This window comes from Siniperca chuatsi, linkage group LG21 (assembly GCF_020085105.1).
Source record: "Siniperca chuatsi isolate FFG_IHB_CAS linkage group LG21, ASM2008510v1, whole genome shotgun sequence".
Taxonomy (NCBI): Eukaryota; Metazoa; Chordata; class Actinopteri; order Centrarchiformes; family Sinipercidae; genus Siniperca; species Siniperca chuatsi.
The window spans coordinates 19217914-19498652 of NC_058062.1; the positions used below are offsets into that span (position 1 = coordinate 19217914).

Below are 280739 nucleotides of genomic sequence, written 5' to 3' on the forward strand. Positions count from 1 at the left end.
AGTGTTAATGTTATTAGTAACACCTGTGCTTTCCCTGTCCAAATGTCTGCTGTGATAAAGGCCTAATATGAGACAATTATGAGCGAGCAAGTCAATTTTGACTCACTAGCTCACCCTTTTGACTTGCTATGAGTTTAATTTTTGTCATTCCTGACATCTCATCTTTCCTGGGGCTTCCTTACGTTTTGGGAAATGAATAAAATAAAACAAATAAATAATAATAGGATTAATATATAAAATAATGATAACATCACTATATTTCTCTGATATACCTATGGGAAAAACTAGTGTTAAATTAGTGTTTTCTTTTTAGTTTGCATGCACACACACACACACACAATCTGGAAAATAAACTGACTGGAAAATGACGAAGTTCACATGAAGCACCTCCTCACATTCAGCAGAGGGAGACATAACTGCATTTTTATTTAAGATTAATTGGGAACTGGATTTCTGTTCACTAATTTCTGTATGTGTTTTATGTTAACATAATGACTTCTATGAATTACTGTGTGTAATGTGATGCTGACTAGTTGCCCCGCTCCAATACTGCAGCGGTATAATGTGTAATAACTAGAATTCCTTTTTTAATCAGTCTCTTTTATCACCACCACAGACTACTGATCCCTGTTGTACGATCCCTGAGGGGAAAACAAAGAAATCAGAGGCGGGAGCAGAGCATAGAAACTGGCGTTGCCTTAGGAATGAGACAGTGAGAGTACAGTTTGTTGAGATTTAACAAAGTGTGAGGTTGAAACATGACCGCCTGCTATTTGCCCTTCAGATGTACAGAGGTTAGGCAAAACAAACAAATCACACCTAATGAAAAATGACTTTAAAGAAAAGTGACTTATTCATCATAGCAACACTGCCACAAAGGAGGATCATATTTATAGGTTGAATTCCAAAAAGCAACGTGTGAAAACTAAGACGGCTCCGAAGAGACAATTCTATCTGTGCCCACATTGTCAGATATGCTGTTTATCAAACAGCGGAGGAAAACTGCACTGACAAGATGAAACCAACCAAAAGATTTTTTTTTAATTTGTGCAGTTGTTTCTAGTTCAACTGCTAACTGGTACGAAAATGGACACTTTCTGTGCAGCGGTAAAGCAATTAAAACATTGAAAAAACTGCTCACTGCTCCAATGCCATTCGCTAAGAGACTAATGAATTACTTCAAATAATTATTTCATGCGAATGAGCACCTAGCAATTATTGTTGCTGTTATTGTTGTGATGGCAATGTCAGTCTGTTGGATGGTCGGTCCACCACTTCGGTGCAGACTGAAATATCCCAACAACTATTGGATGGATTATCACGGCATTTTGTACGATATTCATGGTTTCCAGATGATGAATCCTACAGACTTTGGTGATGATCTGACTTTTCCTCTAGCGCCACCATGAGGTTCACATTTGTGGTTTTGATTATAATGTCTCAACTATTGGATGGATTGCCGTGAAATTTGGTACAGACATTCATGTTCCCCTCAAGATCAATTGTAATCAATTTGGTGAACCCTCAACTTTCCATCTAGCACCGCCAGCTGGTCAAAATTTTAATTTGCCCAATACTTCGGTTTATAACCAAATACCTACAAAACTAATGACATTCCCATCAGCTTCAGCTGTACTTTGTGTTTATTGCTAATTAGCAAATGTTAGCACGCTAATACGCTAAACTTAGATGGCGAACATGATAAACATTATACGAGCTAAACATCATGTTAGCGTTGACATTGTGAGCATGTTAGCGTGCCATGACATTAGCATTTAGCTCAAAGCACTTAAGTACAGCCTCCCAGTCGTTAGCATGGCTGTAGACTCTTAGTCTTGTTTCCTACAATATGGACGACAAAAAAAAATCCAATCCATTCAGTAAAAGGACTTTATTGACAGTGACCCCTGTATGACTAACCTTTTAGTGCTATTTACAATCTTCCGTCATGAACTGTTTACATTATTATCTGTACCCCTTTTTAAAAAAATACGTATTCAATAATTTGTGCCAATCGGGAAGATTGACATCTGCCTTCATTCTTTGTCAATGTGTCCAAAATCTAACATCTCTGTAGCAAAGTAGTCTGAGCGCATCAAGTAGTTACACGGCTCACTGCAGATACATTTTCACAGACATTTGGTAGTAAATGTCACTGGCTGAGACCATACAATGTGTAGAATAAATATGTTATCTGATCACCTTCTCCTAACTGACTTGTCCTGCGCCAAACACTGAGCCAAAGGGAGAATTTTAGTCGTGCAACCATGGCACACAGAGGCTGATTGAAATCAATACATTTGGACGCTGGCTGGCAATGTGTTCTTCTGACACAAAGCGTCAAATTTGTTGAGAAATCTATGCTCTGCGTCATCAAGTCTATGGTGACTGTGCATTAATGATGGTCTTGGGTGTGAGCTTTTCATAGCTAAAAACAGCTCACATAAAGGGAAAGTCTTTAATAGCTATCTTTAACGTGTAACTGCAGCCTGTTTGGAAACAAACAGCACTCTAATGTACAGGTTAGATCAGGGACTTTTCCCAAAGTATGATTGGACATTTTAATTTTGTGGTCAGATCTACACCAAAGTAGAGACCTTCATTTAATTTCTGTGTTTTAGATCATCCAATATTTCAATCTCTATCTTTTGTCTCTCCAGGGTAGCTAAACATTGGAAGTTGACTGCTGCTGTACAGTTTATGATTGGTGAAGGTTTGAGCCCCATAGGAGAAGCCAGTCCTTCTGAATATATCCTTCAGCCACAAACAGACTCTTCTTCTTGCCCCCGACAAGAGCATCACCTGTACAATGTGTACAGGAAGAGGAACCTGCTGTTGAATTATAGCACAAAAACCTGCTTCTTTTCTTTTTTTTTTTAACCCATTATTGAAACCATATCATGTGCAGAAAAGCCTTCATGGTCCTGGACCAAGCAAAGCCACTTCAGCCTGTGAAAACAGTTTTATGTCTTCTGTGACTCTGGAGGAGCTGTGTTCGAAATCGCATACTAAAGTACTGCCTACTTAATCAGTATGTACTGCCTACTGCCTATTAAATGAACGATTAAGTATGCCATTACCAGTAGTGTGCTCACACTGAAGTATACTCAAGCAAGACAGTCATGTGACTGCATCACATGATCGCCATTGCACAGTCTGGAGAGACGCAATGCATTTTGGAGCTGTTGAGTATGTCCAGTAAACTCACGGCAAATACTCAGAAATGATTGCTAATCTAATATACATCCGGGCATTTCTCACGTACACAAAATCCACATATGCAGTTGGAACGCACTACGTACTCAATCTGAAGTCATACTTAGTAGGAATAGTACGTTAGTATGCAATTCTAAACACAGTTATGCGCAATTACCAGTCAGGGAGGGTTTAACAGAAAGGTGCTATCAAGTTGCATTATGGGAAGTGTAGGATCCAGTGTTTTTGGAACTTGACCAATAGTAGGTACTAAAAGTCAGGATGTCTCGACCTCTGCTTCCTTGCTTTTGACCATTCTTTTTTTAATCTGTCTCTCTCAAGTCCCACCAAATTTATGGAAGTGCAATATTAAATCACTGGAGTGCCCCTTTAGGACAAACAGATGAAACCATGGCACAATGTGAATGACAACAAGGCTCAGGTGTATGACAATGTAATATGACAATCACAAAGAAAATGTTATGACAATGTAAAATAATCATACAGCAGGGGCAGTCACACTGACTCAGTCTTTACAATCAGTGAATGAAACAAATGTATTGCATACACAATGTCTGAAATTTACTTTAGTGTGTCCTGCCCAGGACTGGCAAACTGAGAAACTTTCACCTTTTAACAATGAATGAACACTTTTCACAGTTACCCTTACCTTTTTCAGTACTACGTCATGTATAAAATCTAAGATTTGCTCACTGACTGATACATTGGATCAGCTTTGTAGTTCATTATAAAGTGAAACAGAATGCAATAAAATTGAGAAACTACAATGTTACTCACTGACAAAGTTACCAGTCAACTTGTTGGGTGAACTTTACTCATTTGTCTTCCACAGACAGGTCAGACTAACATTTGGCACTTGCTAGGTGCTAATTTCAGACCCTGCTTGCATACACACACACACAGACATACACACCTTCATGCACGCAGGCACACAAGGTGTATGACGTGTGTGTTTGGGAGCATTGCTTCCTTTTTCTCATCTCGTCTACAGGCCGACATTGAAAATCTAATCTGGGCCATATTTTAAAATCTGGACAAACAAATAGACATTTCTCTACATTAGCAGCAATTTTACAGCCATAGAGCACACAGACAGGGCTGCAGCCATTTAAAACCTCTAACACAAGGACCCGAGCAACTCTCCCTTACTCTTGTATGAATTATACATGGGCAACATTTGGAAACAATGTAGAAAGGCCATTTTGCTTTGAGTTATGATCATATTTTTATGTAAGACTTTCAAACAGCACTGCATAAAATGTGAGGTGTCTGTAAACGTGTTGCAGTAAGTACTGAGTAACAAATTCACATGTTTCTGTAGCGATGTCACTAGTACAGTTTCCAGTACAATTACTGCGCACAGCAAATAAGACAATATCATGAACTTCCAAAAGGGAAGAATCCTTTTGGAAAATTCCAGTTGCTACTAAATATATCACCCATCAACATTGTATCTCAAGGTTTCCTGCGTATATTATTCTACCCCACTAGCCCATTAAAATAGCTAGATTCACAGTCCAAATAAATTTAACTTGTTCTTGAGTCTCTATTTTACAAACTGGAATTGACTCAAAATGGGGACAGGATGGGTTACCTTCCAACTAGGCCTACTGACAGCATAGAATAGACATACATAGAGAGAAATTTATATATTATCTTAGTATATATAATATACAAACAGTATACATAGTCTCTGTGACAGTGGTGGACAGGATGAAGGGAGACAGAAAAGATAGGCAGGGTTGAACCTTTAGTCTCTGTAGGGTTCCCAGTGTATGTGTGTTACACCCCTTTCACACCAAAGCTACGACCTGTGTTTGCCGTCTGCTTTGCTCTGCTGCCTGGGTTGAAAGCGGGTCTGACACTGCTCGGCTTTCGTATGACTGGGTAAACACAGGTTACTATAGTAACTATGGGATAGTGTAGTACATATGGGATGGTATAGTAAATGAATAATTACAAGAAATCCCGTGGTTTTACCAGAACACACCGTCCGTCAGTGTAAAAACCAGCATTGCACTTTTAATGACGTTGCAATGCAACAACCCTGTTTTGCAGTGGGCACAGAACTACAGCTGCAAACCTGGATGTTGTGTGAACAGTGCCAAAACGTGTATTGAATCAGGACTACTACTCTAGTGTGTGGACGATCAAACGCAGGTTGAACCTGAGTCCCGTGTCATACACAGGGTGTGGAAAGCTGTAGGAGATGGAGAATGTGAGTGTGCTTGTACATCCTGGTGTGTACAGGGGAAGACTGATGAGAAACGGAAGGTGCGCTCCTGAAAAAAAAATAAAGGAGAGAAAAAGAGAACATCAGACATCCAATGATGAACAGAAAAAGTCACGTTATTAGCTACAAGAATATGCTCCTGTCACAACTCCGACCCACCATGTTGTGTCACATTGTTCTGCTGTACTGTATGCCGGTCTTGGAGGCGATGTTGGACCAGGGCAGCAGAGAGCGCAGCAGGGACTGGGCCTGTCTGTACAGCCTCTGAGGGATGGAGCAGGGGCTCAGGCTGGCCAGGGTTGAACCAATGTGCTGGATATAGTCAGTGGGACAGGAAGTTAAGGAAAATGTGAAAAATGTATGTTTGGTTTATCTTCTTGATATGTCTGTGTGATTGCCTGAAAATACAAAGATCTGAGCACAGCGCAAACATCTCCTCTAATCAAGATGCTGGAGATTCTACCTAATGGAGCAAGTTGCGTTCTGGTGTAAGAGAAATATATATACAAACTGTCCGCTAAACAATACTGAGTCTCTTCTTTTCCTACTGCCACAAAAGGATATAATATTGTCCAGGGTGGATGACCTCCATTGATGTAGAGTACATATGTGAATCCGTCTTTGAGGACGCCTCGTATGGAGTAGTAGTAGGGCAGGTAATGGTGCTGCCTGAAGTCCCTGTTCTCATAGAAGTGGATGGCAGTGTTGTTGGTGGTGAGGACGTGTAGGTAGATTGCCTTACAATGGTCCTGGGCTGTCGTTGAGATGTGCTCCTTCAAACTGTCCAGCAGTAGGGAGCCTGAGTGGTCGAAAGGAGTTTACAGGAATTAATTAACGCCGCCCTCCTCCTTAAACAGTCATAACATCAATTACATACTGTATGTATCTATTAATCTTACATAAAAGGACAGTGTTGTGTGTGTTTTTCACACAAAAACCCTCTGGCCCTACAGGTCATTGTTAAAAGCAGGGGTGAAATTAAAGTTTACTTTGAAGTAGTCCACAGGTCATAAATAATGTCAATGAATGTGATTTTCCATTTCATGTTTTTTTAGACACTGGAACTGTGGAACTGAAACAATACTGTATGTACTCTCCATCGTCAGCTGATGTGTGCCTTCACATTTGAATTCAGAGTGAAGAGTGGATGAAGACCTGATAACATTGGCTGGCATTGGACCAATGCACTATAAAATATCAAACAATTTAAATGAACTCATCTTCTATCATTTGTCTACAACTTGAAACCTGTTTTTTAAGCCCATATTTGTTCACATTTTGGCAAACTGGCTCCATTAAAAGTATGCTGAATTAGCTGTTAGCGGTTCCTGTTTGCAATGTACACATGGATATACAGACAACTATCACTGGATTACTTTGATACTGAAGAAAACTTAAAACGGCGACGATTCGGGCAAGTTCTGTTAAAAGGAGCGTCTTTTTTTCCTATGACTATTGAGGGGATTTATGGATGTTTATTCGCGAAGGAGATCAGAGATAAAGTTATCCTCAGGAAGTGTAGGTCTCACTGAATTTAAAAAATATGTTTTATATCTGTGTGTTAAGACTTGAGTGAGTTATGACTCACTGGCAATAGGGGGCTAAGGGTTTAAAGTTTCTTAATTGCCTCCAATAGCTGTGTGTCACAGCCTCTGCTGCAGCTGTTGATAGGCAGGTCAAACTACAATAACCAACTTCCAGTGGTTTTTAGAACACCAGCACGCACCCGTCCCTTTCACCTCACGCGGTATCTTTGCCTCACGTCTCTCCCTCCGCGCCTCCCTTTCAACTCTCCGGTACCTGCTCACAGTTTGAAAGCCTCTGGGTTAGGGTAAAGGATGGGGTTAAGCATGTAGTGGTTATGGCTGAGGATAGGGCAAGTGTCAAGGGAGTGGATGTAAGTCAATGCAATGTCCTCCAAAGTGACAAAGCCAAGTTTGTGTGTGCGAGTGTCAAGAGCTGGTGGGAAAGGGGAGCCGTACCTATGCCATGTTTCCTGAACTCTTTGACCACTCCCAGGCTGAGGATGTAGGCTACCTGTGTGTCCACAGGGAAACTGGAGGCCAGGATGTCTCCATCCTAACACACACACACACACAGACACATAGAAACACACAGATAAAGACAGGGAGAAAAGATTAAGACCTTAAGACATTTCCAAATGGCAGCTGAGAGTGGATAGACTGAACTAACAACACTCTCAGTGACACAATCTCTACAGAATACAAATTCGAAGAATACACTTTGTAAAGATCTTGTGTTGTGTGTGAGCGACTGTATAACAGGGCCGAACATCGTACCTCTTTGTGCACTTTGGTCCGGCCTTTGATCTCGGCCACAATCATTCCCACGATGCCTCCTCTGAAGGTGGCAGCGAGGGAGAAGAACTTCTTGTTGGAGGTGATGTCCTGATACCATGAGTCTGGGTACCTGCAGCCAAAGGTCAGAAAGGTTTGCATTCATGCATGGACATGTAAAGGAATCTGTTACCCAGCACCAGAGCAAAACAAATAATGAATTTCAGAAAGAAAGGTGTGGTTTTGGTTTAGTCTCTTTAGAATACGTTAGTGAATATAAATATTTGGGGTTTTCTCTTGAGGCTGGAAGTGGGTTCTCTGCTGTGAGCTCATTAACGAAGTTAAACTATTCTACATATACCCAACTTTAGATGCATGTTTCTCCCCTGTACTGAACTGTGTCACAGGGATATGGGGGTTTAATGAATTCAAAAATTGCAGATTCTATACACAGTAGAACTATACAATGTTTTCTGGGGGTTCACTGATTTGCTCCCATACCGGCAATTCATCGAGACATGGGCTGGGCAGCAGGGTCAGTACAATGGGAATGTAATTAAAATGGCAGGACAGAATAAATAACAAGGTGTTTGTGGAGTAAATCACACATTTCTCCATGGGCTCCATCCAAGAGATCTACCTAATCTTTGAGGAGGTTGATATGCTGTATATCTAAAGGAATAATTAGTGTTGTAATGTTAACTCTATTAAAGTAACCGTTAAAATAGTTTGAAGGAAAGTTCGAACTTTTTTGTAGTATTGTTTGAAAATGTACACGCAGCACTTTGGATCCGACTTATATGAATTTGTGGCGTCTTGTAAGCCCATGCAGGCTGTGTGCATAACATAATAATAAAAACATAATTGATTAATTCCTCTACTCAAATCCCCTGTGAAATATCAACATGTCACACACACATTTCCCTGGGCAATCTTCTCAAAACTGACTGTAAATGCACCAAAGTGCAATCAATATTTATGCAATAGTCAACTAATGGGAGTGCACTGAATAAGCTTATCAATGCAAATCAGAAAAAAGAAAAATGTTGGATTTTTGAATGTTTCTCCCTACAAATTATGTACATATGTTCAACGATAGATTTGAAAGAGTACAAATATAATACTAATACATACTGTACATATATATAATATAAATACAAATTACATATTTGATGCAGATTTGGTAAAATGCTTCAAACTCCAACCCTAACAGGTGCCATGACTGGCACAGTGAATATGATTCTTACTCGATTGGGAACCAATCACCACAGAGCAGCTTGACATTCTCTATGTCATCGTGGCAGAGGAAGCGGAGCTGGACTTCACTGAGAGCTGTGGGAGGCACCACGTCACTCATTCACACCTGCAGGGACCAACAGAGCAGAGCACAGAGCACAGACAGGTTTGATAAGTCACAGTGTCAGCAACTCCGACCTAAACAAACAATTAAGAGATCATGCTGAACGACAGACCAACAGTAAGTCCTAACTTCAGTAAAGGTCATTCACACCCAAAAGAATCAAATGTAGATATGCACAGTACATAGAGGTTTGAGAAAACCACGTTTACGACGGTGAGGGCTTTGTAGCAGCACCAGGAATTTAATTTAAAACCAATATAACAACCAAAGAGTTAAAGGTGTCTAAAGAATCAGGAGTGACACCTGATAACAAACTCCAGGAACAAAGCTTAAACAGACCAAGATGAGGTTCACTAGTTTGGATCATTTTGAAGAAACATGACATAGAATAGCCTCTTGCATTGAGTGGGACAAAGGAGGCTGCAAGTCAGTGTATGTGTGTGCGTGAGCGTGTGTATCACCTGACTAACATTCAAGCATATACAGTATGACTGTTTCAAAAAACACTTCACTGGTGTTTGCATTTTCAGAAATGTAAAACTTTTAAGAGCTTTGTATTAGAACATGAAAGTGAATTTAACCCAATTTAAAAAAGCTACATAAATGATCAAACCTGTCAGAACCAGTGATAATAATTCTGACTGAACATATACTGTTTAACGAAAGTTGTGAAATTATTAAAAGCCCAAATAATAAATAAACAAAAACAAACCAGGAAATGATTAGTCTATTAACAGGAAATGATTCAGAAACTATTTTAATAATTGATTATTCGTTTAAGTAATTTTTAAGCAAACAGACCAAAGATTCACTGGTTTTAGCATCTCAAATATTAGTATTTGCTGGTTTTCATGGTCTTCTATGATAGTAAACTGAATTTGTTTGAGTTTGGTCTGCTGGTCAGACAAGCCTTAATCTGCAATAACTCCATTTTGAACAAATATAATATTAAGGCTGAAATTAACGATTTTTAGATTGTTTGATAAAACATAAAAACAAAACTCACTGAAAATTCACTATCATGAAAGAACTTGGAACTGTTTGACATTTTGCTTAAAAAAATGACCTAAATGATTATCAAAATAATTTTCTCTTGAGTGACTAATCATCGCAGCTCTGTGTAATAGTGGGCATGCAGCATCTGGAAACATGGTGTAACATGGTGAATAAAAACATGGCCTGACATTTCATTTATGGTGTTGAACAGCTTCACAGTCTAGATTTTTAAATGACCTAATGACAAGTTCTTGCTGCTTGCAGAACAGACACCACCACAGGAGTAACTGATGGCATCCCCTATTTAGGTTTTTAACTGCACAAAAATGAATGTATGCCTCCTGAAAGCATATTGAAAACAGATACACGTCTGTAGAGAATGCATAATGTCCATCTCTTGTGATTTACCCTTGACAGGATCCAGACTCAAACACAGATATTTTCTTATACACAACGAGACTGAGTTAAATGTGTTACATTAACAAGATTCATTTTGTTATTGCTGACTACATTGCTTATTTATACAAAAACAACACGAGTCATTAAATTATCCATCTGTTATTGTAGACGTCTGCTTGAATTCTCAGTGGTTGGTGGTGTTGTTTTCTGCTACTACTTATAGTTATAGCTATACCAACAACACCGCTTTTCTATCTGCAGGTCTAACCACATTCCAGCGTACTGTTAAAATGAGAAAATAATACTCACAGTCACAAGACAACAGACGAAAACGCAGTGACCTGGTAGAGTAGCCTCTTACAAGTATAACAGCTGCATGCTAATTAGCATACAGGCTAACCTTAGCTACCGCTAGCAAACGTTCTGCTGCTAAGCTAACGTACCTCGTTTCAACGCTCGGACCGGAGGAAAGTCGAGGAGAATTATATTCCTTGGGTATCAATTGATACAGTCACTACTCCGGACACAGCATGACAAAACACCAATTTATTCCCGACTCGCAAGACCGTTTCATTACTGTGCCAATGCTACACAGGCTGCTAAGCTAGCCAGAGAGCTCTCTCTGCTTAGATAACAGTTAGATGTTTTCTTCCTGTTTGTGGCGGCTACACGAATGACGTCACTCCAAAGCGTTTTCTTCTAGTGATTAGTCGCTTTGTTAGCGCTTTATCGCCACCTACTGGACTAAAGTGTAGACTAGAAAATAAAGTATCTACTCCCCTGTCCTATTTCCCTGGAAAAACGACCTAACGTTACTGCTGTGCTGCCACTCAGTGGTTTCACCCATTACAGCAGGCTACAATAGAACAGTTTCCGAGGTCTCAATAATGGGACGGTGTAGTCCCTCATTCGTCCAGGAGTCTTCTATCGTAGAAAAGGTTTCAGTCGTAGTCATCTGGACGCTGTTTTCAGAATCAAGACGTTTTGGCTCCCATCCGGAAGTCATTCTCAATTGTGAAAAAATTGGACGGGAACTGGAAATTTAAGCTACTCTGAGTTACATAAGCCCTGCCCTCAGGAAGGAATCTGCCTGAGTATCTGTTAATAGCTAGTTTCACCTGAAACTGACCTAATAGTTTCAAGATGGCCCAGTAATCAGTAATCAGGCCTATTGTTTTCTGGCTGCATCTACTTCATCACTGTTAAGTGCCTGATTAGCATCTGATAGGCGTGACCAAGGTGATAATACACTCTGATAGACTTTGGGCAGATTAAATCTCAGACCACCATTTCTGTTCAAAGAGGGGTTCTCTTTCTTCACAAAAATGGCTTCCTTGACTCCTCTTTCAAACCAACTCTTCTCTCTACTTAGAATCTTCACCTCGCTGTCTTCAAATGTGTGGCTTGTAGCTTTTAGATGGAAATGCACGGCGCTCTGTAACCCTGAGTTAGCGTGTCGTCTGTGCTGATAAAGTCTTTTGTGAAGCGGCTGTTTGGTCTCGCCTATGTACCGTTCTTTGCAGTTTTCCTCACTGCACTGACTGGAGTAGACAACATTGCTCTGTTTCTGTGTGGGTAACTTTTTAAAAGTGAATTTCGTATCTTCTAATGCATTACAGATGTATTTTAAAGCACAAGGTCTACTGCAAAAGCATAAACATCTGTTTTTAAATTCCTTTCAGACAATACATTGCAAATATTTTCATTTTAAATTGTTTAAATGTATTTCAATAATGTTTGTCAAAAAAGTTATTTCAAATACATATCTCAATCTTAAGACTCTACACTTCCACATTTTCATAGCAGTACACACTGTAAACACCACACAGTATAACAGTTACCATATTAATCATAATCCATCAAAACACCTATGTGGTAATTGAATAAATATGTATACTTGCATTATAAAGTTGTTTCTGATTTATGGCTTTGAATGGATCTGCTGTTGCCACCGCGGCAACTCTAGCTCCAGATCTGACAACTTTTCAGATGTCGGTAGTAGTTTTCATATCTTCAGCAACATGTTCTCACCATAAGAACAAAGTTATCACCGTGATTCTCTCTACAGCTGATGCAGATGGGCACAGTCTATTCACTGTGGTATTTCACTTCTCTTGTTGTGAAGCACTTTGTACTTTGTTTCTCTATAATAGTGCTCTATAAATAAAGTTTTATTATTATTATTGTTATAGTGTAGCTCCTTGAAGATAGGGGATGAGACTAATCGGAATTACAAATTACAGTATAAATAGTTTTTTATGTACAGGGTCCCCATGAAATACTTACTGGGTACCTTCTGGTAGGTACAAGGGAAGAAGTACAGGGAATGAGACAGTAACAAATTTAACTAGAAATGAATGACACTGTAAGTACTTTTTAAAATTTTTAAATGGTACATATTAAATAATTACATAAGACAGACAGGAGACCCAGGCTTAGCCTACGTGTCCATTTACAATAGCATATAGAATATTGACAAGTTTGAGAATAGCTCACCACGCCACGGTCCAATAAACCTCAATAAAGTTTGTTTGCGTGTGAAAGTACATATATGGCTCCGTGATTGTTTTTGATCTGATGAAATGACAGGACATAATAATAAGTACAACTATTCTGGGGATTTCTGGCTGGGTTAGCAGAGTGCAGCAAACTGAATTATCTAGGCAACTGGTCTCAATGTAACTGAGAGGCCCTGCAAACGTTACCTTATGTTATAAATTTTGCAAATCAAATGTTACTAACACAACAGACACAGTGTATGTCACCTGATGAGCTGAATCATTCTAGAAACTCAATTAAATCAGTGGTAAAATGACCCACTCCCACTCAAAAGCAGAAATTCTTCTGACAGTCACATTGTAGCCTACATATAGACACCAGACCACTGTCAGAGTCAATTTTTGCCCAAGAGCTAAGGCTTCTACGGCTGCCATGATATATCACCTGAAAACTGCGTACCCCATCCACAGCACACCTCCTCTCTTCACCCCTCCCCAGCCTGACCCAGTCACATGCACTTGCAGGTAAATAAAAACCTCACGAGAGACACTATCGGTGGTTCTGCTCAGAAGCTGTAGTGTAGCCTCCGGGGATTCACACAATCAAACCTCTGTGCTCTGCTTAAACACAGACCTTCTCCTTCCCCACACAGCCTCACAGAAGCAGGTAGATATGCACCTCTGACTCTTCTTTAACACAGAAACGGCAGATGCAAGCCGAGCAGAACAAAGCTTACACTTTGGGTCATGATGAGTACGTTTGTAGACTTTTTGTTACAGTTAAAGTAATACAAAAGTACAGCAAGACTAGAAACTGTTGTTGTTGAGAATTCCAATTATTGCAGGCTATGTAACACTATACACGGTAACTGTAACCCGACGTGACTAGGTCTGCGTCATTGCTTTATGTTTCAGTCACACAGGATATGGTTTTACTCTGGCTGACTAAATGTAACACACAGCAACAGTGTAAGTAGGATTACCGTAACAAAAAGTCACCACACCAGAGCTGCTGTTTTCAGTTTCCATATTTGTAACCAGGGTAAAAGGATAATACATTCTCCTACTGGAGTAATATTTTACCCAGCGTTCCAACATGTAGCCTGCCTCTGCAAAAAACAGCACATCAAACACTAAGTTGCTGACTTGCAGTTAGATAAACTGCCAGGAACAGGGATCACGTTGTCATCTGTCCAGGGGTGCAGGTGTTACGTCCGTGTCTCACTCCCACAGTAAGGCTATGGGAAGAAGAGGCTTTCAGGGTCCTGTGACCATGTGTCATACAATCAACATTTGGAATTACAATTATAAATTGCTATAGCTGTGATGCCTGCTCCACGCCCCTGATTTTAAATACATATATTTTTTGAATATCTGACCTCTTGGGCTCAGGATGCGTTTGGTGTGTGCTTTGGGTCTCTTTTTGGCCCTGCTGCATCTGTCTACCTCTCTGCTGCTGGGAGCCTTCAACATCAAGTCATTTGGAGAAAAGAAATCCTCCAACACGACTCTGATGGACATCATCAGCACGGTCTGGAACTGTATTTTACATCCAGTAGTTATTTTTTTCTTAGACTGTACCTCATCACAAATACCCACATTTGAAATATAAAGACAATATGTTTTGAAGGGTGCTGAGTGACTAAAATACCACAAAGTTTAGCCTACACTTCCATTGGAATAAATTGGTAGCACATTAGAAACATACGAATGGCATTGAAGTTACTTTGAATACTGTATTGTTCAGAGGAATTTGGAGATTAAAGGGGCACTCCAGCAATTTCAGTATTCTCAGTCTATAAAGTTGGGGGACTGAGAAAATAATGGCCAAAAAACAAAAAGCAGCACTACTTGAATTTTAGTCCCTAATATAGGCTCAATCAAATCAAGCTCCAAACACTGGAACCTACATTTCCCATAATGCAATCATTGGCATCTCATTTCTTTACACCCTCTTTGCCTGGTAAATTCCCATGGCTTTCAAATTCTATGCCCCCAGTTTGTAATGCATCGTTTCTGTTATACAGTTGTATTGTCCAAGCCCAAGCTCATGTAACCCTGATGACATCACTATGACATCATTGGGGTTATTTTCTCCTCCTGAGCCACAGAAGACATTATACAACTGTTTTCACAGGCTGAGCAGTACTTCCCATGACCACTAAACTTTAATGTGTAAAATTAGTGGAGTGCCCCTTTTACTCCCTAGAACAATAATGAACACAGATCATGTAATTATAGGGAAAAAGAGAGGTTTTGTTGGTTCAAATCTTGTTTGTTTTAGGAGAACCATGCTTTAATGAACTACACTACAAATCAGCCCCTAATATAAAAAAGACACTATGCCACAAGAACTTTAATCACATATGTGTTGTTTTGTGTTTTTCTTTTTTTCAGATTGTCCTCCGCTATGACATCATTCTGATCCAGGAGGTCAGAGACAGCGATCTGACAGTAACCAAAAAGCTCATGGAGCATGTCAACAAGTTAGACTGACCACACACCTCATACAGAGCATACACAGTATTATTACACACAGAATGTGGTAATATGGTGGACAGCTCATAAACTCACATTATGATATACGATAAACAAACTGATGCTCTTCATCCATCTCTGTGTGTGTGTGTGTTTCCCAGAGGTTCTCCTCAGTTCAGGTACAGTCACATCATCAGTGAGCCGCTGGGTCGCAGCTTCTATAAGGAGAGATATCTCTTCCTCTACAGGTACACAGACAGGCAAAAACAAAGCCATTACTTTTGTAGAGAGCCATTGTTGAGGCCCCACATCAGTGAACAGACAGAAATATTTCTCTTTCAAAGCTTTATTTACTTCCGCTCTGCAGTGTCTTTGTCTCTGTCCTCTGAAAACTAGAGGATCCTTGTGTGAAAGTAGCCATACATCATTGTTGAAATACTCCACTACAAGTTAAAGTCCTGCATTCAAAATCTTACTTAAAAGTAAAAGTACAAAAGCATTATCAGCATGTACTTACTATATTATTTGATTATTATTGCTGATGCATAAACATGTAAGAAGCATTTTAATGTTGCAGCTGGTCTTGGTGGAGCCAATTTTAACTACTTGATATACTGTTGGGCAGTTTAATCTGTACCAATGCATCATATATTATAATGTATGCAATATGTAGTAACCAGTGACTATAGCTGTCAGATAAATGTAAAAATTTCCCTTTGAAATGTAGTAGTGGAAGTACTTCAAAATTGTACTGAAGTATAGTACTTTAGTACATGAACTTAGTCACTTTTCACCACTGGTTTTATGAAAGGTGGTTCAATACAGATAACAGCAGATTAGATCAGCGTTTTAGATCAATATGGCTGATCATGTGTCACATGTTGTGCCAGAAAACGCACTTTTGTTACACTTTTGTCAGCTTTTCATGCCATTGAATGCATTTTTTTAACAAAGGCACTTAAAGTGTCACCAAAGTGTATTTTTGGGTGCAAAATGCTCACAAATGTGTTGTGAAATTAAAATGCATTTAAAAGTGTCACACAATTGCATGTTGGGCACAAAATACTTTTGTATCATGAAATTACATTTCTGCACAAAATGCTGGTGAATACAAAATGCATTTTGGTCAAGCTTTATTAAGTAACACAGTAATGCTATGGTAATTATACTTACATTTGATTGATATAGGCTAGTTCAGCAAGTTCTATATGTTACAAAGGACTTTTGAAAGTGTTGTTGATGGACCTTACCCACTTTTAGAAAACTTTAGTTTTAAGTTTTACAGGTAATAATTCCAACAGGGAAGAAGCTGAACTGCAGTGAATCTGTCCTAAGGAGAAACTCCACACTGTTAGAAGGAAAAAGTACACAACACCAGAGTAAATCAGATGTGGTTAAGCAGTTTCTTTCCTCTCCAGGGAGCAGACGGTGTCCGTGGCTAAAAACTACACCTACGATGATGGCTGTGAGCCCTGTGGGACAGACATCTTCAGCAGAGAGCCCTTCGTCGTCATGTTCTCCTCCAAATATACTGGTAAGAACACCGAGAGTGATACGGCTTACACCAGTGATGTAGATTTTCCCATTCAGTAGGTGATCAACTGAGAACTAAGCACCAGACTTGTGTAGGATGAGATTCATGTCATGAGGTCTGTTGGTCACCAATGCCCCTTTAAAAAACTCTATAGTTTAATTCTACTTACTACCATAGAGGATTTATGTCAGCCAAATAGGGTTTTTAACTCCGTCCTACCAAATTTAAAAGACAGTAAGCTCACTATTTGTTATATGATTTAAGTCTGCCATAACCAAAACTCTCAACGTGTCTCTTCTCCTTCATGCACTTCTCTCTTCATTCACTCCTTCCTCCCTCCTGTTTTCTAGCCGTGAAGAACTTTGCTCTGATCCCCCAGCACACCTCTCCAGACTACGCTGTGAAGGAAGTGAACGCTCTCTACGACGTGGTGGCTGATGTCCGCACCCGCTGGAACACCAATGTGAATACTCCCTTCAGCTCTACAAACACACCCACACACAAAATCCATTATTTAGTGGAAATGCATAAAAGAAGGTGGAGTGCAAAGGATAATTAACATGGTAAAATATGAGAAGGGGATGAGAGTGGTTGAACCATTACACTCTCCCCTGCAGGACGTCGTGCTGCTGGGCGACTTCAACGCAGGCTGCAATTATGTAACAGGCTCCGAGTGGCAGCAGATCCGCCTCTTCACCGACAAGAGTTTCCACTGGCTGATCACCGACGAGGCCGACACCACAGTGTCACACACTAACTGCCCTTACGACAGGTAGACACACACACACACACACACACACATACGCAGACACTTGCATGCCCACACACACACACTCTTAATTCCACCCCTCTTCCTGTATTCGCAGGGTTGTGGTCACTGCTGACATGATGAAGGGAGTGGTGCATGGCAGTGCTGAGGTCTACGACTACATGGTGGACTTGAATCTTAGCCAGAGTTTGGTAAGAACTTTAACTTTAATTCTCCTCCGTAATTCACTTAAGTGAATTGTATTAACTTGCAAGGTGCAAAAAGGGTAGGCCGCATAAAGAACTACTTAACACCGGCTGAAGATCCTGTTTTTGCTTGTTTCCAGCAGTGATGTAGAAGTGTAGTCAGGGCACGGTTGGTGCACGGTGACATCACTGTTGGGTGTGGTTCTCTGAACAAGGAGGTGTCAGTGAAAAGCTGCTCTTCAGCTTGGCGTTGTGTTACTCTTAGAAATAGTTTGACATGTTGGGAAAAATGCTTATTTGCTTGAGAAGATTGCTACCACTCTCGTGTCTGTTTAGTCAATGTGACGTCTATACCGCAAGCAGCCTGTTAGCTTAGCTTAGCACAAAGACTGGAAACAGGGAAAACAGCTGGCTTGGCTATGTCCAATGGTAACAAAGTCCACCTACCAGAACTAATTAACACGTTAAATCTAGTTTGTGTAAAGCGTAGAAAAACTGGACTCTTTCTTGCCTCTAAGCATTCGCGTGGCAACCAGAGGAGACTCAAGGAAATTAGCTGCCCCCAGTAAAATGTACGTTTTTTTATTTTTTAAAACGTTTTTTATTTAATTTATCGTTCTTTGTTTTGTTTGTTGACTATTGTTTTTAAAACATACTTTAGCAGGCAAAAAAAATGATTATGTGTGCTTTGGAAAATGGTCAGCAGTGATGCTAATCATAGATCAAGATCAAGATTTTTAGTTGACAGGCTAAAACAACTAAAACCACCAGTATACTGTATATAGTCTTTTAGAGATGGTAGTATATAATAAAACATATTGTACAAGGAAAGCTACACCTGTTTTCTGCGTACACAACTGTGTAAACTGAAGCAATATTCTGTATACCAAGCTGGAAAGCTGTACTAACAACAAATTGTGCCACAGGGAAACTTTCTGCAATGTTTTCTCTATCTCTCTCAGGCATTGGCTGTCAGTGACCATTTCCCTGTGGAGGTGAAGCTGATTGGCCAGGCTCCTACTGGCTGAATCATGACTCCGACAACCGTTAATCAGACCTCCTGGCTGAATCTGAATTGTGATTATTTAGTGGGAGAAATCTTGCCAACCATGCAGCCATGAATTACAAGACCAAAATAAACAATTATGATGCCAAATGATTTCATTGCAAACTTGCTTCTTGGAACAAACGTGCGAAAAAGACGAGTTGAGTCTCTTATCGAAGTGCATCAAAGGTGAGGTGCGTGAAAAAAAAAAGCCTCTTGTAAACATTTACTAAGAGATCGCTTTTTAATTTGGGAACCACTTTCTACTTAAGAAAATTGCAATGCAATGCAACTAGGACAATGACTCTGAAAGGACACACTGCTGTTGACATTTTTTCGATGTTTGATGCAGCACAAACAGATGTCCTTTCACCTTTATTGTATTAAGTGGCAGGAATTATAAATCTTGGCACATACAACTGAAACTATCTGCATATCGTGACACCTGGGTCCTGAAAAGCGAGACTTTTATTAATGGTTCCCACATCTTCTTAAACTTCAAAGTCAAGGACTTTTCAAGGGCTTTCCAGGCCCATTCAAGGACCCAACCCCAACACGGAATAGTTTGAGACACAGATCAAGGTTAATTACAGTTACAACACTGAATTCTTATAATGGCAACAAGCAGGCTTTACAGAAGGTCACAGACACCAATTAAAGAGAGAGAGAGTCTTGAATGTGTGAACACTTCTCATTTGGACTGTGTTACAGTGGTGCTACTTTAAGTTTAAAAAAAGAATCAAAAGAATTTCTATTCTTGCACAAAATATATAAATTCAAGCACTTTCAGTGACCCATGTCTAGGTCTATTTTCAAAAACTTTCAAAGCCTTGATTTTCCCCACTGAAATTCCTAAACTTTCAAGGATTTCAAGGACGCCTACGGAACCTGTTTATTTCTCAATGTGATCATTAGCATAAAGACTACTGAGATCAAGTACTGCCAAAAATAAAAGTGACAATAAATGGCAACATTGTGATTCTGACCCTTCAATTCATTCTTTGGTCACACCAATCAATCCATTGACCACATATACAGTACATTTATGTACACCCAAATGTACGCATTTATTTTGAAATGTATGGCTAAAAAGCAGTTAGAAAAAATTAATGTACTGTATATAAATCTGTTAGAGATGTCAAAGGCTTCGCCCACTGTGGACTATTCAAATTCACCAAAGGTTACTTTCATTAGTTGTTATGGGTCATGAAGGTAGAGTAAGGCTAGGCACTTTAAGCTATGGGGGCTATGGGGGCTACTGTGATATACAATTGAGTGATTGAGTGATCAGGCAAAACACATTTCTTTTATTTTTAATGGCATTCAAATCAAACTATAAAGCATCACAGAATAGCACAATCATTAAACAAAACATAGCAATAAAGAAAATACTGAAATGGTCCCCGTTCAAAAGTTTGCATACCCAGGTAAAACACATTTATTTAATTTCTAACGGAATTCAAATTAAACTATAAGGCATCACAGAGTGGCACAATCATTAAACAAAACATAGCAATAAAGAAAATATGCAGTAACTGCTTTTTTCGTGCAACCCATTTTTGTTCAAGTACCTCCTTATTGGGCATCTTGAAACAGCCACAAAAGTTTTTTTTGCAAAGAAGCCTGTATTTCAGCTGAAGTTGCTTGTGGGTTTTTCGTTGCATCCTGACCAATTTTCCTGGCAGTTGTGGCTGAAATCTTTATTTTGTCTTGGTATCAATAGAACCCCTAATTGTCCACTTCTTTACAGTATCAGAGTTTAAACACTGCTGATTGGCATTTTCAAATCTTTGGATATCTTTTTATATCCTTTTCCTGATTTATAAAGTTCAGCTAACTTTTCTCACAGGTTCTTTGACAGTTATTTTGCTTTCCCCATGGATCAGTATACAGCAAAATCAGTGCAGCCCTGGATGAAATGTGCAGAAGGTCTCTCAAGAGCTAAGAAACTCATTGACTATTTAAAGGTCCAGTGTGTAACATTTAGGAGGAGCTATTGGCAGAAATGGAGTATAATATTTAAGTATGTTTTTATTAATGTAATCACCTGAAAATAAGAATTGTTGTGTTTTCATTATCTTAGAATAAGCCCTTTATTTCTACAAAGGGAGCGGATCCCCTTCACCGGAGTCCGCCATGTTGCACAGCCATATTTCTACAGGAGCCCAGAATGGACAAACCAAACACTGGCTCCAGATAGGGCCTTTCATGTTTTTTGCGGCCACCGTAGGTTCTCCTACACACTTGCAAGGAAAGGGTGAGGCGAGTGGTATTCAGTTGGTTGCAATCTGCAATTTCACCGCTAGATGCCACTAAATCTTACACACTGGACCTATAAACACAGACACTAAACAATCAAACAAGTCACCGGTGTGGAAACTTACTCTTAATAGTCATTTAGACCTGTGTGTGTCAACTTGTGTGTATATTATCAGGCCAAACATTCAAGGGTATGTAAACTTTTGATCAGGCCATTTGGGTGATTTCGGTTATCATTATGATTTAAAAAGGGCATACACAATTATGTGATAATAAATGTCTTAATCTGACCACTATCCCTAAATAAAAGAAATCTGGATGATCAGTCATATTTTCCCAAAACTGGCCAATATTTCATAAATTCTGCCAGGGGTATATAAATTTATGAATAACAATATACCACGGCTTGTCGTGAGCTATTGCTTACTACACGTTTCACTCTCTCCTCTAGGCTTTTCTTTTTTAAGACTCTCCAGATACATGCGGAGCGACTTCTTAATGGAGTCTTTGGTGATGAAGCTGACAAAGTGCTGGATGTCTGCCTCTCTGTTGGATTTTAGCTTGTCGATGGTTGGCTTCCTCATCATGGACTTTGTGATCTGTCTGGCGTGGTCTGTAAAGTGAACAGATGAACAGTTAGCTCACAGATTACAAAAGTGGAGTTAACGGACTTTCAGTGGCTTTTAATTTGATTCTGGGTGGTTCTCAGTGACTGGACTCAGTAAAATAATAATAAAATATTTGCTATTATTTTATTGCCTGCATTTTGAGCAGGGACACAACTAATAAAGTACTTCAGGGGTTTCTTTTCATTCTGCTGTCTTTACTGATTTTGTTTCTCTGATTTTTCTCCAATTTTTTCACAGCACACCCGATTTATGATTTTAATTGATTTTTCCACTGGGGACCCTTCTTCTCATATGGGATACTATAGGAAAATGATTCCGCTAATGTTACCTGCTTTTTAGCAAGCTGTCTTGTGCAACTCGCAGCGCCACACACACCAAATCAGACGTTGAGGCAATTAGCCGCAGGGTTGTGTGGCGGCGTGTGGGGGCGTGGGCGTGTTTATTTGTGCTTTAGAACATAACCGCTGTGAAACAATCAGAAAATAACGTTTTATCTTCTGATTCACTGACTTTCTTGCTACCGGCGCTCCCTCTCCTCATTCACTCTTTAACTTCGACAGCACATCTAAGAGGGAAATCTCAGCGACATCAGAGGGTGACAAATGTTTCACTGAGGGCTGTTTGTACTCAAGGTGGCTGAGTAAAAAAGGGTGGTGAACAGCGGGTGCACCGGTGTTTTATAGTGTGTGGTTACAACCCCCTGATTGGGCGGTGAATGCAAAGAACTGTCTCAGGGTGCCGAATCGGAGCCTCGATGGGGTTAACCCTTAGCGAAGCCCGTTAGATGGCGTAGCATGTATGAAATATAAATCTAAATTTTATTTGTTTTTCTGCTCCTACATTAATGTTGGTACTGGTATTTTGATTGGTGTAGTATCTGTTTGGGTGGGCACTAAAATAGTTTGTAATATTACTTCAATTCCAAAGGCCACACAGGCAGTTAACCAATTTGAGGGCCGACGTTGTTAGCAGTCCCATCTGTGATTTCAGCAACCTGTACATTACTCCGTGACTCCACAGATTAGTTACTCTGTGTACTGGAAAAAACAATTTTTACTCTGTAGCAACTGCATTCTGGTAATTAAAGCTCTGTCTTTGCTGGTACTGTTCCAAGACTCGCATATCTGCTTAATGAGTACACTGTGGCACATATGTTAGAACATCAGGTCACTCAAGGTTAAGGCTGCATGCAAGGGATGTAACATGTCTAAGAACTTAGTCTCGTATAAGGATATCAATTTACACAACACATAAAACATCAGCTAAAGGGAAAAGAACAGTTATGCCTTTAAAAGTGCTTTTCCACTGACTGTCTGTCTGTTAAGAGATGACAAGTTACAGTCATTCACTCCAAGGTGGTCTTATCACAGAAATGTTTAAATGGATACTGAGAGAAGAAGGAGTTGCTCTCTCAACCTGAAACTCTGTTGAAGGTTGATTGTGCCCACTTGCTCAAGTGTAACAATAAAACTCAGAAAGACACTCTTTCTTTGTGAGCTCACAGACATTCCCACCACTCTGTGTTCGAATCACAGAGTTATGTACAGAGAACTGTGGAAACAGGACTGCTTGTTGCTGTGACTTTTGAAAGGACAGTCTGGTTATTTACTGTAACCACAACTTGACCCATGAGAGACAGACTACGTCTAGTGGGAATTGAATCGGAAGTGTTTCAGCTACGTTTTTCAGTCGTCCCTTTCATGTGTGATGGAACAAAAACGCTTCTATTTTAATCAAAGCAGCTGTCTACACAGGCCGTGTAACATTGTGTAAACCTCGAGCGACTGGTTCTTTAAAGGTTCAGTGCTCCTAATGCCATTTGCAAGAATCCACTGTGCCTGAATGAAAACAACCAATCAGAGCCAGAAGAAGTCTCTAACGCAGTGTCAATCACTGCTTGAGCATACGCTGCGCAAGCTCTCACAAGCTCAATATCTTCAGCGCGTGGCTTCAGCAGTTTTGCAAACACAATGGCTAAGAAACAATCACCAGCAATGAAAAAACTGCCCATCCTGTCCCGGCTCCACACGGAGATTCAGATTCATTATGTTCGATGCCATGGCGCTCGTATTGATGAGTGTCATGAAGACAAACAGTGGGGAATAACTTTTGAGGGGGGACAGTGGTGTGTGTGTGGTGTAATAGCCTCTCATCCTGCTGTTAGACGCAGTTACTGCTGCCTCCGAAGCCTGGGGCGCTCTGCCCTGGGGCCGCGAAGCACTGGAGGGGCGTTTTTGAGAAGATGAGTTGTAGCGAGATGGATCGGGGTCTTAGCGAGGCTCTTGCCGTGGAGAGCGAGTCCTATAAGGTATGAGGTTTCGCAGGGCAACCGGCTCCTTCTGCTGCCGTACGAACTTGTGGGTTTGGTGGGGATACGAGCAGCAGAGAGAGACGGAAGGTTTTGCATTGTACTGTATGTTCAACTGTTGCCTACTGCAGCTTTAAACATACACTCTATGCCTTAGATTTAACAAATAGTTTAACTTCAGACATCTGTCTAAGTTCATTGGTTGCTCAAATCTGTCTAATATTTATTTGACCATCTGAAAGCCTCTATATGTAGGATTAGACATTTTCTGACTTTTGACTGACTTAAGGTAGCATCAACCTGTATCTGACATGTGACTGTAAGACTGACAGACCTCCTGTTTTTAAGGTGCTATATAATGTGTAATGTACCTGGAATAGCCAACCACTTGGTCATGGTCTGTGTGGCTGTGGTGAGGACCTGGTCTTCAGGTACCAGCTGGTCTACCAGTCCTATCTTCAGGGCCTCTGAAGGGTTGTAGAGCAGCCCCAACTCCAGAGCTATCTCTGTGGTTCGGTGGCCCACTGTGTTCATCATGGTGTCCTTAAACCTGCAGAGAGCAGCAGTAACTGTTTACTACAGTCAACAATTACTTGTTAGTTGCTTGATTTATGATCCTGGGTGTGGTCATACTTATAATTCCTTACCAAAAAGGTGCTACGCTGCCGAGCTGCGTCTCATTAAGGCCGATTCTGTAACGAGGGTTGTCCGCCATTATCCTGTAGTCACATGCGATAGACATCAGACAGCCACCTGCAGGACTGGAACCCTGTGGAAGGAGTGACGAGATAGGCTAAGGGGTAACCTGCAAGATGTTTGATTTTCATATTTTTCTGTTGTACTTCAACCACAGTGACTATCAGTGAATATGTGAACTACCAAGGTTTTTATTTTCTCCAATCAAAATACTGTCGCTGCAGTAAGTAAAAACTCATCGCTTCTTGTGTGATACAGGATGGTTACAGAGCCAGAACAGAGGTGTGTGCACACACATGAACATACACACACAATGTTATACGTACATTGATTGCAGCTATAGTGACCATGTTAGAGCTATAGACTTTCAGCCACATCTCCTGAACTGCTCTCCAGAACTCTCCGCAGCGCTCTGGACTCCCGTACATCTCCATGATGTCCAGCCCAGCTGAGAACACCTTGGGTTGGCTCTGGATTGAAGCAAAACACACACACACACACACACACACACACACACACACACACACACACACACACACACACAGGGTAAACTGTCAGCATTAAAGGTGCTAGGCACACTGATTAAATAACATTCTAAAACAAAGCGTATTTTCTACAACTACAAGAATTTCTATAATGCACTGAACTACCTTGTAATACAAACACAAAGCCAAAAGACACATCTTAAACCTCCTGCACTAACGCTCTGCTGCTGTATCGATGAGGTTACACTGTACCGAGGTGATGATGAGGCCTCGGCAGCTCTTATCCATCTCCAGCTTCTCTACGCCGATGCAGAACTCTGTGAGGAAATCTAAACTGAGGTTGTTGACGGGCGGACTCTGCATGTGCATCACTGCCACACCTACAGAGAGACAGAGCAGCTGATCTTTTACCTGAAAACCTCTACAGATTCATCCCCAAATGAAATAACAAATAAAAACAAAAATGTACGCAAGCTGCCAAAAAAGAACAATTCTTCTTCAGCTGTGTTTGTATTACCCAACTTGCTGCTCTCCAGCCACCTGCTATGGGACAAGATTTTTTCAATACAAGAAACTTATGTGAATGCTGAAATCCATTCTCATGTCTGGATAATAAAACCCAGCACTTTTATGGGTTCCATGTGTGAAAGTGGGCTTTAAAATTAAAAAGAGAGAGAGAGAGACAGATCGATAAAAGAAAGAGAAAGAGAAAGAGAGAGAGAGGGGGGATGGGGATGATGGCGAAATCTTTACCTGTGCTTTGGTCAAAATCCACTTTGATTTTAGGCGAGGTGGAGTTGTCCCTCCGCTGAGTGACGAGGACAGGAGACACACACACTCTGCCATGACTGCTGCAGGAGATCCGCTGGGAAAGAAGAAGACCTGCGCGCGCACACACACACACACACACACACACACAAACACACACACACACACAGTGTGAGGAAGTCTGCAAATCAGAAACTGAAATCTAAAATAAACTACATTTAGTTATGTGCTTGTCAAGCTTCTAAAAATTAGAGTAGTAGTAAGAGTAACCTTTAAAGGCCCTACATCTGCCATATTGTTCATTCTTAAAAAAAAAATCCTTTCATTTTACTCGGTGATGTTTTTCTGCAAAAACAAATGTAATTTTAATTTTTTTTAAAAATACATTGTATTTGTGTGGAATCGCTCATGTCTCCAGTAGCAATTCACTTGAGAAATTAACAACAATCGAATACATTTCTGACATATAAATAGAAAATTGACTGAAATGGAAACAGAAAGAAAACTTAACCAGAACAGTTAAGAAATTCTGCTGCCGGTAAACGGGAAACATCAGAGAAAACAGATAATGAAGAGAATTTAGTCCCACATTGACAAGTGCAGACAAGAAGATGTAAGGGGAGTAAATGTATCTATTCAGTTTTACCAATTGAATATTTAAGAAATTGCGTTAGAATGATCAAAAACCGACGCATACAATCAAATCACCTCTTCACAATGTGCCTACACACAGATACATACTTGACAAGCCGCACTTGTTCCTCACTGCAGCTCTCAATGCCATTTTTTTTTCTTGCTCCGACGATGGAGGGAGACCGCAAACTGATTCTGCGGTGGTGGCCAAAAAAGAAACAAAAAATAACGAAGGCTTATTACATCAGTGTGACGGCTTAACAATGCTGAAATGGTGCCAGATTTCGGTTCCACTTCACTTCATCCAGCAGCTGTATAAAAACTCAACTCAAGCCCCTGATTGGTCCAAGATTGCTACGTCATGATACACTTATTATCGCTGTCCAGACTGCAGTTATAACCAGATCAATTCATTAATGGCTCTGATATCAGTGATATTGGCCTGTCAGAGCCAGGTAAATATGCCTAAGCCAGTTTGCCTCAGTGATTTACATTCGTACTGAAACACACACTAACATTTGCCATCACTCACCAACAGCATCTGAAAAAATGAAAGCACGTTCTTCACACCCCTGTCTGTTTCTTTTATACCTTCACGAGGATTTTTTGTTTTTTGTTTTTATAGACTCGGTCTACAACACTATACACGGTCTATTTAAATATATAAAACCTGAAAAGAGGACAAAACAATTCAACGAAAATGACCAAATGCTGCTCAGCAATCTCCCTCGGGATAAATGAAGTTCTGTCTAATTTAATCTTAAAGTAAAGGAGAGAGGTGCCGAGATGTGGTAAACATGGAGTCAAACAACAGCTCGATCTAACGTTCTGACTGATTTCTTCATAACCAAAATTAAGTAAGTTAAGTTAACAGGTTAACGAACTTTGTACCTATCACGGTCCCCTTTTTCTAACGTCATACTCCTCCTCCTTCCTGGTGGCAAACCTGCCATCCACTTTGTCTTTGTCATGTTCACGTCCCGCTCAACACACAGATTTTAGTGCCAAGATAGATAAAAAATAAATATATATATATATATATATATATAAACAAAAAACAAAACACAAACGGCAAACGGGAGCGGATCAAAACGAGGCTTTGTACTAAAATATGATAATAATAATAATAATAATAATAATAATAATAATAATAATAAAACTTTATTTATAGAGCACTTATCAAAACAAAGTACAAAGTGCTTCACAACAAGAGAAATAAAATACCACAGTGAAAAATGAAATATGAAAAAATAAAATACATAAAAAATAGTAATAAAATAAACAGCCAGTTCAGGTAAAACCAGGATCTGCTTTCCGCTAAAAATGCGTTTTGAGAAGAGACTTAAACGAAGACCCTGACTCAGACAACCTAAAATACTGTAGTGACGGCCCACGCTGGACTGCTGGACTGACTAGTTAGTTAAAAATGCAAATGTTACTTTTTGTTAGTGTTTCTAATGTGTCTGCTCAGAACATGGTGGTTTATGTTGGTAGATGTCATTGTTGTGCCGGTTTACAGTTTTAACCATTAGTGCGCTAACTGTTACATTTCTTGGCCACAGCTGTGATTTGCTACTATTAGAGTTCTTGTCTCCTGTAGCCAAGAACTGCGTCCTGTCGCTCATTACGTGTTGTTCACGGAATAGAGGGAATTGGACGAGAAGGCCTGCCCGACATGAGCCTGCTTCAAATAAAGGCCTGTTCCCTTCTTCAGTTGAGGTAAATAAAGGCGCTGTCCCCGGTCACTATATGAGGAAATACAGCAGGTGAGTAGAGGTATTATTTACATTATATAAACCTCTGGCATTGTGACAGGGCGCACACATGCGCATCCACACACACACACACACACGTCATTGTCAGCAAATTCAGTGAAGCCAGGAGAAAAAAGGATGCCAGTCTTGCACCAGGCCCCACAGCGCACAGCGGACAAGAACACATCCAAATATGCCCGATATCTTAACCGGTCCAAAAGCCCAATTTGCACAGCACCACACAACAAATTCATTTTTCGCAGCAACAGAATCAGTGTGATATCACTGTTTAATGATAATACATAAATTATACATAAACTGCTCGGCGGCAGCTCATTGTAAACCAAACGCGTTACCGCTGAGTGCTCCAGTTATATTGCGCTCAAGGGGCTGAGGAGGTAATATGATGCTTGGAGTTATTTTAATAATTAATAATTCTTCAGTATTGCTAATTATTTCTCAAAAGCAGTCAACTCTTACAATAAATAACAACAGGACAATTATTTGAGATGTTTTAATACATTTAATATTTTGCATCTGGCAGAGAGTGCTGTGGAAGTCTGCAGCTCGATCCTGGTGGAAAGAAGAATTCCTGTTTCTTACAGAAGGGGGAAGGGGCAAAAAAACAACAACTGATAAATATTAGTTCATGCCAGAGATTTATGCTTATTCACGCCAGAGGGGCGAATTATTCTGTATTCTTTCCAGAGAATTAAAAGTAAAGTTGTTATTTTCATTCTTTAAAAGTCACCAGAATGCAGGAAACAAAGTCTCTGAAACTCAAATTCTTCTGGGGGAAATTCTTCCCTATTTTTATTCAGGGTGGGTGGAAGACCTCAGGGGCAGGACAGAAATGGGGCCGGGAACCTCAGGCGGACGACCTGAGAGTGTCAGCGCGTTCGTTTATTTGCAAAAGAAAAGTCTGGAGAGAAGCTATTCCTTAATTTGTCGTTTATTAAAACACTGGAGGATCAAAACATATCTTGCACAAGGATCTTTTCTATTCAGTAAACCACAGTCAGCAAGCTGTTAGTCTGTAGCCAACATCCTAGGAAAGAGTGCTCTTCTTAACATTACACAGGGTTTTAAATGAGAATGTACAACTTTCTGATTTGGACTATCTGGTTTTTACAGAGGTGGTGGGGGGGGGATCTTGAGTTGACAGTGCCCTAGTGGAGGAATCCTACACTTCCTCTGTTTGTAAGTTGCTATAGTCTCTGCTTTGTTCCCCACAACTGCTACTTCTCCTCTCATGGCCATTACAGTACATACTGTCCTCAGTACATGATGTTCTTTCTGATATCCCTGTTATTATTTGTTATTATCATTATTATTTTTTATCTTGTTTTTAATGTTGTACAGCACTTTGGTTCAGCTTCGGTTGTTGGAAGGTGCTATAGAAATAAAGTTTGATTGATTGATATCCCTGTTTCTTTGTATAAATGTAAGCGTGTTTGCAACAGCTAATCAACTTTTCCCTGCAGTCAGCAAGTCTGCAGGACAGCACTCTGAATTGTTAAGCCTCGTGCCCTGCGTGTGTGTTTGTACAAACGTTTCAACATGGTATTAATATAATAGGCAAGCGATCTTTGTTTTGAGTTTTTGATTCTCCTCAAGAGCAGGACAGAAGGGCAGAGCAGGTCAGAGGGGCGCCCAGGAGGCAGGGTTGAAGGGCCGAGCAGGTCCGGTGATGACCAGACACACGGAGCAACCCAGGAGGTTGGCAACAAAGGCAAAACCCCTCCGAGGGCTGGCGGTGAAGATAGAAGGACTCTGGAGGCCGGCTGCGAAGACGGGACCCTTCTGGAGGCGACGGGGCAGCAGGGCTGGAGGCCAGCGACGGGGGGACTGGCTGCGGAGCCGGTGGAGCCAGTGATGACCAGGGAACCAGGAGGCTGCTGTTCAGGTGGATCAGGAGATTGCTGCTGATCCGGAGGCCACTGCAGCTCAGCAGGATCAGATGGCTGCGGCCCAAACCGGAGCAGGAGATGGCTGCTACGATCCAGCAGCAGCAGCAGGAGTGTGCTGCAGCTCAGGGGAATCGTGTGACTGCTGCAGCACAGAGTTCAGGAGGTTACGGCCCAACTGGAACAGGGTATGGTTGCGGCCCAACTGGAACAGGAGATGGCTGTGATCTAGCAGCAGCAGGACGTGGCGGCTGCGATCTAGCAGTGGAAGGAGTGTGCTGCAGCGCAGGAGTGTGCTGCAGTTCAGGGCATTGCTGCAGCTCAGCAGGGACAGGTGGTTGCAGCCCGACCGGAGCAAGGCGTGGCTGCTGTGATCCAGCAGAGGCAGGACGTAGCTGTTGCGATCCAGCAGAGGCAAGAGTGTCAGGAGTCTGCTGCAGCCCATAGAGTTCAGGGAGCAGCTGCTGCACAAGGGGTTCCGGAAGCTGCTGCAGCTCAGCATGGACAGGAGATCGCGGCCCAACAGGAGCAGGGGATGGCTGCTGCGATCCAGCAGCGGCAGGAGTGTGCTGCAGTTCAGGGGATTGTTGCAGCCCAACAGGGGGTTCCGGAGGCTGTTGCGGGCCAACAGAGGCTAAGCCAACGGTTTAAACCTGGGAGACCTAATTGACACGCTGACTACCGCGTCTGATGAAGTCCGAGACAAACTTTCCAGTTGAACACTTAGTCCATTTATTGTTCTTGATAAACTTTTTAGTGTCCATTAAAGTCAAACATATTTCAGTAATATGCAAACAGTAACATCCAGAACTACAAGTAACTAACTGCAGCAACACGCTGCCTCAGCGTCAAAAACTGTTTACCTTCTGGGCGAATACCTGACCAGACAAAGATTGGTTCCTGTTTATAGGATGAGCGCTAACAGTGAGACCTGATACACCATCCGTAAACCTGATTATTCAATCAATTATATTATGGCTTCTACAGACTTGATACAAGACTAACACTAGACAATAGATACATATTCATTTTTGAATCGTATTTGCTGTATTCTGTGGATGGAAAAGGTTTGTTTATGTTGGTGATGTTTGTTAACACTGGAGTAAATCAGATACTTATTCTGCAGTACTATGGGTTAAATAACATATTTTTCATCTACAGATAAAGCGCTTCAAGAAAGCTAACTGTGAAAAGTGAAGTAACTAACTTAAGGATGAAAAAGCACTGATGAGGTGATCACTAAAGTTGGAGGCAAAGGCAACGTTACTGTAGAGTTAACTCGAAGTAAACAGGCGTCATGTGCAGTTCACAAAATGGATAGACATCACACTACATTGTGCAAGTAGAGAATAATGGACTTACTAGTGTGAAGAGGAGGCAACTTTAGAATAGAGAACCTATGTGGATTAATAAGTGTCAAACACTTTAGAGTGGGGAACACATTATGAGTTAGAAAGACTTCATTTAGAGTTCTTTGGACACTATTAACACTTGTAGTTTTGTGTTTTGTTACATAAGAATAGACCATATTTATTAAGTGTTATTAAGGGAAAATTACTACTCTTGTGGTACTACCACCTTATAAGGCCTCTACTGAGCAAAGCATATTAAGATCGTAATTCATGAAGAAGAACTTTCTTACAGACTTTCAATAAGCAGTAATTACTTCTTAGTTAATGGCCTCGTAGAATATGGTCAAGCAGAATAAAGCATAAATAAATGCTTTAGAATGACTAATAAAGAGCCAATATGCTACTAATATGCATGCTAATAAGCAACTAGTTAATGGCTTATTGTCATAGTGCACGATCTAAGAACCCAAATGCAGAACACAAGGAAGTGGTACTTGGATTGTGGTAGCAACAGTTTTTAGTAGTTATTGAAAAATAGTTATTGAAAAATGTCCTGTTTTTGTAAAATATGTAGGAGTTGGCTATTATTGATGTGTTTTCACTTGTCTATTGCACTGATTATCATAAATAATGGATTGTTGATGTCATTCAACCTGTTAAACCAGATGACGGACAGTGCAGCCGCCTCAGTGGGAGGAATTTGTGATAAAAGTATGTTTGTAAGATCCTAAAGCTTAATGACAATCTTAGCTGCTGAAAAGACGTTCAAAATGATTGTAACAAACGTGTCACCTGCACGTAATGGTTCATGCGTCTTGTAAACACAGCCAGGACACTGTGTTTCATATCATCCTCAGAATCTGTAACTAATCTTTCTAATATTAATAACAAATTATCAGAGTTGGAGTCTGACACTCTAAATTTTTCTATAGGCTACATTTTAATCCTGACATTTAAAATTAAGCCACCCGTTTGAGTCATTGGTTCAGTTGTTTCAACATGAAAATGTGAGTGACTGCCATTAAATTGAACCGAGCTAGGCTATAATGTTAAACACTGAGTCAACTGAACTCAGGAATACTACTTCGTCCCATATAGGTATTAGCTTACAGTGACTTTATGAGGTAAACATTAATATTGCTGCTCTATATGAACAATGTGTAGTTATGTTTGATATATATATCACTTGTAATCCTGTTCTGAATTTACTATATATGTTTTATTTTATGTAAGGGATAATGATTTACACACTGTTACATACAACACAGTCAATCAGTGTTTATTTTTCTTAATGGCAGACAGTTGACTTCATGGACAAAAATAATACATTTTAGCGTTGAGTTTTGACTTTCATGTGGTTGTCTGTTCCTTGACACTGAATGTAATGTAGGCTACTGCACTTGGCCACCCCCACCGTGGCCACGTGACCACGAGGTAGCTTGGACACTGGTGAGAGAGGATCACAGTTTTATGGTACACATGGTTCTTTGCTGGTTGACACCAATGAACACATGACACTGAAGGCAGATGTGTTTTCAAAAAAAGTCCCTCTAATGCGTGTATATGTTTGTGTGTCATTTTATACGTTTCCCGCTCTCGTCTAGCCCTTTCTCTTTTTAAGACTCTCCAGATACATGCGGAGCGATTTCTGAATGGAGTCTTTGGTGATGAAGTTGACAAAGTGCTGGATGTCTGCCTCTCTGTTGGATGTGAGCTTGTCGATGGTTGGCTTCCTCATCATGGACTTGGTGATCTGTCTGGCGTGGTCTGTAAAGTGAACAGATGAACAGTTAGCTCACTCAGTCCAAAAGTGGAGTTAACAGACCTCCAGTGGCCTTAAAATTGATTCTGGGTGGTTCTCAGTGACTGGACTCAGTAAAATAATGAAATAAATATTTGCTATTATTTTATTGCCTGCATTTTGAGCAGGGACACAACTAATAAAGTACGTCAGGATTTTCTTTTTCTTTTTATTAAATAGGGGCCTGTTGTACTTTACAAGTTTAAAGTCTGTAGCACCTCTGACTACCTGCAACCACACCCAACAGTAATGTCATGGTGTACCCTGGTATACACTTCTACATCACCGCAGCAAGGTGACAACTTCTACAACTGAAGGTCAGCAAAAACAAAATTCATGCTTCAGTTACAGTCATGTATGCTGACTGTGTATAATATCACACTCATGTATATCTAATATTTCACCATTATAGGGTGAATCCTGCGAAAATATTGAACAAGCAGGAAAATAAAAAGGTGTAAATCGGTGGCCCCATTTTATACCTTTGCTATAAAATGAGTTGCTATTTTTTCCTCCAAGTAAACAGTACAGTACAGTAAGCCGTGCTTCTTTAAGTCAACAAGCCCAGCAGAAGAGTCTGAAGCGGATGTGGGCTGCACACATCCCGCTCTGTCCCGATAGCGAAAACCCGGAACAGTCGAGGAAACGTAGCCGCCATAGTCTGAACATAGATTACCTTGACCGCTGTCGAGAGAGACAGCGAGGGGAGTAGTGTTGTTAGCTAGTGCTAAACCAATTAGCAAGTCATGATGTAGCTAGAGCTTGTTAGCTAGTGACGCAGTCTGAGCAGCAATAGCCTAACAGTAAGCAGAAGTGTGCTATGCCATCAGGGCACCGGCGACACGAGGCCAAGCGAGCTGTATTGCTAGCAAGTGCTAAAGCAGATAGCAGATGCTAGCAAGACATGCTGTAGGCTAGACCCAACTAGTGTAGCCAGTGATGCAGCCTGGGCGACACTAGTTGGCCTAGCAGTTAGCAGAAGTGTTTGTTGTCAAAGAGGCAGCAGGAACTCCCTCACAGACGCGGCGGTCATCTTTCTTGTGATACGGTATCACGGCTAGTTAGCCACTGCCGCGTACCTCCCCATCGCTGGGCAGAGCGGAGGGAGCGAGCAGGCTGAAACAGGTAATGAGAAACTTCAGCAGCACTTCTAAGAGGGAAATCTCAGCGACACCGGAGGGTGACAAATGTTTCGCTGAGGGCTGTTTGTACTCAAGGTGGCTGAGTAAAAAAGGGTGGTGAACAGCGGGTGTTCTACAGTGTGTGGTTACAACCTCCTGATTTGGCGGTGAGTGCAAAGACCTCCACCTCTTAGGGTGCCAAGGTGGAGCCTCAATGGGGTTAACCAATATCGAAGTATAATCACACAGCTGTCAACACAGACTGCATAATGGCTTGCGCTATACGTGCATAACCATGACCCGTAAATTGTTATGCTTCAAGTCTATTTTCTTCTGTTTCACGCACATAACTACAGTGATTGTGTGTTGGGTTCTGAGCACTGCCAAAGCTAGGGTGACCTACACTCAGTACTGTGCCTGAACGCATCCTGTAAAGACACAGACAGAGGACTGAAGCTGCTGCTTTGCTAGCGTGCTGCTTTCAGCACAGAGCCTGTGCAGACATTGTGTAATCGAGCGACTGGTTCCTTAAAGGTTCAGAAGGTAACTTTTATAATATTTGCTGAAACTGTCACTATATTTTGAACAAAAACAACCAGTCAGAGCCAGAAGAAGTCTTTAACGCAGTGCTAATCACTGTTTGAGCATACGCTGCCCAGCACCCCCCCCCGCGCAAGCTCTCACAAGCTCAATATCTTCAGCGCGTGGCTTCAGCAGTTTTGCAAACACAATGGCTAAGAAACAATCACCAGCAATGAAAAAATTGCCCATCCTGTCCCGGCTCCACACGGAGCTTCAGGTTCATTATGTTCGATGCCATGGCGCTCGTATTGATGAGTGTCATGAAGACAAACAGTGGGGAATAACTTTTGAGGGGGGACAGTGGTGTGTGTGTGGTGTAATAGCCTCTCATCTTGCTGTTAGACGGCGTTACAGCTGCCTCCGAAGCCTGGGGCGCTCTGCCCTGGGGCCGCGAAGCACTGGAGGGGCGTTTTTGAGAAGATGAGTTGTGGCGAGATGGATTGGGGTCTTAGCGAGGCTCTTGCCGTGGAGAGCGAGTCCTATAAGGAATGAGGTTTTGCAGGGCAACCGGCTCCTTCTGCTGCCGTACGAACTTGTGGGTTTGGTGGGGATACGAGCAGCAGAGAGAGACGGAAGGTTTTGCATTGTACTGTATGTTCAACTGTTGCCTACTGCAGCTTTAAACATACACTCTATGCCTTAGATTTAACAAATAGTTTAACTTCAGACATCTGTCTAATATTTATTTGACCATCTTAAAGCCTCTATACAGTGGTGTGAAAAAGTGTTTGCCCCCTTCCTGATATCTTATTTTTTTTGCATGTTTGTCACACTTAAATGTTTCAGATCATCAAACAAATTTAAATATTAGTCAAAGATAACACAAGTAAGTGTTATTATTAAGGGAAAACAAAATCCAAACCTACATGGCCCAGTGTGAAATAGTGATTGCTCCCTAAACCTAATAACTGGTTGGGCCACCCTTAGTAGCAAGATCTGCTATCAAGCGTTTGCAATAACTTGCAATGAGTCTTTTACAGCGCTGTGGAGGAAGTTTGGCTCACTCATCTTTGCAGAATTGTTGTAATTCAGCCACATTGGACGGTGTTCGAGCATGAACTGCCTTTTTAAGGTCATGCCACAGCATCTCAGTAGGATTCAGGTCAGGACCCCACAACAACATCCAAAGAACTGCAGGCCTCACTTGCCTCAGTTAAGGTCGGTGTTCATGACTCCACCATAAGAAAGAGACTGGGCAGAAATGGCCTGCATGGCAGAGTTCCAAGACGAAAACCACTGCTGAGCAAAAAGAACATTAAGGCTCGTCTCATTTTTGCCAGAAAACATCTTGATGATGGGAAAATACTCTGTGGACTGACGAGACAAAAGTTTAACTTTTTGGAAGGTGTGTGTCCCATTACATCTGGCAAGTAACACCACATTTCAGAAAAAGAACATCATACCAACAGTAAAATATGGTGGTGGTAGTGTAATGATCTGGGGCTGTTTTTTGCCCAGTCTCTTTCTTATGGTAGAGTCATGAATACTGACCTTAACTGAGGCAAGTGAGGCCTGCAGTTCTTTAGATTCCAATGTGGCTGAATTACAACAATTCTGCAAAGATGAGTGGGCCAAACTTCCTCCACAGCGCTGTAAAAGACTCATTGCAAGTTAATGCAAACGCTTGATTGCAGTTGTTGCTGCTAAGGGTGGCCCAACCAGTTATTAGGTTTAGGGGTCAATCACTATTTCACACAGGGCCATGTAGGTTCGGATTTTTTTCCCTTAATAATAACAACCTTCATTTAAAAACTGCATTTTGTGTTTACTTGTGTTATCTTTGACTAATATTTAAATTTGTTTGATGATCTGAAACATTTAAGTGTGACAAACATGCAAAAAAATTAAGAAATCAGGAAGGGGGCAAACACTTTTTCACACCACTGTATGTAGGATTAGACATTTTCTGACTTTTGACTGACTTGAGGTAGCATCAACATGTATCCGACATGTGACTGTAAGACTGACAGACCTCCTGTTTTTAAGGTGCTATATAATGTGTAATGTACCTGGAATAGCCAACCACTTGGTCATGGTCTGTGTGGCTGTGGTGAGGACCTGGTCTTCAGGTACCAGCTGGTCTACCAGTCCTATCTTCAGGGCCTCTGAAGGGTTGTAGAGCAGCCCCAACTCCAGAGCTATCTCTGTGGTTCGGTGGCCCACTGTGTTCATCATGGTGTCCTTAAACCTGCAGAGAGCAGCAGTAACTGTTTACTACAGTCAACAATTACTTGTTAGTTGCTTGATTTACTGTACATACTAACACGATCATCATCATGAACATAACCACCACTGCCACCACACTGTCCTGGGTGTGGTCATACTTATAATTCCTTACCAAAAAGGTGCTACGATGCCGAGCTGCGTCTCATTAAGGCCGATGCTGTAACGAGGGTTGTCCGCCATTATCCTGTAGTCACATGTGATAGACATCAGACAGCCACCTGCAGGACTGGAACCCTGTGGAAGGAGTGACGAGGTAGGCTAAGGGGTAACCTGCAAGATGTTTGATTTTCATATTTTTCTGTTGTACTTCAACCACAGTGACTATCAGTGAATATGTGAACTACCAAGGTTTTTATTTTCTCCAATCAAAATACTGTCGCTGCAGTAAGTAAAAACTCATCGCTTCTTGTGTGATACAGGATGGTTACAGAGCCAGAACAGAGGTGTGTGCACACACATGAACATACACACAACAATGTTATACGTACATTGATTGCAGCTATAGTGACCATGTTGGAGCTATAGACTTTTAGCCACATCTCCTGAACTGCTCTCCAGAACTCTCCGCAGCGCTCTGGACTCTTGCCATACATCTCCATGATGTCCAGCCCAGCTGAGAACACCTTGGGTTGGCTCTGGATTGAAGCAAAACACACACACACACACACACACACACACACACACACACACAGGGTAAACTGTCAGCATTAAAAGTGCTAGGCACACTGATTAAATAACATTCTAAAACATTAAAGCGTATTTTCTACAACTACAAGAATTTCTATAATGCACTGAACTACCTTGTAATACAAACACAAAACCAAAAGACACATCTTAAACCTCCTGCACTAACGCTCTGCTGCTGTATCGATGAGGTTACACTGTACCGAGGTGATGATGAGGCCTCGGCAGCTCTTATCCATCTCCAGCTTCTCTACGCCGATGCAGAACTCTGTGAGGAAATCTAAACTGAGGCTGTTGACCGGCGGACTCTGCATGTGCATCACCGCCACACCTACAGAGAGACAGAGCAGCTGATCTTTTACCTGAAAACCTCTACAGATTCATCCCCAAATGAAATAACAAATAAAAACAAAAATGTACGCAAGCTGCCAAAAAAGAACAATTCTTCTTCAGCTGTGTTTGTATTACCCAACTTGCTGCTCTCCAGCCACCTGCTATGGGACAAGATTTTTTCAATACAAGAAACTTATGTGAATGCTGAAATCCATTCTCATGTCTGGATAATAAAACCCAGCACTTTTATGGGTTCCATGTGTGAAAGTGGGCTTTAAAATTAAAAAGAGAGAGAGACAGATCGATAAAAGAAAGAGAAAGAGACAGAGGGGGCAAAATCTTTACCTGTGCTTTGGTCAAAATCCACTTTGATTTTAGGCGAGGTGGAGTTGTTCCTCCGCTGAGTGACGAGGACAGGAGACACACACACTCTGCCATGACTGCTGCAGGAGATCCGCTGGGAAAGAAGAAGACCTGCGCGCGTGCACACACACACACACACACACACACACACACAGTGTAAGGAAGTCTGCAAATCAGAAAATGAAATCTAAAATAAACTACATTTAGTTATGTGCTTGTCAGGCTTCTAAAAATTAGAACAGTAGTAAGAGTAACCTTTAAGAGCAGTTCTTAAGTGACTACATGATTAATCACATGTATGTTCACAGCAGGAAAAGCCCTACATTTTACTAAGGTACCTCCTGGTAATTACTTATGTTTATCTGTATTTCTTCTTTCTTTGTTTTTGTCTCTTGCCTCGTCATGTCTCGTATGTGTCTTCCTGTTAAGCACTTGTCTTGCACTATTAATAATATATTAATAATAATAAAAGCGATTGCAAAAAAACCCATTTAAGCTCTGTTCGTGTTGTTTGCAACCTTATAAATGTAAAAAGAAAAGAAAAAAAGTGGTGTAACATCCTATCAAATGTTCAAATCAGACACAAATAATTGGCTAAAACGACCTTATTCTGAATCATACTGTACATTAGGGCTGCAACAAACAATTACTTTCATTATCAATTAATCTGCTGGTTGTTTTTTTGATTACTTGATTAATTGTTTGGTCAATAAAATGTGAAAAAAACAGTAAAAAAATATACATCGCAGCTTCCTAAAGCCAAAGCCAAAGACATTAAATTTCCAATGATATAAACAGAGAAAGGCAGCAAATCCGCACAATCGAGAAGCTGGAACCAGGGAATTTTTGGCATTTTTAACTGAAAAATGACTTAAATGATTAATCGATTGTTACAATAGTTGCTGATTCATTTTCTGTGTATTAACTAAACAAATAATCGATTAATCGAAGAATCATTGCAGCTCTACTATAAATAGCGCTTCAAATAATGTATTCATCATGACCAATGACATTATTTACAATAACTCCAAAACATATCTGAAAAGGTGTGTTCACCTCCACTTTCTTCTCTTAACAAACTTAAGAGACCTGGAGCTCTCTTAAATTTAAGAGCATTTTTAAAAGCTGCATCATAGTCATGGGACACAAATCAGTTTGGCAACTCATTAGTCTGTAGCTAATGTTAACTACATGCATTTGCCTGGCCATTAAATCCACATTACATATACAATCATCCCCAGATGATCTCTGTTTGGCGAGCCACTCTTTAACTTGTGATATTTCTAGTTAACATGTAATACGTGAGAGGCACATACTGGGGTTGGTCTGGAAAACTCGTTTACGCTTTCTTTTGTTAATATCAAACTAGCTATAACCTGACATGCTGAAATAATCAGAGGAAAGTGTAGGTGCACGAGCTGATATAAACTTTAAAAGTTTATGTAACGTTATGACCGCTGGTAGCTAAAGTTAAGAGTCCAGCAGTGTCCCGTGACCTTTGGTCCAGTTTCTGTAGGGCACAGCTGGCGGCGAGATTTATATATTTAAGAAATTGCGTTAGAATGACCAAAAATCGATGCATACAATCATATCGCCTCTTCACAATGTGCCTACACACAGAGACATACTTGATAAACCGCACTTGTTCCTCAATGCAGCTCTCAATGCCATTTTGTTTTGCTCCGACGACGGCTGATGTTTAGGAGACAGCGGATTGATACTTCCGCGGTGGCAAGGCTGGACCAATCCGAAGGCGTGCGCTTTACCGCCACCTTCTGCTTCGGAGTGCGGACCGGAACAGGGGACTCCCTGCTGCCAAACTGATTTTTGTCCTTCCCAGGTTGCCACCCTCCTCCCGTCCAATCGCGACAATATTGTTCATTCTTTAAATAAATCCTTTCATTCTTACTCGGTGATGTTTTTCTGCAAAACCAAATGTAATTGAAATTTTTAAAATAAGTACATTGTATCTGTGTGGAATCATCATTTGCATGTGAAATTAACAGCAATCCAATACATTTCTGACATATAAATATATAAATAGAAAAGTGGCTGAAATGGATGCAAAAAGCAAACTAAACTGGAGCAGGAAAGAAATTCTGCTGCCGGGAGATAAGAAACATTAGAGAATAATAAGACTAATAAAGACAATTTAGTAGCACATTGACAAATTAGACAATGAAGATGTATGGAAAGTGATCGCAAACAATATATATATATAGGAAATATATAAAATATACATTTAAGCTCTATTTGTGTTGTTTGCAACCTTATAAATGCAAGAAAAAAGAAAAGAAAAAAAGTGGTGTAACATCCTATCAAATGTTCAAATCAAACACAAATAACTGGCTAAAACGACCTTATTCTGAATCATACTGTACATTAGGGCTGCAACAAACAATTATTTTTATTATCAATTTATCTGCAGATTATTTTCATGATTACTTGATTAATCGTTTGTTCTATAAAATGTGAAAAAATAGTGGAAACTATCCATTGACTGAAAAATGACTTAAATGATTCATCGATTGTTAAAATAGTTGCTGATTAATTTTCTGTCGATTAACTAATCAAATAATCGACTAATCGTTCCGGCTCTACTGTACATATCGCTTCAGATAATGTTCCTGTTGTAACTATTCATCATGACCAATGACATTATTTACAATAACTCCAAAACATGCCTGAAAAGGTGTGTGTTCATCTCGAATTTCTTCTCAACCAATTTAAGAGACCTGGAGATCTTGTACATTTAGGAACATTGATTAGACCACAATCAAACTGCCTCTTCACAGTGTGCTGCCAACACATAGTTCCTCAATGCAGCTCTCAATGCCATTTTGTCTTGCTCAGCCCATGGATGGAGACAGCCAACTGTTGCTTCTTCAATGGCAAGACTGGATGATATATACATCCACAGAGTGCTGCAGGGAGGACGTATTTTTGTTGGCCAACACGGAAGTTAGCACCGCCCGGGTTCCCTCCACAAAAAAACCAACGGGATATATCCATTGGATTTTGGATGATTGCAGAAAATAAGCTCTGTGGCAAACTAAAGTTTATGATACTTACACGTTTTGTTCAGCAAGATAATCTTCACAAATGAACACCACTGTTACGAACGTTAGCTTTTTACGAACTACACCACGGTCGCATGACTTCACCGTCTTCACCACTAACTTTCCAACCACAGTGTACGATTCCAACTTGTAATTTGTTTTTTGTGTGCTTAATATAGAGTAAAATGAATCAGCTGTTATTAATATTACCTTCAGCCAAAGTTTTATGGGGAGGAGACTTTAATACAGTTATGGGTGAAAACATGGATAGTTGGCTTCCCAAGGATAGAGTAACGCGTGAATTAGGAAATATATGTGGTAGGATGGACATCATTGATATCTGGAGACACAGACACTTAAAACCAAAGAATATATACTTGGAGTAATAAGGAGAGATCTCAGCAATCCCACATAGACTTCTGGTTGGCCTCCTCAGACACAGAAGATAAGGTGGATTTAGTTTCAGTTCAGTTCAATTTTATTTATATAGCGCCAATTCATAACAGAAGATATCTCATTACACTTTTCCTATAGAGCAGGTCTAGACCGTACTCTTTATAATATTATTTACAGAGACCCAAGAGTTCAGTGGTAATAGAACCCACAGTTTTCACAGATCATAAGGCTGTTTGAATTAAAGTCAATATGGGATCGATTAGACATAACTTTAACAGAGATTACTGGAAATTAAATTAACTTAAACACTATTACAAAATAACAAATTTAATAAATGAAACCCAAACAATAACTGACAAATATTGGAGACAAGCAAATTTACTAAACAATTTTGGAAAATGTTGGGATACAATGAAATATGAAATTAGAAATTTACCATATCATTTGGGAAACGGATTGCTAAAGCAAACAAAGAAAGAGAATCCCAAATAATTACAAAAAAAAAGCTGAGAGAACTGTCATATCTACAACTTGAACTGGACAAAATATATGAGAAAAAGGCCAGCGGTGCCTTTGACAGGTGTAGAAGTGGTTAGAACATGTGAAAATGTTTTTAATTTAGAAAAGAAAAACTATGAGCTATCTTCCCTCTGTAAACTTAAAATGAATAATCTAGTATGCAAAGATGAAGATGTAGCTAATTTCTATCAGAAGTTATATGCTACTGATTCTGAAAAAATGATTAAAGATAATAAATCTCCTGGGAATGACGGGTTGATAAGTGGATTTTCTAGTCTTTATTAGGACTTTAGCTCCATCTTTAGTGACCTGGTTCGAAGCAGCTGTAGAAAAAGGAGAATTATTATAAAATTGATCCCTAAACCAAAACAAGATCAACTATTGAGAATTGGAGACCATTTAGTCTGTTAAATAACGATAAAAAAGATATTTGCATTGGTCTTTGCTAAAAGACTAAAATTAGGACTGGATGATATTATTGATGAAGAACAATTGGATTTATGCCAGGAAGAAATACATGTATTTATTATGTATGTATTTATTATATCATTTATTATGACATGGAAATTAGTTAGCAAGGTGAAAAAGTAATGAAAAAGTCATTTTATAGGAATTTGATAAACGGGATAAATTGGCGTGTTGGTGAACATCTCTTCCTACAATGTGGCATGATGTAAAACAGCCTAAATGTGCGGAGAGGAAGAGAGAGAAAGCGATAAGAGGGGAGAGTGAGTGAGGGGAGAGATAGATCACAGGTGTCAGTCATGGCCAAAGCACAAGTGTGCGACCGCAGCAGAGAGATACACCAGGCCCTGAGGCTCCTCTCAGTCAGTGAGTATATTATTTTACCAAGTTAAAGTTCACATGTGCTTTTGTGTTTATGTGTGTGTGTATGCGTTGTGTGTGTCCAGGTGCTTTTTCTTTTTTTGTAGCTCTAAACACTAATGTACAGTTTGTACAGACTGTTTTGTGGGGTGGATGCAAAAATGATTTGAAGTTGACTTTTTAATTGGTTCAATTTCATTGGTATTGATGGTTTCACTGATAAAAGATAATAACAAATGGACCTTTACTGTGTTGATATTGAAGGTGTGTGCCTCCATATGTTTACAGCCGTTTTCTCTGTGTTAATAAAGGTTGATCTTTTAGGGATTTGGAACTGCTGAGTCCAGGGTGGACAGATGTAAACACTGGCATGTAGTGTTGATTTAAACACTGAGTTTAACTGTCTCAAAGTACACGTCCTCTATGCATGTGTAACTGCATGTGTGCTTATTCATATATATAGAACACAGTATATTGCAGGCTTTTGTATGTGTGATTTCTTGTAAATGTGTTCATACTTGTTTTTTTTCTTTTGTTCTGACTAGACAGCAATTTTCCACTTTTCCACCCTGACCATCCCCTTCTGTGTTAGCTGTAATCGAGCTTCATAGGAAATCCATCTGTGTGCGTCACCTCTGCGCCCTGTAACCTGGGGGACACACACACACCTCTCCCCCGCCGCTTTCTCCGCATTCACTTCTTCTGTCCAACCCCACCCTGCTTCATCATGGATCTTATGGAGTTCGGAGACATGGGCAGCGGCTGTGAAGATGAGAACTTTGGCCTCGCATCGGGCTTCCCGGACGACTGCTCGAACCAAGAGTGCCAGTTGGAGGAACCGATGTTTGGACTGATTGAGTTAGGTGGGTAAAAGCAATAGTTAATAAGTATAATTGCATAATGTTTTGTTAATGGAAATTGAAAGCTGCACCAGGCAAGATTTTGGAGGTAAAAAAACAAAACAAACAAAACAAAAACATAAATCACAAAGCTACAACTAATATAGTCTCCCCTTTGACTTTGACCTTTATCTCGTTTGACTGAAGGAAATTGTGGTGTCTGGACAGTACAATTCAGAACCCTCCACCATTAGATCTTTTCCCTATTTCCTTTGATATTAAAGGAATAGTTCAATATTTTGCTTATTTGCTTTCTTGCTGAGAGTTCGATGAGAAGATCGATACCACTCCCCTGATCTGTACAGTAAACATGAAGCTACCACCAGCAGCTGGTTAGCTTAGCTTGGCATTAAAGGCCCTGAAAACCTTTTTTTTTTCACTCGGCTTCACACACTGAAGTGATGGGGTCCTACATGAACACACAATTTTATGCCACAGTTTTGGTTATTTCACAGTTTTCCTGTATTTTTGGTTTTCTAACTGGTTTGAAGTGAGCAGGGCTCAGTTGGAAAACAGTAGCGTCACATACTTCTATGCACCAACCAGGACCTAGCAGTTTATGCATTTTGCCTTTGTTTGACAGTCAGTGTAGAGACAGACAGGAAATATGGGAAGAGAGAGAGGGAATCAAACTGTGGACGTTGTGTGGCATGCGCCTTAACCATGAGGCTACCAGGGCGCACAGGCAGGAGGTCTTTGCTTATGTTGCCAGGCAACTGTCAATCAAATCTCATCAAACCACACCTACACAGTCATGATAAAGCAGATTTGTTTTTTGGTTTGGCACATAACCCTGTCTAAAATCACAACATGTCGTTTATGCTCTTCGGTTTTCTCAGATATAACATGTTAATTAATGAGCTTTAGAGGTGCTGCTATGGAATTTTTTTCAACCTTTTGACAGAGCCAGGTTAGCTGTTTCCCCCTGTTTCCAGTCTTTGTGCTAAGCTAAGCTAACTGGCTGCTGGCAGTAGCTTCATATTTACCGTACAATGAGTGTTATCAATCCTCTCATCTAACTCTCAGCAAGAAAACAAAAAAGCATATTTCCCCAAATGCCAAAACTATTCCTTTAAATGTTCAGCGGTTAGCTGTTCTACTAATTGTGCATGATGCAGTAAAATTCATTCTTCATTTTCCATTCATGGCTGACAATGTGTACAGTTCTGAAATAAATACAAAGTGGTTCTGATAAAACATGTCAATATTTCATATTCTAGTGTGTGTGACTATCATTTACATTCCACTGATGCTCTTCGGCCTTCTGGGAAATATACTAACAATTCTGGTGGTTTGGCTCCGACCTCACATGAGAAGCTCTACCTACCTCTACCTGAGCAGCATGGCTGTTAGTGATCTGTTGATACTCCTGCTGCTACCTTTGGATCTGTATAAGGTACACGCACACACATACACAAGATGTACCTTTTTTATGCATGCATGTTATGGCGATATACAGTATGATCTGACTAGATACTGATATTTTGGCTCAAGGTGCAGTCACAGCAGAAATGGCAGACTACTGATGCATTTGCTTCCTTTTGGCAATTGTGTTCCAATAGTGGTTTTAACAAGCCCTCAGTGCCTTTCCCTCAGGGGAATCCCTGCTGCCAAATTAAGTTTTCTTCTATTACACTCGATGGTCATGTCATACCCAGAGAGCTCTTAAATCATTTCCTCTGCACAATCGCAATGGAAGATGAAATGATACAGTATGTGTGCGTAAATAAACAATATTTTATGGTTTAAGAATTATTGTTAAAATCTGCAGTTCTTTTTACCTCAACTGTTATTTTGGCCAAACCAATCAGTGACTGATGTATCCGTCCCGTCAATATAATTTTCAGTTGACATAAAAGCCGTGGTAGCGGCTGCTTAGAGCAGTTAACTTTGAGAGTAGAGAGAGTTGTGATTTCTGTGAGTATTTCTGTAAGTGATTCTATACAGCTGCGTCAAACTCATCCATGCTTGTCGCCATTTTTGTAGTAATTTTTCTGGCACAGGAAATCAACGTCCCTCTTCTTAATCCCACTCACAAAGCTATGATTGTTCTTCCAACTAGACGTCAAGCTATTTCACTGAATAAGTGAGAACTTTGACCCGCTGGTGAGGCTAGAGGAAAAGTTGGAGGATGACCAAAGTGTTTGGAGTTTATCCTCTGGAGACATTGAATATCTGTCACTAATTTCTGGACCAAAGTGGTTGACCGACTGACTGACTAACACTGCAATCCCTAGAGCCACGCTGCTAGTGTGGCTATAAAAGGTGTATTATTCAGAATGATAATGTAAGCTAGGCAGTCATGCTAGTTTTAGTGGCTACACAGAGTGTGTGTTTTGCCCTGCTAGTTCTGTTCAGACCACATGTTCCCTGCCATGTTCTTACCTTCGTGGAAATCCATTTCAGTTGGCACCTGTCTAGATGCCCTGCATCATCCTTCTTCCTCTTTGGTTGACAAAACATCACAATTCTTGTCTGAAACATGTTGTTACTCCAAATGCAGCATTCAAGATTGGTTTGTAAACTGAGAATGGGCCCTTTAAACAAGGTCGGTGCACACCTGAGTGTGACAGCTGTTTAGTCATGAAGTGGAATAAAGGTGAAAATGAAGATGTCGTCAGGGTACAATTGTTCTGTCTCTTCCAGCTCTGGAGGCCCAGGCCCTGGCCCTTAGGAGACCTTGCCTGTAAGATGACGATGTTCCTCTCAGAGTGCTGCACCTTCTGCACCATCCTCCATATCACCTTCCTCTCCCTGGAGAGGTACCTGGCGGTCTGCTGGCCAATTACAGCCAAGACACTCGTGACACGGCGCAGAACCAGGGCTCTCATTGGCTGCCTCTGGCTGGGTGCAGCCGTCAGTGCAGCACCGGTGTTGGTCATGGTTGGAGTGGAGGAAGTTGGGGGAGAGGAGCTAGGGCTCAGCGGATGGAGGGAGGATGGAGGGTGGACGGGCAGGGAAGGAGAACAGGGAGGATTTATGATAGGTGGAGGGGAAAGAGGAAGTGGACACATGGCCCTGATGGATAGAGGATTAGAGGGAATAAAGTGGGACGAAAAAGAGAAAAAGGGATGGGGTGAGAGAGTTGGGGAGTTAAAATTGTTTGGAGAGAAAGAAGAGAGAAAACTGGAAATAGGAGAAAGAGATGAGAGGAAACAAGGAGATGGAGGAAAAATGAAAGTTGAAAAACAAGCAGATGAGGGAGGAGGTGAAGAAGAAGGTGTTGATGGAGGTGAGATTGACAAGAGAGAGTGCCGCTGCACGCACTACGCCGTCTCCTCTGGCCTGTTGTCGGCCATGATGATTCTCTCCAACTTGTACTTCCTGGTACCCCTCTGCATCCTGGGACTGGTCTACAGCCTGATTGGACGGACACTGTGGCTCCGTCCACAAAGCAGCCGTAGAGACCAGAGTCACCGGCACACTGTCAAAATGCTGGGTGAGAAACACACACTCGCCACCACACACCCTCAGGCACTTTCTTTAGAAAGAGAGATTAGGTTTTACTAATTATTTACACTAACCACGTTAACTGAACTAACTGACGAACAGTAGAGGCTGGCGATTAATGATTCTGTTGGATGTTTGTCCCAACGGGTATAGCTACGATGACTGAGTGGACCCCATACTTCACTACTGTACAACACAATGGGCTGGATGACACTCAAATATTTTAAGCCAAATTTTAATTGGATTTTGGAAATTATAAAATGTTCTCTTAATTGCATTTAGAGCTCTTTGAGCTTTTTCTTTTAGTGCATTCACTGCCATGTTGAAACTCCCTGATGCTGTTATGGTTATACCAAGGTAGGTATAACTCATACTGTGTTCAATGATATGATTATTAATGGTAAACTGGTATTTGTTCTCCTGACATCTAGGGCGTTTTTGAAAAATCACAACATTAGTTTTCTTCATATTTACTGCCAGGGCCGAGTTCTGACTGTACTTTTCTACTATGTCCAGCTGTTGCTGTAGTCCTTGTTCAGTAGGAGACAGTAAAACAAGGTCATCAGCGTAAAACAGAGACTTCACCTCTCTATCTAGGAGGGAGAGGCCAGGAGCAGCACACTGATCCAACTGTACTGCGAGTTCATTTATATTCACATTAAATAAAGTCGGGCTTATATTGCAGCCCTGACGAACACCTCTTCTCTGGGGGAAGAATTCAGTTTGTTTGTCTTCAATTTTACCAGCACACCTATTTTCCAAATACATTGATTTAACCAGATCATACATTTTGGCCCCTACACCACAATGTAAAGGTTTGTAATAGAGCCCTTCATGCCAAATAGAGTTGAAAGCTTTCTTGAAGTCAATAAAACAAGTGAATATCTTACCTTTTTTTTGGTGTACATGTTTGTTAATTCAAGTCTGAAGGGTATATATATGGTCAGTTGTGCGGTGTTTTGGGAGAAAGCCAATTAGATTTTTACTCAAGATGGAGTGTTCTTCAAGGAAAACTATTATTTTACTTAGAATACTACAGAATAGTTTACCTGGACAACTGCTGACACAGATGCCACGGTAGTCACTAGGGTCTGATTTGTCCCCACTCTTATGAATGGGGTTGGAGAGACTTTGTCTGTGTGGTCAGTTCTTCCCAAGTAACTGGGAAATCAAGGGGGTTTTGGTTGTCTTTAATTGTTTGGAGTTTTTCTTTTATAATACAGTGATCTAAATTAATTAGATTTATTGGTATGTCTTTGTACAGATTTTCAAAATGTGCTCTCCAGATGTCACCATTTTGGATGGGTAGTGCTTGTGGTTGCTTTGTGTTGAAGTTACTACTAGCCCTACTAGCAATGTTTGTTTTGACTCCGGCTAGACTGTTACATTTACTCTATAATAACTGAATCAGAGAAGCAAACACACTCCATCCAACAGCTCAGCTTGGCTACTTAATCTAACTCTCTCTTTTCTCATCAAGCAGAAGGATCTTTTAGATCGATCGAGTGCGATAGCTTGATCAGGGATGTCGTGGTGGATCCAGGTCTCTGTAAGATGTGGGCACAGTGGCAACAGTCTTTAATTTCCCATTGCTGGGCTAGCCTGAGTGCCATTTCGTCTATTCCATTTTCCTGCGACATTAGCCAGGAGTAGGCTGGGTAGCGGAGCAGCCTCAGGTCCAAATTGGGTTAGCTTAGTTCTTATCCCGGCTTTGAAGGAGTTTATAGGAGCTACTGGCCGCCGTATCTGCACGCACTGGTGGCTTGTTGCACGTGCCCCCTTCTATGGACCAGCGGCCACTGCTGACAAAACTAACGTTAGCCTACTAAGACATGAACCGTTTAAATTGAAACGTGAAAGAGGTAATATGGAATATGGTAAACACATCTGACCTGACACTTTCAAAATGGTGTTTAATGTTAATGTAAACTGGGAATATTTAAAAAAATTACTTAATGATAAACCTGAAGTTGCAAGAGGTTATGCCAATAATGTTAGACACAATTACCAAATAAAGTTGGTTAGGTTAGCATAATTGGATATATTTTAAACTTTGTGAATACTACTTTTTCACACAACACATGCATATATAAACAAACAAGGTAATAACTACACTTACAAAGGATTGACACTTAAGTTTAATATATCATTTGCCCCCCTAAAACTGTTATGTAACTGTTGAAGTTATGTTAGCTTATGTTGTTATGCTATGCTATTAGGCAGCTCATGATGCTACAGTGACTTCCCGTTTAAATAGCTGATTGCTTTTGATTGGACGACACTACAGAAGTTGCCTAGCAACAAGTTTAGACATCATAACGTCTTGACTAGCTAAGACATTTATTTAGTTTTAAGTTTTAATGGTCTGATTTAGTAAATCACTAGTCTGAAACCAGCTAGTACTTACTAAAAATTTAGGAAGGATTTAGGAATAGTTGGTGCAGCCCAATCCAGGACGGTATTTTGAGACTACTTAATTACAGGGGTCGCATCTGGGTTTATTAATGTAAGGGACAACTTTCACCACCTTTGCTCCAGGTATTAATGATTCTAATGTCTTCCCTCTTTTTCTCCCCACCCTGCCCCTCTGCCTCTTCACCTTCTCCAGGAGTGATTGTCCTGGCGTTTGTCCTGTGCTGGCTACCCTTCCATGTGGGTCGGACCATTTTCTCTCTTTCTCTGGGCACCGGTTCGGACAGACAGGAAACATACACGGACACAAACTCACACTTAGACATTAACTCTCTCTCTGATGTCAGCATTGAGAGAAATATCAATATACACACTGTTCCTAAACCCATTAGCCACTCAGGTTCAGACACGCACTTCCAAACCCCCTCCAAGACTGGGAAGATGACTGCACACACTCACACAGAGAGAGATGAAATATTCTGTGACATCTGTTCAAAGACCAAAGTCAAAATCAACACACACACTGATGTAGACACACACTTGGCACACACAGATACTGAGACACACACTGACATGGGCACACAATCTGATGATATAAGCACAGACAAACACTTATATTCTCGTGTTATATCACACACCAGAGGGCAACACATAAACACTGACACGAGCACACATAATCTGGATCCTAGTATTGAAACGTATACACATACAACAACACATACGGAAACACACAATGGTACAACACGTGTTGACACACAACTGGGCAGATTTACAGACATTAGAGACACAAACAATCAAATGCAAAACAGCACAAACACCACTACACATAATGACACACACAAAACAACACATTTTATTACACAAGTATCACATTCACATAATAGTTTCCATACTGACACACGCACCGACACACACACCAACAGGCCAAGCTGTCCATATGTACGCACACTCACTAACATGCAAAACAGGACACTCATTTGCATAAACTCACAAAATGACACACCTAAACACACACCTCCCACTGCAGGCACAAACACATACGCTGTGACACCCACCGACCTATATGATTATAATACACACAATGACACATGCCTCAACAATACATTCACACACCCTGACACACACTTGTATTTTTTATACTATCTGTCTCAGTATTTCAATCTGGTGTCCTCTGTCCTCTTCTACCTCAGTGCTGCTGTCAATCCTTTACTGTACAACCTAATGTCTGCCAGATACAGACACGCTGTACACAGCCTCATACACACACACCCTCACACACAGTCTCACCGCCTGCGCACAGTCACGGCACGGCACTCCACGACCACTTTGTAAGGGAAAATACTGTACGCGCATAAATAGACGCACACACTGCATGCAAAAAAGGGAAAGAATCAAGCAAACACATTGCTGCCTCTGTTTAAACCTTAATTGCTTTTCAATTAAACAATGTCTTGGTAATGGTAAAATGTATTGTGGTCATTAGTGGTACTGCAAAGGCCATGATCATATAAATGACCATAGCATATTGACATAAATAATTAAAGACCTTGATGTATAGATAAAAAAAGGGCATTTTTATGTTTCTCAATTATTTGAAGCTTTCCTGCTGTGTTTACCAACATTACTGTAATGTATGTAATGTAAACAGCACCAGAAAATATGAAGAACTATTAGTTTTTTAATACAGTTCCTCAATCTATCACAAGACCTGTGAATTAAGTTGGAACCATAGACTGTATAAAAGAAGTGGACGTAGCCACCGTGACGTCATCCACGGGTTTGTGGGCTTCCGTTTTGAAGCCTTGAGTTTGGCATTTTGGCCGTCGCCATCTTGGTTTTTGAGAGCAAGAAGTGACCATATTTGGACGAGAGGGTGGCGCTAGCTAGCTTGGTTAGCAAAGTGCGTCCGTAATTCACGTTAACTGTGATATTAATTGGGATGCTAATTTTGGCTAGTGAAAAACAAAATGTACTTACTGGAAAAACAGCCGACTTTTAGTGCAATGTGTCTTTTGGTACAACTGAACATTTTTTTAGGCCACCAAAATGTTACAATTAACTTTCATGAACTGAAAACACACTGTGAAAGGGTCAAAGACGAAAACACAGACAGCACCCAAAAACAAGTTCACGGCTAGTTAAATGTACACAGCGCAGTGGATACGTATAGATCTGATTGAGAGGTCGCTGTGGTAGCGACTTGTCAATCACAAGGTAGCCATGCCCCTAAGCATACCCTGCTTTATCGTCTATTTTACTCTAAATGGGACCATAATTTACTAAATGAACATCATTCTGTATTGAAGAAGACTTGAAACTAGTGATTGAGACCATGAACTCATTAGGAAACAAATCAAGGTTATAAATCAAGTGAGAAAGGGGGTCATTTTCTCATAGACAAATATAATTGGACTTCTTTTTGCAACCAGTGGAGTCGCCCCCTGCTGGCCATTAGAAATAATGCAGCTTTAAGGCACTTCCGCATTGGCTTCACTTTTCAGACCCGGAGGTTGCCACTTGGTTGGAACAGCAGGTTGGAATCTTCCATTTTGAATTTTGATAGTATAGGGCTACCCTGTTATTTATATTTGGACCATAGATCATGCCTCTAAATCCCAGCAGCCATTTTGACTTGTCAAACACAAGTGTAACCAATAACATTAATAATGGCTGGATTCCATTTTGTTTAATTCTACTTCAGTTTCGGGTTCCTGGTATTGTGCATGCTGTTCTCACTGTCACACTGTCATGGCTTACTGGGCAGTCACGCATTTCTTAGTAATGTGACTACTTTTTTCAGTAGCGTGGTGTAAGAGATTACAATTTGAAATTCAGTTATTAACTGCCGTAACGCTCCGTCACTTTGACAATTTGGGAGTTGGCTTGTTCGCTGTCTTACTGGGGGGTTGATATCAGTTTGGTCTCTCTGCGTTCAGTAGCCACAGTGGTCCGGGGTGTGCTAGCTTGGCACAGGCTCTGGAGGTGAGGGTAGGAAGCTAGCCTCTACAAAAACAGAAGAAATGCACCTCCCAGAAACTCCAAAGTTGTCTTTACATGTTCTGTGTGTGTGGTCTTTGTTAGCTGGCTTGCTTATGTCAGCCGTTAGTAATCCTACATTCAGGAATCACCCGGTTTTGTCCAGGGCGGAGGGTGTGTGAACCCCGCAGCTTCACTGTGACGACGGTAGTAGCCTACCTCTGGAGGGCTGTGTGCAGTCACCCTGGCTAATGTTAAGCTAGCTGTTGATGGTCAGTAAATTCCTCTGAAACGTAGGCTGGCTGCTTGTTAATCCATCATGCCTTGTTTTCAATTTCTGCATGTGTTAAATACTGAAGATGTTATGTCTGGGCGTGGAGGCTTTGGAGTTGCTTGAAGGCACCTTTGATGGAGCTGGGCTGAGTAATAACAGTAATAATGTAACAAATAATGTGACTAATAACTTTTGAGGTTGAATAATTAGAAAAAGCAATGTAATTATTTTCATAATACTATATATCATGTATTATGTGATGAGTAGGCCTAGTTGATTTTGTTTTTCAAGTAACCTGCCCAACACTTACCTGGACACTTGAATAGAACCGAGCCATCATTAATGTTATTAGTAACACCTGTGGTTTTCCTGCTATGAAAAATCAAAACGTCTGTTAGGCCGATCCCTTCATAGTGTGACTACACTGGACACTGGACAGGATGGGGGACATAATCCAGTCCTTGTTTTGTTAAAAAAAAATGCATTCTCAAGTTCAGGTGAAGCTAATATGAGGATTTAGCAGTCAGTTCAAGAGGGTATCTTTCAAAGTTGTGAATCATTTGTTCAGTTTTGGTCAGTACTAACTGAGACCGATGAAGACTCATATTAGCTTCAACTGAACTTAAAAATGCATTTTTGCAGAATGAGGACTGTGGATTTTGTCCCTTATTTGCTTCACTTATTTTAGCTCAATGATCATCTTATGGCAATGTTTTTTTTTTAAGTAGGACTGACCAACTTTGAGAATTTTAAATGAGGTACTTTCCACAATATGTACAGTATATTTATACAGAAGACATTTTATGTGTACGTAAGTTTAATTACGGTAACAGTGGCCTGCTCAAAATATGTTCTCACATCCACAGATGCACAAGCACACACACACACACACACACACACACACACACACACACACACACACGGAATAGGGCTATCATTTTGATTCATGTAGCTTCATACAGGCTGATGTGTTTTGATATTATATATATTACATCATGTGTCCTGTTGTGTTAGATACTGATATAGAAGCCTTTATTCGATTCACAGTTGAGGTTTCATCACCTCTGCGAAGGAAGTTATGTTTCCCCCCATGTTAGTCTCTCTGTCTGTCAGCAGGAAGCACTTCAGAATGGATTTCCTCAAGTTTGGTGGACACATTGGCCTCGGGCTTTGAGACAATTGATTTGATTGTGTCGGTAACCCAGGCCATTTCTGCCTTTTTTTAGAACTACTGTATGTGTACATGAAGTAAAGACTTGATTCCAAATCAGTAAGAGAAATGTTCAAAATAAAAAAAGTATCTGTAGTTTAGTTAGACTGTATAATATCATAAATCAGTATGACAATATGTAATTTTTTCCTCACATCTCACATAGTTGATTGACAATATGCCTCATATTATAGTTACTGTATGATTATTACTGTACACTTGCAAATGCAAGGATCTGCCATATTTGTTTAATGTTTTACTTGTGTTTGACACGAGGCGTTCGCTGGGATCAATATCAATATAGTTATCTATTAAGTATTGTTTCAGATAGTATATACTGTATAACTGTTTCTGTTCATTTTTGAATTGGTTATGTTTGTTTATTATAGGCCTTGCTTGCTATGTATTTATGTAAAATGTGTGCCGACTTACCAAACACTTTGCACTGACTCATGTCTTCTGTTAAAAGTTGCACTTGAACACACTGCAACTACAGCTGATAGAAAGCAGAACACAGGAGTGTGTGTGTGCTGAAAGAGTGACAGATTGTAGCATTGCAGTATTTCATAGTTACAGTCTGTCGACAGATCGATGCCTTTTACCTTTCTTCTTCCTGATAACACCTAGAAAATACCACATCTGCATTATGCAAGGTGTTCAAAATACACAAACAATAAAAAGAGACATTTTATTAACATACAACACAAATGTCAGACAGTGTTTTGATAGCGCCTCCTTCAAATATTTAAAAATAAGCTCTGCGCTTATCCTTGCTTCACATTCTGCGAGAATTGACACCATTTTCCCACTGGTGAGCAGCTCTGGAGCAGGTGAGTGGATTTAGTGCTTTGCGTAAGGGGTTAAGGATAATGGTAGTTGAGGTTAACCAGGAGTTTAAAACCAACTTTGCAATCAAAAGCTAATTTATTCCTTTTGACATTGTTGGCACAATGACGCTCAGGGTGGAAAATGAACTGGACAACTAGAAAATTCTGTCCCGTAACCATTGGTGACCAATCTTTAAACACTTTTGGGAAATATGCTTATTTGCTTTCTTGCCAAGAGTAAGATGAGAAGATCAATACCACTCTCAAATGTGTTGTTGTTGTGTGCCGTCCTATTTCAGCAGAGACTCAAAAAATGCTACCGGCCAAGAAATAGTCCAGCACATAACCCCATGTAAAACCATAACGTGCCGTTTTTACACTTTGGTTTTTGATATAAGCCTACCATGTTAATTAGCGAGCTCTGGATGTGCTGGTAGGTGGACAGAGCCAGGCTAGCTGTTTCCCCCTGTACCCAGGCTTTGTTCTATGCTAAGCTAACTGGCTAGTCAGTAGCTTTATATTTCCTGTATTTATCAGCAAGAGAGGGATCTAAAGGCGTTTCTACACAGCAGCTTTCTATGGAAAGCCAAGCAGTTCAAATATATGTGATTTTTTTAACACTTTAACAACACGCAACCAATATGTTAACGTGTTGTCAAATCGTTGATTTTTCACACCTTAACAACACGTTGACAACGAGTTAACAACGTGTGATCTTCATATAATCAATTTCACATAATTCTGAGCCATTTGGCCACTTGTCCAGTTTGAATGGGTGAGCGTCTTACAATCCCATTGGCTGCTGAACACTAGGGTTAAACCATTTCCGTAAGCCTAGGGGTTGTCCACCACTATTTAACATGCTAAGGATCCTTTTATTTCTTTCTCAATTTCTTCCTTTTTTGTGTAGTCTACAAAAATATAATATTTGGATTGCAGTTTTATGACTTAAATTATTTTCATCAAGATAAAATTGCCTCCTTTTGCTCCATTAATGCCTTTTTTGGTAAACAAACACATAAGGCATAGTGGACATTCATTCAACAAATGTGTGTGGAAAAAGTTACAGCAGTGGTACTTGCTCAATGCTGGTTTAGGATACAGACCATTGTAATGAATATCTGTCTCTGGAAAACAACATTAACTTTTATTTTTTTAGCGTTTTAATTTATTTTAGGGCTATGACCAGCAGGGGGCACATTATCACTAAAAATGGCGCTTGTTAAAACCTAAACAGACCCTTTTTGTTCAGAGATTAGGCACTCATCAGACATAATTAGGTACACAAGTCTGGAAATGACAACAGGAATAAACAAATTTTACATATTTCCGCAATTCAAATCAACTGCCAGTTGTCTGGAGTGACTGTTGTTGTTAGCGCGACGTCACAGTGATTCGATCTAAAATGTATGGCCAATTTGAGAACGTTTTGAGGCAGAAACAAGAGGAAAATCGTGATAAGTCCTAAACTTACTGCATTTTACCTGCAGTTTTATTACCCTAGCTTAACTTAACTTTTGAAATATTTAGACATTATGAAGACATTTTGTCCCAATAACGTCCCAAGTAACCTTATGGACTGAATATAATCTTTTTCTAAACCCAAGTTAACCTTAAAGCAGATTATTGTGTCATGTACTGTATGTATGGGCATCTCGGTATTTGAACAGTTTGTTTGCCGTGTGTGTGTGAGTGTATCTGCCCTGCGTGTGTTTAGACTTTGTACCCAGTGACTGAAGCTTGAACACACACTGCTTTCCTGCTGAATGGTCAGCGACAGCAACTCTGCTGTGGTTTTTCATTTTCACACCAGTTGAGCGGCCAATTCCAGTCACCCTGGACGCTGAGATGGGAATAAACTGCAGTGCTTCTCCAAAGACCATAGACTGTCTGTACGACATCGCCAGGTATGCAAAGAGGCAGCAAACTGAACACCTATCCCTGGTAGTGCCTTAAAAAGTTTTATTTTTGTGATTTGGGTGAACTGAGCCTATAAAGATGTTATGTCATCGCTTAAAGTGAAAACTTGACGTAACCCCAGTTTTGGGGCAGGGATAACGTGGTGGCTCAGCTGATGCAAAAAAAGGATGAACATTTTGGCTAAAATTGCTGTGTGGTCAACAGAAAGACTGGTTTTGAGGCAGCTGATAAAGTTCTGAAAATTCGACAGTGTCAGTCCAAACCAGAATGCCATAACTCTCCAGCCATGCAGGCCTGGTTCCTGATGCCTCCCTGGATGCCTCACTGGCCTCTCTGCTCTCCCTGAACTCCTCTTGGGCTCTGGAGCAGCAGTACTCCACCCTGCAGAGCGGTATGACCCAGCAGCAGAGGTTTGCCTTCGACCATGACCTCCACACCCTCTTCGGAGGAAACACCACGGTCAGATCATACTGGTGTTTGGTTTGCATCCATCAAGTGTCACTATCCTTATTGTTATAACACTGAGGATGGCCTTGGCAGTGATACAGGGTTCCCATTAAGTATTCATGCCTGGAACATTATGGGCATTTTATAAATTCTCTGGAGAAAGTCAGGATTCTTCAACATGCTGGCTTAATTATGGCAAATAGGAATAGAAGTATAGATTGGAGACCAAAAAGTAAAAGGGGCAACTAAAGTCAAACATAGTGCGGAAAAGAAGCATTTCCACTCCTAAGTAAATTTGCATATCATCAATAATTCTGAGTCAAGTGCAAAAACCTGAAATGCAGAATATCCATATGTGGTCCACTGACATAGGTGTGAGTACTGGAGAGATTGCCTTTGGCCATATTTTACATGCTTACAGCCTCAAATGCACCAACAAGTTTGTGTGATGAATAAGTATAATTTTCTGTGTGTGTGTGTGTCTGTAGGTGAGTTACGGGGGCGTGGGGGTTGTTGCACTTGCCCTCTCGGTCCTGTTTGAGATGCTAGCCCATCACCAGACCACTATATTGGGCTCGTGGAGCCCCGAGGCCCACCCTCCACCTCCAGACCCCATACGCAGAATGTTCGGGGCTGACGCGGGGTCAGACATCAGCTCTATTGCCAGCGAGTTTCTCAAACAGGTGGCTTGATTTTAGATGTCATCCAGTAATCCCAGTAATCGTATTATTAAGGGTTAAGCCCACTCATGAGTATAAATTATTAAATTTAAAAAAACTTGGAATCGAGCCTTAAAGCGAGACTATGTAACTTTCAGTAAACAGCGGCCACTGTGGCCACAAGTGGCAATTACGGGATAATGTTAAATACTAAAATATAGTGTAACAATAACACAAGTAGAGAAGAGTCATAAAGTCGGTGAACTGACTCAGTAGGGTAAGTAACACAGCAACATCTATCTAAAGTTTGCTAGCATTAGCCACCACAAGCTACTGGTCATACCAGATAAAGTAAGGCTGTACTGTGGCAACATACCCCTGAGTGTATTGTACTGAGGAAGTGTGCGTATTATTACTTACAAATCCAACTTTTCATTCGTAAGAAGAGGAATGTGTAATTTCTCCTTTCAAAAGTTATATAGTCTCGCTTTAATTGTGACAAACCACAACTGGTCAAGTTCCAGCATTGTCTGAAGTATGGAGACATGTTGATTCAGTCTAAATCATCTACCATGACAGATTCCTGGTGCAGCCAATGACCGGGACCGGATGGCAGCACTGCTGGAGAGCTACGAGGGAAAGCTGCGATCCGAGCTGATGGATTTCTATGGGAGGATGGTGTTACTGGAGAGAAGCGCGCTCAGCTCTGCCGGGGTTGGCTTTGTTGTTGATACAAAGCAACTACAGAATTACAAATGATATTATTAATGGTGCTTGTACAGCTGTTATTACTACTTTTAATGCTGGCATTGCTATTGTAATGCTATTGGTGTCAGTACTAACAGTATTTAGCTGGATGTAATTTGCTACACTGTAACCATCCAATAAATCATAAGTAGTATTTTTGGCCCTGGGATAATTCATCAGTTAATCTAGAGTTAATAAGTGTGATTATTGTTTGTTTTAACTCTGGGTTCGCTGGTCCTGCTCTGCTGTATAATTGGCTCAAATTTGCCCTAATGTCCAAATAAAATGCATTAAGGCCAGGGTTAAACCTTAAACATAGGGTTAAAAAAGGGGAGTATTAGGACGGGTTCACACCAGTCCTGTTTAGTCCGGTTGAACCGAGCCCTGGAGCGTTTACCCCTTTGGTGCGTTTCGCTTGGGTCGGTGTGAACACCGAACTTTGGTGCAGACCAAACAACCACTCTTTGGTCTTCCTCTAACAGGTGGTCTCGGACTGCTCTATGAACTCTGGAGTGGTTCATTTCTGGTTTGAACACCGTTCGAACCAATCACAGGAAGCTTACCATTGTATGTGCCATTTTATTGGTAAAAAACGTTTCCTCTTCCTGTTTTGGTGACTGGTGAACTATTAGCGCGTTTGCTACCAAAATGACAACACTTTGGGATTTTTGCATGTTTGCAATTGCGGCCCACTTACCTCACTGGTTCGCTTTGCATGGCAAATGCAAACAAGTCATGGTAGGATCTCATCAGTCTAATGGCAGAGCGTCTTCCTCGAAATGCCTGCATTATTAAATTATTTAATACCCGCTGTCTTACTAGATGTTCATATGTGTGGTTCTCTAAAGTCTGCTCATATGCGCTTCAGATCAACACCGACATGAACAGAACCTGACGATGATGTATGATATCCAGGTAGAAATTTTGAGGGGTTTGCTGTCTTTTTAGTTACGCGCAGACTGTATGACCAATAATCGAACGACATTTCCACCACATGGCTTTTGTTGTACAATTTATGGACCATTTGAATTTTGCCTTTGTGAACGAAAACCAGACCGGTTCGAAAACTGAAACAATGTATCATCCTCGCATTGGTTCTCTTCAGGGACCGGACCTTTAGGTGTGAACCCGCCCTTAGAGTGAGGGTGTTTAAATTCTTGTACCTTTCGTGTGCAGGTAAAGCAATGGATGAACGGAGCTGCTCTCCACGTCCACACCTTCCTCCACTGGAAGCGTCTGACCAACCCATCAGCTGGAGAAGTCTTAAGTCTGGACTACCTGCATCGTGTTGACCCTCTGCTCAAGGCCTACAGGGAGTATCTGCTGAAAACGGTACTGCTCTCCTCTTTTTTTAACATGTTCAATTTGTTATAGATAGGGGGACATGAATGATTCTATTATGCGGTTTACTGTGTAGAGATTTACTACCCACTAGACACGGGAACAGTTGTAAACACCCATGGACAAGCACTCCCACAAAATATTCATTTCCCCAAAATGACCACCAGAGGTCTACAGGAGCTATGATAAAATGCAACCACAAGTGAACAATATACAGATGTGAAAAAAGCAACAAGAATAAGTCATCCAACTGTATTATGACTCATAAGCATTAACTTGACACACTTTTTGCCAGTGTCCATCATATGTTGACTCATACTTTAAACTCGGGTATAATTTATATAAATGGGGTGGGGACAAAATATTTAATACAGTTCAACAGCACCACAAAGTACATCCTCCAAAATGATCATACAGTTGAATCAACACCTTTTTTTAAAAACAGCTTCAACAAAAACTGAACAGTAACCTTCATGAAGGTAGAATTTATTTGCAGGACTGTTATATTAGACTGCATTAGTTTTAGCTAGGTGTATGTATGTTTTGCTTAAGCTTTGGTCTGCAGAATATTTCCAGTTATGACTTTAAAGTTGCAGAATTTCATACTTCTGATCATGGAATCATATAAAACATGAGCATCAGCCTATGACCCCTCCCTCTGTCAACAGGTTAAAGTGTTTCCGGCCTTGAGCCCCGGCCCCAGCGGGCTGCTGATAGTGGAGCCTCTGAGAAACGTGAGCCACGATGTTTACCATAGAGTCTGCGAACATAGGGCCATCCAGCGGACTCTGGTGGAGCGCTTCCTGTCAGACCAGAACCTGCAGAGGGGAAAGGAGTTCTTCCAGAGCTCCCACAAGAACCATGATGCTCTGATAGCACAGCTTGGACACTTTCAGCTGAGCATGGTTTGAGAACAATTAAGACTGACTGGCTATTATTGATGACCTGGTCCCAGAGGTTTAAAATAAGTCATAACTGGTTACTTATAGATAAACTTACTGGTTTATGTCACTGTTCATCCCTCCCAAAAATCCAAATAATGGATAATTGCCTCACACAGCATATTCAGGCTGCCTCCTAATGAACTTATTTTATTTAGTAGACAAGAATGCTGTTGTTTGGTTGAATAGCCTGCAAGTTCATTTCTGTTCATCACAGCCATAATTTAAAAGACTTCACAGAGAAAGAGCCTGCATCTAACTAGTTAACTCCAAGTAAACTCCAATTTGTGCCTTTCATGTAATTATAATGGTGTCACACAAATAAGCCATTGTTTTCATCAGAAATAATAACAAAAATGAAACAGACAGGTAAAAACATGAATGTAAACCAAACCCCTCTGCTGAACAGCAGTTGTCCTGTCATAGCTTGGCAACCAAAGGCATACAGGCCTGTCTAGCTTTGGATTTCTTTACATGTCAAAGCGGTGTGCAAGGGGGGCTGTAATAAAGGTGGTACTCTATATACAAAGAGTTTGGATGGTGGTTTACTTTTTTAACCTCTCGAGAACCAAAAAACAAGTGTAAGAAATGGATTAAACAGTATGTTCCTCTGTTCTTACATACGCTGCAAATGTTAACTAGCGGCTAACTAGCTTACCACGAAGCTTTAGTAACCTAACCCAGCATTACTTCCAAGGCCAGAGGATTTCACTCTACATTTCTTTGTGCGGTTGGGTTACATTAGCAAAAAGCCACATTCACAAATACCACATCCACTGGGTAAAATTTCCTCACTGTGTGGAAGATAGTAGCAGATGCTACCTGTATCAGAGTGTAGGCTAACTTTAGTTGCACTTGTTGTCTTGCTTTATTGAATTTTCACTCTGGCAACCCCAGTTAAACTCTTTATCGGTTAGTCCGCATCCTAAAAGCCTTCTCTCTTGTAACGTTACAAGTGAAAACATGTTTACAATGCAAACAATAAAGCATAAAACGAACCTTTCTTGCTTGTGTGTAAGCCTAGCAGCTAAACAGGGTTATGTTGGTAAAGAGTTAGATTTTACGTTTTCTTTATCATACGTATAAGACTAGGACTAACTAGTCCTATCTATCGTTGAAGGAAATACATAATCAATTTATAACCTGGATGTGTTTTATTTTAATCAGAGACAATATGAAACACTGAGGATCAGAAAGTAAGTATATTCAAGCATGCAAACACAGAGGGAGCCAAGGCCATCTTGTCCTGCTGGAAAGCTAACTAACGATGTTATCTCAAAGGGGAGAGGCAGTGAAGGTCTCCGAAGAAGAAGCCGCATCTCCGTATCGGAAACCTCCTTTCTGCAGGAATTTAGGATAAAGTTCATGTGTTTCGCTTAAAGGTTATATTGATAACATTTTTTATGTAGACGAATATATAAAAACAAACAAAAAAACATCCACAGAGCTTTTAGAAAGGTGTGGAATAAAAGTATCACTTTTCCTAAAAAATATATATTATGATTGCAAATGAATCATTTTAAACATTTTGACGGGTCCAAAATGAACGTTTTGTTTATCTCTGTGTGAGATGTCTGATGTTTGGTTCCTGCTTCTAACAAGGCTTGTGAGCCAATAGTATAACGACGTTGGTATCACATGGTATAGTTGCCAGTTAGTGTGGAAAAATGGACATTGATGTTATCTTAGCTTAAACGTCCAAACAACAATGACCCATAAAATTACAGTTCTGCATATTTAAACAAAATAAACAACAACTACCGGTAGTTCTAAAACCTTAACTAATACGTTGTCACCGGTTAGATTGTCAAAATTTGAAAAATAACAGCTTCAGTCCCAGAGGAGCTACGTTAGCATTAGTGATGGCTGCGTCCAGTTACCTAACGTTGTATTTTCCTCAAACAATGTGACGTTATAACGAAGATGCTCATCGGAGGGGATTTAGAAGTGGGCCAGGGTCCCTTTCTCCCAGTAGCCATTATTGCTGTGTGGCGCTCAACTGATTTTTTATAATCCGCTATGAGATTTGTTTTCAGCAAGAAAACATTCTAACTAATGTTAGGTCAACACTACAATAACACTAACACTGGCTAACGTCAACTTTTACTGTAGCTGTCTGTCTAACGTCAAGCCTGTGGGTTTTAATAGCATCCCTACAATGTACTGTACTGTACTCTTTGATTGGATTAAAATGTAAATATGTATCTAATGTCTTATAGTGTAAGGATGATTGAAATGTCATTTTATGGTAAATGTTGCAATATAGGGCCCCTATAATTATTAAATGATGGGGGGAAAAAGGGTTACCTAAAGCTAGCTAGCCCATCCTAAGATTACCATAGATAATGTTACATGAAACACCACAACATAAAGTAACCTAAACTATAGCTAATGTATCGCTATGTGTTGCAAAATGAATTCATTACTTTATCTCGAGAGATTCATCACTTGATATGACTGAGTCTGAGTCTCACTCCACTCGACCATGAAATATGCAGGTTGTGCAACGAACTGGCAACCACTGGAATGGTTGTGACAGTGGCTGGATGTTATCAGTGTGTCTCTAAATTATACCAATCAGAGAGTTCCGCGTCTGATTTTTGAATTCAGAACCTATTTATTGACCAACCAGAAGCATCCCATCCCATAAAGAGGAGCTTGGTATTAGAGGTTTAAAAATTAATGCCTGGAGAAATGTTGTTGTTCTGCATTCGGAATCCAGACCCTTCGTATTCCAGATTCGTATTGTAGTTTTTGCAATCCGAAGAATAAACTACTTTATACTGAAGATGGACAGTTTCGTTCTTCTGTATCTCAGTGTTTGGTTCCTATGAACCTATTTGTGATATTTGTTTAAAGTTGAAGACCGAACAAGAAGAAACTCAACAACAACACTGCAATACAAGAACAACAATGCTGTTTCTTTATTTGTATGTCTTCTACATTGATCATCAAAGGATTCTGACTTTTTGCTTGGCAAATCACCTGTATTAACATCATATGCCAAAAAGAATCTATATGATTATGTGTACAGTACAAAAATAATAATTTAGTGTTCCTCTTTAACGTCTGACTAACTGTAACACACACACTATAAAAACTTACCAGCCTAGTAACATTAAAGATACAAACAACAGCTTTTTCAAATGTGATTTCCAGAAAAAATATAATCTTCCGGCTAATATGGTATTTCTTCTATGGTATTTCTCTGTACAAAAATTGAAGTGTAAAAATGGCAATTTGTGGTTTTACGGGGGGTTATGTGCAGGACTATTTCTTGGCCGGGAGCATTTTTACAAATTCCATGCTAAGCTAACCGGCTGCTGGCTGTAGTTTAATGATACTGACATTTAGACGTCATCGCGTATAAATGTGTAAGAAAATATATATAAGTGCCACATTTTCCATGTGTGCAATGAGACTGTGCACTGTCACACATGCACATGTTTAAATGTGTACACAAGGCTTTCTAAGACAAGCAAGGTGTGATATGGTGAAGGGGAACTGGAAAAGTAAGGTGAAAGATGCAGTCTTACCCAGTGTTACCCAATTTTACTGTGCTTAAATGTTACTTTTTTATAATATGCAAATTCTAAACTTAATTTTGCTTAATTATTTTTATGTACTCAATTATATTATTTTTTTTATTTGCTTTTAGTGTTTAGCTTTGTCATTTCATTCCTTCCTGTGTTTATGTCCTTTACATATTATTATTATCATTTATTATTTAGGCTATTGTGAAGTACTTTGTAAACTCTTAGATGTTTGTGCTTTAAATGAAATCATTACCTTTTGTGATGTCTGATGATGATAATAAAGGTACTGAGCAATCAAATATGCTTACCACTTTATGTGACTGGTTCTAAGGCAGCATGAGGGTGATTATTTAACCTACAAAGCTGTCATGGGAGAGGAAAGGATTCAGTTATATAAAAAGGTGGGAAACATGTTTTGGGTTGTATCCTGTATGAGTCCTGGGTGCTCAGTACAGTGTGGGTGCTTGTGTGTATGTATTCTGGATTTTCCCAGTTTGATTCTTTAGTGTAACCGTGGTAATGCTCTCCACCACCAGATGGCGCTGTAGTCCAAAGATCTGAAAGGTGCAGTTGAAGAACTTTTAATGGAGGCAAGCCAACAAACACAGAGTTTTCAAAATATTACAATACTTTTTGTTTGGGTTGAAACATTGAAAGTGATATATTTTTAACAAACTATTAACAAAGCATTAGTGAACAAATAGAAAGTTTACAAACAAAACAAATATCGCTTTTGAATTGGTCTTTATAAAGTATAAAGTATTTCTGAACTTGTATAAGACCTGATTATGTAACACATACACTTCTCCAACATTACATTGTAACATTATTGTGTTCTCTTTTTTCTGTCTCTGCATTTTTAATGCATAATCAGTTAAGCACATTTATATAACAATTATTTTAACAATTATTTTGTTTAAACAATAGATACCCCTTATGATGTTATAATCACTGGACAATGTAACATGGTAAATCCATAACAGGTTACATTTTCATTCGACTTAGAAGGACATTTTATCACATTGGATTACATTCTTATTTTGTACTTCTCTGTTGTACATGACTCACTGGGTTCTCCTCGGTCAATGGCCAATCTTACAATTCTCATGTAGCTGTGCAATTATCACCTTCACATGTGGAGCGAAAAACTGAGGAGACCAATCTAGCATAAAGTCTGGTAGTGAAACTATATAATGACCTGTCAATCTGTTACCGCAATGTGGTGTGCATTCACCCCATACAGGTAGAGGATGATGAAGCAACATGCTTATTTCACTGTGTGACGCATACTGTCTCAGTTTGTTCATAACGGCACAGCAGGGATTCAGTTGCTTTTGCTAAGCACTAGTGGATGCAGGCTGTGGGAGTGCATTCTGATTAGCCAGGCAAGGTTAGGGTCAATAGTGTCTTTAAGCTTGTCCAGTTGTAGTTCTGGTTGAAAAGTTAATGTTTGTAATAAAGCTTTGTCTTACAATACAATATACTATAGTAGTTGTATATAACTTCATATACAACTTCATATACAACATATATAACTTATATATATATACAACTTCAGTCACATTTGGTTTCAGAATGTGTTGACTGTAACTAAGAATAAACTGTCGTCTACATTAGAGTCTGCCACACACACACCGGAAAAAGGTCTCATTCCATTTCAGGTAACCTAATTTCATCCAGCTCAGACATTAAAGCTGCACTAATAGGTATTTTGTATAATAACAATCGATCAAATTATTATGTGTAATGTGAAAGGTGTCGTTTATGGTGATAAAGCTGCAGAGAGTTATCACCCAACTCCACAGTTTGCTGCAGCTTTTTAGCCTCTTTTAACTCATTGTTTTGGTTTCCCACCATGCAACCTCTGCTCTCATCAACCCATTTTCCAGCCACAGCAGTTCAGTGAAAAAGCTCTGATAAACCCACTGTACACTACCTGCCCATAATCAAAGTTAGCAACTGGCTGGTGAACATAGTGACGCATTTAGCAGCTAAAGAATCAGATATTTTTGTCAAGAGTTGGCGGAAACCAAACCAGTGCTACAGTAAAAGCAAAGTAAACAATGAGCTTTGATTTGTCAGGTGGCCAGAACCACAACTCCAAATCACTGCTAATGTTAACACGCTAACATGTGCATGATAACAACTTCATGTGGAATGGTCATTGTTGTGTTTGCATCTTTTTTGCCAAAACAAAAACAAAACAATAAATGCTACTTTAAAGACACGACTCTAAAGCATTTTTATGAAACTGCAGCATTAGGCAAGCACCTGGGAACACCTAACCAAAGCTTCTACCACTACTACTAAAAGTACTGCTATCACTACAAATACTCTTTTTACATATCCTTCGCCCTGTTAACCCTGGTGCTTCAGCAGCAGAGATACTACTATTATGGAAAATAGTATCTAAAATGTCTGTGTATTCTCTGCAATGCATTAGTTCCCTCCGCTGGTACGTTTAAGAAATTTAAAAGCCAATTCAGTTTGTTCCATTCGCTAGTGAAAAGACATGATTAGCCAGTCTAATACTGTGTGTGTGTATAAAACATGTTATCTGCAGAACATGTTTACTTCATATCTCCCCATCACCTCCTCATCACTCACTCCCCAGTCCTTCCCCACCTTCCTCTCTTCATTGTTGAGACAGCTGTGTGCATTTTAAATTTACCTAATAAATCCAATCTATCCTCTGCCACACACCATATACTTCCCAAATAAATAACACTTCCATCCTCCTCCAGAGCCTTTGTGAATATGATGGGGTAAATACAATCAATCAAATGATGCCAGTCTGGACTTTTTTTAAATTCATTAATAATAATTGGGATGACAGTATGTAGAGCAGATGTTCACCAAACAGTATTTCACCTAACAGTCATCAGGCTAATATAAAGGCTATCAGTTAGCAAGGGTTGAATGGAATACTCTGCAGGGCATGAACTCAGGGGTCTTGACTGTGTGTGTGTGTGTGTGTGTGTGCGTGTGTTGAGGGAGGCCCAGCTCAACCTCTTGCACAGAGCTCGTAAGTAGTAAAACAACAACAAAAAAAAGAATAGTTTAACATTTTTGGAAATATGCTTGCCGAGAGTTAGATGAGAAGATTTAAACTACTCTCAGGTTTGGGCGGTAAAAAAGAACCCGGAGCCAGCTGCCGGTTAGGCTAACTTGGCATAAAGAACAGGGGGAAACTGCTAGCCTGGCTCTGTCCAAAGATAACAAAATTTGCCTAGCAGCACCTCTAAAGCCCACTACGTTATATTTTGTTGGTTTAAGCCATATAGAAACCAAAGTGTAAAAACGACAATTGATCGATACACAGAGGGTTATGTGCCAGACTATTTCCTGGCCAGGACCAGTAACTACCTGGAGTCTCTACTGGTTGACTGGGAATCGTTTCCAGCAGTTTTTGTACTGATTAAACAAACAAGATACAACATGGATTAGAGACCTGGTAGGTGGATATTGTTACCTTTGGACAGAGCCAAGCTAGCTGTTTCCCACTGTTTCCAGTCCTCGTGCTATGCTAACCTGCTGCTGGCATTAGCTTTGTATTTAATGTACGACATGAGAGTGGTATCAATCTTCTCATCTAACTTTCCGCCACAGAGCGAATAAGTGTATTTCTCGAACTACTCCGAAGTTGATTATTGGGGAGATCATACAAAGTACAACAAACAAAGTACAGCTGAAGAAAAATGCATGTAATTACGTCTTCATTTATTCTCAGCCTCTGTCTTTCTGTGGTGGAGAAACAATACTCTGAACAGTACTTTTTGCTTATTACTGAATGCAATAAGCAAAAACAAAGCAGCATTTTTTTCATGGAAGTGATCCCGAGCCAAGTTACAATGGGGAAATTAGTGGCATGCATCTCTCCCTCCGACACAAATTCAATACACATCTTAATACATTTCAGTGGACCTAAGCTACATTTAACAAGCCAGTGTCTCAATAGGATTCATTCCTGTTTCAATCCAGTAACACATGGGTGTAAATTCTCTACATATACACACATGCAGCAACAAATTATATGCAAGCTTGCACGGGCAGCTACCCAAACACATTCACTGCACAGAAGCACATGCTAAATAGACACACACGCTCACAAATGCCCTCACACAACACACAGCCCACAGACATGTCTCTCTCTCTAAGCCCCCAGCAAGGCAAAGGTCTCTGCAGCAAATGATTGAGCGATCTAATTATGAAGTGGGGGAGAGCATCCAGTCATGTTTACTACCAGTATTCATTACCTGTAGTGGTGCTGCTCAACAGGAGGGATTTCAGCTGAGACCTGTAACATATGGAGTAAACGAATGCAATATGGGTTCAGGACTTTGGGCTCAAAAATTGGGATGACAAGTATGAGAAAAATAAATACATCTGCATACTCTCTTAAGGGAGAAATATCTGTTTTTGCTGCCATTTCATAGCCTGAGAGCCGGCTTCTATGGCTTTGCAATATATATTTTTAATGCATCTGTACCTATAAGGATACATTTCTAACCAGAGAGGAAATCAACAGGTTAGTTACACAATGGCTGACCCATAATGGTGAAATTTGAGTTGTCCAAAACCCTGAAATCTACTACAAAATTATATTATATTACAAGATTGTGCTAAATCCCTCTGATGGAGAGCTGAGGATCACCACCAACACCTGCCTCTGAAGTGAACATTTTACTTCAGAGGTTTTACAAACTAGACAGTTGGTGATTCACTGATAATCCGCTGTTACTGGTGAATTAAAGCATAAATCTAACCACTGTGTTGCTTGTCCAAGAATGTTTTTTTTTATAGTAAGCATCCAAACCATGCAAGGAAATAACATTAACAACATTTTTAATTAATTTAATAACTTTTAATACTGTACTATAATATTCGGGCTAACTAGTTTAACACTGCTGTTTCTTTATTTCCATGTGTTTTACATGGATCATAAACTGGTGACAATCCGACGGCAACAATTAGTGAGGATGCTGATATTTTTTTGTCTGGAACATGTAGCTTTACCTTAGTCTTTTGGCATTATATCACGTATGTAGTCACCATGTGCATATTTAAAACCTCTCCTATCTCACACTAGATAGCTAGGCTGCAGCTAATAAAGTCTGCCCCATTTCACAAAATCAGCTAGAAATGAGAAGCTCGCTTTTCTGTTTACTTCAGTGTGAAGACCCATTGTTTTAAAAATTACTTCAAATGGTAAATCTTTCACTGTTATCATTTTAAATTGCTTTGCGAGAGCAGAAAGCTTGCTTGAAAGCTGACAACAAAGAGAAAATAAATGTCAGCCAATTACACAGCACAAAATGAATTTATAGCCTGTTTTGGTTGTTTATTTGAGTGTGTTCTTTTTTCTAGTTCTTTTGGGCATCATTATTGTGATTTAATATTATCATTATTAAGGTGATTAACATTATGGACTTTATTGGCTCTTCTACTCCTTCCAAGCAAAAGAGTAGTAAGGACATGGAGGAAAAAGTAATAAGGTATTAGCCTTAAATGGATTAGAGAAATCTTGTAGTGTGTTGGCACATCTTACCAGGTGTGTTGTCTTTGCTTATCCCTGGAGAAAGTGGTGACAGCCAGAATGATGTCTCCTATTTTGTTTGGCAAAAACTGCTCCCTTGGTGGTTAACTGGATTTAAGCTTAGCTTCATCTTTGTCCATAGATTATTTACTATGAAAAGCAAAAGCAATGAGAGACAAAAGGAAGGACTGGGAACTAAGAAAAAGGGAAAATGAACGTTGAATCATCTTGCATTTCATAACAAATTTCTTTAAAGTCTGTGTTGGACCCTTAAAGTGAAATGAGGAGAGGTGAAAATAACCAGACCTGTTTGTGTTGTAGAAGCCTCTTGCATATGATTTTCATACAACATTGGCAACATCTTCAAAAGCTGCACAAGCCAAATGCTCTGCAGTGACTTTTACCCCGGTGGCATCCTTGATTATCGTTGCTGCATTGTGGGCTGAGCCACCAAGATATTGTCGCTAATATGCTATCAGGGAAAACCCAGAGCTCAAATCTTGCCTTTAAGAAATCAACCATGAATCAAAATCCACGTTCCTCATCTTACACAGCTCATCTTGCAGTGTAAAATCTCTCCCAGAGCTCAAAATAGACAGCCAGCACTCGAATCTGAAGTTTTCAAGTGACGACTCTCCAGTGACAACACACACACACACTTTTTGAAGTTGTAGGATTTTGAATTTTTCTTCCACATCTTTACTGCATTGTAATTGTCTTTCCCACCCCGGGCACTGGCAATAAACATAGAAAGCGATATGTTTAAGCTGAGAGTCGATGCAGCAGTGTAGGAATCAGCGCAGATATGAAACCCAGCAGTGTTAGTGCGCTAATCTGTCCTTCTCCACTGAGACCTTTATTGGCAAGCAACTGCTGAAAGTGACTGAAGTTCAAAATAGCAGAAGGCAGTTTCCTCAGTAGATATTGACAACCACCAAGTGGCATCGATATGGTGCCTGAGAGAGATGGAGAGAGCTTGTTAGAGATACACAGGGCTGATACTGGCCTTTTATTAGAGTGGCCCCTGCCATTGATGTCATTGAATTCTCGTTTAAAGGTCCAAACTCAGACCTGTGGTGTCTCTATCTCAAATGGAGATGATTATACATTTATTTTCCCTTATTGAACTATCTTCACAACTGTTGGATGGATTGTTATGAATTTCTTTTACAGACATTCATGGTCCCCAGAAGATTAAATATTCTGATATGGGTGACTTGGTGATACCCTGACTTTTCATCTCGCGCCACTAGCAGATCAAATATCTCAAAATATACTAGATGGATTGTCAAAATCTTTTTACAGAAATTCATGGTCCCCAGAGGATAAATCCAAATGATTTTGGTGATTCCCTGACGTTTCCTCTAGCCCCACTATGAGGTTCACATTTGTGTGTTTAAGTGAAATTCCTCGACAACTATTGGATGGATTATCATGGAATTTGGTACACACAGTCATGTCACCCTCAGGATGTACTGTCATAACTTTGGTGATCTGGTAACTTTTCATCTGGCACCACCATCAGGTCAACATTTGTCCAATACTTTGGTTTATGAATACCAATACAATACAATACAAATACCTGCAGAACTAATTTAATCCCCATCAGCCTCAGCTGTACTTTGACTCTACTGCTAATTAACACATGTTCGCATGCTAAACTAAGATGGTGAAAATAGTAAATATTATACATGCTAAACATCAGCATGTTAACATGTTAGCACGCTGACATTAGCATTTAGCTCAAAGCACAGCTGTGCCTATGTACAGCCTCACAGAGCTGCTAGTGTGGCTGTAGAGTCTTAGTCTTGTTCACATATTAGCTCACCCAACATTAAACACATCATAAACTAACTTACCATACTGACCGTCTGCTTACACCATCCTCACACAAATATACTAATACTGTTTTCATGTTGAATCATTTTACCTCTTTGAGCCTCAAACAGTTACTAGGGGAAGTTTATGGGGGAAATGTCAACAACTCATCAGCAATTAACAACTCATAGCCTAGGGACATGAGCTGTCTTTATTAACAGGTATGTCCCACAGTCTTTTGAAATAGCTGTAATTAAAACTCTTCTTTAAAAGCCCACTCTTGATACAGGGGTTTTAGCCAACTATAGACCTACATCTAACCTTCCCTTTCTCGCTAAGATCCTTGAGAAAGCAGTCGCCAAACAGGTGTGACTTTCTCATCATACATATCTGATGGAAGCTATTACACTGAAGTATGAATTTCTTGTGTGCTTTGGCCTTACTTTTCACAAAGTGACCAATCACAAAAAAGGAGGCGGGATCACTACGCATTTCCATCCTGCTATTAATTAACTTCCAGTGACTTCAACTTAATATATCCCTGCAAGAGAAATATTCTGTAATACTCATACAGACACATATGTATACATTTTTAATATTATTGTCAGTATCACTTAAACCCAGCATAGATCCCCGAACCATGTTCTACTTTTTGACGTCATTTTCAATAGGAACATTCATTTCAACAATTATGTGAGTCACTTAGTCATCACGGTAGAATGGTTAAACATAACTGAGGTAATAACTTGGTGATTTTGTGCAGTGAACCATGCAGCAGTCCAGCTTCATGCCAAGGCAGGTCCAGTATTGTAAGGACAATGCAGGTGTTTGACTAAAGGAAAGACATAACAATAAAAACATACACAAATCTTTATTGGTGCTGTTTGACACACTTTTAATTACGTTTCTAGTGCTAATTGCATGGAGCACAGATCAGTCTGAATGCAAATCTGAGTTACTACCTGCTCTCCCAGATTGTAACCACAGCAAACCCAAGATAAAACATGACAATCTCTGATGTAATACCTAAGTCATCATCATTTGTAAACATGCCTTAACATTTCTCAGAATTTATTACCATATACCTTAAAGAAATAAGCCGAAATTTGGGGAAATATGCTCATGCGCTTTCTTGCCGAGAGTTAAGTGAGAAGATCGATAACACTCTAATATCTGTCAGGTAATATGAAGCTACAGCCAGAAGCTGGTTAGCTTAGCTTAGCACAAAGACTGGAAACAGCTAGTCTGTCTCTTTACACCCCAGTTTGTGTACATTAAACAAATAAAATATAACATGTTGATTAATGAGCTTTAGAGGTGCTTATAGGTGAATTGTGTTACCTTTTGACAGAGCCATGCTAGCTGTTTCCCCCCTGTTTCCAGTCTTTATGCTAAGCTAAGCTAACCAGATGCTGATGGTAGCTTCATATTTACCATGCAGACATGAGAGTGGTAGCCATGATCATATTTCCCAAAAATTTCAAACTACTCCTTTAAACTGAAGCTGCAGTAGCAATATTTTTTTATTGAATCAGCTAACACTCTGTAAGCTTTCAGAAGCTTCCGTCTCATTGTGTTAGTTTGCCAGTCCAACAAACCAGAACAATGTCGGCTCATATTAAACTGTGTGCAGCTGATTCCAGCACAGGAGCACTTACAAACTGAGTGTACACCACTTGGTCCGCATGAAGCAGCAAAAAGATGATGAAAATGTGTGGCAGGTGAGGACAGTGGAAAGTTTAGCGAGCCAAACGAGAGTGAGATATTCTCAATAGTTCCTGATTTTCAAAGGAGACTGATTGCAGCTAGTCATTTTTTAGAGGAGCTACCATCAAAACAATGAGCGACAAAAACTCCAACCACTGTCTTTAGATTAAAGAAGTGGATACATAAATACTAATCAGTGGTCAACCATAGTTTTATAATCGATGCCACAGTTAAAGATGACTGATTGAGGGTCAGCTCTATGACCCTTAAGTGGAATGGGAATAACTAAAACATACTGATGAGAATGTATGTTGCTCCCGTTTGACAGAGGGTGTCATTTTTCATTAAAATATATTTATAGATAATGTACTTAGACAATAAGGAACATATCACAGGTTCTTTGGTGAACACGTCCGCCCACTAGAAACATATGCACCACATTGCTTTCATAACATTTTATGGAAGTATGACGTATTACCTTACAATTAGTTTTGAGACGGTGTTTGACGAGGTCAAAACTCCAGCAACACGAGTAGAAGAACACATTGATTGTGAGACCATCGTGTTTCAGGTTGTGGCCTTCATGAAACACTTTACAAAGAACATTTAAATGAGATGAGTAAGACGGTGTTTGACGACATAAATGGTGAACCGCTCGTTTACTACAAGTGGAGCAGATGATCGGGGGAAAATTCTGATTTGATTGGACTCTTGATGTTTGTCATTATCTGTCTGACATATGTATGCACTGCAGAGCTTCTTAGGTTGTGTACTGAGGTATTAGTAAAGATGTGGTGTGTGTGTGTAAATTATACTCTAACCCTACTGTGTGTATCTGTATCTGTATGGAACCCAAGTCTAATTTCCTCAATCCCTCTTCAGCCCAGACTCCCAGTGCACCAGGAGGAATTGAGTCTTTTGGAGAAGCTCAGAAAACTCCTTTTGTGATCATAAAGGTCAAGAGTTAGCAAGGCTGATCCCTGGACAGATGTTTGTGTACACAGATAAGTGTGTTTGTCATACCAGCAAAATAGATTTGTTCTTGGAAAAATGTCTATGTAACAGTTCTCTCCTTTCCTGTGATCCGACCATCCATCTGTCAAACATAGCATTGCTGTTGAAAGCTATTTAACAAGACTACAGCCAAGCTAGCAGTTCTGTGAGGCTGTACTTAGGCGCACTGTGATTTGAGCTAAATGTTAACATCAACATGCTAACATACTCACAATGGCACTGCTAACATACTGATATTTAGAAGGTAATGTTTACCTTGTTCAAGTTAGCATGCTAACATTTGCTAATTAGCACAAAACTCAAAGTACAGCTGAGGTTGATGGGAGTTTAGTTTTTCAGGTATTTGGTCATAAACCAAAGTATTAGACAAATTAAAAATTTAACCTGATCATGGTGCTAGTGCTAGTAGTTAAGGTATCCCTAGAGCCATGCTGCTAGCATGGCTAAAACAGAATTTGCATTGCATTTTGAGGGTGTGATGTTCTGCAGTATAAACATTTACCATTCAAGTGCAGCTCTTTGCAGCCTCTTATGCTTTAATCATCTTGTGATCTCTCAGATTTACCCTGGGACCCGTCTAGGGGTCCCGAGCGCCAGGTTGGGAACCAGTGTGGTAGATAATACCCTCTGTCATGGAGGGCACAAGAATGCACAAACAAAAGAGAGTCACAGTGCTTACAGTGTTGACAATTTTACATGAGTCTGAAGAATTACAGAAATGTCCCCCCAACTGTTTGTGCCGGTCACAGAGCGAGAGAGAGATGAATTCTTGTCAAAGGCTGTTGCTGCAGTACAAATTCATCATGCTACTGGGCCACTCACCTGCAGAGTCACATAAACAAAGCATGAATACATCGCAGCTGAAAATCAAATTGCACCTGAAGAAGGTGACACAAACCATAAAGATGACACAAAACATGATGTGATCTGGTTCAGCTTTGAAGGCAGGCTGGAAATTGAAAATACAGCCGTGTCAGTATTAGTTGTGATTTGGTTTGGCATGTTGCAGTCTTAAAAACCTGTAAAAGAAAGCATGTCCGGTCTTTGCCTGTGGCCCCCTTTTTTTTGTCCTTTCTTCCTTGTGGTTCATTGACCTGATAAACATACACTGTAGTGTCATACATCAGCTTTCGTGTCCCACTCTGTTCCTACCACATTTTGCTGCTTAACGAGCTCATCAATCAAACAAGTGGACAAAAGGAAAATCACAGGTGATTGACAGAAACTAACGAATCAACATATCCATCCTTCACAGTTTGGGAAGTGGTCAGTTAGCTTTAGATAAGGTGAAGTTTACTCACTGTCTACGCACATCACGTCTGAGTCACACAATGAAAAAACTAATCTGGCCTGCAGGATGTATTCACTTGAATCTGAGGTTGGGGGAAGTGGGGAGGAGCGAGTGGAGGGACTTTATAAGAGCAAACGGAGACCTTTACTCAGGACCAACGCACAAAGAACAAAATACACATTTTTTTTGGTTTGAAATTATTTGGCTGCTGTATGCGTCTAAATCGGGGACGTTTTTCTTGACCATCTGCAGCCACTTTTATTTTGGCACCCTTAGGTGAAGATGGAGGCTCTGAAGTTTGCGGTTGTGTTGTTGGTTGTCGTGTTCGTGCAGGTTTTCGGCGCGCTGGGGACTCCGCTCTCCAGCCAAGAAGAAGACGGAGAGATCTGGACGGTGGACAACTGGCAGGTAAAAAAAAAAAAATCATCAGAGATGTGTTTAGAGATGGATTTTTATATATATATTTTAGCTCTATAGAGGATAAACAGCGGGGTATGTGTTGCATGTATTGTTTTGAGAAAGGGATCTGCGGGGAACTTGAAAAATGCCTATGGTAACAAAATCCAGACACATTCTTCAAACGTAGACTTTAAGCACGCCTGTGGACGTTAATAGTAGGTTTTATAGTAATTTCATGTTGCATTTTAGCTCCTCTCGTGTGACACTCCTCCGTTTTTGCACCAAGTTAGGACTTTTTTCTGAGATTTTTCTTTTTCTTCTAACCTATATTATATGGTTTCCCACTCTTCTCCAATCAGATGAAGATGCCAGTGTTCAGCTGAAGAATTATGTTAGATTTAGGTGAACTCTCTTCAATTACCTGTTTGTTACGCACTTAAAGCTGGCATTTCAGCACCGCGGAGAGCGACACCCAGTCAATGGCATCAGATACACTGGCTGGATGATCATCAGTTTGTTACTTTACCTCATGGTCGCCAAGTGATCTAACTAGGAAATCAAGCAGTAGACAATAATAAAACATAGAAAAGCAACTAGAACTGTAATCTGTGAAAGTACACCCCCAATATTGTGTCACTAGCAAGAAAATGAAGATGAAAAGAACTGAGCAAACAAGTTACAGATGAGTTTTTTTTAATATTAGAGATAGCTGAGTAGTGGACTGCAGAAAGGGAATGTCAACTCAATAGCATTCAGAGTATATATAGCCAAGGGCGTAGTGGGGTGGACACACAAATTCAGAGGCTCTTCAAAAAAAAAAAAAAACCCTCAAAGTTTTTGAATGCTTTTTCCTGCATTTCACATATTTATATCTATTTAGAAAACAACACACTATTGTGAAATTGGTTATCATGCTTCCCAAATGAATGGCAGTGTAATAAAAAAAAATTACAAACCTGCGTAAATTACTGCAGGCCTGTTATCAATAGCTCCACTTCAAATTACATTTAGTTTTGTTGCTATAGACCTCATACAGTGATAGATCAACATTGTATGTGCATCTGTCCTTCACTGCCTTTATCTAATTTCAAGTGATTTTCTTTGTACATGATGTCACAGTATTTTTTTCCAGCCCTGAACAGCGCCTGCAGTCTTCCTCTCAGGCTGTAGGTACAACTTCCATCTATCAGAGGGTCGGGCAGTGGGCTGTGTTCAACCCGTGAGGCAAAACACAGGGCAAATAAAGTATTCACACCACTAGCTGCTCCTCATTATTGCTGTGCTGTAATAACTGAAGACGATTCAGATGAGTGTATCGACATTTTTATCACCTCCTCTTTTCTCTCATCTGGATTTTGACAGCTGAATAGAATGTTTAGAGAACTTTTAGTAGGTAAATGAAACTGAAACTGTAAAAGTGGGGGGAAAGAGGACAGAAATAGGGGGGCAAGTCCTCCCCATCCACATCCCCAGTGAAAATTATGCCCTTGTATATAGCAATCCAGCTCATTTAAATTAATTTAGAATAACGAAAATTACATCCTAAACGTAATGAGCTCTGCTCAGCTTCAGCACCATGGACAGCACCAGCTCTCCCAGTCCATCAGACAGCAGGGTTTGGATGATTTACAGGAGGAATAACCTGAACTTCATACTGTACATTCCTGTACCAAACCTGCAATGACTCACAACTACCTTTTTTGTGTGTGTGTGTGTGTGTGTGTGTGTGTGTGTGTGTGTGTGTGTGTGTGTGTGTGTGTGTGTGTGTGTGTGTGTGCGCAGGGCTACCCGCTAGAGAGAGGAATAACCATCCGGCTGGCAGACCTCATCAAGCGGTCCAAAGCACAGCAGTTCCATGGCCTGATGGGAAGAAGCTCGGGTAAACAAACAAATAAACAAACACATAATTGTACTTTATGGGGATTTTCTAACTGATTTATGTTTGGGTTTTTTTGTAGTGGCTATATTGTAATCTCCAGTAACATCTGTATAATATTCCTACTGAAACTCGCAGTTTCCCTATATTACTTTTTTATTATCACTACAACATATATATCTCTCCTTTATTTCAGGCACATCTCAACCTGTGAGACTGGGCAGGAAAAGTGAGTATAATTACACCATAAGAGGAAGACATGAGTGGTGTCTTGCTTTTCTTTTTAGATTACCACCAGATTTAAGATGTAAATCTATCTCTGTCTTTCTGTCTCTCTTCATCAGGAAATAAAGATAAAGAAATGTTTGTTGGACTCATGGGAAAAAGGAGTTTAGGTGGAGGTAATGCAAACTCCCTAATGACATTTTTAATTTCCTGGAAATGTTACTTTGGTGCAAGAACTATAAATCTGGATTTTGCCATCTTTTTTCAACCTGTACTGATCTTTGCACAATTATTTGGGCAGGAAAATTGTTCTGTTTTAAGATTTCACCTAGAAGTTTTTATGGCATTTTTCATTTTGTCCTCAGATGTGTATATTAAGAGTTAAAAATCCCATCTTCATTGCTTGTGAAAACTCTTTCATGCCATCATCTTCTCAAGTATTCCTGCTTGAGAAATGCCTAGTTTGTGTCAACTCTTGAGTCTAATATTTTGCTCTCTGTCTCTCCATTTTCCAGATATGGAAGAGGAATGGAAATCTGACTCTTACTAAAGATGAAAAATGAATCAAAAAAACACAATCAAAGCTCAGATTCAACTATAATGTCTTATTCAGTCCCATGTTGTTGATCAACAGGACATAGTGTCACACAATCTAACCACGACAAATTGTCTACACACCTGTTGCAATTAAGTGAAATGAATTTGAGCTGCTGCAAATCACTGACAGCATCGCCTAGCCATCACTGTTGAACTATAATCTATATTGTTATTGATAATATTTAGTCATATTTAAAACTGCACATGTAACCTTAATGTCTTTTAAGAGAGTTTGCTTATTTCAGTTAAATCCATTAAAGCTGATAACATTAGGAATGTTTGTCTGTGTCTTTTTTTCTGTGTTGCCACTGTAAAACTGATGCTGTGAATTAGGAAGTTAGTGAGTGGAATATTTAGTGTCATCGGGATGGCCCAGCATGAAAAATAATTTACTTTACCACTGATTTAGGAACATTTTTCATTGTTAGGGAAAAAATCATGCTCTGATAACTCCACAGTAATATGGTAATGGCATAATGTTGCAGATTAATAAATAAAACCATATTTTGTTCAAATAGTTGTTTTCACTTGCTTTTGCTCTGAATGAGTGAATATTTACACATCTTTAATGTTATATTGGAAGAGAAAAAAGTGTTTTGTCTGAGCTATTTCTTTACTTCTTATCACTGTAATTATACATTGGGGAACGGATGCCTATGTCACATCCCTTAAAGGGGCACTCCAATGATTTAGAATTTCATTTCCAAAACATTTGGAGACTAACAACAGAGATTTAAAAAAGAACAGTTATAACTGAAGCAGCAGAGGCAGAGATATCTTTACTTTTAGTCCCTGGTATGGATAAAATTCCAAAAACACTGGATCCAGTGTCTAGACTGCCGGAAGACTTCCCATGATGCACTGATCTCCATCTGTACACATTCTTAGCCTAAGTTCTGCTCAAGTTTTCTGCCTGTTAAAAGGAAGTTTTTCCTTGCCATTGCCGCTAAGTGCTTGCTCATGGTGGGAATTGTTGGGTCTCTATAAATAAGAGTTCTGTAAATAATAAGAATACGGTCTAGACCTGCTCTAAATGAAGTGCCTTGAGATAACTTCTGTTATGTTTTGGTGCTATATAAATAAAAGTGAATTATGTTCTTACACTTAATTCCTTCCACATTTTTCAACATAGAAACTTCATTCAAACATCCAAATATTCAGCTCAATTATGAATGATGAGCTATTATTCAGATTTGTGATAACTTTCATACTTTACAAAATATTCAAGGTTTTCCAGGACATTTTCCCCATTCAAATGAAAGGACGGAATGTTGAAAATGTCCACATTTTGAACATTCAAATGTCAAAATGTTCCACATCGTCTGTACATTCTGGGTATTATTCAACTTTTCAAATCCCATTAAAACATTTAAAAATGAAAAACTTAGTTTGAAGTAAAGTTACAATGGCAGTCAATGAGAACAGCCTTCAATCTCACTCATCTTCAAGCTCTTCCCACTAATACATACATTCATGTAGAAACTCCATTCAAACTTTCAAATGTTCACAATCCATGGGACTTTCTCACATTGATTCAACTTTTTCATATCTTTCATACTTTTTACACAATCACAGTTCAAAATTCATGAAATATTCAGTCCTTTTCTGAGTTTACAATGAGTGTGTATTGGGCGGAATGTTCAGAGCTAGAATGAGGGACCAAACTGAGTGCAAAGGATCTGTACACATTTTTAAAACTCTTCTCTTCAGTTTGCTGTCATTCCCACAATTTTCACTCTTCATACATAATTTATACATCAAAACGTAGGAAAATTTGTGCCAGTCACAAACATGTAACTCAAGAATTGTCTTAAACTTTGACTTCAAGCTTTAAGAAGCTAAAAGTAACTTTTAGTAAAGTCTAAGTGTGATTCTTTAGTGCTGACGGCAGTGACTCCTGTTTTAAAATAAGGACTACAATCATGTTCACCCACAATGCACTCCCTGAAGCACTGAATCAGTCAATAGCAGCAGCTGCATCACAGCTCATGCACACCTTGTCATGATTAAGACTACCCATCATTCATTGTGTCCAACGCTTGGATGCTTCAATATATTGAAACAGGCATGAGGAAAGCCAATATAAGGTACTTCTCCTAGTTGACAATATCACTATATGCTTTTTTGGGTTATTATTAATACATATTTTAAATGCGTTAAAGAAGAAGAAAAGTGACGACATTAAGTGATGCTAATCAGAGAATGTCCTATAAAATGTTTGTGAAACTGTCACAAGGGTCAACCTAAAAATAAAACATTTCCATAAGAAGTTTACCACCAAGTTTACATATTTAGAATCATTTTAATTTCTTCTCTTCTTTCAAACTCACCAAAATTAATGCACTTCACAGTTTAGCTAATGTCATCATTTTGCACCTTCTATAATGTAGATGTGACAAAACTTGTATTGTTTATCAAGCTATCATCACACATTTCTAAATTAATTAAAGTGTGTTGCTGCTGCTTCTGTTTGTCAGAGAGGAGAAGGTGGAGGCAGAGTGACATCTCCCTTGTTAGCCATCTGTCCATACATTCCTTGTTAACTATCAACTGACCAGGCCCAAACAATCCTTTACCCACTAACGACCCTCATGTCTTTAAAATGTTCACAATCCATGGGACTTTCTCACATTGATTCAACTTTTTCATATCTTTCATACTTTTTACACAATCACAGTTCAAAATTCATGAAATATTCAGTCCTTTTCTGAGTTTACAATGAGTGTGTATTGGGCGGAATGTTCAGAGCTAGAATGAGGGACCAAACTGAGTGCAAAGGATCTGTACACATTTTTAAAACTCTTCTCTTCAGCTTGCTGTCATTCCCACAATTTTCACTCTTCATACATAATTTATACATCAAAACGTAGGAAAATTTGTGCCAGTCACAAACATGTAACTATGGAGTCAAACAAACTCACTCAGTTGCCACAGTCAGCTTCAAAGTGACAGCAGTGACAGCCAACTGCCGGACAGACTTGCATATTAACTGAGACCAGAATTTTCAGGAGGAGGGCAGGAAAAAGAAATTTCTAACCTGCTCTCATTCTCACACAAATCTCACACAGCCACAGGTTCTCCTCTCTCTTATAGTATTTTAACTTTGGCAATCAGAGTTACGGTCTTTGAGCTAGAAGCAGGAATATGAGACGTGGGCCTCAGCTATGTCTAAGAAATGAACTCATTCAGCCAGAGGTCACACACACACAGCAGTTAGCATCACCATGGCAACCTTGGATCTCAGGGGAGTCACAGCTGATTGACATGAGCTAATTATTGCAGTTTGACTCACACACATACACACAAACACACACCTACCTCTTTCTGTCTCTCTCGTCTCTTTGTCTGTCTGTTGTCTCTGTCCTTTTAAGACGGTGTAGTCCCTCATTCGTCCAGGAGTGTTCTGTCTACCAATTGCGAATGACTTCCGGATGGGAGCCGAAACGTCTTGATTCTGAAAACAGTCTCTGTCCTTTTGTCTCTCTCTGTCTCTGTCTTTCTCTGTCCATCTCTTATACTTCCTGTCTGTCTGTTTGTCTGTCAATCACTCTCTCTGTTTTTCCTGTCTCTCTCTTCAATAAACTCCATTTCTGCTACTCCTGCATCCATTTAGCTACAGAAAACATTCAAATATCAAAATGTTAAGCTCTTTAATGACATTTATGCTATGATTAAGCTACCTTTGGTCCTGTAAGCCAGTGATTCCCCTAAGGGGTACTTATACAGTTACCAGGGGGTATGTGGAAAAATTGTGCAGCTTAGCTAATTTGAAAATATAGACATTTTGATTTGATGATATGTTTAGGAGGAAATTCAATACACAAGTAAGATTACAAATTTGTGTGATGGTGATCTTTATAATTATTGTCACAATAACTTAATAACTATGGTAGCCTGCGCAAGACATGCCTCAGTTTTCCACCAACCTGAGTCAATTGTAAGTTGATTAAGACTGCAAAAAGACTAGTTAAAAAGACAACAAAAAGCTAAAAGTAAAGATACTGTAAATGGTTGAAACAACCAGTTTCTGTCACTCCAAATAGCAGTAGTACAATTGCAAATGTGGCCAAAACTACTGAAAAGTACCATTGAACAATATCATAAAGCCATCCCATCTATCAAAGGGGTACTTAAGCCCATCTGATAGGACTGTGGGGTACTTCTGACAAAAGTGGTTGGGAACCACTGCTGTAAGCGATATTCACTGCCACTAAATGTTGCACTAAAGAACCAGCATCTCATACCAAAACAAATGGTAGCTATTGAGAAAAACAATAATTTTACCTTGCAGAAAATTGCACAATTCAAATCTACCACTGTCTCTCTCTCTCTCTCTCTCTCACACACACACACAGAGTGTCATTTCAGATTTTCAAAATAAAAGCTGACCAAGATGGTGAAGACCTCCATTTAAACCTTATGATGTTCCACATCTTTCATACATTATTGGTACTACTCAACCTTTAAAGCCAGCATTGCAGTTTAGTGTCAGCTATTCAACAGACCTTAAAATATTCCACATCTTTCATACGTTATTGCTATGATTCAACTTTTAAAGCCAGCACTTTAGTTTGGCATCAACTTTTCAACAAACCTTAAAATATTCCACATTTTTCAGACATTATTGGTATTATTCAACACATATCATTCACACCCGCAATTTTTTCAGAAATTGCTTCTTCAGTTGATCCTACATTACCCAAACAGCATCTCTTTCTAAATCTGTCCCTACCTTGTAAACACAGACGCCAAACAGCACGTCCATAGATTTTAACGCAGGTTTTCTGTTAAAAATGTGTCATCTCCAAGCACAAGCTGAGATAACCCCGATGACATCATTATGACATCATCAAGGTTATTGCAGACTTGACAAAGCTCCAGAGCCATAGAAGACATTATACAGCTGTTTTCCCCAGCTGAGTAGTGCTCCTCATGACGAGTAAACTGAGCTTTATGTGTAAAATTGGTGGAGTGCCCCTTTAAAGAATTAGTGACATTGCATGTTTTAGGACATTCACTACAATCTACTCATTGACCATTTTCAAGTATGAATGAACTTGTAAGAAATGGTCTCAAGAATTGTCTTAAACTTTGACTTCAAGCTTTAAGAAGCTAAAAGTAACTTTTAGTAAAGTCTAAGTGTGATTCTTTAGTGCTGACGGCAGTGACTCCTGTTTTAAAATAAGGACTACAATCATGTTCACCCACAATGCACTCCCTGAAGCACTGAATCAGTCAATAGCAGCAGCTGCATCACAGCTCATGCACACCTTGTCATGATTAAGACTACCCATCATTCATTGTGTCCAACGCTTGGATGCTTCAATATATTGAAACAGGCATGAGGAAAGCCAATATAAGGTACTTCTCCTAGTTGACAATATCACTATATGCTTTTTTGGGTTATTATTAATACATATTTTAAATGCGTTAAAGAAGAAGAAAAGTGACGACATTAAGTGATGCTAATCAGAGAATGTCCTATAAAATGTTTGTGAAACTGTCACAAGGGTCAACCTAAAAATAAAACATTTCCATAAGAAGTTTACCACCAAGTTTACATATTTAGAATCATTTTAATTTCTTCTCTTCTTTCAAACTCACCAAAATTAATGCACTTCACAGTTTAGCTAATGTCATCATTTTGCACCTTCTATAATGTAGATGTGACAAAACTTGTATTGTTTATCAAGCTATCATCACACATTTCTAAATTAATTAAAGTGTGTTGCTGCTGCTTCTGTTTGTCAGAGAGGAGAAGGTGGAGGCAGAGTGACATCTCCCTTGTTAGCCATCTGTCCATACATTCCTTGTTAACTATCAACTGACCAGGCCCAAACAATCCTTTACCCACTAACGACCCTCATGGTGTTGCCAGGAAAACAGCTAACACACAAACAAAAAAAATCAGACAAAGCTCGTCATGTTTCACCATTTGCATTTATTATAGGGGAAGGAAGCGGGAGAAGCAAGTACAAAAGCACAACTGAGCTACATATCGACGCCTCGCTACTTTTGTGTCTCTGCATTGAGTGTGTAGTTTAAATAGGAAGCAGGGTGCGTTGAAGTGCTGCGGTACTACAACAGCTCGCTGGTGGCCTATGGAAGGTGATGGAATGACTCTAACTGTGACCCTATTCACATGTGTTAATAACCAGCAAGGTGCTCTGAAGCTGCCCATCTATAGCTGCCACTGGCACAGAAAACAACTGCAAGACAACAGGATGAAAAATAAATGAGAGAAATAAAAATGGACTGTGACGTTAAAACAGACAGACAAAAAAGGAAAAAAAATCCCTTTCAGATACTTTCACGATTAAGTATGATCGGTTTGTGATGTTAAACACATTGTACGTTTTTTTTTTTTGACAAAGTTTTGTAAATTATGGTTTAATGAGACTTTTCCAGTCAAGAAATAGTTACATTCAGGTCTCTTTTCTGCTACCATGAGAATTTCTCTTCTCATATATTCTCTACTTATTATGGATTTTTCCTTGCATGTTAAATATCAGTACAAAATGGTAGCCCTAAAAAGATGCCCATCCTCTTTTATTCTGAGGAACTGAAACCAAAACCGCTGATTACTTCAATCACTCCATCTTACCTATGTAGGTAATATCTCAACATAACAAAAACAAAAGTACAGTCAAGAACAAAATTGGCCCAGTCATGAATGGAACATCATCATCATCAAGAGTTGTGTTTTAGGATGTATTTTTCAAGTCCTTCAAAAAGTAAGTGCACTTTCCTGTAAATGAACTTAAGAATGGGCAAAGACAAAAAAACAAACAAACACTGTCTACACTCACAATAGCCAGGAGTGATTTCGGTCAGCAGCACATTTCAGAGAGGTTTATTGAGAACAGGTGCTAAAAGGATAAATGTAGTACTTTGAAATGCATGGCCTTTTTGTATTGATTTTAAGTCTGCCAGTCAGTGACGTGCCTCCTGAAGCCCTTCATGTAAAACCCAAATGAAGACAGGAAAACCAACCACAGGATTAGAGCAAATATAAACATGTAAAACACAGATAAATCCACAGATGGTAGAATGAAAACATCGCTATTAAAAAAAACAAGACACAAAGAAAAACATCTTCAACCTTATTGAATTTAAAGGCAACATTTCTTTACTATGAAATAAGAAAAGCAAATGTAACTCAAGGCTGTAGTCTGTAAGGAAAAAGATGCCTCTACATATGAAATTGACAAAAAAAGCATTCTGAATAAAAAAAATTGTTGATTCAATCTGACATTGTTGGCCACACACCTCCAATTTCACAGCCAACTGCTGTCTAACCTTATGCACAATGTTTAAAGGAATAGTGCGACATTTTTGGGGAATACACTTATTTGCATTCTTGCTGACAGATGAGAAGATTCATACCACTCGCATGTAGTAGCTAGCTGTAGTAGGCTATTGGCGGTAGCTACACATAGCCGGCTAGCTTAGCTTAGCATAAAGACTTGAAACAGGGGGAAACAGCTAGCCTGGCTCTGTCCAAAGGTAACAAAATCTCCCTACCAGCACCTCTAAAGCTCACTAATTAACATTTTAAAGCTTGTTTGTGTAATCTGTACAAAAACCGAAGTGTAAAAATGACAAGTTGTTGTTTTACAGGGGGTTATGTGCTGTAGCGAGGCTAACTGTTTCCCCCTGTTTCCAGTCTCTGTGGTAAGCTAAGCTAACCGGCTGCTGGCTGTAGTTTCATATTTACAGTACATGAGAGTGGCATCAATCTTCTCATCTTACTCAAGCCCAAAATGTCAAACTATTCCTTTAACAAATCTTAAAAGCTGGTTACAAAATTCACATGTTGATCCAAATCAATAAATATGGAGACTGTCAATAAAATAAAATCAGTTTTCAATCAAACACAGTGGGCTGTAAAGAACAAAAAATATTACAAAAATGCTGCCGACCATGCTTACTGGTCTTACACAAAAAAGTTGTGCTTGTATTTTCCTAACTGCTTGTAGCAGCAATGATGGTGGTAACAAGTAGTGACAATGTGCAAAAGTGACATGTTGTGATTCAATCATATGTCACTTCTGATTACAGGAGATAAACGTTTGAAATGTAAATGACTTCTGTCATTGTCTTTGTTGTTGGGGGGATGCCCTGGGTTCTCCCTCCTGTACCTTTCAAGAGCTTCTAGACACATTCAAATCTACATATAATTTTGAGATAAATATTTATATTCACAAGGAAGCCGGTCCTATAGAGTAGACATTCCTCTACCAGACTTTGTCTTTTACGTTCTACGCAGTTAACATATTTTTTAAGAATATAAATAGCATATATTTTTTTTAGAAATCTAGTAAAAAAAAAAAAAAAAAAAAAACACAGCTGAACACAGCTACATAGTCTCACATGTTAACACACACAGAATAAAAAAGGAGAACAAAAGAAGCTTAAAATGGGCTGTTCTTTTTTTTTTTATACAGTGGTAAACCTTAGAGGTAGAAAAAGTATAAAATATCATTGAGAACTTTAACAAAACCACCACATAAGGACACAGAAAAACCAGCAACATGTTTGAGAGCTCCAACGCTAACTAGCAGCTGAGATTCCCCATGTATCTTTACTATTCAGAATATAACTGTGGACATTATAAAACAACACAGCCATCACTAAGATAACGGGCCCTATCTTACATCTGGCGCAAAGTGGCATACAGCGCAGCGCAAGTGTTATTGCTAGTTTCTGACCGACGTAGAGTTGTCATTTTCACGCCCAGTGCCCAGGTTGTGTAAGTAGCGCCCATCTGTGCACCCATGGGAGTGTTGGTCTTAAAATGAGATGTGGTCAGGTGCATTGCTATCTTGAGGCAGCAGAAAGCACCATTGACCAACAAAAATCTGGTCTAAAATCAATGGCGCAGTATTTTCCTGCTATTTAAAGGGCGCATTATTCAGTGGGTAAGATGCATCTGCATAGGCGTAGGAATATGGAAGTTAGTTTAGTTAGTTAGGCAAAGAAAAATGCTGTCTGACAGCAAGGTAAAGCGGTGAAAATATTCTTAATATAGTGTACACTTAAACTGATACTGATTTTTTTGAGGTAGGCCTCCTGTCTGCATCTCCAAACAGGGGGAACTATCCCTTTAATTAACAATTTACAACAATTTGAGAACGTTTTACACTACATCAGACAGCAAACTTGAAACCCAAAATACTGTATGTCAAAGCAGCCACAGTAACTGCACAGTCAACATCACGGAACTAATGCATGAGAACTGCAAGGAGACGAAGAGGGAGTGGCAGCGCCTGGACGCAGGTGAGAGATGTGACCCACGACCACTTCATCTTAGTTTATTATAAAGCAGCGCGGTGAGGATACAGACGTTTCATGCAGACGAGCGTGTAGTGCATTCACTTCACTGATAAAACACAGAATTTTAGAGTAATATTAGTCTTTATGATCAAAGAAAGTCTTTATATCACTTCGACACTTCTGGCCATATTCGCACGCTCCCTCTCTCTCTCTCTCTCTCTTTCTGCTGCAAGTCTGCATTACACTTTAAAAAAAAAAAAAATCAATGTGTGGTTTTTATAATGCGCCATTCATCCGCCATTTAAATAGCAATGTGCCAGGTGCGGGCGCACCTAAAGGTTAAAAAAGAAGGCAAGACAGGTGGTCACAAAACACATCCAGGTAGGTCCCATCCTGGTGACATAACACACTCCAAACATGGCCAATGGCAGCTATAGCTTCCTGACTAACCGCCTGACTGCTGTGATGGGTTAAATACTGGACACAATGTGTGTGTGTTTGTTGCATGAGAGAGACACTGAGTTACTGATTTTACTCTTGATTCAAAAAACCTTTAGTTGATGGGATGCATGATGTAAGGCAACATCACTCTGCAGCTGATACCCATTCGTCACATCATTAAGTACCACAACATGTGAAATGAGAATATAGTTAATATTAGGTAATATTTCATCAGTTTTCCTTTTCTTTTCTTTTCTTTTTTTTTTTGCAACTGCCTTTTCCAGTCTGTGTGGGAACTCTGTATTTAGTCATGTGACCTGAGTGGTAAATCGAAGTCCTATTCCTAGAAACTATGCATTGTGGACCCAGGCCTTGTCCTGTTTAATCACAGCCAGCTGGTCTGTGTCTGCCTAAACGCGCTGCATGAGTCAACGTACTGCCGACCTGCGTTGTGTCGACCGTCTCCACAACAGAATGAAATGAAGCGCAGGTTCAATACCAGCTGTCGCAGATTGGATTAGCCGGTGTGCCTGGTGCTCTTGGCTAATCAAGTGTCTGGGTGGAGGTGCACTAACAATGCATAATTACTTTCACTTTTCAGAAAACAAATGAAGTCGAGGAGACATCAGCAGTGAATGATCCTACGTAGACTGACATCACTGGCTGTTACGTTTCTCGTTATTTTCTTGTTTTAGTCATACTGTATGTTGGACACGCATCTTAGTTGGAGCCTGAAACCGAAAATATTAAATCTAAACATAAATGATGAATATCTGCTTCTCTACTATAGAAACCCAACGTGTTCAAAATTTAATAAATATAAAAGGTATTATGAAATATATAATCACATAAATAAATTGTGTAAAATATATAAATGAACCAACAATTCATGAAATAATTGAAGAAATTATCAAAACTTAACTCATTATTATGAAATGTTATTTTATCATTCATTTTCATAACAGAATTTTATTGAATATCGTTTTTATTTCATTATATTTTCTTTCAAAATGGCCTTTTCTCCCATTGACAGTGACACAGAAACTAAACCTGGTAGCAGTTGTTGAAGCTTGCTAGCTTAAATGGCAAGGGGGCATGTGATTGGCTGAAAAGTGAGAGAGCGGTGACGCCACTGACATGAAAAGTGACATCTGAAATACAAAGGACATTATGAAATGTGACATTATGAAATGAAATAAAAGTTACTGGGAAAAGTGCATTTATGACATTAATAGACTCTTGAAAAAGGCCATTGTGAAATAAAAATGATCTATTAATATATATATATATATATAATAAAAAAAGAAGACCTATAAAACTAAGAAAATAAGAATGATGAAATGACATTTGATTTGAGTTTGAATAATTTCTTAAATTATTTAACTATTGTTTAATTTATATATTTTACACAATTTATTTATGTGATTATTTATTTCAGAATTATTTATGCATTTAATATTGCACACTTTGGGGCTCCATACAAAAAACTAATTAGCAAAATCCAAAAAGGCCATGTAATATATTACTAGAATTTAAGTGAGTAACAGCCAGTGGCATACAGTTGTTTCCATGTATGACCACCAGGCTATAGAGTCTAGTTTGTCATCAAACATATTGCTTATTGCTTTCAGTACATCTAAACTATAACTCTTTTGTTACAATTAGCTCAACTAAGTATTCAAGGACATCTGAAGCTGCAATATTGCAATGATGCTATACAGTACAATTTTAAATGTTTATTTCAAACAAAGCCCTCCCTGATCCCTTGATGGCTGCAGCTTGGTCAAATTTTGCAGAGCCAGATCTTACAAACTGACAACACACAGCCAGATTTTAAGCATGGAAAACATTTCTGATAATTCATTCCTGTATTAGGCTCATTTTCTTCTAATTTCATGTAATGTCCAAACAAAGTTTTATACTCTGGACAGGCATCCTATCATTGAGCTAATGTTGTATTTTTTTGGACTGAAGTCAATTTCCCGAGCCACGACAATGCCTGCTGAACCCAGAGTAATGGCTGACTCTGTAAGTGACTGAATGTGCTGTAGCTGCTGAAAGCGTTTTGTACAAGAGTGTGTGTGTGTGGGGGGGTTTAGGCTCACGGTGAGCATGCCAGTGTGCGGAGGAGGATCTGTTTGTGTGTGTGTGTGTGTTTTGGGTTAGGAGTGAGAGAGGAAGCTCCTCTACGACCCTTTAGGCGGTGTCCATTTTAAGGCTGTGGGGTCAATGGTCTTGCCATTACCACGTTTGGTCTCCTTGGCCTTCCAGTCGTCGATAAGGTCCTATAGAAAGAAAATGCACCTTAGTTGGCTACACTAACATTATGTAATAAAACCAGCTGGGAGTTTTTACCAAACGGACAGAACAGAAAGACATTCTGACTTAAATTTGATCATTTTGTTTCCTACCTGTCTCTTTAAAACCAGGTGCTTTCCCTTCCAGTATTTGAGCATCTGGAGGGATTGCAGTGTGCTGACAATATCCACTGGGTTCACTGCCGTCTCCTGACTGATCTCTGTGAACACAAGTGTGGGACAAGAGGACGTCAAACTGATGGGATCGGGACTGTCTGATTAAGAAGACAGCCATGCTAGCGGCTCTGTGAGGTTGTACTTAGGCACAGTAGTGCTTCAAGCTAAATGCTAATGTCAGCATGCTAACACGCTCACAATGACAATAGTTTGACATTTTTGGAAATATGCTTTTTTCCTTTCTTGCAAGGAGTTAGATGAGAAGATTGATATTAATTTCATATCTATCCAGTAAATATAAGGATACAGCCAGCAGCTGCTTAGCTTAGCTTAGCACAAAGACTGGAAACAGGGGGAAAGTGCTATCTTAGTTAATGGTAAAGGTAATGTAATCCACCTACCAGCACCTCGAAAGCTCACTAATGACCATGTAATATCTCATTTGTTTAAACTGTACAAAAACCAAAGTGTAAAAATGACAAGCCATGGTATTACAGAGTGTTATGTGCCGGACTATTTCTTAGCAGGCAACCAGTGGAGACTTCTCAAGTAACTCTCAACAAGAAAGCAAACAAGCAAATTTCCCCAAATGTCGATCTATTGCTTAAACATGCTGATGTTTAGCAGCTAAAATGTTTACTATATACACCATCTTTCTTCAACATTTGCTGATTGGCACTTAACACAGAGTACAGCTGAGGATGATGGGAATGTCATTAGTTTTGCAGGTATTTGGTCATAAACCAAAGTTTTGGACAAATTAAAATTATGACCTGATGATGGGTGCTAGATGAAAAGTTAAGGGATCACCAAAGTTATTTCAGTTCATCCTGTGTGGGATGTGAATTAAGTTACATATTCACAGTAACATCAAACCATTTAAAGAAATTCAGAAGTCAAAGGGAGACTTGCTATACAGATGCATCATTGTTGTGCCTTGTGCTGTATCTATGCAACTGAAAAACCACTCAATATTATAAAACTTTAGCTAAAGTATGACCACATTCACAGCTCTTTTTATAAATACTCTGAATATAGTTAGAACTAATCAGAAGGCTTTTGATGACAAAACCCACTTTGAACAATGTTTGCTAATCTCTACAGGCATGGCGGAGAATGGCAGAGGCGGTCGAATCATAGCGGTGCAGTGAGAACGCATTTTAAATATAGACTGGGATGACTGAGAAGAGTTATTTGTATTACCCTGTGTGAGTTGAAAACATCTTCCTAAATTCAAAATAACATGCAGAGAGAACAGAAGAGGCTTGGACGGGAGGGAACAGAGTGTTGTTACCGAACTATTCGCTATTTTGTCACACTGTCGTGGCTGCTGTCTGACCCTGGAGAAAATCCATTAGCTGATGCTTTCGCTACCGCTTTATTTAGTGTGACAAAAAAGATTTTTGAATTGCAGTGAATCAGAGTTACTCATCTAAAGCTGAGGGCAATATTGTGTCTTAGTTAGCTGTAGTTGTCAAAGTGAAATTATCGAAACTCTACAGTGCCTACTGTGGTATGTATAATTAGTGCTGTTAAAATTATGATAGGTCAATGACCATCTACTATTTTAAATGCTAAAAATCCCACCAGTCCATATTTAATAAGAACAGCAGGAATTCTCAGTGAGGAGGTAGGGAGCCAGAAGAATTACTGACAGTCACGATTTAACGCCATTCAGCTTGAGAGAACAGCCTAACAGTAGCACTCTGCAGTAATGTTTTTTCGAGTGGGTCCCGTTTTGTCTATATCGAGCAAGAAAACGAGGACACCCATGCACACGACAGTGGGCGACGCACTACACATTCCTGTGATCGGTTTCACGTCATTCCGTTGATTGACAGTTGTTTGCAGAAACACACAATGAAATGTAGCAAAGCGACAACAAAGGCAGTGAAGGAGAAAAGCGCAAGCAAGTAAACTTGGGTATAAACAATGCGCAGTTTAAAATATTCAAAAAATTGGCTTTTCAAATGTTTTGGGAGGAAGGAAATGCATTCAACACATTTGTTGGATTGTCACGTGATCAATTACCGTATTGTGATATATACCATTACTGTGTTAGAAGATTTTGGCCCACCCCTAGTCTGAGGCATCTGAATGAAAAGTACATTTAGCAGGAATTGGGAGAACGAGCTCTGATGTCACCTGCCGGCGTGTTCAAAGACTTTTACATAAGCAACTTGACTAAATTACTTCAAAACAAACACTGTATCATTACCAACTTTTATGCATGCTAGCAGCGTGGCTCTAGGGATGGGAATGTCGGCCCACCACGTTGGTCCAGACTGAAATATCTCACCAACAATCAGATGGGTTGCCATGAAATTTAGTACAGTCATTCATGGTTCCCAGAGGATGAATCCTAATGACTTATGAATTGTAATAACTTCAGCAATCCCTTAGCGCTTCATCTAGTGCCAAAATCAGGTCAAAATGTCTTTATCCAGTAGGTTTGTTTTTGAGAAAATACCTGCAAAACTAAAGACATTCTCATCAGCCTCAGCTGTTTAGTGCTAATTAGCATATGTTAGCATGCTAAGCTAAGATGGTGAACATTATACCTGCTTATCATCCCCATTGTCATTGTGAGTATGTTAGCATACTGACATTAGCATTGAGCTCAAAGCACCACTGTGATCCATCCATCCATCCATCTTCTTCCGCTTATCCGGGGCCGGGTCGCGGGGGCAGCAGTCTAAGCAGAGACTCCCAGACTTCCTTCGCCCCAGACACTTCCTCCAGCTCCTCCGGGGGGATCCCGAGGCGTTCCCAGGCCAGCCGAGAGACATAGTCCCTCCAGCGTGTCCTGGGTCTTCCCCGGGGCCGCCTCCCGGTGGGACATGCCCAGAACACCTCCCGAGGAGGCGTCCAGGAGGCATCCGGATCAGATGCCCTAGCCACCTCAGCTGGCTCCTCTCGGACGTGGAGGAGCAGCGGCTCTACTCCGAGCTCCCCGTGTGACTGAGCTCCTCACCCTATCTCTAAGGGAGCGCCCAGCCACTCGGCGGAGGAAGCCCATTCGGCCGCTTGTATCCGCGATCTTGTCCTTTCGGTCACTACCCAAAGCTCATGACCATAGGTGAGGGCAGGAGCGTAGATTGACCGGTAAATCGAGAGCTTTGTCTTTCGACTCAGCTCCTTCTTTACCACAACGGTCCGATACAGCGCCCGCATCACTGCAGACGCTGCACCGATCCGCCTGTCAATCTCACGCTCCATCCGTCCCTCACTCGTGAACAAGACCCCGAGATACTTAAACTCCTCCACTTGGGGCAAGGACTCCCCACCCACGCGAAGAGAGCAAACCACCTTTTTCCGGTCAAGAACCATGGCCTCAGATTTGGAAGAGCTGATTCTCATCCCAGCTGCTTCACACTCGGCTGCAAACCGTCCCAGTGCATGCTGCAGGTCCTGGTTTGAAGAAGCCATCAGAACGACATCATCTGCAAACAGCAGAGATGAGATCCTGTGGTTCCCAAACCGGACACCCTCCGGCCCCTGACTGCGCCTAGAAATTCTGTCCATATAAATTATGAACAGAACCGGTGACAAAGGGCAGCCCTGGCGGAGTCCAACATGCACCGGGAACAGGTCTGACTTACTGCCGGCAATGCGAACACAGCTCCTGCTCGGTTATACAGGGACCGGACAGCCCTTAGCAAAGGGCCCCGGACCCCATACTCCCAGAGCACTCCCCCAAAGCGCCCGGGGCACACGGTCGAATGCCTTCTCAAGATCCACAAAGCACATGTGGACTGGTTGGGCAAACTCCCATGAACCCTCGAGCACCCGATGGAGAGTATAGAGCTGGTCCAGTGTTCCACGACCGGGGACGAAAACCACTCTGCTCCTCCTGAATCCGAGGTTCGACTATCGGACCAATTCTCCTCTCCAGTACCCTGGAATAGACCTTACCGGGAGGCTGAGAAGTGTGATCCTCTGTGATTGGAACACACCCTCCGGTCCCCTTCTTATACAGAGGGACCACCACCCCGGTCTGCCAGTCCAGAGGCACTGTCCCAGATCGCCACGCGATGTTGCAGAGACGTGTCAGCCAAGACAGTCCCACAACATCCAGAGACTTAAGATACTCAGGACGGATCTCATCCACCCCGAAGCCTTGCCACCAAGGAGCTTGCCAACAACCTCAGTGACTTCGGCCAGGGTGATGGATGAGTCCGCCTCCGGTCCCCAGCCTCCGCTTCCTCTTCGGAAGGCGTGACAGCGGGATTGAGGAGATCCTCAAAGTATTCCTTCCACCGTCCGACAACATCCCCAGTCGAGGTCAACAGCTCTCCACCCGCACCGTACAAGGTGTTGGTGAAGCACTGCTTCCCCCTCCTGAGCCGTCGGACTCTGTGATGGCCTGCCTAAGTACAGCCTCACAGAGCCGCTAGTGTGGCTGTAGAGTCTTAGTCTTGTTTTTGTTTTCATCACAGTAGCAGGGCTTTTCTCTGGAATGGATATAACCAGCAGAGACAAAACCGATGTACTAAGCAGGATGTTCCCTCAGGCCTCTGTATGTGTTTTGGATCACCCAGTCTCATGTGCATCCACCTTCACTCATCACCTGAACACTGACTTGGAGTGGCCTCAGTGTTCTCTGATCCATTCACAAAGGCAGACACACATGAATGCATGCGTGCACATATTAACACACACACACACACACACACACACATACGGTTTCAAGAATTGTTGTCCTCTTTGGGGTTTTCACATCCCTTCTGATATTACACAGTTTACGTTACAGGTTTTGCCTCTAATGAATTACTTAGCCAGCAATGATTCTGAGCTCTGGACGCACCAATGCCCACTTCCTCTCTCCCAAATTGTTCCGAACTTTTTTCCAGCATTTTGGAGAGTGTGGTCCAGTTCTGACCTTTGATAGAGATCTCCTTGCCCTGAAAGTTGTTCAGGTAGCGCAGCAACACCTCCTTCCAGTAACTCCGGTAGCTGATAAGGCCCAAGTCAGACAGTGGGCGCTCAGGTGAACCCACCTTCTCCTCCACCTTGGACAACAGGTAACCTTAAAGGACAGATCAGATAGAGCTTTTTGTTGGCTATACTCTTCCTAAAGCATTTACTTTTCCCACTGAGAAAACAGAAATAAGGATACAGACATATGATACAATAAAAAATGAATGACTGCAACACCCAAATAATAATAAGCGTGTGTAGAGTTTTCCTCAGAAGGGCAAGTGCTTCAGAAAACCTTCTAAATCTGGTGTGCTTTGCAGAATCCCTTGGCCAGACACACAAAGAGGAATACACACACTGGGTGTCTGTACTCACTGAAGTCTATGAGCATCTTGCCGTAGCCCTGCCTCATGTACTGCGGCATGGTGAGGATGCAGGACACGTTGTAGTTCAGGAAAGAGTTCTTCTCCTGCAGAAGGAGTGACATGGGTTTTTCTTAGATGAAAACCACTATCTTATCCAATTAGTGTGTGTCACATACACTAGCTAGAAAAAAACATTGTAGTATATTACTTTATAAATTACCCATTTGTGGAGTTACTTAATATTCTTCTAAAAAGAGTTTGTCAAATGTCTCTTATCTGGGAAACACTGGACTTAAACATTCTTGTACAAGTAATCCAGCTGAAAGCAAGAGGACTATGTAATTGGGTCCCATGTTACCTTGGAGAAGTATCCGACTAGATGGCACCCTGTGTTGTCAGCTTCGGTCATGACATAGAAGAGGAAAGGTTCAACATCGTAATACAGAGTCTTGTGGTCCAGAAAGAGTTTCGCCAGCAGACACAAGTTCTGGCAGTAAATCTGTGAGGAGGAGCATCATAAACATTATCATTTATCAAAGCCTATAGGGAACACAGTTGGCTAATCTCACACAGACGAGAGCTCCATCTCGTTAGGTATGGGAGTCTTAGGTTCAGGCACAAAAATTGGTTTAAAAAGGTCAGAGACACAGGTCACACTTCAAGCTAAAGAGGTAACGCTACAGGAAACCAACCAGAAGGGCCACTTTTTACATTCACAGCCAATCACACAAAAGGGAGCATCACCTCTCCTTAATGCTCATACTGTTGATGACCTCGTCTATGGGAGCCATTGTAGGCGTCAAGGGACCTTCGAGTGATTTTCTCCACAGGGGGGAAAACACTGGTTTGATTTAAGAATTATACCACCTTAATCTGAATGAATTTGGAGTTTATTAAGATACCAAATTCAACTAAAATAAACTTAATGCAAAATAAATATTCATGAGATTAACATCATCATGGCTTGCCAGTTTACTGAGAATTATTATTATTTTGTTTTAGATTTCATGTACATTGGTAGAACAACGTATACAGTTCAGTATTTGTTAGGAAAGTTCTCCCCCTCTGACAGCTGCCTCAGGGGAACATCCTCTGTCGCACCAGACGGTGTGACATCACCTACTGTATAATATTCTCCATGACTGTCACGTCCTCTTGACCGCCTCCTATCTAAGCCACGGGCCGCTTTGCTTTAGCAAGATGTTTTTTAGTATCTAACTTTCAAACCATCCTCTCCTGGTATTGTCCCAGTACGGCGGTGCTCCGATGACACGTCATTGGCAGCTGTATTCATATTTTCTAATTGTTTCGAGTCCCCCTAATACGACTACTGACACTGCCATATGTGTTATGTTGTAACGGAGTGGAATAGCCCTATATAGCATTGATTATGCTAATGACCAAATGTCACAAACGCACACCTTCTCAACAACAGGTGGCGTTCATCACGTTGAAACAAGCTATTTCTGACAAAGTTTGTGCAGTTAAGTTTGGTGAGCGTGACTCGGAACACTCGGACGAGAAAACCTTGAGGAAAAAAGTAAGAGAGGTTTAGGATAAGAGCACGAAAATGTTCTTGCACGAGGCCAAATGATTCCTGGCCCTTCTGGGGGACAGCCAGGAGGTGCTGTGCAGCGCTCTTTTACCTTGTTCTTCTTTCCGTCCACCTCAAAGACAGAGATGTTCCCCTTCCTGTAGATCTCGTCACCTGGAGGGTGCTTCCACACACACTTGGCCTTTATGCAACAGAGATGAGAGGAAGCGGCAGAGGTTAGCTTGTTTAAATGTTAGTAACATTTCACTTCCACATAGTGGCCATTTTGGACAAAAAAATGTTCACATCTTTAGTCTGTGACCAGGCTTAAAAGGATTCTCCAGTGATTTAGTATTGCACTAAGGTAAGACGAGGGACTCACAAGAGAGAAAAAATGGGTGGTCAAGTGTTTTTAAAAATGTTTTAATCCCAGTGGACTGTTCTTATTGTTATTCTAATTCTCTTTTTAATATTTGATTGCAAAAATTGCCAGTCTGCTACAAACAACAGTGTTGTGTTGCTATTGTATATTTGTTTGACATACTAGCTCCAAACCCTTTACCCAGTGCAGTAAAAGGTCCTCTTCTCGCTTCTCTCACTCCAATATAGAAACGGTGGGAACTGAATCAGAAGGGCAAAGTTACACAGTCTATCTAAATGGAGTCTGCATGGTCTAGGAATACAATTATCAGTCGCCTTAGGCATTGAGATAGTAAGGTTATAGTTTGAACTAAGGCAATAGCCCAGACTCATTTTGTGCCACAGTCCACTTTCACTTTAATGCTTCAACATCACTGACTGGAAGCTTCAATCTTTTTGGTTATCGGTCAAAGACATTTTAGCTAAGATAAAGTAGTTTTTTGTTTTTTCCCTTATTGAAATGTGGAACGAATAAGAGAACGAGAAAACTGATCATCAAAATACTGAAACAGAAGAATGCATCTTTTAACAGGCCCATGTTTGTTTCCCAGTTTTTCTAATACATCATCTCCACAGTGGAAAGACCAGTGAAACTTCAAAGTCCAAAAACAGTCTAACACATTATATACTGCATGGTTGGTGTACATGTGCAATTGTTTTCTTAATACAGTGCTGTTTGGTTATAAATATATAACAAAACAGCGCTGTATACACTTTTCATCATGTTATGATGAACAGTGTATCAGCACACTGAATCTGTAAAGTGAATCCTAATATTGAAGCTACACGAGACGGAGAAACTGAGTCCAAAAAATCTGTAATAGCAAAAAGTTTGGTGTATTGTATTTGTTATTAATCTGACACTGGACATGCAGATGGGTCAAATATAGTGTGGGACCAGGAGGAATTGCGAGTAAGGTTTTAAGACACATATAAAAATGTACCTGATAGGACTGTCTGTACTGTTCATATCTGCTTTAAAAATCTACAAAATTCACCGCAGTTTCTAAATACAGTATCATTGAATGTGAGAAAAATCAATGCCAGCATGTATTTCTATCACTGCATTAAAATGACAATTACTTTATTATAAGCAGACCTGAATAATATAGTAGAAACAGGACTTTTTTTTTGATAAATTGATAAATTAACTTGAAAAAATTAACTCACTCATTCACTGCTGCCTATATAACAGACACTCAGTAGTTTACTCTATAGTGAACAGTAAATTGAGCTTTTGGACATTTTTTGATTATTGTCATTTTGTGTCAACACTTAACACTGTGAGTAATTTTCGCATCTTTAAAATGTGACATATTGCATTGTGGGATTGTTAGCATAAAGTACACAGGACTGATTTCAGACACGGCCATTCTCTAATTTTTTAAGGACCTGCAGATGTCCCCATAAATAGGGAAAGCTGCCTTACCATGTGCCTGCGCAGAATGGTCTGGCTCTTCATATACTTAAGGCAGAACTCGCACATGTAGAGCCTCCCCAGGCGGGCGTATTCCTCTGGGTATGGAGAGTGGTACCAGGTATCAAGCTCGTAGCGACCAAACACAATGGTCTTTATCATGTTGCTGCCCTCCGACACCTGGCCGGCCAGACGAAGCTTCTCCTGTACAGGCCAGGACAGGAGGGAAAGGAAGAAGGGGAAAGGAAGTGAAAAGTGAAAAGGTACAAAGAGGAAAAGAAGAAAGGGCAGGCGAGCAGGCAGAGGGAAGAGAGGAGAAAGAGGAAAGATCACAATTATTCAGGGAAGAGGATCAGGTGCACCAAAGATCACACTTAGGAAAACCTCAGTGGAGGCAACCAACCACAAGAAAATAGGATAGAAAAGAGGAACAAATAGGAAAAGGCTTCATATGAAGGTATGAAACAAATTTCTTCAAAAAATATTTATGTTTATATTTCTGTTTTGTTGTCTGCTCCGATTTTTAAGACCTTTTCAGAGGCAAACAGAAGTTAAGATTTAAGTGAAAATAGTGCACCTTTGGTATCACAGTATTTTCAAAATGGCTGAAACTGAATTTAAGAAATTTAAATGGTGTAAAAATAATTTAAGGCTTTGAATCAGGATCAAGTGAATTTAAGATCATTTAAGACTAGCTGCATTACCACGCAATAGTAACATTACTTTGACGAAGAAAGTGTAAAAACATGTTCACTGTTCACTGATGGATTTGCTATCTTAAGTTTGAGTTTAAGATTGCTTTTATTTACTAGTGAAATAGAAACCAAAAGCAGCTTGAAAAGCCTGCAGTTAATCTAAATCTATCAGTGTATGCCATTTGCAGTTAACCGACTAAACATACAAATCCATCTATGTGATCTTAAAGTAAGCCTAACTGAAAATAACAAGACCTTCTCATCTGAATGGGTCACAAACAGAGCAGAAGAAAAAACAAACAGAGTAACAGGAAGTGATTGTCCAAACTACCAAAAATATCTCAGACTCCTCCTGTGGCTGCAGAGGAGGGTTTGCTGACTGAAACAGAGAAGAAGAGGAATAATGCAAAAAGGGGGGGGGGGGGACAAAAGGAGAGGGAAGGAGAAAAGAGTAAGGGACGGAGGTGATGATGAGTTTTCTCTCTTACAAGGTCGTCCGAGGCACGTGCCTGCGCTTTCCTGAACAGCTCGAGGTCGTAGTCGCTGGTGATGTTCTCCAGCAGCGGCTCCCTGCTCGCTCCGTGGCTCTGATGGTGCTCCTGGCGGTGGGGGGTGGAGAGGGAAATAAGAAAGACTTTCGAAATATAATATGGGAAGGATGTGGAGGAGAGACGTATATGAAGGCGTAAGCGGAGTAACGATATTGCACACACATTCATTTCTCACCCACTTACCATGTACTTTTCCTTCTGCTCCTTATTGAGTCCTGAGTTCCTCTTCCTCCTCAGCTCCGTCACCTTCTCCTTGTAGCGCAGCTGACGCTCTGTGGGGGCCTGAGGCCACACAGAGACAAACAATTAAACACAGAAGATTTTGCATTTGCATATTGACCCCTTTACCTTTTCAGGAGTGGCCACAGTAGAGCAAAAAAAGGATCACTACCTTGATTTTAAATGTCTGGTGATAATATACAAAGAAATAATGTCTGTATAATGTAATAAAGTTATATTAATTTCCATTAATATTGCTATTTTATCACTGCTTGATGACATTAAAAAATTAACACAAAATGTGAAGGTTCATAATCGTAAGTCCACTGCTTTTAACACCTGTGCCGGTGTCCCACAGGGATCTATACTTGAGCCACTTTTATCTAGTCTGTATATAAATGATTTGCCTTCTGTCTGAGGAGATCCCGCCATATGCTGATAATACAGTGATCCATATACATGGTTGCACAGACAGCAACCTGCTTCCAAACTTACTAATGCAATGAGCCATATTTCAGCGTGGCTAAACCGATCAAGTCTTAAATTCAATGTAACAAAATCTGTGAGTATGTTCTTCTCAAAAACCCCTGAACCAGATATAATGATATCCAGATCGATTCTAATCGGTCCTTTACAGCTCATGTGAAAAAAATAAGCCAAAGAGCTGGGTTTAATGAGAATAATTTTAGATTTACAGGAAATCTCAATGATCTCTGAAACAGCTTTGAATATATAAATATATAATATATACTGTATATACAGTATATTATATATGAATGCTATGATCATCCCACATTTCACATATTGTCTAAAACAAATTATATGAATATACTCTTCAAGTTCTGGACCAGAACTTTCAGAGCTTTTTAACATCCTGAGCTGATAAAACTTGATGGAATATGTTAATATATTAGAGATAAAATTCCATGTAAATATAATTTAGTGTTCCTTTTTATTTATTCTTTTAGTGCTACTTTTATATAGCTTGTTCTATTGTATTGGCTATTTTATTGTTTATATTCTATTCTAATTGAAATATTGCAATATCTGTTTCTACATTTTCTGTGTGTGAAGCATGGAGGGGGCTGCAACTGCATTTCATTGTGCAATCCTGTATTGTATAATGACAAATAAAGCTGCACCTTGAATGATACTTATCAGTGCTCTGTTATTCATGTCCTTGCATGTTTTCTTTTCTTCTTACTACCATGTGTTATACTATAGCATTACTTTTTGGTAGCTGTGTACTGTACTATATTTTGCACATTTATTATCTTGTGTATATACATTTTATAAGACATGTCATTTTATTCTGTTTTAGGGAGCCTTTATAACATCTGACCAACTCATTTACAGTCTTTTCTCTGTTTATTAATGAGCAGTGTTCCTGCCAAATAAACTAATTATTTACATCAGACCAGGAGGAGTCATTTCACACTCACTGCGACCTACAGCAGCCCTTCATCACTTTGCCTAAGGCCCCGCTACACTGACGAATCACAGTGTGATCTCTGACCTGAGGTATTACTGCTTTAAGAGTAATGCTGCAGTGTGTGGGAATTCCCCTCCACACACACACACACACACACACACACACACACACACACACACACACACACACACACACACACACACACACACACACACACACACACACACACACACACACACACACACACACACACACACACTTTCAGTTCACGATGAAGTGAATTGGACAGGTGAAATCGAGGAAGGGTCACAGCCTTCACCTGGATTCACTTGCTCACTTAAGTTGATAAAGAGAATAAGTTTTCCTGACATTCTGCAGCCTTACAGAAAGACAGTATACGTATATATGTGTACATGTCTGTTGTAGGCGTGCGCATGTGTCACCATGTGTTATGCTTGTCTGATGCACTTGCGCATGCTGTTTATAACTATGCGTATGTGTGCTTGTGTGTTACCTGGTTTCTTGTGGAGTGTCTGTTCTCATCCTGGCGGTGCGACAGCGTCCTTTCCTCAGCCTGTTTGTCGCGTGTCGATGCCTTGCCCTGACAAAACATCAACACTGTCTACCACCAACAACTCACAACCACCCCCACAGCAGAAACATCGCAGCAACCACCACAGTGTTCCTGGAGGCTTCGCAGCTTGACAACTTCAATTTGAGTCTGTTGCTTTCCTTCAGTTTTATCCACTGGACACTTGGTCGCAGTGTGACGGCTGAGATGTTCCCACGGTGGAAACTTGGTTTGATTAATGAGTGATATTGTAAAAGCTACAATGTAGTAACTGAAGCAAAAATGTAACATATTTTTATTCCAAGTGTGGTGTGATAGTTGTCAACAAAATAAAATGAACAAAAACAAAACAAACTGTAAGATAACAGACAACACATAAAATGGTCAGAGCTGTTTGTTTTAAAATAGCATTTAGCGTCACGGTTTCACACTCACTTCTTACCCTGGAATCCCTGTTGATATATCTTTCTGGGTGTGTGTGTGTGTGTGCATGTACCTTGCATTCATCAGCAGAGAGGTTGTGGTAGAGAGGACATCCCGATATGGAGAAATGTCTCTCATGCCTCCCTGTTAGATGACCTGAGAGAAAAAGAGAAGGAGAAAGGGGGAGGGAGACATAGAGGGAAAGAGAGAGAGATGTACACAGAGAGCTCAGGGTTGGTGGATAGGAGCAGGACATCTGATCCAATGAAAAATGTCGCTGTGTTTGTGCCCTCACCCAATGAGTTGCACCCAGGTGTGGGACACTTCATGTTGAAGTTGTAGCTCTCGTGGAAGCGCCGTCGTTTGGGCCGGTGGGAAAGGTCGTGGGCGGCGGCCTCTTTGAGTGACAGCTCTTTGGCCAATCTCTCGTCCTCCTCTTGCGAAACTACGATATCGTTGCTAGAGGACACGTGGTCATTGCTGGGGCTGGAAACCTCGATGTCTGACTCTGAGGACGGTGCGTTACCTGTCGGGGTGCGAGGAGGGGTCTCGTCCCGGTCCACTCCCTGCTTCAGGTCTGCTGAGCCGATCAGGACAAAGGGAATGAGAGGGAATAATTGCAAGAATGCTGGGTGTGAACTTACAACCCCTACATAAATCAGTGGTTTGCCTTTTTAACTGAAAATGGCAAGTCAAAAAGTTCACACATTTCAAATTAGACTGTTACTCATAGAGATTAAAATGCGCCTTAATTATCTAATTTTAAAGGCATGGTTCAATTAGGGAGTCATTTTCTGGCTTACCCAGAGAGAAATTCTTGGATTGGGTGCTTTTTATGTCTCTGTGCAGTTTGAAGGAAGTTGTACCAACACAAACAACACAGAATGTTCGATAATATTATGGCTTTCACGGAGCGTTGCAAGTGGCAGACTAAATACAACTACTGTGGGCTGGACAACAGCGGTACAGCAACAGCAGCACCACTGACAGAAAAACATATCAAGGATTAAAAATCTGCATCTATCCTTAAGTACTTAAGCACTTTTACTGCGATAAAAGTATCTCTATTGCCACAAATCTATCTTAAGGGAAATCTCTGTAGGCTACAAATGTGACCACATACAGATGCAGTTAAGACCCTCCAGCAGAGAAATCCAACAGTAAAGACTGATGTTGCTGCAGCAGAAGACCAGTGTTTGAACTCAGAGAGGCTGGCCGGTGAATCGGGGAACATATTTTAGCCCATTTCCTTTCCTACTGGGCTATTCATTTTTTTTTTGTATCTCTGAGATTGGAAACCTCCTCCAATGCTAAACAATTTCTTTCACTTTGTGTTACACCCCCAAACCTCATTCCTAATACCACTTACATTTTAGGTCAGACTCCCTTTCCTGAGAGACCCTGCTGGTAGACAAGCAAACAAACATGTATATTATTACATCTTGACTATTCTAACTAGTGAGAACCCTTATTGCATTAAAGTCAAAGTGCCAACTATCTGCGGCAGAAACATACTTGATGGCAGAACCACATAGGGCTAATGATTTCTCTCTCCAAAGCATTTGACATGTTTGACCATAATACTCTGCTACAGAAGCTAAAGAAGCTAGGTGTGGCCTCTGCAGCTATCTTCATGGTCAAAGTCAATTTGTCACCTAGCAAGGAATTAACTCAGCTCTCGTTAACATTAAATCTCCCTCACAAGGGTCAATTTTGGGGCCCTTGATGTTTTTAATTTGCCTAGTGTTTGTAAACTGGCATCTAATATTTTTATTTGCAAACAATACTAGTATCTTTTATTCTCACAGAAACCTTAATAATGAACTAAATCACATATCTAAATGGCTTAAGCTAAATAAACTTTTACTCAACTTTGAAAAAACTCAAATTTGTGCTTTTGGAGAGAGCCACTTAAAAGGTCCAGTGTGTAGGATTTAGTGGTATCTAGCAGTGAAGTTGCAGTTTGCAATCATTTGAATACCGCTCGCCTCACCCTCCCCTTCCAAGCGTGTAGGAGAAACTACGGTGGCCACGAAAAACACGAAAGGTCCTATATAGAGTCAGTGTTTGGTTTGTCCGTTCTGTGCTACTGTAGAAACATGGCAACCTCCGTGGAAGGGGACCCGCTCCCTATGTAGATAAAGACAGCTTATTCTAAGGTATTCTAATGAAAACACCATGGTTCTTATTTTCAGGTGACTCCACACTAACGAAAACACTTATAAATGTTATATTCCATTTCTGCCAATAGCCTCCTCCTAAATGTTACACACTCCTTCAAGTAATGATAGATAACAAGTTAAAATGGAAATCATATACTAAAATGATTCATCTAAATTAGCAAAAAACATTGGGCTGAGATAAAATAAGATACATGATGCATTGTTTATATAAGTCCATGATTTTATGAGTTACTGCAATATAGCTTGGGCGAGAGGTTCGCAGCATACAAAATTGCAAAAGATTTATCAGTTACATTTGAACTGTCATGAGCTTCCTGCTCCATTTTCGAAAACTTCAAAATGCACAATTCATTTTTTCATTCTTTTTTTTTTAAACTTTCCCCCAGAGCTTTTTAAAAAAATGTGTTCCTCATCGCCAACAATTAGTATGTTTTTATTTTGAATATACATCTGTGACAGTCTTGTAGAGTTGGGTTTGCATAAATGATGGCATGATTGTCGTCTATAGTTATTTTGCCACTGAAGTGTGTGGTTTTCTCCTCAAGGGAAGCCACACGATAAGCCTCTTGGCTTCTTTTGACATCTGTGCTTACCATATGATTCTTTCCTTGTGTTTTAATTTGTTAGTGTTTAGCTTTGACTTTTCATATTTGATTTTCTATTTTGTATTGTGCAAATAAATATACAAACAAACTAGGCTTGTGTGACATAGACATGATTAAAATGACTGTAATAACATTTTTTCATAAATTATGTTTAACGTATATCTTGCCATCCCTCGATTTCACGATAAGACTCAATATTAAGGCAATAAATGATAAAATTGAATAAGCAAACAATCTAAGCGTAGATATATCTGCTTTAATGGATACAGATCACCACCTCCGACCGTGTCTAAAATTGGACAACAGATCCTGGTCTCTGTAAGGTAAATGATTCGTCCCAGTGACAAAACACAAGTCCAGGATATGTACTGAGACAAATTTGTCTTCTTTATAATCAGGAACACACTGATCACAAACAGGGCCCATGACATTAGCCGAACGGCACTACAATGAATGAATGAAACACGCAGATAGACCCCCCCCCCCCTTCATGTCATTCCGTCTTTTCTCTGCCCTTCCAGCTTCCTTTTCGACTCTCTCATCTACTCGTCAGTCTTTTCTTTTACGCTCCCTTTCGTCCTCTCCCTCCATCCCCTGACTTTACTGCTCGCTTCACTTTCCTCCCTGCCTCTTTTCGTCTCCTTCATCTCTTCCATCTTCTGTGCCTCTGTTTCTACTCTCTTACAACAGCTTGTGATTTTCCTTCTCCTACAGCCAAGAGGAGGTGCATGAATACACCACACAGCATCCACTTTCCATTAAAAATGTTGAAAGCATCCCTTATGGAATGTATAGATCTAATTACTAAGACATGCAGGAAACACTGCTGGTCTCACCATTAGCCTCGGTGTCTGAGCCAGACGACCTGCTCTGACGCAGTGGGTATTTTTTGGCTGTGGTGTTTGTCGCCCCCTGCTGGCTGCGTGTGACCCTGCGCCCGGAGGCGAAGACGGATGCTGCCACTGCTGCCGTTGCTGCCGACTCTGCTGCTGAATCCTGGCCTTCATCAGGACCAGCGGCTGCAGGGGAACTGCTCCGTACTGAGCTGCAGTTATCTAGAAGAGACGGGATTATTTAAGGATTTCCAACATGGTTTTACATACAAAAAATATAACCTTATAACATGCATTAAAGATGAATACACTTAAATATACTTTCTTTCATAATGACTACTTTTACTTTGGAAACGTTCTACTGCTACGTTCTACTTCTATAAGTTTTAAATGTCTTTCTTTTCCTTTATGGCATTGCTACTTTTTCTTAACTACAATCTGAGTGTTTGTGTTTTTCCTGTTACTGTTAACAGCATAGATCACCGACTTGACTGCAGAGCTGAAACGATTCGTCAATAAATCGATTGGTTGATCAACAGAAAAATAATTAAATAACTATTTTGATAATCAAATAATCATTTAAGTAATTGTTCAAGCAAAAATGAGAAACATTTCCTAGTTCCAGCTTCTAAATTGTGAGGATTTGCTGCTGCTCTTTGCATTACGTGATAGTAAACTGAATATCTTTTGGTTTTAGATGATTATCGATTTGATGTCACCAAACGATTAATCAAGAAAATAATCAGCAGATTAAATGATAATGAAAATAATCGTTAGTTGCAGCCCTATTTGACTGTTGTCTACATGGAAACTTGAGAGAATTTGCTGCAAAAACTTTAGTATACAATCTACTGAACAGACACATTAAACGTTTTCCAGATTTTAGATTGATTTCTTAAACCTGTGCAGTCTGTATCTGAGCAATCTCCGAGCAAAAATGGTAAGAAGATAGTTACTTGTTGTGAACGGCCTCAGTAGTTATGAAGAGACTAATCCCGCCAAAGAAAATCAGACTGAACCTCTGAATCCACTTCTTTTTGGAGAAAACTAGGCTCTGTGTGTTTCTAAGCCTGTATGAGGACTAGGACAGCGTAGCCAACTTCTCTCAGTAACAAAAAGCAGAAGAAACAGTGTCGGCCTTTCTTTCTGTGCTGTAAATCCCCTCTGGCAGCCACAGCAGAAAGAGGTCACGCAGGGGGTGGGAGTAGAGTTTGTGTGTCTGCGGTGGGGGGGAGGTCAGGCTGTCTGAACCCATTCATGCTTTAAGGCCGCCCATATGTAACAGCTACTGCTGAACTGTTGAAGTGTGTGTGTGTGTGTGTGGTTACATTTTTCTTTTTACGATCAAAAGAAAAATGTAACCACTGACGTTCACTACGGGTGAAGACCAGAAAACAAAACTGTAACATAATAAATAGGTTTAATTATGCCTACTATGACTAAAGTTCACAGCGGTCAAAGAGGCTACAACAGGTCTTTCCAATGTTCTGAAATACACTAGTGTAATGGTAATGGTAAAATAAACTTGTGTAATTACACTAAGGTTATTCTTATGATATGTGATCCTTTAAACCAATACAAGGTATATTATTGTAATATGTATTAATACAAGCACACTGCATGGGTGTCACTTTGATATACTGTAACAAATTAGAAACCTTACATTTTAACTTCAGTGAGCAGAATGTTACACTGAGCCAGTAAACACATGGTGAAAGTGTTGCTTTGATGGATATACAAGCTGAGGAGGTAACATTCGAGTTACGGGCCGAATGGAGTTTTTCTACTCTGCAGTATATGAGAAAAATTAATAAATGAATAGAATACATTTACCTTGCGAGCTCTGGCTGAGGCGCAGTGACGCGCGAGTCAGGCGCGTGCTGCTGCGCCTGCGCACACTCTCGGAAGCTTCGGTGGGCTCGAGGTCGGCGGAGAAATCCGAGTCCTCCGTCCCGTCCGAGCTGCTGCCTGCGGTCCTCTGGAAACAACAACAGTGATCAGCGATCTGCGTGATTTAACTAGAAAGTCTGGACTGTCACCAAAACCGGATCAGACCAGTTAGAGACATTCTGTGCGACTGACTTAAGTAAAGAAGTGTGTGTTTTTACCAGCGGATAATTCAGCAAAGACCCCATACTGGGGGGGGGGCATCACCCCCTCCACATCTCTTCCGGCTCTGCACCCTCTCTTGTCACGATCTACTTGTCAATAAATACTCACAATATGCCTGGTCGGCATCCCCACGTGTACACCCCGAATAATACCGAAAGCATCTATTGTACCAACCCCAATTTCAAACAACGCCCGAGTGCACCTTCCCGTGAATTTCCAATGTGTAGTCAGTTAGGTCGACTAATTATTTAGAAGACTACTGCCAAGAGCGCCTAACAGCTCAGTGAAAACCAATGAACTAGTGAAATGGCCCCTAAACTGCATAATTTGTCGAAATTGCAGGCTGCCTAGCTTCCTGCTACACGGAATGAATGGGGTGAAAGCTGTGGCGTATGAGGGCTCACCCTACACCACTGCCCTGCTGGGTGGGGGTGGGGTGGGGGGGACTCAAGTAGTAGCCAACATGTCATTTACATTGAACAAATAACATATTGGAGCCCATTCCACCCTCTGAAATAATAGCCGAAATGTTACACATTATATGGCTACCTACAATTGTATAATATTAATTCATATGGTGAAGGATTAATATGTATGTTGGTCTGTATTTCAGTCGTTGCACAATACTTTGTTCACAATCACGTTTATTTCGTTTTGTCATTTCTCCATATGTCACATTTTGTTTACACAGGGCCACCCAAGAAATAACATGTAACAATAAGCTTCGATAACACTTCATTGATGCCAAATTAGGTGTTACAGCGCGATAGGCAGAAAAAAAGGGATGAAAATCGAGCAAAGAAGATAAAAAATTAGGAGAGCTACGCCATTTACCAAAATTTAAAGCTATATACACACACATACAAAATACGTACAGTAAACACAAAAATAATAGAAATAAGCAATATTGTACAATTTTGTACAGTACAATAATATATGCATTTATCATTAGCAAAATAATGCTAATAACATCACTATTAGGCTAGTTGTCTTTTAATACTAATAAAAATGTATTACATTTTAATAGCACTACAATACAGTAACAAACTAAATAAAACAGGAGAAATATGACTCTACATTGCAGCGTGGACCACTAGCGCACAGCGTGTATTTGACAACTTCACAACAAGAAGCTGAGCACCTCATTTACATACGACCAATTACATTGGAGAAGGGGCGGAGTTTGAGGGAGCCGGACCATTGAACGCAACGTTTGTCCCGAATCTGTCCAATCACAGCGTTGTTTTGGTCCGGACGCTTCGTACCATTCTCGCACTCAAAGAACAGCCTGTTCCTTAAAAGGTTAGCTCAAAGCTGCCGTTATCGACCATAACGGAGGTCAGCATCTCCATGATCTCACTAACTGATAGAAATCTGACCAAAATTCGCAAAGCCCACATTTTCAAAGCTCTTCTCACTGTACCCCGAAGAAGCGACACGTAATACACAACACATTCTTGCAACTCAGCAATAAACATTAGCTAGCTTAGCTTTTAGCAACAACACAAAACGAGATGTCAGTTGTGTTGTTCTACCAACATTGATATTCAACACACATCTACAACTTATTAACGGCATCTTGTAGAATGGCATTTCAGCTCGCTGGCGTTCAGAGGTTTTTCCACACAGTTTGATTTGTTCCTCTACGTCGGCTAACATTAGCTATGACGTTATGTTGTTGTGTGTCCGATCTGCAGTCTGCTCTAACGGCTGAGTCTGCAGTAAACATCTGCCTTACCTTTCTCCGGGGCATTTTCAAAGGGGTGACGTTTCGCCTCTGGCAGATTATTCCTCCGCACTTTGGGAACAATTTATCCCAGGTTGTATAAATAATAAGAACAACAAATCACCAGCTTCTGACATATGAGCCAACTCAGCTGAAAAAAAGCGCATTAATTTCTCTGCACTTCCTTGTGAGTACAGCGCAAGCTCGTTAGTTTTTGGGGTCCGTTGACAAAATGCCTCCGTTTGGAACATAGAGCTGTGGTGGCCCTTTGATTCATACATTTATAATCATATTTCAATGTGCTCGAGTGAAACATGGCAATTGCGGCGAATTATCTCAACTAAAAAAAACGTGTAGTTATAATAGGTTCGTTGCCATATATTCACATGAATAACTACGTTCATTAAACCTCATCAGGTGTTACATACACAGATCGGAATCATAAGCTAAAACCCAATAAGTGTTTAAACAAAAAATTAAATATATCTAAAATTGCTGTCGGTAGCTTACAAAAACCGTAAACATTACGTTGTTTGCTTAAATCCAGCACCTTTAGAAACCAGACACAACACCGGAAGTAAGCAGGAGTGAAACTTCTCGCTCCGAGTAGGCATAGCAGCTCTGCCTGCACATTCAGTTCTACGCAAGCCTCAAAGGCTTTTTAGTGAGAGGGAAGCGAGCACGTTACGTTTGACGTGGAGTGGGACCTCAGTTGCCTTCTTGTTTGCCTTGCCTGTTTAGTTTGTTGCAGGAACCGTCTTACAAGCTTAAAAAAACTGATTTTCACCCTGAACGCCATTCAGAAACGAATACACAGCGCTGGGGAGATTTGCTTCCATTCTGACATATAATTATTATGGCTGGTAGCGCCGTCAAGACAGTGCACGACATTTTTCAAAGCATGGAGTACGGACCAGCAGTAACTTCCAGCACTGCCACTGCACAGGTAAAGTTATCAACCTAGCCAATTCACAACAGGGGCAAAGATTCAACGGCTATGGTTAGCATAAAACTATATTATGCTGCGTACTGGCAATAATTAGCATGTTTTACTGCTCACCAGGGCTAATGTTAGCATATTCCTGTTAGGCTGTTTGACCCATGTGAAGTTCCTTAACCGTTAGCTGACTGTAACTCACAAGGCAAACATGTGACTTAGACTGCAGTAGTTAATTATGAAATGTCAAGGGTGAAGCCAGATGTTTGGACACATGTTTCCACTTTAGGGAAGTCTCACCCACTGATTTTTTGATAATTGAGTCAGTATTACCACAGTCAAATCAGAGCATTAAGGCTTGAATTCCTGATGGAAGCAGGTGTTAAGTTTAGGAGTTGGTCAGCTAATTTGTTGGTCCTGTTGTTTAAGGATCAGGAAGATGTTCCCATGTCCCAGTACAGTCACTAAATGTATTTTCATTGTTTCCTGGTAGTTATTCAGTTTGATTAAACGGCTCCAAGATGGTTCTACAGTTGACCTCATCCCTGTAGTCTGTCCTTCTGCTGTAACAAGAGACTTAATTAAGATAATCAAAGGAAAATGTAGCCCTGCAATATTACAATGTGTGTCAGAGCAGCTTTAGTTTGGTTTATGTTGCTAAGAGAGAAGGTCAGCTCTGTACTTTGGTCTTCTGTCTGTAAATAGTTGACACACTCTGCCTGGCATACCCGCCTTTTATCACTGTCCAGCAGAGGTGGCGTCTTCCTGACCAATAAAATGTGAACATAGGTTTGGGTATCTCTCATGTACAGTGTCAGATCGGCCTCATTGAGAGGCATTATGGGAAGAAGTTTTCATTGGTGTCGTTCGTTGTAACAAGCTTATTATAAAGTGGAACTGAATTTGAAAGCATGATGACCAGTTTTCTGCTTTTCTGCAGTTGTAAAGACAGACATATTCCTGTTCTCTCATATGCAAAGAGCTAGTTTTAAAAAAGAAAGTAGTTTCTTTCAAAATGTGGACATGAGAGCCCTTATCTCTTGCACGTTTATCCAACTTGTGACAAGAGTTCAGCTGAGAGATACTGCAGTTCAGACATCAGAGTTTATTTCAAATACACCTTGCCATATGTGAATCTACTGCACATGCACCTTGTTTTTTTTCCTTGTCAGAGCTATTTGGCATCCACAAATCAACTGTATCCAACTGTTTTTGTTGTTGTGCCATTTGCAGAGGAATATTAAACTTCATAAGAATGAATAAAATACAGGTATGCTAATGAGTTAAATAAGTTATTCGTTTTGTTCAAAAGTAAAATTAGCTCATCTTGGTCATTTCGAACTGTGTTGAGGTGTATTAGCATTTATTTGAGCTCTGTTTACATTCTCTGACAGTTGATATTTCTGACTGCTGTGTACTGGAAAAGTCACCTGCCGGAAAGTGTGTTATGTTACTATGACAACCGGCAGCTGTGAGCTGTCATGTCACTGGTCTTTGTTGTGGCGTTACTGCATATTTAACAGGGTTTTTAATGTGATATTTTCAGTGTTTTTTTCATTGTTCTTTCATTTGGATGTTTGGAAATGTAACATGAACAACAATGGAGTTAATGTAAATGTTGCCTAATATTTTTGTGGTGGAAAAATGGAAATGAAATCTTGCGGTACCCTTGTCTTTAAGGCACTCCAGTAGTGTATGCTGTACACACTACTCACTTATAGATACATGCCTTCCTGAGCACATATGAATGTGATTGGTGTGGGTACTTACAGCTGTTTTTAGAGCTGTCTACTTGTCATCAGGTCACCTAAGACATATTTACTTAATGATAGAAAAAGCCTGTCAGCCAGGTTTGATCCTCAGAGATGGTTTTGGTTACCATCTTTTAGGCTTTCTCCGCAGCTTGAATATTGACTGTTACTTTCTTCTCCATCAGGCCTGGCTGGATCACCATTCCCGTTCTCTGGGTCTGTTCATCGATGGCAAGTTTGTCCGTCCAGCAGACAGACAGAGTCACTCCCTGGCTGATTCTAAAGGTAAGAGCAGCCTGAATTTACAGTGCACGGAAGATCTACACAGCTTTTCACTTTCATCATCTTCTTTAAATTCTCTGAACAAAAGAACACGATGAAACTGACCACATGCATGTTTTTTCACTCCTCTGGCCTCCAGGTGGTAATGTGTGCAGCATAGTGTGCGCTGCGGAGGACGATGTTTCCCAGTGTGCCTCCTCTGCTGTTAATGGCTACAAGGCCTGGAGTGGCCTGACCTGCTACCAGAGGGCCAAAGTGCTGCTCAGGTACGGCAAACTCACCTTTTTCCACTTTTCAGGTACCTCAGCACTGACTGTTTCAACCACTGTCCTAATGTGGAGATTGATGTCCGTGTGGCCTGTCCTCCACTAACAGGTTGGTGAGCGTTCTCGGGCAGCACAGTCAGTGTGTGTCGGAGCTGTGTGAGCTGTGTGGGGCCTCCTGCTCGCCCTCCACCCTCGTCAGACAGCTGCAGTACTACAGCAGCTGGGCTCAGCTCAGAGACACTCTTATCACTAACTGGACACCACTGGGTGAGGTCAGGGGGGGTGTTTACAAAGAAGCATTTGGTTTTAATATTCATTTTTAATAGAGTTTTTGATTAATTTTGTTTGCTTGTTTCCCAGGTGTGGTGGCAGTAGTTGGCTCTGATGACTGCTCTTTCTATTACCTTATGCTCAAAGTCCTACCAGCACTGGCCATGGGTAATACACACACACACATTAATGATTACTTTCATTATCGATTAAGCTGCCAATTATTTTCTCATCAGTTAATTATTTGGTCTATAAAACAGCCCAAGGTAATATATCAAATATCTTGTTTTGTTCGACCAAAGGCCAAACTTATTAAATTTACAAACATTTAAGATGAGGAACAACCTCAAATTCTCACATTTGAGAGTCTGAAACCATTAAACGCTTGGCATTTTTGCTTGAAAATAATTGATTGGTTCTCAAAATAGTTGCGTTAAATTTCTGTCAATTGACTAATTGATTAATTGGCTAATTGTTGCAGCTCTAATCAAATCCAAATTTTGGTTTATTAATTTGTGGTCAAAACTGTTGTAAGAGGTTTTGTGAGTTGTAATTGAATCCTGCCTTCTTCTAGGCAACTCTGTCATCGTTGTCCCTGGTCGGAGCAGTACCCCTCCAGCGCTCCTGCTGGCACAGCTTTTTATGGGAGCAGGACTTCCTGCCGGGGCTCTTAATGTTTTAACAGGAAGTGACATGTCGCTGGGTGCCAAAGTGGCTCAGAGTCCCAGCATCAGCTACGTCACCTACAGCGGCAACAAGCAGGTGCGTGTGTGAGAAAACTGGTGCTACATTTCTATCCAGAGAGGTGAGAACCTACCTATACATTTGTTCTAAAGCTTCCAAAGCTGTTTTTAATGTTACCAAAATTTCAACAATGTTTCTCTTCTCTTTCAGGATGGGGTGATGCTCTGTAAGGCCACAGCAGGGATGGGCGTTCCTGTTTCTGTCTCCCCCAGCATTGGCGCTACGTGTCCCTTCATCATCTTTGAGTCAGCAGACATCGACAGCGCAGTGGATGGAGTGATAGAGACTGCCTTCAAGAAGAAAAGAGAGGTGATTTACATGATTAAGTGTCCCCTATAGAATGATGGAGTGTGTCTCATGCCATCGCATCAGACCACCACGTCTCTTTAACAATGCTCTCTTCCTCTCTCCCCTCAGGTCCACTGGGTGTTGTGCGTGCAGGAGAGTGTGCTGGACAGTGTCGTGGTCCGTCTCAAGCTGCGCATGGCAGGGATGAAGTGTGTGGCCCTACACAGTGATGGAGACAGGGTCCTGGTGGACACTGCAGTACAGGAAGCTCAGCAGCAGGGGGCCACGGTTAGAAACACAAAGAAAAGATGTGCTTAGCTGCTGTGACTATAAAAATGAGTGGCTGAGAATAAGCAAGCTCACACTATGACTATAACTTAGGCCAGTGGTTCTCAAACTGGGGGGCATAGAGCCACTGCAGGGGGGGCGTGGATGACCAGAGGAAAAATATGGAGTGGAACTAAGTTGAATGAACATGAGTTTGCTGATGCTATCGTGCTGACTTGAATCATTTCTTTTTTTCAATCGAATTCAACTGGGCTCCTTTTTTTATTTGTTGCTCCCCTAATATTGTTAATGATTGATAAGAATTCAATCCGTTTACATTTGGTGGGGATGGTGGGGATTTTTCGGTTTCTGAAGGGGGTCAGGACAGAAAAAGTTTGAGAACCACTGACTTCGGTGATAGAAACTAACTGACGGACTTGAATTCGATTTTTCATTTCAAAATTACAAATACTTAAAATTTGGACTACAGATGGATGGAATCGTAATGTTAACTACAGACCACAAATTTCTATTAAATTTCATCCAGTGTTTGGCTAGCTAGCTTAACTAAAAACACTGGTAGCCAAATACACTGAGCACCACCCTTTTCAGCTAGCTACTTAGCTGAAGCTAACGTTCTTCATAAAACTACACTAGCTAGTGCACAAAATGTTAATCATCTATACGCTGCTTCTGTAGTACAATTTGTAAACTCTTGTAACAGTAACTAAAGCATTTTATAAAGTTAGCTATCTAATGCTACTTAGAAGTAGCTTGCTTCTATCTTAATAATATTATCTTCATCTTTAAGTGCAAGTCTCTTGTCTTCATAAGGACCACACTGTCACACAATGTCTTGGACTTAATTGTGTTATTCTTAATATTTTGTAGACGTGTGTGACTTAATGTCTCCTTTCTCATAATATTGAATATATTAAAAGTAGCGTTAGCTAGTTAACATTATTAGTGTTAGCTTGGTTGCTAAAATGCTTTAGCTTCTGTTACAAGAGTTTATACAGTGTTACTACACACAGTGTGGGGGGGGGGTAGAAAAGAGATAAATGATTTTAATGTGTGCCAAGACCCAAAAGTAGGAAAATTAAGTAGTTGAAAAAGAATAATGAGCTGTAACCTACAGGTGTTTGGTTTTCTTTCTTAGTGAATGAAAAACAGTTATTTTTCTCTCTCTGCTCCCCAGTTGGTTCAGTCCTGCTCTGCCCCCCCCCCAGGTGCTCAGTACCCTCCCACGGTGCTTTGCAGGGCGGCCCCCTCCTCTCCGTTTGTGGTCAGCCCCTCTCCTGGACCACTGCTGCCTCTCATGACCTTCAGAAGCAACACAGAAGCAGTGACCCTGGGTAAGGAATATGAACTGTTCTCTTGCAATACTGGAAGTTCATTTTCAGTTTTTAAAAGCTTTGTGAGAGACTTGTTAAAGATATTATGTGTAGCATTTAATCATCATTAATTCACTATCACAGTGACTGAGATAAAAAATCATCTGGTAGAGTGTGTACCCCATGTACCAAGGCTGAGTCCTTACTGCAGCGGCCTGGGTTCTAATCAAGCCTGTGGCCCTTGGCTGCATGTCACACATTTTAATAATGAATTTCTACTTGAACCACAGTAGCAGTCTCTGTTCTACACAGGAAACCACAGTCCTCATGGCCAGGCAGCCTCTATCTGGACTGAAGACCTCACCCTGGCTCTGGAGACAGCTAAGAGGTACACACATTCACAAACTCATACATTTCTTTTTTCTGTCTTCCGCTTACTTATCTTGTATGTTTCTTCGCCTTTGCCTGTTCCCCCGTTTTGCCTGTCTTCTTCCAAATCACATTTTTATTTTTTGTGGTAAACTTTAATTTCAGTAAATGTTTCCTATCTCTCCTTTCTGACTTCTCTCTTCCATATCCTTCTATTCCTCTCATGTGGTCTTTACAGTCAACACAAAAAGTCTTGATATTTACAATAATTTATAGGCATCTTAAAGACTTGAATGTCCATTTAGTATCTAATTACTGTAATATGTCTTTCCTTTTTGTCATCTCCTCCCTGATGCTTCCATAGACCATTTTTATGGCAGACATTTGTCTTGTCAAAGCAGGAAAAGCACAGATGGAATTAATAAGGTTAATGATGGCTGCGTTCCATTTAGGTGAGCCAGTTCCAGGGCTCTGATGTTGTGCATGGTCACTTAATGGAATGGAGCCATTGTTAATGTTATTATTTTTACACCTGTGCTTTTCCTGCCTTTGACAAGTCAGAATGTCTGCCGTGAAAAGGGTCTCCTACTTCCTAATGATATTTTCTTCTTCCCCCTCTCTCCTCAGTCTGTCAGTTGGCTCAGTGTGGGTGAATTCCCACTCTGTGTCTGATCCCTGTCTGCCTGTCTCTGGTCACAAAGACAGCGGCACCTGCACTGACGGAGGACAGGAGGTGGGTTTCAGTAGTTTATCACATAGTTAAGACTTTGACAGGAGACGCCTACGGAGCCCCAAAACTGACTAAAATGAACTGCAAAAAATGTATTACCATTGTGGTCCTTGATAAAGAGAAGAGCTATGCACTTAAAGATGAAGATAATGCTGTAAAGATAGAAGCATGGTGTCTGTAAACTTCCAAGTAGTGTTAGTTAGCTAATTTTGTAAGTGTTAGCTTGTCGGCTAAAATGATTTAGCTACTGTTGCAAGAGTTAATACAGTGATGCTACAGCAGTATAAAGTACAGTAAATGAATGATTAACATTACGTGCACTGGCTGGTGTAGTTTTATGCCAAAAGTTAGCTTTAGCTAGGTAGCTAGTTACAAAGGCTGGCAGTCAGTGCATTTAGCTGCAATATTTTCAGTTAAGCTAGCTAGCCACACAGTCCTCTCGATGTCAGTAGAATGGGAAGAACAGGATAACCTCCCATTATTTCAACATGGGAGCATTCACACATTATTCCAAAAAGGTTACCCTTGTTGCTGGCCTTGTAGTCACGTCATTTAAATAGCCTAAATTAGCTACTTTTTGTGTTACATATTTGGAGCGGTTTGTTAACCAGATACAAACAAACTATGTATAGCTCCTTTTTATATTTTATTAATTGATTGTACTAGTGTTAATATTGGATTTTATTTAGATGTAACTGTTAGCTATAGTGGCTTTGCCCCCATTTTGCCAACAGTTTGTTGACACTGTAGTTCTTTTCATCAAGTGGGAGATATCGTCACTCTCAGAAATTCCCAATATCTCCAACTCGGAATTATAACTGGAAGGCTGGCATTTTTTCAGTCATTCGTGATTATGGTCTAAACAATATGACATGGATGCAGCATTACACACACATGCGCACACACACACACACACACACAAACACACACACACACTAACCCCTGAACCAATCACTGCTCTGGACATGCATGGACACGCCCATCTCATTATCAAATAAGCCTTAGGAAAATTGGAAATATGGTGAGCAAAATGGCCTTGTTGTGTGGTGCAAATAGGGAATAGATAAATAATTAATTTTACTCTTCTTTTTATCTTAGCACACATTTATTCAAGTTTTAATTTATTTGATCTACTGTCTATCTACTGTTTGGTGTTAAAGGGGGAAAAAAGCTTTTTGCTTTTTTTCAGCAACCAATTGGAGTATTTTCTTTACTGACTGGAGTAAAGACAAGTATAACGCTTTATATTTCTTTATACACTCCATTTTAATTATTTAACTAATAATATCATTTATTGATGTATTCAGTTGTCTGATAACCCTTTACTACATTTCAAGGTTCAAGGTACATTTATTTGTACAATACAGGGCTGCACAATGAAATTAAAGTTGTAGTCTTCACGCTACACACACAGAACATAAATACAAATATTTAAAATTAGAATAAAAACAAGAATAAAAACAGTATATACAGTTAATTATATACATATATTATACAAGGTAGTGGTATGGTAATGTGCAAAACCAGCATAACAGAAAGTTCCATGTCATTTATTTATGGTGTAGTGATGAGGTGGGGTTGAGGAGTCTTGCAGCCTGAGGGAAGAAGCTGCTCTGTAGTCTGGTGGTACGACAGCGGATACTTCTGTATCGCTTGCCAGACGGCAGCACGGGGAACAGGCTGTGGCTGGCAAAGGATACCAGGAACCTTTGTCAGTTACATAACATAACCACTATGCAGATGAGTCTTGTACTGTATGTTGACCCCCTCTCTGCTTTTTGCCAGGGTCTGTACCAGTTTCTACGCCCGTCCTCTTCTTCCTCTCCTCCTCTACCTCGCTCATCCCCTGTCTCTATGGACTACTCAAAGTTCGGAACAGCAACATCACCAGCTATCATTCCTGATGATTCAGACCCTGCCAGGTGAGTTTGTAATGCTCTCTTTACTTTTAAGTCATATTTATAAGGTATCATAGCTGCATAATAAGCACATTATCAATAAGTAAGTAAGTATTTAAATAACAGCATAATATGAAGTAATACATGCAGGGTTAAGGAGATGATATTATCTGCTTTCGTCAATTCTACCCATTTTGTACATATCTGTCCACATGCATCACTCCCTTCCTCCCTCCTCTTCCCTCAGTGCTCCTAAGTCCTACCAGCACTTTGTCGGAGGTAAGGCATGTAAATCAGTGTCTGGCTGCAGTGTGGCTGTGCAGTCACCAGGGGGCGATGTGTTAGCCTATTGTCCAGATGGAGGACGGAAAGATGTCCGTAATGCTGTGGAGGCTGCTGTCAAAGTCCAGCCTGGGTGAGAGCTTTGCCACACAAAGATACACAAATTACACACAAACTCTTGCAAGTTGGGCTTTCAAAGTCCAGCCAAAAAACACAAATAGGTACATGTTGTGTTTTCAAAGTGACAAACCCAAGCCCAACGTGAAAAAGAGCTGATATACAGTACATACAGTAGACACACGTTGTTTTTGTTGTTGAAGTTCTCCTTTTATTTGGATATAACAAGGCAATATACAAATAATGTAGTCATTAATAATAATAAACTGAGTAATGATAAATAATACAAAAGCAAATAAAAAAAAAAAGTACAAATGAGGCATAATCCAAGCTACAGTAGATCAAGGAGAAGCCTCAGCACTCAGTTCCATGTTCCACCTGATAGACAAGTCACACATTCTTCTAGTTTCACAGTAAAGGCCTACCACTGCTTTCACATTAAATTGCATTTATTGTGAAGCACATGCAGGAGGTGGCAAAGTATCAGCAGTAGCTTAATACATAATTTGCTCACCACACTAACTTAAACAGAAAACTGTATTTAATGTGGATTGCTCTCGTCTAGCGCTGATGCTGATCCAATAGGTCGGATCGGTGCTTCCCTAATCATAATCACTAATTTTGACCACAGTTTATTGTTAGCTGCTTCATTTTAGAGCAGATTAGATGTGCAGTTCTCCCAAAACAATCCTAACATGCCAATGACCTCACCAAAAAAACAACCCAAAAAGCATGTCTTTTTCCAACTTGTGGATTGCTCACTGTGAAATGAGTGCCATCAAAAAGATACAAATCAGAATCTAAAATCCTACCTTTGTCCCACAATTTTGTTTAATACTGTCAGAGACCATCAATGTGTCGTACTCTCACAAGGACATATTTCACAACCCAGGGGGCTGTGTGTGTTTATCACCAAACAAAGTCCAACTTGACGTTGGGCACTGATAAAAAGACACAAACTTGTGAAGTCATACACAGTATATCCACAAAGTGTATCAACAGAGTTTGATTACACTGAAATCCAATAAACAAACCAGCTCAGTATGGTTTTCCTGCAGGACATTCATACTTTTAGTTTTTAACCATCATTCCCACTTTATAGATTTTAACCAAAACTAGTGCAGTGCCCGTTCGGGGCGTGCCCGTTCAGACCGCGAGCCTGTTTGGAACGGGCCGATTGCTCAACTCCTGGTATTGCTGCTTGCAGCTTTGTCGGGGGCATGGCTGTTCGGAATGCATGCCCATTCGGAGCGGGCCAGTTGCTTGGCCCCCGGAAGTGCTGCTTGCAGTGTTCTCGAGAACCGCTCATCCGATCGACTTCACACGTGACACTACACTCCCTTGGGTACTCAGCAATACACCCGCCAAGTGTGAAGTCGATCACATGAATGTTTCTCGAGAGCTTGGTCTAGAGATGTTCTGTATCAAATTTGGTGACGGTTGCTCAAAATTTGAAAAAAGAAAATCGAAGCACAGACAGAAAGTGAAAGAGATTCCTTCCTTTTATAGTTAGATACTGAAATGTAACCTGACAAAGAAACACACAGAAGATCACATGTCGGTGTCTGCACCAAGGCGTCTCCATCATTTAATTTCTTTTAACATCCTTCTCCTCCTCTAGCTGGATGAAAAAGAATCCGTCTGCACGCGCTCAGTCACTCTACTCTCTGGCCAAGGGCCTGGAGGCAAAGCGGCGGGACATAGCTGCGTCAATCAATGTTCAGACCGGTCTCTCCATGGAAGACGCTGATAAGCAGGTGGAGCTCAGCATCGCCAGGCTCAGTGATTGGGCGGCTTACTGTGACAAAGTCCAAGGAGGAGCTCTGGTGAGGCTTTTTTTTTAATATTAAGTTTATAAAAAACTTGTCCAATAATGAATAAATTAGATGATTGTCAGGAAGACTGGTAGCATTTGCTGATCTCCAAACTGCATTTGCATCTTGATGTGTCCCTCTGCTTCAGCCTGTGCCACAGTCTGGCACTGCTCTCTCCCTCCCTGAAGCCCTGGGAGTCGTGGGGGTCGTCCTCCCTGACAAGGATCCCCTCCTCTCTATGGTAACAATTCTTGGGGCAGCCATCACCACTGGCAACGCTGTCATCATGGTCCCCAGTCAAAAGTATCCACTACCAGCCTTGGCATTCGTCCAAGTAAGTGTTAAGATGTTAAAAATGCCTCGCAGCGAGTTGGTTAAGGGGGGAGGAAGGCAGCTACACTTTTCAACACAAAAGTTAGAAAATTCTTCACAATAAAAGGATTTAGCACAAAATATCAGGCAGGAGCCAAACACAACAGCAACAAAATAGAATTGACAACAAATGTAACATCAACAAAAGTACAACGCATCAGTTAAGAAAAGTGAGGGAATATAAGTGAGCCTTGAGTAGTTTACAAAAAAAAAAAGGTCAATTGAACTGGATGATCTGATAGTGAGAAGTAAACTGTTCCACAGTTTAGGGGCAAAGATCTCAAATGGTCAGTCTGGGAACATTCAGTAGACACTGGTTAGCCAGCCTGAGAGACTTTAACTAACTATACAGACACAACATTTCAGAAGCTTACTCAGGAGGCTTCACCCTGTAGTGCCTGAAGTAATAACTAAAACTTATTACATTTTAAACTCCACTAGCAGCCAGTGACGAGGGTCAAACATGGGAGTAATGCGTTCCCCGAGCTGTGACTTTGTGAGAAGATGGGCTGCAGCTGCTGTATAATGAATTACAAAAGTCTAGTTGTGAAGACACAACAGCATGGATTTCCCAGCACTTTCAAAAGATAACATATGTCTGACCATAGAAATATTTATTAATTGGGAAAAGCATGTGTCAATATGAAGTGTTAATATAAATAGGAAAACCCAGATAGGAATCTTCGTGACACTTAAATTCTTAGCATACAGCTTCATATTAGAGAATAAACATCCCAGAGACGGCTGAATGGTCTTTTAAACAATCTCAAGGCTCTCATAAAGCACACCAGTTTTCAATTTGCGCATAAAAAGAAAAAAAGGTCACGGTTGGTGTATCAATAAAAACAGAAAGTGGCAAAGTGCAATGGAAACAGACTTGGAGAATAAGTCATGATGTACAAGGCATGTGACTTATTTGTCACTCAAGCTTTTGCTCCACTGAAGAGCCTGTGACAGGCGAAATGTGTGTGGACCAATGAGGAGACTAACGTTCCTCAAATGAATATATGAAACAAGTGCAAATGCCCTATTTCCATTATGTTTTCTACATAGTTTTCCACCTTTGTTGTTTGAGACTGGCACTCTTTTAATTACGCCATCACATTGTGCCTTCTTCTTCTGCACTGGTTTAATGGGCCGACCGGAGAACTGGCGCTACCAACTGTTTATCTCGATGAACCAACTCCTGATACTCGAATAACAGTAGTGGATGTAAACTCGCATAAATTCACATTGTCTTTTTCTAGTTTTTCTGGAAATTTGGATGGAAACCTGATTGTAGAGTCCAGGCAGTCCTTTAGGTCAGTTAGTTTGCTGAGATCATCAAGTTTAACGGACAAGAACAGCTGAGTGTCGTCCGCTTAAAAGTGGAAAAATATATCAAATTGACGATTTAAATGGCCCAATGTTAACATAGCAATAAAAAATAATATAGGGCCAAGACCCTTGAGGTATGCCATAGTCAAAACAGCTGTATCAGACATGTCACTAACTGACAACATCACTAACTGCCACTGAGAACACCTGTGTACACCTGTCTATGTATCTGTAAACACTGATTTTATCTTTATTGCCCCTTTTCTTCCTCCTCCTCCTCCTTCTCAGGTGCTCCAGTCTTCAGACCTGCCAGCAGGTTTGGTAAATGTCGTTACAGGAAGTAGAGACCAGTTGACAGTGGCTCTGGCTAATCACAGTGTCATCAAGGCCATCTGGTACTGGGGCAGTGCTGAGGTAAGGACTAAACACAAACACATGCACCAGTGTTCAAATTTTAGTGGGGGGTGGGGGGCGCAGCTCCCTCTAAAGAGACCTGAGCCCCCTGAAAGCATGATTCGATTAAGTCCTCACTGTGAAATGAACAATACCCAGGACACCTAAAAAAACTGAAAGAACTGTCATCACCCAGCCTTACCACATATTATCATCTTCTCTCCTGCTCTCTGATTTCCTGCCGTAGGGCTGTCAGTACCTCCAGTACACCTGCACCAGCCCTCTGAAAATCCTGTGCCTGTTCTGCCAAAAGGGCGGGGAGGGGAAAGATGGAGGGAAGGACTGGACTCGTGCTCATCCCTCGCTCCTGGAAGAGATGTGGAGAAATGCAGTCCAGTGGAAGAGTGTCTGGATTCCTACTGCATAAGAAGACAGAGGGAGGGAGAATGAAAGATGATGGTGACAAGAAAGACAGAGGGAGGAAGAGTTGCAGATATCCACTCTTTTAACATCAGCTGAGTCACACTGTGACCCTGTACGATGTAGATTTAAAAGGAAGGATCAAAAATTTACTGTGACCATGAAAATCAGAAGATGTCAGTGAAATTAACAGACAACAAATTGTGACGACCACAGATCAGACAACAGGGATTTATTTGCCAGGTTATGAATGAGTGAGCTGAATGAGAAAACAAAGTGATATATATATATATATATATATATATATATATATATATATATATATATATATATATATATATATATATATATACACACACACACACACACACACACACACACACACACACACACACACACAGACAAAACAAATCATAAATAAAGCACTTAAAACAGAGAGACAGCATTGCTCATGTATAAACATGGTATAAATATTTGTCACTGATACTAAAAATGTAAACATCTACAAGGGCAGAGTGTTAATTACATATTCCTTCATTAGGATAAAGACAGCCAGTGTAGGTTATTTCTCTCACCTTGTCAAACTAGCAAGTTCGTATAAACACAGAACCAAGTCGACCTGACATTTTCTATTGCTATTGCTATGCTATTTCTGCCATCATAAACAAAAGACCTGATGACTTTCTACCTCTATCTTCTACCTCTATCTTCTGCTATTATGCATCTTTTTTTCTATTAGTCATCACACCTCTGCTTATTCTGCTTAAACCTCTGTTTATTATCTTGAATCTAAGGTCAGCATTTGTTTGTAGCAGAGCCCTGGATCAAAAAGTTCCTTTTTTCAGTCTACAACTTGAAACCTCATCTGCCCTTACAGTTCTGTCGATGACTGAGCAAAAATCTTTCAATCGTGTGTCAACTCAATCTAAATACGCTAATGTACTGTACTTTATATCTTTATTACTATACAATAATACTGTAGCTTTTAGTCATGAAAGTGCACTGCACGCACATTCCCAGTGAAATCTAGTTTGTTTTCATGTCCAAGTCCACATTGTAAAAAATTATGTTTTTCAAATGTGTATGTGTGTTTCCAGAGAATGACACTGGCTCTCACTAAACGTATAAACGCCATAATTAAAAGAAGATCATTTAATGAATGTACACACTCTCTTGTTGTTGTTTTTTTTACATGGCTTTATGGATGGCAAGGTTGATTGGTCCAGATTGAAATACCTCAACAACTGTTGGATTCCCACGACATTTTGTACAGACATTCATGCCCCCCTCAGGATGAATTGTAATAACTTTGGTGATCCCTTAATGTTTCATCTACTGAAAATGTTAGCATATCTCGGTGCTGCCAGTATAACTAGTTGACCTAAAGTTGTTGTTGTTGACTAGCTGGACAGATGGTGTTACTTCTCAGTTGCTCTCTTGCATTGAAGTAATTGCAAGAAAGGAGCCATCGTTCATGTTGTTAGTTCCAAGTACCAACAAGTAAAAGTGTCTGCGGTGAAAAAAGTAATGATTCCATTGATTTGAAAAGGAAATAAGAGTGATGTCATGCTGGCAAGGCCATCAAAAAACAGGCTAGTTAGATCAATTCAGAAAAAAAAACAACATGTTATGTACAAGTCGGACAGACTTTTGACAGGAAAGAAAAGAAAAACTGGTGATGCTCATCAAGAAAACACGTCAATGACATCCAAAATATGAATAAGCTGTTAACCTGTTATTGAGTTTTCTTTTGTGTCTAAAAACTCTGGCAAGTTTAACTTATATTTTTCCACTTTCACAGCAGTAAGTAATGAGCAATGTTTGAAAAGAAACATGCAGTTATGTGCTTGATAATGTTATTTCAAAACATTTCAATTTGGCTCTTTTTTTGTAACTGTTACTAGATATTACTAAAACTGAATCATGCAAAATGTACGCAGTTATGGGAGCTGCCACACAGTAAATCTTGTCTAGTTATTGGTTCCCTTATTTTACTTTCTTGTTCCTTTTTTGATTTTCCCAAACTGGTTCCAGCCTGCAGAGCACTGAGGTAAACTTCCAGTCAGACATTTCCTTAGTCACGAGACTCCTCCCTGTCACTGCCATGCTGACCAAAACGGAACAAAGCAACAGGAAGGAGCGTGGCCTTGAAAGTGTGGAATGCTGAGTCACAACAATGACACAGCACAATCCTCAGATGAACCTGATACTACTTTTCTACAAGACTGACTGATCGTGACACAGCACAAAATAAGCATGGGTGCTGTCTAAATTGCTGAGTCACTATGAGAATGCAGGATATACTGTACATTCATGAGAGCGGGGACAAATCAGACCCTGGTAACTACCGCAGTATCTGTGTCAGCAGTTGTCTAGGTAAACTATTCTGTAGCATTCTAAATAAAAGAATAATAGATTTCCTTGAAGAACACTCCATCTTGAGTAAATAATTGGCTTCCACCCAAAACACCGCACCACTGACCATGTATATACTGTACCCTTCACACTTTAATTAACAAACATGTACACCAAACAAAAAATGGTAAAATATTTGCTTTTTTTATTGACTTCAAGAAAGCTTTCAACTCTATTTGGCATGAAGGGCTCGATTACAGACTTTTACATTGTGGTATAGAGGCCAAAATGTATGATCTGGTTAAATCAATGTATTTGAAAAATAGGTGTGCTGTTAAAATTGGAGACAAACAAACTGAATTCTTCACCCAGAGAAGATGTGTTCGTCAGGGCTGCAATATAAACCCGACTTTATTTAATGTGAATATAAATGAACTTGCAGTACAGTTGGATCAGTGTGCTGCTCCTGGCCTCTCCCTCCTAGATAGAGAGGTGAAGTCTCTGTTTTACGCTGATGACCTTGTTTTACTGTCTCCTACTGAACAAGGACTACAGCAACAGCTGGACATAGTAGAAAGGTACAGTCAGAACTCGGCCCTGGCAGTAAATATGAAAAAAACTAATGTTGTGATTTTTCAAAAACGCCCTAGATGTCAGGAGAATAAATACCAGTTCACCATTAATAATCATATAATTGAACACAGTATGAGTTATACCTACCTTGGTATAACCATAACAGCATCAGGGAGTTTCAACATGGCAGTGAATGCACTAAAAGAAAAAGCTCAAAGAGCTCTAAATGCAATTAAGAGAACATTTTATAATTTCCAAATTCCAATTAAAATTTGGCTTAAAATATTTGATAGTGTCATCCAGCCCATTGCACTGTACAGTAGTGAAGTATGGGGTCCACTCAGTCATCGTAGCTATACTCGTTGGGACAAACATCCAACAGAATTGTTACATACATGTAGAGCAGAATTGGGCAGATACCCACTGATAATTAACATTCAAAAGAGAACGGTCACATTTTATAAAATCACCTTAAATCCCCCTAGACACCCTCCATTCCAAAACCCTCCAAAGCCAAGAGCTGAGCCCAGAAAAGAGTCCCCTGTGTCAGTTGGTGATAAGACGAACTGCCCCCCTCAGACACACTCTGACCAGTCTCACAACAGCACTGCTTGCCAAACACCAATCAGAGTAAACCAAATTATAACGCAATGTAAAGGAACCTATCTGGAACACTGGAAAGAAGAAACTAAAAGCCAAAGTAGATTAGAATGGTATCTGGCCCTAAAAAGAGATTATGAATTGGCAGAATATCTCTCTGCTGTCAGAGACAGATCCTAACCAGGTACAGGCAATCGAAAAAGGAAGACACAAAAAATCCTGCCAAACGAAAACAGAACATGTGGTCACTGTTCGACAGGTGAGGTTGAGACAGAGATGCACTTCCTCCTACAATGTACAACATTCAATGAAATAATAAACATTTACTTTAACAAGTTCAACTCTGTAATCCCAGATTTCAAAGAGCTAAATGAGCTCTCAACATAAAAAATACTCCTAGGAGGAGACAGGACATATCGTGCTGCCCAATATGTATCAACATGCCACAACCGGAGGGACAGTGAATGACCTACACACACCCACACACACACTCATAAAAAAAAAATGTTGCAATGTTTAGTTTTCACTTTTTGTGTTTGAACTGCAAGTCTACAGATTATTATTATTATTATTATTATTATTATTATCCTAGCTTACTTATCTGTATATATTTTAATATCACAATTCTTCTGTTTATGTATGTTTTTATTTTACACATGCTTTGGCAATGTTAAAGTCTGTTTCCCATGCCAAAAAAGCCCAAGTGAATTGAATTGAACTAAAACTAAGTAAGCACACATTGTGCGAGACGGGATGACAGCAAAGTTTTCGTGACTGGCTCGCAGGACCACGGCAAATAAAGGGAGAGACACCAAATATGCCCTGATTAATTTACAAAAACATAAATTAAATCGCAACTAGAGAGGACTGGGAGCAACGGGCTCAGGTGTTCCCATTCAGCCCCGGTGGACGGCCCCGCCTACTAATTACATGAGCCTGCAAGAGAAGAGCAAACAAGACACAACCAAACAGGTGGTTAAGGTGTTCCTGGAAATACATAAATAATTCAACCAGAAAGCATGTCGCTTTACAAATGAAAGGGTGGCTCTTTGGACTGCAGCCATACCAGCCACACTACATTTTCATTAAGATTAACACCTGTCTTGATAAGTCCTGTGTAAAACCAGTGCCACTTGTGTTACATAATTCTATCAGTCATCTAAAAAAAACAACTGTACAGAAACAGCTGGAATGTAGCAGTGACGTTAACTAGCTTGTAGCCCTGAATGCTATGCTAAATGCTAGCAATAATGGGACAAATGTGTTGAGATATGAACATATAACTTTTGAAATACATTTGTTACTGTGTGTAATACATCTTCAGTGCAGTATCTGTAAAAATGAAAGGTGTGTGTGAATGTTTTCTTTACTCTTTGTCACATTTTTCCGCAGAAAACCCCCCCAAAAAAACTTGCCTCAGTGTTCATTTTAGTGGCAGATCCCGCACGGCGGCCCGGACATATTGTGTGAAATGTGTGTGACAAAATGTCACATTACAAGTTGCCTTAACCAACAGAATTAAAGTAACAGTTCAGGGAAGATTAAAGTTAATTGTTGGAAAATGAGGTATCAGGAAGTGGTAGGATACAAAGAATAGAATGAACACAAGCAGTGTCCTTGTGTGAAGCACGGGTGCTGACCAAAGCACTTGTCCAGACTGATAAAGCACAAGTGGAAAACTAGTGGCTCGCAGTGCTGTGTTAGTTTATTAGAGTCTACTTGTGCTTAAATGTACTTAACATTTAAAGGTAAAGACAGGGGAAAGCTAAAGCATGATATAAGTTTACATGGGGACAAACCTCAACCCAGATCTCAGTGTATGTTTTTTAACTCCTTGTAGAACCAGATGGGCTAGGTTTGCCACAGAGGCTAATAATTAACAGAGCATGGAGACTATTTTATAGTCTGTTCTATACAGTTTACTGTTGTTGACAAATTACAGTATAGTTATCCAAACCATCCTTTCAGGTATCTGACTCTCAAATTAAACAAATATCAGTATACAAGTATCAGTTGATGTTTCACTCCAAAGCCTCTTTACTGTGAGTGCATAAGCATTTTATGGCACACTTGGGGCTGGAGCTTATCCCAGCATGCATTAGGCAGAGGACAGCCCGGATACAGATAGACACATTCAGCCCTATGCTCAGTTCAGTCTCTAATGTGAAGGAACTCATGCAGACACAAAGATGAAATGCATGTTGTTGTTTTGTTTTTTTTTGTTTTTTTGTTGTTGTTGAAAGGCTCACATGTCTTTCCCTCCATGTATTTACCATATAGTGGATCCTTTATCCGAAGCCTATCTAAAAAGTTAGTAAGACTGTATAGTTACACCAGTGGGAAATACAACCCTGGCAGTTGCAATGCCACTGCTGAGACTCTTTTTGTAGCACAAGTTTTTCTTAAAAATAAACTTTATTCGCAAAAATGTAAATTCAGCAATTTCTCGTTCCCCATGTTGTTTCAGCAGTGATAGGACTTTTCCGGCTTTTCAGACTCAGTTGCGTCTTGCAACACTGCTGTGGTATTGAGTAATGCAATAAAAACCACCTTGGTTGAAAACACGTTATCAGCAGGTTTTAGATGGCGTGGTGAACTTACAAGATAAGTTCACTGCATAGTATCTATAGGCCCAAAGTTTACTACAATATAACTAACCACGTTTTAGAGACTGCCTACATTTATAGGGAGTCTTAAACAACAATCCAGTGCTATGTCATTTATAGGGGGGGAAAAAAGGCAAGACCAGCACTCAGTAGAATCTCCATAAAATTGAACATTAAAGAACACTCTAACCCCAACAGAGACTGCATTGAAACAAATTATTGTATAGTCATTTGCAGTTGGAAGTACTTGTGTTCATATGTTTTGAGATAACACAGTTTGCACACAATTTCTATTTTGATATGGCTAGGTGTGTTGTGGTATATACAATAACAGAAGATGATTTTTTACAAGTATAGTCTACAACTATTCTGTTTTTCTTTTCTTTTTTTTTTACCGTTTTTATTTTTATGCTGTTACATATGTGCAAAATGACAACTTTACAACTCACCGTTTCCACACATAAATTGTATTTGAATTTCAATTTATTGTGTCTTGAAACAGCAAAAGTGCCTCGTCATTGCAGGCGACTGGCTGTCAGCAGTTCAGAAAAAAAAACAATGCAACATCAAACCTGGATTTCCGTGAATAAGGAGAAAGAAATGCAACTTCATCCCGCACCTCAAAGCTTTGCCACTGTCATGTGCTATCTGAGCTCAGTGATTGGCGGAAATGTGCAGAGTTACGTCTGAGTTGCGTCTGTCACGAGGTCTGCCGTGGGGTATAAATACACGGAGCTACTCTTCTGCCATTTCACACCAGGGAGGAAAACCAAAAGGAGTTCTTGCTTCAACAGTGTTTGAACGGAGCTTCTTCCTTCGTCCCGCTTTTTGTATCAACCAGTCTGCATTCCGGACACGAGAAGCCTTTTCTACTTGAACACTACTGATAAAGTCGTCGTAAAGCTCTATTTTTTTATAACCGTTTTGTTAGAAAAAGCTCAAGAAACGCCAGCCAAAATGGAGTCCCAAGTGCGTCAGAACTACCACCGCGACTGCGAGGCCGCCATCAACCGGATGGTCAACATGGAGCTGTTTGCCTCTTACACCTACACTTCTATGGTAAGAAACAACATTTAAAATAGTTTTTTAGTAGTACATATTAACATATGCAAAATACATGCTCATACTGTGTTATACATAGTTTATCCTCAACCCACATTAGCAGACTTAATGTTGAGCGGATCAATATTGAGTACAATAGCTAATTAATTGTATATATCACTGTTAATGCAATAATGCAGCATTTCATTAGTAGCTTGCTGTTTCTGCGTTCTGTTTATCACTGACTGGCGGGTTGCCATACGGAGTGTTTTTGCCCCCACTCACCTCACTGAATAAAAAGTGCTGTGTCATGCTTATGCTGCTTGTTTTTGTTTTTATTTTCTTTGACGCTCAGTCTTCTCAGTCAGTGCTTGTCTGGAAAATGTAGTCTTCTTAAACAGAAAGCCATGACTCATGTGCCTGACCACTACCTGGCTGCATAATTACTGTTTGTCACAACCTTTTTTGTGCCAAATAATGATGGGTCATGTCTCATAATCACTGTTTTTATTCTCTGCCTTCCTCCCCTCTTGTCCCTCACAGGCTTTTTACTTCTCCCGTGACGATGTGGCCCTTCCAGGCTTCACCCATTTCTTCAAGGAAAACAGTGAGGAGGAGAGGGAGCATGCTCAGAAGCTGCTGTCCTTCCAGAACAACAGAGGAGGACGCATCTTCCTGCAGGACATCAAGGTCAGTACAAATGGAACAACTGGTCCTGTTGTGATTCACCGCACCTTTCGTGTGTCTAGTGCAGATAAACTGGGATGGGTAGACGTAGTACTGGTGACTGATATCACTGTGCTCTGTGTACATAAGGCTTAATGTAATGAGTATTCAGTCCGCTATAATTGACTTTGTTTTTCTTGCGTAGAAACCCGAGCGTGATGAGTGGGGGAGCGGCCTGGAGGCCATGCAGTGCGCCCTGCAGCTGGAGAAGAACGTCAACCAGGCTTTGCTGGACCTGCACAAACTGGCATCTGAACATGGAGACCCTCATGTAAGTTGTATAGTTGATTAATGCTGAGAGGATGTGTTTACCCAGGATGGTCCTGGGTAAACAAACTTGTGGGATTCATCAGTATGTATAGTAAACTTTCTTAACAAATTGTTCTCTCATCCTGTCCTCAGCTGTGTGACTTCCTGGAGACCCACTACCTGAACGAGCAGGTGGAGGCCATCAAGAAGCTGGGCGACTACATTTCCAACCTCACCCGCATGGATGCCCACAACAACAAGATGGCGGAGTACCTGTTTGACAAGCACACCCTGGGGGAGAAGAGCTAAACGCCATGTCCCAAGATTGAGCCTGGAGTGAAAAGCTTAATGACACGCAGGCTTTAAACTAAACACACCTTTCTGCTCCAGCTGTTCATTCACTGAGTGTGACTTCATATCTAATCTGTTTAACTATGAAGTTGATAAATTCTCGTATGTTCTGGTGGTGTCGCTGTTAAGTGTTATATGTAAGGATGGATATTTTCATCAGGTAATGTCCTCATTACCTATAAGCCTCCTTGTGACATTTTGAACTATTGTGACTGACTGTTTCTGATCTGTTTATTAATCTGAATAAACATTCTGAGCTGGACTCTGGTGACTATCTGCATCTGTTATATGACCTAGTCATATTGACCTCAAAAGCTGTAGGTAATGTTTGAATGGTGCACATTTGAAATTGAAAATTAAGAACTCAATCATATGAATTCTTGACTAGACTTCATATGTGAAGTTATATCAGCTAAAATGACATCAAAATGAATCCCTCCCCTAAAATGCACATTAATGTCTACAGTCTCATACCCACGAGTGATACCATTTAGTCACTAGGACTTGACAGACTAGTTCTCCTTCCCTAACAGCAGCGTGGGGAGAGGTCCTCATTTGTTGTCCTAGCTCATCTTCTCTGGGGTGCAAGTGCGTCCTGTGTTCCTCCCAGGCTACTTTTTCTTTTTTTTTTTTTTCGTAACTAAATATACAAAGGACTGCAAATATCCTCAAAGTAATGCCCATAATCAAGCACTTAAATGACAGGGTTTTCATAAGCCTGCATTGTCACCAAGCATGCAGTTCTGTATAGCTGGTTAGGATCCATCTTGACAGACCAGACCAAAAACTTTACACACAAGCTGTTTTGGATGACACAGGCAGTGGTGGAAGACGTCTTCAAATCTTTGTATATTAGATTACAATTATCAATGCATTGTGTCCATCACTTGAATGTTGTAGCTGGTAAAGGATGGTGAATATATATAATTTATTTTGTATATTATATTTCATATTATCAAATATATCGAGTGGAGTAAAAAGTACGAAATTTGCATCTGAATTGTAGTGGACAAATGTACAAATATGAAGCAGTATAAAATGTAAATACTCAGGTATGAACAAGACAGTACCTCAAAATTGTACTAAAGTACAGTACTGAGTGAATGTACTACTTTCCACCACTGTACAATGGAGACACAATGTTCACGATCAGCGATTTTATTTACACAGCCCCATATCATAAATTTGCCTCAAGGGGCTTTACAACCTGCGTACGGCACCCTCTATTCTTAGACCGTGTTCTGATGATACTAATAATAGAACAATAATCATTAAATCAATTAACATTTTTAATAACATAAGCATATTGTCAGTGGTGTGGAAACATCTGGACAGCTTTTGGAGACATTAGTTGGGTTGTTTTAGATTGGTATTGTAAAGCACCATGGCCATCTGCTGGAGATGCTCAGTACTGCACTGTGAAGACGTAACTCAGAGTCGCTTCAACCTTCCTTCCACCCACCATCAACCGAAAATTTGGTACATTTGGTGTTATAGACATGTTTCAGGAAAGACCATGTGAATCTGCATGTTTAGTTTTTTTAAACAGTTTAAAAAGTAAAACATGAGTATAAAAATCGAGGCAAAAATTCTCAAAATTATTAAATGATTGAAGAGGTTTTACCTTGAAAGACCTACTAGACACTGAGTGTATATCAGCAAGTGTAACCCTTCATAAACTGAGTGTATAATTCTTCAAAACAAGACGGTGTAGTCCCTCATTCCTCCAGGAATGTTCCATCGTAGAAAAGGTTTCAGTCGTAGTCATCTGGACACTGTTTTCAGAATCAAGACGTTTCGGCTCCCATCCGGAAGTCATTCTCAATTGTGAAAATGGTCTGAGAACTCAGAAATCTAAGCTACTCTGTGTTGCTTAGGCCCTGCCCTTTCTGAGTTCTCAGACCATTTTCACAATTGAGAATGACTTTCGGATGGGAGCCGAAACCTCTTGATTCTGAAAACAGTGTCCAGATGACTACGACTGAAACCTTTTCTACGACTGAGTGCATAATGAATCACTATTTTTTGTAAGTCAGCCAGAGATACTTAATTGTATCCCCTCAGTCAGTGCTGGCCAAGTCCCATTTGTCAGGGGTCGTGACCTTTACTCAAATCAAAACCAGTGTTTCGGGGGGAAGCTTCCCTATGACTGACAGCTCTGTTGGGTTGGTTGCTGTCCAGGGTGCTGAAAAATGGCTACATTTATATAGGGCTTCTATCCAAAGCGCTTTACAAGGTTGTTGCCGCTCATTTACGCACACACTCAGACACAGATGGAAGAAAGCTACCATGCAGGGTGCTGGCCAACCATTGGGAGCAATTTGGGGTTCAGTGTCCTGCCCAAGGATACTTCGACATGTAGACAGGAGGATCGAACCGCCAGCCCTGTGATCAGTGGACGTCCCGCTCTACCCCCTGAGCCACAGCCGTCCCCTGCAGCTACAACCAACTTCTACGAGCTCCAATCACAGAAGAGATCGTTTTCGACTCATGCACTCTTTAATTGAGCTTATTTCCGGAATATAAATGCAATAATTGTAACCACTAAATAGTCTAATTTCATCCCTATTTGTATTTTAAATAAGACACAAACCAGCGTCCCTCCAATGTTTCACTGGGAGACACTGAGACTGAGCTGGTGCACTGTGAAATATGGACACCTCAACATATCATTTAGACTAGTAGCTGTTGAGTTTGCAAATCTGATAATTCACAAGTGGGGTAAAATATGTCCACCTACTGCAACGCAAGTCTCCCTGATTTGTATTTAATTCATTATTCTACAGAGTGACACGTATCTGACAAAATTCGTTGTACCAGAATATAGTAAAAATGTCTCAAAAGATCTGGACAGAAATACGATTTAAAGTCACAGTGTTAGACGAATTGGCTCTTAAAGATGGACTTTTTTGCAGAGGAGGTGGACAGTAAGTAGTTGGCAGTGAGGGATATTGTGGAGATTAACACAGAAGGGGGAGGGGGAGGGGGGAGGGGGGAGAGGGCGTTGTGTGCAAGGACGTCTCATCAGTCAGTGGTGGTGGATTTGTCTGGAGTACATTTGGATGCAAAGAAAAATAAAAAATACATTCCAAATAACCTACAGGGACCGACACTAATACGGTGAGTTATATGCTGTTTTTGCTTTGTATTATAGTTTATGTTAGAGTTAGTTATTAGTTCATTTGTTACTATAGCCAAATTGGTGTTTTAAAATGGCTTATTCCTGATAAACAGTTTCCGTAAATCCATTAATGACTAATTTCAGCTACAGTTTATTTCCCCATGTATTTCAGTCGTGCTGTAAATCTGTTAAAAAGCAGCTATAGTCACTGGGAGCATGGTATGGCATAAGGTTAATGTTAAGTTTTATACTTTAATGCTCATTCTTATGGCATTCTTTGTGTTTTGACGAATGCATTTCAGTGGGAAAGTTCCTGCATGAGAGAAACATTTCCTTTTTACGCACAGTGGAGGATGTTTTCCAAAACTGGGAAAGATTAGTTTAAATGGATTATGGGAGGCTAATGCACATCTATTTGCAGAGTCTGGGTCCACGTGCAATCACCCGCAATACACCTCCACAATACCGATGTTTACCTCGACAGCCCATATGAAGTTTCTGACATTGTATCCGGTATTATAACCTTTAAATCCTGTAGCTTGATGATGGGAGGACGAGCAGGATGAGCTTGACTGGACACAGGACGGTTGTTTGCACCTTGCTCACAGGCGACTGTAATGCAGCTTCTTGTGGCTTTTTGTACAATGCTGCAGATTTACAGCAAACAGTAGAATTATTCGTGCAGTGATCTTGTCCTAAATTTATGAAGAATATTGTACAAGCAGCATGCAGTTACACCGGTCACCACAGGTCAAATGATATTGCCAGGTATGGGGATTATAAAATCCAATTGAGAATCACAGGCACAGATGTGTTTATAGAAACATCAAGAATGAATGGTACAATAATATGATGCTTAAATTATCTCACAAAAAGAAGTTCAAAATGAATACGTGGGAACTCAAATAAAACCACGTTATCCTTTTAATCCATGTCAACCTTTCTAATGTAGAAATTAGTTTCTCAGATCTTCTGCAAAGAAATGGCAGCTTAAGCTTGACATTTTGGGAAATATGCATATTCACTTTCTTACCGAGAGTTATATGAGAAGACCGTTACAACTTCTCATGTCTGCACGTAAGTATGTAACTACTGCCACCAGCTGGTTAGCTTAGCTTAGCATAAAGAGTGGAAACGGGAAACAAGCCTGGCTCTGTCCAAAGGTAACAAAATCAATCAAAACGGTAACAGAATTCCTTGGCCCAGGACAGTAATTTCCTGGAGTCTTCGCTAGTCTCCTCGCAAGTGCTCAGAGCCAAGAAATAGTCCAACACATAACCCACCTTAAAATGGCAAATTTTTACAATTCTGTTTTTGTATGAGATGTAATGTGTTATTAGTGAGCTTTAGAGGTGCTGCTAGGTGGATTTTGTTATCTTTTTGACAGACCCAGGCTAGCTGTTTCCCCCTGTTTCCAGTCTTTGTGCTAAGCTAAGCTAACCGACTGCTGGTTCCAGCTACATACTGTATTTACCATACAAACATGAGAGTTGTATCAATAAACTCTCGGCAAGAAAGCGAATAAATGCATTTCCCAACATTTTTTTTACCTACTACAATGGTCAAATTAGTGTTATCTTGGTGAAAGAAGTTCACAATTAACAATAGTGATAATAATAATAATTATAATGATAAACTTTATTTATAAAGCACCTTTCATAGAGAAAATGCAGCTCACTGTGCTTTACAAATTAAAAAAGAAAAGAGCAGATAATTAAAACCACAGTCAAAATCTTCAAATACATTTAAAAAGAGGAAGGAATAAAATCAGTTGGAGAAAAAACAAAACATGTCCTTTTAATTCATGCCGTTTTCAACCTTTCTTATGTAGAAAATTGTTTCTCTCAGACCTTCTGCATTTAGATGTTGCAATTCAGGCAACAATGTAAATTCTCACAGCAATATTGCTGCAATTAATATTGACCCTAAAGCTGTTTGGGTTTACTATGTTTCTACCCCAAGAAGAAAAAAATAACCTTATTGTGATTGCTGTATTGGTTCTTTCTCTGCCACACTGCTAAAACTATAACGGCTTGGCGTTTGATATTTTAGTTACTAAGGTGTGCATGTAAACACCTACAATAGCCGGGCAGAGTGTCAGAAGCCTAATGTGGGTTCTGTTCGGAGCCGTGAACTTTTAGACTGACAAAATCCCACTACCGGCTGTCCAATCTGTCTGCATGGAGATCAGACCAGGCAAAACAATGCAAGATCTGGTTAAGATTTAGCCTAAACTACAGTGGCTGAAATATTGGGGGTGACATGAGGACTTATATACATTTATGCTTCATATTTCAACACTTGATTTAGTAAATCACACATGCAGTATCACTTGGTCCATGAAATGTCAGAAAATAGTGAAAAATTGCAATCACAACTTCCCAAAGCCCAATTTGACATATTAATGTTATTTTTTGCCCAACCAGCAGTCCAAAACCCAGAGATATTCAGATTACTATCATAGAAGACCAAGAAAAGCAGCCAATATTCACATTTGAGAAGCTGGAACCAGTGATTTTTTGGCATTTTGCATAAAACATTACCTACACCAGCAGCCGATATGAGGGGGGTGCCGTACCAGCTTTTCTAGTGTTGAACTCACTCTGATCTTAAAAATAGACCAGAAAATCTCATTTCTGCCTGATTAAGATAATAAACCTGTGAGAAATCTTGTATTCTACCCTTGTGGTCACAGTAAAGCTCATTTCCCACTATAGACAATATGGGAAGAGCAAGAGTCTAAAGCCATGCAGTGGTGCTTTGAGCTAAATGCTAATGCTAGCATGACATTGTTGCTTACAATGACAATTCTAACATGCTGATTTTTAGCAGGTATAATGTTTATCATGTTCACCATCTTAGTTTAAAGTGTTAGCGTGCACTAAAGTCAGGATTCATCATCTGGGGACCATGACTTTTTACAAAATGTCTGAGATATTTCAGTTTGGACCAAAGTCGTGGACAAACCAAAATGCCTCCGCTAGCATGGCTAAAAATAGAGCCCCTAGAAAAACTACAAGCAGCAGTCTTCAGAGTGAACACATAACCATGGCTGTCAGTGGTCTCTTGATCTTTCAGGAATGACATTTTGGTTTTGCACTCTACAGTAGATAAGTGATAGCCTATACTAGATAAAGACTCAGACATGCGGCTGAAAGCTTTGAATTTTCAGTAAGTGGACCTTTGAGCTTAGATTTGCCTCACTATACTGTAAATTGTCCCCAGTGGTCAAAAGTGAACATCCAGCATCAACAATATGCCGAAAAGCACACACTGACTGTCATTTTTTAATGTCTTTCTTTTGTCTATTGCCTCCCTCACGGATCTGTGCAGTTTTCTGTATCTTTTTTTATACGATGTGGTGATTAGTGTGTAATTTTCATACAGAACCTTTTTTTGCAGTGCTTTGTGCCATTACATTACAAGCGTGGGTGGTTGACTCACATTTTATTGTTCATGATGTAAGTTCTGTTTAATATGCCAGACAATGTTCTTTCCTACAGTATGTTAAGATAAAAGGCTGTTGTCTTATTTTGACAAACCATGTCTCTGTCGACAAGACTTCTATAGACCTTTTTGTCTGTGGCATCAGTTGTTATTCACTTTATATATTTTCTTTATACAACCTAAAATCCTTCTAATTTAGCTTCAAACCAGTTTTTGCTATTGTTTGTCTCAAACAAAATTTCAGTCTTCCAATTTTTGCATGATTTCACTATCCTGCAATCTCTGGACAGAGAAACGTATTCCTGTATCAACCTGACCAAGTGTCTGAATCACTGATGTAAGTTTTTGGCAGCAGTCCAGCCTAAATCTGCTGTGACCCAGATAACATCTGTGGTCATCATCCTGATTTTGGGGTGCTGGTAGAAACAGCAGAATGACACCGAATTCAGTGGTTGCTTTTATCTAAAGTACTTACAGTACCACCAGTAGGCTTAGACTGATATTGGACATACAATTTCATTTACCTCTTATATATGATTGAGATTTTTGTAAACCATTTTGTAAAACCTGCCATGAAATATGCATGTCTTTGCTATTTTAATTCAGTTAATTGTATTAATTGACTGCTCCTTATCTCACGGCTAATGTGTGTTTCACTTGAGAGTTTTAGTGACTAAATAAAAATTGCACTCAGACAGTTCTGGGTGGACGGCAGTGAATACTAATCATTGGCCATGAAAATGATCAGATTGAACAATATTTTATTTGGCAATGCACAGAGTGGGATTTGCAAGAAAAAAGTGTAAATGCTATTTTTCTTCAACAATATTGCATAAAGACACAAAATACTGCTTAATTGAAAAAAAAATCCCTTATCAGTCAAACCCTAACCATCAGGGATGTAGTGGAGAGTAAAACACTAAACTTAGCTTTCATCTGTCATATATCTTCATGATATGGCATCATAGTATGTAGCATAAAAAGTATGTCAATTAAATCAGTGGATTTCAGTATTGCAAATTCAAATTCGAGAGTTAGATGAGAAGATCAATTCCACTCTCATGTCTCTCCATTTATGTATGAAGCTATAGCTAGCAGCGGCTAGCGGTTAGATTAGCTTAACATAAAAACTAGAAACAGGGGGAAACAGCTAGCCTAACTCTGTCCGAAGGAAACACAATCTGCCCAACAGCACCTCCAAAGCTCACTAATCAACATGTAGGTAGTATACGACAATGTGGACAGTGTCAGACTATTTCTTGGCTCTGAGCAATTGCCAGGCAACTAGGAAAGACTCCAGGAAGTTACTGTGCGTGCCCAAGAAATGTTGTTACTGTTTTGTTTGATTTTGTTACTTTTTGACAGAGCCACGCTAGCTGTTTCCCCTTGTTTCCAGCCTTTGTGCTAAGCTAAGCTAACCGGCTGCTGTCGATAGCTTCATGTTACTGTACAGACAGGAGAGTGGTAGCAGTCTTCTCATCTAACTCTCCACCAGAAAGTGAATAAGCGTATTTCCCACAATGTTGAGCTGTTGCTTTAAGGCTTTTCATGCAGTTGGAGGTCAAGGTGGTGTATTAACAGATCTATCTATCTATCTATCTATCTATCTATCTATCTATCTATCTATCTATCTATCTATCTATCTATCTATCTATCTATCTATCTATCTATCTATCTATCTATCTATCTATCTATCTATCTATCTACAGTATCTATTTATCTTTACACACACACACACACACACACACACACACACACACACACACACTAAGGTCTCCCTCTCTAATCCTCTGCTTATGCAATCCAGGGAGATAAAATGGTTAATGTAACTTGCCACCCAAATCAGATCTCATTATGGAAAATTATGATGTGTATGTACATCTGTGTGTATGTCTCTATTTCAGCTGTTTGGAGGAAGGATACATGACAGACAGAGGGAGACAACAGGGGGGAGGAGTGAAGGAGAGATGATGGTGGGATGGGCGGAGAAAGGGGAGGAGACCCAGAGAGGCAAACTGTCCTTAATTTGTTTAAGCCGAGGGATTTTTGGATTACCTTTGGCAATTAATCTTGTTACATCGCTGTGCAGTGACAGAGGGATATCTACCGTGGGTGGGGCCTATGTATGTGTGTTTAACTGTCAGTGTGCATATGAGTGCACAACTGACAGGTTGAACTCTTTACAGGTCACAAAAGTCCTTAATAGAATGGCATGATTACCAGAAACTGAATTCTTTTTTCTTATTTTATTTCTTCTATCCAGGGCCACAGGCAGGGATTTGGCAGAAGGTAAACCAACCTTTTTATATAAGCCTGATATCTTACTGAGGTCACTTCACAGTATACCTCATTAAAGGGTAAAACTGATATAGACTCTTTGAACATGGGGTTTGGAAAACAAAGCAGGAGTTAATCATTTTAATAATTTTATTTTCCATTTTGTTTAGATTCTCTATGTATTAGGATAATGTACTCAATAGGCCTTTTTCACAGAAGACATTCTGACACGTCACAGTAGCAGAAGCACAGGTGTAAATAATAAAATTACTGATGGTTGAATTCCATTTAGCTGCGTCAGTTTCAGGGTCCTGGTAGTGTGCATGCTGGCTCACTGTCACACTGTCATGGCTTACAGGGACACTTGAATATAACACAACCAGCTTTAATGTTACTGGTAACACCTGTGCTTTTCCTACTATGTCAAAATGTCTGCTGTGAAACTGGTCCATGAGAACCAATAAAATGTATGAGGGTATGTGTGTGTGTGTGTGTGTGTGTGTGTGTGTGTGTATCCACCAGCCTTGCTGTCACAAAGTCAGAGGTATTATTTTGTGCAAGCAATGAGCTGCAGAGATGAGTTTTACTTTTTCTTGACACACTGCCAAGAATAGAAAAGAAGCAGGGAGGGAGGAAAGGTAAAGGAGGGAAAGAGGAGAAAGAAGCAACATGGGAAGTAGGGATGCACATCGTTACCAAGTGAAACTAGATTTAAACAAACAGTGTAAAGCTCCTATAAAACGTTAGCTGAATTGTATTAGTGTTAATATTGGATTTTATTTTGATGTAACTGCCAGAGGTGGTGCATTTGCAACCATTCTGCCAACAGTCTGCTGACATGTTTGTAGTTCTTTGTAGTGGGGGATATCGTCGTTGTCAGAAATTCCTGATATCTTCGACTCGGACTTAGTCAGAGGCTGACGTGAATGCTTTTTCCCACTGGGCTGCTCGTAATTACAGTTTAAACGATATGACCTGAATGCAGCATTAGCACAAAAAACATATTTTTTTTGAATAATGGAATTTAATCGTGTTTTTAAAATGGTTATAGTCCGAAACATATGGAATTACTTTCTCCTGACACTTCTGCATAAGTAGGCTAGAGTATGCTAATGTATGCCAGAGTATTTACTTAAGTACTGTATCTAAAGGCACTTTACTTTAGTAATTCCATTTTATGCTACATTATACTTCTACTCAGCTATAGTTACGTTACCCTGTTTTCATACAAAAAATATATGATTAGCTAACCAAATACGATACGCTGTTATAGATTAAACTACCCAACTAGTAGACAACATTAAACGCTGCTTACACATTAAATTTCGAATGCAAGACTTATATTTAATGGAGTATTTTTACATTGTGGTATTGCCACTTTAACTAAAGTAAAGGATGTGAGTACTTCCTTCACCACTGGAATTTATTTATTTTATTCACACCATTATTCTACTTCTTTTTCAGCAAAACCTCAATAAAATTAAAGCACTTGTCGATGAGGATAATTTGTTAGTCTTTGTGAGATGCTTGAAACTAAAGAGTGAATAAATGGTGAGAGGCAGGAGAGTGAAGCAAGTGAGAGAGGATTAAAGAGATTAAAGCCAGGTGAAAGGTCAAACAGAATGAAACACATCTGAAGAGAGAATGAATGTGTTGTTAGCCCCAGGGGTTCAGTGTTTTGTGGTGGGTGTAATGTCTCCAAAGTTGATTTGGAGATTATGAAGTCGCTGATTGTTTGTTGTCTGCTATCCTTTGATTCCACAGAGTAACGATGCGATTGGTCAGCATGGCGGGGGCGCGGCTCCGCAGGGCGGCCGAGGAGGAAGAAAGGGAGAGGGAGCCTCAATCACACCCCTCGCACCACTCCAACCACCAGTTCACCAGCATGAAGAACAAGTTCTTCAATGAGCTCACGCACCTGCCAAGTGAGCACACGCACACAGATGCACACATACACTTTTTCTTCCCCTTGATGCCAAACGGGGTAGCTTATAGATCACAGTGGAAGTAGACATGACTCAACAATGAGTAAACATACCGTATATTTACCTACATTTTTCTTATATTTTCACATCATGCCATTATCTAACCATCTTGCCATCTCATTTTCAATTTTCATCTGTTTCATTTCTATATTCTGTCCACCTTAATTTCTTCATGTGACCACTCTGCTCTGCTCTTCAAGATCATAAGCTCAAGTGTAAGTCCATCTCTTGTTTTGTACCTTTGTTTTTTTCTGTTTTAAAGAAAGATGCGTGTCAAGTCTTCTACAGGTGGCAAAAAACTGCTCTGTATTGACAGTTGAGGTTCAACTGTAGTTACTGTAGAGGAGTGTAGTATTACGGAAGTATTATGGAGGAACACCATTCAGCAGCATAAACAAATCTTTGTTTAGGCTCCTTTGCCAAATGTACGGAAGTCCACTTTTGCTAAGAAAAATGATAAAAATAACTCATAAGTCATAAATTTGACTTTTTAAGTAAATATACTTCTGTCTTGCATTGGAATTTACCATGGCCTTCAGGCTACATCACCTCCATTTTTAAAGGCATATTCTCACACTGTACCGTAAAAACCTTGTACCCCCACTGAACTTTTCAGGAATTTTAGTTTAGCGTGTTAGCGTGTATTTTCAACATTTGATAAGTAGCACTAAACACAAAGTACAGTGGTCTGGACCAAAGTGGTGGCCAACCAATAGACACACCAGCATTGCCATCCATATAGCCACGACGCTAGCATGGCTAAGACAACTTCAGACTTATTTAGAACCATGGAAGGTTTTTACATGACACCAAACTTTCACTGTTTAGAAAGTGCTTTTCCAAAATGGCTCACAAGTCCAGCTCACCTCAGTAGGAATGAAACCCCCCACTCAGGCAGTGTCACCGCTGTTTCCTATCAAAACACACAGCACCAACCTGCCTTTCTCCCTCCTTTATCCAGTGCCTATGTGGGCCGTAGGAGCCATTGTGGTTGTGGTCCTTGCCCTTGTCGCCTGTATGGGATTCTGCATCTACAAGAAGTGCTGCAACAAGGCCAAGAAGCCCAAGAAAGTCCGTGAGAGGAAGGGAGGACGAGGGCGCAGGAGGAAGGACAAGGATGGAGAGGATGGAGACGAGAAGAAGGTGAGAAAAGATGGGGTAGAGGGGTTCTGTCCCATGTAGTCCTGAGTTGTCACATGGTAATTCTGCTACCAATGTGGTTATAGAAGAATTTTGTCAAAAGATTCTACTACACAGAGTTGTAGCAGAGTTGATATGGTTTTCTTGGTCTAAACGTCAGCAGTTGAAGTTGAAAGTAATTGATTTAAAGTTTGACTGAGTAAACTGAATAAAAACATTGTGGGTACAAGGACTATAGTTCATTGTTTGTTTGCTTTCTTTCCGAGAGTTAGATGACAGAATCTGAATCAGAAATCAGAAATACTTTATTGATCCCTGAGGGGAAACTCTTTTGTTACAGCTGCTCACTATCACGTCAATGCACACAGGAATAGAAGTACTAAGCAAATCAGAATATAATACACTATAATACAGGTAAGATAAATTAAGAACAAAGTGGATATAAGTATACAAGCTAAAATAAGTGTAAGTACCAAAGTGGTTTTAGAGGTTGATAAGTATGTACGATAAAATAATACAATGTAATAATATAAGTAATAAGTAATAGTGCAATAATGAGTACTGTCAAGTTAAGCTAAGTGTAGCTTATTAAGATGATTGAGAGACGGTGGAGACAGTCATAGAAGTATGAATAAATATCAATACATTTTAAACTGAAAACAGGGTTTATTGCACAGCAGTAATAAACAGAGAATATTGCAGTGCATTATCTCAAGTATTGCAGTGATGTTAATGATCCAATGTCCAGTTTAGTGACTTAAGGTCATATAGACTGACACTTAGAGGGAGGAGTTAAAGAGTTTGATGGCTACAGGCAGGAATGACTTCCTGTGGCGCTCTGTGGTGCATTTTGGGGGGATGAGTCTTTGACTGAAGGTGCTCCTTTGTTTGACCAGCACGTCATGGAGCGGGTGGGAAACACTGTCCAAGATGGTATGTAGTTTGGCCAGCATCCTCCTCTCTGACACCACCGACAGAGAGTCCAGCTCCACCCCCACAATGTCACTGGCCTTACGGATCAGTTTGTTGAGCCCGTTACCCTCAACCTGCTGCCCCAGAATGCAACAGCATACAGGATAGCACTGGCCACCACAGACTCATAAAACATCCTCAGCATTGTCCGGCAGATGTTCAAGGACCTCAGCCTCCTCAGGAAATAGAGGCGGCTCTGGCCCTTCCTGTAAACAGCCTGAGTGTTCTTGGCCCAGTCCAGTTTATTGTCTAAGTGTACTCTCAGGTACTTGTAATCCTCCACAATGTCCACACTGACCCCCTGGATGGAAACTGAGGTCACTGGTGCCTTGGCCCTTCGTAGGTCTACAACCAGCTCCTTAGACTTTGTCGCATTGAGCTGCAGATGGTTCTGCTCACACCATGAGACAAAGTTCCCCACCACGGCCCTGTACTCAGACTCATCACCACCGCTGATACATCCCACCACAGCAGAGTCATCAGAAAACTTCTGAAGGTGGCAGGACTCTGTGTGGTAGCTGAAGTCCGTGGTGTAGATGGTGAAGAGGAAGGGAGAGAGGACAGTCTCCTGTGGGGCCCCAGCGTTGCTGACCACGCTGTCCAACACACAGTGCCGCAGACGCACATGCTGTGGTCTGCAAGTCAGGTAGCCAACAATCCAGGACACGAGGGGGCACCCACCTGCATCGCTGCCAGCAGGGCAGGCTGGATGGTGTTGAAAGCACTGGAGAAGTCAAAAAACATGATCCTCACCATGTCCAGGTGGGTGTAGATGCGGGGGGGAGAAGAGCTGTATGCATCCTTAACGTTAGCATACAGCAGGTCCAGTGTCCTCTCCTGTCTAGTAGGACAATTCATGACTGATTCCACGCTCATGTCTGTATGGTAGATATGTAGCTGAATCCATAAATTTGTCATTTAACTTTCGCAAGAAAGCGAATAAGCATATTTCTCAAAATGTTGAACTATTCCTTAGGTCAAAATATGCAACTGTGTATCAGAAGAAGAACATGGCTGACTACACTCTCCACAGGCCAACAGATGGAGTTAGCAGCAGCAAGAGCTGCACTGTTTTGTATCAGATTGCAATCACTGATTCACTGTCCACAGCTGTTTGGCATTTATCCAGGTTGAGACTAGTAATGGATGAATTAACAGCTTAAACTGTCAAAAGGGATGACAGAGTCACAGCTGCTGTTCCCTTGTATTGGCCACAGCTTGGAGAAGCTTATGGTAACAAACATCAATGTGGAAATAATTAAGTTAAAACTGTACTTGTTGCCAAACAAAAAAGATATAATAATCCTTATCTTCTTATCTCTGCTTATAGGCCTAATGCTTGTTTGTGATTACTGATAGTATGATCTTCAAAGGGGGCTATTATGGGGAAAATCACAGTAGAACCTTGAAGTAACCCTGTGGAGTTTTCTTGTAAACAAACAAAAGTAATATTCACATTCAGTGTTACTCACCAAAATGAATTGTGTACATCCTTGATGCCTGACAAACGTGCTGAATACATTTCCATGCTCAAACATGGAAACCAATTTTGGAACATTTTGATGAAAACCTATTGACATTTTGACAAACAAAATGGGGGCCAACTCAAAAATAAATTGCTCCATAGTGCTACTAGTGGTCAAAAACTCCACAGGGTACCTTTATAAACCAGGCTTTCTCTGGATGGTTAATGTTGACTCCTTTTGAACTGAATATATTATATAATCACAGTGCTTTGCAGTGACTGCAGCATATCACAGGAGATTGAATAAAAAAATGCATGAGCTCAATAACATTGTCTGATAACTGCTAACCATGTTGTGTGTCTTCCAGGAGGGAGAGGACGGGAAGGAAGAGGAAGATAAGGAGAACTTTGGAAAACTGGAGTACACACTGGACTATAACTTTACTGATAACCAGGTACACACATCTGCACATAGTATTTTGCAAGATGCACACCAATATGCAACCTTCCAAACACTTAAAGAATGAATGAGCCCAGCAAATAGAAGGACTCAGCTAAGCAGATGCCCTTTATTCTGAAAAGGTAGCTCCATTTCAGGATTTGGGACCCTACAGTTAAACTTATCCCCCCCTCCTTCTCCAGCTGATAGTCGGCATCCTCCAGGCTCAGGACCTCGCAGCCATGGACTTAGGTGGGACCTCAGATCCCTATGTCAAAGTCTACATGCTGCCGGACAAGAAGAAGAAGTTTGAGACCAAAGTCCAGCGCAAGAACCTGTGTCCCGTCTTCAATGAGACCTTCACCTTTAAGGTCTGTACATTGATAATGGAGACCATGTTTTATCATATTATTGGTAACATTTAAAACTATTCAGCATGAACATCAGATTTTCCCCAAAGTGTCTAAAGCGCTTTAGAGTTAACCTTTTTTTTTTTTTAAATACTATCCCTCTCCAGATACCATATAGTGAGTTGGGTGGTCAGACCCTGGTGCTGCAGGTATTTGACTTTGACCGTTTTGGTAAACATGATGTCATCGGTGAGATCAAGATCCCCATGAACAGTATAGATCTCGGACAGCCAATACACGAATGGAAGGATCTGGTTGGAGGAGAGAAAGAGGAGGTACATGATTTTTTTTTATACGTCCACTGAAACATATAATGAATCATCAGTCATTACCAACATTTAAAGCAACCAAAGCACTGTACAATATGACAACTTGTCCATGCATATGTTTTGTCCCTGACAGCAAGAGAAGCTGGGTGACATCTGTATTTCCCTTCGTTACGTCCCCACGGCCGGTAAGCTAACAGTTAACATCATGGAAGCCAAGAACCTGAAGAAGATGGATGTCGGAGGACTGTCAGGTGAACATACACACTTGCATGCATGCTTATACTAAAGACTGAGATTGGTAATGGATGGCAGTTACGGTTTTCCTGCAGGCTCTTCTGATCCACTGTCTGATATCATGTCTGTTTCTCAGATCCTTTTGTTAAGGTGGTGCTGCAGCACAACGGGAAGCGACTGAAGAAGAAGAAGACGTCAGTCAAACAAAACACTCTGAATCCTTACTTCAATGAGAGCTTTAGCTTTGAGATCCCCTTCTCCCAGATCCAGGTTTGTACACTTTTCAGTTTGACCACTTCCTTTTTCAGACATTTACAGAAGGGAGTTGAATATAACTTTTTTTTTATTACTTTGACATCTACTTGTTTAACTAATCATTAAAGCTGTATTCAGCTTCCATTGAGTAAAATATTTCAACTCAAGATGCCATTTTTTTATGGCTGCATCATTAGCCACGCAAGCGGCATGACTCTAGGAATGGCAGTGTTGGTCAGTTGGTCCACTGCATTGGTCCAGACTGAAATATCTCAACAACTGATGAAATATTGTACAGAGATTCATGGTCCCCAGAGGATGAATCCTATTGACTTTGGTGATCCCCTGACTTTTCCTGTAGCGCCACCCCCAAGCTGATCTTTTTGGCTTTTAGTTAAATGTCTTGACAACTATGGATTGTAATGAAATTTGGTATAGACACGTACATGTCTGTACCAATGTGTCATGTGTCCTTCTCAAGATGAAATGTTCCCATAATTTTTCTTCTACTACCATCATCAGGTAAAATCATTGTTTGTCCATTACTTACACACATATTCATAAGATATTATACAACTGTTTTCACAGACTGAGTAGTATTTCTCCTGACGTGTAAACTTACCTCTAGATGTAAAATCAGTGGAGCACCCCTTTAAGCATCTACTACTGTAAGCCAATGCTGCTCCCCTTCAACATTTTGGAGTTGAATGCCTTGTTGAAGGGTATATTGAAGTTAGTTGCTGAGAGATGTGTGACCTTTGATTCAAAAGCCTCAAAACCTCCAAAACAATATCAAAGACTGTCTCCACTTTCCTTCAACTGAATTCTTGCTTAACTGCTTGTTCAGCCAGAAAAACAGCACAAGGAACACATTCCACCAGCTCGGAAGAACAATATACTTGTACCTATCAGCCTAATTGAAATATCGTAGAAAAGGTTTCAGTCGTAGTCATCTGGACACTGTTTTCAGAATCAAGACGTTTCGGCTCCCATCTGGAAGTCATTCTCAATTGTGAAAAAATTGGACGGGAACTAGAAATTTAAGCTACTCTGTGTTACATAAGCCCTGCCCTCAGGAAGGAATCTGCCTGAGTATCTGTTGATAGCTAGTTTCACCTGAAACTGACCTAATAGTTTCCAAGATGGCCCAGTAATCAGTAATCAGGCCTATTGTTTTCTGGCTGCATCTACTTCATCACTGTTAAGTACCTGATTAGCATGTGATTGGCGTGACCAAGGTGATAATACACTCTGATAGACTTTGGGCAGATTAAATCTCAGACCACCATTTCTGTTCAAAGAGGGGTTCTCTTTTTTCACAAAAATGGCTTCCTTGACGCCCCGTTCAAACCAACTCTTCTCTCTACTTAGAATCTTCACCTCGCTGTCTTAAAATGTGTGGCTTGTAGCTTTTAGATGCAAATGCACGGCGCTCTGTAACCCTGAGTTAGCGTGTCGTCTGTGCTGATAAAGTCTTTTGTGAAGCGGCTGTTTGGTCTCGCCTATGTACCGTTCTTTGCAGTTTTCCTCACTGCACTGACTGGAGTAGACAACATTGCTCTGTTTCTGTGTGGGTAACTTGTCCTTAGGGTGAACGAGTTTCTGTCTTAAAGTGTTGCCTGGTTTAAAGAAGACAAGAACATCATGCTGTCTAAAGATCCTTTGTAGTTTTTCAGACAGTCCAGATACAATTGATATTTAATTGAATCTGAATTGAATCTAATTGAAATATATAAATACAGAAGAATCTGTTCTACCTATAGCTTCTCCTCCTCTGCTGTTTCCACTTACAGAAAGTCCAGGTGCTGATTACTGTGTACGACTACGACAAGCTGGGCAGCAACGACCCCATCGGCAAGTGCTGGATCGGCTACGGCGCCTCAGGCGTCGGGCTGCGCCACTGGTCAGACATGTTGGCCAATCCCAGGCGTCCAGTGGCCCAGTGGCACACACTGCTGACAGAGGAGGAGGTGGATGCTGCTCTAAAGGCTCCCATCCGCTAAACACACACACACACACACACACACACACACACAGACACACACATATCTATACACCATCATCTGCATAGGACGAGTATTCTTTCATTTGAAACCAAACAACTGTAGGTTTTATAAAATGACCTTTAACTTGAATAGTAATCTTTAATGTGCTTTGGTTTCACACCATCATTCATTTAGTAGTATTTCATTTTGGGATCTTTTTATATGCGCTTTATATTGTATTGAATACATACCATAGAAATGTAAACCAACACATTATGTGTGCTTGCAACACATTCAAATTTATACAAACCTATACACAGTGCAGCTAAATGTTTGTGCTCGCTGACTGACTTACTAGTTAAATTACTCACCTATTAATATATTAAAGGGGTACTCCAGCAATTTAGTATTGCATTTCCATAAAGTTGGGGGACTCACAAGAGACAGATTTGAGCAGCAGAATATCCTTACTTTTAGTCCCTTAAACACCCGGATACTACACCTCCCATAATGCAGCTTGATTGTCTTTGATGACATCATCAGGTTTATTTTCTCAGATGTTCAAAAGCTTCTCCACAGTCAAGACATTATACAACTGTTTTCTCAGGCTGAGTACTTATCTTTATGATGAGCAAATTGAACTTCATGTAAAAATGTATGGACTGCCCTTTTAATATGTATTTCCTTGACCACCTTTGTTTAGCTGAGCTACACTTCCTTTCATGTAATCAGTGTCCTGGTTATCTCTAGGTTCTTTTTTCAGCATAGGTATACTGTAGTATTGTCAAATAAATTTTGATACTATGGTATGCAAAAATAGAAAAACACATCAATTCTTTCTGTTTGTCTGAGTAATTGTTGCAGAGCTGAAGTCTGTATCTTCTTTATTTTCCCTTTTCCTTATGTTTTCCTCTTGTTTACCCCGATAACTCTCTTATGTTCCAAACAGTCTAAACTTGATTTTTCCTGTGAAATGTATTGTATTAAGTTACATGTTTTTACTGATTATTGGTCTGTCTCTTTGTGGCTCCTTCTGTGCTTGTGTTTGAATGATCCTGCATGGAGTGCACATATTGATGTTTGTGTGTGTGTTGTATGTTACAAAAAATGGAAAGCTGTTTGTGGTTTCACTGTCGATACCTATACTTTGTAACTGGAAATAAATAGCTGAATAAATAAAACGTTTCCAAATAATGACAGATGGTTCAATGAATGGATGGATTTACGTGTGCACACAAGCTATAATAATAATAATAATAATAATAAATAATAAAACTTTATTTATAGAGCACTTATCAAAACAAAGTACAAAGTGCTTCACAACAAGAAAAATAAAATAACACAGTGAATGACGAAATATAAAGAAATAAAACACATGAAATACAGAAAAGCAATAAAATAAACAGCCAGTTCACGTAAAATCAGGATATGCTTTCAGATAAAAATGTGTTTTGAGACGAGATTTAAACAAAGACACTGACTCAGACAATCTAATTTCTTCGGGCAAGTTGTTCCAGAGCCTCGGGGCTCTGATAGCAAAAGCTCTGTCCCCCTTAGTTTTTAACCTGGACTCAGGAACAGACAGGAGACCCCTGCCCGAAGATCTCAAACTACGTGAAGGTTCATAAGGGATTACAAGGTCTAAAATATAATCTGGGGCCAGGCCATGAAGAGCCTTAAAAGTAATCAACAAGATCTTAAAATCAATCCTAAAACCAACAGGGAGCCAGTGTAAAGAGGCTAAAACAGGTGTTATGTGGTCATACTTCTTGGTCCTGGTTAACAGCCTAGCAGCTGAGTTTTGTACAGTCTGCAGTCGTGTCAGAGCTTTTGATTAAGACAAGTGAACAGGCTGTTACAATAATCAAGGCGTGAGGAGATAAAAGCATGCACAACAGTTTCTGCATCACTAAGATTTAAAATAGATCGTATTTTTGCAATATTTCTGAGGTGATAGAAGCATGATTGGACAAGCTTAGTGATATGTTGCTCAAAACATAAATTGCTATCAAACAGGACACCAAGATTTCGTGCAACAGGCTTGATATGTTGTGACAGGTTACCAGTAGATGGCAGTATTTGTTTAGTGATGTGTTGGGGCCCAATAACAAGGATTTCAGTTTTATTTGAGTTGAGCTGAAGAAAAGTACCGTTGTGTGCGAACATGATATCCTTTCATTTGCACACAAGCAGAAAGTCTCTCTCTCTCTCACACACACACACACACACACACACACACACACCAATAGAATTAGATAAAGATGGCAGTCTTTTGAAAAATCTATTTGAACCATAAAATATTTATGATATATCATTCTTCAGAATGGGAGTATACCCTCTAATACAATCAGTGATATTGTTATGCTGAAGAACTGAACCGTTTACTGTCATTTTCTGAGGATAATTTGTCCCAGTAATCCAAATACAGTATGACTGTGGTCTTCACATTCCAAAGGAATTCTAACCCTCACTGACACATTTGATTTCAGTGAAGTCGGTGTGTGTACCTGTGTGTGTGTGTGTTTGTGTCTTGATTCGATGCAGGTAGTGAAAGACTGGATTAACAGTGGGTCCTCTTTGTCTCACGCTGTGAGAAAAGTCGTAAGATAGTTAAGGGCCAAAATAATGTTTCACAATGAGGTATAATTTCTTGTCATTATTTTACAAAGTTTATCCCGTTTTATATTTTTTGTAAACTTACATTTTTTTAAGTTTAAGAAACCGTAAATTTCATCTCATCCAAAATCTAAAGGGTACATGTGGTTTATGATGTTTCTTGAAAAGCAGTTCTCATTTGAGAAAATTTCTCAAAACAAACAGCTGCTGCAGTGGACATTTAAAGGTACTATCTGTAGTTTTTGACATGTATTAATAGCTTTTTATTGCCAATGTGTGAACAGGTTGTAAGTACACTTAAAAAATGTAACCTTCCCCGACTTTCTCGGTTGCCTATAACAGCCTGTGGACTGATTTCCATGCAAAGTACTCAGGTCGGTTTTTCTGGGAAAATCCAAAGGATGTGACGTTTATGCACACTCCCGAGTACCTTTTCTTCAGCTCTCCTACAGCAGCCACAGTGTGCAACACTACAGAACATTACAGATAGTAACATTATTCTAAATATGACTGTAATTTATTTTGCAGCATTCAGTGTTCATTTCAGTGTTCAGTCTCGTGGCCGAACTTTTGGCTGACGCCCATGATGATGCTCGCTCGCCCATACAGAGTGCGAGCGCGAGCAACAGGATACTGCAGTTCACTTAACAGCCAAAGGTATCATTATTAACAAGGGTTTTCTGAAAGTTATATATAGAACCTTTAAGGTTATTATATAAGGAAAATAAATTAATTAGTAGAAATTAAAGAAAATAACACAAACACTGGGTCAAAATAGCCATATATTGGTTTTGGTGAATAGCTCAAAGGAAAAGTAAAAAAATAACACACTGTGTCAAAAACTTTTTTGGTTTAATTTATGACCAAACAGAATTATTAAGATTTAATTATAATTTAATTAAGATTACATTATTATCGGCAACATTTACATATGTGGGTGAATAACCCGATAGAAATATAAAAAAGACACCCAACACTGGATCAAAACAATCCATTATCTTTGGTTTGATTGGTGATCCAATGCTTCCCATGTGTACTGGGTAAATTAAACGCAATATTGTGTCAGTGCTATATTGAGTACCCAATTTTGACCCAGTGAGTTTTAGTATGTAAAATCCTTTTACCCAACAGATGCTCCAGTTTCATCAGGATGCAATAACAGTGTTTACCCACCTGAGGGATCTCTTTATTGTGATTTTAGGCTGTTGTTGACAACACTGCAATCATTACTTCATTACTTAGTGCTGCTGGGTGGAGTTATGGGTCAACACATCTCTGAAACTTCTGTACCCATGGCTTTCCATCTGTACACATGTTTTTGTTTATTGCATGCAGTTGGTGAGATGAACTCTGATGAACCTGAAATCCACCACTGTACTACAACCTCTGCAAGATCCTGTCATGGGTGTTATGGTATGCAACCTACCAGGATACTAAGCTATGTCTGCATAAACACTACCATCCCCACACAGATCAACACTAGATTTGATATACGATGTTGGCCAGTTGCCATGTCACACTATATTTTTGAATATGTCTGGCTCAGACACACAAGCATCATTCAAAGGCTATGAGAAGAGGTGGCATTAAATGTATTATAAGGTGGTAAAGGGTACACTTTATAACTATGAAACTCAGGGGTTTTGCTGCTACAGCCCTGCTAGGTCTGGTATGACCAGTAGCTTATGGTCGCTAATGTTAGTTAACTTTACTGATAGTACTGACTCAGTTTGTTATTTGACTCATCTGGTAATGTTACAGTATGTTTCAGTGTGTCACAGATAAAAAGGCAAAAGTAAAAAGTAAAACAAGAAGTATAAGAACACAGGAGTACCATTACAGGAGGAGGTGGGGAATAAAATATTCACTGTGCTCCTTGTTAATTTGACTCATTGTTCTGGACAGGATTCTAACCATCATGAAATCACAGGATATAGTCTGTGATAGACATGGACATTCAGCAGGACTAGCCAAAAGAGAATGCGACTACTTACCTGTAGCTGACATTACAACAGCACATTTGATGAGCTTTTAAGGGGTCTTGCTCTCCTGATGGTTTAACTTTTTCCCATCAAATATTGCCTATATATTAGTGTTAGCATGTTTCCATCTATCAAATTAGATCATATCTAATCTCTATAAACAGATACAGTATCTGCATGTAAATGCTGAAGCGTTCTAATTTCCATTTGTAGTCTGAGTAGTATTGACCAATCACGTTTGAGCGGGCTTTGGTTGCATACAGGTAAACAGTCCGTGTGGAGAGCAAAAGAGGTGGAACACATTGGCCAAAATGCAATCTCTATAAACAATCACTGCCGCATGGAAGAGGAAGTCTTGGCTCTGATATCCGTTATCCAGTTATCCACTGGCTACACCAGAAGCCCTGAAACATTGCCCGTAGCCCCCAGAGGCTAAATCGTTGTCAGACGATAGCCGATGGGTTCTGAGATTAGATCATATCTAATCATTATCTTCCACCTGCTGTCCCAATTTACCCAATCAGGACACACCCCTGAATGAATGTATAAAAGGGTCAGACCAGGTATTGTCTCTTCATATAAACCCTAATGAAGAGCTGCCAAGGTCAAAACCACTCAATTTTTTAATTGTCATGAACAAGGCATGTAACTAAAGGCTTTTTATCAAAACTCCACATGCTCCTGAAATTTGGTCTTTTGCACATTTGAAGATTTCAAATCTAGCTATTGTTCTAAAATTGGGTCATTACAGTCTTAAATCCAAAGCCGTTGTCAAATGACTGCAGTTTGTCATCACATAATACATCTAAACCAGAGTACAGCAGATAATAACAGACCAATGGCCAATCTTGTGATCCACACAATTAGGTTAGGGAAAAAAATCTTGATTCAGTTGACCTTGTTTTGTATGCTCTAAGTCCAAAACAAAATCATAACCAAATAAAAAACCTACTCAGAACTGAGTGCATGTAATTTTATTATCAATACATCCTATCAAGAAACATTCAACATCTTTCACGCACACAGGAAAGGCCTAAGGAGTGGCTCTGGCACTAGAATGCCATGCAGAGAAAATTCCTCCATACTGCCTCCCCTTTTCGTTATTAATGTGTTTTGTTTTCTCTTTTTCTTCTTTTTTTCCTCTTTACTTCCAGCGACCGCCCACCTTGCCTTTGCCATGGACCTTTTTACTGTAGGGAAGGACAGGAAGGAAGGATGTAACAGGGATTGTAGAAACCGATGAACAGCATTTTATCACGAGCAGTTTATCACATTTTGTATTAAAGTAACTACTCACAACTTCTGAGCATGTTGGATTCTGTTCAGCAGCACGATGATCTGCAGGAGGCAAACAAACATAATTCATCAAATGAATTCGTATTGCTTGTTTTCTCTAATCAACATAAAAAAATCCAAAGATCTTTAATTAACAGTAATATGAAACAGAAAAGGCCTCACATTTGAGAAGAAGTAACTAAAACATGTTTGACATTTTTGCTTGATAAAGTACTTAATTACTTATTAATTATCAAGATTTTTGTCAAAATGTGCACTGTCAATCAGACAACATGGTTAACTCCTGTTTTTATTTCCTGACTATTTCTGTTTGCAATAACAGTAGTACCTCATATTTCTGGTGCTTCATGTACTCTATGTAGTCAAACTTCTCAGACTCCAGCTGGTAGATCCAGTTCCACATCTCCTGGGCCCGTTGCCTTGGAAACACAAAGACAAAATTTTGAAATTATTTGGACCTTTATTTTACCTTTAATGTTCAAATATGGGTCTCCACAGCTTGTCACTAGGGCAACTACTACTAAGTCAGAAACAATGTCTCTGGCTGACTTTTTAATGTTTCAAGCTGAAAGCTGCTTGTAAAATGAGAACCCTGTAAAAGTGCTCTTAAATATGAATCAGAATCAGAATCAGAAATACTTTATTGATCCCCGTAGGGAAACTCTTTGTTACAGTAGCTTGCCTTTACGTCAGTGCACACAGGAGAAAGTACTAGCAAACAATATGATACACTATATGATACACTGTATATATATATATATATATATATATATATATATATATATATATATATATATATATATATATATAATATGCACTTGATGGCTACATACATGCTTACACGCAGAGAGAGCATTTGATAAAGTTAACCTTAATATTCCCTTTGACTGTTCTACAAAAGCACAGTACACCCATGGCCACTGTCACCACTAATGGGATCACATCACTAGGGGCGCCAGACAGGGATGCCCACATTCTCCCTTGCTTTTTGCCATTTTCATCTAACCCCTTGCTTGTGCCATCCGACAAAACCATAAGATAAAAGGATTTTACGCTGCAAACATATAGAACACAAAATTAACTTGTATGCCAACGATATCTTACTATATCTTCAAGATTCACAAAACTCACTACAGGAAGCAATCAATCTAATTAACAATTTCTCACAAATCTCAGACTACACCCATACACTGGTCCAAATCAACTTTTCTTCCTATCTCAGTGAACTCATGGAATCCTGCAACCCAAGACACACACCACTCTTTCACTTTTGGAAATCACGCGATGGTCTGATCTTCCCCTCTCTTTAACTGGATGAATAGCAACTATAAAGAGGAAAGTTGTACCTCTTCAATCAATTACCGCTTCTCAATGATTCCATTAAAACCTACAGCCACATGGTCCCAGTCACCGTCATATCACACTTCTACTGGAAACATAAAAAACCCCAAAAAATAAACTCGGGGGTGCACCCAATTTTCTTCACTACTACCTGACAAACCACTTACAGTATCTCGTTAAATGGATCCATTCTAACCCAGCTCATATATCTTGGATTCAATTATAACAAGCAAAATGCAACAACATAAAAATCTATGATTTACGCTTCATTGAATCAAACATCAAATATCACAAGTGCTTCAAAAACCCAATCATTTCCTCAACCCTGACAGCCTGGTGGAAAACACTCAAAATTAGCAAATCACCGTTGAGTCCCTGCATGTACACACCTCTCTGGCACAACCCGGTCTTTCAGCTCAGCAAATCGCTTCACTTCAACACGTAGGAGCAAAAAGGAATCACAAACCTTCACCATCTACTTCAAAACAACTAATTTATCTCATTTAAAGACCTGATCCAAAGGTATGGGGTCAGAGGGGGACATTTTCTCCAATACTTACAAATTAAATCAGTTATTGAAAATAAAATTAATAAGTAATCCACTCCATCTACCCCACCCAGCAGAACAGATCATGAAATATTCTACAGCCACCAAATTTATTTCAAACTAATCTCTAATACAGATAACAACAACCACCTGCCAACAGCTAAATGGGAAAGAGATTTATCTCTTCTCTCTGACACCAGCCTCTGGACACAGGTCTGCAGAAATTCATTTCAAATGAAAAAGGATACAAATCGGCAACTAATCCAGTATAAAATCCTCCATAGAACACACATCACTCAAAACACAATGCATACAATGAGTCTCTCAAACACAGATAAATGTTCACAATGCACTCTAGGCACTACAGACAACGACCTCCACTCCTTATGGCTCTGTCCACCTGTACAACACATTTGGGTTAAGATAACACAGAAAAGCTCCGTAATCTTGGGTTGCAGCATTCCCCTATCTACCTCATTATGCATATTTGGCGACTTATCCACAAAAACACACAAAACACACAGTGGTTGCCCTAGCTATCATCAATAAAGTCATCCTTACAAACTGGAAAACCAAACAAACAATAAGCATCAATCATTGGTTTAATCTTCATTACAGAATATATATCAATGGAAAAAATAACTGCCTCTCTTGGACTCCATTTATCACAAATCTCAATCTCAACTTCGATTTTGCCACTGAGCTAATGCCACTGAACCATACATACATTTCACTACCAAACTGTCTCACATCTTATCCCTCATCACCAAGTGTGAATTTGGTGTGTTATGGCTGAAATATGAATTTATTGGTATGTTTGTTTGTATTATTATTATCTTAATATAAAATGTGTTACTATACTAATTATGTTATTTATATATACATATGTACTGTCCATAGAATTTGATGTTTATCATACTTGGCATTTAATTAATAAAAATTTAAAATATACTATTTACTTAATTAATCTCCTACACACACTCGACAACACACACACACACACACACACACACACGATCAATATACTCAATCCCACAACACAACTCCCAAACCCCCCCACCCCTTGTTCTTCTGTGTGTGGTGGCGGTTGGTGGTGCGGGCCCCGGGCCTGGCTATTCACTGGAGTTGCCCTGGAGTATGATTGGTGCTGCATGACAGAATGAGGCTGGTGTTCTCCAGATTCATAACCCACAACAACTAAAATATAAACAAAGGGAAAGACTGTTGACTAGGATGAGTAAACCCCCTCCAGCGGGTCTAGGGGTTGCCCACCAAGAACGCAGCCTCCACCACTTAACACTAAAGAATGAAAATAGAGAGCATAACGCAACAAAAAAAGGATGGTTGACTAAGATGAGAAAACCCCCTCCGGTGGGCCTGGGGGTTGCCCACCAAGATATCAGCCTCCATTTAAAAAAAATTAGTTTTTGGAAGGTTTCTGCACCTCGGGTGGGGAGGACTCCAGCTCCCCTGTCGCGCAGCTCTGTATGTGCACATATATACAATATATGTATATGGGTATTTATGTGTAGATATATACTGTACATATCTTATATACACTACTCATATCCATCACAATTTTTTCTGGACCTCCGTGTTTGCCTCTTGTATACTACATACTCACCAGTTATATCCCTCATTTTATTTTTGTCCCCTTTGTTTTTGTCGTTTGTCTTTGGCTTACAATAGGATATAAATATGTACATTAAATAGTTCAATCACCTTTCAGGTTATCAATACCCAGTATATTGCTGATGTAAAGCTGCAACATCATTGGTTAGCTGTCTGGAATACAATTGGAGGAGACTCACTTGAGCGCATCCTCTTTCAGACTGTCGATGCCTAGCGGCTGTCGTCTCTCCGCCAGAGTCTTCCTCTTGATCTCTTTGCCCGTTAGACGCTTTCCCCTCCTCGACTCAGCCTAGGACAGAAAACACACAGTCCGCAGTCATCCTCTGTATCATCATCTCCTCATCATCCTTGTTATCATCATCTCTACTGTGATAACAGCGGCTGTCTGACCTTAGCCAGGAAGCCTCCAAAGTTCGCTCCCATGCCAGACAGCACTTTCTTCTTTTTGGCCTCATCGTCAGCCTTCTTCTTGGCTTCCTCTTCCTCTTTTCTATGACGTTCCTCCTGACAGATGAAGAAGGATGGAGTGATGAAGGAGCAAGAAAACCACGTTTACATGTTGAATTGTGCACTTGGAGGGGAGATTTGATGCTGTGTTTTATTGAACAGCTTTTTATACATTTTATAAATTAATAGTGGTTTCACATAGTTTGAGAAAACTTGTATTATAGTACATTTAGTCATCCAATATGAACATTTTTGTAACACACTAGGCCGGTGTATCCTTGAGATACAACTTACAAAGGCTGTTTGAGCCTGTTTACAGCCTAGCCTAGCAGTGTAGACTGGGTGATACATTTGTACATTTGTGTGTGAGTATGAGTGTGTGTGTGTGTGTGTGTGTGTGTGTGTGTGTGTGTGTGTGTTACCGCAATCCTGTTCTGTCTGTCCTTCTCCTTCTCTGCTCTAACCCTCTGGATCTCAGCTCTCTCTGACCGACGACGCTCCTGATGGAAAGCAAAGCAAAAAAGCCATAAAACGTTTTAATGCAATTTTATTATTAGACTTTTGTATCTCCTTATTTTTTTAACTCATTCAAATAAACAGTACAGAAGTATCATCAGCAAAATGTACTTTTAAAGAAACAAAAGTATTCATTCTGCAGAAAAATGGCCCCTGCGACTGATATTTTATTACACATGACATTATTATGCCCAACCTAGGGGTTGGGTCCCTCCAAAGGGTCACAAAATAAATCTGAGGGGTCGTGAGATGATTAATTGGGTAGTAAAGAAGAAAAAACAAAGTTCTGATACACAAATTTGTATTCAATATTTGGACTTTTCTCTAATGTTTGCTTTTTCTGTGAAATATTGGACAGTTTGAAGTCTTTGGGCGTGGAAATAAGAAGTGGGGAAATGTGTCTTTGGTGGAAATCTTTGGTGGAAATCTACAACGTGGCAAGGGGCCTCAGCTTCAGTATACATTTCTTTTTGTAAGGGGTCACAAGCCAAAAAGGTGGGAGACCCTCTGATTTGATCCATAACAATGCATTGTATTTCTAAACTCATCATAGGTTGTGTATATAATAACTTAATCTGTAAAGTACAGTGAGTAGTAACTACAGCTGTCATATAAATGTAGTGGAGTAAAAAGTTAAATATTTCTCTCTGAAATGTAGTGAAGTATAAGTACAAAGAAGCACTTCAGTACTTCAAAATTGTACTTAAGTATAGTACTTGATTAAATGTACTTTCTATATATGTAACTTTCTGCCACTGTGAAGATACAATCAGAGCTTGGCAACTGCAGTAAAACTGTCCTATTGCCGGCCAATTCATGTTTCTTCACAAATCTGGTTAGAAAGTTAGTATCTAAGTGGACTTACGATTCGATCTTTGAGGCTAATAAGTTCTTCCTCATCCTTCTTCCTCTGCTCGAAGTGAACGTCGATCAGAGTATGCAGCTCCAATAAGTCCTTTTCCATACGCTTTCTGTGGATGTCCTGATGGAAAAAGGGAGTATTTATTTCCGTATGGGCATCTCTGCAGAACTGATTAGGTATGCTACAATTGAAACTGATTATTTTACCACAGATACATCTGCTTTATTTTGTGTATATTCAGGTGTAGGGCTGGGACGATTCATCGACGTAATCAACATCATCGATTACGGATATATACGTCGATTTGCATATTGTGCGCTGACGCGTTACAATGAAGTATGGCTGCACCCGGTCAAAGCATGGATTCCCCTGGAGGACAAGCTGCAGAATTAAAACCTTGCCCACAATCTCCCCTCGCTCTGCCCCTCCCATGCGGTCTACTGACAGTCGCACATGCTCTGACAGATAGAAGTTTTTGATATTTATTTTGGGTAAATTCATTCTTGTATTAATCAAGTAATAAAAAATTATCTTTAGAATATTCAATAAATTACTCGTTAGATTAATTGACTAATTGACAAAATAATCATTAGATTAATCGACAAAAAAATAATCGTTAGGTGCAGCCTTATTCAGGCGTCCATCAGGTCAAGCTCATGGAGACCTGGAACAAGTCTTGTTGAAAATATCTGGATAAGCTCTTTGCAAATCCATTTACACCCATTTGATTGGTGGAAAATTAATGTAACTTCTTGAATAGAAAAAATTTGAAATAATAATATATGTCTTAAGACCTACTTTTTTGTCAGAATGATGCTAAGTTGATGAAGTTTACTCCCGTGAAAATTTAATTAAACCTAGAACCTTAAACAGTTAAAGAGGACCTATTATGCTAATTTCCAGCTCTATATTTTTATTCTGGGACTCCACTAGAGTAGCTTTGCATGATTCACAGTTCAAATAAATCCTTATTTATCTTATACTGGCCCTTCATGCAGACCCTCACTTCATCCTCTGTCTGAAACAAGCCGTTTTTGCTTCTGTCTCTTTAAGACTCTCTTCTCTTCACTCTCTTCTGATTGGCCAACTTCCCAGAAGCCTGCCGAGAGGCGCGTGATCCGCTGTAACCAGTTCTCTTTATACACCTAGTGCAGTTAGCCACACAACACCGCATTGTGTTTCCGGTGTGCTGGACGGCTATGACAGCTACAATAACTTAAATTGGAAAATACAGAAATGGGACAGTGAATTGGATGAATTTAGTGTTTATCAGACCACAGATGCCAATGACAAATGTGTGCGTTGGTTATGTAAACCTTGGTTATGGGAAACCCCAAAAAAGCATAATATGGCCTCTTTAAATAACCAGCATCAAGGGAGCATAAAGATGTGATGGAGAATGGAGATGTAGACAGGAGCAAATCCATTTAAAGCCTTGTAAGTCAGAAGAAGGGTTTAAAAACAACCAAAATCATCTATGATCAAACTTCTTTGACTCTCTCAAAAGTGAGAGAGGGATCAAAAACTATTCTCAATTTCTTGACTGTATGGCTTTGAGAATTTGGAAACCTCCATGAAAACTGTTCTATGCCTGGCTGGACCAACAAGAAGCATTTCAGTCCACTGGGTATAAGAAGTTGTTACATATCCAATGATGACTTCAGACAAGTGGTTCTCTAGCTTTACAAGCTGGGAGGGGTCATTATCTGTTACAGGAAGATAGATTTGTGTGTCGTCAGCATAGCAATAAGAATTTATGTTGTATTTTTTGAAGATGTGACCAAGTTACAGACATAAAACAAAAGTGGTCCAATTACTGATCTGACCAAGACCAATCCCGCCATGACCTTCAGACCGATAAGGTCCTCAAGATGCTTCAAGAGGGTGTCTTGGTCCACAGTGACAAAGGCAGCACCCAGGTCTAGCAGCAAGACAGATGTAAGATCTGAATCCATAGCAGTTAAAAAGTTGATCTAAACCCAGACTGAAAGTGATCAAGAAGACTGCTACCGGATAGATGGGTGGTGAGTTGTCTAACAACCACCTTTTCTCAAATTTACCTCGGACAATGACAGCTAGCGGAACAGAAGCTAATCTTGAGTTAACAGTTTGTTCAGGTTTACTGAGCTGACTTTTCTGAAGCTACAAAACTAACAGCTGTTGCTCCCAGATGATTTATGATGCACCTACAAAATCAAAAAAAGGAAGAAAATGAAACTAATCTTGCTTAATTCCCTTTTAATGACTTACATCAAAATCCACCCTGTCCCCCTCGGGAATCTTTGGAGGGGCAAGTTGAGGCACCAAAGGTCTGGAGGAAAAAAGGAAACACAAAATTACTGAATTTTGAAAGATCAAAATAAGATTAGGGGAATAAAACATTTTGAACTGAGAAATAAAGAACTACTGCAACCAAACATAGTAAAATAGAGTGAACATACTTGGGTTTGGGGCGCTCCTCCTCTGTTGATGAAAGATCGAAAGACAAGCACAAAAATTATCATATGAGTGAATACAAATGTTTCCCTCAAACATGTGTGAGAGGACATTTTGAAAATCTGAATGTTGTTAATAAAGCTATTAATGTGACTGAAAGCACAGCAAGCATGGGACTGAGAAAAGAAAAGGCAACATAAAATTAAGCAATATTTTATTAGTTGAGATAAAACAAAAGCGCAAGGACATAATGTTTTTACCACCAAAACACCTTCCTTACCAAACCAGGATTACACAGAACTTCTACACTGTTAACCACATTAATTAGGCCATTCTTAAATGTTTTCTAAAAAAGAAGAGTGATTATAGTCGGGAAGGTACAGCTTTTTAATTATTTAAAGGAATAGTCCAGGTTTTTGGAATTGGGGTTGTATGAGGTACTTATCGATAGTCAGTGGATAGTAGATGGGGGTCGGTGTGCAGCCAGTTTCCACAGACGCTCAGCTCTGTATTGTTGTGAATGGGGATCAACTGTAATACCTATTTTAACTGCCAAAAAAAGTTTGACCTAAGAAATCAATATCAGTCTAAGTGTACACTATAAAAGTAAAACCACTTTACTGTGCTGTCAGATAGCCGTTTCCTTTGGTACTACATTTTCTCAACCACGGAACTTCCATATTCCTACGCATAGGCACTGCTGTCTGCTTCTCCAAACTGGCTGTGCGCTGACCCCCATCTACTGTAGGTAATACACCGACTATCTATAAGTACCTCATACTTTAAGAGACCAAATTACTATTAATATAGTTTTCAATATTTTGTTTCCTACATGTAAACTTTGCAGGATAGCTGTTTAAACAGCCACGTCCAGTGAGATTTACAAGAGATCTTATTTTAGTTTTAAATAGTTTTATTTCTCACCTTCCTCCTGGGCATCTTGATCTGACGGACCAGCCACATAAAGGCAGAATGAAAGATGGAAGGAGGGTAACAAAAATAACACATGGAGCAATGTAGGAGTCATTAATGAAGGGTGAAAAGTACACATGAGGAAAGCAAGGGAATAGAAAAGATATGGTGGAGGAGAGGGAGCAAGAAAGAAAGGATATGATGAACGGGAGTTGGGAAGGAGGGAAGGAAGGAAAAACAGGTAAACAAGTGAAAATGTAGGAAAGAAGGTGGGAAACATGGAAGGATTCAAAGACAGTCGACATGAATATGTAAAGAACCAAAGGACGGAGAAAATCAACACACCAGATGATCAAGAGCAAAAATGAAAAGAATGGAAAAACAAAGTGACAAATCAATGACAAAAAGATATGAGGAAATAAGGAGGGAATGATCGAAAAAAGTCCCAAGTTAATATCTGATACTGCATAGGCAGCAAGCTTAAAGAAATATTTTTGGAAAATATGCTTATTCACTTTCTTGCCGAGCGTTAGATGAGAATATTGATACAGCTCTTACGTCTGTACAATGAATGAAGCTACCTCTAGCAGCCGGTTAACTTAGCTTAGCACAAAGACTTGAAACAGGGGAAAACAGCTAGTCTGGTTCTGTCCAAAGGTAACAAAATCTGTCTACCAGCAACTCCAAAGCTCTGTAATTAACAAAACTTTATAAGTGCATGTAGCTACCTAGCTATTTCCCCCTGTTTCCAGCCGTTGCTAAGCTAAGCTAACCGGCTGCTGGCTGTAACTTCCTATTTACCATTAAGACACGAGAGTGGTATCAAACTTCTCATCTAACTCTTGGCAAGAAAGTAAACAAGCATATGTCCCAAAACTATTGCTTTAAAACTATCATTTCCCATCAGGAAATAAGAGCCACACCATTTACTGGCCCGAATATGTACCACCCGCTCTGGCTTTAGGGAAATGTAGTTTTGTGGAACTGTGAACATTCATTATTACATAATGCACATATGGATAATTTGTTTTACTGATATAAACATTTCTCTGAGGTAGACCTAATCTCATTGTTTGAGTTAAACCTTGATGGGCGTGGCCAATGTATCACAATCTCTCCATCTGGCAAGCCTTCTCACCTTCCATGACCATGGGCTTAATGGTTGCGAATGCAGAGAAAACCATTACCAGTCAACTATTTGTATATATAATTTGCTCTGATATGTGCTCTAAAACACGATGGAACTTTGGCCCTGCTCACCGAGGTATAAATCCTCAGAGAACTTCTTGTAGAACTAAAACTCACATCTGGTATGTGCATATGTATTATTAAGAATGTCAGAATATATACAATGGTTGCAGCTGCAGAAATGAGTAAAACATTGTACAACTTTTAAAGGTAAAGCATGCTCAAAAACAGAAGCTGCATACCAGTATGATATTTCTATCACCTTGGACTGGTCACTTTATATTTGGTGAACATGTACATGGTGAACAAGTCTCTCCAAAAGTTAGCCAAGACAGCTGTAACTTTCTTTAAGACTATCTTTAAGACCTAAATCTCAAAGTTGCTCCATTGAAAGTGTAAAGCCAATAGAGACAGAGCCAGGAAACATTCTACAATCTCACAAATTAAGCCTACAGTGTATTGGCCGTGGTTCATCTCCTGGCTGGGAGAAAACCATATATCTCAGTTTTAAGAGATTTAATCCTATTCATTAAAAATAAAAGTCCAAAAATGAGACATCTAATATTTGATACCATAACATAATAGTCTATTTTCAATTGGACATCTTAAACCTGCATTAATTGATGGTTTGGGCTACTTGGGAGCAGTACAACCAGCTGAAAACACAACATTGAAATATTATCACCTTAAAAGGTTGCTATGGCTAAAGTGTTAGCAAACAGTTACCTATTTACACATCCAGCACAGAGCAACATTAGCATTAATTTGGAGATGTGTTTTTGGTCTTGTGATAAATGTCAGTTCAATATTCAAACTCCTTTTAGCTCTGTTTTGGTCTCCACCATTTCTGAGAAAAATATGGTTCTTTAGTTCTAAATACATCACTATGTTCACCAGCTAGGCGCTAACTTTGTCCTGGTGCTGGGCAGGTAGCGTACAGTGCTTTATCCAAGCTCTTTTGAAAACAGCTGCCTACTGCTGCCGGAAATGAGGCTGATGAGAGTAGAGTTTGTCAAAACCCAAACAATGAGCTAAAAGAAGCTAAAATATCCTGTGAAGTTGAGGGGAATTGCAGAGTTGTTTGATAAGTCTCTGTGGGTTCGTCATTACAAGCAATCCTTTTCACATTGCACATGGTCATTTGAGCCATTCTTTATATAATAATTTTTTTTTAGTGCAGTTTGAAATTTTTAGAAAATAATTGATTTTGGAATAAAACATACTGACTAAAGCAGACAAGATCATAGAAATATCACAATTGATTTCTGTTTTTGGTTATTTATACCTGTAAAACCACTGGCTGTAACAGCAGGCAATGAAAAAAGCAGTAAAATGTTCACACTAACAAAGGCACGATCAACATGTCAGTGGAAATATGCTCAGGTATGACTTATGTCCTTTATCCTTACATGTGGAAAAGTGCTGTGCGAGTAATGATGACTTAATTCACCATTTACATTTGGTATTAAAATACAATGCAGGTAAAAGATCTATCAAGATTCTCTCTCTGTAGTAGTCTAGGTGTGATTTAAAATCAGTTGCAAAAAAACTTCTTCTTCTTTGTCTTCTTCTCTTTAAAAAAAACACACACTAAAGACATATCTAGACTCAACTTTCACCTGCACTGGGTTTTAGGGCTGGCCATAAATGGTGTCTAAAAGTGTGACTGATGATGGGCATGCTGTCACCTTACCTTGGTACTCTTGTTGCTCTGATAGCCCGACCCAGCACAGTTTCAGCCAATGGGAGAGCATGGTAGAGGAGAAGTTGATAGGTCAGTTAGTACCCATAACTCACCCATAACTCACACAGTTATGAAGAAGAAAGGGAACGATTGCTTTAGGAGCTTCTTCAAACAACAAGGAAAGGCATATATCTCTTGAAAGACATTTTTTCATAATCACAATCCTTACTGTTTTCTTTTAATCATTTTTTCAACATATTTGACCAGTTTATCACCAGACTTGCTATATGTCAGGCAGCTGTCCTGTTCATCTGCTTTGCATTCTGGGAGTCTGCCTAACCTTACCTTCTTCATCCTCCTCTGCCTGCTCAGTCTCTTCCACCTGCTCAGGCGCAACCTCGTGCTCCTCTTCAGCCTCTGGGAGAAAGGAGACCAAGAGAAATGAATATAGTTTCAGGTCTGGTAAAAATCTTCATTGATGTTGTTCGTTGTGTTAGTGAGAGACACAAAGTGTGTGACAGATATGGACACATCCTGCTGAACTTACCCTCTGCCTGCTCCCTGGAGAGACGAGGACAAGGAACAGAGAAACATATTTATCAGTTAGCATCACAGCTGATGCATTTACAGTGAACTAAACAGATGACAAGTGATGGGATGCTGCTCTACTCACTCGTACTCCTCTTCTATATCTGACATGGCTGCAATAAAGAGAAACCAATGACAATCAAATCAAGAAGATCATGAACGAATCAGTGGAATATAACCATCTGAAGTACAAGAAACCTATAAGGAGAGCAGAACTGGTGCAATGAAATATTCAGTTGATTAAAAATAAACATGAAATAAAGGAAGTGGTTCTTCAGGGAAGCTATCTTGAAATGTTTAACTAACCCATATAAAACATGTATTCATCATTTCTACATTTTTAATAAAAAAGATAACTTGGCTGGCTCAGTCTGAATATCTACCACCTACATGAAGATTTACAAGACAGAAATATCCATTGCTCCTTTTAATGGTTGCTTGCCTAACGACGTTGTCTTGAAGTCCTAGTTTTACCTGCTACAACAAAATAGGTGCGTTTGGTAACATTAGAAATTATTATAAAAAAGATACTGGCTACCTGGATTAAAAACATTTAAAACCACATCAGGTGTTTTTGAAATACTGATGAACCAATGTGATGTAAATGCATGCTTGAAGGCCTGGCTGTGCATAAGTACATGAGTGAGTCATCATCACTAAATCACATGTGGTCACAGTCCCTACTCTCCTGTGATTAATCACTTTGGAGATACACACAAGGACAGAGAGACACAATGCACACTGAGATGGTTTTGGCTATAAATTGCCTCTGTGAGCTGGCATTGTTCTGGCATAAAACCACACAGACAGACACAGTGGGTGTGTGCTGACACCTTCCTGGCAGGGAACGCAGGGAGATTGATGGAGTGTCAACAGGTGAGAATGTGACAAGGGTTAAACGCAGAAAGACCATGGGAGATAGAGTTTCTCTCACTTTCTAGTTTCCCCGCGTCCATCTCTCTCTCCCCTTTTGTCCTTACTCACCCTTTCTACCTCTGGCCTGGTGGTCACTGCACAGGTGAACAACATTAGTGTCATTGCAAAAAAAAATTTTACATTGTAAGTGTACTGACACTTACAATGTAAAATCACCTCCATCTTTCACAGTTTGACATGTTCAACGAGCAACTGACAAGCGACTGATGAACTAAAAAAGTCAGTTTGGCTAGAGTGCTTTGACACAGGTCAAAGGTTCCTTCACTCTATTATGTACCCAAATATATTTCTACACTCTGTTGGACATTATTCAAAACCTCAATCAGCAAAAAAAAAAATTGCTTGTAAAAGGTATTTTTTTTAAAAATTGTTAAAACCCAATTTTAAAGAACAGAAAATTCATCAGACAGCCCAATTTCCTTCGATTATACCTCTACACACTGTAATGCCCTCCCATCTTCTACTCCACTCTCTCTATCTTTCTGTCATCAGGAAGAATTTATAGTGGCCCTGTGACTGTGCGGTTGGATTTATAGAGGTGGTAACTGTCATCGAAAGCTCTGCCTTATCTCCCCTACATCTGTTGTCGTGCCCATTGCCATGCCAGCAGCTTGGCATAGCCGGACACCATCAGTCCTTTCGACAGATCAATACATTTCCAATCCTCCATGCGCTGTTATTGATCCTCTATCTGTGTTTATACAGACAGTGATGCTTGTAGTGATGAAGCTACAGAGAATTATCACCTGAATCTGCAGCTCCCATTGGCTTTACACAGCTTTATAGCAAGTTTCAGCTCATTGTTTAGCTGTCCGGCCCACAACTTTACTTTTTTGGTTCACTCTCAGCGCTCTCATAACGTCCTCTTTTGCTCTGATAAACCCACTGTGCACTACCCGCTCAGCACCAAACAGCAGGCAGCCAAAACTGGCAACTAGCTGGTGAACATAGTGGAGCATTTAGCAGAGCCAGATATTTCCCTCAGGAGTTGGTAGAGATGAAAAACAAATCAAAATATTGGACTTACACATGCCAGGTGGACACAAACACGTCTCAAAATGAATGATAATGTTTCTCCGTATCTGCTGGACGTGTAAATAAGCAACTGTTTGCTAACATGTTCGCATAACAACTTAAAAGGTGATGATATGTCAGTGCTGTGTTCACAACTAGTTTCCGCTGCCCCCAGGTGACCAAAAAAATCATTGCAGGTTGAAACAAACAAGAATTTGCGCTTATTAGTGAGCTTTAGAGGAACTGGTAGGTGAATTTTGTTACCTTTGGACAGAGCCAAGCTAACAGTTTCCCCCTGTTTCCAGTTTTTGCGAAATGCTAACCAGCTGCAGTTGGTAACCTAATGATTACTGTACAGTCATGAGAGTGGTATTGATTTTCTCATCTAACTCGCAGCAAAAATGTTGGACAATTTCTTAAAGGGGAGAAAATAGTATGATTTTTATATAAAATGTGTATCTTATTATATTCATTTGGTATATACTAACAGCAGAGCAATACACTTGGGGACACGAAGTATCAACATGGGAAAGGCACTTTAATTTTCATGGGACCTTTATCACAAGAATCATTTGGAGTTTAGTGCCTTGCTCAAAGGCTCTGTCAGAGTAATCTTAAATGGAGAGGGAAGGCCTTATTTTACTCGAAAGGTATGTAAAGGTAAGACCTGAATAAGTACAAGAGGGATGGAGAGAGGGACGGTGGGGAGAAATGACGGGTGGATGAATGAGAGGTGCACATTTCAACACCTGTCAGGACAGTCGGAAGCCGCCCGTTTGGAGCTAGACGGAGAGGGGGGGGAATGAGCGAACCAGGGGATTTGGGAGAAGAGTCAAGTTCCAACGGGCAACAGGCTCAGGCCTTAGCAGGGTTAATTTTAGTCAAGGGCAATGTGTGTGTGCGTATATGTGTGTGTGGAGTAAAGGAGAATGGGTGAGCAACAATACCTCATTAGTTTTAAAGAGAGGCTATGTAGGCTGTGAATAGATTCTAGAGAGGAGAGGAGCGGAGAAGAAAAGTCAGTCAAATCCTTTTGAAATAATATCCAGCTGCGATAAAACATTTCTTTATTATGTGTGGACTTTATTAAAAACAAGATAACAATGTATGTTGGTGTACAGCTAGTTAGCTCAAGTAAAATGAAATCGTTTGTCAAAATTGGGTTTAAGTTGTGTAATGTCTTAGAAAAACAATTTGGGAAAGTAGCCACTATGTTGCTTGACATAGAAATGACTGCATGTTAATAAAGGTGTGGCAGGATGAAAATGTCACACTGACAAGGAAACAAAAGAGGAAGGTCGCTAACCAGACGACAAACAGGGAACTTGACACTGACCTGAACTAGCCACTGTAAATGTTCTACACACACACACACATACATTACCAACAGCATAGATTACATTTGTGTATGCGGACACCTGTTTACTACCCCCTACTTTTAATTAGCTAGCTTGACCTCAGACTGTTAGCATTTGTGTGTGTAGTTGGCAGTGTCCATAGAGGCAAAGGAACAATGTGAAGGGTGGTAGGCTATGCACACACACACACACACACACACACACACACACACACACACACACACACACACACACACACAAACACACACATACTGTACTCACAAAAGCCTAATTAGCTGTCATTCTCTGAATGCTTTTATGAGGGCCCAGGTGGCCAAGTGTGGACCTCTCATTAAAACAGTGTTAGTCCTTATCCTGTGTCTGAGCTACAGAATGGAATCCTAACCCAGCTACCGGACAATAGTACATATAAATAATCTACACCTACATAATAAAGATGTTGTATGGTTTTCTAACTGTTTGAAATTGTACATGTCAGTCTGAGTGCCTGCTATGCTAACACAGACACACAAGTATATAGAAGTGTAGATGCAGATGAATGCAAGTAAGAGGTGACAGTTCACACAAGGCTTAAAGGGTCAGTCTAGTGATATCTACACATTCAGATACACTATCGCTGGCTTTATTTGCAGACATTTTTGGCAATATCAATCAATAGATTTCTGCTACCACTCGAATACAATGGAGGTGAATGGAATATTTTGTGCTGCTCAAAGCAAGAAAAATGTAATTTGAAAATGTCATCAGCAACATGTCTTTTCAGAAACACTGTCCTGCTTACTAATAAATAATACACAGAACACGCTAAAGCAGTGTTATAAAAACTCTTGGCATGGCTAGATAACCGTAGGGGTAAGTGAGAAAATACTTTTTTGTAATTTGAGTGAAAAGACCCTTTAACTGGTCAACTTATTTATTTATTATATTTTTATTGATTTATTTCATGTGTTTTCAAGAATGGAAATGGCAGGGAACTGATAATCAGCAACAAGCAGATTTCAGTGAAAAAATGACACTAAAAGACTGTTACAGTGGTTAGATTTTCGGATTGATTATGTTCACGTATGTCCATTGATTTCCATTAATTTCACAGCAGTATGAAATCAACTTGCTGAGACTTGAATATTTCTTGACATAGATAATTAATTTACTTTTTTATTCCATTATTGTTTCATGACAATGGAGGTGGGTTTTTTTTTTTATAAATTCTTCCTTGGTGGTGCATTCAGGGATGCTCAGACACCCAATATTTGAGACTGCTGCTGAGAAGCAATGTACTGACACATTACGAAATTGCAAAATCAAGCTCAGCAGACACATATGTAATGTTAGACAATCCTGAAAGTACAGTAACATTTGTTACAAGTTTTTTTGTATTATAAAAGGGTTGCTGATTTGCCGGTGGGTCTCATGCCGGAGCATCCTTGAACACACCAACAAAGAAGAGTTTCAAAGCACTAACGAAACTGAATACATGCAACAAAGTGTGCACAGTGAAAAATCATACATTAAACTTTAAATTGTTGGTTATATTTCATTCCACTGTCATCCTAAAAGAGAGGACATAATAAAGGACAAACAGACAGACAGACAGACAGACACACAGACGTACCTGTATAAAGGTGTGGTATCAGCAGAAACAAGAGACAGACAGAATGGCTATTACAGAGACAGAGGTCGTTTTATACAGAGATGTGGAGGGGCACTATGTATGTGTGTGTGTGTGTGTGTGTGTGTGTTGTCTGAATGACTATGTGTGTATGCATGCTGTGAGTGTCCGAGTATACAATACAAGAATAACTGTGAGTCTGTGTGCGTGTGTGTGTGTGTGTGTGTGTGTGTGTGTCGGGTCAGGGCTGGGGGCCACAGCCGGATTAAGCAGAGGCAGAAAGACGAGCACCTCGCAGGATTAAGGAGAACAGAGGGATGACCTCACTGGACAAATGGTGGGGTGCCACAGGGCAGGTGGAGAGGGGGATGACAAAATGAAGAGGGAGGGAGGAACGGGTGGAGGGAGAGAAAACTGGCAGAGAAAAACTGGCAGGGGGAGAGGTGACAGAGGGGAAGCAGTTTGTTAAAAAACAGTGGACAGTTATTATACTTTCATTCATTCATTCATTAAAACTTCTTTTTTGTAGTAACAGCTGAGGCGAGTATTTAGTACTATTTGATTTTCCTTTATCTTTATCTCTTTATTCCTTTTTTCATTTTCGTCCTCTGTTCTGTTACTAATTCAGTCTAATTAGCCCACATAAACTTTCTGCTTCCTCGTTCCACTTCCTGATTCCTCCTCTGGTCTTCCATTCCTTCCTCAGCTCTGTCTGACTCATCAGCGCTCTGTTAACTGTAGTTCTCATTACCTAGCATCCACAGCTAACACATCAGCGTTCTAACATCTTCAAAAGAATAGCTTCACATTTTGGGAAATATGCTTATTTGCTTTCTTGCAGAGAGTTAAGGCCCTTTCAGACACGTTTTGAGCTGCGCTCGCCACTGGATTCAGCGCACATCTGACTAGTTGTTCAGGGAGGTCGAAGAGGACAGAGCAAAACTGGAGGATCTTATGTAAAATAAGAAGAACTGAATACAGCTCCATCGCTCAGCCTTGCTTCCAATTTTTTCCAGGGGCTACTCGCGGTAACAAGTTCAATTAAGACGCTCTTCCTTTTATGAATTTTTGATCCATGGAACTTTTATAAAACTTTCCTCGAGCTGAGAAAAGCGATTTAAAAATATGTGATGTCATCACAATGTGAAGTCTATGGGCCGAGCAGGAACTTGCGGGTGGGGCCAGTGACTGGAAGTCTCGCAAAAAAAAAAATTCCACTGGCTGTGTCCGTATTTCTGTTGAAAATAAGGTGAATTCAGTGGCCGAAGTAAACCCAGAGGATAGAAAACTGTTTTGTGTATGCGTCACCCTAACAATTCTCATTTGAATGAATAGGCGCCATTTTGGGGTCCGGTATCCATTTCTAATAATACTGTATATCCAAGGGCGCAAGCCATTGTAAATAATGGGTGTCAGAGCACAGTGGTGCCGTTGTCACGTTGTGTCTGAAAGGGGCTTTAGATTGAAAATTGAAGCCACACTCATGTCTACGGTAAATATGAAGCTAGAGCCACCAGCAGCAGACGGCTAGCTTAGTTTAGCACAATGACTGCAGGGGGAAACAGGTAGCCTGGCTCTGTCCAAGGTAACAAAATCTGCCTACCAGTACCTAAAGCTCAACATTAACACATTTCATTTGTTTAATCCATACAAAAATCAAAGGACAGAACCAGGCTAGCTGTTTCAGCCTATTTCCAGTCTTTGTGCTAAGCTAAGCGGCTGCGGGCGATAGCTTCAGGCTGCTCCCCGTAGGGGTCGCCACAGTCGCTCATGTGTTTCCATCTCGCTGGCAAACAGGGCCCCGCCCAACCCAGCATGAAGATCTGATAATCTGAGGCTTTTTACGCCGGATGTCCTTCCTGATGCAATCCTTGGGACCGGCAGCTAGGAATGCACTGCATTCCCATAGCCTCTTTAGGTTATGCGGTTCAGTTTCACATTTCTGCATTTTAAGCAATGCTTTGCAACTCTCAGCTCTTTAGGCCAATGCCTTTTTTGCTTAGCAATTCAGTTTATGTCTGATAATACCAATAAAGAATACCAAGCATTTCTTCTTTAGGTCTTAACAAGCTATTTATTCACATTACACTTGATAATTTCATGAATTGTTAATATAAAAATATTGATTGAGTGCAGTTAATAATTTAATCTAACATGTTCAAGATCCTGTTTAAGCTCAATAATAAGATGGTTGTTACTGCAAATATTTTGGGAATCATGGTCCACTTGACTTTCTTTTTTCAATAACCCAGACGTTTTTCAACAGAATTGCTCATTTCTTTTTGTTTGCGATACAACCAGGAAAGTTTCATGACCATCTATTCTGGAAATGCCAGTCATTGTCAATCTGAAAACAGACCACTGTCAACAATGTCTACGGGAATAATTTCTCTCATTTTTACTTCTGAATTCATCCACTTCTTCACTATATAGCGAGGGAGAAGCGTGAAAGCAGAGTGAGCCGAACAGATGTGGATGCTCAGCAACAGTAGGAAGAGAGAGATAAAAGAGGAGTGACGGAGGGGGGCGACAGACAGAGGGATGACCAGAGCAGATCCAGAAATAGAAGAGTGACTGCTTCACTCATTCGCTTTTTCCATGAAAGGGGTTTCCAGTTCACAGAAAGAGCTCCACATAGAAAGAGCCCACACAAAAAGTACATCTCAAACTGGTCATCATCCTGAATGGGTCTGACCTCATGTTGTGGAGGCCACGGGATTTGGTTGAAACTACTGTCCCCAAGGTTAAGAATGAACACTCACACTTGTGGCACCTTTTTTGATTAAGTGACTTTTTACATGACTTTACTACTTGCTTATGAAGCAAAAGATGCACTTTTACAAACATAATGGTCACAAATGGCTCCTTTGACTGAATTGCAAATTTTATATATTTTAATTTGGACTGGTGACACAAAACGTAATTGAAAAATGTGGAACCTGTAGTTTATTCTACCTCTGCTGATTCTGGCTGCTGAAGGAAAATCTGGGTGTAGAACATGACAGAAACCCTCAACAGCTACAATATCACTGAGATTTAGCTGGGTTTCAGTAGAGCCGCTCAGTGGCCAACTGGCCAATACCTGTTTCTAAACCAAAAGAACAGAAACAGGGCCGGGAAACTTTGGAACATTAAGTCCAGTAGTCTGAGAGTGGATTTACGCCACTCTGTTCCTGCATGAAGAAAATCATTTTACAAACTTTGGGACCCAAAACTTTGGGGATTTAAGATATGAATCAAATACACAGAGAAATGTGACTTTATACAAAACACTTTTATTATTATCATTATCATTATTATTATTTCTCACAGCATCATTTTTGAACAAAAAAGAAATAACTTGACATTACTTCTGTAGTTTCATGAAGACACCACAGGCATAGTGACAGTAAGGATCTGGGGAAAAGAAAACAGGAACAAAGTGTACAACATGTTAGGAGATTTAATGCATGTGTGTGTATTATGTTTGTTTAGTATGTTAGCGCAGCATGTGTTGTTGATGCATTACTTCTGTACAGTTGTTTACACACAATACATACCCATTTTTTGGTGGTGTTGAGGTGTGTTAGTTCTACAGTACACAAGTCTGTGACGTCATGTAGTATAAACTACACGTATGTGTGTGTTTTGTACCTGAGTGCTGTTGTTGTATTGTGCCACACTGTTCTCCTGGTCGACGAGGAAGGGATGGAAGATGTCGAGATGGAAGAGCGAGGGGCGAGCCGTCAACACCAGTCGGTCCTCTCCAACGTCCAGAACCAGAGAGCGAGATGACGGCTGCACGGGAGACAAGTTCACCCAGCTGAGACTCTACTACACTGAGCACATCATTGACTTATCAATGATGTGCTGTGAAAGATGTGATGTAATTACATACAACTGAACATGACGACATCATATGATGAAGCAGCTTGTCTGACTATATTTTTACACTGATCAACACAGCTTGAGTTGGCTATGAGAAGACTTCATCTGAACTGATTGTAAGTCAACATATAAATGCGATTCTGCAATTACCATTGTTATTGTGGATTACAGAGGACAGATTCACTGTCCTTTCATGGCCTCTGAAATGTATTTCTACGCTGACAAGACTGAAAGTGGGAAACTCAGTAGGGTCACTACAGTATGATGTAAGAAATAATATTGATACAGTATTAACAAACGTATGACACATCTCCTGTTAATATTGAGCATGCCTTTGTGCATCAGACAGCCTACATAACAGGAGTTGTAATTGACCGTTTGATAAACTCTGCCCCCCTTAGTTACTGTTGCTATGCCTGTCAAGCTTTCCGTTCTCACACAGTACATACAGTTTACAACGAATATGGCGGCAGATTTACCACCGAAATTCTTAGTAATTTCTGAAACAATATGTCTTTAATTTCACAGAGAAGTAATCAAAAGCAGGCGAGCGTAACCTGATGCTAAAGCTAAAACTCTGAGTTGGCTGAAAACTGACTTTTTAATGTTTTCAGCTGATTCATTTTATAAGAAGAACCCTGTAAATGAATGGCTATGTACTATACATGACATCATGCTAAAAGACTGAGGCTGAAGCAACATGTCCCAGCCAAAAAGTCAACATCTTCGCCAGCTGGTGATTCATGTAGAAGACATGGAAACAAAGTATTTTCAAACAGTGTGCTTCATTTTTACAAGAGAAAGGGCTCTGAGGACGAGGAATAACTGCTGAGTTTGGCAAACAACACTCTCTAATACAAGTTTGGCTGGAGTTGATGGAGTGTTTTCAAAAGAGAGCAGGACAGAGCCGCCATCGTTACGCTAAACTCTGATTCACTAGCATCTGGCTCCTGGACTGAACAGATGTTTTTCAAGAGTGTGTTTATGTATGTGCGTATTGGACGTCTCACCACCCCGGGTAGCTTTATTTCTGCAATGAGGTACTCAGGGTCACCAGCAGCAGGCTCCACAAGCAAAGTGAACTCTGGTCTGGAGACAGGTAGAGACAACCGGAGAGCGAGCAAGGAAATAATGAGAAATAATGGAAAAAACATATATCATATATCAATGTGTCTGGCAAGTTGCTCTGACTTTGCATAATATTAGGCAGATAAGAGGTTTACCTTTTGGCCGTAGCAGTGGAGCTCTCCCTGTAAAAGGGACAGAGTGGGAGTTACCTGCAGGCTTTTTATTTTATCAGCTGTAGCTAATTAAAGTTCCTTTTACTAACTGGTAGAAATTACAAAGTCAAACTACGCAAGCTGGTGTGTGTCTGAAAATAGTCTCACCACAGACAGTTTCCAAGAGAAAGAAACACCACTCTCTGTATTGTTTCCATGTTTGAAAAGTTAGACCATTTTTTGTGTCTTTGTGACAAAACTGAGTACACTCAAAGATGTCAGTATACATAGTTATTTTGTTTTCTTCCGCGTGACTTGATAGAAATACAGAACCCTGCAACAGCCTCCAAATGTCAATCATGTTTTCAGTTAACCAGTCCATTCAGACCGAGAGACAGTCAGAGGGACGTACTGAGGCTGGACCTCTTGAATCACTGGCCTGCTCTTCGTCCGGATGTTCTGCTCACTAACAGAACCCAAGAACTTTCTGTTCTTCAGCACCTTCCAGTCTGCAGAAACACAAAAAAAGAATCTTGACAACTGCTACCAACATTAAGGAAAGGTTACACACACACACACACACACACAAAAACACACTTACCTCTACTTAGCTCCAGATTGTATTTGTTCTCCAAACCCTCCAAAGACACCAGAATAACAAACTGCTTGAACAAGGGATCCTCCTACAAGACACAAACATACATGCACATTTCATATTGTTACACATTATAAGGTGAGGACATTTGTTTGTTTTCACTGAGCATTTATATTGCAGTCAAGGCAGTTCCAAGGGGAGGCAACACAGAATGCATGGTTCCCACACCTTCTTAAACATCACATTCAAGGACTTTTCAGGTCCAATTCCCAACACGGCATAGTTTGAGACATGGCTCAAGGTTAACTACTGTTCAAATGAGAACTAGCAGGCTTTACATAAGCTCCCAGACAACAATTAAAAAGAGAGAGAATCCCTTGCAGAGGGGAAATACTACACAGTCGTTATGTTATCGTGAACAGGGTTTTTATTATACCATAACTTGTAACCCCACAAAATGTAAATAGCCAATGCAAAGCTCCTTGGCCTTAGAAGTAGCGCTGTTAGGTTTCTATAGTAGGTAGTAAGTTAGGAGCCTAACATGCTAATGTTAGATAAGCACACTGTTTAATTAATTCCTTACATTTTTGCTCTTGAGTTTGTAGTTTTAAAATTACCCACCCTCCAAACTCATAATATGCCAACTATCATTGCTCAAAGAGCGCCATTCACTGAACACGCTCATGTTTCGGTGAATGGTGAACTGAACGTATCCGTTTGCAACTAATGAACGTGAGCGTCGTTTACTCCCGTGAGAGTTAACGACGCTCACGCTCTGTGTTTTGGGTTACAGAATCTGATGGGTCGCAGATTTTTGAAAAGACGCATCGAGCTGAAGCATCCGACCAGTCTGGGAAATATCTGCGAATGAATGCTGATGACAAGAAATCATTAAAAGGGTAAGACCACAAGCCAACAGCCGCATAGTTCATTTTAATCTGTGTGAACTGAACTTTGAGCTAGCTCTTGTGAAGTGTGAACTCCACTTCAACATGTGGAGAAGTCCAAAGCTTCACAGGCCTGCCGAGCCGAGTAAGAGTTGCAAAGCTATAATTGGACAAGCGCTGTTCGAGAGAGGGGTTTAGCAAACGGTAAATACATCTATGAGTCTTATTTGTCTGATTTGTTTCTCTGATAAAAAAAAAAAGAAGTGTTAATACAGTAGATCATTTTAGCATGGCTCAGCTGCATACAAAAACCTTTAAAACCACAGATCCACTTTGCATGTACTGGACTTGCAGTGTTGAATTAGTTCATATTCAACTCGTTTCTTCAGTCAGGTAATAAATATAATGCAGTTGAGGCAGATGTGATACACTTTAAATGCATAATTACACAATTAACTAACTGAAATTATACAGACATGCACTTAAATATAAACCTCCACCGTTAACATACATCAGGCCAAGCAAGTATAACATCTCTATCACCTCTTCCCTGTAATAATAATTACAAAATTAGATTGTTGTATGAATGAAAAAAACAAGACCGCCACACACACACACACACACACACACACACACACCTGGCACTTTTGGAAGAACTCCTGGTTGATGACCACATCATACGCTGTGCAACCCTGAGAGCCTGAAACAGAGAGAATGCAATCATTCTTGTTAAAAAAAATAATTAAAAAAGGTTGAATTTAATTTGATAAACTACCTGTTATTGGTATAAGAGTTTTAAAATTGAAAAATGTAGCTTTAAAAGAACAAACACTGTGGATTCCAGCTGTTTGTGATACATTGTGTGAATTTAAAACAGATGAATGCAATACAAAAGCATCTTAGGCTTGAGTCACGTACTGTTGTCTATTTCTATGTGTGGCTCGCCGAGGCTCATGGGAACTCTGTAGCCGCTGGGATCGTCTGATTGGAGCAGTTCCTCAAGCTCCTCTCTGGAGAGTTCAGGCGGTGGTGGGACTGAGTTTGACTGACAGATGTTGACAAAGACCTTCTGCTTGCCTGGCTCTGAGAGAGTCTTCACACACATGCCTGGGAGGGGAGGAAGAGAAAGACAAACATAAACCAAACACAAAAAATAAATCATATCCATGAACAAACTGTGGCGCTGCCTTCCAAATTTGAAGATTTGACATAACTTGTATTGTGGAGCTACTTACCAGGTTGTGGTCGGATTATTTTGGAGTCTGGATTTTCAGTCTGCATCTTCTCCATTGTCTAAACAAATAGAGTAAAATGCTTGAGCGTCATACAGTTTATATAAAGCATAAGGTATTGAAAAAGTGGGAAAGGAAAGAGGAAGAAGTCAAGACAAACAAACACAAACAAAATGAAATGCACACTAATGTGCTAATGATGTGGCAGGTCAAACTAGAGAAAAGGTCATGTGTGTTACATGGAGCTTTTTGCATAGTGTGGTCGAATTTTATTTCTTGACATTTCCAGTGAACTACAAGCACCTTTAAAGCTCATGAATTAACATGTTATATCTATTTTGTTTAATCTGTACAAAAGTGAAAGTGTAAAAACATTTTACAGGGGTTATGTGCTGTACTACTTCTTGGCCAGGACCAGTAACTTCTGTGTTAATAAGTGAGCTTTATAGGAGATAGTGCACAGATTTTGTTAAGGACAGAGCCTGGCTAAACTGTCCCCCCGTTTCCAGTCTTTGTGCTAAGCTAAGCTAACCGGATGCTGGCTCCAGCCACATGTTTAATATACAGACATGGGAGCAGTATCAATCTTCTCACCAAACTCTCCGCAAGAAAGCGAATAAGTGTATTTCCCAACATGTTTTACTATTCTTTTAAAGCAACATTTAGTAACTTTTGAAAGAAGAAATAACACATCTTAAAATTCTAGCCGATATAGCCTTACTTAGTCTGGTATGACCAGTAGCTTATGGTTGCTAATGTTAGCAGACGTTTTGAGGGATAATGCTGTGTAACTGACATTACCGAGTCAGTCTGCTCACTTTTTGACTATTCTCTATTTTTGCTTCTGTTACACTATGTTTTACCATTTACCATCCTGTAACTGTCACAGCGATCGCTGTCAAGCAAAAGTTTCGCTTTAACCCAATTAACATTAAAGCAATATTACCTGTAACAGCAGCTGCTGATACAGTTCCTCTTGCTGTTGTAACTCCAGCTCAGAGTTGAGGAGTGAGGAGTCTGTCATCATTGATGGCTATGGGCAGAAATCAGTCCATGAAAGCAACTTTCAAATACAAAAATGTGTTATTTTTCATAATGACAAGGAATCAAATAACTCCCTGTAATTGGAAAGGGCAGCTCATACTGCCATTATTACTCTCATCAACCGCACATAAACATAAAATAAACCAAGAAACAATAACAAAATATTTGATGTAAAGAAATTGATGAATGTCATAAAATTATTATTTTGCATGACTTTATTGTAATTTAACGTGGCAAATGTGAAACCCTTTGCATGAACAACTTTCAGATATGCACACATTATAATTTGTACTATTTACTTTTTCAATGTAATTTTCCACTCCTTCCTGTATAAGATGGGGATAAGTGGACGGGCAACCATTTTCAAAGTTTTAATGGTAAGGAAGGTTTATCAAATTTAGAGATGAAAATTAGAAATAAAGCCTCCACAGTCATTACGGGCTGATATGGCCTGTCCCATTACAAAGGCTCCTCCAGATTCGGGCCAAGAAATGCAGCCTTCTTTTGCTTGAATGTAGAGGACACAACCAGTATCCCATAATCCGCTGCATGCCAGCAGATGGTCTGATGGTGTGTTTAGACACATACACAAGACCACTAAAAAAAAAAAGACAAAAGGCAGGAGTAATGGGAGCATTAACTCCACTGTTTCATTAAGGGAAGAGGTGAGCTGCAGGTTAAAGGGACAGTTCACCCCAAAATCAAAACTACATATTTTTCCTCTTACCTGTAGTGCTATTTATCCATCTAGATTGTTTTGGTGTGAGTTGCTGAGTTTTGGAAATATCGGCCGTAGAGATGTCTGCGATTTGTTTTGTTTTTATATAATGGGACTATATGGCACTCAGCTTGTGGTGCTCAAAGCGCCAAACAAATATATTTGAAAAACTCAGTAGAAATGTCTGTTTCCAGAAATCATGACCCGGGTAATCAAGATAATCCACAGACCTTGTTGTGTACCGATAGTTCCTACATGAAACTGTTCACAACAAATCTGTGGATTATCTTGAGTAACCGGGTCATGATTTCTGGAAAGACACATTGCTGTTGAATTTTTCTAAATGTATTTTTTGGTGCTTTGAACACCACAAGCTGAGTGCCATATAGTCCTATTATATTCAAAAAATGCAGACATCTCTATGGCTGATATTTCCAAAACTCTGAAACTCACACCAAAACAATCTAGATGGATAAATAGCACTACAGGTAAGAGGAAAAATATGTAGTTTTGATTTTGGGGTGAACTGTCCCTTTAAGCCTGGCTTTTAAAGTTCTCCAAGGGCTGGACTTCTATAACCCAAAACGTATTGTCATTGTTTTTAACGGGCATGTAAAACCTACTGTAAGACTGGACATTAGTTTTTCTGCGTGCAGCCTACTGTATGCCATGACAAATTAACAACACACTTTTAATAGACTACCTAACATAAACTTAGGACTCAGGAAACTAAGTTCCAGGACTGACAGTAAACGTGATATTAACTAATAACTTACAACCTATACTTTAAGGTAACGTTAGGGCACACAGTGTAAACTGTTAAGTTAGTTTTGAATCATTTAATGCTCACAGGAGTTTCTCTTCAACACGCATGCACATGACTTAAATAAAGTTACATTTCACTAAACTTAAGGTCTTCTTACATTATAATAGCATAAAGGTGGGTAAGACCTTGGGATTCGTTACATTTCTATCAGAGAAATCGGACACCTGTGGACACTGAGATATTAGCCCTAAAATAGCTAACGTTAACTAGCTAACCTACATAGCTGAAGTCTGGGTATTGGAGTACGGAAATAGGCGAACTCTTTCTTTCCTATCAAAGCTCATTGATACTGGCAAGAACTAGCTACCGGTTAAAGTTAGGGAAGGGTCGTCGTCTTGGTTACATATCGCGTGAGATGTTTGTCCATGTTCTTTCCTGTCTAACGTTAGATCATCGACTGTAACGTTATAGCTTTAGCTTCCTAGCAGTACATGCTAGCCGACTAGCTTCGCTCTTTCTTTTCTCTATCAAATAATTTCACTTTCTGCTCACTGTGTTTACTGTGTCTCTCCTTTCAACACACGTAAATAAAAACGTGTGCACCTTTCCACCCGTACGGTTACTGCTGTGAGATGTCACGCCGGTGTTCAACGGAGCAGCACTTCCGACACGGAACCTTCAGAATAAAAGCTGCATCCAGCTTCTTCTTCTTCTTCTGATGTTTTATGGTGGTTGGCAAACAGCTTTTGGTGCATTACCGCCACCTTCTGAAATGGAGTGTGGATCAGAATGGTCTTATGCCTACCCTATAGTCTTCTTCTAAGTCCTGTCTTTTCCAAAAAGCTAACTATTGCCCTGTACCCCGCACGCCCTGAGTTCAATTGGAGTAACTCCTTTAACCCGAACTTAATGCGATCTCTTCCCAGTTTGTGTTTTAGCATCTGTCTCTCCTGCTCGTACCTAGGACAACTGATAATTACATGTTCTACAGTTTCCTGTATGTTACAATACTCACACATACCAGTCCCATTTTTATCATCTATCTTAAGTGTACTATTAAGACCAGTATGCCCAAACCTCATTTTTGAGATAATGTCTTTTTTTTTTTGATCTACTGGTTTCCCTCATTTCTCCTACTTTCTTTTGGATACTATAGTAATGTCTACCTTTCGTTTCCCTGTTCCAAATTTCCTGCCATTTCTTTTTCATTTCTACCTTAATTATGCTTTTAACTTCAGCCTTACTATAATTTACTGTCATATTTACTTCTACTTTCTTAGTTGCATCTTTTGCATATTTGTCTGCCAGTTCATTTCCCTCTACCCCTATATGTGCTTGAATCCAGATGAATTTCACTATTATTCCTGCTTTTGTAATTCTGAAGATAGTTTGAGCTATTTCTAGCACAGTGTCCTGTCTTGCTTCTGACTGTATACTCTTGAAACTGGTTAACACACTACTAGAATCTGATCCTTTTAAAACTTTGTCTGGTTTGCTGCTTTCTGTCCACTCAAGGGCTAAAAGAATAGCCAACATTTCCCCTGTGAATACTGAAAGGTTGTTACTTACTCTTTTATTTGACACAACATTTAAATCTGGGATTATGAATGCAACTCCTACTCTGTTACTACTACTACTACTTTTGATGCATCAGTGTGTATTTTAATATACTCAGTGTAATTTCCCTCTATATATCTGTTGACTTGGTTCCTATCTATGTTTCTCTCTTTCTTCCTTTCCAGAAGGTGCAGGTCCACCATTATCTCTCCTAATAAACAAGGTGGGATAACGGAGAACGGTACCGTGGGGCTTGACATTATGTCCTCTATCTCTATTCCATTAGCTGTATTTCCTATTGTCCAACCAAAGCTCTTGATCTGTCGTTTTTCTTTCTCTTGGCATGGTTTTAACACCTTCTGAGTAGGGTGATTCTCCTTGTGGCCCTTTAAGTTTGCCCAGTATGTTAGCGCTAATTGGGTTCTTCTGATTTCCAGTGGCATTTCATTCATTTCCACCTGCAAGGCTGATACTGGGGTAGTTTTTATGGCACCACAGCGTCTCAAGGCCTGATATTGTATTGTATCCAACTTCTTTAATGATGTTTTTTTAATGCTGATTGGTAAACTATGCTGCCATAGTCTAGCACCGGCCTGGTTAATCCAATATATACAGTTTTCGGAGAAATCCTGCTTGCTCCCCACTCTCTACCCCTCAAACACCTTAAAATATTCTGTACCTTTTTACACTTTTCAACCACTTTTCCTATATGAGTAGACCAGGTAAGATTCTTGTCGAACCAGATACCTAGATACTTGAAACGTTCTACCGTCTCTAAACTTTCTCCAATGAGTTCAAGTTTAATCTGGTCCTGAATTTTCCTTTTTGTGAAAAATACTGCCTTTGTCTTTGCCACTGAAAAACAAAAACCTCACTCCATTGCCCAGCCCTCTACTTTCTTTATTGCCTCTTGCACTTTCCTGACTACATAGTCTACATTCCTTCCCTTTTTCCACATAACTCCACATAACTCCACATAACTCCACATAAACTTCTATTTCCAGACATCCTCTTAATCATCCCCCATACTCGGTCTAATGGTGTAGTCCTTCCTAGTGAGTCACAATATCTCTTCCAAAAATCCCTTTTAACTCTCTTTACTGTGCTCCTAACTTTAAAGGCCTTATTTCGATTTTTTTTCTGCAAATAGTGCAACACCAATGGCCCATCCATCCTACTAAACACTTAATTTATCATAATTGAGAACAGAACCGGACTGATTATACTCCCTTGAGGAGTACCATTTTCCACCAAATGCTTGGCACTATATTCTTTCCCTACTCTTACTGATATCCACCTCGCTGTTAAGAAGTTTTTAACCCATCTACACATTCTCCCTCTTATTCCCATTTGATGTAACCTGATCATTGACCCTTCCTTCCACAACATGTCACACGCCTTCTCAACATCAAAAAATACAGCTACTAAATTCTCTTTTATTAATTTGAGCTTTCCTAATTTCATTTTCTAAACACAGAGCCGGATCAATTGTGCTTCTTCCTTTTCTAAATCCGCTTTGGTAATTCTTTAACAGATCTTTTGTCTCTATATGAAATCTTAACCTTCGTTTATAATTTTTTCCATAATTTTCCCCACATGTGACGTCAAGGCAATCGGTCTATAACTTTCCGTTAATCCTGGGTCCTTACCTGGCTTACATATGGGGACAATGACCGACTCTTTCCATTGACTTGGTAAACATCCCTCTTCCCATACTTGCTTCTACATTTTTTTCTATTGTTCTATCGCTTTGTTTCATTTCCTCATTACTCAAATTTTCAGTACTGTGTACCTTAACAAATGTCCTTGCTAGTAACTCTGCTTTCTCCTTACCTTCTATTACTACATTTTCCCCATCTTTCATTATAGGATATCCATAAACTTCTATTTCCAGACATCCTCTTAATCATCCCCCATACTCGGTCTAATGGTGTAGTCCTTCCTAGTGAGTCACAATACCTCTTCCAAAAATCCCTTTTAACTCTCTTTACTGTGCTCCTAACTACTGTCTGCTTTCTTTTATAGTCAATAAGATTCTAAAAACTATGTGTTTTCTTCAAGACTTTAAAGGCCTTATTTCAATTTTTTATTGCAGAAGTACATTCTTGTGTCCACCACGATACTGTCTTTTTCCTTTTCCTACTGTTTCTTTTTGGTATTGACTCTTTTGCTGCTCCTAGTAAAATACAATTTATTTCTGCATTGAGGTCATCAATTGTCTGGTTCATATTTACCTCCTTTAATTTCTCTTCACTTATTATTCTATACTTGTTCCAGTTTGCTTCTTCAAATTTCCATCTTCCTTCTCTCTCATCCTGTTCTACTTCCCTTTCTTGTACTGTACTTAACCGTCTATGTTTTATACCTTCTTTAATAAATATCACACACCCTCCACCATTTCCATTGTGTCTATCTTTGCATATGGTTGTGTATCCTTTAATAATAAACTCCAGATTTGGCTTGAGCCATGTCTCCTAAATGCACATGACATCTGGTTTCCTATTTAACTTAATATAGCCTTTAAACTCCTGTCCATTTGCTATCAAACTTCTGGCGTTCCATTGTAATAGTAATAACATTCTGGCATGATCTGCGAAGCTGTCTCTGAGGTCCCTTCTCCCTGACTAAGGTCAGCATGTATCTTTTCCCACGATAAATCGATATACCTGTGTTGTACTTATGTACCTGTGCTGTTCCTGCATTTGTTTCAGGATGCCTTTGGTTGTCTCCCTCTTCCCTTATTTCACTGTTACACATCCTCACAGACTCTACATATGTTACTTTCCGTTCTGATCTTACTCTTTGAACCTCCACTGCCTGCTTCCTGACGGTGCAACCACCATATGCTGCTGTGTGGTTTCCGCCGCAGTTACAGCTTTATACTTGAACATTGCTTCCACACTGTCCATATGCATGTTCTCCTCCACATCTTCCACATCTTTGTTTTCCTTTACATACATTGGCCGTATGACCATATCGCTGACATTTATAACATCTTATCAGAGGAGGAACATATTATACATTAAAGCTCATGTAGCCTACCATCACTTTTCCAGGAAGCACCTCATCATTGAACTGAAGCAGTACTGACTCACTATCCACTTTTTCCCCGTTCCTGAAGGCCTGCAGCCATCGAATTCCTGTGATTTTTCCTCCTTTCATCACTTTCCTTAGTTCTTCCAAGTTTTCTCCGATGGGGATTCCTGTTATCACTCCCCTAGCTCCTCTCCTCTCAGCTACTATCTTTCTTTCCATAATTTCTATTTTACACACTGTTTGCAGTTTCAACACTTTATTTCTTTGCTCCATATTTTTGCACTTTACCAACAAACTGCCATCACGCAACACCTTTGCCATTTCTAGATCCCCAATTGCATTCCTCAATCCAGTTGTCAAAGTTATTGGACTAATCGATGTTATCTCACTCCACACCTTAAACTTAACAATGACCTTAATTTCCTCCACCATAATCTTTTTCCTGGTATCTCACACTTCCTCCTCCTCTTCCAATGCCAGTTTACCCGCAGATGTCGACTGGCTATCTCTTTTATCCTTCCTCCCTCCTCCTCCTTTCCTACCACTCACAATTTGTGTCCATTCCGTCTCCATATCGTCATCCTCCGACAATCCACTGCTATGGTCCCGTCACAAATCAGATTATGCCAAACCACCAATTCACTAGCTTCGTTTCCTATGCCAAGTCACCAACCAGACCAAAAACTGCCTCCCATCAGTCTCCTCTATGTTCCACTACTTTTTAAAACTCGTCTCACTGAGGTTTCTCAGAGAGGGATTCATTCATCATATTTTCAGGGAAAGGTGAAACATCTGATAAGAACCTTGATCTGGGTCCTTCTTTATTACCTGATATTGAGGCCCAGTCTTGAACAGAGCCCCTGTCAGTGGTGGAAGAAGTACTTAGATCCTTTACTTGAGTAAAAGTACAAATACAACCATGTAAAAAAACAACAACTCTAATACAAGTAAATATCCTGCATTCAAAATGTATTTCAGTAAAGGTAAAAGTATTATCAGCAATATGTAAGTACTAATTCTGTATTCCAGCACAGAAAAATGTACACATTGCACTCTCTGTGAGGGGTATGTGAGGAACACTGGGTCAATAGTTATGTGCAGCCTCTGCACATAAGGAAGCCTATCATAGTATTTTTGTTATCTTTCTGATACATGCTTTGTTTTGCCAATGAAATATCAAATTACATGATGGTGCTATAATTATAATAGAAAAATGTATCTGGTCCTGTAGCTTGTGCTGTCAGCGAAGGACTAGGCATTGTGTCTCAGTTGGTGGGTAGTTGGGCCCAGGAGACAGCTTAACTATCTAAATACTCCACTGTCACTATACATATTTATTATGAAAATGTCACTAAATATTGGAATTTTTTCAAATTAAATTAGTTATTTGTCTGTGATAGTCACTAATGTAATGTTCTAGACAGTTTGCTTGCTAACGCTAAAATGGTTTGAAGAACTGGAGAAACTAAAAATCCCATAAATCTTATGAATTCAAAGCGAAAAAGGATGTTGTATTGTTTTCCTGTATCCTTTCTGTTTGTCCTTACATATTTGTTTTCCGTGTGGGCATCAATTGAACTAAAGCTAAATAGCCTGTTGTGTATCATGTAGTATTGCTCTCCGCTGAACATGTTGTGCAAGTCCTTCAAGGGTCCCTCTGACTTGTGGCTTGTGTAACTGCAGTGTAGCTTGTTTGTGACTTGGCATTGTGTGTGTGTGGGCCCACACACAGAAAAAAACACAGGGTCATTGTAAAGTCAACTATCATAGCAAACTACTTTGTCAGACTGTGATGGAAAAATACAGAATGTTAAACTGTTGCACACAATGAACTTTGTATTCCCTACCCCCCACATCATGAAAGCACAGAGAAGTGGCAGAACCGGAACCATCATCTTTGAAGATAAGAACCACACAAGATCAAACTGATCTCACGCTGGAGTGGTTAGCTACTGTGCAACCTTGGGGTGTGACTTGTTTTCTATGTGTATAAAAGATTGCTGTTGACAGCTTACAGGCAGTCAAATCTGTACTGTTGAGGTGCATGTATTGACTCCTTGCTGCAAGTAAAATACCTTGAGCATAAAGATTCCAGTGACTCTGTCGTCTTTGAGTAAGATTTTTCTGACAGACTGGATGCCAAAAGTTGGGACCAGTGTCAGAGCATATTGGCAGTAGGACAATGGAAGTTTTGGACTTTGCTGTGTTGTTCCATAATGGCTACATCCACACTACTATGTTGTCGTGACTGCGAATGAGGAAACAGCAACCTTCTCTACCAACCTGGAGCAGCAGACACCCAGCTTGGTAAAGTTTTGTCCAAAAGCCCCTTGTACACACACATTGGGAGCAGTTTGGGGTTCACTGTCTTGCTCAAGGCCACCTACAAATATGGACAGCAGGAGCCAGGGATTAAACCGCAGTATTGTACTGGGCCCTAGGTGGCACTGTAGGCCAGATCTACACATTTATTTATTTTCATAATTTATTTTCCCATGGTCGCTGTGTGCCCCTACAGTGCCCCAGTGCCTCTAGCATTAGCTTTCTGCGTATGACAGAAGCCACCTCTGGCCCCTGCTTGCTCGAGGCGTTTGACTGTTGCTACTTCTAATATCACCCCAAAGAATGCCAATTGCAGAGCTTTTGACAGCTTTTCTACTGCAGTGTATGACAAAATTGGGCTTTTGTGTCTTTTTTTTTGGGCAGAACAATTCATTCCACAGTAAGAAGGCTCTGTTGTAAGCCTGATGAATACCCCTGGGTTTATAATCCCACAGCTTGAAGCGCCACTGTTAACTGTTCGCATGCAGTATTTCATGTTTCAATCTGTGGTTTTCCAAGAGTTCACTCTAAGACATTCATATCCAGAAAAGTAATGAAATTGTGATCATATTGCATACTCTGTTTCATATTGAAGCTATAAACAGAAACAGGCATGAAAATTCAACAGCTTTTGTACAGAAAATTAAAAATTGTACACCAATATATCATCCCACCGTACTATTTTGTCCAGAAAGGCAGAAAAATGAAGCCTTCCTCCCATCATCCCAAATCAGCACAACATAGTTTGGTACAAAACATGCACCTTACTTGTAAGTACATCTTGAAAAATGAAACACTAACTCTGAACTGTTACCACTGGCAATGTAATGTCTATATAAAGGCACCACATCCATGGCTAACACATGAATGAATAACTGAAATACATGTGATTTTTAAATTTCAATTCAAAATTTCTTGAATGTTCAAAGGTTGTGCAAAGGGGTTTAATGAAAAAGACTGGGCCGAGATTCTGTTAGCAATTCATTCCCGGCGATGTTCTGTGCTCAAATTGTATTTCTCCACATTGAAGGGTGAAGCAACTGTACAAGACACGGAACCGCCAGCCCGGAGGTCAGTCAACCAGGAAAAGTCCTGGATCTCCCGGCGTTCAGTCTGCGTCTACCTGCAACTACTTTATTTTCTGTGCCAAGGGTTCAAATGCTATGGCAAATAAAACCAGTGAAAGGGGACAACCTTGACCTGATCCTCTACGAACTGGAAAAAGGAGCAAAGATTTAAATGATTTTATAAAAAACTTATGACATACTTTGGCAAAACCCATATGTTCTTATGTAAACCAGAGAAAATGACATTCTACATGCATTTCGCCCAATCTCCAAATTGCCTTTTATTTCGAAGGTTCTCAAAAAACTTGTATCTAAGCAGCTTCTTGCTGCTGTGGAAAACAATAATACCTTTGAAAAGTTCCAATCTGGCTTTCGTCAACACCACAGCACAGAGACAGCCATTCTCAAAGTCACTAATGACCTTTTAATGAATGCAGACGCAGGCATGTGTTAAATTCTTGTGCTGTTGGACATAAGTGCTGCCTTTGATACAATTGATCAAGGCATTCTTTTAGATAGACTGAGGCACTGGGTGGGCATATCTGGCACTGCACTAGACTGGTTCTCATCTTATCTGTCCAATAGGAAATTCTGTGTCAGCATTAATAACTTCATGTCATCCTTTTCCCATATCAAGTATGGTGTGCCTCAAGGTTCAATTCTGGGACCAATACTGTTCTCCTTATACATACTTCCTTTGGGTGATGTCATCAGCAGACATGGTATCTCTTTTCATTGTTATGCGGATGACACACAGTTGTACCTCCCTGTCAAGCCCACTGACCTTGATCCAAAAAATTGGATGTCGATAAATTTTCTTCAGCTCAACACAAATAAAACTGAAATCCTTGTTTTTGGGCCCCAACACATCACTAAACAAATACTGCCATCTACTGGTAACCTGTCACAACATATCAAGCTATGTTCACTTGTCTTAATCAAAAAACTTTGACACGACTGCAGTCTGTACAGAACTCAGCTGCTAGGCTGTTAACCAGGACCAAGAAGTACGACCACATCACACCTGTTTTAACCTCTTTACATTGGCTCCCTGTTTGTTTTAGGATTGATTTTAAGATCTTGTTGATTACTTTTAATGCTCTTCATGGCCTGGCTCCAGACTATATTTTAGACCTTGTAATCCCTTATGAACCTTCACGTAGTTTGAGATCTTCAGGCAGTGGTCTTCTGTCTGTTCCTGAGTCCAGGATGAAAACTAAGTGGGACAGAGCTTTTGCTATCAGGGCCCCAAGACTCTGGAACAACTTGCCTGAAGAAATTAGGTTGTCTGAGTCAGTGTCTTCATTTAAGTCTCTTCTCAAAACACATTTTTATCAGAAAGCATATCCTGATTTTACCTGTACTGGCTTTTTTATATTTCATCATTCACTGTGATTATTTCGCTTGTTGTGAAGCACTTTGTACTTTGTTTTGATAAGTGCTCTATAAATAAAGTTTTATCATTATCATTATTATTATTTCTGCATCATTGGATATTACAGCAAGTAATGAGGATGTTAGATACATAACGGATAATATGGCGTGCTCTGCTCACTTTGTCCAATGCTCATCTCATTTTCACAAAAATGGACCAAACTCAGTCAAGAATGTGAGGTAAACGGTCATGTCAGAAATCCAAATCTCTTTTTTGGCCATCATTAACATTCCAGTTCTGCTTCTATGGACTCTAAGGGGCAAGGCAGACTTCATAAATTGGAGCAGGGAGACTGTACCCCCTTTCTCTGCAACTTCAAATGAAACCTTCTTAGCCAAGTCATTAAGCGTAGATTTATATTTGGTGGTCAAAAATAAAAGTGTTTTGGTCTAAAGGAAAAGTTCACACTTTTGGCAAGATCGGTATTTGTAATTGAATGGGCCATTGCATTGTATAAATGAGATTAATACCAAACTTCTAGATGTTGCATGCTGAAAAGGTCCATCCCCAAATCGAATTCCTTCCTTGCATACAAAAGGTTTTCAGAGAGAACTAAAACTAACTAACTTAGTGATGTTTAGTTCGGTCTTGAACTTCTCCCAGTTCTCGAATGGGGTGTTTGTGTAGGACGACAGTCTCCATCTGCCCTATGTTCACCACTTTCGTTTGTGGGGTGGGTTGTTGACCTGAGGCGATCTACAAAGCTTTGACTTAATCATGTGCATGGAATTCAGTATGACAATCATTGCCAATATTACTGTTAAAACTCTCTTTGTCAACCTTCATAATCGTCATCAGTGAAAGGGCGATTGAATTAAAGAGATGTCCTTTGTTTAGACTTGCACGTTACCATGAATGTTGGTACACAATTTCACATTAATCCATCTAATAACTGTCAAGATATTTGAGTCTGGACCAAAGTGGTGGACAGGCTGACTGACCAGCATGCCATTGCCATCCCTAGAGGTATGAATAAAACTATGAAAGTAACCACAGCTTTTTTTTGTACCTTTCAAAACCAACAACCCAACATTCAGTCCCACTTCATGCAGTGAATGGCCAGGTGTGTGGAGGTGATAAAGTAAGCAAGATTTGAACTTCTCAATCAAGCTCTCCTTTTTCATTGTTTACACGTGTATTTCTGTCATTTTTCACGTGTAGTGCAACACCATGAATGCCTTCCAGGAGGGACTGTCTGAAAAGTGACAACTCGCCCCTCTCTATGAAAGCCAGCTTTTTAACCCTGCTGTCAAGTCTGGCTGTTCTGAACAGTAATAAACAGTTTTGCCTTCTGATGTGGTTGGACAACACGTCGTATGAACACATTTGTTTCGAGCATACCCCCTTCTTACAGGACATGGTGTCTGAGCACTGCTATTAATATTGCCACTGCATATCCCATGGCCAGACACTACATGACGGCCCAAAAGACACCAGGGAACACAGGGAGTCTAAGACAGGGAGTCTTTGACAGCACTAGAAGCACATGCCCCTTTGAGAGAGTTTCTGAGTAGGTACCTGTGTTGTAGCTGGGTTTTGCTACCAGAGGCTCTCCCGATGTGTGTGCGTACCAATACATAGTCATAGTTAATGTTACTGTTAGTCAGGTCTGAATATCAAGTGATGTTGAATGTAGCACAGTTATCTGTGGGCCCATGTCTTGTGTTTACTGACACAGAAGATAAATTAATCAGAATCAGAATCAGAAATACTTTATTGATCCCCGTAGGGAAACTCTTTGTTACAGTAGCTTGCCTTTACGTCAGTGCACACAGGAGAAAGTACTAGAAAACAATATGATACACTATAAACACTATAAAACAGGTCAGAAATAAATTAAGTATCACGTCGGTATAAGTATAAGATAAACTAAGTGTCGAGTACCAAGTGGGTTTACTGGTTGATGATGAAAGTACAGTATAAATACAATGTAACTAATTATGTAATAAATAATAGTAATAAGCAGAGGTGCATGTACTGTCGAGAGTAATTGAGGTATATAGTATCAGTAACAATAAATAAGAAAAACTAACAAGGGAAAACTAATATTGCACGGGAGTAGTACACAGAATATTGCACAATTATTATTAATTATGGCGGAGATGTAATGCTCAATGTCCAGTTTAGTGACCTAGGGTTAAGACCTAGGGTCAAACAGACTAACCCTTAGAGGGAGGAGTTAAATAGTTTGATGGCCACAGGCAGGAATGACTTCCTGTGGCGCTCTGTGGTGCTTTTTGGTGGGATGAGTCTTCCGCTGAAGGTGCTCCTTTGCTTGACCAGCACGTCATGGAGTGGGTGGGAGACACTGTCCAAGATGGCGTGTAGTTTGGCCAGCATCCTCCTCTCTGACACCACCGCCAGAGAGTCCAGTTCCACCCCCACAATGTCACTGGCCTTACGGATCAGTTTATTGAGTCTGTTGGCGTCCGCTACCTTTAGCCGGCTGCCCCAGCATGCAACAGCATACAGAATAGCACAGGCCACCACAGACTCATAGAACATCTTCAGCATTGTCCGGCAGATGTTGAAGGACCTCAGCCTCCTCAGAAAATAGAGGCGGCTCTGGCCCTTCCTGTAAACAGCCTGAGTGTTCTTGGTCCAGTCCAGTTTGTTATCTAAGTGTACTCCCAGGTACTTGTAGTCCTCCACAATGTCCACACTGACCCCCTGGATGGAAACGGGGTCACTGGTGCCTCGGCCCTCCGTAGATCCACAATCAGCTCCTTTGACTTTGTCGCATTGAGCTGCAGATGGTTCTGCTCGCACCATGAAACAAAGTTCCCCACCACAGCCCTGTACTCCGTCTCATCACCACCGCTGATACATCCCACCACAGCAGAGTCATCAGAAAACTTCTGAAGGTGGCAGGACTCTGTGTGGTAGCTGAAGTCTGTGGTGTAGATGGTGAAGAGGAAGGGAGAGAGGACAGTCCCCTGAGGGGCCCCAGTGTTGCTGACCACGCTGTCTGACACACAGTGCTGCAGGCGCATGTGCTGTGGTCTGCCAGTCAGGTAGTCCACCTGCATCGCTGCCAGCTTCTCTCACAGCAGGGCAGGCCGGATGGTGTTGAAAGCACTGGAGACGTCAAAAAACATGATCCTCACCGTGCTTACCGTGCTTGCCGGCCTGTCCAGGTGGGTGTGGATGTGGTTAAGCAGGTAGATGATGGCGTCAATCACTTGTTCATGTTCAACGGCACCTTTCCACTGGCATCTGTAAAAGCTATGTTACTGAGCCAGGTGCAATTCTGGCAAAGTAACAATGTAATTGTGTACTGTAACAGTGTAATAATTAGAGGACAAGTGGGCGTTCTCTACTAAAGGACTGCCAGTGCTTCCAGTGGGGGTTTTCCAGGGTGAGCGAGGCTAAGGCTTCATGACATTCTCCTTTGTGGTATTGTAGTCCCGGAGGAAAATTCAGATTCTTTTGCAGGATACTGAGTCATTTGTTCTTGTTATACTGTGTGAATTGGGGATATTTAGCAGCAGCGAGAATCCTCCTGCACAGTGGTGTGTCCAAACGTTTTTGACTAGGGTGGCCCACGTGGGGCACTGACTTATGGAGGGGTGGCATGAAGTATTGGGTTAGTTTCTGACTAGACTAGTTTAGCTAACTTTACCTTTTAGCTAGTCTTTAGTTTGCAGTTATTCTTTGCTGTCATTTTATGTTTTAGTACAGACAAATAATGTAATAATAAACAAGTATGGATGTGTTTGAAAAGAGTTGCACAGTTTGAGGTTCATAGATACCTAAAATTAATCTTATGACCATCAATCAGACTACTGTACAACAGTAACTGCACAGTTACTGATTTACTAAAGTGAACCAAACTGACAATTTCAGCTCGCTGTCTACTGGCTGTGTCCCTGATTTCTTTAAAACAGCTTGTGTCCAGCCAGTCCTAAAAAAACCTGGGCTTGATTCCACCCTCCTGGATAACTACCGCCCAATCTCCAAATTGCCTTTTATTTCGAAGGTTCTCAAAAAACTTGTATCTAAGCAGCTTCTTGCTGCTGTGGAAAACAATAATACCTTTGAAAAGTTCCAATCTGGCTTTCGTCAACACCACAGCACAGAGACAGCCATTCTCAAAGTCACTAATGACCTTTTAATGAATGCAGACGCAGGCATGTGTTAAATTCTTGTGCTGTTGGACATAAGTGCTGCCTTTGATACAATTGATCAAGGCATTCTTTTAGATAGACTGAGGCACTGGGTGGGCATATCTGGCACTGCACTAGACTGGTTCTCATCTTATCTGTCCAATAGGAAATTCTGTGTCAGCATTAATAACTTCATGTCATCCTTTTCCCATATCAAGTATGGTGTGCCTCAAGGTTCAATTCTGGGACCAATATTGTTCTTCTTATACATGCTTCCCTTGGGTGATGTAATCCGCAGACATGGTATCTCTTTTCATTGTTATGCGGATGACACACAGTTGCCCACTGACCTTAGTACGCTGAGTCCTCTGCAGGACTGCCTGTCGATAAATTTTCTTCAGCTCAACTCAAATAAAACTGAAATCCTTGTTATTGGGCCCCAACACATCACTAAACAAATACTGCCATCCACTGGTAACCTGTCACAACATATCAAGCCTGTTGCAAGAAATCTTGGTGTCCTGTTTGATAGCAATTTATGTTTTGAGCAACATATCACTAAGCTTGTCCAATCATGTTTTTATCAACTCAGAAATATTGCAAAAATACGATCTATTTTAAATCTTAGTGATGCAGAAACTGTTGTGCATGCTTTTATCTCCTCACGCCTTGATTATTGTAACAGCCTGTTCACTTGTCTTAATCAAAAAACTCTGACACGACTGCAGACTGTACAAAACTCAGCTGCTAGGTTGTTAACCAGGACCAAGAAGTATGACCACATAACACCTGTTTTAGCCTCTTTACACTGGCTCCCTGTTGGTTTTAGGATTGATTTTAAGATCTTGTTGATTACTTTTAAGGCTCTTCATGGCTTGGCCCCAGATTATATTTTAACCCTTGTAATCCCTTATGAACCTTCACGTAGTTTGAGATCTTCGGGCAGGGGTCTCCTGTCTGTTCCTGAGTCCAGGATGAAAACTAAGTGGGACAGAGCTTTTGCTATCAGGGCCCCGAGGCTCTGGAACAACTTGCCCGAAGAAATTAGGTTGTCTGAGTCAGTGTCTTCATTTAAGTCTCAAAACACATTTTTATCTGAAAGCATATCCTGATTTTACCTGAACTGGTTGTTTATTTTACTGTATATTTTATTGCTTTTGTGTATTTTATGTTTTATTTCTTTATATTTTATGATATTTTGTGAAGCACTTTGTACTTTGTTTTGATAAGTGCTGTATAAATAAAGTATAGCTTTTTCACTTAAAGGTCACATAAAGCTGACGTGCAACTTCACATTTTCATCTTTTTATTTTGCTGTAACAATAACCAGCTTTGTGCATGAACTTGCTCAAAGAGCCAGTGTTTTGGGTCACAGAATCTGATGGGTCACAGATTTCTGAAACAAAACATCGAGCTGAAGCATACAACCAGTCTGGGAAATATCTGCGAATGAATGATGATAACAAGAAATCATTAACAAAGGGTAAGACTGTAGACTGTATAACTGATGCCAATTGCCACAAAGTTTTTCCACCCAAGTCAAACTCACAGCATTTTGTAAAGGGAAAAAAACAAAGATATGAACGTGAACTTGTTCATTTTAATCTGTGTGAACTGAACTTTGAGCTAGCTCTTGTGAAGTGTGAACTTGCACAACACTGACAGTAACATTCTGTATGCAGGTAAATAACAAAAATAAATCACATTTTCAAAATGTACCTTTTCCCTACTTACCAAGCTATATTAAACTCAGACACCCGCATCTCTCCACTGTCTACTAAGAGCAGCTGAAATAAAAGGAAACTATGAAAATAAATTATGGTTCCTGGCTTCTCCTGGACTGCCAATGGAAAATGTAACAAATAGCAGGCATCTGTTAAGCAACACAGATGTCACGAAAAAAATGACATGTTCCCATTCTTGAACGTATTACTTGTCCTGAAGAATCCATAGTACAAAGGAACCAAAATAGAGGACATTGTCAATAGCCCTCCAAGCAATGCTGTGTGGCAATGATCATGAACACCTTCAGCTATCTGTATGTGTGTGTGTGTGTGTGTGTGTGTGTGTGTGTGTGTGTGCTTTTGTTTGCCATGGGCTATATAAGGAGCTAAGGGTTCCTATGTTAACATATTCAGGATTAGAACAGTCTTTCAGCAGGATTACTTTTAGGAATTTTTAGTGCAGAATTGGATGCAAGTGTGGGATAGCAGGATCCTCATCTAAACTGGCTCTGTATCTAATCCTCATACTGTACATGCTCCTCAGTGTCCTTTTCAGATTCAGATTTCCTTTATTGTCATTCCTTCATGTATTTGCATACATAAAAAAACGAAATGCTGATCCCCAAAGTGCCATTTGTTAGTAAAAACAATATCAACAGATACAAAATACATAACAAATATATTAGAAAGTATGGCTAAGAAATATCAATTAAAAAGAGCTCATCATACTGGTATATGTAAAGTGTAATTGTGCCGTCCAGTGAGTTTACTTGTCAGGTGTCTGTAGTGCATGACTGTTCCATTATTTAGTTTTCAGGTGACAGGGCTGTTATGGGGGTTAGAGGGTGTGTCAGTGTGTTGTGGGCATATTAGTGGGAGGGGGCACAGTCCGTTGATGAGTCTGACAGCTTGTGGGAAAAAGCTGTTCAGCATCCTGCTGGACCTTGCACAGATGCTCCTGTTCTGTTCTGACCATGAGATGGGTGATGAGGGTCTCTGATCATCATTGTGGCTCTGCTGATGCAAGGCTGATGGTAAATCTCCCCCAAGGAAGGTAGAGGGGCACCAGTGATCCTGCTGGCAGTTCTCACTGTCCGGTCAAGTTGGTGACATTCCGATGCCCTGCTGTTGCCAAACCAGCAAGTGAGGCTGTAGGTAAGGATGGATTCAATGGTGCCCCTGTAAAAGGTGGTGAGGTATATAGCAGGGAGGCCTGCCCTTCTGAGTCTGGGGAGTGGGTGGTGTCACTGTTGGGCTTTTGGTGTTGGTAGAGAAGGTCAGATCATCTGCTAGGTGCATGCCCAGGAACTTCACGTTGCTGACCTTCTCCACATGGTCAGCGGTGTGTGATTAAGTTATATAATTAAGTTTGCTGATGACACAATGGTGGTGGGTGTCATCACTGACAATGACGAATCTGCCTACAGGATGGAGGTGGAGCAACACTCTGGGTGGTGCAGGTCCCACAACCTCTCCCTGAATGTTGATAAAACAAAGGAGTTGGTGATTGACTTCAGAAGGGGCAGCAGGCATCACCATCATACACCGCTGACCTGACCCTGTGGTATGTGTCTTTATTGTCCATGAAATGGCTGTTAAGTTTCTGTCCATATTGTCTCTTTTTCTCCCTAATGCCCTGAGACTTTCTCCTAGCAAGTAAAACTGGGGTTGAAATGTACCACTTCACAACTAATTATAAAAGTTGTCAGCTCAATATGGCCAAACAACCTCAAGAAATATGTTTTTAAAGTGGTTTGCTGTCATTTTTCTTGACACTGTAACATCTGTGACCATCTGGTGTCAAAAGCTGTTCAGCATCCTGCTGGACCTTGCACAGATGCTCCTGTTCTGTTCTGACCATGAGATGGGTGATGAGGGTCTCTGATCATCATTGTGGCTCTGCTGATGCAACGCTGATGGTAAATCTCCCCCAAGGAAGGTAGAGGGGCACCAATGATCCTGCTGGCAGTTCTCACTGTCCGGTCAAGTTGGTGACATTCCGATGCCCTGCTGTTGCCAAACCAGCAAGTGAGGCTGTAGGTAAGGATGGATTCAATGGTGCCCCTGTAAAAGGTGGTGAGGTATATAGCAGGGAGGCCTGCCCTTCTGAGTCTGGGGAGTGGGTGGTGTCACTGTTGGGCTTTTGGTGTTGGTAGAGAAGGTCAGATCATCTGCTAGGTGCATGCCCAGGAACTTCACGTTGCTGACCTTCTTCACATGGTCAGCGGTGTGTGATGGTGATGCCTGCTGCCTCTTCTGAAGTCAATCACCAACTCCTTTGTTCTGTCAACATTCAGGGAGAGGTTGTGGGACCTGCACCACCCAGAGAGTTGCTCCACCTCCATCCTGTAGGCAGATTCGTCATTGTCAGTAATGAGACCCACCACCGTTGTGTCATCAGCAAACTTAATTATATGATTGGAATAAAATCTGGCAGTACAGTCGTGGGTGAGGAGAGTGAACAGCAGGGGGCTCAAGACACAGCCCTGAGTTGAGCCTGTGCTCAATGAGATCGTTGCTGATGCATGGCAGCCCACTCTGATTATGATGGCACATCTGAGGCATGTAGGCACTACTGCCAGAGTGAGTGGGGTGTTAAAGATGTCTGTAAAAACAAAGATGTCAAACAACAGCTTTGCGTGGGTTGATGCTGACGAAGGCCTTCTTTACTGCAGCCGTGGACAGCTGAAGTATCTGGTCGCTGGATGATAGTGGAAGCATCAGTGCCTGGTTGTTACTAGTTGTCTCAAAACATGCATAGATGTCATTAAGTTTGTCTGGGAGGGAGGGGTCTATACTACCTGCATGCTGGATGGAGGGCTTGTAGTCAGTTATTGACTGAAAACCGTGCCACAAGCACCATGTGCCTTTATTGTCCATGAAAAGGCTGTTAAGTTTCTGTCCATATTGTCTCTTTTTCTCCCTAATGCCCTGAGACTTTCTCCTAGCAAGTAAAACTGGGGTCTTGTTGTGACGAAAACGTTCTTAAATCCACAGAGCACATCTCTGTCAGTGTGATACAATTCTGTGACAGCCTGTATTTTCTTAAAGGTGGAATTCCTTGAGTTACATTGGCCACTGGAATGCTTATGCTATTGCGAGTGGCCCACTACTAGCTGAAGAGGTTAAAGAAACCAGCATGATCATACACAAGCATTTACTGAAAGATAAACAAAGCAAAAATGTGAAGTCTAACTCTAACTACACTAAACTACAGAACCAGAAGAGTGTGTGTGTGTGTGTGTGTGTGTGTGTGTGTGTGTATGAATGAGAGTGGCATAGTTTTGGGGTTTTGTCCTATTTCCTGTTTTATTTTGTAGTGTTCTCCTCTCCTCGTGTGTCTTGGTGTTTTACTTCCTGTCTTTATTTGCTTTCCCTCCAGTTTAGATTGTTGGCCCTGCCTTGATTAATTACACCTGTGTCTAAGTGTATTTAGTCTGGGTTTTTTCCCTTGTTCAGTGTCAGTTCATCGTTTGCATTTGGTGTGGTTTCCCTTCTGTTCAGTTTGGCCTTTTCTGCTTTTCCCTGTTGACCTTGCATAGATTTCGTACCTTCCCTGCTCCTTGTTGGAATTGTTTGCCTGTCTTGGACCGCCTTCCCATTTTGGACTTCTGCCTGCCTGACTATCTGTGTAAGCCTTCCCTTGTAATAAATTTACTGAACTGCCTCGAAGTCTGCATTTGGGTCCTATTCCCTTGTGTTCCCTTTTCCCCTGCGTGACACTCATACGACAGAGTGTGTGTGAATGAGAGTGTGTGTGTATGATCCAAAATGGTGGCTATTGCCAAGGATGTAATAGGGACAGCCTCCAAGATGGTGGACCAGAACGATTTCTGGTTTGAGCGAGGAAATGACAAATAAGAGATTTGGGATGCACCGTGTGACTCTGTTAAAGGGCCAAATTGAAGTGAATGTGAACTGTGTAGGATAAACGGTGCCAGGTTAAGAGTTAATTTGCATGCAAAGACTCTGTCTGTGTGAAGCATAACATTAACTAACAACTTAAAATTGCTACCAAATCCTAACAGAAGTTGCTGTGATTATCTGGCTGTACTAGTGAACGATTTAATATCAGAGTATCATATTGACTTAGGAAATGGCATTCCAACAATCAGTCAGGCTGTCAGCTCTAATGAGCCATGTATTCCTATAGTCCTCAGTAGTAACAACTTTGTGAGCTTCTTTAATAATAAAATTTTAACTTAGAGAAAAAATTCATCACGTTCTGCTCTCAACCGGTACAGATTTATCTTCAAACACAGGAACCTTGGAAACAGCTGTAAAACCTGATATATATTCAGACTGTTTTCCTCTTATCGACCACCTTCAATATGATCAATCTGTCTTTATTAACAGACTATGTCCCACAGTCTTTTAAAATAGCTATAATTAAACCTCTCCTTAAAAAGCCCACCCTTGATCCAGGGGTTTTAGCCAACTATATACCTATATGTAACCTTCCTTTTTCTTTAAGATCCTTGAGAAAATAGTTGTGTATCAGTTGTGACTTTCTACAAAACTTTGCACGGCAAAGTTAGTCACTGAGTTCCACAGGTTTCTGTGCTTGAACCGATTCTATTCACCTTACATATGCTTCCTTTAGGCAATATTATTAGGAAACACTCCATACACTCATTGTTATTCGGATAATACCCAATTATATCTATTGATCAAGCCAGATGAAACTAACCAGTTAGCTAAACTTCAAGCATGCCTTAAAGACATAAAATCCTGGATGACCTGTAATTTTCTGATGTTAAACTCTGACAAAGCTGAAGTTATTGTACTTGGCCCCAAACACCTCCGAGACACATTATCTAAAGACATAGTTACTCTAGATAGCATTGCCCTGGTCTCCAACACCACTGTAAGGAACCTTGAAGTTATCTTTGAGCAGGATTTCTCCTTTAACTCCCACATGAAAGAAACTTAAAGGACTGCCTTCTTTCACCTACGTAGCATTGCAAAAATCAGGCACATCCTGTCTCAAAATGATGCCGAAAAACTAGTCCATGCATTTGTTACTTCTAGGCTGGATTATTGCAATTCCTTATTATCAGGCTGCTCGAATAAGTCCCTTAAGACTTTCCAGTTGATCCAGAATGCTGTCGCACGTGTACTAACTAGAACTAGGAAACAATATCATAATTCTCCAACATTTGCTTCTCTGCACTGGCTCCCTGTAATATCCAGAATAGAAATTTTAAATCCTTCTTCTCACCTACAAAGCTCTTAATGGTCAGGCACCATCGTATCTTAAAGAGCTCATTGTTCCGTATTACCCCACTAGAACACTGAACTCCCAGAATGCAGGGTTACTTGTGGTTCCTAGAGTCTCCAAAAGTAGAATGGAAGCCAGAACCTTTAGCTATCAAGCTCCTCTCCCTTCCTCTTCACCATCTACACCACAGACTTCAGCTACCACACAGAGTCCTGCCACCTTCAGAAGTTTTCTGATGACTCTGCTGTGGTGCAAAGTATCAGCGGTGGTGATGAGACTGAGTACAGGGCTGTGGTGGGTAAGGGCTCATGGAGTGAGCAGAACCATCTGCAGCTCAATGCAACAAAGTCTAAGGAGCTGGTTGTAGACCTACGAAGGGCCAAGGCACCAGTGACCCCAGTTTCCATCCAGGGGGTCAGTGTGGACATTATAGAGGAGTATAAATACCTGGGAGTACACATGGACAATAAACTGGACTGGGCTAAGAACACTCAAGCTCTTTACAGGAAGGGCCAGAGCTGCCTCTATTTTCTGAGGAGGCTGAGGTCCTTCAACATCTGCCGGACAATGCTGAAGATGTTTTATGAGTCTGTGGTGGCCAGCGCTATCCTGTATGCTGTTGCATGCTGGGGCAGCAGGTTGAGGGTAGCAGACTCAGACTCAGTAGCAGACTCAACAAACTGATCCGTAAGGCCAGTGACAGTGTGGGGGTGCAACTGGAATCTCTGTCGGTGGGGAGGAGGATGCTGGCCAAACGACATGCCATCTTGGACAATGTCTCCCACCCACTCCATGACGTGCTGGTCAAACAAAGGAGTACCTTCAGCGGAAGACTCATCCCCCCAAAAAGCACCACAGAGCGCCACAGGAAGTCATTCCTGCCTGTGGCCATCAAACTCTTTAACTCTTCCCTCTAAGTGTCAGTCTATATGACCTTAAGCCAATTAACTGGACTTTGGACCATTAACATCACTGGAATACTTGAAATAAGTGTGCAATATTCTCTGTTTTCAGATATTTATTTATTTATTCATACTTCTATTACTGGTGTGCAATATCAACTGTCTCATAATCATCTTAATAAACTACACTTAACTTGACAGTACTCATTATTGCACTATTACTTATTACTTATATTATTACATTGTATTATTTTATCGTACATACTTATCAACCCATCAACCTCTAAATCCACTTACATTTATTTAGCTTTTATACTTATATCCACTTTGTACTTAATGTATCTTACCTGTATTATAGTTTATTATATTTTGATTTGCTGTGCATTGATGTGATAGTGAGCAGCTGTAACAAAAGAGTTTCCCCTCAGGGATCAATAAAATATTTCTGATTCTGATTCTGAATCAGGTCCAGGTCCTCCAGGTTTGGGAGGTAGACACCATCTCCACATTTAAGAGTAGGCTTAAGACTTTCCTTTTTGATAAAGCTTATAGTTAGGGCTGGCTTGGGTGAGTCCTGAACCATCCCTTTAATTATGCTGCTATAGGCCTAGACTGCTGGGAGACTTCCCATGATGCACTGAGTTCCTCTCTCCTCCTCTCCCTCTCCATCTGTATGCATTTTTATCCCATTACTGCATGTTACTAACTCGACATCTTCTCTCTCCCATAGTTTTGTGCTTTCTCGTCTCTCTCCTTCTGTTGCTTTCAGCAGGTATTTCTACCTGGAGCTGCAGAGACTGGATCTTTGGTTGTGGGCCACCTGCTGCCCCCGTGTTCCTGCTCGACAACTCATTGTGCCTCCCTCTCCCCCCAACCCCCTCCCCAAACCCCTCCTCTCTCTCTCTCTCTCTCTCTCTCTCTCTCTCTCTCTCTCTCTCAAAACCTCTCTCTCTCTCAAAATCTAACACGGCAGCAGCGGATGGCCGCCCACCATTGAGTCTGGTTCTGTCCAAGGTTTCTGCCCTCTTAAAGGAAGTTTTTCCTTGTCACTGTCGCCAAATGCTTGCTCATGGTGGGATTTGTTGGGTCTCTGTAATTAATATTATAAAGAGTACGGTCTAGACCTGCTCTATAGGAAAAGTGCAATGAGATAACTTCTGTTATGAATTGGCGCTATATAAATAAAATTTAATTGAATTGTTTTAATTATGAGTATGTGTGATGATTTAGGTTTTTTCTTTTTTCTAATTTTTAGCAGATCTATTAGATGTCCATTTAATAACTGATTATGTACACATGGAGCAGCTCTTTGCATCATGGATCGTGGAGTCACACAGTGGGGGAGCAGCATTGGTGAATGAAGGAGATTCAGGGGGGATTAGTCATGCTGAACAGGATACATCTATTTTACATATTGTACATATGTAAAATTATATCCATGGCATACATCAGGTAGTAATCTTGTTGACAAATCAACAAACCATAGCGTCATTACAAACAAGATTAGTTTCATACATGTTTAGCACCTGTGCATAAGACATCCTTTTTTGTTTATGATATAGAAAAAATATACAATGTTGACCGCAGGTTGTAGCATGATTATCCTGCACTTGTCTTTTAGAATAGATACATCTGCACTCCGATATTGTAAAAAAACTCATCTGTGAATGTTTGTTCATACCATTTTCTGAATACGCCTCAGAGTTTTGATATTCTCACTGTATAAATTTAAAGGACACCATTCTCTGCGGTTTTAGCTTGTACATGTTGTTAGAGTTATTTCGTATAGGCTTCGCCCTCTAGGCTACCTTTATTGGGTTTATCCCTTGGGGCACGCGCAGCACTGAAAAAACTTTAGTCCACACCCACCTGTTGTGTGGGCCCCACCTTGGTCTCACCTTGTGTATAAATTGGACTGAGACCAGACAATCGGCTCCCATTTTTCTTCAGCACTGCCACAAGCACTGAGAAATCTAAAGAGTGAGAAGAATGTCTTCTAAGGAAGTCATCCACGTGTGCCCGGCCTGCCAGACAGGCTACATTATGAGCTTCAATCTTCACGGTCGCTGTGAGTTGTGCCTGGGTCCAGAGCATGTTGGCCTGGCACTCACTCCGCAAGCGTCATGCCCCTTCTGTGCTCTCCTCCCTCGGGCCGAGAAGAAGCACAGAGCGAATGCTTTCGCTGCCTTGGCCGAAGGAGACTGGCTGATTCCAGACTACCCCATTTCCGAGGTTCTGGATCTGCTAAACTGGTGGAAGGGCTGGATCCGGACGACTCGGCACTCTCCATTCGCAGATCTCCCTGTGGATCGCCCCTAACTCCCCTGCCCCCGCTGGTGGAGCCGGAGCTCGGCGGTAGCCCATCAGTGGCACACCCAGGGGACCCTGGGGTCCCCTTCTCCACCTTCACCGCCGGTCTACTGCAGGAGCTGCCAGACATCATCGGTAGGGCAGCTGCCCACAGAGACCTCGCCGTCCCGCTGGCACAGCAGACCGCACCTCCAGACGAGATGTCTGGCGACATCCCTTTGGCTCAACCGACCAGACAGGACCCAGTCTGGTCGCGTTTTCCTGCAATCAGGAAATATCAAGAAGGAGCTGCGGCCAATCCCAGGAACCTGAAGGCTCCAGTATCTACCTACCCCCCCCATCACCAAGGCAGAGGGTTTTATGGAGCATGGTTTCCCTCCCGTTCCCCCTCTGAAGCAGGCCAGCACGATCGCCAGACGGTGACCAGCCCTGACCTCCACTAGAGATCAGCTGACGGTGTGTCTAGCAGACCATACTCACCAGTGCGCCTTTCAGGCATCAGTGGCGGCTAACAATATCTCCCTGCTGACCTTCTCCTTGACTAAGTGAGCTAAAAGGAGACAATTGAACATTTATCGTTTGACCAAAAACACGACTCCACGAATGCTTAAGTTGCTCTGTACCTGCTCAATGTGTAAATAAGCAACTGTTAACTAGCATGTTTGCCATATTTTATAAGGTAATAATATGTTAATGTTGTATTTACAGCTTGTTTAAACTGCTCCAGTTACCAAGTGGCCAAAGAAATCAGTCATGCAGGAGTAAAGATAATTTTGAATACCAGGACAAACAGTTCATGAAATATAGATGTATGTAATCGTTACACTGTATTGCCACTATCCAACATAGGTGGCTTGTGGCTGTTAGCAGTTAATTAGTAGATCTATATAGGAATAGAGCTGCTAAGTCTCCTTGCTCTAGGAAGTGCAATGTCAGAGAACAAATACTGTAGTTTTCCTTATGAAGTACTGTTATAATTTTAGGGGGAATTGTATGACCACCAAACAATCAACATCAGTATAGAATGACTTTATTTGTTAAGCAATGTAATTCGTTATGCACATTTTAAAGCTATTATGTATAGAATTTTAACATTTCTGACTTTGGTGCCCACGAGTGATAGTATCAAAACAGACACTACAGCAGAGAGCAATGGCAGTGACCTGGGTACACTGAGGTGAATGGGCCTGAAGCACCACATACTGTAAGTTATATGGACTTTTACCAGGAATGTGGCAAGTGTATGTACGCTATCAGAATAGTTTGAAAGGAGCTATAATCATATAATTCTACACATAGTATGTTTAACCATCAGTAAGATTACATTTCTTAACATTTTTAGAAAATACATACATTACAAAAATACCACAGGAGTTAAATACAAACAGAGACCAGGCATAGCTTAGATATTCTGTTTTCTATTTACAACATGATGGAGTACAATACATTGTATCATTGTATGAAATATGCTGCCAAAATGATCAACCTCCCTTTCCTAGTTAACTTTAAATCTTATACAGTTACTCCTGGTATGCAGAGCTGGTCTCATGGAACAGTTGCAAGTGATGAGTTAAACCTCAGTGGATGGAGGTTCAGAGTGGAAGCTAGCTAACTGGCCAATTTTAACTGAAGTGACTTTTTTTTTTTACAGTAATTTTAGTAATTTAGTGATTCTTTTAGTAAATTGTGACTTTACTACTTACTTATAGGCTCCACCCACTGAGATGAACCTCAGAAAGATTATTGCTACCTCCAGGGCAGCTCTGCCTCCTCACCTTTCTCGTACTTCAGGCTGTACAATATTATTAAACACAAAGCAGTATGTACAAGTATATTAATCCTAGTTGTGTGTATAAAACACCTCTACACACACGCACAGACACATAGTGACAATCCTATTCTGTCTGTTAAAAACACCATAAACTTAAAAAAAAAATTATAAAAACAAAGAATCTCACTTGGGTTTGGTTAAACATGAATGAATGCATGCATGTTGAAAATGCATCTGGAAGGCAGAAAAGACAGTTAAGTACATAATTTGTATTAGATTGTATATGTTTGAGAGCCATTTGTAACATGTCCAAAAAGTCTCGGTGTGTATATATATATTATCTGTTTACAATATTAAACACAAAGACTGTAGGACTTTTTATGAGGCTTGTCTGGGGGAGAACCTTTCTAGAATAACTACTGTGTTAGCACATTTTGGTACTAAGATTGCTTAGCATATCAAACTAGCTAACTCCCTAGGGCTCATAGGTATTCTGATACAGTAAAAAATATAATAATCTTGGCAGATTAACCAAAGATGCATTTCAAATTTTATTTTTTATGTGAACGACTAGCATTTCACCTGCATCTTCATCACAATCAATGCCTGCAATGAAAAAAATGCAGACATTTCTGAGCTTTCAATACAGTATACATCAGTGCTTTTTTTGGGTCTAATGCCCAGAGAACTTCATCTGCTGCTCTGTCTGACTGTTACAGAAAGGAAACCTGACGTACAGTCGGCACTTTTCTGCCTCACATTTAATAACTTGATGGCTCACTAAGGAGAAAACTGATGAGTGGAAAGTTAAAACTTACAGGGATTTATAAAGCTAAAGAAGCATTTTTCCCGTAAAAAATATTGAACAGAAAGTTAAGGAGACGGCTAGTCCCAGAAGAAGAAACTAGTGAGTAAACAGACTTTATCATTGTGAACATTAAAGCTGTAATTTTTTTTATTCATAACTGATGTATCAAACTGTATAGTTTACAGACTCCCTCCATATTATGAAATGTAGAAGCGCCAGACAGGTCTTACCTGTCCTGGTTGGTAACGCCAGTGTTGCCTGTATTTTACATTATTTTTGCCTGTATATCACATCAAATAGAGCACCTCCAGTAGTAGTAAGTGTCATATTTTACAAATGTTGAAGCAAACACACAGCCATACACACTAAATATTTAATTCAGGTATTTTACCCTATTGGCCTCTCTGTTGTCTCTAAACCAACATCTCTAAGGCAGTTATCCTAGTGTGTTTCTGTTTGGTCAGCTCTGGGTCACTGAAAACAAGCATGGGAAAGAAACAAACTTGCCACAGGAGACATAGGAGTAGCTCAATCAACTTGACTCTGTACAGTCCCGTTGCTTGATTAGAGATTGCAGCGCAGCTGAGTGAACTGGCTCCAGCTCACTCCTCTTCACGTCTGAAGTGAAACTTCACCTTAGAGTTAATCTTCCCTAATGTGGGCCCTGAGGTATTTGCAAACCACAGTTATTCAGTTCTCTTGTCCGGATACGAAGCAGTGTAGAGCTGATCCTCCTGGAATCCCGATACTTTGTAATATTCCACAGCTGTGTTGCATTAAGAATTTACAAAGGCTGTTCTATCTCCAACAGAACAGTCACTCCTAATTACTGTATATTAGCTGAACAAGTCATGTTGGCGAGAGGCTCACTGGGCTGTATGACAAAGAGAGAAAGAGAGAGAGATGAGTGTCTATCCATTAACAAGACTAGCCTACAGCCATGCTAGCTGCTCTGTGAAGCTGTACTTTAGCAGAGCAGTGCTTTGAGCTAAATGCAAACATCAGCATCTTAACATTGACATTACAATGACAATGTTAACATGCTGATGTGTAGCAAGTAACGTTTTCACCATCTTCACTATCTTAGCATCTTGTCTCGTGCATCTTCTGCTAATTAGCACTAAAAAGTGCCCAGCAATCCATCCAATAGTCAAGACATTTCACTCTGAACAAAAAACTTGCTGGTGGCGCTACTGTTGGGATTCAGGTAGAGCAGGTTTGGTTATTAGCAGAAATATCAAATATATTTATGAATATTAATAAAATGAATAGTGTTAAACTTATTAATATAGATTAATAATTACGGTGCACCACCCTGGGATCAGGGACCAATAACTAAATGTGAAAAAAGGTTTCAAAGGTGGTTGTCCACCTAAAAATGTTGATATTTAAGGTACTATCTTACATTAAAAGGGAGGAAAGCCTTGCTCTTTTGCAGGATTGGGGCTAGTCTGTGGGATGAACAAACAGGAGCGAGTCCAGTTTGGCCTGCAGCTTCTTAATATATTTGTATATTACGTGTGCAACAATTGCCGTAATGATCCAGCCACTAAGGAGGAGCCCGAGGGCGATTACACTGATTGGGTGTTCCTGATAAGGCGCCGACCTACTTATGTGATTAGCAAATGTGGTCGTGAGCCCAGTCAGTTTGAGACTGAACTGCACCAATTTGGTCCCTTCAGCTAAAAGCTGCTCTTGAAGGGAGTTGTCAATTGTGAGGTTGTGACCTCTGAATGCGTCCATAATCTCAATCTCTGGGACATGCCTTTTTTGTTCAGGAGATTCGGTTCTCAAGCTGCAGAGGTAACTGGTTACATCTCTAATGAAAGGGTTGCTTGGGCACACCCAGTGGATGGCTTTGGTCTTAGTGCATAGGTTTAGATTGGGGATGAGGTAGAGCGAGGGGTCTGTCCACACATACGTGATGTCTTCCTTGACAACTTCTGACAGGTTCTCTAAGGCATGCAAAGGTGTTATTGAGAAGAACACAGTGTAAGTTTAGCGTGACTACAGTACCCTGGAAGGTTTTTCCAAGAGTCTGTAGTTGTTTCCTGGTCGAGTTCACCCATGTGTTTTTGAAGTGCGTTAAGGCTAACTGAATTGGCAGCTGAAAGGTAGACAGAAAACATTGACCAAATTGGTGGATTCTGCTTAGTCTGCCCTCGGTCAATCGTGGGGGTAAGTGGATGTGTTTGCGGTACATGTTCCAGGGGTCTAGGCATACATAGACTCTTTGGGTGTAGAGTCCGCAACAGGTGATTAAGAGCCCAGGTATTCCTTGTATGACGATACCGGTCGGTGGGCCAGATTCGACCGCATCAATGGCATGAGGAGCATGCCAAAGATCCCAGTTAGCTTCATCCTGAAACAAACCACAGTTGAATTACTATACAGAGCAGGGGTGTTGTTAGGAGTTAGTGCATGCTGACGGGGTGAGTTGGAACATGCAACTATTTTATGGCTCTACTGGGAGGTGTGGCCTTCTTCTTGAGGCTGTTCCCCTCTTTCAGGAGTAGAGTGTCTCTCTTTCTGGGAGTAGGCACGGTTTGTGAGGTTTTATCTGGTTGGAATGGACCCATTTATAGGCTGGTGGCTGCCTTGGTTGCGAGACCCAGATCTATTAAGCTACGGGTAATAGCTTCCCCACGATTTCGAAGGGCCTGACCAGCTTGGTAGGAACTTGAGACTCCCAAAGGCTTGGTGAATCCGAAGTAGAAGACCTTGTCGCCTATTTGGTACTCGCGATGGGATGCTTTCCGGTCGTAGTAGGCTTTGTATCCTTTAGCGTTGGCTTCTAGGTTCTCCTGAGCCCAGGCAAACATGGCTCGGAGGTGGTCAGGCCGGTCTGCCATGTACTGATGAGCCGCGTACGCCGTCATGACGCTGACGTCCTCTGGGGGATACAAGAGGTGCAGCGGAAGAGTCATTTCCCTTCCCGTCATCATCTCAAAGGGTTTGACTCGATGCAATGTGAGATGGACCTGATGGCCATCAGGACCAGTGGGAGTTTTACATCCCAGTCCTTGCCATTACTGTGTACATACTTCTTGAGCATGTGTATGATGGTGCAGTTGGCATGCTTGACTTGACCAGATGATTGATGGTGATACGGGATGTGGGATGTGAAAGGCAGGTGCGAATTAACGGCTGTGTCGGCTTGGCGCCTTCCTATTGTCTGTTCTTCTGTTCTTAGTCAAGCCTATTAGTGAAGGCTTTGGCCTTTCCAGGTAGGCCTGTCTTTTGTCTCTCAGGCGTGGTGAGGCTAGGCGAGGCCCAACACTACTTAACATTAAAACTCATGGCATCACCAAACTCACTTGGATACATCGCCCTGGAACCGACAAAGTTTGTACCACATTTTGTTCCAGTCCACCCAACAGATGTCAAAAACATCAACAGTGACTGGGAGGGAATTTGGGAGGTGCTTTTACAAGTGAGTGTATCTGTGAGCTTTACTTTAATGCAGTCAGCAGCAGATGCATACAGTAATGCATCATTATCAAGTGTAGATGTTACTGGTTAACTGGTTGATTTATAGTTTTTAGTTCTTTTTTTAAATCTTTATTTCGCATTGATGCGTCACGATCAAAATGCACAATAAAGATTCAATTAAACACAATACTAAATAAACCTACATTAACTTATTAATTTATTAATTATTAACTTACTTAAGGAATATTTTTGAGATTATTAACACTATGACTCAATGTAATGTGAAATTGCCACCTTTGGTGACAAACCCACTGAGATACAAGCCTATCTTTACTCTTGGATTTCCAGCTGCAAATATACTGTACAATATAGGTGCCGCTCTTATCAACCCCTCAATATAAAAAGAAAACAAGCTCAGACAAGTACTGTACGCTACCTGCCCAGACGAGAGATAAGCCCAGCATCTAGCAACTACAGACCCATTTATTTTTTGCTGGAATTGTTGGACCAAAAGCCTTGTGTTTTAAAGTCCTCATACAGTATTTTACATAGTATGCACTCATACTCATAATTACCTGCATTAAATGTGAGATCTCCGAAACACCCCAATTTACAGATGCTTGCTGTGTGTTTGACAGAAAGAGAGATAAGTGTTGAACATACACATCAATTAAATTATGATGAATGTGTTTCACTAAAGGTGGGAATGTTGTTACAGCAGTAGCTTAATGGGGTGCTTGAAACAGGAACATGGGTTGTGGGTTCAAATCCCTGATGGAAAGCCAGGTTTGGATTACGGAACTCTCCGTACTTTAAAGGAAGGAATTAAGGTTTTGACAGATTTGTTTCGATGTTCTTCTCACTTAAATGTGACTTTGATATTACTTTAACATCTTGACCACTTCACCCCAAACACACAGGTGACAGATGAACTTTTATGCTTCAGTACACAAACAAAAATACACATAATTTTTTTTATACAGATCAAAGGACGGTGAAGTTCCTCATTCGTCCAGGAGTGTTCTATCATAGAAAAGGTTTCAGTCGTAGTCATCTGGACACTGTTTTCAGAATCAAGACGTTTCGGCTCCCATCCGGAAGTCATTCTCAATTGTGAATGACTTCCAGATGGGAGCCGAAACGTCTTGATTCTGAAAACAGAGTCCAGATGACTACGACTGAAACCTTTTCTATGATATACAGATCATAGAAAACAATGCTGGAGCAAAGACCTCTTCCTTTCCTGTCTGTTAATAATTCATTGTAGTTAATGTGTGTTTTACGTGTCTGTTATTATGTTGTTGACCTGGGCCAGTGACTGAGGTGGTTAAACAACATCCCCAGAGTTTCATCTTTACCCCCTGCATTTAGATTAATCATCCAAAATGTACACGTTTCAAGATCAGTCCATATAAAAATGGTTATCAGAGCAGCTCAATTAGAATAGAATGGATATAATAGCATTACTGAGCAAATGTGAGTCTAGTATATAACAACATCAATACTGGAGGCCTAGTAGGAAGTCCTTGACTATTAATAACAGTAAAACAGAGTGTGAGTCTGGGTGAAAAAGCACATACACAGTATATTTTTACCATAACTGAAAAATATCTGCAACAGTACCTTCAACTCTGTCATTGGCTGAATTCCTGGTGAGTCTCCATTCAAGGACAAGAACGGAGAAGTTGCATTCTGAAAAAGAAATGAGACTTAAAATAGTTTTTATGCTGCGCTATGTAGATTGCTATTTGCACCACGAGCAAGGTTTCATTTATTCATCAACATTAAAAGTTTTTGGTACTGATGAGATTTAAACATTTTTCCTTAAAGAGTAACTTAACACCAGGCTGAAAAGCAGTGTTTTGCTGCTCTCTCTGGTTCAAAGTTTCAAGCCTGTTTCACCTCTGACCACACCCAGCATCACTGTACCTCATTGCAGCAAGGTGAGAAGTTAAAGACAAGATTTTCAGGGGGTGTTAAGTTAATCTTTAAACTATCAGCTAGCTTTAACTGGGAAAATGTAAAATGTGCTCCATGATCCCTCAAACAAATCCCAATAAATGTTACTTTATATCCTTGGCTTTTATGCTGATAATACTCACTGTATACCTGCCGACGTGCACTTGGGCCTACACTTCTTAAGCGAGGCTGTTAAAGTGGATGCCGCCTATATGCGCCATTACAACAAACAAGATTTTGCTCACACTCACCTCCTGTCTCCAGCCCTGCCTCCTCTGGTGGTGCATGTACAGGTAAACAGCCAGTGGTAGAAGCGCATTGAGGATCACAGACATCATCAATAATGTCGTCAGGGTTAAGGTGTCTGGTTAAGGAGAGATCAGAGACTTCCATTAATGTTACCAAACAAATAACAACGAAACTACTACTACACCACAGGCATCATCAGGATAGATTAGATGAGCTTAATCCAAAACAGTAAGCACAGTAAATGTCGGGAGAAGGAACTAGAAAGGTGAAAAACTAAATATTTCCATTAACGTTTATATTTAATAATAACATTTCCAACATAACTGCATTTGAGTCACAGCTCTTCAGTAAGGGAAGAAATAGGGTTAGTAATAATAAACATGGTAGGACCAGAGCTCAGAGGCAGCTGCTGGCATAGGCAGTATAGGAAAACGTTAGGGGTTCATATTATGTTAAATTACTTCACCTTGACCAATATGAACCATGTCAATCAAAGGATGTCTACTGCTATTTACTTTTTGAGAACTTTTTAGCAAATAAAAATTAAGAGTAATATTAGTAATATTAAGTAATATTAAATTATATTTCAACATGGGTATGGGTGTTTTACTAGTAAAACAGCGAACTAAGAAAACAATCTTGTAACATCTCAAAAATAATCACATAAAAACAAGAAAATGAATTGTTAATTGTTGAGTAATTGTTTAAGTAATATATTAACAAAGAAATTCTTAGGATCCTCAAATGTGCAGATTTGCAGGATTTTCTCTCTGTTTTTAAACAAAATATCTTTGAGTTTTGGACTGTTGGTCGGACAAATCATGCAGGATGAAGACCGTTTTCACTGTATTCTGATGTTTTACAGACTAAACTCTCATTACATATTTGTATCGACCCAAATATAGAAATGTTAATTAAGGGGAAAAGCTTACCTGTCTTACACTTATGTGTATGTGAATGTGGGTCTTTGGAAAGATGAAAAAAGAAACTTACATTAGTACAATTGCAAACTTACAGTGTAAGACAAGCAAACTACTGTGATTAAAGCAAGTGACGTCTTGGCAGAAAAGCAGTGAAAACTGTATTTTTTACTCTTGAAATATTATTAAGGAAAAAAAATCACAAGAAGCAAGCAATATCATTTAGTGAATGCTTAGGCATGCTCTCCAAAAGTACAATTTCATTTGCTGCATGCAGCACGTACAATAGAAGGCAGCTACAGCTACAAGTGATTGTTGGTGACAAATCTTGTTTCGACCACTGGAAAACCATGGATTCATATATGCTCACAGCAGGACACACAGTAGTGCATAAATGAATGTAATTGTTGTTTATTATTTAAGGTTTGATTGACATCAGTTTACCATGGTTAGGACAGTTTAACCCAGCATTTCCTGGAGTCTCTGGAGTACCCCTTGTCCCATGTTTTAGATCTCTCTCTGCTCCAACACAGCTGATTTAAATGATCAGCTTGTTATCAAGCAGCTTCAGGAGTTCATAATGAGTTGATCATTTGAACCAGCTGATCTTGGAGCAGGGAGAGATCTAAAACATGCAGGACAAGGGGTAGGTTTGGGAAATGCTTCAAGTGAGTTGACTACTAATGTAGCATTAAGCATATTGTTGTTTAGACTTGTTTGGAACTGTCTCTTCCACTGCGTGCGATGCTTTCCATAGAAAAATAATAATAATAATAATAAACTTTATTTTTAGAGCACTTAACAAAACAAAGTACAAAGTGCTTCACAGAGAGAGAAATACCACAGTGAATTATAAAATACATTTAAAAAAAATAGACAGCTCAGGTAAGATCAGGATATATTTTCCAATAAAAATGCGTTTTGAGAAGAGACTTAAAAGAAGACACTGACTTAAACGACCTAATTTTTTCATACCTCTTGGACCCCCTGGTTAACAGCCTAGCAACTGAGTTCTGTACAGTCTGCAGTCGTCAAGTGAACAGCCTGTTGCAATAGTCAAGGCGGAACAGTTTTTGCATCACTAAGATATAAAATAAATCGTATTTTTGCAACATTTCTGAGGTGATAAAAACATGATTGGACAAGCTTAGTGATATGTTGCACAAAACATAAATTGCTATCAAACAGGACACCATGATTTCTTGCAACAGGCTTGATATGTTGTGACAGGTTACCAGTAGATGGCAGTATTTGTTTAGTGATGTGTTGGGGCCCAATAACAAGGATTTCAGTTTTATTTGAGTTGAGCTGAAGAAAACGACATCCAGTTTTTTATGGCAGACAGGCAGTCCTGCAGAGGACTCAGCGTACTAAGGTCAGTGGGCTTGACAGGGAGGTACAACTGCGTGTCATCCGCATAACAATGAAAAGAAATCCCATGTCTACGGATGACATCACCCAAGGGAAGCATGTATAAGGAGAACGGTTTTGGTCCCAGAATTGAACCTTGAGGCACACTGTACTTGATATGGGAAAAGGATGACATGAAGTTATTAATGCTGACACAGACTTTCCTATTGGCCAGATAAGATGAGATCTAAAAGAATGCCATGATCAATTGTGTCAAAGGCAGCACTTAAGTCCAACAGCACAAGAATTGAACACATGCCTGCGTCTGCATTCATTAAAAGGTCATTGGTGACTTTGAGAAGGGCTGTCTCAGTACTGTGGTGCTGATGAACGCCAGATTGGAACTTTTCAAAGGTATTATTGTTTTCGAGAACCTTGGAAATAAAAGGCAGTTTGGAGATCGGAAAATAGTTATCCAGGAGGGCGGGATCAAGCCCAGGTTTTTTTAGCACTGGTTGGACACAAGCAGTTTTAAAGTAATCTGGGATGCAGCCAGTAGACAGCGAGCTGTTCAAGATAGATAGCAAATGAGGCGCAATACAATCCATAACTTCCAGTAAAAACCTTGTAGGTATTATGTCCAGAGGGCTGGAGGATACTCTCATAAGCGACATGATGTCTGCGAGTTCAGGCAGAGTAACAGCAGAAAAACTGCTCAAAGAATCCGTGAGTGGGTGATCCACATCGAAAAAGGCAGGATTCAGGGTAAACCAGATCTAATTAACTCCACCTTTCCAGCAAAGTGCAAAATAAACTTTTCACAATCAGCATCACAATCAGCAGGGGCACAAGGAGAGGCAGGGTTAACTAACTGATCCACAGTCTTAAAAAGGAATCTGGGGTTGTGCTGATGGACAGAAATAAGTGCAGTGAAATGGCATGTTCTTGCATCCTTCACCATCCTATTATAAAGGAGTAATAACTCTTTCATGGCCACAAAGTGGACCTAGAGAGCTGATTTCTTCCATCTGCGTTCTGCTATTCTGCATTTCCTTTTACAGCTTTGAATACTGTCATTTAACCATGGCTGTTTTCTAGTCTTTGGGTTTGGTCTATTTTTCCAAGGAGCTATGAGATCTAAGGTTGAAGAACACAGGTAGTTAAAAGAATCAACCAAATCATTGGTGTTGGAGGAATCGGGAAACACACTGCCAGGAGAAATTAACAGTGTACAAAATTTACAACTTTGAATACTCTGAGTGACCATAAATTAGTATTTTCCATGGCCAAGGTACAAGTAGCAATTAGATCATATAAAGTGTTATTTACATAGCTTACCACAGCTTCCGCTAGCTGCGCTCTTTGTGACTGTTGTTGTTGTTGGCAGTGTTGTTGTCTCTGACACTGTTGTTGTCTCTGACACTGTTGTTGTCTCTGACAATGTTGCTGTCTCTGACACTGTTGTTGTCTCTGACAGTGTTGCTGTCTCTGACAGTGTTGCTGTCTCTGAAAGTGTTGCTGTCTCTGAAAGTGTTGCTGTCTCTGACAGTGTTGCTGCTGTCGCTGTTAGTGGCAATACTGTTGTTGTTGTCTCTGACAGTGCTGCTGTACAATTCAGTCCAGTCCCTATTGAACAATATGCATTCACATATATTTACATCTTAACAGATCATTTTTGCTCACTGTTTAGGGCATTAGAAGAGTCATCAACATGAATATTAAAATCACCACAAAGAACAATTCTATCATAATTTAAAACAAGACTGCATAAAAAAAAAGGAAGTTCCAACAGGGGGGCTAAACCAGCTATTTGCTGTAATAGCAAATATGACCGGGAGGGGGCCACCAAGTTTAAACATGAACACTTCAAAGGAGTGACCATAAATGAGTATTTTCCATGGCCAAGGTACAAGTAGCAATTAGATCATTTAAAGTGTTATTTACATAGCTTACCATAGCTTCCGCTAGCTGCGCTCTTTGTGACTGTTGTTGTTGGTGGCAGTGTTGTTGTCTCTGACAGTGTTGTTGCTGTTGTTGTTGTTGTTGGTGGTGTCAATGTTGTTGATGTTGGTCGTGGTGGCGATGCCGTCGTTTGGTCTAAAACTGCAGTCAGTCAGTAATAATATCTTGCAACATGGGCTTTTAGGCACTAAGAGCAACAGTTTTATTATCAGTAAGAAGAAGCACAAATACTGATGGAATTAGTAACATGTGTAGACTTGGTAAAATTAAAAGCAGCATTTAAAGGTACAGGAAAGTCAAACATTGTGAATTTGTTACTATACATGTATGTTTTAATTGTGTTGGTGGCTATGCCATCAGTTCTTGGAAATTCCTTTAAGAAGTTGGTCTCATAGTCTTTAGTGATCCCCTGACCTTTCCCCTAGTGACAACATATGGTTGACATTTGTGGTTTTAAGTGAAAAAACCCCCACTACTGGATGGATTGTCATAAAATGTGGTTCAGATATTCATATCTCCTCTTAGAATGAATTGTAATAAGTTTGGTGATCCATTAACTATTCCTAGAGCGCCATGACCAGGTGAAAATTTCAATTTGATTTGAATTGATTCTCTACTTTATGTAGTTTTAAGTATAAATTCCCCCAAATAAAGTCAAAGTAGACTTCAAACACCACAGAGCTCATTAAACTTTTTCACTCAAACTTACACTAGCCCTGTTTAGATGGGATAAAAAAAAACAACATAACATCCTCCCTTAGAGAAATAAAAGTTGTCTGAAAGGGGTTTAGTATTCTGACTCTTGTACACTTAGAGAATGTTCCCCATGAAATGAATGAATGAATAATAGAGTAAACAATCAAAACAAAGACTAAGCAGGCAACAACGATAATGTATGGAAAACAAACGTGAGGAAAATGTGGTCAAAAGGATTCCAAAACTGCAGAAGCTCTAATAACCACAGGTTAGATATGCATCCATGGTTTTCTCTGACATTAGGAATATGTAACTGGGTGGGGAGATGGACTGCAGTCAATCAACAGCAAGCAAGATTTCTGGGATTTCAAATGCACAGCATCAACATGCACTGGTTAGACTTCTAAAATAAAAGGTGTGACCTACCAGATGCTCTTTCTGAATAGAGATTGCATACGGTCTCTAAAAAAAGAGTAAAAACAACATTTCATCAATGAAGGTAAATGAATTGTAAAAGCAAACTTATATAGTTCAATAAAAATGAATACTTGATACAACAGAAAAAGCTGAGTGTGTGTTTTGGTGCCAGCACTCAGATGACCACACAGGCATACACAACAACAGCGAGTTCAGACACACACATGCCACACAAGTACACATCACCCACGGCAACCCACTCACAACGCAGCATGTGTGCTCACCGTATTCGCAGCCTGGGATGCAAGAAAAGAAAGAAAAGCAAATTATACATTTAAAAATTTTAACAACAGCTTTACTATTCAGCTTTGGTGATGTAAGCAGAGACCCTCAGCCCCACCCAGGTAAACCAGCACCCACTGACTGTTAGAGTAGCATCTGTATGAGCCATACCTTCAACAATGAAGTTCAAAGCTTTGGCCGTCAAGCACATGAAGTGATACATAGAGATATTCTGAGAAGTTCCCCTTTCACACTTTTCAGAAATTTTTATTTTAGCACTCTGTGGTGGAAAAAGAAACAACAGGTTTATCAGATACAATAATTCATTGGCTTGGTCTTCATTTTAGCAAGGGAAGAAAAGCGAGACGTGGAATCATTCACAGAAAAAAAAATACAAACATTGCACCAACTTGAAGAAAATGACTCACATCTTCCTCTTCTCGTTCGTCAAAGCAACGGAGCACATCGCACATATCCTCTCTTTTCTGGTGGCACTCTCTCTCAGCAGTACATTCCATTATGTCCTGCATTGGGAAGAGCACACATGCACAGTTAAGTCAAATGCAATTCAGTCCAGTCCCTATTGAACAATATGCATTCACATATATTTACATCTTAACAGATCATTTTTGCTCACTGTTTCGGCAAGTTACCTTGGAATCCTTCGTTATTACGAGGGAGATGGTGTCTGTCAGATGTTTTGCCTTGAAAGTAGAACAGAGAAGTAAACAGAGTCAGCCAAACTGACAAACAGAAGATATTATTAATTGTCAATCTCCTGTTATATTGTAATTATTAGTTAATAATTATCAATATTCTAATTGTTATGTTCCCAATCATAGTGAAAAAAGCTGTAGAAAGATTATCAAAACATAGTCTGCCATGGATCAGAGGGTTCCAGAGGGTCGCTCATTATTAATAGTTGCTAATAAAAATGCTCCGAGCATGATTGTTTTGATCATATAACAGTGGTCTTCGTTTTACTGCACCCTCTTGGTTCTTGTTACTGTTTCAGAACGGGAAATTTAAGACTTTATAAGATCTTACAACTGAATAATAATTCAATAAACAAACAAAAAAAAAAAAAAGACACCAGGACATACATTTCTATATGACATGGAGACTGCAGTCACTGTGTTCTTTATAACAGTTAAGGTACAACTTCTAAGACAATGTAACAGTAACCTTTAAAAAACATCTGTGACCTGTTTTGAAAGACTTCCGGTCTTCAGTAGGAGCTTAGATACGCTGATGCAGGTGGAAAGTATTGTGACACAGACTAACAAATTGTTGGTTTGGGTCCTTTATCTACAGAAGAATGTGAAATTATGAACTGCTTTTAAGGGTCATACATTTTGACAACACAGCACTTTTTCAGCCACTATGTGCAGAATTTGACAGTTTCTTGCTTTGGCAGGTTCAATGAGAGGGCCAAAAAAGACGCAGTGGCAAACAGCATGTAACGCTGCTGTTGATGCCCTGATAATAAGCTATTCAGACACATAAAGCAGAAGCTCTGAAAACAAAAGCTCATAGGAAGATACTACAGTGCCTTCACTTTTTTTTTTTTTTTTCATTTTGCTGACATCCTGCAAAAACAGAAACACTGAATTCAACAAGTGACCACTGAATAAAAACAAAACAAAACAACAATGACGAACACGTACCCGATCTTCATCTATGGTGAAGAGGTCGTAACACCCCTCGTCTGACAGGTCAGTCATGCTCAGGAACACCTAGCCGACAAACGTTTAACAGCAACATTAAAGGTCTGTTTTTAAATCGTTTGGGGGATTGGGAGAAAGCATGTCAAATATACGTAATAATACGTTTTATAGTACGTACTGTGTCAAATGAAGCAAACATTTCAAACTAAACTGTGCAGTCTACCAGCTCACAGTGTTTCTAAATGTAACCCTGTTCAAATGAATTGAGCGTGCATCTTCCACAGCAAGTTGTTATTAGACTGTGCATCGTACATGACCTGTGTGCACTGGATCTCATCGTTTAGATTATAACTCATTAGGAATGCTGCGTGGTCGACACTTACAAAGAGAAACAGGTAGGTCTCGTATCCCCATGATGTCATGCTGCCGCCGTGACCGTGCAGACTCACACTAGGGAAGAAGAAGCAGAGCGCAGGGGAAAAGGAATGAATTAAAGAGCAATGTTTGGGTGTGTCAGCTCTCACACACAAGCAACGCGCAAGATTCGATTCAAGACCGTCAGCATGAAATAAAACCTGATCACAAATAGTAGCTAGCAATAACAATAGACAGGGATTGTTAAAACAAACCCCTTCGACAAAAAAGGGATAACCCCGGAATAAAATGTCTCACAAAGGAGTTGGAGCAACATGAATCTCCAGAGCTCTACTTGAGTGATGTTCACGTGGGTTGAGATCCGGTGACTGCAAAGGCCATAGCATATCATTCACATCTTTTTCATACTCATCGAACTAGTCAGTGACTGCTAATGTTTTGTGTAATGGAGTACTCTCACCCTGGAAGAGACCACTTTGACTGGCATATTATTTAATGTGGGATCTAAATGGACAAGCAGACCCAAACCATGCCAGGAAATCCATTTGTTCCCCCCTTTAATCTGTCACATATCTGTATCTACACTGTAAGTAAACATTTAGAAAGTGTAGAGAAAGTGGACAATGTGTGTGTGTGTGTGTGTGTGTGTGTGTGTGTGTGTGTGAGAGAGAGACATATAACCAATGTTTTTTTCCAAAAGAAGAATCTGTAAGCAACCGCACGAGCCAAAGTTTGGCCTCTCTGAGAATCTTGTTCTTTCCTGTGTCCACGCCACCACCACTCCCCCAACCAACAGACTGCAATCCAAACACCACACAACTGAACAATGAAAAAGAACAGCACACACCGCTGACTCTTCACAAGTGGAACTCACATTCCCCCCCCCCCATCGTTATCACTACGACTGTGCCAATTCACTTGAGGACACTGAAGCCAACTGACACAGGAACGTTCCAACTCCCTGATCTGTGCTGCGGCGTCGTGTTGCTACATGAGTGCGCAGGACAGGACAAAACACACTTCACCTCTCCTCACCTGAGCAGGGATACCACACACACATCAGTGCACGTTGTACTTCCACACTGTAAAACACACTTTAAGTTCACTTCAGAGGTATCTAACATATGAAGAATGTATCTCTTTAGAGTTTTACTTTTGTTGCCAGTGTGTACAAAATGGAAAGTTATACTTGAAAAAGTGGGGTGTCATGTTATTTTTGAGGAATAAACTAGGGCTGCAACTAACGATTATTTTCATTATCGATTAATCTGCCGATTCTCTTCACTTAAACTGAAGTGGTCCTGTCAGTCAAAAGAAGGTTACCGCAAATGTGCCTGTTAACAAATATGAAAAACACATGTTCCAGATAGTATCTCATTATGAAAGTTGTAAATATACATCACAGCATATAATATAAAAACAATAAAATATTTTGAAATCATCAGTCAGCGATGTATTCTCTGAAGTCTGTTCTTTCATTTGCTAGAGGAATGTGCTAAAGAATGTTTTTTTTTATTTTTATATTTGTCTAGGCTATATAAAAAATGTATCAATAAAACCTTTAAAATGACTTATCCTTACATTGAGGGTGTTTCCCAAATTTAAAAAAAAAAAAAAATCAGGGTTGTAACTATTGATTATTTTCATAATCTATTAATTTGATGATTATATTCTCGATTAATCTTTTTTTCTAGAAAATGATGACTGCTATCATCTCTCCATCAGGAAACCCTTTGGATGAGACCAGATATATATATATATATATATATATATTTGTATAGTTGAATAAATAACTAAATAAATACACATTTACAACTCAAATCCATACAAAAATAAAGATGGGACATTTAAGTTTGTACTGAAATGAACGGTTCTCATGCATATTCAGTTGCTCACAGATTTCTATGATGAAATCATAGAAGCCTACATTTCCACAAAATTTCAAAATAAACTTACCATTAATCATCTACCATAACTGCCAAATTAATTCCACAAATATATTGCCTTAGACCTGAAGGCTTATGTTGTTTTACAATCACTTCTCAATCCAAATGGGCTACCAAAAATGAAAAGGCAGGCAGGAATGAAATAATATAGTGTAACAACAGTGCAAAACAGTAGATCATTGCTTTGAGTGGGATAATGGACTGAGTCATATCAAAGGCGACAACATGCGGTCTCCTCACGGGCGTTACACGCAGCAGACAGTCCGCACAGGCTGTTTCCCCTAAGTATTTATGCAGTCCAACACTGTCCCGCACCCCCCCCCCCTCCTGCCGATCTCAGAAACCCTCTGCGCGGCTGGCTACCATGCAAATGACACATCACTACAGTCCTAAACCATTAGGAACCACCACCAACCACCATGTTCAGTGAGCAGCCTCACAGCTGTGGACTTGTCCTTCGCTCCACGTCATAAGCCAGCAGTCCAGCGGGTTGCTGTTCCATGTCTTTCAGAGGAATAAAGACCCAGAATATTGGCTCAGTATCGTCCCTACCGTGCTGTGCTGTTGGCGCTGTTGGTGTGCACTGATCCAGGGCCGCAGTCATCCTCCTTCTGACAGCTATACTTTCACTTTCTAACTTTTCACATGCACACACTCTCTCTCCTCCTCTTGCCCCTCATGAGTTATGTCACCCCCGGAGTTTCCAAGTGAGGGGGTAAGCACCTAAATAAAGTCACTAAGAATAAACCCAGTCCTTCGCGGTTTGGAAAGTTTTTGACTTTAAACCCAGAGTAGATAATTCCTCTACTGTTCACTGTTCACAGAGCGTGTTATGCAGCCTGAGCTGGTATGTTTGGCTAGACTACCCTACAGAGCACATTACGTAATGGCAACGTTTCACTTGCTTTTGCAACATAGCCTACGTGTGACGTTGTGACAGCATTGCTCTGTGATCGCAAAATCACCCGTTCCCGTGGAGACTGTTGCAGTAACCTTACAGGATGACGTCATGTCGATGTAATGGAGTAACGTAAAGAGCCCGCCTGCCCGCCATCCCCTCCACACGCACACTCATCTCCGTCTGCGTTTGTCTTACATTTGTTTTAAATTGGCTTAAAATGGTTTTGGTTCATACATCCTGGCGATAAAAGTCTGCAATGTGTCCTTTTCTCGGAACAAACGGTGACAATGTTGAAATCATCATCATGTGGTTGTTTCTGTCCTGGAGCTACAACAATGCAAGACAAAGTATATTTTACTGTTAAGCAGTTTGGGGTGCATTCATTTAGTTCTTGTGCACTTCTAATCTGCTGACAAATCAAGAAATTGCAGTGACGGTGATGACATCATTTTATAGGAAATATAGTAGTAGTCATGATATTCTGTCAGTATGCTGCAGTTGGTGCTTATGATGCTGATTATGGTGATGACAGGTACTGTATATTATACCAGCACTTATGCTTTGGAGACCTGCTATGGACGCCCTTTTTATGCTGCAGCACAAATTGCCGACCTAGAAATGTAACTTGCACCTGATGTCAACCGCATTTAGGCTTGATATGTGTATTTTTTTTTTATTATTATTTATTTTTTTTTTTTACTGCTGCATAAAGTAAAATTGTAAATACCAACAAAAATAGTCCAGGCTGCCTACAAGGGATCCAGTCCTCATTAACACCCATCACATTCAATAGGGTACAGTGCTAACAGTGAATAATACAGTTAGTTGGGATTAGAAAGTTGTTCTATCACGCACACACTTGCGTCCACATTCACGCGCGCGCTCTCTCTGTGACTGTGTTCAGACCGCTGACAGCTCGAGCGTCAAAGTGACCGGAAGTCATTCATTTTCTGTGTCTTGGACGGTCTTGGGCGCCGAAGTTGAAGTCTGGGCAACTTTATGGTAAGGAGCTATGACGAGAACGGTCCAGTGGTATCCATGGGTGTATAATAATAGGTAAAACACTACTGCGCATATTCAGTGGGCCGCACACCCCTTAAGTAAACACGGAAGCTAGAAAACTTTTTTGGCGTATGCGCGAGGCGAGCAATCCTCATTGGAATAAATAGGCGCCATTTTGCAGTCTGGTAGTTTTTTTAAAAATAATAAATCCATGAGTGTATCCTATGCTAAAGGAGATATGAAAGGAAGCATTGAAGCGTCTTTCCTTAGCATTTAGAGAATTCGAACAACTCTTATCATGTCTGCCACTTAAATACTTTCGGGTAATTTCACTCAGTGCAGTCTATGGAACCTTCCTAAGCAAAAAAAAAAAAAAAAAAATACAACCCCCGAGTGAAAGCGTTCATCCATTCAGGTGCAGCCAGGAAGTGTTTCCTTTTATTTTTCATTCATTCCATTCATCATATATTGTGACATCTAGCGGCACGCCTATCAAGAGTCCAGTAGTGGGAAGCCCCCCCCCACCCCGTGGTCATGTCGTCACGTCGTCACGTCTTATCCTGCGGTTTACACCACGCTGACGTTAGCTTCCGAGTCTGCAGTTAAGGGGAACTTAATTTACAGCGCAGAGCGACCCATCCGCCGTTTTTTGTACCTCTTATTCCCAGCCAACAAATCCAAGACGACGAGACACAACGTGACTTTATTTCATCATTTGGCGACATGAAAACATAATTTTAGGGAAATGGTGATTTCGAGGAAAACTTATTTTAGAATGATGTAAACCGAATAAACACTGTTTAAAATAACAACGATATAACTTTGTAACGTGAATGTGAACGGCAGTGTTTACACATGAATCGTGTTATTGAAACGTGTTATTATTCTAAACGCAATATGCTATCATGTATATGGCCAATATAGGGGCTAAAATAGGTGTTTTATTCCAGCATTTCCTCGAGGAAATTCCTCATTTAGGAACTATTTTTCCTTCCGCACCAAACACTACAAGTAATCCATTTGGCCTCCAATAAATATAATATTCATACATGTTTTTGTCCTGGTTATGGTGCATAATGCACTTGATCCTACCCTGAATTCTGTCTTTTGTTAAAGAGTATTAGCCCATGTATTAATGCTTAATTTAAAGTATTCATAATTAAAGGAAATATTACAGATAGATCTATCTAGCCCAATATTGGTATCCTTTCGATATAAAACAAAATGATCTCTAAATTTGGTGCTCAGCGTTTGAGCCACATCCTACTTTACAGTATGGGTGCAATTCAGTAGGAATTTCTGAATTACAAGACACATTATCACAGGTGTGTTTATTCAGTTACACCACTGTAAAACAAGTTTTCCTCAAAATCACCATTCCCTTAAGATTATATCCTCATGTTGGCAAAGGGTCAAAATAAAGTCATGTTGTGACTCGACGTCTATTGGATGTATTGACCTCGACACAGTTTAAGGAAATGTTTGCTTGGATTGAGAAGTAAAGTCTAATGGTTGTAAATATGTTTATAAACAGATTGAGAAATATAATTATCTACATGCAGCACAAGAGCTGTGCTTGTTGGCACACGACAAGGTAACTGTGAAATTTTTCTTAATACAGTTTGTTTTTCATAGCTATGTGGGTGTTTAGATGAAATAATGTCGTCTATACAACGGTGAAACAACGTGGATTGATGTCGTCTATGAGCCATTGAAACGATGTCAGAAAAAATCTTCACGTCGTATCAACCTCCAGGACCAATGTTGATTAGACGTCTGATCGACGTCGAAATGTTTGCTGGGCTGTTGTGAAAGTGTGTTAGACATTTTAGGTAAAGCCTTAAAAGGTGGGGTACGCAATTCTGCAGAAATCCAATAGCATGACAAATACCACGATATAGGGCGAACAACGACACAGAAAGTAACGTAACTAACGTTAGCTAAGTTGTGGGTTGGAGTATCGCTGTCTGGAGCTGGTTTGCTCCAGACTCACAACTCTCCTGCTACTATAGCTAACGTCACAGTAACAGCATATCTTGGAAAACTTGTAAGTAAGATGAATGTTCGTGGGCAAGTCATTTAACGTTACCTGACGCACAAATCATGGCTGGAATAGTGTTGTGTGGCTCGGTCCGAGCCACTTTGTTTACTTCCCATTTACAGAGCCAGGATTTTTTTTTTCAGCGCACACACTGAACGGGCAGCTAGCGGACCGCAAGGAAATAATTGCTGAATTTGACAAAAAGACATGTATTGGATTAGAATCACCTTTAACCTGTCTGAAACCCACTTTCCTATTTGTGAAAATGCAAAAAACGGCACTGCTTTTTTCACATCTAGACCACATTGGACCAGGTCCAGGTCAAAAGACACTATACTTAGACTTGTCAAATACTTACGATGTCCAGTATTCATTAGTCAAATTACAAAACATTTAGTCACAAATATGAATACAGAAAAAATATTGTGGTGTTTGCTCTTATATTGCCATTGAATACGCAGTTGTTTCTAGTAAGGCCTTCTTCCATGGGTAGCACTGTTGCAAATGGTCCGCAATCCAAACGTCGTGTGGTTTGGAAAACCTAACGTTACCGTACAACCTGAAAAGCAGTGGATTTTTTGTTTGTGCTTCCACATCATGGTTACACTCAGTAAAAAAAATACAGACTCAGTACGCATCATTCGGGAAAATGTGTCAAAGAAAAAGCAAAATTCATTACTTGCTAACTTTGGATTCACTTCCAAAAAGCTGAATCAGAATAACAACGAAAACGTAGCGGAGGCACCGTGCGCTAACCCTGGTGCCTCTGCAGCTACTAGCACATGCACATGGAGTTGGCGGCTCCTCTCCTGCCCAGTCACTCCCCAGAACCAGGTCAAGTTGAGGCTGAGAGCGCCTCTCAGGGAGACGGAGGGGATGCGGTGGCGCTTCTAGCATAAGTGCCCTTCCATCTCGGTCGATGGAAATAGCCCAGGTGAAAGAAAAAGAAACCCCTTTTAAACAGCTTCATTGATTTACAGGCTGACTTACTCCAGACATCAGTCGCATTCAGAACAGCGTACATAGTGGGGAACGAAAGGCTATCTAACTAACCAACTCAGGATTTGTGGAAGATTTGGCTGTCATGAAACACATCCTGCGTGAACTTGTCTGTCTAACCGGAGCGCCCTAAATTGTCATTCTGTATTGTTTTAAAATGATATAAGAGGATTTGTAATATCCATATTACCAATACCATATTGGTAAGGCCAGTCATGTACGCTTCGACTCAAAAACAAATCCATCTTGAGCGGTAAAGTAGTTTATTTTAGCCATTGGAGTTTTGTTTTGTTATTCTGCAGTGAGAAATATTTGTCTTTGCTTGACGGTTATATAACCAATAGCAATAAGAATTCACTGATAAAGAACAGACCAAACACACAATCACTGTAGGGTCAGTAAGTATTTTATTTCACATAACACGGCATCACCCCCAGCAATAATAAGCTTCTTTTGGAGTGTAAAATCAGTAAACATGGGCTAACATATCATTTAATACTACAATACCCACAAATTCATCAAAAATGTTCAAGCATCACCGACCATTAACCGAGAGTAAAAACAGCAATTATACAGGTTACACAGAAATAAACAATAAAAATGTATCCCATAATCAAAAAGTAAGAAAAGACAGTGCTAACGCCGGAAGACATGATTGCATCACTTATTCCATCGCACGTTACTTGATAAAAACATGGCACAGTGGAGCAGACTGACGCATAGAATCGGTTTGTCTGGCTTCATGTTTTTCAGGCAGGCTGAGGCATGAAGTGATGAACAATGGACTGTAACGAGAATTAAATAACATCTGTACTGTATTCGATGCATTTAACTGAATGCTCTTGTCCAAACTGCAACAACAGAGTAATCTTAAATGTACCAACATTATAAGAAGCCCTTATTAAAGAGACAGAGGGACTATTTATGGTATTCCCTAAACAGATTTACAAAAATTTATATTATGGAAGTATGGAAGGCAGGAGAGGACATGGGGAGTTAAAACTGATTTTAAATGTATTGTTTACATGTGATCGTGACAAATGTTTTTGATGCTAACATAATAAAACTTTTAGTCGTGTTTCATGACCTCGACCGTCTGATCGTGACAAACTGGTTGAAACCGGTTTGGTTCTGTCAGCAAATCTTTGAACACTTTCCTGTAATCAAGATTTAATCTTTTGATTACTGAAGAAGAAATATACCAAGAAGCAGCTTTTGGGCCTTCCACATTTAGAAACAAAACAACAAAAGTCACAAGTGGAGAGAAGTAGAGAAGTTGTTAATGTACATTGCTGGAGCTGTAGAAATTGTCTTTACAAATCTTTTACAAAACTGAGAACAAGAGATATAAGAAAAAAAAGAGATATCAGTTAGAGTACAGTTAGAAAACACGAGCAGAGATGTAGTGCAGCGAGTTAATAGTTATCCTGATGATGCTAACAGCAACTAACTGAGCAACTGTAGTACATTCTTATTCACACACACACACACACACACACACACACACACACACACACACACACACACACACACAGCACAGAGAGAAAACGTTACAAGGTTTCCCTTAGGAATTGCATGGATTAAAAAATTGCATTGAAACTGTTTTACTGAATGAATATCTGAATTCAGGCACATGTGTGTTTCTTAAATGCCATAGCTTGATAGCTTGATTGATCTCCCACCACCGGCCCAGAAGTGGACTGCATTATTTAGAACCATTTGTAAATCTAAATCCTGAGCCTTGGTCTTTGCTCTAATAAGTGTGCTTACTTTAAGGGGGAAGTTTAAGAGTTGGCAGGAGCCAACTCATCCCTTTCCCAAATGCTTGACAAATAACTGTTTCAGTGGCAGTAAGAATAATGACAAGGCAATGCAACTGTATCCCACACAGCAACCGTCCACTTCTGACCATCTCCAACATGTGAGGTGTGTTTCATCCAACAGCAGTAAAACACAACTGTGTCTGATAAGCTGAAGCATATCCTTACAAGGATCTAAAACACTACACCTACATCAATCCACTGAACTGGAAATGAAAAGGGAAAGAAAAACATTTATCTTCTCCTTTCCTTCCCTCCATTCTTCATACACATGACTACAAATAAAACTTCCAGAGCTACATTGCAAGTTATCCACCTCATCTGGGTCAAAATACAGCCTGAAAAAATATGTTATCACTTTTATGGGGTTGTCCAATATTGAAAATGTAGCTGAATCGTGTGAATCATGGAACTACTAATTCAAATTAGTTTTTTTAATGACTGAAATTAAACTTACATTTCTGAGGCATCAAATAAAATTAATGCAATGCAACTATCATTTGGCATTTGGTGCTCTCATGGCTCTCGTTTGAGCACAGTGCTGCGACTCAAAGCTCAAAAGAGTCGGCGGCCTTCCAGCTGGCACAGGGGCCCTGAATCACAACCCTGAAACAATAGTTCAAACAGTGACCACTCCCAGTCCCAAACCACTACATTCGAGGTTACTTTGAAACTGATAAACATTGATTTCTTAACAGTTTAAAATGAAAACCTCCAAACCAGTGGTGAAAGTAGATTTACACGAGTACTTTACTAAGGTACAAGTTTGAGAAACTTGTACTTTACTTGAATATTTCGGAGGAAAAGACATTTAACTCTACTACAATTATCTGAGAGCTATAGTTACTGGTTACTTTGCAGATGTTTCAAACTGCAACAACATTAAATCTTGCTTATGTGTTAATGAATCATTAATAATGATAAAATAATATAAGTAGCTATTCAGCTACATAATGAGTACTTAATATACTTTAAGTACATTTGCTAATAGTACTTTTGTACTTGTACTTAATATTTTGAATGCAGGACTTTTACCTAAGTAAAGAATCTGAATACTCTGTCCACCACTGCTCCAAATCCTCCTGCACAACCTGAAATAAATACCCAACGACTCAAACAAGTTACAGACACTCTAAGCATGTCAACAGTTTGCTTTAAAGGTGCCCTGTGGAGTTTTTGACAACTAGAAGCACCATGGAGCAATCTTTTTTCTTTTTTTTTTTACGAGTGGGTCCCTGTTGTGCAAATGTTTTAGGGAGGGAGAAAATGCATTTAACAAGAATGTTAGACCTCAAGGATAGACTCAATTTTTTTTTCATGAGAAATACTGAATGTAAACACAAGTTTTGTTGGTTTACAAGAAAAACACCACAGGGCACCTTTAATGGTCACAACGAAAACTGGCAACCAATGTTAAGGCGTACTAATTTGAGGGAGACACGACACATTAATTAGTAGACGTTGCACAAAAGCCACAGTACCAGTTTGGATGCATTGTACTGTGATTATAGGCAGTAACTTGTAACAACAGTAACACACATTCTCCCTGTAACTGAAGATTTACGTAAGGCATCAAGTAGTTAACTATTGATTCAGGCTGTGGTCCATGGCTTGTCCAGAGATCGGGTGATGGGTCAAAGTAACCCTGAACATCAACTGGAAAAACTTTTATAGGAACCAATCAAAAAGGTTAGACTGGGACTATCATTGTCTAGCTTATAAACTTCTAGTCCCATTTGATATAAAAAATTAAATGACAAAAAAAATTGGGGCTGTTTTGGTCTCTAAGTATCTCTTTCCCTTCATTGAGATTTATCTCTGCTTCAGTCTTATCCGCCATGTTGTACTTCCTTTTTTCCCCCCTCAAACTGTCAGATTTTTAGCAATGACCTTCAACATGGTAAATGGACTGTACTTATATAGCGCCTTTCTAGTCTTCAGACCAATCAAAGCACTTCACACTACATATCACATTCACCCCATTCACACACACTGATGGCAGGTGCCAACTGCTCATCAGTCCAAAGAAACTATTCATTCACACACACACTCACACACCGAAGGCACAGCCCCCGGGAGCAATTCGGGGTTCAGTGTCTTGCCCAAGGACACTTCGACATGTGATCGAACCGCCGACCTTCTGATTAGTGGACGACCCTCTCTAGCCACAGCTGCCCCATAAGTGATGACCATTGCTCCCTCTTTCTTAAAAATCCCCCATCACTGGTTTCATATTCTCAGAGAAAGCAGGGATTGGAAGCATTTCGCATTCTCGTGTTAGGTAGCTGAATCAAAAAAAAACCCTGAAAGTGTTCGTGTTAATGTTGAATAGCTCCTGTTCATGCAGAAAGGCTTTTGAACTTTTTTATTGGAAGAATGTAAATTATAACATTCAGTTGAGGGTTCGGCAGTGCTCTGACGCAGGTGTGTTTACATTTTTGTTGCTGAGCAGGAGGTGAAAAACAGTGCCATTGTGCCCTGTTTTTCTCTTAAATTCACTTTTGTCAGTTTAATGAAGGCTTTTCTGTCTTAAGTCACATAATGGGTTGTTCTTTTAACATTACTGATTCTAGATAATGGATTCTTAATGCTTTCCACGCTTAGCTTAGATGTCTGGAAGGGAATATTTGTCCACATGGTGAGATGCTTTCCGCCATTTTCAGAGGAGCTTCTTGGGCTGGGCTGTGCCTTTGGAGGACGAGGAGGTTTTGGTGTCAGCAGAGAGGAGAGTCATGATGTCTTGGAGCGCTTTACTTATCTGAGCTCCAAATCTGTGGGAGTCCTATAAAGGAGACAAACAAGTGTTAAATCAAAACCACAGAGAGAGAAGGAGGAAGAGACGACAGGATGTGGAAAGAGAGAAGTGGGTAAAATTAGTTAAGTATTATAGCCCTGGATTTTTTAGGCTGATACCAATATTAATATTAGATTTTTTTAACAAACAACCTATACTAAGTGGGACATTTTACAGTGTAAAAATGGACTTGTCAATGCTCTATGGAGGACAAACTATGTAATGGAGCCTCTGTTTCTAAATGAACTCAAACCTAGTTTGGCATTTATATACAGCAATTTCTTGTTACTTATCAACCAACATATACACCAATACAAATATATCTGCAATTAGCTTATATTGGCTGATATAGCAACCTGGCTGATTTGTCAGTTTAGCTCCATTAAGTCCATTCACGAACACAGGATTCCAGAATAAAAATGTGAAAAGGGAACTGAAAACAGACAGCGAAGCACTGCACAGTTTGTTCTGTCCTGTCATGTGCTTTAAGAATAAATGAATGGTGATATAATCCTACTTTATGCTTAGAAAGCCATACTGTACAAACAAATAGGGCTGGGTTAAAAAAACCAAAACGATTTTCCGATTCAAATCAAACTTCATTTGAATTATCCGATATCGATTCATAAAATTCAAGATCGATCTTTAATATATGCCTTTTCCCCTGGATGCGTGAAGCTTTAATCCCGTTAGGGCTTCTGTCCATATAGCCTAGCCTTATTTTCTTGCAGAGGAGCGGCGGAGTGAAGCGCTTGTGCGGTGAGGGAGAAAAACGCTGCACGTTGGTTTTGTTTCTGTGACAAGCAGATTGACAGCTGCAAAAGTTGAACTTGATGCCAAATGCTACAATGCATGTGAGCGATGCCTCAGAATTATATGTAAATTAGGTAGTCAGCACAACACTTGTAAATGAAGAGGTCAGCAGAAACATATCAGGAAGTTAGAGGTTGAGTAAGAGACGAGAAACAGCCTTTCAGCGTCTTTTCGTTTTTGGATGTCTGAACACACAGTAGAGTGGTTAATGTGTGTTCAGACATTACAACAATGGCCACCTCCTCTATTGTTAGTGCAGCAATCATGTCAGTTTTAATTCAATGGACATTACTATACCAGTTGGAGTAAATATAGTTGAAACTGAACTTCAGTGTTTTAAAATTCCAGTGATGCAGGTGGTTAGTTTGGTCTTGGTCACAAATGTGCAGTTAATATATTGAAAAGTAAATGAAAAAGCAAAAGTAACTTAAATACATAGAAAACCATCTCTCTGCTTTTTGTACAAAAGGATTCCTCCCTGTTCACTCTACATGGCATTAAACTTTGTGCTAAATGGCAGCTCTCCATCACTGCTGTTTGATACCAAAACCTCAGTGTGACTACATTATTTTAAGTTAATGATCAGTACCTTATCTAAACACTGATAATAATAATATTAACTTTATTTGTATAGTACATTTCATGCAAAGATGCAGCCCAAAGTGCTTACCAAAAAACTGATGAAAGTAACATAGGCTTTACTCACAGTCTCACTGCAGGAATATTTGGAGGACACGTGGAAGTTGATCATATCTTCACCCACAATGATGTAAGAAACCCCATAACCGTCATCAGCAACCTGACGTGACCACAGAGATCATATGACCTCAGTGTTAATACCTTACACACCACCATTGTGTTTGTTTACAAACATATAGTCAGCTTCTGACTATAAAAAAAAAACATGCACCCAGTATGCCATTCACATTTGCAGTTACAACTAGAGGAAAGTGTGTGCCACTCACAGGTCCGAACCCTCCGCCCAGCGATACGAAATCAGGGTGGTTCTTCAGATCAAACAGCTCCATCTGCTGAACCGGGGTCTGACTGGTGGAGAGACGCCAAGGCTCTGATAAAACCTGGAATATAAGCGGGAGAGAGAGAAAAAGAGAAAGGGGCGGTTCACCGAAGGACTGATTACATCACCGTCTTTTTGTGTTGTGTCCAAACAGGAAAAATACTTTTACTTATCTGGTAAAATATCTAAACAACTATGCCATGACCTTACATCTAGCGCCACCATCAGGTCAAATTTTAATTTGTCAAAAACTTTGGTTTATAACCAAATACCTGCAAAACTAATGCCATTCCCACCAGCTTCAGTTGTTGTGTTTAGTGCTAATTACCAAATATTAGCATGCTAAGACGTTAAACTAAGATGGTAAACATGGTAAACGTTATACCTGCTAAACATTAACATGTTAGCATTGTCATTGTGAGCATCTTAGCATGCTGACGTTAGCATTTTGCTCAAAGCACCACTGTTTCTCACAGAGCCGCTAGCATGGCTATTAGGGCTGAAATGTTTCTTCGAGCAGCAGCTACCAGGTAGAGTGCACTCAGTGTTAAGTTAATCTAGAGATAACGTGCAGATTTTTCCCCCCATTGACCAATTAATTGAAGAGTAGGTAGAATTTCAGTCAATCAAGATTTTCTTTGGCTGACTATAGCCCTATTTTGCACGGATGATTATTACTGTCGCACAACACTGTTACGCTGTGGACAGGTGATGTGAAAAAGACGTGATTTGATGGCGCAGATTGCAAAATGGACAAAGAGAGAGAAAATAGCGAGGGGTGAAGAGAAGAGACAGGCCTAGGAAAACGACAAAGTGTCCAAAATTTTGGATCATTTCAAGCTGAATATTCCCTATAAGGGAATTGATAAAGAATTGGAACGATAAGCAGAATAGATAATGGCATTGGTATCAATACAATCCTATCAATTCCCATCCCTAAACAGCAATCAGTCTAAAACCTGTCTGTGTAAATATTAAGACGCAGCAACATTTGTGTCATAAGGCTGGATATATATATGGCTGAATAATAAAACAAAACACACACGTGAAGTGTGTTGTTACTGTATGTAAGAGTTGCTTCGACACAGTAGTAACTTTGCATATTCTGTGTATGTCACTGAGACGATCAGAAAAGACTAAAACAGCAATGTAACACTGAACAAAACAAAAAGCTTACCTCTTTGAGGAAGGGTGACTCCACCCCCAAGTATTTGGAGACCACATACAGGCAGAAGAGGTGTCTGTCAATTCCAGCTCCAGTCATAGCCATTCGATAAAGGTTCTGGTGCCTCTCTGATGCCAGTCGGAAGAGATGCCTGCATTGCTCCTCTGCCTGTCAAACCAAATCACACTTTCACTGATATCTATAAAATAAAATCACCTATAAATCATCTATAAACTTTAAATTCACCAGAGATACAGCACAAAACAGAATCTGAGCTAATATTGTAACTGTAATTTTTATTGTGACAATATGATGATTTTACGCTGGAGTTTGGATGGACGTTGGGGTTTGCAGAAGTTTAAAATTCTGTGTGAGCTTTTACTTTAAAGACTTGAAAGAGAGCTGAATCATGGAATTTATCAGTACCTCTCCATCCTCTAGAGCTTTGACGAAGGCAGAGCTCTCATTGGAGCATGATCGCACAGTCTCTGTCCGGCCCTCCCTGAACAGACGGGTCATTGACGCTTCGTAAGTCAGACATAAACCTCCACGATCCTTTAGGGAGAGGAGAAGGAGGAGGTGGAGAGAAGAGGTTGCAAACACGTGGTCATTGTTAAAGACACATTTGAAGATTGCAAAGTTAATAAAAACAATGATAATTGTTAATAATTGGCCATCTAAGCTAACATTAATGTACAAGTATAACATAATGTTGGTATCAAGCTATTGATACATTAAACTTATTGCAGTTTGGGTCAAAGAGGTCAGACAACAGAAACAGAGGGGCGTGGGAGAAATCATTTTCAAGGTCAGCGGTATGGAAGAGGAGTACTGAGGATGTGTGAGACAAATAAATCAAAGACAGGCCATGAAAGAACAAAGTTAAATACAAATGCCAGCCAAGACAGGGACATAGACACAAACATATAACAGGAAAGGTCTGTCCAGGAAAGGAGGGTTAATGACATGCTTCCCATATTTGGTTGTGATGACAGATAAACTAAAAAGAAAAGGGGAATCTAGGAGCCAGGAAAAACAATTATCCAATTATACAGGGAGTGCAGAATTATTAGGCAAGTTGTATTCTTGAGGATTCATTTTATTATTGAACAACAACCATGTTCTCAATGAACACAAAAAACTCAATATCAAAGCTGAATATTTTTGGAAGTAGTTTTTAGTTTTAGCTATTTTAGGGGGATTGTGTGTGCAGGTGACTATTACTGTGCATAATTATTAGGCAACTTAACAAAAAAATGTATACCCATTTCAATTATTTATTTTTACCAGTGAAACCAATATAACATCTCAACATTCACAAATATACATTTCTGACATTCAAAAACCAAACAAAAACAAATCAGTGACCAATATAGCCACCTTTCTTTGCAAGGACACTCAAAAGCCTGCCATCCATGGATTCTGTCAGTGTTTTGATCTGTTCACCATCAACATTGCGTGCAGCAGCAACCACAGCCTCCCAGACACTGTTCAGAGAGGTGTACTGTTTTCCCTCCTTGTAAATCGCACATTTGATGATGGACCACAGGTTCTCAATGGGGTTCAGATCAGGTGAACAAGGAGGCCATATCATTAGATTTTCTTCTTTTATACCCTTTCTTGCCAGCCACGCTGTGGAGTACTTGGACGCGTGTGATGGAGAATTGTCCTGCATGAAAATCATGTTTTTCTTGAAGGATGCAGACTTCTTCCTGTACCACTGCTTGAAGAAGGTGTCTTCCAGAAACTGGCAGTAGGACTGGGAGTTGAGCTTGACTCCATCCTCAACCCGAAAAGGCCCCACAAGCTCATCTTTGATGATACCAGCCCAAACCAGTACTCCACCTCCACCTTGCTGGCGTCTGAGTCGGACTGGAGCTCTCTGCCCTTTACCAATCCAGCCACGGGCCCATCCATCTGGCCCATCAAGACTCACTCTCATTTCATCAGTCCATAAAACCTTAGAAAAATCAGTCTTGAGATATTTCTTGGCCCAGTCTTGACGTTTCAGCTTGTGTGTCTTGTTCAGTGGTGGTCGACTTTCTGCCTTTCTTACCTTGGCCATGTCTCTGAGTATTGCACACCTTGTGCTTTTGGGCACTCCAGTGATGTTGCAGCTCTGAAATATGGCCAAACTGGTGGCAAGTGGCATCTTGGCAGCTGCACGCTTGACTTTTCTCAGTTCACGGGCAGTTATTTTGCGCCTTGGTTTTTCCACACGCTTCTTGCGACCCTGTTGACTATTTTGAATGAAACGCTTGATTGTTCGATGATCACGCTTCAGAAGCTTGGCTATTTTAAGATTGCTGCATCCCTCTGCAATATATCTCACTATTTTTGACTTTTCTGAGCCTGTCAAGTCCTTCTTTTGACCCATTTTGCCAAAGGAAAGGAAGTTGCCTAATAATTATGCACACCTGATATAGGGTGTTGATGTCATTAGACCACACCCCTTCTCATTACAGAGATGCACATCACCTAATATGCTTAATTGGTAGTAGGCTTTCCAGCCTATACAGCTTGGAGTAAGACAACATGCATAACGAGGATGATGTGGTCAAAATACTCATTTGCCTAATAATTCTGCACTCCCTGTAATGTTGGTCTTAAAAGCAATGAATATGACCAAAGGTTACTGTCCTGTGCATGGATATTTATAGTCAGTGTCCGAAATTAGCTTTTGACTCATCGGCCAAGGGGACTGGTAGATGAAAAAATCCTTCTGTGTATAAAGCCGCTCAGTCAGAGGAAGATGTTGGTCTTAAGTGCGTTAAAATTCTAAGAGTGAGGTACTAAGTGGTCTCCTCAGAAGGAGTGAGCATTTTCGGAAATGAAACAGAGGAAAAGATAGGCTAGCGTATGTTGAATGAACCCACTTAGCCCACTGAGTCCAGCCAAACTTTAAATTAGCTAAAAGTAGGATTGTAATGTCGCTGAAATGCCGAACCGATTAGCAATTGGATTGGATTCGGCTGTGGAAATAGGACGTTCGTGAAGAGCCAAATCAGTCGTGTAAGTGTAATTTTGCATTAGCCCTGTTGATTTTATTATTTGGGATGTAGTGGAGGGTAAATGCACATAAACACACATTATTTCAAATGCAACTTATGGTTTACTCATCTTTTAATGAGTTTTCCATTATCTAACATTGGACAGTTTAGCCAGCGGACATTTATAGTTTACCCACCTTTTATTTTACCACTACATCCCCTCTGTGATTTTGTCCAATTACTGTTAATATCTCAGGCTAATTTGCTGCCCCGCTCTCTCCCTCGCCCCACACAGCAGCGGGCTAGTGAGGAACACACAATCTCATATTATTCATCTAACAGTAAGATTGAGTAGGGCCTATACAAAATTATGATTATTTTATGTTTTGGAAATGATCCTCTACTGTTACCATAAGTCAGGTTAGGTGGTGTAGAAATGCAGGAAATGTGTTTTAAATGACTTTTTTTCCCCCCGGGGGAGAACCCCCAGGAGCCCCGGCCAATGTTAGATGGGTATTGTGTGGTAGGTAACTTGACGATTAGGCTACCAGGGCGCCCCTACTACAGTATATCCTTCTTTAACTCTAAGATTGTTATTAATAATATCCCAAATAGGATATATTGATATTGTCAACATAACTGTAGGAGACATACCTTATATCAGCTCTCCCCATGCCCGTTTCAATATATTGAAGCATGCAAGCGTTTGGACACAATGAATGATGGGTAGTCTTAACCATGAAGCTGTGATGCAGCCATGACACCTTAAGACAACTTCTTACAAGTTTTATTCATACTGGCCCTGATCATTTACAGGCAACAGTGTGAAACACCATTCCTAGTGGATGTAGTCAGAGCATCATTTCCCCTGGGTTAGCAAATGTCATTTTAGATCATATTACCATCATATGAACCAGCACCACTGTCAGGACTGAATTAATGTGCACACTTGGCCACACAATTAAACATCTATATTCATATTGGCACTTCAGTTCCACAGGGAATAATGTTTGAATATGTTGGGGCTGGACAATATTGAACCAACTTATTTCATTTTCACTGTGGCTGGTGTTTCAGGACTCGCTCGCCAGTTTCGGCCACATATTGTTTTACTGACTCATGACGTGTCTCGATTGAAATGTCATAAATAAAATGTACATTTCTGCCACTATACCACCACAATTGTGTGTTTTGTGCTCATGTGCCTGTCAGTCAAGTGTTACCCTGTAGTATGCCAGTTGTAAGCCGATCTGTATGAATGCGTCGGGGCTGATGCGTAGCTTCTTGATCCGTCCTTTTCCGAACTCTCCGAAGGGAAACACATGGCAGTCCACGTCATCTGCCAGGGCCTGGGCGACAGCCAGGGAGCTGCACACCTGAGCCTGAACCTGGCAGACAGAGAAAAAGAGGCTTAAAAACTGGAAAAAAATGTCATAATATGGACTTGCACTGACATTGCATGTAAAGTTTATTTTTGGCCTAAAGACAAGGGTCATTTAGTTTCACCCTGCTGTTATCAAAATAAAAGAAACATGTATGATACAACTTTCTTTAATTTGTCTTTTGTGCAGTGTCTTTAAAGTTAAGAACACAGTGACAAATAGTATCATCAGTCCAGAATGCAGTTAGTAGATATTTGTTACACTTGACTTTTCACAGATGCCAAGATCCGCCTCTATATTGATCCATGAACCCTTATGCTTCAGAGTTGTGTCCTCAAAACACTTCAGATTCAATCGCATTAAAGGGATCAACGTTCTAGAGTTTAAATTAGCTAATTCATATGTGCCCAAAGCATAAAACACCTTGGTTTGTTTGGGGGTTGGGTCTATTGCAACATTTACCCCCTCTGGGAGACATTTGTGAACATTTAAAGCACAGGGCAAAAAACATGCCCTCGCATTCTGTGTGTAGTTTATCAGCTCATTTAACGGTCGGCATGTGGAACTGTTTTCACATACATTCTGCAAGTGAAGTAGGTGCCGTTCAGTGGTGGGATTTATGTGTGATCACCAAATGTATACTTTAAATACAAGAGTCAATTCGTGGACTTTAAAGAAAATGAAAAAGGGATAAAATGCCATAAGAAAATAGCTTATACAGACAACATACAAGCAAACAACCAGTGGGGGTGGAGATGGTGTTAATACAGCTTATGTCTGAATACTGAGGTAAAGAAGCAAACTGCACTGTGCAATAAGCTAATTAAAAGTGCAGGAAGAGCGCAGCTATAGTGTATGGTAATGGCGCAGTTCATTAAAGGTCGACTTAGTTTAATATTAATAACCACAAAACAACAACTCCTGGTCCCGTTGGTGTTTGGTGCACTCAAATATTGTGCTCATTTATTACTACTGCTCTCTTTTTCTTTCCAAGAATAAGTTTTTGGTTATGTATTTTTAGTCAATGCTAGCGCTGTGGCTCTCATGGCAATGTCAGACTGAAATATCTCAACACAATTGTTGGATCGATTGCCATATAATTTTGTACAGACATTCATGGTGACCAGAGGTTGAATCCAGATTACTTGGGTGATCTTCTTGCTTTTCCTCTAACGCCAGCATATAGTTGAAATTTGTGGTTCAGAGTGAAATGTCTCAAAAGCTATTTGATGGATTGACATGAAATTTGCCACACACATTCATGCCCCTCTCGGGAGGAATTGCAATAACTTTGCTGATCCTCTGACTTTTTTATCTAGCGCCACCATCAAGTCAAAATTTGAATTTGTCTAAAACCTTGGTTTATTTCCAAATACCTGCAAAACTAAACATTCACGTCAGCTTCAGTTGTATTTTCTGTTTAGTGCTAATTAGCAAATGTTGGAAGCTAACACTGTAAACTAGGATGGTGAACATAGTAAACATAACTGCTTAACATCAGCATGTTGTCATTGTGAGACGATAGCATTTAGATCAAAGCACCGCTGTTCCTAAGTACAGCCTCACAGAGCTGTCTGCACGGCTGCAGACTCGTAGTTTTGCTTATTAATTCATTGGTTAGCTAATTCAGAATTATGCTCACTCCTTGTCTAGTATCACTGAGATTTCTGCAAAATAAAGGTTAATTCACCCTTTATTACTTTTTTTATTACGATTCTGACTCTGGATTGGTATATTGTGCATACACATTCTCTTGTTTTCCTGTTGGTTTCTCATTTTCTTTTGGTTTGTTTTGACAGATTGAAAGATAGGCAAAGGGGATGTTGTGATAAAAAATAGAAAGTGGAGCAAGGAAACAGCAATAAAAACAGAAAATGCTGTTTTAGAGAGTGCATGCTCCTCCTTCAGCTCTTTGTGATTGATCAGGTTTACCACACACACCATGACATGGGACCTGGTAAGTCAAATCTTACATTGGGAAAATGCCAATCCAAACAGTGCAGAGGAAGGGCGCTCTAAGGGAAATTACATATACACTACGTGTCTAAATGTTTGACAGAGCCTATTGTTCACTTGCTTTCAATCGGATGTGTGTGTTTGTGTGTGTGTGTGTCAGATTAACCTTTCCATCTAACAAATTAGGTATTATTTTTATTTTAAAGATACCAGACACACTGATACATACAACATATAAACAACATTAACAATATCTAACCTATAGACATAGTAAACTAACACAGCACACACAGATTTTAAAGAAATCCGATGACACATTAAATCAAACACACATCCACAGTAACTCAGTAACAGAAATGTGAACCAATGTAAACTGAGACAAGGCCACTCCTCTCTTGCTTATCAGTGATCCTTCTTAAATACGCTCAATCATGTGGTTTTGGACATATCCTGTACAGGTATTATTTTTAGATGCGAAGCAGCTCGAGGACACAGAAAGCGATTGACACACACTCATTCACTCACTGTCGGTACAATGAAACAAACCTGATTCGGAGACGTTTAAATTTGACTCCAGAGCATTTACTTCTTCGGTTTGGTCTGTTTAAGTTTGAGTCATGTAAATTCCTAGCAAGAAAAAAAAGAACTGAGACCAAACTGAACTCTGGACTTCCTCCTTTATCAGCAAGTCCTTCAGATGACCTTTACTGGTATGAACATCAGAGAGGGTTAATTAATACAGCAAAGAACTCTGTCCAAAAAAACATTCTACTTCAACTCCATGTGTCTTTTATTTACAGTACTGATAACGTGGGACAGATGCAGTTTCTTTCTTTGGCTAATCTTTACAGTGCATCCGGCAATAATTCACAGTGCTTCACTTTTTCCACATTTTGTTATGCTACAGCCTTATTCCAAAATGGATTAGTAAATAGATCCAAAAGTCATTATTTTCTTCAAAATTGTGTTTGAAATTTTTGCAAATTTATTAAAATAACACATGAAAACAATCACATGTACATAAGTATTCACAGCCTTTGCTCAATACTTTGTTGAAGCACCTTTGGCTCCAATTACAATCTCATTGACAGAGTTGTCCCGTAGCCACTCCTTTGTTATCTTGGCTGTGTGCTTAGGGTCATTGTCCTGTTGGAAGATTGCCCCAGTCTGAGGTCCAGAGCACTCTGGAGCAGGTTTTCATCAAGGATTTCTCTGTACATTACTGCATTCATCTTTCTCTCGAGCCTGACTAGTCTCCCAGTTCCTGCCGCTGAAAAACATCCCCATAGCATGATGCTGCCACCACCATGCTTCACTGGAGGGATGGTATTGGCCAGGTGATGAGCGGTGCCTGGTTTCCTCCAGACATGATGCTTGCCACTCAGGCCAGAAAATTTTGTTTCTCATGGTTTGAGAGTCCTTCAGTTGACTTTTGGAAAACTCCAGGCGGGCTGTCATGTGCCTTTTACTGTAGAGTGGCTTCCGTCTGGCCACTCTACCATACAGGCCTGAGTGCTACAGAGAAGGTTGTTCTTCTGGAAGATTCTCCTCTCTCCACAGAGAAACGCTGGAGCTCTTGTCAGAGTGATCATCAGGTTTTTGGTCACCTCTCTGACTAAGGCCCTTCTCCAACGATCGCTCAGTTTGGCTGGGCGGCCAGCTCTAGGAAGAGTCCTGGTCGTTCAAAACTTATACAGATACTGTGCTCATTGGGACCTTCAATGCTGCAGAAATTTTTCTGTACTCTTCCTCAGATCTGTGCCTCGATACAATCCTGTCTTGGAGGTCTACAGACAATTCCATGGATTTCATGGCTTGGTTTGTGCTCTGACATGCACTGTTAACTGTGGGACCTTATATAGACAGGTGTGTGCCTTTCCAAATCATGTCCAATCAACTGAATTTACCACAGGTGGACTCCAATCAAGTTGTAGAAACATCTCAAGGATGATCAGTGGAAACAGGATGTACCTGAGCTCAACTTTGAGTGTCATGGCAAAGGCTGTGAATACTTATGTACATGTCATTTTTCGTTTGATATTTTTAATAAATTTGCAAAGATTTCAAACAAACTTCTTTCACGTTGACATTATGGGGTATTGTTTGTAGAATTTTGAGGAAAATAATGAATTTAATCCATTTTGGAATAAGGCTGTAACATAACAAAATGTGGAAAAAGTGAAGCGCTGTGAATACTTTCCGGATGAAGTGTAGATGATGTAACCTGTAGATCACCGCCCACCACTCTGCTTTAAGAAGATATCTATCAGATCGATCTCAGTTTGTACATGTTAACAGTGAGTCCTCTGTGCACGACAAAGTTAGTCACGGAGTTCCGCAAGGCTGCCCGAATAAGTCCCTTAAGACTCTCCAGTTAATCCAGAATGCTGCGGCATGTGTACTGACAAGAACTAGGAAAAGAGATCATATTTCTCCAATATTAGCTTCTCTGCACTGGCTCCCTGTAAAATCCAGAATAGAATTTAAAATCCTTCTCCTCACCCACAAAGCTCTTAATTGTCTGGCACCACCATATCTTAAAGATCTCTTTAAACCATATTACCCGACTAGAACACTCCCAGGTTGCAGGGTTACTTGTGGTTTCTAGAGTCTCCAAAAGTAGAATGGGAGCCAGAGCCTTCAGGTATCAAGCTCCTCTCCTGTGGAATCAGGTCCCAGTTTGGGTTCGGGAGGCAGACACCATCTCCACATTTAAGAGTAGGCTTAAGACTTTCCTCTTTGATAAAGCTTAATGTTAGGGCTGGCTTGGGTGAGCCCTGAACCATCCCTTAGTTATGCTGCTATAGGCCTAGACTGCCAGGAGACTTCCCATGATGCACCTCTTTCCTCTCTCCTTCTCTCCCTCTCCATCTGTGTGCATTTTTATCCCATTACTGCATCTTACTAACTTGACATCTTCTCTCTCCCATAGTTTTGTGCTTTCTCGTTTCTCTCCTCCTGTCGCTTTCAGCAGGTATTTCTACCGCCGGAGCTGCAGAGACTGGATCTGTGGTTGTGGGCCACCTGTTGCCCCTGTGTTCTTGCTCGGCAACTGCTACTACAGTTATTGTTATTGGCTCTGTTACTAATACTGACATTTTTGTAATTGAACTGAATTGAAGTGTAGTGTAGTGTAGTGTAGTGTATCTTTCGGATGCAAGGTTAAGTTTTGTGTTGGCTGTGCCCATGTGTACATGCTTCCATATTGCTTCTTTGTCGACGGATTTATTTGTAATAACGGAATGACGGAATTGTAAAGAAACTGTATTTTCTGCATTGGACTATAAAGCATCTAAGATCAAAATGAGGTCTCTTTAGGCCAGAATAAGGTTAGGGATCAGTGTCAGGGGACGATAAAAAGTCCTGGCTGATCTCTCTGAGAGCGTTGCTTGGAACAAAATGTGTCATACAAACCTCTCAGTGGATGCCAGAAAATTCTATGAGCAGAAAATAGAAAAACTATTTAGGCACCAATTTGAGCTCATGGGGGAATATCCTTCCACACTTCTCGTGCAGGAGCACAGAACCCAATCTAACAGAGGGAGTGGGAGGAAAAAATTAAGGTGTGCAAAGATGAACGGGTGAGGCACCCATAGTATAGCCATAATACAAGATCCACATCCCAAATTCAAAATTTACAACCCACGGAGTTCCATTGAATATATGAGCTGTGTTATGTTTGTGATTGGCGATGTGTTGTCTTTTGTCATTGATGCTGCCTTTGATCTAACCATTTTTAGGAACATACGTAGGAGAGTGCCTCAATTGCATCTGTTTCATGTTTTCATCCTTCACCTCGGATTTGTAAGTAAAAGAAGGCTTCTATATTGGAGTCCTAAGTTCTAAGACTCAAAAGCAGAAATAAATAAAAAAAAGTCCAAATGCTCCTTAAAACATACAGCAGAGAGTAAGGGAAGTACTTAAGGAGAGACAGAAAGTAAAAAAAATCTACTAATTCAATCAGGTATTCTGCTCCCGCTGATATTATTGCAAAGCAAATAGAAGAGTATTTTGTCATGCCTTTGTTTGCAACGTAAACAACCACTGCTTAGTGGTGCATTCTTTTTTCCTTCATATTGTTGCTAATTTTTTTGTGTAATTAGCTGAGTTTTGTACTGTTTTTTTGTTTAATTGTAATAAGGCTTATTGAGAAAGGCGCTTGTATAGATGATAATCAGTTGTGCACTGGCTGCGAATGTTCATCTATAGAAAATAAGTTTATTGTTATTACTGAGACTCAAGGTTGATTAAATGGGGTATATGTTAAAATGTTAATGGAATTTATTTATTAGCCTAAATGTGTTCTTCAAATGAATATCATCATACAACATATTCATCATCAATAGGCATTTCCCTTTTAAAAATTATAATGCAGTAACATTTACTCAGTAGGTCAGAATTGACCTACTTCTTCCTTTCATCTTCCAAGTGCAATATTACACTGGTAATATTTAATCTATGATTAAAATAGTCCCATACTCTATCCAGAATAGACACAGGTAAAAGTCAAAAGCATGATGAAGCTTTGTGTTCAGAAATTGAGAAACAGATACCAACGTTAAGTGCCTAAACAAAAACGCCCTGTCGTTTAAACATTCCAAAATAGAGCTGTTAAAGATAAACTACCCTGGCCAGAAGAACATCAAGCAATTGTGATGGAAACTTCTGAGGTCGTTCACAGCCTCATCTAAACTTTATACGAGTAAAACTTTTGAAGATGTAGCAGTATTTATTGAATGTGTGTTTGATGTTTTAATGTTCATGCTGTAAATATAGTAATAATCACTCCACAACACAGGCTAAAAATTAATCTGTAGTTAATTCACCAAAAGAAAAGATTAATAGTAAAAAATTCAACACAGGGTGATAAGAATAAAGACGTAAAATGATCAATCTGCTGCTATCAGGCACTCAGGACTACAAAGTCAGAATGTCCCTGATCTCATGTCACAATACAACACATGTTATCAGCGTTGTGGTGTGGATGAACACAAACGCTGTGTGTGAGTGTCTGATCAGTTAAGGGATGTCACAGAACAAAGCGCTAAACATGTAATCGCATGCCATATGCCCATGATGCAGGCTGATTTGCAAACCAGAGCTAGAGAGATGATGAAAATAAGACGTCCTGGTACTGATAATTGGCAGCACACTTTATCAAGATTCCAGTCTGGGAGTCAAACTCCCAGTACAATCCCTAATGAATTGCTTATTGCCCAGTATAGCCACTTTCCTTGAAATCAGTGATTTCGCTTTGCAGACAAAGACATTTTCAGAGGCCAAACATAGACGTGAAGTCTTAGAGACCAGCGGTGTGTTTTGGATGACAGTTAAAACCCTTCAGAGAGGTGTTCAACAGAAAACACACACACACACAGAGACAGGAGAAGATAGATGCGGAAGAACTGGACATTGGAGAAGAGACTATAGGGTCATGAATGATTTTTACACATAGTGGTACCTATGTAAAGCAAATGGCCTAAAATGTTGCGGATAACTGAACCAAATAGACCAGGCCTGACCCGTACAGAAATCATACCAATACATAGTGATGTCAAGCAGAACTCAGTATTACTTCTTAAACATAGGTTAGACCGCTTGTTTGTCGTTGCAAAATTTAAGATGTACTCTCCAACCAGTTTGATCTGATCTGTAGACATTTTTGTTCACTTTAAGTGATGTTTATGATGCTCAGTTGCTATAGCATTATAGTTTCAGTCAGTCCCACACATTTTGACCTTGTGATTTAGACCCATGGAGCAGTCTGATGACACACAGGCTCCTTTTAGATGTTTAGATTACACGCCTTTGCCACACAGTGAGCCTTTTTAATCACTTCTTTTGAACATTTTCACCAGTTCCTAAACTGAACTTAAGGCCTCCCATAGAATTAGCAGATGTTCCTCTTTCTTAATGGGCTTTGCATAAAACAATGTTGACTTTAAAATTTTGCTTCTCCACACAAAGTAACTTTGAAACCAAATATAGTTTGAAGCAATATATCCGATACCTCAAATAAATAAATAAAATAAAAACAGGCTTTGAATCTGTTATTGATCCTGCCTCCTGCCAGTAATAGATTTAAATCTCTAAAGCTAACAAACCTGGGGAATGGTGCTTTGTTCAAGATCTGGAAGCTGTGAATGTGACTGTTCTAGCTGCCATTCCAATTTGACAAATGTACAAATTGTAATTTGGCCTCATGTCTACATTTTATACAGTGGTGTGGTTGTGTTCAGCATTAACTATCTGATAGTTAGTATTGTACCTACAAAACAAGCCTCAAAAGGTGAGAGAGACCTTGTTTACCTGATGGAGGCATGTTGCTTCTGAGAAGGCATGTAAATAGACTCTATTCTCATCCTGGAATGTTTTGACTGAAAGAGGTCACAGAGGATTGGTCGCCAAGCTGTCTACCTAACTGGGGAAGTTAGGGAAAGTCTCCTGCTCTCACTAGACCGAGTTAGTGCCTCCTCCATCATGCAGAGAAGTGCTCCCTCTGCAGGCTTTGGATTCATAGATTCACCGAAATGGACTTTTGTCATTTATGCATACTCTGAACTCTGCACTTGACATCTGCAGGGAGACACTTGAAGGCTGCTCTCACATCAGCACCAGACAATGATCTGCCTTTTTCAGAGACAAATTCTATCTAACTGTTATTTTATTCATAGAGCCCTACCACTAATTAAAAGGTATTCTCTTGCCTCCACAATTGGATATTGTAAAGTGTGCTGCACGCACGGGTGGTACTGATTCTGCTAATTTATAGATTCATATTCTGAAAGCAACGTGTTAGTTTACAGTGCTGCTAAACATGCCCTGCTTAACTCATCTCAGGTCCTTCCTCCATGTAATAGCCCCATTGCACACGGATTCACCACACACTTTATGAATAAAATGGGATATTGTCCACTTATAACCTAAGTAATTAACAGTTTTAATTAAATGTCATACATGGTAGGCCTAATATATGTTACAACATCTGCTATTATGAAGGCACACCATATATAGGTTATCCACACATATATCTGTAACAGTACATGAAATAGTAAAATAAAATCACACAAGTTATATCTCCGGAATGTCTTTTGTCTATCTGCTTGTCTGTCCTCTCAGAGGAGTGAGAGGAGGAGGGGGTTTAGGGAGTCCAGCAAAGGTCATGGGAGAGAGAAGGTTGCTGGGGAAGGCTTATCAATCTCTGGACAGGCCTGGTTTATGAATTCCATATATATGTGTATATATATATATATATAATATATATATATATATGTGTGTGTGTGTGTATATATATATATGTGTGTGTGTGTGTGTGTGTGTGTGTGTGTGTGTGTGTGTGTGTGTGTGTGTGTGGGCGTGCGTGCGTGCTAGAGGCTGTGGCGCAGGGGAGGAAAGAACCTCAGTGCACCTAAGGAAAACGCCACTTTGCTGGTACAGGGAGGATGGGGCCTGAGTTCTCCGTAGTGTAGCCATTTCAAAACTACTTTTGTGCTTGAATGACATGCGATACATACAACTTTTAGCCTAACTGGACCCTGCAATTTTGGGTATGTCCCCACAAGGAAATAACACATCAAAAACATGCAGACACTGAATACATGTTTGAAAAAGTTGATGAGGGGGAAAAAGTAAACAGCAGTGAATGGACTATGAATCAAATAATTAAACTTGCGGTCTTTTAAAAGCCTTGCTGATGCATGCCCGGCCCGTTTCCTCTTCCGTTTCATTTTTCAGTAGGGGTTTTGAAAATGAAACCAACCAGCTGCTTAGGCATTTGTTCAGCTATAAGAATGCAGGGAAAATCCCTGCCTGTCCCCCCAACAGAGCCCACATAAGGAAAAGCTTGCATGCTGCAGCAGTGAGAGCAACGGGACTTTTAGCACAGGAAACCACCTCCCAGTTCACACACTACAGAGTGGTGGTTGTTTACTTAGTTACGTCAATGATTACCATTTACACTAACAAATGCTCTCACTGGACTGTGAACTTTTAACAATTACTCATTGGCCAGACTTGAATTTCTTTTCAAATAAAAAAAATTAAGTTTTATACTTCGAACATAAACAGATAAATAGCTTAAAGCTGAGGATGTAGAATTTGGTCATTCATTCATTGTTAGACAGTAAAATCAGGGGAAATTAGGTGGATTCTCCAAGTTCAACACTTACTTCACTGTTAATAAAAAAGCACCATATGCCTCCATCAACTCTTACATATTTCCATCCTCCACCACTTTATCAAGACTCCTTGTCACGCAGTCTACTGGAAAAAGCAAAAGATTCCACATTTCACATTTACAGCCTTATTCCAAAATGGATTAAATTAATTATTTTCCTCAAAATTCTACAAACAATACCCCATAATAACAACAAGTTTGTTTGAAATCTTTGCAAATGTATTACAAATAAAAAAATGGGGGGAAAAAAAATCACATGTACATAAGTATTCACAGCCTTTGCTCAATACTTTGTTGAAGCACCTTTGGCTCCAATTACAACAAGTCTTTTTGAGTACAATGCGACAAGCTTGGCACACTTATTTTTGGGCAGTTTCTCCCATTCTTCTTTGCAGGACCTCTCAAGCTCCATCAGGTTGGATGGGGAGCGTCGGTGCACAGCCATTTTCAGATCTCTCCAGAGATGTTCAGTCCGGTTCAAGTCTGGGCTCTGGCTGGGCCTCTCAAGGACATTCACAGAGTTGTCCCGTAGCCACTTCTTTGTTATCTTGGCTGTGTGCTTAGGGTCGTTGTCCTGTTGGAAGATGAACCTTTGTCCCAGTCTGAGGTCCAGAGCACTCTGGAGCAGGTTTTCATCAAGGATGTCTCTGTACATTACTGCATTCATCTTTCCCTCGATCCTGACTAGTCTCCCAGTTCCTGCCGCTGAAAAACATCCCCACAGCATGACGCTACCACCACCATGCTTCACTGCAGGGATGGTATTGGCCAGGTGATGAGCGGTGCCTGGTTTCCTCCAGACATGACGCTTGCCACTCAGGCCAAAGAGTTCAATCTTTGTTTCATCAGACCAGAAAATTTTGTTTCTCATGGTTTGAGAGTCCTTCAGTTGACTTTTGGAAAACTCCAGGCGGGCTGTCATGTGCCTTTTACTGTGGAGTGGCTTCCGTTTGGCCACTCTACCATACAGGCCTGATTGGTGGAGTGCTACAGAGATGGTTGTTCTTCTGGAAGGTTCTCAATCCACAGAGAAACGCTGGGGCTCTGTCAGAGTGACCACCCTTTTATTTTAATGTCATTTACTGCCTTAGGTGTCTACATAAATTAATATTACCTAATGATAGCCACTTGTGCCACAACAGCACAAATCAGACCACAAAAGAAGAAAATACTTTCCTAAAGATGTATGTGTTTCATCAAGGTATGTATTGTAGGATGAGGAAAAATCTCCTTTAGGTACTTAACTAACTTGGCACTGAAAATATTGTGTGGTGTATCAGTCTATTCTGGATACTTTTATCTGTCTGTCAAACACACAAGGAGCCACTTCAGTGGTTGGAAACTGCCTGACCAGACATTTCCACCAAAGAAAGATGTGAAACTTGAATCTGTGCTTGTTTGAAATGAAACTGATGTAGTCCACCTTCCTCATGTCATGTAAAAGGCTCATTTGGCACAGTACTATACTCCTCAACTCCTCCACTTTATAGCAAAAACAAATGCACTGGAGCATTTAGTGTTCACTTAACAATGCTATTAACCATTACTCACTCATTACTCACTCACATTATCAACTGACCTTGACAGTTCCCCACAGATGTAAAAGCACACCACTGTTGACTAAATCCTTTTTCTTATTGTTACAGCTAGATTGTATGTTCCTTCTGCCTCTAGACAGCCATTAGGGACATAACAAGTATCATTTCAGCAAATACTTTGAGAAGGTTCAGCTTTATAAAATGATTTCATGGCTGGAATGTTATGAAATGAACATTTGCTAGTTTCAACTAATGGACACTGGAATTACTGATCACAACAAAATTAATTTGGCACCATGTTCTGGCTTTTAAAACACTACTCTGATTTACCTAGGTAGTGCTCAATATAGGAAAGTCAAAATTTAAAAAAAACGCAAAAACTGCTATGACTCTGGTCTGATTTTGAGGATCTTGTTACTCACTGAACTATTTGTCATTTTTTGTTTGGCAGTAGCCCACTTCCAAAGCCATGCTGGCAGGGTTACATGTTTATACTGAACTGAATACCCAAACAAATGCTATCAAATCTGCTCAAGATACGAATCTGACCACATACCATGTGCAAACAGACCTGTTTTTTTTTCCCATTGTCAGAATTCTATTTTGGGGGGCCAGTTCCAGGGCACTGGTGCAGCCATGCCAGTTAGCATGGCTTAGTGGCACAAATAAATGAAATGGAGCCATGATTAATATTATTAGTCCTGCTCACAGCAGACATTTCAAGCAAGTTCTGTAATCACTGATATTTCAGTGCAAATCTAGTCAAATTTCAAAGAATAAGCAGGCATATACCCATCTAAAAATCTATTAGAACCATAAATGTGTGAAATGTACCATGCTTGTAAAGCCCCTGTCATACAATATGTTTTGTATAGTGTAGTGCCACATAAAGTATGTGTATATGTGGTACTAAATAATTTTTGCAATGGTATCACTTCAGACTGTATGGATCTATAAACTGTGGTTACACATCTGACATCAGTATCCAAAGTGATGTATAAAATAGAATGGAAACTGAAATAAAAACTCTGTAAGCAAAGTGACTGGATTTGATTCATTTTTCGAGGTGCGTCTCTCTATATCACTGAGTAAACTATTTTAATTTTTAGCTCTTGATCTTTAGGTCTCTAAAACATTTCATATTACTGTTGTTCCTCACTGAAACTTCAAAACAATCTGAACAATTCTTTGAAATTTTGGAAGTCTATTAAATCCTTAGCTGGAAATAAAAATAATACAGAGTTTCCACCATGACATGGTTTCAAATACAAATTTCCACTTTTATGACGATGATACTGTGCTATACTGCTCTGTGTCTACACCAAACAAGGCCCTTTGTCAACTACAACTTGCTTTTAATACTGTATAACATAACCTGTGTGATTTAAACCTTGTTTTGAATGCTGACCAAACTCATGTTTTCTAATACAAAATCAAATGACTAAATGACTGGGAAGCAGATACATCTGGCCAAGGGATTCACTTTGTGTTGAAAAGTGGTGGGGACATAAGGAAAAAAGTATTTTTTAAACAATCTTCATATGCGATTTTAAGAAATGTAATGAGGAGATCAGTATGAGGTCAGAGTAGATAATTACAGTGGGTCGGCAAAAAAAAACTGCATAACGGCGCATCATAAGGGCATAGCCTAGGCTACTACAAAGTCCAAAATACGAAAATACTCAGCATAAAATGCACAACAACGTCGACCGCACAAGTGACAGTCATCCATCACATCCACAGCTGAAACACCATGTCAATCGAACAATACCAAAATCACATCTACTGTAGAAAGCACAAGTGCATGTCAGTGAGCCCAGCCATAACAATATCCAATATCACTGCCCTAAAATATGACAAAATAGAAACAACTGAAGGAATAACGTTAACAACGTTAGCTAAAGATAATAAAATCAACCTTACCTTTAGATGTTAGGTTAAACTGCCTTGTATTTTTGATTCTGCATACTTTTTTAATGTTCGAGAAACAGAGTTCACAAGAGTTCATGAGTCAAGTTCAACCAATCATGACTCATTCTAGCATAAGGTTTAAAATATCGATATGTGAGAACATGAATTAAACTGTAGTAGGGATTAGATTATTTCAATTTATTTATCCATATTAATTTTAAAACAAACAAACCACTGATTTGATTTTTTATTGTTTTTTTAAAACAAATTATGCTTTTAAAAAGTGATGGAAACAAAATCAGCCATTTCAAAAAGTGGTGGGGGCATGTCCCCAGCATCCCCAGTGTAAATGACACCTAAGCATCTTATAATTCTGTAATTTGTTCTTTGTTTTCATTGTAAATTGTTTTATGTTTGTCTTATGTGCTGCTGCCTGTTTTCGCCAGGACACTCTTGAAAAAGAGATTTTTTAATCTCAATGAGTCTTTTATTCCTGGTTAAATAAATGTTAAATTAAAAAAGTGGCTTTTTATTCATGAGTTGTCAGAAAAGTATGACATCCAGGACTCCATGTGCGATTTTATCAGAAATTGGTCATTGCTCTGTGTGCAGAATGTGGTTGCATGTCATCATCCAGGGGAGCAGAGAGTGATTTCTCATCCCACAGCTAAAAAAATATTGAATTTTAATCGCTACTGCCACTCTGACATAATACATTTAGCTGAGATGAATTTGAACTGCTCAGGAGAGCACCAAAAGTCAACATGGTCTGGAACAGAGTGAAAAGAATCAGACATAACAAAATGGTATATAATGACAGCTGTACCCAATCAGGTCCATTTTGTACTCTACACCAGGCTGTCTGAGTGTGTTGGCTGCACCGCATCCTAAAGTATAGAACAGCATGCGCCAGCTTGTACAGGCAGATACCCGTAACAGAATGAAAACATTGTAGACTACTGAGTGAGGGCAGAATGTTTCAGCAGACACATTCATACACACACATCTTGCAGGGTGTATGTACCTGTACAGGGATGTCCCAGGCGAGCCTCTGGGGTAGGGGTAGTGAGCGGTCCACCTCGCCTTTACAGTGCCCGTCCTCAGTGTAGCCCAGCTGGAAGGCATCTGTGGCCAGGGTGTACTGAAGAAGGGAAGAGATATGCTCATATTTACATCCTAATACACACAACACACAGTCCAAATACACACTGAAATCACTCTCACATTAATTTTTAAATATCTGCGTTAATTCTCTTTTATATGGAGAAAAAAAGATAAAAGCTCTTCCGTTGTGTTTATAAATCAGATAGAAATACAGAATGGCACATTTGGATATGGATGGACACACATTCATGCGTACATTGTGTATGTGCTTCTTTTCATGGTAAACTACTGACAATAGAATGAATGACTAAGTTAAGAAGTAGTTGGTACTCTGTATCTGTGGCAAAAGTTAAAGATTGGTCATTCAGGATAATTCCACTCCCATCTAGACAGAAGTGCTTCGCCCCAGTAGGTGTGATAATGTAGCATTTATGGCGGAGCCTCATCGCCCGATCAGCACTTCAGCAGGCCCACATGGTGCCTGGAAAATGAACCCCTGTATCATAACTGGTTAACTTTCCATCATAACTGGCACCGACGCCATCAGCAGTGGACATATGCTCCATTTTTGCACAACTGCTTCTTGAAAAAGTGGTGGTAACAGTGTCATTATTATTTGTGCTGCTTTTTCTTTTAGCATTTTTTCGCCCCTAAACCTCTTTCTCTAAACGCAGCTGTTTCTGTGTCTCTTGTTACTAACTGTTTCACTTCCTTGACTAAAGAGAAACAGACTGTGGTGGATAGATTTTTGGTCAGCAGATGTGTCAAATTTCTGAGACAAACAAAAGTCCATGAACACAGGCACACACGCACCTCCCAAAGGTGAGCCACTGTCGGTGCATCAGCCCAGGAGTGCTCTGCATTCAGTCCATTCTTCCCATTCTTGTAGATCACGATGGAGAAGGATTTATCAAACCACCTGAGGGATGAGAGAAGAAAGGGAGGCAACATCAAGAACAGAGAGAAAAACTAATGAAATGTGTACTTGTTCTATTACTTATTTTCTATATGAATAAAAAAAAATTGATGTGCAAGTCAATATTCATGCAAATAGTAGCTGAGAAGAAATATTTTAGGCACTTTTTCAGTTTTTTTTCCAGGTAATTAAAAAATTAACAACATTTCTTGTATAATTTCAAACACTTCTTAGTAAACCTAGTACTTATGTTTGCCCTGCCGATGAGAATACTGTAAAGTTTCATTCTTCATCCTCCAGGAGATTCAATCTCTCTGGTCTCTCTCTCCCTTGTGTGCATGTTGTCCTTGTCTCTCTCTCCCTCTGTGTGTTTTTTAATAGCTGTGATTTTGTGTAGTCTGTCTGCAGTCTGAAGGGTTTTTGGGGGATTATCTGAATTGAGGATCTAAAGATAGAGGATGTTGTTTGCTGTACATATTGCTGCAAACACAGGATAAGTAAACAAGAGTCTACAGCCATGCTAGTGACTGTTGTTTCTACGCGCCTCCCTCAACGTGCCTTTCTCCGTGTCCTCCTCACCTGTCATAACATTTCCCATGGAGCAGGGACTTGGCGTAGCGGTCCAGGTTTCCCGCTGGGTCCTCTCCCCTCATGCCTTGCTCTTCGTCGTCCAAGGTTACAAAGAAGGCTGCCTTCTCGATGGCATCCAGTGACCGCTTGTTGATGCCGGAGCTGAAGTACTGCTTCCTCATCTGAGACCAAGGAATTCTGGGAAGGCGTTACACACACAAACAGTAGAACATTTCAGACCCATGAACAATATTATTATATTATATTAATATTATCACTGGACAATGAGTCTCAAGAGCACAAAAAGGTCATTGAAGAGGAAACTGCAGATGTCCTTCTATGATTAAGATGACACATTCAACTATGACAACATCCCAGATGTTAGTGGAACAATAAGCTGGTTGCATCCTCCCTTTGACATGTTATGGTCATGAATAAGGTTCCAACTGGCAAGACAATCTAAGAAGACTTGAAAAACGCAGTGTGGCCAAAAAGACATTTTGTGTTTTTTTCCATTTAGCTTTTAAACACCCACCAGTATTTGCATACAAAGTCTTAGACGGAAACCCAGTTTAAAAAAAACTGGCGCTGTGGCTCTAGGCATAGTCTGCCAGTCGAATCACCACTTTGGTCCAAACTATCTAACTAATATCTCAACTACCCAGCAAACACTTAATCAGGGAACATTCCCTAAAAGGCTTCTCTAAAGGTTATTTTGAAATGAGTGCCATTCCCACATTCTTGCGAGAGTGGGCCGAGCTGTTAGCGACTGTCAAAACGGTTCAGTGCTGCTTCCGGTCCATGGAACACCGGTCTACCCGTTGATAAAGTGGGATGAAATCATTTAAGGGGTAATTATTAAATATTTGTACTCCCATAACACATTTCCCTTTAAGAATTTTTCACATTATCAACTTTATAGTTTAAGTTACATGTTTACAAAATGTTTGTCTCTGTAGTTCATCATATAAGAGCTAGCTAGCATTTGTTATTGTTAGCTAATCGTCGACGTTAGCTTATTGATTTTGTCTGAATTAAGATCGTGTTTAAAACGTGAAATGTATGATATATGTTTGATATCCTAAACAATAAAACTGGTGCCATGTCTTGGGTAACATTATAGGAGTAGTAACTCTAAACAATATTTAGCTAACTTTTTATTTATTTATTTATGTAAAGTATTTAATTTAACGCTGAGGTTAGCAAGTTAATGGTTTAGGTGCGCTAACATGTTGTGAAGCTTAACTAACAGCTAGGTTACATAAACACCATCAACTGGTATTGATATTTTTGGCATCACTGGGCAACTTAAAGTTAATTTAAGTTAATTTACCGAAGCAGTCAGAGAGGAACGGTTAAGTATCATTTTAAGGTGTACTATTAGCTACTTTTTGTCTTCCTGTAACAGTTAATATGTTAACAGTTACTTTATCTGAATTTTTGGCAGAGGCCCTGAAAAAGTTCTTGTTCATAACTCCTGTCAGTGTGGGAGCAGCACTACATGTGAGACACCGGTCCTAATGTCAGCTATACAGCTAAGAGCCATTCTGTATGAATACGTTTGTTGGTTGGTACTGCATGCGATAATCAGAAAGCTTTTGGTGGCAGGAAAAAGACTTATAAAAAGATTTTAAAAATATTTGGATCTGACTATGATTCAATATGGATTAAAACAAATTGTAACAGTTAAAATAAGTGTTGATTAGAAGTGGTATGAAAACGTTCTTGTCTAAAGAAAGGTGAACTTTCTTTCATTGTGATGGATGAAATGCAAACATATAAAGTGTTCTGTTTCCATGTCATGATGTTGGAGTCCTAATACTCTCATACTATAATACACAGAGCTGTCTCTGTGTCAGTTCATCACGCTATCTGCCCTGCACAGAATGTGTAGTCACTCCAGCCAGACAAAGAGGGTCAAGGAGATTACAAACTGCAAGAGCTGGCACAAGACAGCCTAATGTTGTCATCAAGAGTCCTGGTGACAACAAGCGCTGACAGGAGTAAGTAATTAGAGTTTCAATCAGAATATCTTTTAACAGTTCTATTAATTTTACTTGCCTATTAAAATTAAGAAAAGGTTAGAGGAATGAAGGAAGACAAATCTGTGATTCTTAGATGCATCACTGTTTACAGTTAATCTCCCGGAGCCACCTGAAAGCAAGGATGTTGGAGACTGAGGGTGTGGTTTTAAATACTGCCTCAACAGAACGTTCTGTTGAATCCGCTATCGCGATAGTATTAAACGTACTGGACCTCCGGATACTGATGGCAAAACGGCAACACTCGTTCACAGACATATCGATGCTACACCATTGCAACTCATCTCTGCATGCTGTAGTCTGTTTCCATTTTTCTGTCGCTCTGCACTACGTCACACATTTCGTTGCTCTGATTGGTTGTAGGTCTATCCAATTGCGTCCAAAGGTATTTTGGTCTGGGCCCATTGATAACGCCCCTTGGAAATCCAACATAAACTGAGAGGTTCGAGACTAACCGTCGTCGGGCTAGTGTTGAGCACTAATGTTAACGGTTCAGTGTATCTAAAGCCTAATGTTTTAACGTATAATATAATGACACTTCAACCTTTTCTAATCCGTCTGTAAAGTTAGGGGTACACCTACAAAATTATAGAGATACATAAACTATAATTAACTAACTTTATTCATTAACATCCCTGTAACAGACAGCACTGTGGCGCCGTCACTTTCATAATTTGCATTATCATCTGCTCAGTTGTTGCTCCCTTGTTGGTGCACTTAAGGAATCAGAAACTTGATGAACAGCAAACATTGCTATGTAATTAACCAAAATTAACAATTCACAAAATCCAAATTTGCTTATTGTTTGTCTTCTGGGTTTGTCACTGTGCTAGTGACTGTATGTTGCATAAATGGGAAGGTGGATGGCATCATTAAGCAGCTGTTACAGCCAAAAACTAAACAAAGAGGAGAAGTGTGAAATGTTTATTCAAAGTCCAGTTTTTTTTTTTTAGTTTGCTAAAAATCTGCTAAACATTTGCTAAAAATCTGGCGACATCCTGTCAAGCAAGTTTCAAATCTCTGCAAGTCAAACAAGTACAGAAACCAATGGTTGCCTAGAAAGTAGGGAATCTACAGTGTTAGTGTATGCTTTGGAAAATGGCAGTAATGTAAAGCATACAGGATTTGGGCTTACAAAATCAAAACCACAGACTTTCAAGTCTTTCAATTATGAATCTTCAAAAAAACTGAAAACAAATCTAAAATGTAAATTTCACTTAAGTACTCAAGTACTCGACCACTGTTAAAGATCCAGTGTGAGCTATTGGCAGAAATAGAATATTTATAAGTATGTATTCATTAGCGTATAATCACCTGAAAATAAGTGTTTTCATTACCTTATAATTAGCCGTTTTTATCTACGCAGTTGCAATGCCATGTTTCTATAGTAGCCGGGAAGATCGCCATAATGTAGAGGTGGAGCACAAACACAAACAACAAAGAAACAAACATAGGTGATAAAGAAGCTCCAGCACCTCAACGTCACCAACGTGCATCCACTGGATACACAACTTCCTCAGTGACAGACAAGACCGTAAGTGTTGGCACAGCAGCATCTCCAGCCATCACCACCAACACCGGAGCACGTACACTGATGACTGCACTAGCCCATCTCCCATCACCACAGACGTTGACAATACCTCTGTGGTGACTTATCACCACTCCATCGCTCATTTCACTCAGCAATGTAACAGTAACTATCTACAGCTGAATGTTAAGACAAAGGAACTGGTTATCGACACCCGCGACACATACTGAACTTCCCTGAGCCCCATTTTCAGCAATGGTGAGACAGTCAGGAGCAGGTTGACAGTTTCAAACACCTTGGAATCACACTGGATAATATACTCAGCTTTGATCGACACACCAATGACATCCGCAAACGCTGCCAGGAAAAACTCTAAGCGCTCTCTGTTGCTCCCCACCTTCTGTTACTGCTTTACAAAAGCATAGTTTAATCCATAATACTCTACTGCTCCCTGTTTTCTCACAATGCTGTCTGTCTCCAACAAGAACAGTACAGAGCCAGAGCAAGCCCAAACGTATTTCTCTTCTCTCTCCTCTTCTGCACATGTCTCCTCTGGCTCTGTTATCATCCTGCTGTCTGCTGGGAGAGAGAGACGGCTGACTCAAGCCAAGTTGCCACAGGAGACCGACAATGCCCCGAAATTTACGGAGCTCCTTGGAGCTCCACAAGGAAGACAGGAAATCAGCTAGACAAGCTGCTACATGGGAGCAACCCACACAGGAGAACTGACATAGATCATCTGCTGACCTCCCCTTCAGGCACAATTTGTACTCTGGCCAGCTGAACCACCTGTGATATTTGGGGTTGATGCAACAAATATGGAATCATAAAATAGTTCAGCTGCTGAGCAATGCATTAAGGTGACATTCACTGGTCAATATTAAAGTTTTATCCACTATTTCCTGTGTTTCCACAATTTAAGACTTCTTAGCATCATTCACCGCTTTATCTGGTATACACTGGTCCTCATGCATTTATTAATTGTTCATCGCTGCAATAGGCTAATGCTGACTAACTATATTTGCCCCAAAAATGAGCTAAAGTTTAACTACATATTATGGTGGAGAATTCTGTAAACTGCTGCTGTTTCCCTACATGCTTTACTACAGCAGATACAGGACACTTAGATGGAAAACAGCACGTTTTAGCCAAAGTTTTGTCCCCTCTGCCGTAGTAGTGTTAAATTCCACAGCTAATTATACACGATTTATTCTGTACAAATGTATTTATGTTGAATGTTGTTGTATGTAAATGTTATGATAAATGATAGTGAGCTGCTGTAGCAAAAGACTTTCCCCCTCAGGGATCAATGAAGTATTTCTGAAACAGATTTCCCTTTTTGGTGGCAATAAAATCTCTCTCGCTCTCTCTTTTTCTCTCCATGCATCAAAACTTTTCAGTAAAAGCGTGGGAAAAGAAAAACACACCCACAGAAGGCAACAGGGGCCATGGACACGCTGCTACAGCAGTATGAAAAATCTGGTGAAGTGGTACAATTGATCACAATTAACCTGGGCTTTCTAAAATACTCACGAAATATCACAGAAATATGCACAAACTCCAGCTCACGAAAACATCTCTTAAGCCGACTTGAGTCAAAAAGCTGAGCGGCAGTTGAGTGAGGTTTTCTGCAGATTGTGTAAAATTATGCTGCAAGTCACAGGGTCACTAAATAGATTTCCTGATGATTATCTGATTATCTCTCTACTGTAACATTCCACAAGCACAAATACAAAACTATCCTGTTGGTGCCACCCACACACACCACAGCTTGTGCCTACTATCTGGCATCAGAGCCGTGTGCCTGAACAACACACTTATAAATGCGCGTCATATAATTATACATCCAAGGTTGATCATTTGTCCTCTCACAGTTGCATTTTTTGTTGTACTGTTGTTGCCTGTGGATTTTTTTTTCCTTATTTGCTTTGGCCAATTCCATTGTTCTGTTCAGTTCTTCTCACTCACCTGTCAATAAGTGTGTTTTTGTGATATGGGTGAATAGGCCCTATCCCTTTTTCTTTGACCCCAAACAATTAGAGGCATATTCACACCCCAAATTGAAGAGTTTGGCATGAAAAGCAGAAAAATCCCTTTTCTTATCAAAATTGAAAAAACACATATTTTCCTTCTGTGATGTAAAAAAAAAAAAAAAATGCTGATGTAAACAAACTTTTAAGAGCAACAGAAAAAAAACAACTTTAGTTTTTAGATTTAGCTTGTCTAGTGTTCAGACTTCAGTATGAGAGCAATAGCAGGTTCAAATCTTCTTTCTGGTGGTGGGCGACCCTTTTGTTAACATTTGATTTTGGAACCTGACATTAACCCAACAGTGCCATGCACTACTGAATTACCACTGAATAAGTTCTACAGACAAAATGCGGCAGCATGCAAAATTAACAAAACACATTCCAATATACTGTATACCACACCAGAGCCTGTGCCCACCCCATTGCTCCTACCTGTCTCCAGCAGTGAGAGCACCAAGTTTGTCCTCTCCAGGTAGCGGGGATGAAGGGTCATCCAGGATCCTCTGGATCTGGTACTCAATCTCCCTGGGAGACAGCAGCCGGCCTGCCCGGTACACCCACAGGCGGAAATAGCGTCCCTTGTGGTACACTGCAATGAACTCACTATCTTGCCAGTGCTGGAGCACATCTGTGGAGGAACGGAGGATTTTTCCACTGGCTCATAAGTCATTTCTATCATCTGCTCTAACAACAACAACACCACATTTTACTGAAGCTTGCCAATTCAGTGAGCAGATGTGTGAGTGCAAAACCCCATCCAACATTAAACTGTGGGATACATCTGCAGCAGTGTGTGTGTGTGTGTGTGTGTGTGTGTGTGTGTGTGTTACCGGTCTCGACTCCTGGTGTGCGTGTTGTGTTGAACATCCTCTCACACTGAGCGGCACACAGAGGGATGACAGTACCTGGAACACGACTCTGACACAGACACACACAATCCCAATATCAATATTTATTGTTTAATGTAACATCCTCTCATATTAATGCTGGTTTCACTTTGGCATTATTTTTCTTCTACACTAGAAAAGAGGACAGTTTGTGTTTCCTAATGCTGGTTAGCAGGTAGGATTATTTTGAATGCAGCCTACCATTTGCAGTTTGTTATATTTACCTCACCTTGTTTAACTTATTATGTTTTTGCAATTTCGTATAATGTTAAATGAAAAGGATCTATATTAGCTTGTTTTTGATGGATGTTTCAGGAATATAAATTGTATGGCATTCGTGCCAATAAAGCATGTTGAAATGAAACTTTTGAATTGAGAGAAAGAAATTACATCACAGCTCATCAAAACTTAAGAGATAAACAAGACTAGCAATCTACAGCCATGCTAGCTAGCTTTCTTCTTGTTTGGCTCTACTGGTTGAAAACATTATACCCATGTATATTTATGCTTAACAGTAGGAAGTTGTGCAGCAACCAAGATCCTTTATGTAAGAATATTTTCTCTTTGCTCTGTGGAAATGTCTTAATTGAGCACTTACTGCTCAATAAGTGAGCACTTATTGCGCAACATCACTTGTAAAATTTGTCTCCTTGCTGACTGTTTGCACTGATTTCAACACTGATATCACCAGTCATCCTTGAAATCATTATAGAAACATTATGGCTAAATGGTCTCATTCTAGACCCCTTGCAAACATGCCATCCTTCCCACACACCCATACAATACAACCCATTGACTCTGCAGAAATGTGTGTCGTCTTACTGGTTTGAGTTCCTCCCGGTTGACCTTGCGGCGGTAGAGCAGCAGGGCAGTAATGGTGTTGCCTGCCCTGGCCGCCTGCACAGGGGTCGGGGTCACATACAGAAAGTCCTGAAGAGCACGCACACAGGACATTAGAATTAAAACAAAAATAGACTCCCAAGATTTATTTCGATTGAAGACAGAAGAACAAACTGAAGAAGAGTAAAATGTTATATTATTCTCTTATCTATCTTGTTAAGACAGGTTAAGGAAGGACAGGTAGTCTCAGTGAGGGATGGAATAACGGTAAAAAGGAAAGACATAAGCAAGAATAGAGGTAAAGAAAAAGAAAAAGAAATGCTTCCAGCCATTTTGGCTAAACTTTATCTCAAAATTCTTTAAGCTGTAAAAATATATAACACATATAATACAATATTTAGCTCAGTCTCTTTCTAAGCTGTAATTCTGTGAAAAGACAGCTGGTTACCATGCCATAGTAGTTACTGTTGACCATTAAGGGACCTCGACTCCTCAAGTAGATGTATTCCTCCCACCAGTCGCTCACCTGGAACCAAAGCAGGACATTAAAGTTGCACTTCTGTTCAGACAGACAAAACAAAACACTTCCTGCACACTTGAGGATAGCCTTTTCTGCACTTTGTACAGAGTGTTTCAAATAGAAAATATCAAGGTTTTCCTGAACTTGAATATCAGTTATCAAAAGAGCAGAAAAATAGTCATTAATCTACATGAAAATGCCACAGATTATCGCTTTCAATAGTCACTTTCTTTTAAAGGGTAATTCCAGTATTTTTGAACCTGAGCAATATTTTTACATATTTTGGGGTCTAAACATTGTGGAAAGGATCCCTACAGGGATAGGTTGTTACTTAATTAATCACTCTTTTAATGCACCACCCAGTGAGTACACTAGCTTAGTGACGCTATTTGAACACACCAACAATGTAATTGCGTGACCAATAGGTGTTATAACACACAATAGGTGTTATAACACACAAACAAGGAGGGTTTGGCTAAAATACTCATGTTGGATCATCCAGCAGTGACTTATACCTTTAGTTTTGACAATCCCTGTCACCACTGGGACTGTTGGACGCTCATTCTTCAAGCTCAAAAGGATTAAAACCTTTTTCAACTTACGTAGTTGGTGGCCCACAGTGCTTTGAGTTTCAGGTAGCGTTGCAGGCGGTTTCCCAGGTTAGACTCAAAGTGATTGGCCAGTTCAGTCATTCGTTTAAACTCTGGATCAGTCAGCAGAGGGCGCACTGACGTCAGGTACTGAGGGAGAGAGAGAGAGAGAGAGAGAGAGAGAGAGAGAGAGAGAGAGAGAGAGAGAGAGAGAGAGAGAGAGAGAGAGAGAGAGAGCGAGCGAGCATCATTTAAAATCTGGTCCTGTGGTTATGAAATTATCATCAATTTCTGTTCTGCTATTTAATTTATTCATTTAGATCATTATATATACACAGTATATACCAGTGTTGGGCAGTAGTGGCATTTCTAGTTTAACTACATTTCCCAGTAGAGTGGTGGTAGCGTCGCTGTTTTCTGAATCAAATAGCTTTTCAGTAGCTCAGCTCTTTTATTGATCAAGTAGTGCGGCAGCATCCACACAAGCTAACGTTACATTTACTCAAGCATTTCGAATAGACTTTCTGAAGCTCAAGCGCAGCGGAGCTGTCTGCTGCGGTCTGAAATAAAACTGCTAAGGATCGGTACGTGACGTCACCGTCATACACAGACGCGTGTGTAGCCGACAGAAGCACTTCCGTATGACGGTGACATCACGTACCAATCCTTGGGCTGATGCCTACGACGTCTCTGCTGCAGCGGAATACAGACACGCGAGCTGGAGTTTACACATTCAGGTGATTTCCGAAAAAGCTAACACAACCACGGAATAACCTAACCACCACAGTTCAGTGCAGTCTGCAAACACCGGCCAACAACTTGTCAACAACTAACCACTAGCTAGCTACAATTTCTTCACTGTCTGTTGGCAGAAAGTAAATAAAAGCTTCTATGTAGTAAGCTACTTTTGCCATGTTGCTGTAGCTTAGTGAAGCTTCGTTTTATGTAGAGTAACAGGTAGCTTAGCTCACTACACTTTCCAAGTTACTGTGAGAATCAAAAACGTAAACGAAGATTGCACGCCTACTGAATCGTTACCATGTTGAAACTTTTGTACAAACACACACGCAGGAGACGAGGCTTAACAATTCAAAGTGCTGTCCTGCAGACTTGCTGACTGCAGGGAAAAGTTGATTAGCTGTTGCAAACACGCTTACATGTATACAAAGAAACTGGGATATCAGAAAGAACATTGTTTACTGAGGACAGTATGTACTGTAATGGCCATGAGAGGAGAAGTAGCAGTTATGGGGAACAAAGCAGAGACTATAGCAACTTACAAACAGAGGGAGTGTAGGATTCCTCCCCTAGGGCACTGTCAACTCAAGATGGATGGAACCGTGTCCCTGTGACCAGCCTGTGCACCAACAGCTCGCTGACTGTGGTTTACTGAATAGAAAAGATCCTTGTACAAGATATGTTTTGATCCTCCAATGTTTTAATAAACGACAAATTGAGAAATAGACTTTCTCTGGACTGTTCTTCCACAAATAAACAAAACGCGCTGACATTGCCCAACCCCGGTATATACAGAGATACTGTATGTGACGATAAGCCAAACAAAGATGTGTGAATTGAATCCAAAACCACACAAGTGTGTGCCCATGAATATGCTGTATGTCTAAGCATGGGTACAAGCATGTGTGTTCATGTGTGTGTGTGTGTGTGTGTCCACTCACCCTGCTCAGTGTGTCTTTGATGGCAGGAACAGGCAGGTGGGGCAGAGAGGTTTGATAGCTGTACAGTAAAGGCTTCCTGCTTGAAAATAACCTCAGCAGAGTCTGAGATAAACAGAGAAAGACAGAGATTTGAGACACTTTAAAATAGTAACAATAAGATGGCCATAAAATGGTCTTTAAACTCTGGGGACCCCTGCCTTTTTAAAGCATGCCTTACAACTACCACTAAACAAAATTAAATAAAATTTTGTGTCCATGACTCAAAACAACTTTTGCACAGCGGCCACCGGAGGGAGCTGTGATACCAAGTAGAAGCATGGCTCACCACCCAGACTTTGGTGGTGTTGGAAACTCGGCCGTGCAGCTCGAACATCCACTGGTGGTAGGAGAGCAGCAGTTTGAGGCAGAACCTGAGTGTGAGGATGAGGGAGAGCCACAGCAGAGTGCTGAAGACCAGCGCCGACAGCATGGTCTGACCCTGGGCACTGAGCGAGACATGGAGACTGGACAGAGGGAGGGAAAGAAAGAACCATTACTGGCTACGTAACTACAACAGTGTGTCTGTTAGTGTTAAAAAGCAAAATTCAGCACTTCTTAAGACATTTTGAATGTTACCTGGAGCTGAAAGTAGGGACAAAATAAACAAACAAGACACAAAAACATTTCTAAAACCACATTTTGCTGACTGAAGGTAGCTCAAGAACATTCTAATGGGGTGTGTGTGTGTGTGTGTGTGTGTTTGCTTGCATTGCGCTCCTTGTTTAGGCTTGCTGTCTGGCTAATCCAGGGAGCATCTAAGAGCGGAGCCAAGCACAACTGTATTTCCATTTGTGGCAATAAACGTTAAATCTATGACGAGAGTGTTCCTGACTGAATTGGTAGTTTAAGAAAAAAAAAAAGCTGTAAGTAAAATTATTTTTCACAAAAGGTCCAATTGTGGTAAATAAAACTCATATGAAGTACGAAAACACTAAAAATAAAAAAGTATGTGACGCATTTCATTAGGTAACGATACTCTATAAAAATCATTATGTTCCTATGAATATCCTGTTAGAACATATTTCAAATACCACAGATACTACAGTAGTCTGTCCAAACTTGTGCATGATTACAGCCAGCAGGGTGCAGATAATTCACTCTAACAATGATGAGATCAAGGCCAATTACAGATGCAGGGACAGTAATCTGTGAATTAATGCAATTTATCCATCCTAAATAATAGATTTCTGTGGCAAAACAGTAAAAAAAAATAAAATAAAATAAAAATGCATGAGTGTCTATATCCATTGCATATTCCTCATTTCACAGCTCACTCATGTACACACTACGAAAGTACAACAGCAACATCTGCTGGGTCAATGAGGAAGTGAATTTGAGATATTTTTTCAGAATTGCACAAAGCAGGAAAAAGGAAGAAACGCAAATGTAGAAAATTGAGTACAATAACATGTGGTATGGCCAGCAGAACAGAAGGACAGAAGTATTATTAAATGCATTTAGAATGTAATAAACAGAAAATAAAAAGATATATATGCAATGAAATCAAGACAAATATGGGAATAGGAGGAGAACATGACTCGATTACTAAAAATCAAACCAATACACATCGATGCAAATCTAGGAAAACTCTGTACAGTGTGTCTATTGTAAAACTGAACTTTATTTTATTTAACCAATAAAAATGTAGATTTTTCTAAAAATGAAACCAATTAGTTGTTAATTTAGAGAGACCTGTCTTATTTTCTCTTTTGCATATTTATATATTATTATTATATTTACTATTGCTCTTTAATAAAGCAGAAGTATTTCTTATCCGATTACTCGATTAATCGATGGAATAATCAGTAGAATACTCGATTACTAAAGTAATCGATAGCTGCAGCCCTATATGTCTTATACCAGCAAACACTTGTTTCTGACTGACTGGTAGGTGACTGTTGGAATTGTGTATTAGGAACCATAATTCCACTGTCATGCACCAGGTATATTAAACTGCAGATGACCACAGCAGAAACACGTTGCTTCACGTTACCAGTTGACTCAGTGGTGAAACAGACGTGACCATGGCTCAGACAGGCTACAAACAGACTTTTAAAAATGGAGGACGATTAAACAGTATACTTTTATCCTGCTGCAATGGTATAAGTGCTATATAATGCAATGAGACTTCAAAATATCCATAAAACAGAAGCCCCCTTGTTGGTTTCAATACCTTAATATTGATTGAGATATGGAAAATGCACCCTAGTTGTCAAGTTCCTGCTCATCAGAGTGGCCTTGAAACTGGAGCTGTCACATTCAGCTGGCAGTGTTCTCAAGCAGCAATGTGAGTCACAGGAAATACCACTGTTTATAGCCGCCATCACGTCCATTTTTTTGTCATATACCTTGTTGCTTAAACATCACATTTGCAACCACTCATGTCAAAATGAATATTATCAGGGTGGAATGTGGCAGGAGTGTGTGTGTGTGTGTGTGTGTGTGTGTGTGACCATGAGGCAGACAGTGAGTCGGCAATGTCATAAGTATCTAAAGCTACAGTTAGTGAATAGACTGGTAGGGAAGTAGGGGAGAGTTCATCACACCCACACTGCTCCATAATGACTCATCAGCTTTATATGCTAAGAGGTAATGTTTGTTTGGATCAGCCAAACCTAAATCCTTTTTACTCCTGACTGTTACTGTTGCATGACCGACATAACCGACAAACTGCATAAACTCTCTGGTATGGACGCGTATACGGGACTGTATTCAAAAAGTTTGAATTCACATTCAAACGCTATGATGCTGTGATCGATGGACAGATAGATGGATGGAGATAAGAACTGGGAAACACATTAATGTTCACCGTTTGTGTAATACTTGAAAATAGAGCTAAACTGATAAAACAGCTAGAAATATATCGTGCGATGTTAGCTTATTGCAGATATATCTGAATCAGTGTCTATATTGGCCAATAAGTGACGAGAAATCGCAGTTTGTCCACTAGAGTATGGCAGCATATACGGGACAATTCTCAAACGTTAATGTAAACTTGAAATTGAAAATGTAATTCCACAATAGCATTACAATTTTCCACACGTCTTATTTGAGTAAAAATGAAAATGAAAATGCAATAATCCAATTTTCATTTTTATTTTCACACACTTGTGTGGGCGTTCTATGACTATGTTAAAATGAAAATGGAAAAGCTGTTTGACATTTAATTTTCAAAGTCGTACCCCGCTGTACAGTGGACAATATTCAAATGTTAACTCAAATTTGAAAATGATATTGCAATATAAACAATGTAACCTGATTTTCTATTTATGCAAGCAATATTTAAGTCAAAATGAAAATGCAGTTTTCTAACAATTTGAAAATCAAAACTGAAAGACTTTTTCTTTTTGCCGTGGTATTGAAAGAGGTATGGAGTATCGTTTTATTATACTAGTATTGTATCAAAGTTTAAAATTCTGTTATCGTGGCAGCCTCAGTAGATGATTCATGGATCACCAGCTTTATATGCAAAAGAGAAAAGACCAGTCGTATCGTCTATTTTAAGAAGGTAACGATAGACGTCCCTGTGTGTGTCTGTGTACCTTAGTGGCAGGTGTTGCTGTATCTTGGTTATGAGCCCCATGCTGGGATCCGAGCGCATGTACATGGTGGCCAGGATCGCTATGACGACAAAGAGCCAGGAGGAAGGGCTGGCAGGGTACACTCCCTTGATCACCCTGTTCTGTTACCACAGAAGAAGAAAAATAGGCATTGTGATTGTGATTGGTTATTCCTGTTAAGAGTGAACATTTGCAAAACTGATGCTCCCTTCACATTTCCCCTCAAGTAGCTTAAAAGATATACATCTTGGAAAAATGTTCTGACAATAGCACATATATATTCTTGACCTTGATATGCACTTGATCCAAAACAGCTACATTACATGATGTGTATATTGAGTTAGTCACAACATTCATTTGCATGGACCTGAGAGGATTATTAGAGAGATTCGAGAAACTAACAGCTGTGTCTTTGTCACCCCAGCAGGGGCAAAAATGCATGTCAGTACATGTTCGGAAAGGCTCGCCATTCCTCACCTATAAAAGATGGGAATTCACACCCTGTAATGAGGCCTTCAGCATTCAGCTCCCACAGCACACAAATTACATCCCTACACACGTCCTCCAACTTATCACACACACACACACACACATACAAATGCTGATATATCTAAAAAACTGAGGCATCTGTCCTTATCCGTGCACGTGGGGTTGTATGTTGTACAGATTGCAAACTCCTCTGTTACAAACTTGTGATTTTTGACTATGTAAATAAAACTGACTTGACTTGAGGCACTTAGATGAATGTGTAAGTAAGGTTTTACAGTACTTCAAAAATGTTTAAATTTAAATAACATTTCGGATGGCTGAACATTTCTGTTACCAAATACAACTGTGTCTGAGCTTGAAATATCTAAAAGTATAGCAACATGTTTCTTTATGTGTCCGGTTACCCATGACGACAACAACAACAACAACAAAAAAAAGACCAGACACGATATGCATCACAAACAGCTGTTTTAAGATGGATTTGTCCTGTCATTTAATCATGTCTGTCAGTATAACCCACACCTCCCCTCACTGTGCACACACGCACACACACAAACACAAACACACAGCGCTCGAAACACACAGGGATTTCCCATCATCCTCACCCTCATGCGGCTGACTCGTTTCTTCCAGGATCGTACTCCGGACAGGTAGATCTGGTTCAGGGCCTGATAGGACAGCTGCAGGTCAATCCCCTCCGGCGTTATGGTGAACTGGAACGCCACTGCTTGGTGGGCCTCCGCCATCGCTATGGAAACACAAGCGCACTAAATTTTAAAAACACCAATATCACTCCTTGTATTAATTAATAATGAATTGTTTATTAACGGTAGGACAGCAATGGCTACATACAATTCATTACTAGACTGGGACTGCGGCATGATTTATGACAGACTATAAACAGGAATTAATAACCTTCATAAGGTAGCAGGCACCTCGGTGTTTGCTGCCTCTCTCTCTGAGCGCTCTGTGTGACAACACTTCAGTAATTTAATGTGTCAGTGGAATGTTGTTGTCTCACTGAATCCCGCTGCAGCACCGAGAACACGGAGTAAAAGCTTCTCATAGCACGCTGTTCTGTTGTGCAAAGTGATACAGTGTAAAGCCCTGTGTTTAATTAGTAGACGTACAACTTCAACCAAATATTGAAAAACAAAGCTCCATCATTTTTTTTTTGGTCATTTTTTACCTGCTCCTATACAAAATGCATTAAACATTTAGCGTGTATTCGGGAAATATCAAGTGCACTTGAAACAGGAAGATCATCACATAAAGTAGTGAGTATTAGCCATGTAGCCTATACAAACATAAACCAACACCCGGTTTGTCCTACACTGTTGTGTGACTATGTCCTTATATTGCTGGTTGGTTCATCAAGGTTGCCATGACAAATTCCTACACTTTTACCGTGCAAGTGACTCTGAGTCTTACATTAGGGAAGTGAATGGACTGTGCAGAGGTAATGGTCACACTAATGGAAAGTCATTCCTCTTTGTGGCAGTGTTGATTTAGTTTATGAATAGAAACATACTAACTGTTGGGCTCAGAAGACACAGTGCTGCATGCAGTTCACAGAGTATTTATCTCGGTGCCCTGCCTTGGCAGTCAGTCGTTGAGCAACCATTGATGTCAGTCTGACATTATTAATTATTTAATACTTATGAGCTACTAGCTCTGGCATCATACTGGCAGCTAAACAGAATGGAGAATGCAAGTCTGTAATTGGTAAGCAGATTCAATAAACTAACTGGTAACAAGATGCAAAGGTAAGGCCAGGACAGACTATTCTCTTCTTTGAAACAATGCACTATGCAAATGTGCATCCATTTTATCAGCCTAACTACAGGTTCATGCAACAAGTTACACCATCAAGAGGTCAGCAGAGGTCAGTAGGGACGATATGGCCTGGAATTATTTATTATTATATCTAATTTTTCAGTACTTCCCAGCAGTAAATAACAATAATTTCTAATGATATTAATAAACAGATATGATTGACACATGCCCATTATGTGTGGATGAGCTTCATAGCTACTGTAGCTAGCGGTATTAAAAGGTCTGATGGTGCAGCCTGAGACTCCTGCAGCACAGCCCACTGTCACAAGAATCCCACTTTTAGTTTATAGGTGTGTAACATCTCCCGACACTGGCAAGTGTACCTCCAAATCCTGGCTTTCAAACATCTCTTAAGAAGCCAAAAGATGATATCACATGTACAACAGCCATTTTATTTTCAGCAGCAGATGGTTTTGCAGCAGCAGACAGACGGGGTGCTGCCAAACCAAATCAGTCACTGATTGGACAGAAATCCGACAGTGTCCCTGCTGGCTTGGTTGGTTTCTGAATTCTTTTACTCCTTTACTCCCTGTGTAACCTATTCTAGACCCATTGGATGGCAACTAAAGGAAACTTTTTAGTCACTGCTGTGCTGCTCAATTTTTCTGGCTAAATAAACAATGACAACTCGAATGGAAACACATCTGTCAGGTGATAGGTCCAAAAGCAGGACAGGAAGGCATGAGAGCTCTGAAGTCCTGCATTGTTAAAAGGCAGAGTAATGCACAGCTGTTGCAGATTATTGAGGCCTCTGGTACATACTGGAGGATGACGTAGGCCAGTATAAAATATCTCTGAGGTTGTGTTTGTGTGTGCATTAGCTGTGTGTGCAGGCCTCTGTCATCTCTTCCCTTTCTCTCTATCCAGCCAAGCAATTGATTGCTGCATATTTCTCACTTCCCACAGTTATTTCACATAGCTATTTTGTGTGTGTGTGTGTGTGTGTGTGACTGAAAGAAAGAAAGAGAGAACTGAAAAAGAAAGAGAAAGAGAGAGAATGAAGGTGGGAGGAAAAGCGTGGGCATGTAAACTGCACAGTTGTGCAGTTGCTGATGCGGAGAGGGACACACAGAATGTTTGTGCACTTATGAGGACCTCCAAATGATTTACATTCACCTCTAACCATTATCCTTTGCCTAAACTAAACTAAAAGTTAGGAAAAAGTGTTGCAACTTGGAAAACAGGTTAAAAATCTTTATCGTGCAACAGACAAAATATTCTTACATCCAGATGGTTAGAAGATTATTTGAAGATAGAGCAGCAGAAAGTGTTGTGAAACAACCTTCTGAGGTTTTCAAATACTGTATATTTTTAGGAATATTGGATGCTAGGCTCTGTGACTCAAATGTAAAAAGATAATACATGAAGCACCCAAACTGGAGCTAATCCAAATCCAACTGCTGCTGCGGTTACCGGTTAATTATTGGCTGCAAATATTTTGTCTCCAAGGGGAAGTTGATTTCTGGGTTTGATGAGCAACAAACAGAACTGACTTCCATAGATTAAATATACACAGGCCCCAGCAGTAATTTAACATCACTCAAAGAAACACGGATAACGCTTTAAACCTGAGTCATACAACTTTAACTCTTTAAATACCAATAGGTTTTGCTTAAACTTACGCTATACAAGCTTTAATTACTCCAAGAGTAAGCAACAATAAGAAGTAAAAAACTGAGTAGCTACCTGAATAAATGCAGGTGTCAAAAATCACTGTGGATAAAATGTGCAAAATGCAACAATAATTCATGACTATTAGATATTTAATTAAGAGGGTCTTAACTCTAACTGCTACAAAACCTTTGAAAACAAAGGAAAGGTGTGTAGGAGAGTTCAGTAAAGCTACAAATTGGTGTTTGATTCTAAATTGTCGAGACAATGTTGCCATACAGGTCATACCTGCCGCTGTGGAACGGACGGCGCCTTAAAGCAGCAAGGTTCAACCAGTCAGACAGGCTCAGCGCGCGGCAGAAGTAACGCGCGTGCGCGGACTCACACTGTATTACATGTTTTCTCCTGTTCCCTTATTGGCCTGGCAAACAAAAAGTTAGCTCAAATATCTGGCTATCACCGTATTTCTATCTTAATGTATGCAGTGCCACAATTAGCTTATCTGCCATAGGCCTACTTCTTTTGATATATAGCCTTCCATGTTAGAGAAACGTTCTTATTTGGAGGTATAGGCTGCCCTTAAATAGCCTAGGCTATTTACACGACTTTTCCGTAGAGAAGCAGTGGCAAAGGTGGTGTCAGGTCTCAAAGTAGCCCAGAGGTTATCGTTTCAATAAGTTAGGTTTATTTAGCTTTAGCTGTAGGCTAAGTAACAACATAAATACAACGTATTTGTCAGTCGCTTGGACGTGTGTGAATGTGACTGGGCACAACCTTTCGTTTAAGGAAATAGTTTACGTTACTCTGTAAGGCTGCTATGCTGCTCTCCATCACTATATCATCATGTTCCTATGTGGGTGGACACTGGACAGAAACACCCACAACGACAAATACAAACCAGAAAATCAAAACTCATTTAAAGCATGTCTGTGAAAGTAGTGTAGGGCATACATGCCCTAGCCTAGCGTAATATCACTGCTGTTCGACACTCAGTAGTCCATTCATGCTCAGTAGTCTACCATCTCCCACCCCGTGCACACAAAAGCCGACAGAGAAAGCAGAAGGACCGGAATACATTACATTGAGGAAAAACTGGGCCAGCAGTTCGATAAGAGTTGATTAAATGAGACTAAAAATGTACCTCAAGTGTCTTTCGAAGAGCTTTCTCGGTGTGAATGTTGATACGAAAACGTCTGTTTGCTCCCCTCCCTCCTGACAGATAGCAGGCAGCGAAAGTGAGCTTTTTTTTCCCGACCGACAAGACAGCCACTGCCCGCGGACAAAGAGTGAGTGTGGGAGGAGGAGGCAGGCAGCGGAGCTGTCGCCGTGGAAATGTAGGCGTTAACTTATATTCATGTGTTCTGTGGCTGGCTGTTCTCATTCAGCTTTCGTACTTATACCTAAGAAAAGTAATGCACTATAATTCGTATATGACCCACGCAATAGTGTGCCAGGAGGCAGTGATCACGTGACTTACGCGCCGCAGGCTGGTTATTGTTAGAATTAAGGCATCTCGTTGCATTTCGTTGTAGCCTAATGCATTATAACTTCTAAAATCGATGATCACAAATATTTTTCTCCATCTCATTTTTATTTTAAGGTGGGGCGTGACGTCTCCACTTTGCTTAAGGTTAGGGTTGAGGTAAAGTTTGAGTTTATAGACAACGTTTAAGGTGAAAAGTTGACAAAATGCGGATACCTTATATAGCTATATTCTGCAGGCTGCAGCTCAACTTGTCTGCTTGAATCTTGTTTGTTTGTTTGTTTAATTTGAATGCCCGAAGAAATACTGTCCTCGTTATTATTATTTCTTTTAACCAGGCACTTTCCATTTACACACATTTCTGCCTGAGTTAATATTACCTGCAGCCTAAGCTTTCATTTTTTTTAAAGATTTCTCTGTTTATTATGAGGTTTGCGGGTGTTCCATCACAAGGGAAAACACTGCGTGTAGTTTAATGTCTCCCATTTAGGCTCGTTATTTCCACCATTTAGCCTACATGTTATACTTACTAATAGCCTACATAAGATGGTTCGTCAAAAAGTCACACGGTGGAGCTGTTGAGTGTATGTGAGTCATTCGCCTGGACACCATTCCTCTTTTAATACTAAGTATACTTAAAACAAACTCTGGTCTTTGAACACTCTTGATCAAGTATGCATGAACTGGATTGTTTTAAAATAGTTTCTTTTCTGTGACGCTGGTGTGCAGACCAACATTAGCACTTAAGTTAACTGCACACACAAAGCTAACATTAGCTATACAAGCAACACCTAAAGTCAGTATTTTTATTTATTAGCACAGTTATATTAGGAAATGTTATATGCTATTACAGCGTCAACCAGAGTCATTGGCATTAAGCTAACATTAGCATACAAGCAGCTAATACAGTCAGTTCAGCCGAAGTTTGTATTTGTACGACGGTGTAGTCCCTCATTCGTCCAGGAGTGTTCTATCGTAGAAAAGGTTTCAGTCGTAGTCATCTGGACACTGTTTTCAGAATCAAGACGTTTCGGCTCCCATCCGGAAGTCATTCACAATTGTGATAAAATGGACCGGGAACTCAGAAATTTAAGCTACTCTGTGTTACATAAGCCCTGCCCTCAGGAAGGAGTCTACCTGAGTATCTGTTGATTAGCTAGTTTCAGCTGAAACTGACCTAATAGTTTCCATGATGGCCCAGTAATCAGTAATCAGGCCTATTGTTTTCTGGCTGCACCTCCCTCATCACTGTTAAGTACCTGATTAGCATGTGATTGGCGTGACCAAGGTGTGTTTGTATTTGTACATTTCAGTGGCTGTGATCGTATATTGTTGTTTCTGA

General features: G+C 40.1%; 14 protein-coding genes across 48 annotated transcripts; 6 read left to right on the forward strand and 8 right to left on the reverse strand.

The window, feature by feature from the left end:
• Window positions 1-3633: 3633 nt before the first annotated feature.
• nat15 (N-acetyltransferase 15 (GCN5-related, putative)) lies at window positions 3634-11494 on the reverse strand. Of its 3 annotated transcripts, none has more exons than XM_044181790.1 (7): window positions 11282-11494; window positions 8994-9109; window positions 7750-7879; window positions 7432-7528; window positions 6014-6248; window positions 5609-5774; window positions 3634-5498 (listed from the first exon to the last, which is right to left on the reverse strand). In XM_044181790.1, the coding sequence occupies exons 2-6, from the start codon at window positions 9101-9103 to the stop codon at window positions 5618-5620; spliced, it is 729 nt and encodes a 242-aa protein (XP_044037725.1). In that variant the 5' UTR covers window positions 9104-9109; window positions 11282-11494; the 3' UTR covers window positions 3634-5498; window positions 5609-5617. The 3 variants fall into 3 exon arrangements, with proteins under 3 accessions (XP_044037725.1, XP_044037724.1, XP_044037723.1); XM_044181789.1 differs by lacking the exon at window positions 11282-11494 and adding an exon at window positions 10811-11221; XM_044181788.1 differs by lacking the exon at window positions 11282-11494 and adding an exon at window positions 10945-11219.
• A 2034-nt stretch (window positions 11495-13528) lies between these two features.
• dnase1 (deoxyribonuclease I) lies at window positions 13529-20183 on the forward strand. Its single transcript, XM_044181873.1, has 9 exons — window positions 13529-13666; window positions 14392-14530; window positions 15397-15485; window positions 15639-15725; window positions 16896-17011; window positions 17362-17474; window positions 17629-17783; window positions 17878-17971; window positions 18928-20183. The coding sequence occupies exons 2-9, from the start codon at window positions 14393-14395 to the stop codon at window positions 18991-18993; spliced, it is 858 nt and encodes a 285-aa protein (XP_044037808.1). The 5' UTR covers window positions 13529-13666; window position 14392; the 3' UTR covers window positions 18994-20183.
• A 114-nt stretch (window positions 20184-20297) lies between these two features.
• LOC122869163 (enoyl-CoA delta isomerase 1, mitochondrial-like) lies at window positions 20298-27695 on the reverse strand. Of its 2 annotated transcripts, none has more exons than XM_044181871.1 (8): window positions 27680-27695; window positions 26897-26983; window positions 26141-26269; window positions 25640-25767; window positions 25229-25372; window positions 24854-24975; window positions 24578-24756; window positions 20298-21882 (listed from the first exon to the last, which is right to left on the reverse strand). In XM_044181871.1, the coding sequence occupies exons 2-8, from the start codon at window positions 26937-26939 to the stop codon at window positions 21686-21688; spliced, it is 942 nt and encodes a 313-aa protein (XP_044037806.1). In that variant the 5' UTR covers window positions 26940-26983; window positions 27680-27695; the 3' UTR covers window positions 20298-21685. The 2 variants fall into 2 exon arrangements, with proteins under 2 accessions (XP_044037806.1, XP_044037805.1); XM_044181870.1 differs by lacking the exon at window positions 27680-27695 and adding an exon at window positions 27321-27337.
• A 5369-nt stretch (window positions 27696-33064) lies between these two features.
• LOC122869164 (enoyl-CoA delta isomerase 1, mitochondrial-like) lies at window positions 33065-40695 on the reverse strand. The gene is made up of 7 exons (XM_044181872.1): window positions 40540-40695; window positions 38894-39022; window positions 38419-38546; window positions 38020-38166; window positions 37644-37765; window positions 37315-37493; window positions 33065-33568 (listed from the first exon to the last, which is right to left on the reverse strand). The coding sequence occupies exons 1-7, from the start codon at window positions 40580-40582 to the stop codon at window positions 33402-33404; spliced, it is 915 nt and encodes a 304-aa protein (XP_044037807.1). The 5' UTR covers window positions 40583-40695; the 3' UTR covers window positions 33065-33401.
• Window positions 40696-44437: 3742 nt separating this feature from the next.
• On the forward strand, window positions 44438-51826 carry LOC122869518 (growth hormone secretagogue receptor type 1-like). Its single transcript, XM_044182627.1, has 5 exons — window positions 44438-44573; window positions 45830-46005; window positions 47256-48048; window positions 50668-50813; window positions 51624-51826. The coding sequence occupies exons 1-5, from the start codon at window positions 44438-44440 to the stop codon at window positions 51801-51803; spliced, it is 1431 nt and encodes a 476-aa protein (XP_044038562.1). The 3' UTR covers window positions 51804-51826.
• A 5681-nt stretch (window positions 51827-57507) lies between these two features.
• LOC122869357 lies at window positions 57508-62344 on the forward strand. Of its 3 annotated transcripts, none has more exons than XM_044182285.1 (6): window positions 57508-57665; window positions 57963-58137; window positions 58614-58808; window positions 59364-59498; window positions 60708-60863; window positions 61541-62344. In XM_044182285.1, exons 1-6 carry the CDS (start codon window positions 57607-57609, stop codon window positions 61781-61783), a joined length of 963 nt encoding a protein of 320 aa, XP_044038220.1. In that variant the 5' UTR covers window positions 57508-57606; the 3' UTR covers window positions 61784-62344. The 3 variants fall into 3 exon arrangements, with proteins under 3 accessions (XP_044038220.1, XP_044038221.1, XP_044038222.1); XM_044182286.1 differs by having other exon boundaries at window positions 57526-57665; window positions 57883-58137; XM_044182287.1 differs by having other exon boundaries at window positions 57528-57665; window positions 57929-58137.
• A 23389-nt stretch (window positions 62345-85733) lies between these two features.
• LOC122868395 (histone acetyltransferase KAT7-like) lies at window positions 85734-113102 on the reverse strand. Of its 11 annotated transcripts, none has more exons than XM_044180271.1 (16): window positions 113070-113102; window positions 110005-110149; window positions 108175-108393; window positions 104846-105130; window positions 104624-104706; window positions 104071-104157; window positions 102089-102187; window positions 101843-101953; window positions 101686-101733; window positions 100672-100863; window positions 98935-99024; window positions 97647-97787; window positions 97299-97392; window positions 96886-97032; window positions 91941-92047; window positions 85734-91814 (listed from the first exon to the last, which is right to left on the reverse strand). In XM_044180271.1, exons 1-16 carry the CDS (start codon window positions 113085-113087, stop codon window positions 91716-91718), a joined length of 1965 nt encoding a protein of 654 aa, XP_044036206.1. In that variant the 5' UTR covers window positions 113088-113102; the 3' UTR covers window positions 85734-91715. The 11 variants fall into 11 exon arrangements, with proteins under 11 accessions (XP_044036206.1, XP_044036207.1, XP_044036208.1 ...); XM_044180272.1 differs by lacking the exon at window positions 113070-113102 and adding an exon at window positions 112022-112537; XM_044180273.1 differs by lacking the exon at window positions 113070-113102 and adding an exon at window positions 112022-112535 and having other exon boundaries at window positions 104846-105127.
• Window positions 112618-127024, forward strand: aldh16a1 (aldehyde dehydrogenase 16 family, member A1). The gene is made up of 17 exons (XM_044180268.1): window positions 112618-112955; window positions 114883-114982; window positions 115119-115245; window positions 115355-115512; window positions 115606-115683; window positions 116090-116277; window positions 116410-116568; window positions 116677-116835; window positions 118013-118169; window positions 118461-118536; window positions 119145-119250; window positions 121033-121169; window positions 121393-121560; window positions 123166-123370; window positions 123507-123692; window positions 125336-125461; window positions 125688-127024. The coding sequence occupies exons 1-17, from the start codon at window positions 112866-112868 to the stop codon at window positions 125865-125867; spliced, it is 2400 nt and encodes a 799-aa protein (XP_044036203.1). The 5' UTR covers window positions 112618-112865; the 3' UTR covers window positions 125868-127024.
• Window positions 127025-132655: 5631 nt separating this feature from the next.
• Window positions 132656-134623, forward strand: LOC122868396 (ferritin, middle subunit). Of its 2 annotated transcripts, none has more exons than XM_044180281.1 (4): window positions 132656-133053; window positions 133579-133725; window positions 133907-134032; window positions 134164-134623. In XM_044180281.1, the coding sequence occupies exons 1-4, from the start codon at window positions 132952-132954 to the stop codon at window positions 134317-134319; spliced, it is 531 nt and encodes a 176-aa protein (XP_044036216.1). In that variant the 5' UTR covers window positions 132656-132951; the 3' UTR covers window positions 134320-134623. The 2 variants fall into 2 exon arrangements, with proteins under 2 accessions (XP_044036216.1, XP_044036217.1); XM_044180282.1 differs by having other exon boundaries at window positions 132740-133053; window positions 133973-134032.
• Window positions 134624-137355: 2732 nt separating this feature from the next.
• On the forward strand, window positions 137356-153557 carry syt5a (synaptotagmin Va). 3 transcript variants are annotated; one of them, XM_044180283.1, is made up of 11 exons: window positions 137356-137481; window positions 143193-143218; window positions 144971-145131; window positions 145392-145406; window positions 146153-146334; window positions 149137-149223; window positions 149411-149578; window positions 149725-149892; window positions 150020-150137; window positions 150257-150390; window positions 152169-153557. In XM_044180283.1, exons 3-11 carry the CDS (start codon window positions 144978-144980, stop codon window positions 152376-152378), a joined length of 1236 nt encoding a protein of 411 aa, XP_044036218.1. In that variant the 5' UTR covers window positions 137356-137481; window positions 143193-143218; window positions 144971-144977; the 3' UTR covers window positions 152379-153557. The 3 variants fall into 3 exon arrangements, with proteins under 3 accessions (XP_044036218.1, XP_044036220.1, XP_044036219.1); XM_044180285.1 differs by lacking the exon at window positions 145392-145406; XM_044180284.1 differs by lacking the exon at window positions 143193-143218 and having other exon boundaries at window positions 137373-137481.
• A 4360-nt stretch (window positions 153558-157917) lies between these two features.
• On the reverse strand, window positions 157918-175436 carry tnnt1 (troponin T type 1 (skeletal, slow)). Of its 3 annotated transcripts, none has more exons than XM_044180286.1 (15): window positions 175328-175436; window positions 170493-170520; window positions 170367-170380; window positions 170165-170236; window positions 169829-169846; window positions 166960-166980; window positions 166041-166062; window positions 165850-165910; window positions 163603-163719; window positions 162644-162721; window positions 162165-162278; window positions 161954-162063; window positions 158583-158673; window positions 158256-158296; window positions 157918-158148 (listed from the first exon to the last, which is right to left on the reverse strand). In XM_044180286.1, exons 2-15 carry the CDS (start codon window positions 170516-170518, stop codon window positions 158103-158105), a joined length of 831 nt encoding a protein of 276 aa, XP_044036221.1. In that variant the 5' UTR covers window positions 170519-170520; window positions 175328-175436; the 3' UTR covers window positions 157918-158102. The 3 variants fall into 3 exon arrangements, with proteins under 3 accessions (XP_044036221.1, XP_044036223.1, XP_044036224.1); XM_044180288.1 differs by lacking the exon at window positions 175328-175436 and adding an exon at window positions 173305-173347; XM_044180289.1 differs by lacking the exon at window positions 166960-166980.
• Window positions 175437-178577: 3141 nt separating this feature from the next.
• Window positions 178578-186361, reverse strand: pih1d1 (PIH1 domain containing 1). 4 transcript variants are annotated; one of them, XM_044180291.1, is made up of 11 exons: window positions 186257-186361; window positions 184072-184158; window positions 183129-183186; window positions 182812-183000; window positions 182532-182593; window positions 181013-181094; window positions 180824-180920; window positions 180415-180441; window positions 180202-180280; window positions 178958-179101; window positions 178578-178720 (listed from the first exon to the last, which is right to left on the reverse strand). In XM_044180291.1, exons 2-11 carry the CDS (start codon window positions 184150-184152, stop codon window positions 178685-178687), a joined length of 855 nt encoding a protein of 284 aa, XP_044036226.1. In that variant the 5' UTR covers window positions 184153-184158; window positions 186257-186361; the 3' UTR covers window positions 178578-178684. The 4 variants fall into 4 exon arrangements, with proteins under 4 accessions (XP_044036226.1, XP_044036225.1, XP_044036227.1 ...); XM_044180290.1 differs by having other exon boundaries at window positions 186206-186360; XM_044180292.1 differs by having other exon boundaries at window positions 186021-186316.
• Window positions 186362-210346: 23985 nt separating this feature from the next.
• Window positions 210347-230495, reverse strand: LOC122868400 (mucin-5AC-like). Of its 11 annotated transcripts, none has more exons than XM_044180301.1 (15): window positions 227608-228201; window positions 225230-225296; window positions 224847-224915; window positions 223833-223883; window positions 223608-223703; window positions 223351-223459; window positions 223182-223193; window positions 222907-222942; window positions 221776-221925; window positions 221152-221448; window positions 218485-218517; window positions 217555-217667; window positions 216968-217036; window positions 215920-215967; window positions 210347-212786 (listed from the first exon to the last, which is right to left on the reverse strand). In XM_044180301.1, the coding sequence occupies exons 1-15, from the start codon at window positions 227769-227771 to the stop codon at window positions 212739-212741; spliced, it is 1362 nt and encodes a 453-aa protein (XP_044036236.1). In that variant the 5' UTR covers window positions 227772-228201; the 3' UTR covers window positions 210347-212738. The 11 variants fall into 11 exon arrangements, with proteins under 11 accessions (XP_044036236.1, XP_044036239.1, XP_044036241.1 ...); XM_044180304.1 differs by having other exon boundaries at window positions 221161-221448; window positions 227608-228170; XM_044180294.1 differs by lacking the exon at window positions 210347-212786 and adding an exon at window positions 212793-214274 and having other exon boundaries at window positions 227608-228724.
• Window positions 230496-232498: 2003 nt separating this feature from the next.
• On the reverse strand, window positions 232499-279280 carry cpt1a2b (carnitine palmitoyltransferase 1A2b). Of its 2 annotated transcripts, XM_044180307.1 has the most exons (19): window positions 279056-279280; window positions 275073-275215; window positions 273961-274100; window positions 270705-270882; window positions 270380-270481; window positions 268713-268850; window positions 268039-268116; window positions 267573-267680; window positions 266694-266781; window positions 266296-266491; window positions 260273-260461; window positions 259591-259696; window positions 258698-258814; window positions 243934-244098; window positions 240147-240275; window positions 239733-239888; window positions 238503-238616; window positions 238244-238336; window positions 232499-236712 (listed from the first exon to the last, which is right to left on the reverse strand). In XM_044180307.1, the coding sequence occupies exons 2-19, from the start codon at window positions 275211-275213 to the stop codon at window positions 236590-236592; spliced, it is 2361 nt and encodes a 786-aa protein (XP_044036242.1). In that variant the 5' UTR covers window positions 275214-275215; window positions 279056-279280; the 3' UTR covers window positions 232499-236589. The 2 variants fall into 2 exon arrangements, with proteins under 2 accessions (XP_044036242.1, XP_044036243.1); XM_044180308.1 differs by lacking the exon at window positions 238244-238336 and having other exon boundaries at window positions 279056-279269.
• Between the last annotated feature and the right edge of the window lie 1459 nt (window positions 279281-280739).

What these genes read in the sequence shown, in the direction of transcription:
- aldh16a1 (XM_044180268.1), top strand. Translation starts at nt 112,866, where the DNA reads ATGGCTGGTAGCGCCGTCAAGACAGTGCACGACATTTTTCAAAGCATG. An exon ending in CCTACCAGCACTGGCCATGG is followed by an intron (nt 115,684 to 116,089) that starts GTAATACACACA and finishes GCCTTCTTCTAG; the next exon opens with GCAACTCTGTCATCGTTGTC. An exon ending in CAGCCTTGGCATTCGTCCAA is followed by an intron (nt 123,693 to 125,335) that starts GTAAGTGTTAAG and finishes CCTCCTTCTCAG; the next exon opens with GTGCTCCAGTCTTCAGACCT.
- tnnt1 (XM_044180286.1), bottom strand. Translation starts at nt 170,518, where the DNA reads ATGTCAGATATAGAAGAGGAGTACGA. An exon ending in GGGACAGGGTGGATTTTGAT is followed by an intron (nt 163,720 to 165,849) that starts GTAAGTCATTAA and finishes TTTTTCCATCAG; the next exon opens with GACATCCACAGAAAGCGTAT. An exon ending in TTGGAGGCTTCCTGGCTAAG is followed by an intron (nt 162,064 to 162,164) that starts GTCAGACAGCCG and finishes TTTCTGTCCTAG; the next exon opens with GCTGAGTCGAGGAGGGGAAA.
- pih1d1 (XM_044180291.1), bottom strand. Translation starts at nt 184,152, where the DNA reads ATGATGACAGACTCCTCACTCCTCAACTCTGAGCTGGAGTTACAACAG. An exon ending in ACACATAGAAATAGACAACA is followed by an intron (nt 182,594 to 182,811) that starts GTACGTGACTCA and finishes TCTCTGTTTCAG; the next exon opens with GCTCTCAGGGTTGCACAGCG. An exon ending in AGTTCTTCCAAAAGTGCCAG is followed by an intron (nt 181,095 to 182,531) that starts GTGTGTGTGTGT and finishes TGTGTCTTGTAG; the next exon opens with GAGGATCCCTTGTTCAAGCA.
- LOC122868400 (XM_044180294.1), bottom strand. Translation starts at nt 227,771, where the DNA reads ATGACTGCGGCCCTGGATCAGTGCACACCAACAGCGCCAACAGCACAG. An exon ending in AGACCTACCTGTTTCTCTTT is followed by an intron (nt 224,916 to 225,229) that starts GTAAGTGTCGAC and finishes TTTGTCGGCTAG; the next exon opens with GTGTTCCTGAGCATGACTGA. An exon ending in ACGAACGAGAAGAGGAAGAT is followed by an intron (nt 223,460 to 223,607) that starts GTGAGTCATTTT and finishes TTTCCACCACAG; the next exon opens with AGTGCTAAAATAAAAATTTC.
- LOC122868396 (XM_044180281.1), top strand. Translation starts at nt 132,952, where the DNA reads ATGGAGTCCCAAGTGCGTCAGAACTACCACCGCGACTGCGAGGCCGCC. An exon ending in CTTACACCTACACTTCTATG is followed by an intron (nt 133,054 to 133,578) that starts GTAAGAAACAAC and finishes TGTCCCTCACAG; the next exon opens with GCTTTTTACTTCTCCCGTGA. An exon ending in CTGAACATGGAGACCCTCAT is followed by an intron (nt 134,033 to 134,163) that starts GTAAGTTGTATA and finishes TCCTGTCCTCAG; the next exon opens with CTGTGTGACTTCCTGGAGAC.
- LOC122868395 (XM_044180269.1), bottom strand. Translation starts at nt 110,306, where the DNA reads ATGGGGTCTTTGCTGAATTATCCGCTG. An exon ending in CCTCAGCCAGAGCTCGCAAG is followed by an intron (nt 108,394 to 110,004) that starts GTAAATGTATTC and finishes CGTCTCTTCTAG; the next exon opens with ATAACTGCAGCTCAGTACGG. An exon ending in CCATTCTGCGCAGGCACATG is followed by an intron (nt 99,025 to 100,671) that starts GTAAGGCAGCTT and finishes TGTTGCATAAAG; the next exon opens with GCCAAGTGTGTGTGGAAGCA.
- LOC122869357 (XM_044182285.1), top strand. Translation starts at nt 57,607, where the DNA reads ATGGGAATAAACTGCAGTGCTTCTCCAAAGACCATAGACTGTCTGTAC. An exon ending in CCAGCGAGTTTCTCAAACAG is followed by an intron (nt 58,809 to 59,363) that starts GTGGCTTGATTT and finishes CTACCATGACAG; the next exon opens with ATTCCTGGTGCAGCCAATGA. An exon ending in GGGAGTATCTGCTGAAAACG is followed by an intron (nt 60,864 to 61,540) that starts GTACTGCTCTCC and finishes CTCTGTCAACAG; the next exon opens with GTTAAAGTGTTTCCGGCCTT.
- syt5a (XM_044180283.1), top strand. Translation starts at nt 144,978, where the DNA reads ATGCGATTGGTCAGCATGGCGGGGGCGCGGCTCCGCAGGGCGGCCGAG. An exon ending in ATGAGACCTTCACCTTTAAG is followed by an intron (nt 149,579 to 149,724) that starts GTCTGTACATTG and finishes ATCCCTCTCCAG; the next exon opens with ATACCATATAGTGAGTTGGG. An exon ending in TCCCCTTCTCCCAGATCCAG is followed by an intron (nt 150,391 to 152,168) that starts GTTTGTACACTT and finishes TTCCACTTACAG; the next exon opens with AAAGTCCAGGTGCTGATTAC.
- LOC122869518 (XM_044182627.1), top strand. Translation starts at nt 44,438, where the DNA reads ATGGATCTTATGGAGTTCGGAGACATGGGCAGCGGCTGTGAAGATGAG. An exon ending in GTTTGGACTGATTGAGTTAG is followed by an intron (nt 44,574 to 45,829) that starts GTGGGTAAAAGC and finishes TTCATATTCTAG; the next exon opens with TGTGTGTGACTATCATTTAC. An exon ending in GCACACTGTCAAAATGCTGG is followed by an intron (nt 48,049 to 50,667) that starts GTGAGAAACACA and finishes CACCTTCTCCAG; the next exon opens with GAGTGATTGTCCTGGCGTTT.
- dnase1 (XM_044181873.1), top strand. Translation starts at nt 14,393, where the DNA reads ATGCGTTTGGTGTGTGCTTTGGGTCTCTTTTTGGCCCTGCTGCATCTG. An exon ending in TGATGGACATCATCAGCACG is followed by an intron (nt 14,531 to 15,396) that starts GTCTGGAACTGT and finishes TCTTTTTTTCAG; the next exon opens with ATTGTCCTCCGCTATGACAT. An exon ending in ACTAACTGCCCTTACGACAG is followed by an intron (nt 17,784 to 17,877) that starts GTAGACACACAC and finishes CTGTATTCGCAG; the next exon opens with GGTTGTGGTCACTGCTGACA.
- LOC122869163 (XM_044181871.1), bottom strand. Translation starts at nt 26,939, where the DNA reads ATGGCATTGAGAGCTGCAGTGAGGAACAAGTGCGGCTTGTCAA. An exon ending in GAGGCCTCATCATCACCTCG is followed by an intron (nt 25,373 to 25,639) that starts GTACAGTGTAAC and finishes GCTTCAATCCAG; the next exon opens with AGCCAACCCAAGGTGTTCTC. An exon ending in GGCAGCGTAGCACCTTTTTG is followed by an intron (nt 24,757 to 24,853) that starts GTAAGGAATTAT and finishes TGCTCTCTGCAG; the next exon opens with GTTTAAGGACACCATGATGA.
- LOC122869164 (XM_044181872.1), bottom strand. Translation starts at nt 40,582, where the DNA reads ATGGCATTGAGAGCTGCATTGAGGAACAAGTGCGGTTTATCAA. An exon ending in GAGGCCTCATCATCACCTCG is followed by an intron (nt 38,167 to 38,418) that starts GTACAGTGTAAC and finishes GCTTCAATCCAG; the next exon opens with AGCCAACCCAAGGTGTTCTC. An exon ending in TCACTATAGCTGCAATCAAT is followed by an intron (nt 37,766 to 38,019) that starts GTACGTATAACA and finishes CTCCTTCCACAG; the next exon opens with GGTTCCAGTCCTGCAGGTGG.
- nat15 (XM_044181790.1), bottom strand. Translation starts at nt 9,103, where the DNA reads ATGAGTGACGTGGTGCCTCCCACAGCTCTCAGTGAAGTCCAGCTCCGC. An exon ending in GGTGATTGGTTCCCAATCGA is followed by an intron (nt 7,880 to 8,993) that starts GTAAGAATCATA and finishes CTTTGGCTGCAG; the next exon opens with GTACCCAGACTCATGGTATC. An exon ending in GTTCAGGAAACATGGCATAG is followed by an intron (nt 6,249 to 7,431) that starts GTACGGCTCCCC and finishes TCGACCACTCAG; the next exon opens with GCTCCCTACTGCTGGACAGT.
- cpt1a2b (XM_044180307.1), bottom strand. Translation starts at nt 275,213, where the DNA reads ATGGCGGAGGCCCACCAAGCAGTGGCGTTCCAGTTCACCATAACGCCG. An exon ending in CATGGGAAATGTTATGACAG is followed by an intron (nt 259,697 to 260,272) that starts GTGAGGAGGACA and finishes CTCATCCCTCAG; the next exon opens with GTGGTTTGATAAATCCTTCT. An exon ending in AAGCTCTAGAGGATGGAGAG is followed by an intron (nt 239,889 to 240,146) that starts GTACTGATAAAT and finishes TTGGTTTGACAG; the next exon opens with GCAGAGGAGCAATGCAGGCA.